Source organism: Pan paniscus, chromosome 16, assembly GCF_029289425.2.
Source record: "Pan paniscus chromosome 16, NHGRI_mPanPan1-v2.0_pri, whole genome shotgun sequence".
NCBI classification, from domain to species: Eukaryota; Metazoa; Chordata; class Mammalia; order Primates; family Hominidae; genus Pan; species Pan paniscus.
Window position 1 is genome coordinate 23,682,996 of NC_073265.2, and position 288,358 is coordinate 23,971,353.

The window sequence follows — 288,358 nt, forward strand, 5'->3', positions numbered from 1 at the left end:
CTAAAGCTATTTCCATTGTCTAAAGGAGCAAGGGTAGGGAACAGACACTTGAACCTATTAGATGTGGCTTTAAGTAACAGAAATGAGGCACTGCCAAGCTACACCTCAGCAGGGAAGGATCCTGAGAAATCACACTCAGATTGATCTCTCCTCCAACCTCTGATCTGCTCTTTGTGTTTTGTTGGTCAAAGCAATAACAAGTCAGAGTATAGAAAGCGAAGCAGTACTGAAGAGTCAGTGGCCAGAGCTCAAAGCTCACTGAAGTATGAGAAGTGGAGCCAGAGGAGCAGGTGGAGAATATTCAGCATGACTAGGGCAATGTAAGTTGTAAGAGAGCCTGATTTTTGTCCCCCTGTTTCCTGCACTATCCCCTACAAATAGAACAGTGCCTCATACATAGTCAGTACTAAATAGATATTTGTTGAATGTTTCAGTCCATTCACAATACTTTTGCTATTCATTGTAAATTATTCCAAGATTGCACTTCGTTTAACTTTTGCCTTCCAAAAAGTGCAAATTCATATCTCGATATTGTGAATGAATACTCTTAAAATGTTTAAGTGCTTCATCATAGGGGAGTGTCACAGCTTCTAATAATCATGATGTAAAGACCGGTTTTTTAAAAAAGTCATCTTCTCTTGTAACTCAGTATTTCCATTTCCTCTTCTCGATGAAGCAATAAAAATGGTTTTCCTGAGTTGCCAGATAAAGTCCTTATTCAAAAACTGTTTGACTTCCATGAACCCCAAATAATTCCACTTGATAAAGTATATTTTATTAGTATTTACCATCACCTTAAGGAAAGGCATATGTAGGAGATTGCCTAGTGCTGATATTGGATGACCATATATCAGAAAAATATATATTAAATTACACTTGATCATTTCTATATTTCTAACTTGAGAGAATATTTCTGTCAGTCAGTGATTCAGGATCCTGTATTTAATTAGCTGTTAAACATTTATTACAATTTTTGATTTTGTCATTTTTTATTAAAATAGTTTTAACAAACATGATTCATTGAAAATAATATTCTCATCCCATGTTAAAGATAGTTTTCTACTTTTATTTTTTCTACTCAACTCTTTTTACCTTATATTCATCAAAGAAAAGTAGAAGTAAATGTATCCCCCCGAAATTCATTTCTACCTGGGCTCTGTGAATTTGACTTTATTTGAAAATAAGATATTTTCAAAGATAATGAAGTTAAGATGAATTTACACTGGATTGCTAAAGATCTGAAATCCAGTATGACTGATGTTCTTATAAGAAGAGGGGAATTTAGAGACAGACACAGGCACATAGAAGAGATGCGTGTGTAGATGGAGACAGAGGTTGGAGTTAGGTTGCCACTGGCAAGAGTACCAAAGATTGATGGCAACCACCAAAAACTAGGGAAGAAGCATGAGCTCGATTTTCCCTCAGAGCCCACAGAAGGAGCCAATCCTATTCACACCTTCATTTCAAATGTTCAGACTCCAGAACCACAAGAGAATGAATATCTGTTGTTTGAAGTCACCAGGTTTGTGGTGATTTGTTACAGCAGTCCAAGGAAATATATACAGAATAAAATACAGTACCAGATCTGTTCTCATCCACTGGCAAACATTTTTTGGAATATTAAATCTGGAAATGAAGAGTTGATTGCCACTTTCTTTTTTTTTTTTTGAGATGAAGTCTCGCTCTTGTTGCCTAGGCTGGAGTGCAATGGCACAATCTTGGCTCACCGCAACCTCTGCCTCCTGGGTTCAAGTGATTCTCCTGCCTCAGCCTCCCAAGTAGCTGGGATTACAGGCATGCTCCACCATGCCTGGCTAATTTTTGTATTTTTAGTATAGACAGGGTTTCACCATGTTGGCCAGGCTGGTCTCGAACACCTGACCTCCAGTGATCCACCCTGCTTCGGCCTCCTAAAGTGCTGGGATTACAGGCGTGAGCCACCGTGCCCAGCCAATTGCCACTTTTGGAGTATCAAGAGTCGGCCCTTATTAGCAAGTATTTCTATCTGCCCGTTTGGGTTGAGCAAAATTAGAACTGACAACGGACTAGATGCTTCTATTACCAGTATTTCAACCTCCAGAGGATCCGGATAACAGTTTTCAAGTAACTCTCATAGTAGCCTAAGCTTACTTAAACTCTGAAATGAAAGAATAGAAATAGACTCAGGATGCCAAAAAGTCATATATTTATCTGATTTAAACTCATCAAACTGAAATTTAAAATAAAAATTATCTTGAAAACCTGCTACATAGCAAACACTGTGTTAGGTTCTGGGAATACAACATTGAATAAGACAATTTCCCTGACTTCAAGGAATTTGAAGTATGACTGTAAGATACAATGAAATGTACAATGAAAAGGGAAACAGGAGGCTACAGAAATAAAATGAGGCATATCATGTTTAGCTATATGCTGAAGGCATTTGCAAGTCGTTGAGGAGTTTGAAGTTGGGAAGCAACAGGATAAAATTTGTTGTTTAGAAAACAGCACGGGGTAGAGTGGAGGGTAGTTTGGGCAGATGCAAGCCTGGAATGACTGGGAGATCAGCTAGGCCAGTATAGCTGACATTCTGATAAAAAGGTGAGGTGGCTTCACATAGAGAGTTAGCAATGAAAAAATGAAAGTGAAAAAATGGACGGATTAAAAGGATGTTTAAATGGTTAATCAGCAAAGTTTAGGGATTTAATTGGGGGTAGAGATGGGAAGGAAAGACAGTGGGGAGGGAAAGGCAGATTCCAGTTAGTGGAAGTTAGTGGCATCATGGTGCAGTTTTCTCTAGGCAGGAGGCCCAGGATGAAGGGCAGGGTCCAGGTACACAATGGAGAGGCAGGTACAATGCGCTACATTCAAGGAAACAGATTTTCTGTTATTTACATTCAAGTTATTTACATACCCACCCACTCACAGACACTCTTCTTTTATTCTTTCAAATGAATTAGCCTACTCCTCTCTATTTATGAACAGCATTTGGTTGATTTGGCTCATTACTTAACTAAACTAAGTTCAGTCAACTTTCAAAAATAGCAAAAACAGGCCAAAGTGGGAGGATCACTTGAGACCAGGAGTTTGAGACCAGCCTAGGCAATATAGTGAGACCCCTGTTTCTACAAAAACAAAACAACAACAACAAAAAGTATCCATGCCTGGTGTTACGCATTTGTAATCCCAAATTACAAAGGCTGAGGACAGATGATGGCTTGAGCTCAAGTGTTCAAGGCTGCAGTGAGCTATGCTCTCACCACTGCAATCTAGCCTGGGTGACAGAGAGAGACCATGTCTCGAAATAAAAAAAAAGTGTTTTTTGATATTACACAGCTAGATATTTTCAAAACATAATTAACACATAAAAGAAATAATTTGAGGTAATTGTAAAGGACATAATTTGAAGTAAAATTTAAAAATCTTCATGAATATTCCTTGCTCTCATTAGATGGTGAATATTTAACTGAACTTTGCAGGTGATGGCAGAGACACAGGCTAATAATAAACATGATGACTTGAAGTAGTAACTCAATTTATTATTTTAATATATATTAAAGTTAAGTATGATAAATTTATTTAAATTAAAAGAAAAAGTCATATTTAATTTTGTGGAAATGCTAAGTAAATAAAAAGTGTAAACATTGTTCCAGAAATAAAACTGCAACCCTTTAGTGATCTGATCCGAGGCCTCAACCTGGCTCTCAGTTCTAAAGTCTTTTCGTTCTAAGTGTTCACTCTAACACTGGATCCCTGTGTGTTTTACTCCAAATGCAGATCCCAGGGTACAAGGATGAGACAAATTGCATATAATCAAAAGGGAAAAACCAGTAACTATGACTGAATTAGAGAAACAACTGGCACGGAAGAGCGTGAGTCAGAACTACTAGTTTTCTAGTTTTTTCTTTTAATTCAAAAATTGAAGTATGGACAGGTGTATTCTGTGTCCTGTGAAGCTGTGGGGCAATTTTAAAGGCCATCCTTTCAGTAGTGTCAACACTGGTAACCTCAGTGTTAACCACACGCTCTGCACAATGAATACTTCAAATTTTCCAAGACAAGTCTGCAGAAAACAGGAAATGGATTCTTCATTCTGCAATTTTTTATTTCTAAGGTTACATTCTTTTAACTTTTCAGACTGTTACTACAGTTTATATCACATACTGAATGTTTCCTAGAAAACTAACAAAGTTGAGATCACCTGAATTGCTTTTCTATTTTCCTGCACACTGGTATGAATCATACTTCTCTAAGCAAATATGTTCCTTAATGTATTACTTTTCTTACTTTGAAAACTCTAAAACTACCTACTCTAATTTATAATATCACAGAACTTTACCCTGTGTTTATTATACATTTACCTCAATTTTATCATTTTTATTCTACATACAACCCTCATCAGATTGTCACTGTCTTTCTTATCATCTGTGTGAGCATTAGTCATGAGACTGGAAACTTCTTGGGGTAAAAAATATTCCAATATTCATAATTATATCGGCTAGCTTCCAGCATCATACATGACATAGGGATTTTATCTGTTGTTTGAAATTGACAGAGCCTTCTAAAACCATATAATCACTCATTGGCTTGGCACTCTACGTGGCAATATTTATCAATGACTATGAAGTGCAAGACACAATACAAAGTGTATATCCAATCTTATAGAGAGCATTTGGGGACATTTATGTTGCAAAATTTAGAGTTCTATTTATTTGGATTTGAGAATGATAATGTGACATGTATGCTGTTTTAAAGTCACACCTGTTCCAGCACTGGACAGCACCACGTTTTGCCTCCCATGTTCCCAGATCATGTTTTGCCACCAAATGAATTCAAATTGTGTCAAGTTTTGTTGAATAATACAATATTTAAAAATCTTCTAGTTTTAAGAGCTGGTATTTTGGTTTTATTGTTGTTGTTGCTGTTGTTTCAGGATTTTAAACTGTGGAACACATTGTCAGACAGTGATCCAAAGAAGGAAGAGATAGGCATTTCAGGAAAATGACATAAAGTGTAAGAAAATAGAGATGAGGGAAAAAAAAATACTTTAGAAAATATATGTAACCCAGAGAGCTGGGAGCGTAGATCTTGGGAAGGGGTCAAGTGCATTACAGCTGGAGCAAGGCATCAGGGTTGAATTATAGGAGATGTATGTTTTGCTCCTATTTTTTTTCCTGCTTTATTGAGATATAATTGACAAATAAAGTTGTATATGTTTAAGGTATACAACATAGTGAGTTAATATGTTTATGTGTTGTGAAGTGATTACCACAATCAAGCTAATTAAAACACCCATCACCTCACAGGGTTACTTATTTTCTGTATGTGCTGAGAACACTTGAGATCTACTCTTGGCAAATTTCAACTCTACAACACAGTGTCATTAACTATAGTCACCATGCGTACATTACATCACTCGAACCTATTAATCTTATAACTGGAAGTTTATATCCTTTGGTCAATTTCTCCTCATTTTCCCAACTTCCTAGCCCCTGGCAAACACCATTCTACCCTCTGCATCTGTGAATTCGACTTCTTTAGGTTCCACATATAAGTGAGACCATATAGTATTTGTCTTTCTTTGTCTACCTTATTTCACCTAGCATAATATTCTCCAGGTTCATCCGTGTTGTCACAAGTGGCAAGATTTCCTCTGTTTCATAGCTAATATTGTACTGTGTATATACCACATTTTCTTCATCCATTCATCTGTTGGCAGATGCTTTAATCTGTTTCCATAACTTGGCTATTATGAATAATACTGCGGTGAACATGGGAGTGCAGATATCTCTTCAAGATACTGATCTATTTTCCTTTGCATATATACCAAGAAGTGAGATAGCTGGATCATTTGGTAGTTCACTTTTTATTTACTTATTTATTTTTAAGGAACCTCCGTATGGTTTTCCATAATGACCATACCCAATTAAATTCTCAACAATAGTGTACAAAGATTCCTCTTTCTCCACACCCTTGCCAATGCTTGTTATTTCTTGTCTCTTTTTAAATAATAGGCATCCTAACATGTGTGAAATGACATCTCATTATGATTTTGATTTGAATTTCCATGATGGTTTGTGATGTTAACCATTTTTTCACGTACCTATTGGCCATTTTCATGTTTTTTTTAGAAAAATGTCATTCTTGTGTACATGTACCCTAGAACTTAAAGTATAATGATAATCAAAATAAATAAAATAAAAAAAGGAAAAATGTCATTCCAGTCCTTTGCCCATTTTTAACCAGGTTTTTCTTTTGCTATTGAGTTGTAGTTTCATATATAATTGGGATATTAACCTCTTAACAGACATCTGGTTTGCAAATATTTTCTTTCACTCCCTGGGTTGCCTTTTCATTTGCTTGACTTTTTTTTTTTTTTTTTGCCTCTTCCAGAGCAATTAAATATACTATTAGCTATGCTAGTCCTTATTTATTCATGACTCCCTATCTCTAGACAGAAAACTCTGGGGAACAACTGGCCCCTATATCCTCCCGCTTACTAGATGTGCATGTTCTACAGACACTTTAAATTCAATTTGTCTAACCATATTCATCCATTAATTTAATAAGCCATTATTAGCCAATGTATAAGACATTGGAGGTTCAATGGTGAAAGTCATACCAATTGCATTTTTGGTGCAATTACTTCAATAATGTAATTATTACATCACAAAATTACAAACCGAAGCATACTCTGATGGAAGGAATGAATGTCCTTCTCAGAGAGTATCTAAGAAGGTAGCTTTTCCACATCTGGTGGGGCTGATGTTCTCTGAGGAAGTGAAAGCTGATCTGGGATATGAGAGTGAAAAGGAAAGGAAGGAAGGCTACCAGAATGGGAACAAGCATGTGCAAAACCCCTGTGGCAAGGCAGAGTGGAAGGAATCAGAGAAAGTGAAAGAAACCCATGTGGAAAGAAAGCCAAGGAACCACAGCTTGTATATGAAACCATCACTGTTAGCCCTCTAGAAGCCTTCTGTCTGCTCAGCCCCCTTTCTTCCACTGAAGGAATAGTAACTACACTGTTCAAATATTTATGGCAATAATTCCTTATTATATTTAGTTACCACTCTTAAGAATTTCCTTTTAAGTTTATATAAATGGAACCATAAAGCATATAGTCTTTGTGTATGATTTTACCTACGGTACATTTTGTTTTCCAATTTGTTTGTGTTCTTGAGTCGCATATTTCATTCATTTTGGATGCTCGAGAGGATTCTTTGTTTGAATATACAATAATCCATGAACCTAATGCTTTGATGATGAACATTTTTGATGTTTCTGTGTTTCTAGTGATCACAAATCATATATGATTAAACATCTAGGCACACATATGCACGTCATTTCTCTAGAATAAACAGCAAGATGTATATATATATGTATATATATATGAACATGAACATATGCAAACACAAGTTCATGCATAATACTAATATAAAATTATGTACTATTCTATCTCCTTTCACATATTTTCTGTTTTTGTCTCTCTTTTCATCATTATTGATGTTTTCTTCTTCCCTTTCTTCCATTTAATGATCTCTCTGCAGCTTATCCATTGAATTCTTAGTTTAGGCTATTTCACATATTACATTGTTTTAGTTCTAGAATTTCTATTACTTTCTTTTCTGAAAAATCTGCCTGACAGATCTCTTAGTCTACACAATCTAACACAATTTTCTATTATGATGGAAATATTCTATAAATCAGTATTGCACAATGCAGTATTAACCAACCACACATAGCTATTCAGCTCTTGACTAAATAATTGAATTTTTACTTTTATTTATTTATTTATAATTATTTCAAAGTTAACATTGGTAGCAACTTTTATATTAGATAGAAGGTCTTCTATGATTCTATTTTCACCATCCACTTAAACTTAAAAGAAAAAAAAAAAACCTAACTCACTCAGGGGAGGCATGGTGGCTCATGCCTATAGTCACAGCACTTTGGGAGGCCAAGGCAGGACGGTTGTTTGACTCAGGAGTTTGAGACCAGCCTGGGCAACAAAGTAAAATCCTATCTCTAATAATAATAATATAAATAATTAGCTGGGAGTATTGGCATGCGCCTATGCTCCCAGCTATTAGGGAGGGTGAGATGGGAGGATCACTTGAGCCTGAGAGATGAAGGCTGCAGTGAGACATATCATGCCTCTGCACTCTGACCTGGGCAACAGAACGAGACCCTCTCGCAGAAAACACAAAAAACACAAAAAACATAAAAACTAAAATGCTCAATCGGAAAAATTTGAAAAAAGAATAGACAATCATAATCAATTAAGACTCAATTGTCAACACTCATATTTAGTGTATAAATTATATACAGTAAATGAGATTGTGTGCATACTATCCATATCTACACACATACACATAATGTAAACAAAATAAATTTTAGTAATGTTAGTTTATGTATTTTATAGCCCATTTTTTCAAACAATATTTATAAAATAATTTTATGGCATTAAATAATGTCTAAAATCATAGACTGTAATGATTGTGTAAGATTTTACTCTTGATTCTATAATAATATTGTCTTATTACTCGACATTTAGACGACTATTTTGATACTGTTGCTAACATGATTATCTCTAGCTGATTTCTTAGGATTATTGAGATAAAAGTAGGATTGCTGGAATAAAATATCCAAATATTAAAACATTTTTGGTATTTATTGTCAAATTGTTTTTCGGAAAAGTTATACCAGCTTGAATTGCCATTAGAGTAAGATAAGAATGCAGTGTGAATTTAAGTCCTGTTTCTCCTCTACCTTTTCCTATCTCCTCTCTTTCTGTATCACCATATGACATTTGTCATAGTCCTGTTCTTCTTCAATATCTTTGTTCCATAACCTCTGTTTTAAAGGTTCCCTCTCCCCATTCCATGTTCAGCTCTCCTGTCTTTTTTTTTTTTTTTTTTTTTTTTTTTGAGACGGAGTCTCGCTCTGTCACCCAGGCTGGAGTGCAGTGGCGCGATCTCGGCTCACTGCAAGCTCCGCCTCCCAGGTTCACGCCATTCTCCTGCCTCAGCCTCCCGAGTAGCTGGGACTACAGACGCCTGCCACCACGCCCGGCTAATTTTTTTTTTTTTTTTTTTTTTTTTCCAGTAGAGACGGGGTTTCACCGTGTTAGCCAGGATGGTCTCGATCTCCTGACCTCGTGATCCGGCACCTTGGCCTCCCAGCTCTCCTGTCTTAAATGCTAAATCTCACATCCATATTTCCAATCTGTCATGTCTTCCAAGATCAAGTTCCACTTTTCCAACATGTCTGCTATATATATATATGCGTGCTTGTCCCTACTGACTCTCATCACATCTAGAGCTCAATTTTTAACATTATCTCTTCCCCCAGACTATCCTAATAACTCAACTCCCCATGTGTTCAGATTTCCCTTTTCTGTAAGCAATCCTATTGTCACTTGAGCACAAAACTCCCACTCTTTGTCGCTTTTCCTTTATCTCACAAATGCTGACAGTCATCAAGAATGATTAAATTTGCATTTGCAATATGAATCCAAGACATGTCTTACCTTGCATACTGCTGCTTCCATGCTAGAACAGGCCTTTATCACCATGGAAATTTTCTTTTAAATACTGTTCCTGCATTTAGACTTTCCTTCCATTAATCTATTCTACTCAATGCTTCTAAACTAATCTACTCAATTTATCATTTTGAGGGTACCACTGTCTTCATCAAAAGTCTTCAATGTCCCCCTGTTGTGTTTTAAGCAACCCCAAGTTGCATAATTTGTCATTTATCCATTTGTCTTGCCAGCCAGCCATTCAAAATTTATGGAGTGCCTACATGATTTTTTTTCCTTTGGAGAACTGCTGGCTACTGGAACTACTGGCCCTTGCTTAAAAAGGGTGTGAAGTGCCTGGGAGGTTACATCCCCTTGAGATTTCCACTAACCAGTGACTGAAAGATACTGACAAAAGCCTCACATCCATAGTCTGAATTATAATAGCTCTGAAGCTTAGTTTACACTCCAGTTTCCCTATGGAATCAGGCAAAAGGCTGTTCTTGGGCTTTGCACGGCGATCACACTCTTGCCTGACTTCCTTGTCTTCCTTGCCCTACTTCACTAGTTGCCTTATTTATCTACCCTGGAGCCCTTCCTTAATAAATTATTTTTATGTGAATTCTTCTCTTAGGTTCTGCTTCTGGAAAATCCAAAGAAAACCACTTTTGTTAAGAACCAAAGACATGATCACTACTGCGAATGAACTCACGCTGAGTAGAAAAATAGACATGCAAGCCAGCAATTTAAATTTTAATATGCTATCTACCATAATAGTGGGATGTGCAAAGTCCTGTGAGATGAGGAAAGAATAAATACCTATCTCAGGTAAGGGAAGTCGGACTGGAAAGTCTTCCCCTAAAGTAATATCTGATCTGAAATTCAGATAAGATTTTTTTTTTTAGGCAGAAATAATAGGTAAACTAGTTATAACAAATAGTGTGGGAAAAATTTAATGTTATAAGAACATGAAATTCTTCAGGAACTACAAATAACTCAACGTACTATTATCAGAGGCAATATGTGATACAAGAGGGGGGAGGGAACTGATTCGAACAGGTGAGTAAGATGGCAGAAATGTGAATTCAAAACATTCTCTGAGTGTTGTAAAAAGAGCTCATCTAGTTTATCTGTCAAAGATGGCAAACAATATGGAGAACCCAGGAGGGCAATGCCTTTGATTATAGAGTTGTAGCTGTTGCTCTGGCAGTATTGTGGAGGACTGCATGTGGAAGTTGCAAGTAGGGCTAGTCTGGAGAAAGAATAATCAGAGATCAAATACCATGGTGAGCACAAAGGGCTCAGAAGAGAGATAATGTGAGATAGTAGAAGAAGAAATTGCAGTAGTTGGTGATTGATTGGGTCTGTGGTAAGATTCTAGGCTTTGGATCACCCTGCCAGTCACCAAATCTGATAGAATTTTTTTGACTTACTTTATCAAGATAGCAGCATTTTCCTTCCTTCTTCAGCTTCCTGTTCGATTGTTTTGCTAACTTTTGTACGTTTTCCAAATTATCCATATTGACACCACATTATTCTTTTACTTGCAAAGTGGAGTACGTGATAAAAATGAAATCATAGCATATAGACAACTTACTAAAAATTATTGAGTTAATCAGGAAAAGCATGCTGATAATTAAAATACATGTGAAAAAACGTCCAACCTCAATCATAACTGTTTAAAAAATGTCAATTGAAACAATATCAGATTAACAAAAATTTTAGTTGCAAAACATTCAATTTTAGCAAAGATAAAGGAAAGAAACATGCTAATGCACCACCTGTGAGACTATAATAGGTCCAAATTTTTGAAGAGCCATTGCAAATATCTGGCAAATTAAAACACTCGCTTCCTTTCATCCAGCAATGGCACCACTAATAATTTACACTAAGAATCAATCTAGATGAATATATATGAAGATGCTTATTACTGTATTATTTATAATAGCAAAAAAGTCCATTAATATAAACTCATTAGCTATACTATAAAATGACCGTTCCGTGGAATATTATGCAGATGTTATAAAGAATATGTTAATATAAATGTGGTCAATAAATATTGCATTACAAAAAGAAGAGTAGAAATTGAGCTTGTAGAGAATAATTTCATCACCACTTAATGAGAATATATATACACTGAAAATTTCTGAAAGGATCCTTCCAAAACTGCTAACATTATTTACCACTGGGGCTTGAAAATGATGGAGATTTGCTCTTGTCATTTATTTTTTTCCCCAAGAACAACAGTAATTTGGCGATAAAATTAATGGAAAGGGGCATTAACAAGATAACTGAGGGACAGTGTTTAGTTTTTACATGTTTGTGGAAGGAGATGAGAAATTAAAACTTTATATAATTCTGTTGAAATAAAATAAAAATAAAATCCTTAGAGTCACAACTCTAAGAAAGGACAAGCACTTACAGATAGGAACATAGACGCTAACCCCACATCCTGTAAGTGTCAAACCAACGACTAGGATTCAGCTCCCCTGACCCTTGCCCCAGTGCTCTTTCTATGATCCTAAGCGATAGTATATCTATGCCTAGAAAATCAAGCCAACTGAGGTGGAAAGGATCTCAGCCATTATTTCTGTCTTCTCCGAATATACAGGACTGATTTTGAGTTCATAAATAAATAAGAAATGTTGAAGGGTTGTCCATGGGACACTAAAGTTCCACTATATTCTCAACCAGAATTTCTTAATTCAGTACCATTGCTCTAAAAGGATGCTTTCTCAAGCACTGAAAAATATGGTTCCATTTATGTCCCTAACTTAAGGGAAGAGACATTTTGAATTGGAGGCAAATAATCTATGTTGTAACACTTCAAAGCTAGGTCAGGAAGCTTATGCTAAATGCCTTATGTGTACTTGTGATTTTTGTATTCTGACCCTGAATGTATTACACAGATAAGCTGACATGTCTCCAATAATTTTCCTCCTAAGTACGGTATAAATGAAATATTAGCACATATTATCTCGGCACCCCACCAACTGATCAGTTTGTTGCTATAAAGTGCAAATGCCCAATCATATAAAATTCCAAGTATTGCTCTGTTGAAAATGAGAAGGCATCACTAGAATGTGAGTGAAAAGCATATTATATGCTTCCCTTTTCTATATGTTAGATTGCTTCACATTGAAAAAATAAGTTCACTCTGGGAGGCTGAGGCAGGCGGATCACAAGGTCAAGAGATCGAGACTATCCTGGCTGACATAGTGAAACCCTGTCTCTACTAAAAATACAAAAATTAGCTGGGCGTGGTGACGTACGCCTGTAGTCCCAGCTACTTGGGAGGCTGAGGCAAGAGAATCGCTTGAACCCGGGAGGCAGAGGTTGCAGTGAGCCAAGATCATAAATAGTCTTCACTCCAGCCTGGCAACAGAGAGAGCCTCCGTCTCAAAAAAATTTAAAAAATAGAATAAATAAAAAAAAAATAAGTTAAATAACATAATAACCCAAAACTTGTAAATTACTTTATCCATCTACTTCTAGGAAATTACAAAGAACAAATTTCATTATATTAGCATAACAGGGATGGATTTTCTTTTGTAATTTTCAATATATTAATGATAGATTTTTTTTCCTAGTGTTCTTTAGGATACTTCCTGCAATACTTCATTCAAGTTATCAGTGATTTTTACTATGTATTGTAAATGATACATAGCCACCATATATAAATATTTGCTGAATTCAAGATTACTACGTTAAGAAACTGGGGTAAATAAAATGGAAACAAGACATCCGTGAATATTTAAGGATATAATATCGCAACTGCATGTTTCTGCTGGCTTTTCGTGATATAATAAACCTTGTTTTTTCTTCTAATTTAAAAAATGCTATCAATAATAAAAATGCTAATTATACATAATCAATATTTTTATACTTATATCAATTCTTACAAATGTTCTAATTTCAGTTTAGTAAACTGATGTGTAAATATACTTTGTAAGACAGATAATTTTTTCTCTATTTGTAGGTATTTTATTTTTATGATATTGTAAATAATATATTTTTAATTTTTTTATTATACTTTAAGTTCTAGGGTACATGTGCACAACGTGCAGGTTTGTGACATACATATACATGTGCCATGTTGGTGTGCTGCACTCATTAACTCGTCATCTACATTAGGTATATCTCCTAATGCTATCCCTCTCCCCTCCCCCAACCCCATGACAGGCCCTGGTGTGTGATATTCCCCATCCAAGACAGACAATTGTATAAGAAGATTAACTTGAAGTTATAAGTAGACTAGTGAATTAAAATTTCCATTTCCTATGCTGCAGAGCACTTTTAATGCAATTTGGAGGGAGAACATTAGTGTTCAGCATTTATAATTTATCATTTGACATTTGGACTAAAAACTCTATTTCCAATACTGCACATGCTACCATAATGCCGGGTTTTACAAAGAGATTAGTGTAATTCAATGGTTAATCATATTTCAAAAAGGAGCTATATTGTGGACTTTATATTACCCTCATAGTTGCTTCAGGAAGGGATCTCATTTGTTACTCCTTCTCAGCATTGGGTTCTATTCAGTTCTTAAGTGAAAACAGGAAAAAATGCTACCCTATACTGAAGCATTTCAACACAATTGGAAACATTATGCATGATTTTCAATAGATGAGGATATACATTTATAAAGTATTCACAAAAAGATATTTTTGGCCAAATTTGAATTTGTTGAAAGGAAGTACATCTCTGATCTACTTTTTTAGAATTTTCTGGGTTTCAAGGTCTTTAACAGAGGTGTGTATGTATGTGTGTGTGTGTGTGTGCATGTATGTGTGTGTGTATGAAAATGTACTGTGTTCATAAAAATGCCACTGTTGGTGTTTCCAAAATGAAGCTACTAAAAAATAGAGAATTGGTGTAATCTAGAGAGGGAGAGGAATTGATAATGCAGAGAGCACTTTCAAAATAAAACTGTGGAAAAGAGGCCACAGTATGGACCAGAGGTAATTACCTGATCACTAAAAAAGAGAGAAGAGAAAGAAAAATACACAGGAAAACAGGGTCAGAGAGGCAGAAAGTGAAAAATCAAACAGTATATTTGGCACTGTAGAGAGTAAAAGAATGAGAGATTTTCCCCTTTCTGTTCATGGGTTATGAAATTGAGGTTTTCCATATAATTAAGAAAGGATGGATCTTGGCGAAGAGCATATTGTCATCTATGAGAGAGCTGCGAGAAATGTAGGGAAGATTGGAGAAGATGGCTGACATTGCTGCTTTGGGGCAGTTGCTCTAAAACTTCTGCCATTCAGCCATGCGGATGAGGTGAACAGGTATTTGGGGACATGTGTGACACTTGATCACATGTAACAATAATATATATTACATTTAGAACAATTTATATCATAATTTATGTGTGGAACAGGAGGTAGCTCAACAATGAATATTCAGAAACTTTACCTAAAAGCCAATTCATAAGTTATTCTAAAATTGTTGTTAACCTGGTGGGTGTATTTTCTAGGGATTTCAAGTGAGCAAAAATTGCCAAGAAATAAAATCCGTCAGGAATAATGTCTGCTTTGCCCATGAATCATAGACACACTTAAGAGGCATTTAACATTTTAGTTAGAGCAATAAATGATCTTTGCTTTAAAATTTAAAAATGTGTTTTCTTTAAACTTTGGTTTCATTTTCTTAGGCATTTATTCAAATAATACATATGTGTGAATGTACGTGATTTTTAGACTATAAAATACTTTGAAACTGTTAGATAAATCTTTGCTAATAAGACATTTCGTTATGGAAGAATTTTGGGATTCCTTTTGCTCTCAGTATTGACTACTGTCATTGTAGAAGTTCTGACAATATGATGATTGTATGAAGACTCTGTGTTCAAATGCATCATCCCAAGGCACTGAAAACATATTTTCATGTTCTTGTTTTATCATATTTACGTATAACGGAAATGGGAAGACTGAAAGATTTCATTATCACCATTTTGGAGGGCAGAGAAAATACCGACAATCTGCATTTCCAGGCTAAGTTTAAGCTATTCAGAAGCCAAACCTTCTCACTATTCAGCTGGCATATCACATTCAGCGAGAAAATGTTTCAGTTTTTTCATAGCTATGTTTAACTTTAAATAAGAGATTGCATAATTAATGCTAAAACTGCCTGTCACTGTTATATTCCTTAAGGTTTTCCATTCTTTCTTAGCTTAAGTCCTGATTTTTATTTTCATTGTTATCATTGTTATTTTTCTTTTCATAGAAAGGTGCTACTTAGCTCTATAATCTTTTGTTTGAGATTAAGGGATAAATATTTTTGGCAAAGGAAAAATATGCTTGAATAAGTTTGTGGTCTTCCGTAAAGGTTTAACCTTATATAGTTGGATTTTTTACATTTTTGATAATAACAATGATTACATAAACTTTATCCAAAAATTGTTATAATTATTGAGATTAATTTTGAATCAATTAAAAAGTTTAAAAATAAATACTATTTGAAGTGTTTATAAGATCAGAAAACAACTGAAAAGATTCATGGTTATACATCAATAATTGCTTATAGTGTAAATGAAAACATTTGTTAATTTCTAGAAATGTATTGCATATTTGATTCTACTTTCCAGGCAATATTCCCACATTTTAAGTTTGTTTTCATTTCAATAAAACTGTATCCAGAAAATTGATAAAACTATAATTTGAATGTACAAAAATTTCAAATAATGACTCCATATATGCTCAGGAAGTTTAATGTCTTGACTTCAATCATACCAAAGACTTCTTATATTAATACAATTTTGTATATATGCAAGGGTTTCACTTCTGTATGTAATCAAGAACTCAGCTAAGCTGTTTATCCTCTCCATGTTCTTCCAGAACATTCTGCCTTAAGGATCTAATTCATGGTTACTTCTTACTCTATTTTTAAATTTCACCATGATTATGCATCTCATTTACATTTTATTTCCTGGGTCTTTCCTCCCCTCTCAAAAACTACCCAGAGAGCATGATAGCAGCCTTTTCTTGACTTCCACACCTTACACACACACACACACACACACACACACACACTCTTACTTTCACAAATATGTGATAAGGGGAACAGTGTTGCTACATTTATATTATTCTTGACAGATGAAACTGGGCACCTGTTTGCTGCATATCATAGGCTTGGCCAACATCAGGCAGATGCTGCCCAGATGGCCTTTCTTCATCTAGAAACATGGAGCCATGCTGGCCATCTCACTTTCCTCGCACCCTCAACCTAATTGTCCCCAGGTCCCAATCAGCAGTTGAATGCATTTCCTTTCCTTCATTTTCCTTTCTGCTATCCAGGCATTTGTCGCCTTGGAAAGCAAGACGAAGCCTTCCTACCTCATGCTTAATCTGCTCCAGTGGCATTAGCCTACGCTCATTCCTCAGAGACAACAGATCCTTCCTAACTCAGAATTTCACACAAGGCACGTACCCAGGAGTCCTTGCCACTCTATTCCACCCCATGTCCCCTCATATTCAATAGCCATAGGCTTTAGTCTAGAGGTGACACCTCTGGGACAATGTACCTGAAGCCCTAGACAAGGAGCTTTCTTATTTGCCATCACATATTCTACGTTTTTCTACATGACATTTATATCAATAATTTTTGTTTAAATAATTTTTAATATTTTAGTCCCTCTCCTCAACATACACGCTTCTAAAAATCAGTGTGTTGCTCACTACCAATTTCCAGCACCTAGCACAGTCCTTAGCATATGGTTGGAACTCACTGAATTTCAGCATTATAACGAAATGAATTAAATGGATGTTGTACACATGTGTGAGGAGCCATGTGGAATGTAAATGGCAGCATACCTATGTGTAAAGTTGTCAGAATCAAGGAAATGGAGCTAAACTGGGAGCCAGAAAGCTAATCCATATGGATGTCAAAGAGATGAGGCTTGAGACACAGAGCAGTGAGCAATGTGAGGGATCCAAAGGGTAGGGAAGTCCCACAGGAACACAGGAGATGATTCAAAGAACCCTTGGTTGTCCTGAAACATTGCTTTTCTTCATGGGCTAGAGGACTTCCGTGGCAGAGGGCTGAAGACAAATGCGTGCAAAAGTGCTTTCTCTAAATGTCTCACCAGCTTATGTTTTGAATGTATAATTCCGGAACTATATATCACCCATCTCTCCGTGCTGTTCAGTTCTTTTCATCCTGCTAAATCTTTTCTGCATCTCTATTTAGATGCTTTCTCATTCTTTCCATCTGAGACTGATGGTTATTTCCATGTGGGGATGTTACTAAGAAGAGTATTTAGGGTCTAGTTAGCAAAAACAGACCATAGAATTTTTTTTTAAGGTCTGCCCAGCATTTAAGAAGATATCAGCCTGTTCTCCAAGTGTCCAGTCCTATCTCGTGTCTACCAGCTTTTAGCCTTTTTCTAAGGATAAGCTCTCGCTTTTCAAATTCTGTGTGACATTTTTAAGGCCACATACATGAACACATTTTCATTTATTCCAACTTGCAGTCCTGAAGCAGTAACGTGACTACCTGTTGCAGCAAAAAGGCTCCTCCTTGGTCTGATCTGCATCTTCTGGGGAACTTGCCTGGCGATCTACGATCCATCAGATTTTCCCCTTAGTAAATCTCAGAAAAAGATCACCCATAAGCATAGCACAGGGGTATTCTGAGGTTTGACTAGTATTTCAGAGTGCTGTAGATCCTAAGATGAAAGCAGTAAGAAAGTTGAACAAATAGTATTATTTATTCAACAGACATGCTAGAAATCTCAGAGCTTCCCTAGTCCCTATTTTCTGTCCTAAGCATGTAACATAAAACTCTGCAAAATCAGAACTGAGTTCTCTGTAAAGACATTCAGAAATAAACAAGACCAACCTTGAAGGGAAGGCCTTGTAATCCACGGTTTATTCTTCTTGTTATGGCTGATGGCAGCACCTAGATTAGAGTAGGTGCTCAGCCATGGATTCACTGAAATAATGCTTTAAAAGTATACTAATAGAGAAGAAAAGAGAGAAGAATCAAATAGACACAATAAAAAATGATAAAGGGGATATCACCACCAATCCCACAGAAATACAAACTACCATCAGAGAATATTATAAACACCTCTACGCAAATAAAGTAGAAAATCTAGAAGAAATGGATAAATTCCTGGACACATACACCCTCCCAAGACTAAACCAAGAAGAAGTTGAATCCCTCAATAGATCAATGACAGGCTCTAAAATTGAGGCAACAGTTAACAGCTTACCAACCAAAAAAAGTCCAGGACCAGAAGGATTCACAGTCGAATTCTACCAGAGGTACAAGGAGGAGCTGGTACTATTCCTTCTGAAACTATTTCAATCAATAGAAAAAGAGGGAATCCTCCCTAAATCATTTTATAAGGCCAGCATCATCCTGATACCAAAGCCTGGCAGAGACACACACAAAAAAGAGAATTTTAGACCAATATCCTTGATGAACATTGATGCAAAAATCCTCAATAAAATACTGGCAAACCAAATCCAGCAGGACATCAAAAAGCTTATCCACCATGATCGAGTGGGCTTCATCCCTGGGATGCAAGGCTGGTTCAACACACGCAAATCAATAAATGTAATCCAACATAGAAACAGAACCAAAGACAAAAACCACATGATTATCTCAATAGATGCAGAAAAGGCCTTTGACAAAATTCAACAGCCCTTCATGCTAAAAACCCTCCATACATTAGGTATTGATGGGACGTATCTCAAAATAATAAGAGCTATTTATGACAAACCCACAGCCAATATTATGCTGAATGAGCAAAAACTGGAAGCATTCCCTTTGAAAACTGGCACAAGATAGGGATGCCCTCTCTCACCACTCCTATTCAACATAGTGTTGGAAGTTCTGGCCAGGGCAATCAGGCAGGAGAAGGAAATAAAGGGTATTCAACTAGGAAAAGAGGAAGTCAAATTGTCCCTGTTTGCAGATGACATGATTGTATATCTAGAAAACCCCATCATCTCAGTCCAAAATCTCCTTAAGTTGATAAGCAACTTCAGCAAAGTCTCAGGATACAAAATCAATGTGCAGAAATCACAAGCATTCTTATCCACCAATAACAGACAAACAGAGAGCCAAATCATGAGTGGACTCCCATTCACAATTGCTTCAAAGAGAATAAAATACCTAGGAATCCAACTTACAAGGGATGTGAAGGACCTCTTCAAGGAGAACTACAAACCACTGCTCAAGGAAATAAAAGAGGACACAAACAAATGGAAGAGCACTCCATGCTCATGGATAGGAAGAATCAATATTGTGAAAATGGCCATATTGCCCAAGGTAATTTATAGATTCAATGCCATCCCCATCAAGCTACCAATGACTTTCTTCACAGAATTGGAAAAAACTACTTTAAAGTTCATACGGAACCAAAAATAGCCCACATTGCCAAGACAATCCTAAGCAAAAAGAACAAAGCTGGAGGCATCACACTACCTGACTTCAAACTATACTACAAGGCTACAGTAACCAAAACAGCATGCTACTGGTACCAAAACAGAGATATAGACCAATGGAACAGAACAGAGCCCTCAGAAATAATACCACACATCTACAACCATCTGATCTTTGACAAACCTGACAAAAACAAGAAATGGAGAAAGGATTCCCTATTTAATAAATGGTGCTGGGAAAACTGGCTAGCCATATGTACGAAGCTGAAACTGGATCTCTTCCTTACACCTTATACAAACATTAATTCAAGATCGATCAAAGACTTAAATGTTAGACCTAAAACCATAAAAACCCTAGAAGAAAACCTAGGCAATACCATTCAGGACATAGGCATGGGCAAGGACTTCACGTCTAAAACACCAAAAGCAATGGCAACAAAAGCCAAAATAGAAAAATGAGGTCTAATTAAACTAAAGAGCTTCTGCACAGCAAAAGAAACTACCATCAGAGTGAACAGGCAACCTACAGAGTGAACAGGCAACCTACAGAATGGAAGAAAATTTTTGCAATCTACTCATCTGACAAAGGGCTAATATCCAGAATTTACAAAGAACTCAAACAAACTTACAAGAAAAAAACAAACAACCCCATCAAAAAGTGGGTGGAGGATATGAACAGACACTTCTCAAAAGAAAACATTTATGCAGCCAACAGACACATGAAAAAATGCTCATCATCACTGGCCATCAGAGAAATGCAAATCAGAACCACAATGAGATACCATCTCACACCAGTTAGAATGGTGATCATTAAAAAGTCAGGAAACAACAGGCACTGGAGAGGATGTGGAGAAATAGGGACACTTTTACACTGTTGGTGGGAGTGTAAACTAGTTCAACCATTGTGGAAGACAGTGTGGCTATTCCTCAAGGATCTAGAACTAGAAATACCATTTGACCCAGCCATCCAATTACTGGGTATATATGCAAAGGATTATAAATCATGCTGCTATAAAGACACATGCACACGTATGTTTATTGCGGCACTATTCACAATAGTAAAGACTTGAAACCAACGCAAATGTCCATCAATGATAGACTGGATTAAGAAAATGTGGCACATATACATCATGGAATACTATGCAGCCATAAAAAATGATGAGTTCATGTCCTTTGTAGGGACATGGATGAAGCTGGAAACCATCATTCTGAGCAAACTTTCGCAAGGACAAAAACCAAACACCACATGTTCTCACTCATAGGTGGGAATTGAACAATGAGAACACTTGGACACAGGAAGGGGAACATCACACACCGGCACCTGTTGTGGGGTGGGGGGAGGGGGGAGGGATAGCATTACGAGATATACCTAATGTAAATGACGAGTTAATGGGTGCAGCACACCAACATGGCACATGTATACATATGTAACAAACCTGCATGTTGTGCACAGGTACCCTGGAACTTAAAGTATAATAAAAAAATATATATATATAAAAAAAGATATAGATAAACGCAGGTATAGAACATATTGCTGGATTGTAAGGTATCATTTCTCCTGAAATTGATATATACACAATACAAATCAAAATCCCATCAGGCTTTTATGGTAGTTTTATAATAAATTGTGAAATTAGGTAAAAAAAAAAAAAAGAAAATGTGGCACATATACACCATGGAATACTATGCAGCCATAAAAAGGATGAGTTCATGTCCTTTGTAGGGACATGGATGAAGCTGGAAACCATCATTCTCAGCAAGCTATTGCAAGGACAAAAAACCAAACACTGCATGTTCTCACTCATAGGTGGGAATTGAACAATGAGAACACATGGACACAGGAAGGGGAACATCACACACAGGGGCCTGTTGTGGGGTGGGGGGAGGGGGGAGGGATAGCATTAGGAGACATATCTAATGTAAATGACAAGTTAATGGGTGCAGCACACCAACATGGCACATGTATACATATGTAACAAACCTGCACGTTGTGCACATGTACCCTAGAACTTAAAGTATAAAAAAAAGTATACCAATTCACAGAAATCCTCCACACTTCCAATTACAATAAAACTATCCATCTATTACTCTAAAATTTGTGAATATTAATCATTCTATCTTTCCAGCTTTTCTTCTGCATTTGTGACCCCTTTGTACTATTTTTTTCTGTTAGGATACAGTCAAGAAAACTGAAATCATGGTAGTAGGTACTTTAAAGACGGAATTGGTTACCAGATGTTAGAAGGCTCTAGAAGTTCTTGAGCAGGAGTAATTATAGACATCAGTTTACCTTAAATGGGCAGAATTCAGATAGATAACAACAACAACAAAAAGAGACTGTGGAGGTTATTCATAGTGGACTAATTTGTTTGGAAAAAATAAGTAGCTATAAATCAGTATATTCTAGTATCTTTGAGACAACAAATATTGGAAATTGTTTTTCTTTTCTTTTTTTTTTTTTCCCAGCAAGTGCTGTGTTTATTTTCCAAACAATTTTATTGAAATGTGCCAGGAGTAGATGGGCAGCACAAATGTATGAACAGGAAAAAAAACAAATCACATGTACAATAATTTTTTTAAAGTGAAGGTTAATCTTGGGAGATATCAGTTCCCCTCTCCCTCCCCCTGCAGACTTCCAGCGTTTCCATTAAGGTTAAGCCTCTACGAACCTAGCATTAAAAAAAAAAAAAAAAAAGGAATACAAGATCTTTTGCAAATAACAAAAACAAAAACCAAAAAATGGCATAAAGGAAAGAGAAATACCTTCCTGCTCAGATGGGACTCTTCCTAGGCACCTAATTAGAAGGCGTGCTGAGCGGTGGAGAAACACAACTTCAGAGTGCAAGGGTATGGACCATTGGGTTTTTCATCTGGTAATGGTTCAGGAAGCCCGGAGTCTCCAGGGCATCGCTCTTGGATTCCCATTCCAGCAGTCCAGAGGAGCTGCGCTCACTTTTGCCTGAGAATACTTTCACAGAAGATGGCCGCTTCACTCCCAGCTCATCATAGATCTCAAAGAAGTTCTCCTCGGTCGCCTCCAGCGGGGCGTTGAAGAAGTGCAGCATGTTGCTGGGGTGCTGGATGCGGTTCTTGGCTGCCTGCTCTGTGGTGGAGAACCGATTGTTCCGGGATTCACTGAAGTCTTTGCAACTGCAAGACCCATCTTCCAACCCGTGTGACTGACCGGGCATGATGGCTGGCTGCTTGGAGACACAGACATTCAGCTTCTGCCCAAACATGAAGTTGTTGTTGAGGTGGGTAATGACCCGGTCCACAGTGTAGCCATCAGCCATCTCCACCATGGCGCCCCCGGCTTGCTTTTCATGAATTTCACCTTCTCCACATTGCCATACAAGCAGAAGACATTGAAGACTAGGTCACAGTTCATCTTAGATTGATGCAAGCCATAGACCATGAGCACAGGGCTGTCGGCGTGAGGGCCATACTCGGGTGGTGGGGGAGGGGGTGGGGGGGTCCCATACTGGGGGCCGTAGCGACTTGGGCCCCGACAGTGACCCCCGACTGGTGGACCCATCCTTCTCCCTTCGTAGTGAGGTCGGGGGGGCCCGTAGCCCTCATCATGGTAATGGCTGTGGTACCCACCGTGGGGCCCTCCATATTCTGTGGGGTGATCTCCCAGGAGAGGGGGCTGCCTCTGGCGTTTGTTGGGGTTGCTGCCAGGGTCACCTTGTCCACTGAGATTGGGGTTTGTGTAGTCCCAAGTATCCTGATCATTCTTGAACACATTCAAGCGTGTAGGCTTTGCGTATTCCATCTTCAGAGTGCAACAGCCAGAATAGATACCAGCCCCATTGAGAGAGGCCTTGGCCCGCTGGGCACTTTGAACAGAGTCAGATTCCACCATCGCCTTAACTCCATTCTTCTTGAAAATGATAATTCTCTGGACAGGGCCACAAGGATTACAGATAGTGTAAAGAACATCCGCGGTGATCGAATAAATGGGGTTCAGGATGGTAAAGAGAAGCACACTGTTCACGCTCAGGGAGTCATCGGAGTCCCCGGGGAGGGAGATCTTCTGGCTGGTAGAGTAGTTGACAAAAGCTGGGTGACCGGCAATGTATATTTGGTTGTCGGCTGCGTAGCTCACGGCGTTGCAAGCCCCCAACACATCTTCAAACTCCACCAATGCTTGTCTCTTTTTAGGCATTACCACCCCATAGCTGATGGGTGCAAACTCCTGCAAGGCCTCCACAAGGTCAGCTTCCACCACATCGTCAATCGGGCCCCTGATGTGGACAACTGGGGAGGCAGGGGTTTTGTGCAGGTCATGGTAGTTCTCCCCGCCGCCGCCCCCGCCGCCCCGCCGCCCCGCCGCCCCGCCGCCCCGCCGCCCCGCCGCCCCGCCGCCCCGCCGCCCCGCCGCCCCGCCGCCCCGCCGCCCCGCCGCCCCGCCTCCTCCACCGCCACCGCCGCCGCCTCCGTGCTGGTCGCCGGCGTTGCCAGTCTTGAGCCGCTTAGGGGCACCGCCGCCCTCACTGCCGCCGCCTTAGTAGCCGCCACCGCCGCCTCTGCCGCCCCCCGCCGCCATCTTCATCGCTCCCGACAGCCTCTGCTGCTCGTCCGGCTGCTGCCTCTGCTCCAGCCGCCGACGCCGCTTCTCCCAGGAAATTATTTTTCCAAGTTAGTTTGGTAAAGTTTAAAAGGTTGGTGCTTTATCCTGTAGACAATTGAGAGTAGTTTCTGTATTTAAGAAGGATAAATAAAATGTTCTGTGTGCAGGGCGGATTAGAAATGGAAGACATTGGAAGCAGAGAGAAGTTAAGGAAAAATGTTGACGTTATCTTAAAGTGTTAAGAACCTGAACGAAACTCATTGCAAAATCATTGCCAGGGAATACAGTGTAGGGCCATTGACTGACTCTAGTAGTGGATGAGGACAACTCACAGAGAGAAATCCGACAATCCATGTTTAGCAGAGGGAAGGAAGCCAGAAATAGTTATTAATAAGTGCAAGACTTCAGTTTTGTTGGTTTTTTTGTTTTTTACTCCCAGCAAGCTAAATTTGACAATAATGTAGCTCAATTTCTCCCAATCTCATTTTGTTAATCTCTATAATCTTGCCCCAGAAAAGCCATTTGTACCCCAGCTCAGAAAATTCTGTATTCATTTGTCTTCATAAGATTGTAAAAATTTCAAAACTGTCTGTTCATGATAATTAGAGAAATACAAATCAAGACTACAATGAGATACCATCTTACACCAACCAGAATGGCTATTACTAAAAAGTCAAAAAATAACAGATGCTGGTGAAGTTGTGAAGAAAAAGGAATGCTTATACACTGTTAGTGGGAGTGTAAGTTAGTTCATCCATTGTGGAAGACAGTGTGGCAATTCCTCAAAAGCCTAAAGACAGAAATAGCATTTGACCCTGCAATCCCATTACTGGGTATATACTTAAAGGAATATAAATCATTCTATTATAAAGACACATGCATGCATATGTACACTGCAGCACTATTCACAATAGCAAAGACATGGAACCAACCAAAATGGCAATCAGTAACACACTGGATCAAGAAAATGTGGTACATATATGCCATGGAATACTATGCAGCCATAAAAAAGAACAGAGACCATATCTTTTGCAGGGACATGGATGGAGCTGGAGGCTATTATCCTTAGCAAACTAACATAGGAAGAGAAAAACACCGCATGTTCTCACTTGTAAGTGGGAGCTAAATGATGAGAACTCACATGGACACACAGAGGGGAACAACACACACTGGGGACTTTCAGAGAGAGGAGGCAGAGAGAAGGGAGATCATCAGGGAAAATAACTAATGGGTGCTAGGCTCAATACGTGGATGATGAAATAATCTGTACCACAAACCCCCATGACAAAAGTTTACCTATGTAACAAACCTGCACTTGTACCCCCAAACCTAAAAGTTTAAAAAGGAAGCGAAAAAAACTTTAAAGTAGCTCAATAAGTTTTATATTAATGTCAACTTTAAATAATTTTTATGCATAATACGTTATTAAAATTCATTTACCTTTTTAAAAAAAGAATGTGAAATTTTAGCAGAGTTTTCAACAACAATGTTATAGTTAACAAGAGAAAAGCATCCCTGATGCTTTACAAACTGGTGTTTCAATGAATTAGTCTTTTTTTTCTGAGAGGGAATCTCGCTCTGTTGCCCAGGCTGGAGTGCAGTGGCATGATCTCGGCTCACTGCAACCTCCACCTCCCAGGTTCAAGTGATTCTCCTGCCTCAGCCTTCCAGTACCAGAAGGCGTGCACCATGACGCCTGGCTACATTTTGTATTTTTAGTAGAGACGGGGTTTCACCAGGTTGGCCAGGCTGGTCTGCAACTCCGGAGCTCCCAAACTGCTGGTAGTACAGGCATGAGCCACCGTACCTGGCCAAAATGAATTACTCTTAATTGTGTTCTATTCATTTGTTTTTCCTGCATTTTCATTTCATTTCACTTTGATGAACCAACGGAAATACCCGATGGAATACAGTGACAGCTTGAAAAGCTTCATGTTAACAAAGTTATCATTCCACAGTAGATAAAATAATATGTGAAAGTAATGAGAACTTAGGAATTCCTCTAAAATCAGAATTTAAAGACATACCACTTACCCTTTAAGATAGCTTACAGCACAGAAGTCTTAGAAAATGGGCATTAGAGTGTCAGAAAGCTAGTCATGTTAAAAAAAACCTTTCAAATCAAGGCTAGCCACCTCATTAAATAATAAAATGAAGAAACTAGTTATAAAACCGGTGTTCCATTTTCAATTTTAAAAAAATGCTGATGGTAAAATAACCATTAATTTAAAATATTTTTCTGCTCACTTCTAGAAGGTGGAGCATAAACCACTTAAGTGACCTATTTAAGCCCCACTAAAGCAAATGGCAAATATTGGGATTGGATTACCAAATGTATGCCTTCCATTTGATTGGCCATATTATTGTTTCATGCATGGATAATGGCTTTTCTCCTTCTTCAGTAACCCAAAGGAAAAGCTGACATTCTAACCTGGAGCTGCACATTCAAGCTTTGACACATGCCTCTAACTGGTTTCGTCTAATGCTTATAATAAACCTGTAGAGTCAGCAACTTTAGAAAGATGGGTTGAAGAAGTGTCTTTATCATAGTTTGAATTTTTCTCTGGGGCACTTGGCAGAGTCACCTCTGGTGTTTCAAATGTGCTTGAAAGTTATCTGGCTGCCCTCTGAGAAGTTTGCATAAAAACTGCTTTACTTAAAAGCAGGCAAAATTAAGGTTTCTGTAACAAAACCATAGGCATTGCATTGAGCTAGGACAAAGACCAAATATCCTGCTTCCATGTGGCAGAGAAATAATGAATAACTTGGTTCAAGAGCTCATGGAGTGGCATATCATCACACCATTATTAATAGAGAACATTGCTAATTTCTAAAAGGGCTTCATGTCATGATTATTTTATCCTCTTCTTTCTGTTAAATTTTTAACATGTATGTCCACTGCAAAGTACGCAAAGGAAATAAATTAGCACTAAAAAAAGGGCTTCTTCACAACTGCAAATTATATATATATTTCTTTCAGAACATCACTTTAGAGAGAAAATAGCAAAAATTCAGCATCATCACTTTTTGACAGTTCACTAGCCAATCAAAATATAGAAAAAGAAGGAGAAATTAAGTACATTTTTATTCACTGTACATTTTTAGCTATTTGTGTAGAAGAAAAACAATTAGCTGATTTAAAAACCCTAAGGTGAGTATGCAGTTTTTAATTATTATCTTTGCTGTTGTGATTTATATTTGTATTTTATTTATGTAAAAACCAGTAAATAAACCTATGTCAAATACTTCTTTATTTTTGATACTAGTTCAAAATATTGGTGACTTTTTAAGGTATGAATATCTCATATGTATCTTTTAGAAATTATCAGAGAGTTATAAAATAATATTGGGGAGGTAAGGAAGGCACTAGACATAAGAAACTTTTATAGACAAATACTTTGTCACCAAAGTTGTATATTTAAAAGTCCCTATTCTTTGTCTCTTATCGATTCAAAATTAATTCATTAGAAAACAATTTTCCTCAACATTTAATCCCTAGTTGTTCATCTTTTTCACTAGTTTGTATTCCATTACTCATTGCTTCATAGCTAAACTCTGTTTAAATCTGTTAACTGAAATGATTTTAAAACGTTTTGGTGGAGCGCTGCGGGAGGTGCGTGCGCGCCCCGGCCGCCGAACAAAGGAGCAGGGGCGCCGCCGCGAGGACCCGCCACCCACCTCCCGGGGCCGCGCCGCGGCCTCCCGTCCACCGCCACCATGACCGCCAACGGCACAGCCGAGGCGGTGCAGATCCGGTTCGGCCTCATCAACTGCGGCAACAAGTACCTGAGGGCGGAGGCGTTCGGGTTCAAGGTTAACGCGTCGGCCAGCAGCCTGAAGAAGAAGCAGATCTGGACGCTGGAGCAGCCCCCTGACTAGGCGGGCAGCGCGGCCGTGTGCCTGCGCAGCCACCTGGGCCGCTACCTGGCGGCGGACAAGGACGGCAATGTGACCTGCGAGCGCGAGGTGCCCGGTCCCGACTGCCGCTTCCTCACCGTGGCGCACGACGACGGCCGCTGGTCGCTGCAGTCCGAGGGGCACCGGCGCTACTTCGGCGGCACGGAGGACCGCCTGTCGTGCTTCGCGCAGACGGTGTCCCCCGCCGAGAAGTGGAGCGTGCACATCGCCATGCACCCTCAGGTCAACATCTACAGCGTCACCCCTAAGCGCTAGGCGCACCTGAGCGCGCCGCCGGCCGACGAGATCGCAGTGGACCGCGACGTGCCCTGGGGCGTCGACTCGCTCGTCACCCTCGCCTTCCAGGACCAGCGCTGCAGCGTGCAGACCGCGGACCACCGCTTCCTGCGCCATGACAGGCGCCTGGTGGCGCGCCCCGAGCCGGCCACTGGCTACACGCTGCAGTTCCGCTCCGGCAAGGTGGCCTTCCGCGACTGCGAGGGCCGTTACCTGGCGCCGTCGGGGCCCAGCGGCACGCTCAAGGCGGGCAAGGCCACCAAGGTGGGCAAGGACGAGCTCTTTGCCCTGGAGCAGAGCTGCGCCCAGGTCGTGCTGCAGGCGGCCAACGGGAGGAATGTGTCCACGCGCCAGGGTATGGACCTGTCTGCCAATCAGGACGAGGAGACCGACCAGGAGACCTTCCAGCTGGAGATCGACCGCGACAACAACAAGTGTGCCTTCTGTACCCACAGGGGCAAGTACTGGACGCTGACGGCCACTGGGGGCGTGCAGTCCACCGCCTCCACCAAGAATGCCAGCTGCTACTTCCACATTGAGCGGCGTGACCGGCGCATCACACTGCGGGCGTCCAATGGCAAGTTTGTGACATCTAAGAAGAATGGGCAGCTGGCCGCCTCGGTGGAGACAGCAGGGGACTCAGAGCTCTTCCTCATGAAGTTCATCAACCGCGCCATCATCGTGTTGCGCGGGGAGCACGGCTTCATCGGCTGCCGCAAGGTCAGGGGCACCCTGGACGCCAACCGCTGCAGCTATGACGTCTTCCAGCTGGAGTTCAACAATGGTACCTACAACATCAAAGACTCCACAGGCAAATACTGGACGGTGGGCAGTGACTCCGCGGTCACCAGCAGCGGCGACACTCCTGTGGACTTCTTCGAGTTCTGCGACTACAACAAGGAGGCCATCAAGATGGACGGGCGCTACCTGAAGGGCGACCACGCAGGGGTCCTAAAGGCCTCGGCGGAGACCGTGCACCCCGCCTCGCTCTGGGAGTACTAGGGCCCGCCCGTCCTTCCCGGTTCCTGCCCACGTGGCGGCTCCTTCCAACCCTCCCTGCTAACCCCTTCTCCTCCAGGTGGGCTCCCCGGGGCGGGAGGCAAGCCCCCTTGCCTTTCAAACTGGAAACCCCAGAGAAAACGGTGCCCCCACCTGTCGCCCCTATGGACTCCCCAGTCTCCCCTCCGCCCTGGTTCCCTACTCCCCTCGGGTCAGCGGCTGCGGCCTGGCCCTGGGAGGGATTTCAGATGCCCCTGCCCTCTTGTCTGCCACGGGGCGAGTCTGGCACCTCTTTCTTCTGACCTCAGACGGCTCTGAGCCTTATTTCTCTGGAAGCGGCTAAGGGACGGTTGAGGGCTGGGAGCCCTGGGCGTGTAGAGTAACTGGAATCTCTTGCCCCTCCCAGCCACCACCTCCCAGCCCCCCAGGAGCTGGGCACGTGTCCCAAGCCTGTCAGTGGCCCTCCCTGGTGCACTGTCCCGAAACCCCTGCTTGGGAAGGGTAGCCGTCAGGTGGGCGAGGACTGAGCCTCGGTGTTTTTTTGGGTGGTGGCTGGAAACAGCCCCTCTCCCACGTGGCAGAGGCTCAGCCTGGCTCCCTTCCCTGGAGCGGCAGGGTGTGACGGCCACAGGGTCTGCCCGCTGCATGTTCTGCCAGGGTGGTGGTGGGGGGGGGGTAGGGGTGTGGGGGCCGTCTTCCTCCTGTCTCTTTCCTTTCACCCTAGCCTGACTGGAAGCAGAAAATGACCAAATCAGTATTTTTTTTTTTAATGAAATATTATTACTGGAGGCGTCCCAGGCAAGCCTGGCTGTAGTAGTGAGTGATCTGGGTGGGGCGTCTCAGCACCCTCCCCAGGGGGTGCATCTCAGCCCCCTCTTTCCGTCCTTCCCGTCCAGCCCCAGCCCTGGGCCTGGGCTGCGGATGCCTGGGCCAGAGCCCCCGCTGTGATTGGTGCTTCCTGGGCCTCCTGGGTGGATGAAGCCAGGCGTCGCCCCCTCGGGGAGCCCTGGGGTGAGCCGCCAGGGTCCCCCTGCTGCCAGCCTCCCCCGTCCCCGACATGCATCTCACTCTGGGTGTCTTGGTCTTTTATTTTTTGTAAGTGTCATTTGTATAACTCCAAACGCCCATGATAGTAGCTTCAAACTGGAAATAGTGAAATAAAATAACTCAGTCTGCAGCTCCCCCCCAAAAAAAAACTTTTTGTCCATTTTTTACCTATTCCATTTGACATTGGTCTCATATGATATCATGATATAAAGGAAAATGACCCTGCAATGATATGATTCATAATTCCACTATAAATTTCCTTGATGCTTTGAGAGTGTGATTTATTTATTTTGCCCCCTTCCTTTTTTTTTTTTTAACTATGAAGCAGGTACATGTACAATAATGCCATTTTTTTCAACTCCAAATAAATAGAAACAGCTATAGGACTAAAGTTTCTAATATGAATCTTATAGTTTACTTAGCACATGCTTTAATAAAGTTACCTCTTCAGGAAACTAGAATATTGTGTCTGGTGTAAGACTAGATGTTTTGTCAAAAGCATATGTAATATTCATATAGTGGAGCTTTGGCTTTATGCCATGAACAAGCAGGAGGTGTTTTTGGAACTGACCTATTGATTTTCACAGGTTATTTATTAGAAATGACTGCTGCCATTCCCACATAGTCCTAAGTGTAAACATTTACCATATGTATGTGGCTTCAAGATTATTTTGTTGTTCACAAAATCACCTATGTCCTCCCATCAAAATACTGTCCTCATCTTAAAAGTAAATGGCACTATTTTATTCAATGATTTACATTTTGGAATCCTAACCAGATATTTTTTTCCTTAAATTTCAAGCACTGCATTACTTCCAAAGACATGCTATGGGTATGTGGAAATTATATCAAACATGAGTAAATTTTGTTGACCAAGACTGCAGAAATAACAATACCATCACATAAATATATGAATACAGACGTTGATGGTTGCTGAAAATTACCCCCAAATAGCCAATGCCACGAGTATATTTTGAATAGCTAGTTTGATTTTTATTAACATTATATTAAGGTTATTTCTAAGCCTGCAGACAAAATTTATAGAATATACTATTCAGATATTTGAGAATGTACTACTTAAATATTTGGATATATTTATTCCAAATCTATCTCCACTGTGATTTTTTAGGAGATACAATTGCCATCACAGTAAGATATTGCTGATTCCAATGAAATTTTTAATTAACTAGAAAAATCAAAGAATGCAATTCTTTTTCAAGATTTCTTCAAATAAAGAAACAAGCAAAATTAGGCTGTGGTGCTGTGAATAACACCAAAAAGTATGGAGTCAGGCAAGCCTCAGGTTCAGTCACAGTTCTACTGTTAAGTAGATAATTCTAAGGGTGCGTCTCTGCGTCTTAGGTTTGTGGAGACCTACAGCAGCGTTCCACAGACCAACACTGAGCCTACCCCACGACTATTCAACCTGACCATTATTGGGTAGCTTTCATCTAACCAGTTAGAAAGAAAACATCTAAGAAAACTATTTACTAAAGAATTATATATTTTAATTAAGGGTACTGAACATGGTCAAGTTAGAGAACAATAGAGTAGAAAACTTCTATTCAAATATAATTGAGACCAGTTTTTTGATAGTTAATCTGAAAAGTGAGTTAAGGAGGAGGATCATGGGGTTAAAAAAAACCAGAAATGTAAATTATTTGGCCAATATTTTGATACAAGTCCAGGACCCTTTGATTATTATTCTACTAACTGGAGTTTCTATACATTGTCTTCTTTGTATAAATTATGATCATAAGAAGTCAATTATAATTCTAAATTTTTACTTGTTTAAAGTAGAACAAAAAAAGTAATTGAAGTGCAAACACCTTTTAGCTTATTAAATTTCTGCTATTCTTATTCTAATTTTGTAATTTTTTCTTAAAAATTTACATTGCTTAGCCCTCCTAGTAATCAGCTTAGCTTTTTCTAATCTTTTCAAGACCCAGATATTTTTACATAAATAGCACCACTCTATTATAATCACATCACTGATTTTAGTTATGTCACAAAAGACCAACTTGAATACAACCTAAATAAACTGTCTGGTAGATAAGTTAACAACATAACGTCAATTTGAGGCAACAGACTTACATAGGCATAATAGAAAACACACTGTTATTTTACAGGGAGAATGTACAGTGTCCGTTCATTCAACAAGTTAGTTAAACACAACTCAACTAAAACAATGTCATTGAAAAGTAGCAAATTCTCTTTTTGCTCCATGGACTTACAGCCAATGAGTCCTGAGAAAGAAGAGATAATTTAAAGAGCTTCGTTGGCAGGTGAATCTGTACTTGGCCTTTTAGCTTAGAGACTGAAGCTCCATATTAAAAGCAGAAGAATAGTGAGACATCCCATATGAAGAAAGAAATCAGAACAGACATGCAGGGGCAAAAGTAGCCATGGTCTGCGTCCTGGCTCAGGAGGACAGTATGTGTTGAAGAGCAAAGCCTAGAATGGGCTGATGCCTGTAACCTCACCCCATCTCATTGCTTTATCACACTGCTTGCCCAGAAAATCTGGTGCCCCACAGTGAGAACAGGAACTGGGCATCCCAGCTAATCTTCAGCTGGGTGGGTCTCATAGGGTTGTCAGATTTGAAAAAAATAACAATAGGCTTTGAAGAAAAAGACTTGGAGATGAAGCAGAATGCTCTTGCCAAAGCTTCCCTCAATTGACATAAGAGGAACAAATTTATTTCCCAAATTAGTTATAGTATAATTTACCAGGTATCCAAATAAATTTGTTTGGACACTAAGAGTTTTCCCCTTGAATAATGCCTGAACATAATTTTACATATAATTCTTTTATTCAACAAATGCTCAACGTATGTTTGTTTTATACCAAACACTTTTAAGGAATTAGGAATACCATTGTGAATAAAATAGACAATCTCTACTAAATGCTTAGTTATGATGGAAGGCAAACAAATACATAAAATAATTAAGAAATACAGTTTTATGCCTCATTATGTCAGATGATAGTAAGTGCTGTGTCCCCAAAACACTTACTCATTTTCTCAAACTATTATAAAACAGGGAAGGTGCATAAAGAGTGCTGGACATGGGACTGAAGATTCTGTTTTAAATATGGTTGCCAGGGAAGTCCTCACTGTGTAAGAACATTCCATCAAGGACTTGAAGGAGATGAGGGAAGTCATCAAGAGGATGGGAAAAAGAACACTCCCAGTAATAGGACCAGCAAATGCAAAGAGCAGAGGAGAAAGACATCTGCTTTGTTTAAGGGACAGCAAATAGGTCTCCCTGCTACAGCAGAGTAAATAGAGTGGAAATGGTAGAAGAGTTTTTAGTTGTAAGGCAAGAAGGGGACCAACCATGGAGAGTCTTAGATGTCATTGTGGAGATTTCTATTTTACTGGAGGTGAAATGGAAGCCACTGAAGACACTTGAAATGGAGGCCGATATGGTTCACAGCTTTAATAGTCTGCTGTCTGCTGAGATAAGAATTGACTATAGGACAAAGGGTAGATCTAGGTAGTGAGATGTTATTGCAGTCACCTAGGAAAGAGATAGGATGATCTGAACTAGAGTGGTACTGGTAAGAGGTGGTCATATTTTGAAAATATCTTTGAAGTAGAGTTGACAGGATTTGGTGATGAATTTGACATGGAATGTGAGTCAAATTTCATAGCCTGAGCCAAACATCCCTATTTAATTACGTTGAATATGATGGAAAAGGTGGGGGGAAATGGATTAAGAAAAGAAAGAAGTTTGCTGTGGGAAACAGTAAGGTGAAGAAACCAGTAGAGATGTTAGATATCTAAATCTGAGTTCAGGAGTTTTGAATGCATAGAAAATTTGATCATTAGCATGGGGCTGGTATTTGAAGCCATGAGACCGGACAAGGTCATTTTAGTTTAGTGTATTTCCACAGATTATATTTCAAGCATCGTGCTAGATACTTTAACGTTTGGCCATTTTAAAGGCCCCTTGGTAAATTTCACAGGAATCAGGATTTGACTGACCTGTTTTTCTCAGATGTCTGACCTCAGTCGGATGCATGATTTTATTATATTTAATTCCCTATAAAATTCCAAAATATCAAAATAAGACCTATATTTATTAGCAGGATTTTTCAGGTACAATATTCCTACTCAGATAGAACTATATCACTTAATTTCACAGAAATATCCTTCCCTGGGGTGATGATACTATTATATCACCAATCATGAAGTCATGCTGACTTGCAGGCAACAATGGAGCTCACATTTAGATCTAAGCTAATTTGCATGACTTACTTAAATTATGAAAAGACACACTTTTAGAGAGCAGGCAGATTTTGTTAATTCTGAATTATGTCAAAGTATCACTTAATAATTCTCAAGGGCCCAACTCTGGCGAAACCGGATGCTGCAGTGTATGTGTTTCCTATTCCCTTCCAACTTTTTTCATCATGATTCATCAGCGAATGCTATGAAGTCTAGAAATTTCATTAATGGATATCAGGGCCATTGGACCATGCATTTACACAAATTGCTCTGTGAAGAAGGAGCATTCACTCTCTCTCTCTCTCTCTCTCTCTCCAATGCTTTCTCCCCCTCTTTCTCTTTCAAGAGCAGAACATTTTAGTGACCTCCAGTTAACTGGCTGAACTAAGCAGCCATCTCTTAGGTTATAATGCATTGCTAACAAACCTCAGCATAGACTGTAACGCTACCACTAAAGCTTCTGTTCATGTTGTTCTAGGGCTAATAAAATGGTATATTGTATTCTAGCTCTGAGGAAATTTGAGATTGTCTCATATTTTCTCAGTTAAACCAGATAATAATTAGTTATGGGGAAGGGAGAGGAATTGCTGTGGCAGAGCCAGCCTGAGACATAATTTCTATTCATTCTCAATGTATTATCTGTTTTCTCCCTAGAGGCTTCCTTTTGTTACTCTTATATCAAAATCCCACTTCATTTTCCTGCCATCTCAACTCAAAAATCATACCTACAAAAGAGCTAAAGTGTTCATCTTTTTGCTTTTGCACAAACTCTGTGCCAGCTATGAGAGTGTAAGCTTTATAGTTATATATAGATGTTTTTATTTATAATCTTTCTCCTGCAAGAAAGGATTAAAGTGAAGCAAAAAGAACATGTAATAAGATGAATAATGAATAGAAAAATAATTTGCTCTTAAGACAAAGTAAAGGAAACTATAAAAGGGAGATGACTAGAACTATTTAGCAAGAAGAGACCTCGTTCTTTCCATCAAATAGTGTGGTGTAATTTGCACAATGCACCCAATGGTTAATGAATACATATTTGTTGAGGATAGCATTAATAAATAACGTGACCAAAGAAAAACTAATACAAAAGATTTTTACCCTTCAGGAAGTAACTATTAGGTAGGTATTGTAAATTCTAACTTTAAAAGATAGAGGAAAAGATATATTGAGCTGACCCATAAATACAACAGGAAGACACAGAGTAACAATTACTGCAGGTGAATTTCAGCTCTCGGTCTATCTACCAACCAGTGTCACCAGGAACCTTCTTCAGACTCATGTATCCAACTTCTTATTTATCTTTTGCACCTGGATATCCCTCAGCTACCTCCGTTTAATTCATCTTCTTCCTCCAAACTGGTCAGCATCCAAGCAGATCCAGAGAACTGTGAGGAGCTATTCTAGTCTCTGCCCTCTCCCCCGTTGCTGATCCAGTTAAGAGGGCCAAAGAATATAGTTGAGAGGACACCGGCTCTGTATCTAGTAGCATTTAGTTTTAATCTCATCCCTTAACTTGAAATTGGCAAGGCCTTCAGTAAGTGATTTAACTCCTCTGAATATCAATTGATAAAATTTGAAAAAATTTCCAAAATTAATTGTAGTATTAAAATATCATGTTTTGTACATCATGATCTCTCAATAAACAATTGTAGTATTATTCAAATTGGTACACAGGCCTATCACTGCTCCTCCCTTTTAGATTTTTTTTCCTTCTGTTTTTGCCTCTGAATGCCCCAAGCCAATCTCCCTTCCTCTATCACCTTTTGAGGAAATCCATCCCCACCCCACTCACCCCACCACTCCTCACACTCCTTTCTCTCCTACCCTGGCCTCCACCAGAGCTCCTCCATTCCCACCTGTAATCCAGCCTCTGCACCACTATCAGCGCTGCGGTTCTGAAATGCAAATCTCATCATGTTGCACCTTATAATATCTTTGAATGACTCCTACTTGTCTCATGATGAATTCTAAGCTCCTTAGTTTTAGGTTGACCATGACCATTTTTGATCTGACCCTGTCCATCTCGCCCTCCTAATTCTCATTTCTCTCCACCAAATACTCCACCCTTCGTACTGAACAATGTGGCTCTACTGTCATCTCTTCATACTTATATTTTTTCCTTGATCCTTAACTTTGCTCACAATGTTCCTGCCATTTGGAATAGCATTTTCCCTGTTGGCCTGGAAAATTTGACTATTCCTTTGTGATGGAATTCAGTCTTTACTTCCCCATGAGTGACCTTCTTAGGACAAATTGACAGTATCTTATATTGTAGTCCCACAGTCCATTAGGCAGTCTTCAAGTGTCCAATATGAGAGTGCATGATATTAGTTGTTTATATGCCTATTTCTCCCACTGGCTTTGAGAAACTTCAGGGATTGTTGTAACCATTTGTATCCCCAGTGTCTAGCATAGCGTGCATCTATTTGTGTTTTGAATGAGTGAATTAACGAGTGATGAGAAAGCCATGACCTATGTTTGTCTCTATCAATCTTAAATGAGATTATAAACAGACTGATTCAACTGAAGATTGCAGGTCCTATTCCTTTTGCAGTTGTTATTGTACATGTTAGCAAAAAGCTTCAGCCTTTCCAAAAATTTCTTCAGTGGTAGCAATAAATTCATTGTCTTCTGGGAGCAACACTGTGCTCCCTCTCTCTTTGTCTCTCTCTCTCCCTGATTTGCCTATTGCTACTTTGAAGAGTATGTGTTTATGACTTTATAATTTGTTACAGCGCATGTAATAGGAGCCCTTCTATTTCTTCAGAAGTGGTTATAAGAAATATTCACACTTGCTTATGTTTTGTGAACATCTATATCTGGTGGAGCACATGTTAATATAATCTTATTTTAAGCGGAAATATAGATTAAAGGATTTTCTCTTACTGTTCTTAATGTAATGCTTCTAAATTAGATACACAAAAGTGCTCATCTAGGAGATAATGGAAGCATAAGCAAAACACAGAAAAAGGCTTACCAAGAATGAATTATAACCAACAAACAAATGTTAGTTTTATTGCAATAGAATTACTGAATTAGTACATGATGGAACAAAAAGTCTATAACAAGTTTAGATGTCAGTAATTTATTGGACATGGATTGTATACACTGTACCCACAAAATTCTATCAAATTGTTTCTATTTCAAGAAATTTTCAGTTTATTCATGTTCAACACAAAAGTTAATTATACATGAAATATAAACTCAATGCAGAACATTGGCATTGTATTTCCTGGCTTTCTGGGAAGAATGTGGGAGCAGGTTTAATACTGAAATGGAAGAGAAAGCTCTTCACTCCTCTCCTTGTTCCCAGGATAGGACAAAATACACATGGCCAAGAATGAGGAAAGTAGGACAAAACCCAGTGTAGTCAAGAGAGTTATGAACCTGAGGTATGAGGTAAGATCTGGCCCTGGGAATGTTGACTGACACTGCAATATTTAGTATCTAGACTGGAATGATTAGATATGAAGTGGGTTAACCTGGAGTCCTTAGAGATGGCGCTATTCCCAGAAAGATAAATGAGATCCAGTCCTAGGACAAAAGGACAAACATCATTGGTCGGAAAAAGAAAAAATGATTTAGAAAAAAAGAGAAAGAGAAACAAAATGTAGAGGAGAAGAAGAAATCCCAAGGATGGAGACCAAAGGGTTTGCCAACAGTCTGTTCCTTGGGAATGTGAGTTACACCGCAACCTGGAAGATGATGCTACTTCCAAGCCCATGATTCTGTCTCCATGACTTAGGACACTAGTCACAAAGAAATAGAACACATCTTTCTCTTTCTAGATCTCATTGTCCATTGAAGAACTGCTACTCATGGCCTGCAAGAGTGAAACTCATTGGTTCTAGGAATGAATGAAATTGGACCTGCTGGAGGTCTTTAATTATTATGTGGGCCTCAGAACTGATGAGGATTGATGTGGGTGTTATTTCACTAAAGAGTTATAAACAATTCATATATGAAAAATTTATTTTCTTAATTTATAGTTAAATACACTAATATTGTATTTCAATGTTGTTATTCAAATTAAAGACCATGTCAGTTCTTAGACACAATCTCTCACTGTGTATTAATTTCAAAAAGACATTGTAGTAACCACATATATATTTTATATATATATATAAATTAATAGACATTACTTTTTGAGCTGTTTTATGTTTAGAGGCAAAAATTAGTGAAAGTTAAAGTGCCTGTCTGTAGACTCTCTCACTCCACCCCCATTTCTCCTATTTTTAACATCTTGTGGTATTTTTAACATTAGTGTGTTACATTTGTTACAAGTGATGAGAAAACGTTGATAAATTATTTTTATCTAAAGTTCATAATTATATTAGGGTTCACTCTTTGTGGTGTCCATTTTATGGATTTTAACAGAGATGTACCCACCATGACAATGTTACACAGGATTATAGTTTCACTGCCCTAAAAATCCCCTGTGCTCTACCTAGTTATTCCTCCTTTCTTTCCTCCCCAGGAACCCCTGGAAATGACTGATCTTTTTACTGTCTCCACAGTTTTGCCTTTTTCAAAATGTCATATACTTGCAACCACATAGTGTGTAGGCTTTCATATTGGCTTCTTTCACTCAGTAATATGCATTTAAAGTTCTTCCATGACTTTTTGTGGCTTGATAGCTCTTTTTTTTATATAGAACTGATTAATATTCCATTGTATGGCTACACCGTACAGTGTTAGTCCATTTGCCTATTGAAAGGTCCTTTGGTTGTTTCTGTTTTGGTAATTATGAATAACACTGGTATAAACATTTGTGTGCATGTTTTGTGTGGGCATAAGTTTTCAACTCATTTGGCAAATACCAATGAGCACAATTATGGAATCATAGGCTAAGAGTGTGCTTAGTGTCATAAGAAACTGCTAAGCTGTCTTCCAAAGTGGATGTACCATTTTGCATCCCAACTAGCAATGAATAAGTTATTTCTGCTCATTGTTCTTACCAGCACTCAGTTGTGTTGCTATTTTGGATTTTGGCCATTATAAGAGCTATGTAGTAGCATCTCATTGTTTTGGTTTGCAATTTTCTAATGACATATGATATTGAGTATCTTTTCATGTGCTTATTTATCATTAGTAATATGTTGCCATCAGTAACTTTCCTTTCCCTTTCCATTGCCAGTGAGATCCAGCATTTTTTTTTTTTTTGAGACATAGTCTTGCTCTGTCGCCCATGCTGGAGGGCAGTGGTGCAATCTCACTGCAACCTCCACCTCCCAGGTTCAAGGGATTCTCTCTGTCTCAGCCTCCTGAGTAGCTAGGATTACAGGCACCTGCCACCACACCTGGCTAATTTTTTTTTTTAGTAGAGAGGGGGTTTCACCATGTTGGTAGGGCTGGTCTTGAACTCCTGACCCCAGATGATCTGCCCTCCTCAGCCTACCAAAGTGCTGGATTTCAGGCATGAGCCACCGCACAAGGCCAGATCCAGTATTTCTTAATGGAAACGAAAAATTCACCAGTTACTGCATTTTTCCCCATATATTTGTAATAAGTTCCAACGTCTGATAAGGCAAGTCCAACCCTCCGCATTTTAAAAAATTAATCAAGTTATTTATTAAAAATTAATATTCTACGCACATTTTAAAATCAATGACCATATTAGATTTATTGGAAAAATAATGTAATTTAATATTATCACATCCATTAACATGATAATTCTCCACTTATTTGGATTTCCTTTAAGATCAATTCCTAAAATTTTCTATATAGATGGTTTTAGGATTTTTTTTTTGTAGCTTAACTACAAGATACTTTGTAGTGTCTCAATTTTTATTACAGTTTTACACCTTCAATTCAATTATTGCTGATATGGAAAAACTTTTTTTTCAACATCTATTTTAGATTTAGTGGGTACATATGCAGATTTGTTATATGGGATACTACTTGATGTTCAGGTTTGGAGTACAAATGTATCCATTAATCAGATGGTGAGTATAGAATGCAATAGTTACTTTTTCAACCCTTGTCCTTCTTCCATCCCCCATCTAATAGTCTGTTACTTTGTACTGTTTTCTGTTATGAATTGGGGAAAAGCCATTATTATATTAGCTTCAGAACAACTAGGTTCAAGTCATGGAAAACAATTTCGCACAAACAACTTTAGGAAACACTGCTTTGAAAACTATAATCTGAATTATAGCTGAGGCCACAGAAACCAAATATTTACTGAAGGTTCTTTTAAGAAAAACAAATTAGCCAGGAATGGTGGCTCACGCCTGTAATCTCAGCACTTTGGGAGGCTGAGGTGGGTGGATCATGAGGTCAGGAGATTGAGACCATCCTGGCCAACACGGTGAAACCCTGTCTCTACTAAAATACGAAAAAATTAGCCGGGCATGGTGGCACAGGCCTGTAGTCTCAGCTACTCAGGAGGCTGATGCAGGGGAATTGCTTGAACCAGGGAGGTGGAGGTTGCAGTGAGCTGAGATTGTGCCACTGCACTCCAGCCTGGTGACAGAGCAAGACTCTGTGTCCAAAAAAAAAAAAAAAAAAAAAAAAAAAACAAGAAGAAGAAGAAAAGAAAAAAGAAACAAACAAATTGTATTGAAAGAGGACATCATTAACAGTATATCTCTTCAATAATGGTTTATTTTACTATATTCTCATTCCTCTCTTACTGTGTCCCAAATCTCTTTACAGGCTAAAAGAAACTGTTCAGAATTAATCCTATTCATAAAGAACAGCACTTACTGAGTATTGCATTTTCCTCTTCAAATTCTTCAGCATACATTGGGACTACACCATATGGACCATTTTTACATTTTTACTTTTGGGTTTTTGTTTTTTTTTTCCTAGAGAAACTGCAACTAGATTTAGGTCCTCATTCTATTAGGTCAGTATTTGTCTAGTAAACTTCAGCTTAAGCAAAATAAAATATGTGTTGCTTTGAACTGAAACTCCTCAAAACCATCTTTAAAAAATTACAGAAAAAATTAAATGAAATTATTATTTAAAAAATCTTGTAGATGAAAAGATATGATATATAGTAAGTTTAAGTACCTATTTCAATGGTTCCCACAGTGGGGCCCTCAGACACCCAGGTCCAAACTATTTTAACAGGAATACTAACATGGTGACATTTGGTGTAAGGGTGCAAATACAATAGTGGGTAAAAATGCTGGCAGTTTAGCACAAATAAAGGCAGTAACACCAAACTACTAGTAATCATGGTATTCTTCACTATGCACAGGAAAGGTTTGAAAAAGAAGGGCAGGTTGGGCAGTGTCTCACGCCTGTAATCCCAGCACTTTGGGAGGCTGAGGTGGGAGGATCACCAGAGGTCAGGAATTTGAGACCAGCCTGGCCAACATGGTTAAACCCCATCTCTACAAAAAATACAAAATTTAGCTGGACATGGTGGTTGCATGCCTGTAGTCCCTGCTACTTGGAAGGCTGAGACAGGAGGATTGAGCCCAGAAGGTTGAGGCTACAGTGACCTGTGATCATGCTACTGCACTCTGGCCTGGGTGACAGAACAAGGTCCCGTCTCAAAAATAAAAAGAATGTCTATGATGAAGCAGTGAAAATTTTACTACATCTTAATCCTTGAATATGTCTTCTTAATATTTCAAGTGATGAAATTGGAAGCACACATGAGCATTCCTACAGACTGCCTGAGAAAAAACCCTCATGTGACTAAGTCTTGAAGTGAATTAACCACTTTAATGGAATATCATTTTTACTTGAAAGGAGTACTGACAAACAATGTTATTTCAACTGGGGTTTTTGGGAGACATTTTCTCAAAAAATGAGGTTCTGTCATTTCAAGAAAAACAACAGACAGGCCATAATAAAATTCAATAATAAAACTGCTAATAATAAAAGTAAAGCTTCTGAATAAAAAATTAGAATTTTAGAAAATATATCCACCATTGCTTTCCAAAAGTATTCTGCTGAGATTGATAGTGATATTGATGAATGTATTTTGATACTGTATAATCAAATGTATCAACATGTAGAAGATCTCGGTGAACCATTATTTTCTAAATGATCAATGCATGATGTTATAATATCATGCAAGGGTAAAAGATCCAAAGTTCAAGAAAAACCAAGTTTTGATGGAGTATCAAAAAAGAAGCCTAGGCAACATGGCAAAATCCTGTCCCTACAAAAAAAAAAAAAAAACAAAAAATTAGCCAGGTGTGGTGATACACACCTGTAGTCCCAACTACTCTGGAGGCTGAGGTGGGAGGATCACCTAAGTCCCCAGAGACTGAGGCTGCAGTGAGCTGTGATCACACCACTGCATTCCAGTCTGGGCGACAGAGCAAGACCCCATCTCAAAAAAGAAAATTTATATATATATATATAAATATATAAATATCCACAATGATCTAAAATGGCTATCTGTATGAGATTGGACATTGTTCACATTTCTTCAAGGAAATATCACACAATAAATTGAATGCAGATGAAAATGACATACCAGACATCAAGGAAATTTGCAAAAAATATAAGATTGTGCTACTTTGGGTTTAGAAAATTTTTCATAAAAACATTTATAACAATACGTGGTGAGCTTTTAAAGAATAGTTTAAATATTTCTGATTTAATTTCTAATGATAAATACCAGTAGATATAACCTACATAAACCAAAGCTCCTTGGGCCCTCAATATATTTTTAAGAATGTAAAGGAGTCCTGATTCCAAAACTTTGAGAACTGCTGCCTTCCCCTCCACTTTCCTGCCTTCCCTAGAATTTCTTCCTTGGAAGGAACATCCCTTTGCCATTTTAACTTACAGAGTTCCATTCAGGCCAGTTTTGCTACCTCCCTCCCATCTTTCCACCTCCCTGTCTTGACACAAAATCTGACCAAAGGACTCTACCAGCCCACCCCATTTCCAGTGATTAGCTGTCAAGGTGGGCTAAGCCAAGAAAATCTGGGTTTTCTCTGAGACTAGACCTCTTTTTCTGGGAGATCTGGAATCACAGGGACAAGGTTGGCCACCTTGGGATAGTCAGAATTCATCTTGCCTCAAAGGGGAGAGGTTAGGCAAGTTTCTACAAAGCCAAACTGCTTCCTAGAATGTCAAAGATAATTCTACTTTGTGCCACAACTGTGAGAATGCCCATTTTATTGCACACTTTCTAACATTTTTACCAAACTGATAAATAAAAGCTGGTACCTAGAAGAAAAAATGGCCAGGCATGGTGGCTCATGCCTGTAATCCCAGCACTTTGGGAGGCCGAGGCGGGTGGATCACCTGACGTCAGGAGTTTGAGACCAGCCTGGCCAACATGGTGAAACCCCGTCTCTACTAAAAATACAAAAATTAGCCAGGCATGGTGGCAGGCACGTGTAATCCCAGCTACTTGGGAGGCTGAGGCAGGAGAATTGCTTGAACCCAGGAGGCAGAGGTTGCAGTGAGCCAAGATCATGCCATTGCACTCCAGCCTGAGTGACAAGAGCAAGACTTCATCTCAAAAAAAAAAAAAAGTTTCCATACAATATAATTTGTTCCATCTCTAGAAACCAATTCAGCAATGAGAACTGAAAGCCACCACTTGGAAGGTTTCAAGGATTTAGCTCTACCTAATGATGTCTAAAGCATTAGTTAAGGTAGAAAAAAATACACACACACACACACCCCTATGTATTTAGTACCAGGAAACATGATGGACTAGATGGTATAGTCATCCAACAGAAAACACACAATAACTGAAGCCACTGTAGAGGAGTAAGTTATGATGTGGATCTACAATATTGTTGAGTGAAAAAGCAGATTACAAAAAAATCTGATTTTTCAAGGGAGAGGGAACATATACAAGCACAGGAGAAAAGAGATGAGCAGATGACTGGAAAAATACAAAATTCTGATAGTGGTACCTTCTGAGTGGGAGAATTATCGGTAACATTTTCTAGTTTTGCCTAAAAATTTTCTAAATTTCTTAAAATAAGGCTTTGTTATCCATATTATAAAATATCCACCACCTCAGGAAACTTAACCTTCAGCACAAATGCTACAACATGTTCAAAGTTTGTTCAGTTTAAGAGACAATCTATTTTGAAAGACATCTAAAATGACGACCAATATTTAAACCTATGCATTAATATTTTTCAATCATATGCTTTAAATTTTGTAATTTTGTTAAGGTTAAGCTTTATATCCATCTGGAAAAAAGTTTTCTATTTGTCTTTAAAATATGACCTACAATATACCAGTTTTTAAACAATGAATGGTGCTCAAAAATTGCAATATAAATTCAGGCAGTGTTCCTTACATAGAATGTTTAAAGGCTTCTAACACTGCTCTTTTTCACCGGTTATGAAAACACATTACCATTATCTAAGCATCTAATTATTCAGGTCCTTTGTTTCTCCTCTATTCTATTAATTTTATAGTAATTTTAAGGCCTGTGAGGATGAAGTTGTCTGTGACAGCTACCACAAAGGTTACTATAAGTGGACAAATTTCAAACGAGTTTATCACCACTACCATCCCCACCATAAAACTGTCTTAATCAAGGGCAACACATTTCAAGGTTAACCAAGACAACCTCTTTACCTGTCACTGCTTAAGAAAAGGATTTTTTTTGTCTTATTTAGAGATAACTTTCTCTATCTATTTTTCTCCATAAATCCACTGAGATCAATGTATGGCTCTATCTCAAGCACCAGCAAGCAAAACTACCTGCCAGAATGTTCAGTTTTTGCATCTTTCCAAATGTAGGACACAGCTATCTTTTGACATCACAATTTTTAAAAAATTGATGCACAAACTTTTTCTTGAACGTTCAGCCAGGCATGGTGGCTCATGCCTGTAATCCCAGCACTTTAGGAGGCTGAGGCAGGTGGATCACGAGGTCAGGAGTTCGAGATCAGCCTGGCCAAGATGGTGAAACCTGTTTCTACTAAAACTGCAAAAATTAGCCGGGTGGTGTGGCAGGTGTCTATAATCCCAGCTACTCAGGAGGCTGAGGCAGGAGAATCACTTGAACCGGAGTGGCGGAGGTTGCAGTGTGACGAGATCACACCACTGCACTCCAGCCTGGGTGACAGAGTGAGACTCCAACTCAAAAAAAAAAAAAAAAAAAAAAAAAAAGGAAAAGAAAATAAAGTTCAGACATACAGCAGTTGTAATTCGAAGTTCAGACATACAGCAGTTGTAATTCGAAGTTCAGACATACAGCAGTTGTAATTCCTCTGAAGGCTGGTTATGGGACACATTACTTTCATACTTTGCTGTTCAATAAATGTGGGCTGGAGAATAAAGTAAACTGACAGAATTACCATATAAAATAAAATTCTAAGTGCTCTGACAACAAGAGAACCTTAAAATACACACACACACACACACACACACACACACAGACACACACACAGTTTTCACTGCTAATCATTTTACAACTAAACAACCAAGTAGCTAACGCAGAGCCCACAAAAGCAGAGTAAAAATTCTAACACTTCGTGAAATAAAAATGCACATATACCCCTGTGATCTAAAAAAAAATGCTATTCAAAGTATTCAAAGACAGCAATTACAGCTACTGAGAACATCGTTGTAAGCAAACAGAGGCAGAGAAAACAAAGGTGCTGATGAGGATTTGAAGCACCTAACATGCAGAAACCCACTGGGTGATTTCTTAGGTTCCAAGTTGGCATTATCTTTCAGAATGATCTTCAAGAAGAGGTCACATAACACTGTTACAAAGGATCTGGAGAAAGAGACCCTTGCTTTATCTCTCCAGCTCTCCAGTCATGCTTCACATTTTCGCTTCTTACACTCTTTCACATGAAGTCAATTTACAGACCTCCATCAAGCCCTTAGAGACCTTTTGCACTATCCATGACAAGTTCTGGATGTCATCTCTGCACTTTTGACAAATTCTTAGCAGTTAACTTACAGGGCAGTTAAGATTTTTGTTCAAGCACAATATAGCTAGAATAGGGTCATATACTCAATAAAACAAATATTTACCAAGCACTTATTGAGTGGAAGAGAAAAAGCACAAAGCATAATTACAAAATATTCTCCCCTGCCACCATAAAAGAATTTCTTAAAGGCCTACAGAATATAGCATAACATGACCAAAACAAAAATAGTAAGGACTGAAGAGGGGAGGAAGGGAAAATATCAGCATGAACTCAATATGACCCAGAAGAGCCTTGATGGTCAGACATGTAAAGATGTATTGGGTAGGGTTAAGGGGTGGAGGTCAGGGGCACAGGTCAGGGACACATTCTACAAGGGAAAAACAGCTGATACAGAAGCCTGAAAGGAAAAGCGGGCAGAGCACCTGTACAGGACTCTTACCTGCGGCATCTACCATACAATGCGCCTTTCCAGAACACAGCAGTGCGCAGCCAGCCCCTGGGGAGAGGGATCACTCAAACAGCACCAGAGGCTGCATTCCAACTTTTCTTCCATCAACGACTCCGTTTTCATTGTTAGTTTCTCCTTCAACACAAACTTGAAACCAATTGGCTGAACACGCGGGAGCAAGGAAAACCTGACTGAAGAATGAGGCGTTAAAACTTAAGGGCCTTGGGTCCTGGCGCGGTGGTTCACACCTGGAATCCCAGCACTTTGGGAGGCAGAGGTGGGTCATTTGAGGTCAGGAGTTTGAGACCAGCCTGGCCAACACGGTGAAACCCCGTCTCTACTAAAAACACAAGTTAGCCAGGCGTGGTGGCGGGCGCCTGTAATCACAGCTACTCGGGAGGCTGAGGCAGCAGAATCGCTTTAACCAGTGGACTGTCAAGAGAGATAGGCTGCAATGAGCCGAGATCGCGCCACTGCACTCCAGCCTGGGTGACAGAGTGAGACTCCCTCAAAAGAAAGAAGAATTTTTTTTTTTTTTTTTTTTTTTTTTGAGAGAAGTCTCCCTCTTATCCCCCAGGTTTGAGTGCAACGGCTGGATCTCAGCTCACTGCAACCTCCGCCTCCCGGGTTCAAACGATTCTCCTGCCTCTGCCTCCCAAGTAGCGGCGATTAAATCTCCTGCCAACACGCCTGGATAAGTTTTGTATATTTTAGTAGAGACGGAGTTTCACCATGTTGGCCAGGCTGGTCTCTAACTCCTGACCTCAGGTGATCCGCCCGCCTCTGCCTCCCAAAGGGATTACAGGCGTGAGCCACTGCGCCCAGCCAAAATACCGAAAATCTTAAAGGTCTTTCCCCTTCCCCGCCTGGGCTCAAAAAACGCCGGAGCCGCCCTGCACCGCCCTGTCGCGGTCTCCGGAGCAGGCTGGCCGACTGAGGGCGACCATGGGTCCCAAGAAGGCTCCGGCAGTCGCGGGCTCCCACCTCGGGGCGCGGCGACGGGGGCCTAGAGGGGCCAACAGCCCCCAAGCCTACGCCACGCGAGGAGTCGGAGAGACGCGCCCTCCCTCTCCTCCCACCCAAGCCTCCGGCAGTCCCGGGCCGGGGCCGGGCCAGTTGTGGGAGAAAGGGGCGGGGAACTGGGGCCTCTCTGGGGAAGGCTCCCCTTTGTCCTGGGACTCCGGGCGCCCCCTCTCTGCCCTCGCCCTGCCCCGCGAGGCCGCCGCCGGGCGCCTCACAGTCATGTTGCAGTGGAGCGTGAGCGAGGGCTGCGGCTCCTGGTTCTTGTGGAAGATAGACCCAGAAACTTCACTTTGGCCTTGAACCCTGACACGGACATCTTCCACTCATCTACGGCGGGAGGGGCGCGGAAGGGGAGCCTGTCCGGAGCCGCTGTCACGGCCGCGACTACCCAGCGGGGCCGCCCAGCCGAGCTTTCGCGACTCTGCCTCTGCCTGCCGCCTGGACCCTTGTGGGAGCGCGGCTGGAAAATGGCAAGGGGCACGGAGGCCTTGGCGGGAGCTGTGTGGCGGCCTGGGGGGCTGCTCCCTTTGTAACCGACTCCACCCACAGGAGGCGCGGCTCCTGTCAAGCCGCAGCTTCAAAGGGCAACATAACCACCGCCCCCACTACCGCCTGGGAAAGGGCTGCCCCTACCCTGCCCCCGTCACCCTCACCCCTCACCCCTCAACCAGGCGGGCCCTGCGCGCACCAGTTTCGGCGGGTGCACGAGTCCAGAGCGTGCGCGCGCTCCCGGCTGCCCCCTCCTCCCTTGACCCAGCACCTTTCTGCCCGACCCATCTGGTTCCTTCCTCACACTCGCCGACTGGAAGCTCAGGGCGGCACAGCCACTAACACACACTCTCTCTCTCTCTCTCTCTCTCTCTCTCTCTCTCTCTCGTGTGTGTGTGTGTGTGTGTGTGTGTGTGTGTGTGTGTGTGTGTCCCAAGGGAACAGAGCACTGCTGAGTTCAGGCAGATGATTAACTCGTTCGTGGACGGTCAGCAAAATACAGTCCCAAGAAGGCTCTGTGCTGATTTGTCTTTTGCGGTGACATCATGTTGCCCATGTTTTGTTTTTCGGAGTTCATTAGTTTCTTTTTGTTCTCAGTTAATATCCAGCTCAATAGATTGTGTAAGTAGAATACCCCCAAACTGAAAGTCACCTACATAAAATATAGTGAAAAATATGTCACCCACTTAAACTGTAGTTGAAAACGTGTACACTTTAGTTTTGCGTAGTCAACACTGGATCCCAGGGCTAGACTGCCTGGGTTCAAGTTCCAACGTAGCCACTTGCTGGCTGTGAAATACTTGACAGCTTTAAGCCCCAGTTTCTTTTTTTGTTTTAACTTCATCCCGAATGTGATAGTAAGTCTCAGTTTCTTGATCTGAAAAAGAGAAATGATTCAATGAGAGTCTAGTGAAAACTTTCAAGTTTTTAAAGCGACTACCTGGCTAAGGAAAGTCCTCAGCCTTAGCCGTTATTAGCTATGATTATTATTGTGTTGGCTACACGTGCACTAATGAGGCAGGAAAATGCTCAAGGATAACAACCAAGTATCCAAATTATCTCATCAGACCGAGAGGGAGGCATATGTGTGCATGCTCCCGTTTCAGCTTAGAGCCCTTTGTCTAGAGGGCTCTTGAACTCAGAGGCCCAGGCACTATCAACTTTGCAGTGGAGCCATCACTTTTGTTGATCAATGAAATTGACATAATGCTTTTTTTTTTTTTTTTAAGCACCAACCGTGTGCCTCAAGCTAACTGTCAAGAAAAGCATGCTTCAGTTGGCTGGAGTGAGCAATTCAACTCGTGGAGGAATGAGAAATGTTAGCGTTGAGACGAGGAACATAAAACCCCAGGTTAAGGTAGGAATCACTGAAAGTCAGGCAAAGGAACTGACATCCCGTAATGAGTTAGGCTTTGCCGGGCTCTGGCCCTACAGATGGCTCTTTGGAGAGGAAAACATTAAGCCAGGCCTGAGGGCACAGATCCTAAGGGAATGCTGGCAGCTCTGGGCTGTCTATGGAAGAGAAGCAGAGGGTAGCGCCTGGTTGAAAGAGGGTGCTGGGGGACATAGCTTGAGCCTGTGTTTACAGATGGAGTCCCCTGATTCCTGAGACTGGGAAAAGAGATCGTGCCCGGATCAGGGGACCTCAAATCACAACTCTTCCCACCCACACCCCTTCTTTTCAGGGCGTCTGTCACTGCAAACTACAGGTAAACTAGTTGGAAAGCTCAGCAGATTCTCACGGTGGTGCCCAGCAGGCCAGCCCTAGCTGCCCTTTAACCTGTGACTGAGGATGATGCCACTGGCCTGTAAGCACACACTGGAAAATCTTTACACCCATGGACACACCATGCCCCACAGAGACAGCTGTGCAGGGTTCTTTAGGTTTGGGGTGCTGTGCTGGCAGTTGCCTTATAAATATGTAGGATTAAAATGGGATGCCCTGGAGCTTAGCTAACCTTTATCCTCCCCCAACACCCACCCCCAAAATGAAGGGGCTGCTAGTTTTGTTTGCTTTATGAAAGATGGATCTGTCATTGTTTTTAGAACCTTTGGAGAAAGATTTCTTGGGAGGAAGCTATCCTGAACCCCCAGAGATTTTTCTCATTTACTGGTGCACCAGCTTTAGAGTCCTAGGTCTTCATCTTGGCCCAGCCACCCTCCAACTGTGTGACCTTTGAGAAGCTGTTTGACTAAACTGAATCTCGCTGTCACCTATGAGTGGAGGTTGCTACGTTGTTACTGTGTGGAGCACCTACCCCCAGGCACTCTTATAGGGTGATGGTGAAGATTAAATGCAACAATAAGGCGGAAGGAGGAGGCTGGCTTGAAGCCGGGAGTTCAAGACTAGCCTGGGCAACAAAGCCAAACCTCATTTATTTAAAATGTTTATTTAAAGATGTTTATTTAAAAATTAGCTGGACTTGGTGGCTTATGCCTGTAGTCCCAGCTACTCGGGAGGCTGAGGTGAGACCAACTGAGCCCAGGAGTTTGAGGCTGCAGTGAGCCGTGATCGCACCACTGCACTCCAGCCCAGGCAACAGAAAGAGACCCTATCTCAAAGAAATGAATAAGTAAATAAATAAATAAATAAATAAAATAATGCATGCAATTGGTACACTAGTACATGCTCAGGCACGTGATAAATGCTCGATAAATGGTAGCCCCAGTAAACTTTGTAATGTTTTGGGAGAGGATGTCCTTTGGACTCAGCCTGGTGACAAAAGCATTTGAAAAGACTGATGTGTATGATGCCTATTTCCTACAGGTACAAGTCTGTACCTCCAGGGACCCAAGGCATTGGCTCGACTGGGTAACTTGTTCTGTTTACTCTTGTTTTGGGCAGCACCGATTGCCCTAGGGCTAAGCAGGACTGCCACCCCAGACTCGATTGCCAACAGTATCCCCCTCCCCAAGCTAGCCATGGGAAAGCCACTTGCATCGTAAGACTACAGAAAATCAAAGGGAAGAAAAAGCACAATTTGGTCAGCTACTCTCCAGTTGATGGGCAATAAGTTTTTGCTATTTTGAACAGAGCTGCATGCCTCGTCCACATCCCCTGTTTTATATAGGCAAGAATTTGTCTTGGATGTAGAGTAGAGTTGCTGGGCGGGGAGGAGTGTGAATATTCAACCTTATGAGATGGAGCCAAACTGTTTTCCAAGGTGGTCATACCAGTGTATGCTCCCAGCAGCAGGCAGCAGTTCCTTTTTTTTTTTTGAGACAGGGTCCGCCCAGGCTAGAGTGCAGTGGCACGATCTTGGCTCATTGCAAGCTCTGCCACCTGGGTTCACCCCATTCTCTTGCCTCAACCTCCCGAGTAGCTGGGACTACAGGTGCCCGCCGCCATGCGTGGCTAATTTTTTCTTATTTTTTTATTAGAGACGGGGTTTCACTGTGTTAGCCAGGATGGTCTCGACCTCCTGACCTCGTGATCCACCCGCCTCGGCCTCCCAAAGTGCTGGGATTACAGGCGTGAGTCACTGCGCCCGGCCCAACAGCAGTTCTTAAGAGATCTCCAGGATCTCTATCTTCTGGTGATGTCACAAGCAGTCAAAAGAATAAAAGCCAGCTATAAGCAACAATAAGAATCTGAACAATATACTATTAAGGGAAAAAAACAAATTCCAGAAGGATGCATACAGCATACTTTATATAACTTGGAAAAAGAAATGTATATATAGGCCGGGCATGGTGGCTCATGCCTGTAATCTGAGCACTTTGGGAGGCTGAGGCAGGAGGATTGCTTGAGGCCAGGAATGCAAGACCAGCCTGGACAACACAGCAAAACCCTGTCTCTACAGAAACTAGAAAAATTAGCCGGGTGTGGTGGTGCAGGCTCCTAGCTACTCATGAGGCTGAGGTGGGAGGATCTCTTGAGTTTAGGTGTTCAAGGTAACAGTGAGCCATGGTTGCACCACTGCACTCCAGCCTGGGCAACAGAATGAGACCGTCTCTAAAGAAAAAAAAAAAAAAGGAAATAAGTAAAATTTAACAACAAACTGTGGGCCGGGTGCGATGTCTCGCACCCATAATCCCAGCACTTTGCGGGGCCGAGATGGGCAGTTCAGGAGGTCAGGAGTTGAAGACCAGCCTGATTAACATGGTGAAAGGATGTCTCTACTAAAAATACAAAACTTAGCCGGGCATGGTGTAGCATGCCTGTAATTCCAGCTACTCAGGAGGCTGAGGTAGGAGAATCCTTTGAACCTGGGAGGCAGAGGTTGCAGTGAGCTGAGATTGCACGACTGCACTCCAGCCTGGGTGACAGAGCAAGACTCTGTCTGCAAACAAAATAAAATAAAATAAAGTAATATAAAATAATTTTTTTAAAAGTTGGGTTTTTGAAAAGACACACAACCTTGACAAACAAAAGGAAACATGACAACTGATACTACAGAAACTCAGGCCAGGCGCGGTGGCTCACGCCTGTAATCGCAGCACTTTGGGAGGCTGAGACAGGTGGATTATGAGGGCAGGAGATCGAGACCATCCTGGCTAACACAGTGAAATCCCGTCTCTACTAAAAACAACAAAAATTAACCGGGCGTGGTGGCAGATGCTTATAGTCCCAGCTACTCAGGAGGCTGAGGCAGGAGAATGGCGTGAACCCCGGAGGCAGAGCTTGCAGTGAGCCAAGATCACGCCACTGCACTCCAGCCTGGGAGACAGAGCGAGACTCCACCTCAAAAAACACACAAACAAACCAAACCTCAAAGGATCACTAGTGGCTATTATCAGCAACTATAGGCAAAGAAATAGGAAAACCTATTAAAAATGGATAAATTTCCAGACACAACCAAACTACCCAGATTGAACCTTGATGAAAGCCAAAACTTGAACAGACCAATAACAAATAATGGGATGAAAGTGGTAGTAAAAATCTCCCAGCAAAGAAAAGCCTGGGACCTGATGATTCACTGCTGAATTCTAGCAAACATGTAAAGAAGAACTAATACCCACCTTACCCAAACGATTCCAAAAACAGAGAAGGAGGGAATACTTCCAAACTCTTTCTACAAGGCTAGTATCACCCTGATACCAAAACCAAAGATACATCCAAAAAAGAAAACTACAGGCCAATATCACTGATGAATATTGATGCAAAAATCCTCAACAAAATATGAGCTAACTGAATTCCACAACACATTAAAGTTGGGGTGCAGTGTCCCAGGTTCACTCAACGCTTCCCGTTTTCCTCTCTGTGTGTGTCTCCTTTGCCATGTTCCCTGGTGGCGGCGGCGGTGGCAGTGTTGGTGCATGGGCCTCCCAGGACAAGGGGAAAGTGAGTATGCCCTTTTCTTGCCTCCTGCCAGGCGTCTGCAGCCTGGCACAAGCTCTGGCCAGGTCTCCAAGCAAGGGAGCTGGAGATGTTCTTTTCCAATTTCTGGATTGGTAACTTGAGGCAAATTCTGGGCACTAGAGTCAGAACTTAGACGAGACTGAATCAGGGGAGTCTGGGGTCCTGAGAGGCAGAGGCCTGAAACCGTCTAGAGCCATGTGGGGAGCTGGGTGCGTATTCAGGCCAGTTGCTTTTCTCTGTGCCTCAATGTTCCAGGTACACCTTGGAGGGGCTGAGATCCTAGGGATTCCTGGAGCCTGGCTGCATGGACTGGCCACCCTGATGCCCTTGTGTTCTCCATGACAGGACAGCAAGGCCGAGGAGAATGGCTCTGACAGCTTCATGCACTCCAGGGACCCACAGCTGGAGCAGCAAATGGAAACCACGCAGAACCTGGTGGACTCCTACGCGGCCATCGTCAACAAGACCGTGTGGGACCTCATGGTTGGTGTCACGCCCAAGACCATCATGCACGTCGTGATCAACAACAGGCATGCACCGCCTCATGGGAGCAGGGGGCTCCTGTGGCATTGGGGATGCAGGTTGGCCATGTTGGCCAGGGGGAGATGCTGGCCAGCCCTATGGGACCAGGTCCAGGGAGGGAGGCACGGTCCAGACCAGATCTGTCTCATAGAAATATAACGTGGTACTGAGGACAGTGGCCCATGCCTGTAATCCCAGCACTTTGGGTGGCCAAGGCAGGAGGATAGCTTGAGCCCAGGAGTTCGAGACCAGCCTTGGCAACATAGTGAGACCTGATCTCTACACAAATATTTTAAAAATAGCTGGGCTTGGTGATGGCACGTGCCTATAGTCCTAGCTACTCGACAGGCTGACATTTGAGGGTCACTTTGAGCCCAAGAGGTTGAGGCTGCAGTGAGCGGTGATCTCACACACTGTACTCCAGCCTAGCAACACAGCGAGATCCTCTCTCCAAAAATTTTATTTAAAAAAACTGAGTAGACAGGTGTCCTGGTGGCGTGATAGGTCCTGGGTCCCCTCCCAGATCTGTGACCTTGGACAGGTGACTTTTCCTCTGGACCTCAGTGTCCCTATCTGAGTGAGAAAAGGGCAGTGGGGCGGCAGATCTTTGAGTCTAAGCGGTGTAGAAGCCGCGCGTGCAAAGCCATACTCAGGGCTCCAAGTCCAGCACACTGTCCCAGCACAGGCATCAGGCCAGCACATGCATCAGGTCCCAACCTCCTTCCCTCTTTGCCCCCTCTCAGACCAAGGAGTTCATATGATCAGAGTTGCCGTCCAACCTGTACTTGCATGGGAACCAGAACACGCTGATGGAGGAGTCGGCAGAGCAGGCACAGTGGCGAGATGAGATGCTGCGCATGTACCACGTGCTGAAGGACGTGCTCAGCATCATCAGTGACATCAACACAACCACCATCAGCACGCACGTGGGGGCCCGTGGACAACTCCTGGCTGCAGGTGCAGAGCGTCCTTGCCAGACGCAGGTACCAGGGCTGGCCCCCATGGCCCCAAATCTCCCCAGCCCCCATGGCTGAGCCTGGGGGCTCTTGGAACAGGCTCCGTGCCCAAACTGGCAGATGTGGGTGGTCTCTGGAACCGTCAGGGAGCTCGTGGTTTATGGTGTAAGGGCTGAGAGCTTGGAGGGGGTTGTGTGTGGGGCTGTACTCTGAGGTGGCCAGAGGCCCAGGAATGTCATCCTGGGAATGCCATGCCTTTTGTGCTGTCTGAGCCATGCTGCCAGGGTGGGGCATCCAGCTCCCAGCCTGGATGCCTTGGAGTGCTGAGAGCCAAATCCACTGCAGAGCAGGGGTGATAGGGTCCCACCTCCTCTATCTGTCGGCAAAACAGTGGTGATCTAGGATAAAACCTCGAGAGTCCCATACACACGGTCAACCCAAAACACACCTCACAGGTCAGGTAGGGGCACACAGCCCCCTTCCCTCCCTCCCAGGTACCATCATAGCTGCTAGCATGTGACTGAAGGCAGGGTCCCTGGGCCCCGCTGAAGCACTACCACCAGCCAGCAGGCTCACGCACCTTGGCTTGTTGCTCCTAGAGGTTGGCCCTGCTATTCAGCCGAGGGGAGCACAGTGCCTGCTGGCCCAGCTGAGCTCTGCTCAGCAAGCCCACCCACCTCCCTTGCCATGGTCTCCCTCTTCTTTCCCTGGGAGGAAGGACCCAGCCTCACCTATGGGACCTGCAATCTCCAACAAGCTGAGGCTCCCCTCTTAGACTTGTAAGTTTATAGCCAGTGGCATCCGGCTGCCTGCCCACCCTGCCTCCCCCAGGGTCCCTTCAGAGGGTCCTGAGCTTCCTGACCACCCAGAGGGGGCTCTGGCGATCACTCCAACCATCCATCCCATTTAGCTTCATCATCCTTGTTCGAGCAATGTTCCTTCTGTCAGGCCTGGTGGCTGTTACATTGGGCTCCCCAAGGTGAGAGGTGGCCCTGGACCAGTTGGTTGGAAGACAGGTTGGAAGACGACTTGGAAGACAAGTTGGTTGGTGACCAGAGAAGAGGGAAGCCCAAAGGGGCCGAGCGTTGGTCTGACCTGTGGGTACACTGCCTGGGTGCAATGGAAGAGGCCAGCACGTGTGGGGTGGGGAGGGCCGCCACAGTCCCCAGGCACTACCTGTGAAGCTCCGGCTCCTCCCTCCATCTTCCTCCCCTTTCCCTTCCAGCCCCTCTTTTCCAGGAACCTTGCCACAGCCGCACCTGCGCCCTCCCCTCCCTGGCCCTCCCACAGCTGCTGTGGCACACCTGTGCTCTGCACTTGCCTCACCAGCTCTCTGCTCCCTTTTGTCTCTCCTCTTTTCTCTCTGCTTTCTCTCCAACTGCCAGCCGATCGGGTCACGCAAGTCCATCCCATCCTGAGAGCCCCACGCCCCCCTTCAACCTCTAAACAGATCCCTTCTCTTCTCGGAGGCCTCCCTTTCCAAGCCTGCCTGGGCGGCTGTTCTGTGACTTGGCAGTGGCTCCCCCAGCCCCAAAGCCAGCCCCCTTCATCTGTGATTTAGTCTGTTGTAGTGGTGAGCTGACACATCCAGGTGTGACCGTTGTGAAAACTTGTGCCCCCCTCTGTGGCATGCCCTCGCATTGTTCTATAAATATCTATAAATACCCATACACACACACACACACACACACACACACACACACACATCCCTACACCTACATGTGACCAACGGCCTCGCCTCTAGTGCTGGGAATCAGTCACCGTGCTGTCCTCTTGGAGTCTTGTGGCCCAACAAGAGAAAGCTGTCCCCTGACATTGCCCCTCCAAAGTGCAAGACCTCCGGTGAGTCTCCCTGTCACGCCTGGCCTATGGAGAGTCAGCCCCCGCCATCCCTCCCGCCCCCCCACCAAGCATGGGAGTGCTGTGCAGGCAGCTGTGTGGCCTGACAGTCTCTACCAGTCCTGCTGTCCCTTGGCTGAGAATCAAACCCATTTCTGGATGACGGGGAAGTGTGTCCTCTGCTGGCTGTGTTCTCTGTGGAGCTCAGGGGAGGGGAAAGGCCAAGCCATTTTTAGGGTGCTGTTTGGAGGGGTGAAAAGGCCATACCCTTTCCAAGGGACACTTTTCCTGGAAAGCCCCTGGAACTTAGCTGGCTCTTGTCCTGTGAAGCCGGCTCTGGCCACCAGGGGGCAGGGCCACGAACTCAGCCTGAAGGGAGCCTGCCGGGCAGCCGGCACTCTGGAGGCACAGACAGAACAGGCCACCAGGTGCAGACAGGGAAGGGAGGCAAGGGGACGGAAGGGAAGACACCTGGGGTGGGTGGAAGTCAGTGCCCTTAGGTGCTGGTACCTGTCTTCCCGGCCACCGCTACAACAGGCTTCTGAGCCTGTTGGCTGTCAGGGCTGGACTGCGCCCCATAGGCGCCATGGCAGTCCCCGTGGAATCCCCCAGGCGCCACTAGGCAGCATACAGGTAACACGCCTGGAAGGTCCCTAACAGCCTAGTTGGACATACTCAAGACACTCTGGGGCTCCTCGTTTGGTGGCACAAACTCCAGGACCCAGTGAGTGAAATGGGAACACACCAGGCCGGGCAGTATGGCTAAATCCATATATTCCAAAATAAAAAGCAAAATAAACAGGAGTCGCATCACCAGGGAGCCACGACCCCATCCCCGCCTCCTTCCTCTGTCTTATGCTAGCAATAAATAAGTTTCCCAGCCACAAATAATTATTACAACCTCCTCCCCATGTGCCAGCTCCAACCTCCGCTAGGTATGATACAGGGGTGGCCCTACCCTCTGGAATATACAAAACCTCACAGACACAATATGTACACCGGGGAAGGAGGGCCACCCCAGCAGCCGGTGCCCTCGCCTGGTCCACAGTTAGCCCCACTGTCCTGCCTCTCTGAATAAGAAGGGAGCCCCCTGAGGGAAAAGTTGCTATGGTGAGAGTATGGGGGGCATCAGGCCTCCTCCAAACAAACCAACTCCGCCAGCCTCTGGCTCTTAAATAACAATCATCACCATCCAGAAATTTAGGGACTCAGCCCTGGTCAAGGTGGCAAAGGGTCTGTTTGTCTTTCCCCATTAGACAGAGGTCTTGTCCTGCTACCCTAATTGTAAAGGGGTGCCTGGGAAGGGGTGGTAGGGACATGGTGGTGGTGGAGACTCCAGCCCCACTTCTCCAGGCTTTGCTGACAGGGGCCTGCTTTTAATTTTTATTTTTATCCCATGACTTTTTTAAATGCCATAACTTCTTTTTCATAACTTTTTTTTGGTAACTTTTCAGAAAACGTTTTTCTACTTTTTTGCCACAACATTTTTACATTTTTATCCAATAACTTTTTCACCCCATAACTTTTTTAATCCCATACCTTTTTTATTTTGTGTTCTTTTAATAAACACTTGCATAGTTATACTACAATTTTGTGAAAATGAAACAGATTATCTCATGCCAAGCATGCCCAGTATTTGCACAGTATCAATACCTTTAATACTATAGTTTTCAAGATGCGCAAAATAAAATTTTAAGGCAAAAACAGCACTTTGCAACAATTTAATAATTTATCGCATTACAGTAGCATCACATCAGCAGTCAATAATGCCACTTTAGGCAAAAGTCTTTCAGTATTTCTGTTACACATTCTGTTAACAAGAACCCATACAATGGTAAAATTCATTATAAGAAAACTTGGCAAATAAAGCTTTGAACTGGAATTGGCATTTCTTTCTCTACTTTTCCTTCCCACCATTTCTTTCTTTTAAACTACAGTATTCATATTTTAAAATGTTTTAACTTATTTCAGAACATAAAGATAGCAGTTACATTTTTTAATATTTATATTATTTTAAAATGACTCTTTAGGATACAGTTTTAAACCCACGGGCTAGAAATCATACCACTGTTAATTAGCCACATTATTTGGTCTAATATTTTTTCTTTATTATTCTGAAACTGGGTTTATCTAATACATTGATAAGTTCATACAATTCAGAAGAGTCAGTTGAAGTCACAAGGACCCAATATCTGCCCTCTTTCAGTGAATGCCGGCAAATCTGTTATTCCATTGGCAAAATCGTATTGCTGCTCTCCTGTTAATCTCATATTTATAAAAGGATCATGAGGATGCCAAGTGCTAAAAATGGAGATGGTCTAGTAACTAGAAAACTCCCCACCCCAGGGAGCACACATACATATGTCCCTACAACCTAATAATGTGATGTGTTTTGGAACACAGACATTAGAACTTCATGAAGTTTTAACTGCTGATTCTTTCCCAAGCATCATCAAGTTATGATTTAGGCAATGTATGACTGAAATGCATTCATTCATCACGCATAGGCACAATCACAGAAATATTGCACAAAATATGTCCCTGACTGAAACTGAGAGGTACAAAAACATATTTCACTCTTCGTAAAGAAGTTTGTGAGGAAATAAAACTCTGCGATCGTATAGACACGTTTCCTGATAATACATTGACATTCTCAAACAGTACATTGCACCACAGTGTGTAAACATTTTAAGTTGCATAAACTTCTCCTTGATTTTCAAAGATAATATAATACTGTCCACTAAAATTCCTTTTTGTTTCAACTAAGTACTCTCACATATATTAGTTTGTAATAATGTTTGTTATTATTTTCTAAAGTGTTTTCCACTCAAGGAAAAGAAGTAAATTCCTATGTCAGAGTAACCGAGGTGGCTGAAGAATAGGTATTAGCCAGAGAGGTCTAGATAGTAAAATCGATCTTAAGCCTCAAAGAAGCTCCATGAACAGAGAGGAATGCCAGGTGTCACACAGCTTTCCTTCACTCTAATTCATTCTTGACTAGAGCCTGTATGCCTGTTCCAGGGACATTTAAACTCTTAAAGGATTTCTTATGATCTTTACTAAATACATTAAGAAGAATGCCAACCAGCGCCCTTTTGTGTACTGGGACAGGTAGTCGTGATTAAAACAGGTAACACGAACTCTGACTTTAAAATGTATTATAGATACAAATGCTCTAAGCTAGGAAAGGTTTTCCACATCCACAGCCAATGATGGCAGCTTTTCATTCCTCGGAAATAAGCCCTTTTTAGGTCACTGAAAAAGAGTGCAACTGCTGCAGCTCACGATGCAATATCTTCATGAGCCCAGAGCACATACAAATCCAAAGGGAACTGCCACAGTACAGTGCTCATTCTTGGCACCGGAACAGATGAAACACACTCTATCCTGGACACACCTGCCAGAGCAGGCCACTTTCCTCTTCTGTGAGATTTAGAAAGCTCCCCCAAGAGGTTATCACTCCCATCACCAATACACAGAAAATGGAGGAAAGGCTGTTTCCAGTTCTCGGCCTTTAAACAGCTCTAAATGTCAGTACTCATAGTGGCATATTACAAAGTAGTAAACAGTGCACACTTGGGGGCAAACTACATATTGAGCTAACGAAGAGCTCACTGTGATTAAGATTAGATCAAACAACAGCAGAACATAGGCAAATTTTGTCTGAATTCTGTAGTGAATATACATGCTGCAATAACATTAAAAAAGCACGGGAGCCTATTCCAAACCAGCGAGAACAGTTTTGGGCAAAGAGTGGGTCTTCGTGTGTTTGAACTCCCACCACATAAGGGCGAACTCGATATGCATGCTAATGACCTATAATTATGAAATTAAAAAAGAAAAATGCTAAAGGATGCCAGAGTGAACATCAGTGAGAGCCACAGAGACCCACTCTCTTTTAACTTTTTACAAATAAACTTAAACTATAAATTAGAAACGCAAATAATCATGAGTGGCTGTAACATTCAAATGAAGTAAATGAATTGTGTAGGAGATTAACCCCGCAACTTTGTTTCGTTTTTAAAAATTTCTTGAGCAGCTCTTTGATGATGGTGGTGTTTATCTCCTTCTTCTCGGCAGCCAAGCCCAGCAAAAGCATGGCACACAGCAGTTGCTGCCCAAGCCTGGGTGCTCCTGGTGGTCCTGCATCTCACCAAGGAGCTGCACGATTGGCTGTGCAGTAGGGTTGTCCTGGGAAGAACCCTCCCTGGCTTCTCCTTGTGCAGGCTCCACGCTGTTGGTGAGGCTCACCTCACAAAGATCTTTGGAGAGAGGGAGGCGGGGATCTGAGTGGAGTGCTAGCCCCCCCCCGCTCCTGCCTGCTCACCCCGCCTGGGGGCTCTACTCACCACCATGCTTGTCGGCAGCCCCGAGCTCCTGGGGGGCTGGGGCTCCTGGACTGGGTTCAGCAGCAGGGTTCCGGGCAGCGGCCAGGAATTTGCCGTGCCCCTCGCTGTAGTTGCCACAAGCCGCAACACCGTCTCCTGCAGCTCCAGCAGCGTCACCTGAAGGGACGGGTGCTCAGCTGTCAGGCCGCTGCTGGCGCCCACCCTCATGCCCACCCCACCCACACCCCCACCCCCACCCCCACAGGGATGTTGCACACCCTACCTTCCTCTCCTCCTCGTCCTGGGCCAGCCTGATGATGGCCTCCTCGCGGTGCCGCATCTTTGGCACTGTCCCCTGGCTCTGTTAGAAGGCGATGTACTTTCCTGCGGGAGGACAGGGCTCAGACGCTGGGGCCCCTCCCACAGCCCTGCAGCTCCCCCTGCCGTGCCCTGGCCTCCCACTCACTGATGGCATCTCTCTCTCCGGTACTGGATGAATCCAAGTTCCAGTTTGTCCACATGCTCCCTCAGGTCCGCCTTCTCCACCAGGAGGTCCATAAGGCCGCTCTGGAGCCAAAATAATGGGGTCACATCTCAGCGGCGACCTGCCCCAGCCCTGCCCTTCTTGGCCCATGCTAGGACTCACTCCCCTCCAGCTTCTCCATGACTTCCTGCAGGGCCCGGAGGGTCTCCCCACTCACAGACTCGCCCCCAGTCCCTGAGGCTGGGACTGCTGCCTCTGGCTCCTTCTCGGCCGAGGTGAGCGTCTCCGTCACCTGGCCCGGCTTCTCCTGCAGCTCCTTTACTTGCTGCTCCAACTGCAGTGCGCTCTTGTTCTCGCTCTTCTGGACAGAGAGAAGCAATCAGCAGCCACCCACTGCAGCTGGAGACCCCAGAACTTGGTGTCTGCCTCCCATGGCACTGGGAAGGGTGGAGCCGAGTTAGAAAAATACTCTCCTCTCTCCCACAGCCACCAGAGCAAAGCTCTGGCTCACAGGTGCCTTTGGAAGTAATATTTCATGTGAGGGCTACACTGTCCCATTTTACAGGTGGGGAAACAAAGGCCTGGAGAGCTAGGGAGGAGGGCAGACTCCCCAGGTGGGGCAACCCACCAGCTCCTCCAAGTCGCTCTGTGGCTCAGCCAGCTGCTGAAGCCTCTTCTCCTGTTCCCGAAGCCTCTCCTGCTGCTCCTGAAGCCTCTCCTCCTGCTCGCGAAGCCTCTCCTTTTGCCCATGGTTCAGGAGACTGATGCGCTGATTGTTTTCCACCTGAGCCTGGAGCTCTCCTGCCACTCTCTCCAGCTCCTTCCTCAGGTCTTGCAGCTCCACCTCAGAGGACACTGCTGGGGCATCCGGGGGCAGTGGCTCAGCTGAGAAAGGAAGCAGATCATAAGGGCCTCTGGATTCTCAAAACAAAAATCAAAACAGAAAAAACAACAAAACACCCTCCTCTTGGTGCACAGCTCCTCTCAGGCTTCCCAAACTTGGCCTCACTGCTAATGATTCCTCGCACCCGGATGGTAGCCAATCTTCCAAACCACTTTCAGATAGAGAGCACTGTGGGTGGCTGACGACGGGCCCTCTTTGCTCATGGGGACACTGAGGCTCAGGGAGATGACAAGACTTGTCTCCTGGCACAGACCTCTTTCCCTCTGCCTCAAAGCCCTGCCATCCACCCACCTTCCTGGGGCATTCTAAGCCACCCCCACAGCCCTCTGATGCCAGTCCTGCTCCCAGGTCATGCCAGTCCCATCTTACCCATCTGGTTTTTGAGTCTGGACAAGCTCCTCTCCAGCTCCTCTACCCGATGCGTATCATGCTTCTTCTCCTCCTTCAATGTGCAAACCTGCCCAAAGCACAGGGGGAAAGGGCCCTGGAGAGAGGGGCTGGTGGCTGGACAGGCTCCCATCTCCCTCTCTGCCCCCACCTCCACAAAGCCCAGACCCAGGACCACCTCTGGCTGCACTATTCCCATTTTAAAGAGGCCCAGAAAGATCCAGTGACCTATCTAAGTTGTTGGGGGGTGGGGGCGGGAGGCTCAAGGGTCAGATCTCACCTCCTGCGACATTTTCCTCATCCTCTGCTGCCACTGGGCCCTCTCTCCTTTTATTTGTTCAGCATATTGATCTCTCTCCAGCTGGACTTCTTTAAGCGACTCCTTCAACTGCAAGAATGGGCACAGAAGTTAGGAAGGGCTGTCACTGGTCCTCACCTGCTCCTGGCCACCTGGGGTCATCTTCCTTCCACATCCCTCCCTCTGCAAAAACTCACCTGTGTCACGTGTCCTTTCAGCAGTATCTGCTCCCTTATCGACTGCTCTAACTGCCGCTTGAGAAGTGCTTTACTGCGGCTCGAGAACTGGATGGTGAAGAGTGAGAAGTTTCAATCTGGGGAGCCTGGGCCATTCCACACAGTGCCCCTTAAAAGGGCTAGGGCTAGGCTCAATATACAACTTGGCCAGTAAAGATCAAGGCATTTCCAAGCCCGTGGTCTGGTTTTGAAAAAAACTCAGTGAAGTTGGAAGGGACAAGGAGAGAGATCAGATAATACTGCTATTGTTATTACTACCACTGTTTGAACCTTTATGGAGTGCTTCAGCAGGTACCATGCTAGCAATCCCATTTAATCCTCGCAACCACCAGAGGAGACAGTTACTATGATTACCTCTCTTGGGTAGATGAAAAAACATGGAGTATTTGAGGTTAAGTGCTTGCCTAAGATCACTTAGGCAGAGCTAGGATTTGAACACCCAGGTCTATCAGATTCTCTAAGCCCATTTTTCTGCTGGGGGTGGGGGCACAGTTAGGAAGGGGAAAATTAATCTTTTGTTCACTTTTTGAAAAGATGATACATTCACATAGTCCAAAACTCGGAAGGTATCAAAGGAAGTATCTCCCAGCCACCCTATTGCTCTCTCCTGAGTTGTTTATGAACACTTGCAGACATGTTTTATGTATATTATCATAGTATGTACACACACACACACACACACACACACGTTTCCTCTCTCTACAGAAATGGTAACATACTACAGGTACCCTTCTGTACCTTCACAGTACAAGTACCCAATACCCCACACCCCACCTAGGACTTGGCCAAGACCACAGCCAGGTAAGGGCAGGGCAGGCACTTGGCCTCCAAGCTCTGCATCCAGTGCTCGCTCCCCACCGCGCCCAACTCACCCACAGCAGCTGACTCAGCCTCAGGCTGCCTCTAACAACCATACACAAAAGCAGTGAGAAATGGCCATGCTGCCTTCTGGGCAGGACACTCCATGCTGCAGAAGGGACCTTTAGGCTCACTCCCCCATCTGCGAAGCCGGGCTCCCAGGGGACAGGGCAGGTGGTTGGACTCACCCCATCCGGCTTCTTCTTCTGTGTGGCGGCGACAGCACAGAGAGACCACTCTAACTCTCCTATACGCTGCGATGAACGTTGCAGGCGGCCGGCCAGATCCTTGGACTCTTCTGTAATGACAGAGTTGAGATGGGGCTCAAAGGACTCCCCCTACAGACCTGTCAAAGTGCCAGGTTGAAGGATGACAGGGTGCCCAGATTCCCACCTTCAAAGTATCTGAGAGAATGTTTCATGTGATACAGGTCCGTATTTAGTTTCTTTTTCTCTCTGTTCAATCTCTGGATTTGACCCTTTGGGAGAAAAGCCAAGCAAGTGCTGAAATAGAAGGAAACAAACATTCTCCGGAGGACAGGAGGAAACTGCACACCCTCCACTCACCTCTAGCTCCCTTTCAGCTTTCTGTTTCTCATTGTTTGCTTTCTTTTCCTATAGGAAGAGAAAGACAGAGCTCTTACCAGGGGGAGGCAGAGAAGGCACAGCAAGAGATATGCCCCCAGAATGCCACCAATGCCCCAGGACAGGCCCACCCATGGGACCAAGTTATCAGGGACCCTGTGGGGATGGGGTGGAATCTGAGGGGTGAGCCTCCTTCCCCAGGCTGGGAGTGGGTGAGACGAGACTGGGGCCTCTACATCTGAGTGTCCCCCAAACCCAGCAGTCATGTCGCCAGCAAACAAAGAAATCACGTTACTTCTTCCAGCTGATGTTCCACTTGTTTCTTCTGTTGTTTCTGTGGGGAGAGTCAAATTAAGGTGATGGAGGGTGGCCCCCTCAACTCCATTCCCCAGACAGGAAGCGGCAGGCAGGGGCCAGGAATGGATTTTAAAGGCAAAGTTCTCAGACCCAATGGGAACAGGAACTGTTCCCAAGCTCCCAAGGACAGAGGATTTGGGTCTTTGTTGGTTTTCAGCCACAGCCTCACAACTCAAAGTCTGAATCAGGAATCTCTTGAGAGGACGGTAACATAAACCTCTGGAGATGGGAGTTTGAGAAAGGCTCCCCCTTCTGGCAGCTTGTGATTTAGAAAAGTGCGTTCATTCAATAAACGTTTACTGAGCATGTATGGGCCAGGGACGGTTCTTCACAGCCGATATACGATGGAAAAGGACAGACAGGAGCCCTTGGCCCTGAGCTTTCCATTCTAGGGGGCCTTTAAATCTCAGACTCTCAGAGCTAACAGAGATCTTTGATACTCACTACCTCCTCTGGAAACACGAGCCCAAAAAGGAGAGGTGGCTTGTCCAGAATCAAAGATCAAATTAGGGACTGAGTCATGGCAGAAATACAGGGCCCCTGACAACCAGTCAGGCCAGCACTTCCCCAAGAGGCAACAACCCCAGGGCGTGTGTAGCAAGGACTCGAGTAGGGGTGTGTGGAGAGGAGAGAGTCGGCAAAGAGGGCAGCAAAAGAAGAGCCATGCTGCATGCTCTGGGGTCCCTCCAGGTGAGGCCTGGGCACCCCAGCTCCCTATTTGTCCCGGGCACCAGGGACCCCCCAGCACCTTTCTTCAGGGCCCCAAGGGGAAACCGGAGCCCAGGATTGGCAGCGTGGAATCAGGGGACCCCACTGGACTCTTACCAAAGATTTGATGGTGTCATTCAGTCGACTGATTTTTATGGACCTCGAGTCCAGGACTGCTGCTTGTTCTTGGCACGGGCTCTGAGGCGCATGCAGAGAGGAGGAGGCGGAGGAGGACTTGGGGGAGAGGTAGAGAGAATGATCGTTAGGGCTGGGGTGTGTGGGCTGTCTCAGCTGGCAGAGGGGCACCCAGTCTCCGCTGCGGGAGGAGGTTGGAGGGCTGGCCTGCGGGGTCACTGCACCTCCGCCCAGAGCCTCCTACCTCCAGATCCTTCAGGGTAGCAGATGATGTAGGGCCTTCCCTGTGGAAACCTGTTGCTGACTACAAGACATGAGAGTGCACATGGAGACGTTCTGTCCCCCTCAGTGTCTGAGCCCTCCGACTTCCTTTCTTCCCCATCAACTGGCACCATTTTCTTTTCTGCCTATCTTGGACCCTTTGTTCCATAACTCCTTTGTGCCAACTTCTCTCGTGGTTCTCATCTCCCCACCATCCCACCCTGGGGCCCTTCAGTGACTCCTGATGGCAAGTGGCTGTTCTCATTGTCCTGGCTTCCCCTTGAGACTGGGGATGAGGAAAATCAAACAGCAAAGACCATATCCTGGGTGTCCTGGGTGTTGACAGCAGGCCATGTACTAGGGATTAACATAAAATTGACAATTATAAATCTCATTTAAACTTCACAAATACAAGTCAAACAATACCACCTCTATCATACAGACGTGAAAACAGAGGCCCAAAGAGCTCAAGCAACTTGCCCTAAATCATATCCCTAGCAGACAGAGAGGCAGGATTCAAACCCAGAATTCTTTTCTTTTTTGAAACGGAGTCTCTCTCTGCCTTCCAGGCTGGAGTGCAGTGGCGTGATCTTGGCTCACTGCAAGCTCCGCCTCCTAGGTTCACACCATTCTCCTCCCTCAGACTCCGGAGTAGCTGGGACTACAGGCGCCCGCCACCACGCCCGGCTTTTTTTTTGGTATTTTTTAGTATTTCACCGTGTTTGCCTGCATGGTCTCGATCTCCTGACCTTGTGATCCACCTGCCTCGGTCTCCCGAAGTGTTGCGATTACAGGCGTGAGCCACCGTGCCCGGCCAAATCCAGAATCCTTCACCAGTACCCAACAGTCCATCCACAATCTTAACGATTGCCCTCTACTGCCCCTTGGGCCCCCTGTCCCCAGAAGCCTGTCCAGGCAAGACTCACAGCCTCAGATGAATGGCAACCACCAGAAGCGGCCCTCTCAGGGCTACTGCCATTTGCTTTCCTGTTCCTCTTCGCTGCTGCTGGAACACCAGGGTGGTTTCTCTGCCAATATTCTTTGAACTGTGGGAAAGAAGAGCAGTAATACTCATGAGAACTATCAACCCCTACAGCCACATCCTCCTTTATAGTTTTTATAAAATACTCTTATATACCATCTGATTTAATGACACCAACAACTCTATAAGGTGTCACAATCATTTAGGGACTGAGAGGGATCGACATCATGGCTAGAAAAAAAGAAAAAAGAAAAAGAAAAAGGCGATACTGGAACTTGGAAACTCAGTCTTCCCACTCTAAGCTCTGGGGTTTTGCCAGGCACCAAATCCAGAGGCAGAGGTAGAAAAGTAAACATGAAGTAGGCAGGAGCTGTATGTCATGTGGTTTAGAGTCGTACATCTTCACACGTCTGTTATTGGGAAGAAGTGCACCAGTACCTCTCAAACTTTTCTATCAATGTGTCCTCATGGCAGAAGGCAGCCTTTCTGTGAAATCTGGGAATTTATCAGAAAGAGGACAACCCAAGCCTCATTTCAGAGAGAAGTCTGGTATACTCTTAGAAACCTATGGGACTGCCATCCCTAAGTACATTCATGTTTTTTCTCTTGATCTCAAGAGAATCAAAGGAAACTGATGCTTCAGAAAGATGTCCCACATTTATCCTGTGGTACTCAAAGCACCGCAGCTTGAGATAATATGAGGAAGATTCAAACTGTCAAGTTCAGTCTCCCAAGATCTATTGCACAGAAGATGAGGAAATCTCACTTCAGAGACCACTGACTGAAGGGCAGTCTGGTCCAGAACCATGGAGAATTAGAATATGAGGTGGAGAACTCGGAAAAAAATGTTAAAATCTCTTTGGAAAGTAGAAGCTTGGGAGAAAACCAAACCCAACCCATTCTCCCATCGCCACCCAGAGACACTGTCAACGTTTTGAGCTCACGGGGAAAGTGTAGGCTTTTCCCACTGTCAATGGCTATGGTAAGGGAGTGAGGCAGCCTGAAACCTCTTGCTCCTAGGTCCCATAGTCTCCATTCCCCTTCCAGTTGGAAATTTCTGCTGTGACCAGAACCAGAAACGGGGTGACAACGTTTAGGGGACTGGGTCATAAGACCAGGGCCAGTCTTCCAGTAATGACAGTTGGTAGGCAGACTGTGACATCACTACATTCCACTCCTCCTAGTGCGGGGGAGGGACTACATCAGCGCGATGTCTGAGTCTCCACTCCACCACGCGGGAGGGAAACACAGGGTTGTGACCCAGGTCCCTGGAGACGCCAGCGCAGAGAGCCCAGGGAGGTCGACCTTGAGGCAGCAGGAGGGGAGGGCAGAGTCTGCAGCAGGGAGCCCCAGGAGTCACCAGCCCAAAGTCACCCAGGGACAACTGGCGAGGGCGGGGCCTGGGGCTGGGGGGCCCAGGTCCTTGGAGATGCGAGCCCAAAGAGCCCAGGGAGGTCCAACTTGGGGCGGCAAGAGGTGAGGGCCCAGTAATGGAGTGGGGCGCCCCAGGAGTCACCTGCCCAAAGTCACCCTGGGGTGATTGGCGAGGGTAGGGACTGAGCTGTTTGCTGAAGGGGCACGGCTGACTGACAAGACTTTTGTAGGGGGAGCCCAGAAGCGCTGGGGTTGGGGGCAAAGTCTGGTGTGCCTCAGGAGTAGTATGGACTGTGGCAGCGGTCTTGTCGTCGGAGGGGATCTGTGGTTGGGTTGGGGGGCCATGACCCGGTACGTCTTTACCTTTTTCTTGGCTGCAGCTAATTTACACTGTCGAGTTTCTTCTGCCATTGTGGGGTGGGGAGGGAGGCGGGGTTGGGGCCACGTCAGCCAAATCCCAGCGAGCGCTGATCAACACGTCCAGTCACCTAGAAGACAGCTGCGTAACTGACCCAGAGGAGGCGTAACCAGGGCCACAGTAGAATGCAGAATAGGGGCGTGGCCTTAATGCTCCAAGCCCATTGGTTAACGAGAAAGATGAAACGGAAAGGGGGATAGGGGCGTGGCCTTAATGCTCCAAGCCCATTGGTTAATGAGAAAGATGAAACGGAAAGGGGGCGTGGCCAGGCAGCAGTGTGTCCAGAGGGACCTGTGGCTCATCAGGAAAGCTGCCCATGCAACCGCTGTCCCCACCCACTCTGAGAGAGGGGAGGGGCCGCCCGCTCTGGGGGAGGGGAGGGGCTGGCTTTGGCTTTAAAACCTTTAAAGCTTTAAAAAACATATGTGTGTATACTTTATATATATGTGTGTGTCTCTGTGTGTGTATCTATGTGTTCCTCCAGAGCTGTCTTCATTAACTAGCTTCTATGTAAGGTCTATGATTTTGGCCTATATTTTTCATCTTCAAATACTGTACAAAAATTACCAGTATTACCTGAACTGAGATACAGATCCTATAAAAGTGGGAAATCCATAGCATGCTTGATGATTAATGAAGCAGACTATATTATCCAACATTCCAATGAGATAAAATAATCAAAATGATTTCTTTTTTGGAAAAATGTTTCTCTTATTCTCCTACATTGTTGCTGTTTTTTCTTTTTAAACAGGAAACATGGTTAATATCTGTAAAAACACAAAGCTTTTGGGCTGGGTGTGGTGGCTCACACCTGTAATCCCAGCACTTTGGGAGCCCGAGTCTGGTGGATCACCTGAGGTCAGTTAGTGGAAGTGTGAGCCATCACGCCTGGCCGGCTTCATTTCAGAACTCTTTCCCCAGCACTCCATATACTATGAATAATTTCTTTCTTCTTCTTTGGATAGCATTTTAGTCATATCTCTATTACCCCACTTGTCACATGATCATCAGTGGCTCACCCATCCATCTCCCTTGATTGCTCATGAGCTCCTTGAGAAGAGTCTGATTTTCAGCACCTTGAACAGTGTGCGACACATACATGCTTCATACGCAGAGAAGGAAATGATTTCACTACAGTGTAATTATTCCCAGAATTCAATATCTGTATTTCTAAATTGTTCTAGATACTCTGCCAACAACCTGAGAATGTTATGTTTTCTCCCCAAAACTTCCATCCATTATTGTGTGTCTATGGTCATAGTTAACTCAATTGTGACGTCACCTTTGGACAAGCCCATTAACAGTTTCTTTTTTTTTAGGTGATTTTTAATTTTAATTTTTGATTTTCATTGTTTCTTTTCTGTTTTTTAAATCTAGCAGTGTTTGGTAAACTTCAACATCTCTATATCCCCGTATCTTTGCCCCTGCTGGTCTCTGCTTGGAATAATGTCTCAAGGTTTTAGTCACCTGGAAAAAATTTCTACTCACCCTTAAAGAATCAGCATCAATAGGCTGGGCATGGTGGCTCATGACTGTAATCCCAGCACTTTCGGGAGGCCAAAGTGGGCGGATCACCTGAGGTCAGCAGTTCCAAGACTAGCCTGCCCAACATGGTGAAACCCCGTCTCTACTAAAAATACAAAAAATAGCTGAGCATGGTGGCAGAGGCCTGTAATCTCAGCTACTCGGGTGGCTGAGGCAGGATAATTGCTTGAACCTGGGAGGCAGAGGTTGCAGTGAGCTGAGATCGTGCCATTGCACTCCATCTTGGGTGACAGAGTGAGACATCATCTGAAAAAGAAAAAGAAAAAGAAAAAGAAAAGCTTAAATAATACCTTCTCTGAGAAGCCTTTATATCTTCCTATTCTTTCAGGAAGTGCTGAAAATTCCTCAACTTTTGAAACATTTGTGCCTCTATTACTGTGTATCAGGCAGTGAACTGAGTGCCCAGGATAGAAAGATGAAACTGCAGATCCTGCCCTTACGGAGCTCATGGTCTAGTATGGAAAACAGCCATATGAACAAATAACCACACTATAGGTCTTCAGAGCTCAAGTCCTATCCTAAATACTGCGAAATTAATGTTCTGTGAGGTTTTGAAAGTACTAGGGCCAGAGACAATATGGCTGCTTGGATGACTTTCCATCCAAGTTAACATTCCGCCCTCATCACAAAGGGAATACATGCGTGCATCTTCCTTGCAACCCACCAGTGCCTAACACATCATATCACCACTTTTGAAATCAGGAAACAGGCTCAGAAGTCCAAGAGCTTGACCAAAGTAACTCAGCTGATAGGTAGCAGAGCCAGGTCAGTATGATTCTTCTTCAATATCCTGCCAGCCACATGGGCAAGTGGCCTCAAAATCAACAAAAGACAAGTAGAGGTTGACATGCATCAATGGAGAGAGGCTCAAAAGGAGGATTTTATACACAAGAATAGAACAGAAATGTTCTGGAAGTATATCTGTGGATGTGAAGCAGGAGGGGGCACACCAGGTTTCACCTTGGTCAAGTGAATCTATAATTCCAACCTGGGCCTCGCCCCCACCGAACTCCAGACTTAGCTATCTGTCTTTCTTACTCTAATATAAAATCCACAGGGCAGGACCTTAATCTCTAGCTTGTTCACACAGATTAAAGCAGAGTCTGGCTTATAATAAGGACTTAATAAATACATGAATGAATAAATCAACTATCAAAGAAGCTAAAGAAACATTCCACATTCTTGGGGGAAGGGATTACCATGAAACAGACCCTGGCAGTCACTTACAAATACAGTTGACCCTCATCATTGGAGTATCCCAGATTTTCAAATTAGCTTACTTGCTAAAATGTCTTTCTAATCCCCAAATTAATACTTGTGGCACTTTCAAGGTGGCTCCTGGATAGACACGCAGTAGTGAAAACTCTGTCACTCTTTGCACACGTCCCAAGCTAAGGTCAAACAGTGACCTTGGTCTGCTTGTTTCAACTCTCATACAAAGATGACCTGAGGACAGAGACAGTAGAGGACACTGCAGGGTAGCGCAAGAAGCTGTGGCTCTGGGACCAGTTGGACGGGGTCTGAATCATAACACTGGCACCTGTTAGTGGAGTGACCTCAGACAAATCACTTACAATTCTGTACTTCCTTTATTCTTTTGGAAATAAAGAAAATTCAATCTACCAGGATGAGTTGTTTTTAGGAATTAAGATGATAACCTATATGACATATGTATTTATGTACATATTTACCCTGGAAACAAGGGTTTGCTATTTGACTAATTCAGTGTTCCAGGCAACTTTGTAGAATATTACTCCTGCAAATAATAAGAATTGGCTGTAATTAAAGAAATAACAGAGATGTAGACAAAACAATTATTTGGATGAACTACAGGCAGTCTTCAAGAAGCTTCTGAAGAAACAGAACTTCAGCAGGCACTTAAGCTGTAGAAAAGGCTTGCAAGGAGATAGAACAGCACCTACAGAGAGAGGTCCAGGTAGGGTCAGGAAATGGCATTTCAGGAAGTCTAGAGCAGCAGAAGATGAGGCCAGAACACGGCGCCACAGTGCTTCTCTGCACCCTGTATACACCCTGTACTGCAGAACCTCACTCTCTGCATTTAATTCTTGGTTTCTAATTCTCTCTTCCATTAAACTGTGAGCCCCTCAAGGTCAAGGTCTCTAAGAAGAAACCATAGCTACAGTCCTCTAAATTTGAAAACAAGTTATTAAACACAGATACACCCAAGAAGACCGTACAAAAATAATGTTGGATTTCAACTGCAGTCATAGAAATTCACAACTGGTATACATTTGCAATCTGTCCAGGATTTTTCTCTGATGACTGCCGTAACTCTGTCATAAACCCTTTTCATTATTTGAGACACCGAGACATTTGTTAGAATGTTTAGGAAAGACATTCTAAAAGAGCAAGAAAGACCTTGATCTTTTTTGTGTAACTGATTGATTGGTTGACTGACTGAGATGGGATCTCATTATGTAGCCCAGGCTGGTCTGAAACTCCTAGGTTCAAGTGATACTCCTGCCTCAGCCTCTCTAGTGGCTGAGATTACAGGCACACGCCACCATGCTGGGCTCTAGTGTGATGTATTTACGAGGCTTAAACATATGGTTCATTACACAAGGCTGTCACCTCAGAGTAAAGATTTTTTAAAGTTCACTCTAATAGACTTATTTCTCTATATGCAAGATACAATTTTACCACAGTAAAACACAAGGAAGCATACTGATATACATATATGTTACAACAGGATAAAAAAAAGCAATATAATTTTCTCCACAAAAGCTTGCAAAATCCTGGCCAAAACACAGTAAAGAGGATGTTAATCTCACAGCTCACGTTTCTCCACTGAGACCCAGGAAAAACAATGCCAGTTTTTGTACAGTCACAAAACTAAGCACTGTGAGAATTGACAAGATTTGGTTAACTTGTATATTCTCCCCACCCTGACAGACAAGTCCCAAAGGAGCCTAGCAGTTTTACCCCAACATTTCAATCTCCTCCGACCTCCAAAATAAAACCCTCACTGTCCAATATCTCAATTTATATTTTCAAACGTCTAAAATCTTAATCGAAACAAAGAGCAGTGCATTAGCTTTGCCGCCATAGAATGCTTGGTATAATTTTACTTAGGCACATCACAGATTGTGCTATTGCCTAAAAACATATGCGTAGAACCAACATTCCTAGAAACCAAACGAATATATTACGAAGGTGAAAGGGAATAGGGAGTGTCGTTTTTAAACAGAGAGAACGCTGTGATTGTCCACTCATAGGTTAGGTGTGATCAAATCACATCGTGCTGTACAGCTAAGTATGTCCTATATTGTATGACAAAGTAGGGTAACACATTATTTATTGAGGACCTGTTGGGTACACAGAGGCACACCAGAAGCTGTAAAAGACTTCATTCTTGCCCTCAAGAAACTTCCAAGTTTGTAGACAGCCTGATAGAAGGTAGTCGAAAGCAAATACTTCAAGCACTAGCCATCACAATTACCTTAGGTATTTACGCTACCCTTCTACGAATCTCTGAATATTTCGAGGCCCCCTTTCCTATTTCCCATGGGCTCTATGGCTCAACATTCTTTACAGCCACAGGCTTTCCTGGACTTCATGTTATTACTGAATCAACATTTCTCACTATCCGCCTCCTTCGCCAATTAAAATTCCACTTTACATCCAACCACCACTTTGGCTTTGAAGCCACTGCCTGATACTGACGCTTTGTCGATGTAGAATGACTATTCTTAAACGTCTCTGTCTACTGATGAGGATCCTACTCTTTTAATAGAAACAGTGCCACTGACTTCCAATCAACTAGTTTCCATAATATCCAAAATATTAGATAATATTCCATTATACTCCCAAAACAAATAATGAGTGATGTTCTCTCAAATACACGTATAATCAAATGTGAAATTGAGAAGATGGGGTGACCTGTGACTCAGAGATTGTATTCAGGCCTTTGTAGATGCATTTATTTGACATAATTATGCATTTAAAACATAAGTTAAATTGTCATCAGCCTGAAATTATAGAGGTTTTTCTTGGTGAGAAACCTATTTTATATATAATCGTTTACCCATAGAAATGTTTTTGATTAATGTTATCTGTTAAAGACTTCAGTTCACAATATTTCCCCTGTTAATAGTACATATGTTTTTGGAGTTGATCTGGAGAATTTGAGGACCACGTTCTAATTGCTATCTGATGCTATTCTGGGAGGACAATTCATTGGCTTTGGGTTGCTGGGGGTTGGATCTTGAAGGCGGGTCTGAGTCTGGAGACCTTGCCACTGACTTTTGGAAAGTCTGTTGGTTCTACCTTTGGAAGTGCCTTTACATGCCTTATGGAAGGCCAGGCATGGTGGCTCACGCCTGTAATCCCAGCATCTCGGGATTATTGATGAATAAATCAATTTGGGAAATGCTTGGTAAATTCAACGGGACCTCTCAGAACAATGAATTTATATGGCCACGATGTTGTTGTTTTTTTTTTTTTTGTTTTGTTTTTGTTTTTGTTTTTTTTGCAAAGAGCATTCGGAAGACTTTCTAGTACACCAGGTTGGGAACTGTTGGTGGAGGAGTCAGGGTAATTAGGCTTTGGACTATTCCAGGTACAGGTTGTCACTGTATTCAAGGAATTGTTCTTAGTCTTTGTATATATCCGAATTAACTATAGCAAATTAACAAGCAGAAATATAAGAATTGGGCCTTGGAGGGAGGGAGAGGGCGAGAGAGAGGGGTAGATAGAAGTTTCCTATTTTAACTATGGTTCAATTCTAAGCATTCTAAAATTTCATTGGATTCTTTTAACTATGAATTACAAGGGTGTTTAATTTCCAAATTCATGTAGCTTTTGGTTAATCTCTTCATTATTAACTTCTAACCTTAACTGCTTCATATTTAAATTATAAATTTTATGGTGTGGATTGTACCAATTGTTTTTCAATCTTCTGACTTGCTTAATGGATTAATACATAATTAATGTTTCTCCCACAGTCCACATATGCTTGAGAAGAATACAGAATATCTGATTATTGGGTACAGAGGTCTATATTTGTCCATTACATCATGTCCATTCACGGGTTATTCAAATCTATATATGGGCATTCTGTGTAACTTACTTATGGTAAGCAGGGTATGTTAAAATCTCCAAATACAATGGCAGATTCGTCAGTTTCTCCCTGTGGTTTTATCAGTTTTTCCTCTGTATTTTGAGTCTATTTTGATAGGTACATAAAATATGAAAATTGCTACATCCTCCTAATTAACAGTCATTTGGCATCAAGCTGTTACTAATGCTTTGTGTTCCAACATCCTATCTTGTTTGAAACTGAAGCTCCATCAGTTGTTTTGGTTAATGTATACTGGCATATCTTTATCTCTCTCTCTCCTTTATAAAAACTTTCAATCTTTTCACATCCTCATAGTTTCAATAAGATGGATTAGAACAGCTGGATATCGTTTTATTAGTTCCATCTGTCTAACTGGTAACTTTAGTCCATTTACATTTGTTGTGACTCATTTATGTGGACTTCCTTCTGTCACCTTTAGAACTTCCATTTCTCTCACTTTCCAATATAATTTTAATATCTCCTCCTGGGATTCCACTAAGACGTATTTTAGACCTCATTCTGATCTCCCTCTCCCCGCCAACCCCACCAACTTCTGCCCTATCATTTATCCTCATGTCTCTCTGTGTAACATACGGACTTACTTTTTGGAGATAATGGTCTAACCAATTAATCCTTTCTTCTGGTGTCTAATCCATCCACTCGGTTTCTTATTTCAACAATTCCATTTTATATTTCCTTATTTCATTTTATTCTGAGACAGAGTTTCACTCTGTCACCCAGGCTGGACTGTAGTGACACGAACCTGCAGCCTTGGCCTCCTGGGCTCAAGTGATCCTCCCACCTCAGCCTCCTGATTAGCTGGGAGTATAGGCAGGTAGGTGCCCCATACACAGCTTTTTTCTTCTTTTTTTTTTTTTTTTGGTGGTGGTGGGGTATTTTTTGGAGAAACGAGTTCTCACCATGCTGCCCAGGCTTGTCTCCAACTCCTGGGCTTATGCCATCCTCCAGCCTCAGCCTCCCAAAAAGTGCTGAGATTACAGGTGTGAGACACCATACCCAGCTATATATTTTATTTCTGTAAGTTCTATTTCATCCATTTTCCTTTCAGGTCTTCCTCATCATTCCTGGTGGTCTTACTGCTCCTGCTCGCTCAATTTTATGAGTCCATCTTTTTCTTATATAATACATTTATTTCACATGTAACTATTTTCTCACAATTCTAATATTTGAAGTCTGTATTTTGTATCTGATATTTCCAAAACCTACAGTCTTTGGGAAACATTCATTGTTTCTGATAATTCTCAAATATATTGGGTTCACTACTTGAATGCTATGATTTCACTGAATTCATAGTTACCTGCTTTTAATCTTTGGGAATCCTACAGGCTTAAGTTAGAGATGGTTTCCTAGAAAAAGTATCTGTGTGTGCTTCTGATGAGAGCTGTGGAGACAACTAACAGGAGACCACTTTACCACCGTCTGTAATCCTGACATTCTCTTGGATTCTCTTGGAGAATGTCAGGATTACATAAAGTTCTCAAATTTGGCTCCCCAACCTTGCTCATTTATACACAGAAGACAAGACTGCTTAGTATAGGTGATGACTCACTTCCTCCTACCCTGGAAAAAACAAAACAGATCTCTCATCTGAATGTGATCACAGACTAGGAAATTCTGAAGGTGAATAAGTGGAGGCTGTAGGCAGCAGGGAAAGACAGGTGTCTTTCCTGACCATAGAAATAGGTCACAAGCTGCCCTAAAGGCTGTGTGCTCCATCAGGATTTCACTATTTAGCTCAACCAGCAGTCCCTCTGTAAGAGTGAACGGAAGCTTCTTAGAGCACCACGTTGCCTTTAAACCACAAATTCTTGCTAAAAGTCATGGTCATGGTAAAAAACCTATGGCTTTGGAAGGCTTTCTTGGTAATGTCCTAGAATTAAGGTTAAGCCTGCGTTTCATGGTAACTGAACAGGAAACCAGCCTGACCAACATCCTTCTCCCCCATGGCTTGCTCTCAGCTCCTCTTGCTTGGGCCTTGGGCAGCCAGACGGTCTGGTTTTAATCCTTGCTCTGCCACCTGTGACCTTGGACAAGTTACCGACCTTCAGTTACCTCATCCACAAGATGCAGATATTAGTAATACCCTATTTTTAAGTTATTAAGAGGATTGAAAGAGTTAATAAAAAGTGAAAAAAGACTTGGTAAGCATAGGCACAGAGGCGGGAAAAAAGCAATAATAAAGAAATGATACTTCTATATTTTCTATAGATCATCTTTGTAACAAGAAGAAAACAAACCAAATGAAAATGAAACAAATTCTCTCAAAAAGAATTAAGACAGGCAGAAGGCTCACAAAGTAATATAAAATATATCTTATGGTTTATGGAAAATTCTTAATAAAATACCTTCTTTGCTCCAAGCTGTACTCTGGCTTTGCCTTTGAGTCAGGTGGCATTTCTTTGTACGATGACCGGTTCTGTCGAGTAGGCACTGCTTCAGCCCTACAGGGAGGTAAAAACATCTCTAGAAAACAGCAGCATTCCTGATTCCCACTTGAGGAGGCCTAACAAAACGGCATATGCCTCAACAGCAGCACATCAGTGTTAAAAAGTCTGGAGTCAAGGGGAAAAAGTAAAATTGGACCATTTCCAGAATCTCACCAAAAACAACAAACTGATGTTGCAAGTGGCCAACATGAGCAAATTAGAACCTTAAATAAAGGTCACTCTTAATGCCTATCCCAGCATAGATTCAGCAACAAGTACAATCTCATTTTACTGGTTTACCTTTTTCATTCTTGAAAGTAGGAGCTATGAAAAAAAACACTAAAATTTCTTGAAGAGAACCTTCTACTTACAACCTAACTTATGTAATCGAAACACTCTATTGAGGGTGAAAATTGAGTATTATAAGAAAATAATCACCTGTTTTGTGAGAAGTTCAATACGTAATGCTCCTCCACACAATACATACCTTAAAAAGAAAAAAGGAAACATACAAAACTATCTCGAGAATTATTCCTGCTTAAACAATTTCTACATGCCATTACTAAGAAAGTATGCACACAGTAAACATGAGAAGAGAACATGCAAGCATGAACATACTTGTTAGGGATATAGGACTATGGGTAACTTAAAAACTCTGTTGGTATTACTCTCATGTAATTGCTCTGAAATTCTAGTCAACTATTTGCAATGGCTCTTAGAACAGAATACTTTGAGTTTTTATGATATCAAAAACTAAGAACTTAGCCAAGTATTCCAAAGAATAGGAATAGTAAGCATACTTAGTAAGTATCCCAAAGAATAGGGGCAGAAGAACGCATTTCTTTAAAGCACTACCTCAGAATTCAATTCAGTAATTCCGATGTTGCCTGTAACATCAGAAAACAACTTCCTTAAAAGCATAGCAAGTTGGATTTACCAAGTTGCTGACCAGGTCGCATTCCCTCCTGCCCTCAATCCCATCTTTGTGTTATACTTTATCTCCAGTTCCATTTTGCTTAGTATTCATGGTGCTCAAGTTGTCACTGTGGACATCAGAGCCTATAAATATATATTGTTCTGGCTCCTTCCTGTACATCTTTCCAAGTCATACCTGCTATTCTCCAAAGTCTGTGAATCCCGACACTAATAACTTGGAAATTCAGTTTAAGGTCCTCTTCAGAAGGTCAGTTAGCTCAAGGCAATCACATTTTTCTCAGGACTCTTAAGAAATACTCCAACCACAGAAAAAGGCCCTTCTTTCTGGTGTCAGGAGCCATTGGCTACAAACACAAATCCAATAGAGTTTCAGCCATTTACCTCCCACGTCGTCCCTTCCCTGAAGTTCTAGCTAAAGCAGGAAAAAATAATGAAAACACCACCTGCAGTCACGAATCCTCCAGTTTCCTGGCCAAGATTTCATATTTCCTTCAAGATACCTCCCAAAGAGGACATGACGAGGGAGGGGCACACAGGGTGCTACAGGTACTGATAAGGTTTTATTTCTTTTATATATATATATTTTTTGAGACGGAGTTTCTCTCGTCACCAAGGCTGGAGTGCAATGGCACAATCTCGGCCCACTGCAACTCCTGCCTCCTGGGTTCAAGTGATTCTCCCAGCTCAGCCTCCCACGAAGCGGGGGTTACATTACAGGTGCCCGCCACCATGCCTGGCTAATATTTTTGTATTTTTAGTAGAGAAGGGGTTTCACCATGTTGGCCAGCCTGCTCTTGAACTCCTGACCTCAGGTGATCTGCCTGCCTTGGCCTCCCAAAGTGCTAGGATTATAGGCGTGAGCCACCACGCCCAGCCAAAGGTTCTATTTCTTGTTTGGTGTTGGGCATATGGATGTATGATTTAATGTTTTAAAAAAGAAAGATACCTGCCTAGTTTTTTGTGTTTTGTTTTAGGCCTGCGTGCTTTATTCGTTACCCCGTATGAATCCATAAAGAAGTAGCCATTAGCAAATTCAGGCAATACATACCGGATTCATACTTCAGGAAGACAACCCAGTTGACAACGACAACAGTTTCTATGATAACAAAAGTGAGAGAAAATACTGACATTAGGGTCATATCAAGAAAGTTCAATCATAAGATATATCCACAAGCAAAAATATACACACAAAAAGCTAAGTACGAAGCTTTTAGAAAACTACTACCATCCTTAGAGTAAGTACAAGAAAGTATTCTTTTATGTCTGTTTTTTTCATCAAAATACCGCATATAGCCATAGATTTTAAACCATTACATCTTATCTAGATTCCATTAACATTTCTTCTAGATCACTAACATTTCTTCTAGATTCCATCGTTATTCCTTTGTAAACTTTATTTTTAGTATCTTAAAAATACTTTATTAAATATAACACATACATTCAGAAAGTTACATAAAATATACCTTAAGGTATACCTTAACAAGTTATTGTAAATTATTTGCCCATGTAACCACCAACCTGGTCCTGAAATATATTCCAGCCAGTATCCAAGAAGCCCACAGATGTCCCTTTCAGGTCACACATCCCTACCTCCCACCTGGATGGACTCCTTCCCCTAACCTCTATGTGATCACCTCTTTGTTCTTAATAGTTTTACTGCCCAAGTATGAATCCAGAAATAAGTGTTTCTCTGTTTTCTTTTCATTTTTGTCCCCCTAAGAAGCCTTTTTAGAAGTTTTCTTCCTAATTCTACCCCCATTCCCCATGGAATTTTAACACCACAGATATACTGTATGTCGGTTCATGTTATACGGCCCTTTGGAGGGCAGCAGACCATTATAATAGGTAAGATTTTCTTTCCCTCTAAGGACCAATTTTCACTCCACGGCAGGCGATATTGCCTCCACTAAGAGTGTGTGCCCTAACCAACATTAGTTTTCCCTATTGTTGAACTCTATATAGAGGAAATTGTACAAAATAGGTTTTGGGGGTCTGGTCTCTTTCGCTTAACGTAGTGTTCAAGGTTCGCCCATCTTTCCCACACAGCTGTGAGCCATTTTATGAATACCACAATTCTTCATTTTCTTGGAATGAACACTTGGGTTATTTTCTGTTTGGGGTTATGATAAATGATGCTGCTCTGAACATTCCGGTGTCTCCTGGTGCCTATGTACTCATTTCTGGTGGAGTATATATCCACAAGATTCCTGAACCATAGTGTATGAGTATCTTCCACTTTACCAAATTGTTTTCCAAAACACTTGTACAAATATACACTCCCATTAGAAAAACAGAGAGTCCCGTAACAATTTTCTTACCTTAAAAGATAAGTTAAGCAAAGTATCTCCTATGCCTTCTTTTTCTTTTAAGATCTGAAGATCACTGTGCAAAGGACTAGCAGGGTCAACCCTAAGAATCACAAAACAAAAAACAGTTCAAACAAAAAGATATATTTTTTTTCAACTAACTCAAAAATGAACCAATCTGAAAGCTAAAATAGAGCACCTAGGGTAAGTTCAAGAAAGAGAAGATCTTAAGCTGCTCTATATCCTCAGGAAAAACAGAGGTCACTATAGCTTCCAGCTCCTTTAGAATGAACGTCCAAAAGAGATCATAATAGCCTAAATCTAATCTAATAAGGGGGTTCAGAGTTTGCAGTCATTCTAAAGGAAAACAGTCACATGTATATAATTTTCTCAAGAATTCAAAAGAAGTTTAATATGCTTTCCTAAACTTGTATTATTAGTCAAGCAGTTCAAGGAGAACAATTTGCCATGGACGGAACTATGAAAAGTTAAATCACTAAAAAATCGTTATTTTTCCACAACTGTCCTATATATAGATTTCTAATATGACTCCCATCCCCCACTCCCCTTTTTTGTTTTTTTGTTTGTTTTAAGAGACAAGGTGTCTCGCTCTCTCACCCAGGGTGGAATATAATGGTGCAATCACAGCTCATGTGCAGCCTTAATGTCTCCAAGCTCAAAAGATCTTCCTGCCTCAGCCTCCCACCATCCATAGTAGCTTGTACTACACCGACATATTTTAAAAGTAATAACATAACTACATCTACAATACGAGTTAATTATATTGCTTTCAAAACTGGGGGAAAAGTCATAAAAATCAACTTGGCAATCATTCTCTGTATAATGAAATATATTACTCTTATTTACTTTCCAACCAATATTATTCAAGCTTGAGCTTTTTCCTAGAAGATAAAAATCAAGCAAGAGTTCACTCTATCAAGAAAATGACAAAAAAATTTCGATGGACCTATAAAAACATTTCCAACACTCAACATTTCAAGAAGTAAAAAAAAAAAAAAAAAAAGTCCAATTAAATGAAGCATTATGAAGTTTCAAGAGAATATAAAACTAGACACAAGTCTGGTTCGTTTCCTATTTCTTATCATCTGAAAAACTCTAGCCAACATGTTCAGACCACCATGGACTCCATGATAGCACAGAATTTAGTATGAGTCTATTCCAAACCCCAGCAATTTTTGAAAATGCTAGAAGACACTCAAGGTGACACATTACTAACTAAGAGAGACTTCCATTCATAAGACTACAAGCAAGAATATTACACAGATGGTCTAGTTCACACATTGACACACTGAGAAACACGTGTACCTACATGCAACTGGTTTCAGTTTTTCAGTGTGGGGACTTCTCTAAAGATGAAAACACATCGATATCTTATCCTAAGACTAAGTAGAAATGGAACTACTTTTTAGTCATGTGAAACTAAAGGTTTTAAAGACTGCACTATACTTTGAAAAAGAAAAAAAATCAAGTTTACGAAGATCTTACTTCCTAGATATGTAACCATGACCTCATTTCCTATCTATAAAATATGAGAAGTTTCTCCTATCTCTAAAATATGAAGAGCATCTGTTTCACACAGCGGCTATGAAGACTAAATGAGAGCATATAGAAAGTATAAAGTACTTAACATAGTATCGGTCATGCAAAAGTGTTCAATAATTTATACTTGTTTTGAAGATAAACTGGAATCGATCACAAGACACGGAAAGTATACTAACATTATTTCAAATGCTACAAACTCAGTTTTTTAAATAAGATATGAGAAATTGACTAAATTTCTTTCCTCTGGGAAAAATTACTAATTAAATTAATATATAACTAAGACTGAAGGAGGGAGAGTAATCTATCTGGTTTCAACACTTGGCATCTACTTGCCTAACAATTCATTCCCTGTTTTGGAGAACCTGTGCCCAAGACAAAGTAACTGCTCCTCGGCTTTCATGGAGTTGGTAAATAGCTCTAATACAAGGCAGGAAGTAGTAAGTGTTCAGACAATCATCTGACGTTTCCCTACTCTGTCTGAGCATTTCATGTATATACACACATCATTCTCATTGATTTTTCATAGCAGTCATCCAAAAGGTATGTACTATCTATCCATACTTTAGACTTGAGCAAAGTGAAACCAAAAAAGGTGTGCTTGTCACCAAACTCAGTGTTCCTTTCACATCCTGCCGCTTCACATAAAAGAGATGTTAAGTCAAAAGAGAAGAATTAGTTTTGATTTGGTCAGAGCAGGATGGACCAAAGTCAGCTTCATGAAGGAGAAATAATTTGAGTTGTGTTTTGTAGGAGAGAATGAATGTAAATATACAGATGCCACAGAAGGAAAGTAAGCAGAGAAAACAGCATAAACAGGCTGGAAAGGGATCAGCAGGTGGTTCCAGGATGTGAAGAGCAGATGAACAGGGTAAAAAGTGGCTGTTCATAGATGAGAAAGATAACCTTGGGCAAGAGAACATATGACCGTGGCTAGGGACGGTGGCTCATGCCTGTAATCCCAGCACTTTGGCAGGCTGAGGTAGGAGGATAGTGTGAACTCAGGTGTTCAAGACCAGCATGGTCAACATAGTGAGACCCCATCTCTACTAAAAATCTAAAAAATTAGCCTGGTGTGGTGGCTCATGCCCATAGTCCAAGACACTTGGGAGGGTGAGGTAGGAGGATCACTGGAGCCCGGGAGATTAAGGCTTCAGTGAACTATGATTGTGCCACCGCACTCTAGCCCAGGCGACAGAGCAAGACCCTGTCTCAAAACCAATAAACATGTGACTGAATCTACCACTAAGGCAGGAATGGAGGAGAGCAGCTGAGATTGGCATGTTCATGAATTGCCTGGTATTAACTATAATTACTTAAACAAAAATCCAGGCTCTAGCTATTTATACACACTTACGCAGTTAAATGCTCTTGCCTTTCAGTCTTCCTAATTTCTCTAATATTGCCAAATTTTCTTTTGCAATTCCTTCATCCTCCAACTTTTTCCCACTAATGGGCTCTGCTTTCATCTCGTAGTGATCTAAGTCTTCTATATCCTGCAAAAAGAAGAAAAATGTTAGCTTATTCAACCTATTTTTCTTCAGCAGTTTCTTATGCCAAAAGTTAAATTATTCTTGACTCAATGGGGGACAAGAAACAGAATATATCTATCCTATGGGGAGAGAGAAAAAGCCCCTACATTCCATTCAAGAGGCTCCCACCTTCTATATCCTACATTGTATTTAAAAGCTAGACTCTGGGTAAAGCAGATTTCAAAGCTTTACAAAGTCATAACTATTATGAAATAAGCCATCATTTATTTATTTACTTCTTTAATTTTTCTTTCCTTTTTTAAAACAGAGTCTCACTCTGTCACCCAGGTGGGCGTATACAGGGGTGATCTCTGCTCACTACAAACTCTGCCTCCCAGGTTCAAGTGATTCTCGTGCCTCAGTCTCCTGAGTAGCTGGGATTTCAGACATCCATCACCACGCCCAGCTAATTTGTTTATATTTTTAGTAGAGACAGGGTTGCATCATGTTAGTACCAGCCTATCTGGGGCTTTATAAAGCTAAGAAAAGAGCCTGTATGCATGCTGAAGGCTGTGTGACCACAGGGCTTTTAAAGGATGCTTCTGTGTTCCCAGAGTTAGGTGGGAGCTCTTGGAAGGATCTCTTTTATCCCAGTGCTCTTGCTAAGAATGGAAAGCCCCTCTGCATAACTGCAGTAGCTGGTGCGATCCTCTGCTCACTTCCATCAGAGCCTGGGAGGTTGTGGTCTGCAAAGCTCACCTCTCATAATGGGATGCCACTAAATAGTATCCGAAGTTGATATACCCAGAAAGAGAGTTCAAAAATTATTTATAGAGGTGGAAAATAATCACCAGTAGAATTAAAATCAGAAACGACAAAGTTGGTCAGTGGAGTGGGGAAGTCCAGATTGGGGAATGTGATGTTTCATTATAAGGTCTTTCAGCATTTGCTTACTTTGGTCTGAGTGAAAGAATTGCCTCATTTTTTTGAGGGCCATGTACAGCAAAGGACTCACCATCTGTCAGACACAGTGGTCAGTTCTGGCAAGGCAGAGTTGGAGGTTCCTGTCCTCAGGTGGGTGGGCAGGGACGGCAGCTTGCCGTAAGGTATCCAACAGCACCAGCGGCAGGAAATGAAAAGTGCTCAGTGATTGGTGGGATAGTGGTGTCTAGCACAATGATTCCTGCCAAAATCTTAATGGTGGTTGGGCATAGTGGCTCAAGCTTGTAATCCCAGCACTTTGGGAGGCCGAGGTGGGTGGGTCACTTGAGGTCAGGAGTTCAAGACTAGCCTGGCCAACATGGTGAAACTCTGTCTCTACTAAAAAAATACAAAAATTAGCCAGGCATGGTGGCACGCGCCTGTAATCCCAGCTACTCGGGAGGCTGAGGCAGGAGAATTGCTTGAACCTGGGAGGCAGAGGTTGCAGTGAGCAAAGATTGTGCCACTGCACTCCAGGCTGGCCAACAGAGCAAAACTCCATCTCAAAAAAAATAAACAAATAAAACCACAAAAACAAACAAAAAAACCCAATGGTGTGCAATAAATGAAAATGCTGCCCCAGTCAGATGGGACTAGCATTTTCCAGCAACTTTCAAGGTCTTGTGTCACAGGAATGAAGATCCGAGTATTTCCCACCTGTGGAGGGGGCTGGTGAAGGGGTTTTCAGTCCCGGGCACCCTGGGCTGTGCTGAAAGCCTCTGCGTCACACTGCATGAGTTAGTTGGGAAAGAGAGCTCCCACTGTTCTCTTTCAACCCTTGTCCTTTTGTACCACAGCAATTGCTTTCCTGGAGATCAGAACTGTGGCTGGGTTTAACATCATCTTTGGAAATCCTAAAAGGTAATGAAGCAATTTTTCTCTTTTATTTTTTTTTGATACAGCTGTGTCAGTTTGAAATTTTATTTTCGTATCAGTTCTAATAGTGTTTCTGCTTGACATAGTTTCTATTAAATGGGCTTGATATGAAGTTACTTAAAAATTCAAGTATTTAGAGTTTCAGGGCCCATCGTCTTGATTTTTGGGGCAATACCTCAATTTCATACTGTGTTATTCTTTTCCAGAGAGATGGGTCACTGAATAACTTACATTTTATGATTGTTTTATGAGAAACTATTTCTGGTTACAAATGGTAAACAACTAGGTTTTGCAGTAAGAAATAATTGATTATGTTAGAAAAAAAGAACCATAAGAAGATGTGTTTTTAATTTTGACTTCCTGTAAGTACCTTCTGGAGCAGAAGGTTTTCTCTTTGTGGATTCTGCCTCTTGGATTTGGGGACTCTGTTGCACTGAGCTGTGCTCTGTGGGGAGGAGCCTGTGGCAGAACAGTTTGGGTTCTGCTGGCCGCCTTTCACTCTATTCAGGGAGGCTGGGTCCCAGAGAAAGATGACAGCAGTTAGGTCTTGTTGGGAAAAAAACGCGGCTACCAACCCTGGACCATTTTGCTTCCCCTGAACAAATAAGATAGTCATTTGCCTACTTTTGGGGACGGTGCCTGTGCTTTGCACAGGGTGAACGAGGTGGCAGCTGGCTTGCCTGCTGGCCTGCTTCCTGGAGATAGGATGCTCAGACCCACTGCTGCTCTTCAGGGGTCGTGGAGGGAATTAATGCACTTCCTTCTGTCCCCCAATCTCTGTCCCTTTACGTGTCTCTGGAGCTGGGCATGTATTGTTTTTCTTTCTTCATTTCAGTAGAGCTTTTAAATTAAATAGATGTTGCTTAATCCATTCAGAAATGTTTCACATTTTAAAAAACAAAAGGTAGCTGCTGCCATGATTCCTTTGCCCACCCCTACACCGTGTCGTTGTAGGACAGTCCCCACTTGGCTGTGCTGAGCCCGTCTGGAAGTGTTTCTGATTCTAATCAGAAGTGGAACAGTTTCAGTGAAGACTATAGGTTCATGTTAGTGATGAACTTGGGTGGAGATGGGGACACAGCTTGTTCTTTCCTCCTGGACTCTCATCCAGGGTCCTGAGCTGCCAGGGGCCTGGCCACTCTCACCCTGAGCCCTGCCCTGGCTGAGCTGATCACCGCTGCATGTCCCAGGCTGCCGGTCTGCCTGTCACCTGCAGTGCACATGTGTGCATACGTACATGCACCACACACATACCATGCCCACCTCATACACACCACACACATACCCCATACACACCACACACCAACCACACACATTACACACACTGCATACATATCACACACCACAAACACTACACCACGCACACAAAACATACATACACGCTCAAGCCTTCCATACTACACTCCACACACACCACACATCACACTCCACACACACCACACGCACATATCACATTCACATCACACCACACCACATACCACACACAGTACACTCCACACACCACACCCTCCAGGACGCCCCGCCACCATACACACACAAACACCACACACCCACACCATACTACACATTTACCACATACACACCACACACACTGTATCTCATGAACACACCACACACCCCCGCCACACACATTTGCATGCAAACTACTCATTGAATGAAACTGAATGATTTGGTTTTCCCCAAATTAATACTGCCTGCCTGTGCACCCCTGGCTGTCCTGGCCGGCACATCCCCTGGTCCTGCCCTCCCTTGGGTCAGAACCGCCTCCTGTGTCACAGGTGTCTCTGGCTGTGCCCTGTGGCGTGCTCATGTCCTGATCTTGTGGGAGGCTGGCTCCTCTGCTCCAGTGACTGCCTTCCTGGAGGAGACCAGCTTGTTTGTCACCTCTCCTGATGCCCAGAGCAGCAGCCCACGCGGGAAGTCCTGCTTCCTCCCTTCGCTGTCTGCCCTTCCCCACAGGTTGTTTTGTCTCAGTGCTGACATCTCCCCAGCTAGAAGAGGAGACCCTCAAAGGTGCACAGGTGGATTTGATTATAATGCTGGTGAATATTAAATGCGTTTTGGTGAAACACTCAACCAGTACATACATCTTTAATAAAGTAAAATGTCCAGGCCCCCTCTGCTCCCACCTCTCTCTCCCCTCCCACGTCTCTCCCCCCTCCGCTCCCCAGAGGACGTGGCTGACAAGCCTTTGAGGGGTTTCCCCTTTCTGTGTGTCTTTGCGTGTATGTATGGGCTGGGCGGTGTGTGTATTCTCTAGACATCTTGACGGACCTGTAACTGGGATCTACACACGTGTGCTTGCTGTAGCTCACTTGCCATTTTCCCTCAAAAACAGGCCTGTAAAATCCCTCACTGTAGTGCGTGTTGCCCTGCCTCTTTAAAAACGCCACCAACTCTTTCAGCACGTGAACTCTGCCGTCATTTTTTAAAACATTCTCTTATTTATGGATACTTAGGTTGTTTCCAGTTTTTTAAAAGATCGCAGCAATGAAAATCTTCAGCTATCATTTTTCACAGTGCTGTGGGAGAACGTGGTTAGAGGTGCTGTGGCGGTGGAGTGGCCCCACATGTGGCCAGGCTTTGTGGGGTTCTGACTCTGTCCTTGCCAATGTTCCTCCCCACAGTGGCTGCCTCTGGGGAATGATGGCTGTGTGAGCGCCCGCCATGCCCCACCAGAAGAGTCTACCGTGGCCCACCGGAAGCGTCTACCATGGCCCACCAGAAGCGTGAGAGCGCGGGGAGCAGCATGTTGGACCACAGGGCAAGGCCGGGTCCTGTCCCCCACCACCAGGAGCCCGAGAGCGAGGACGTGGAGCTGCCCTTGGAGGGCTATGTGCCCGAGGGCCTGGAGCTGGTCGCCCTGCGGCCAGAGAGCCCCACGCCCAAGGAGCAGGAGTGCCACAACCACAGCCCCGATGGGGACTCCAGTTCCGACTACGTGAACAACACCTCTGAGGAGGACGACTATGACGAGGGCCTCCCTGAGGAGGAGGAGGGCATCCCCTGCCACATCCGCTACTGCCCCGAGGACGAAAGCTACCTGGAGGGCATGGACTGCAACGGGGAGGAGTACCTGGCCCACGGCGCGCATCCTATGGACACTGACGGGTGCCAGGATGCAGTGGACTGGACGGCCTGGGCGGGCCTGCACCCCCATGGTCACGGGGCTAAAGGCAGCCAGGACTACCCTGATGGCCAACTGCCCAACACGGAGGATGTGTCCTCCGTCCTGGAGGCCCACGACCAGGAAGAAGACGGTCACTACTGTCCCAGCAAAGAGGGCTACCAGGACTACTACCCTGTGGAGGCTAACGGGAACACCGGCGCTTCTGCCTACCACCTGAGGTGCGGGGATGGGGACCTGGAGGACCAGGAGGAGGACATCGACCAGATTGTGGCAGAGATCAAGATAAGCCTGAGCATGACCAGCATCACCAGCACCAGTGAGGCCAGCCCCAAGCATGGGCCTGAGCCAGGGCCTGCAGACTCTGCAGAGGCCTGCCCACCCATCAAGGCCAGCTGCAGCCCCAGCAGGCAAGAGGCGAGGCCCAAGTCGCTGAACCTCCTTCCCGAGGCCAAGCACCCCGGAGACCCCCAGAGAGGCTTCAAGCCCAAGACCAGGACCCCAGAAGAGAGGCTGAAGTGGCCTCACGAGCAGGTAGGACTCTGGCTGTCCCGGGGAAGGGAGCAGAGGGGCCCTAGAGCAAGGGACCTCAGGGTACAGGCCTCGCAGATGCTGAAGCGAGGCGGTGGGGGGTGCTGGGTGCCTTATAGTTCTAATGGTGGCTGAGCTCTTCATTGGTCCAGTTGGGAGACATGTTGCGTGGATGCTCCGGCCACTCTTAAGCTCACCGCTCAGACTCAGGACTAAAGCCGGTTGAGGACTGAGGGGCAACTCGTGTCTCGCAGAAGACACCCCTCCTCCCACCCTAGAAGACAGGTTCGATTTCTTGCCCACCGCCCTGGGTCTGCTCATGGTGGGGCAGTATGTGTGGGAGAGCCCCTCAATCCTCAGGGGTGTACTCAGACCAGCAGGGCAGTGGCAAAGACGTGGGGGTGCTGGTGCTCACCCACTGCTGCGGCCAGTGTTGGGTGGCCTGGTGGCTGGGGTCGGGGCCAGAGTGCATTTCACAATGGACGGATGTCTGAAAGCTGGGGGGCCTTGGCCTGACGGGCAATCAGCTGTGAATACCTATTTGGAAAAGGATTTTTTGAAGGTTTGACAAAACCTCGGGGAAGAAACGCATGCTAATGAGGGCAGTGGATGTCAGCATAACTGTATTTTAATTATAGCAAAGTCAGCGTGCATTCTAATAAACACATTTGAAAAGCCGCCTTCCAAAAAAAAAGCCTCACTGTGAGTATATAAAGAAGATGTGATTATTGGACTCGGGTGAAGGAACTTCTATTTGGCCAATTATGTGGACTGCTTTCATATTTTTTAAAGCTTTAACTACTATTTTTTTCTGAGAATTCATGAATGTGTGTGTGTGTGTGTGTGTGTGTGTCTCTGTGTACTGAGAGCTTGGGTTTGCAATGGAAGTCATATCGACTCCTGGATTTTCAGCACTTGTATTTTAATGTCTTGTCTTCTCTCTAAAGAACATTAAGTGTCAGTTGACTTCACTTTGGGGGTGTTCCTGTCATGCACAGCAATTCCGTGTTTACAGGGGCCTGTGGGATGCATAGGAAGTCCTATGGTGATGGCAGGCATGGGAATTTTACCCCAAGGGACTATGGTAATAGGGGGCTGACCAAGAATAACTCCTAATCCTATGTCAGATAATACCATGAGCAGCTCAGGAAAACTACGCACAACTCAGACATGTGCAGAAAGGAGATGTGGAATGAAATGGAGCCCCCTGGGCTGACAGAGGCCTCCAGGACCTGCCACACCCACGTCTGCCCCCAACTCCCCAGTCAACCTTCACAGAAGAGAAGCTCATCTCTTTCCAGCTGAGACCAAGCCAAGGCCCAAACTGTTGTAGCTGACGGATGTTTGGGCTAGGCTCATAGAAGCTGTTCCGCTCCTGCAGTGTCAACAGCTGCCTGTGGTCCAGGCTTCTGTCTGGTCCTGGTCCTTTTTTTTTTTTTTTTTTTTTTTTTTGAGATGGAGTCTTGCTCTGTTGCCCAGGCTGGAGTGCAATGGCATGGTCTCAGCTCACTGCAATCTCTGCCTCCCGGGCTCAAGCAGTTCTCCTGTCTCAACCTCCCGAGTAGCTGGGATTACAGGTACCCGCAATCATGCCCGGCTAATTTTCGTATTTTTGTAGAGATAGGGTCTCACCATGTTGGCCAGGCTGGTCTAGAACTCCTGACCTCAGGTGATCCACCCACCTCAGCCTCCCAAAGTGCTGGGGTTACAGGTGTTAGCCACCGCACTCAGCCTTGAAGAGACACTGGGCCTTTTAAGAGACACTGGGTGCTGACTCACTTCTGGGTCTGCCCCATGGCTGGCCCGCCGGGTGTGCTCTGGGTGCAGCCAGGCTGTGCAGGTCAGGGAGCCTGAGCTGGACTTAAGGTGGGGAGACATCGCTCCCCAAGAGCTGCTCGGGTGCGACATCAGGGTGGAGGCTGTTGCTGTGTGTGGCGGCATCACTCATTTACCCTCGTCTCATCAGCCTCTGTCCTTCGGCTCACCTGCTTGCAGGTGGCCTCTGATTCTGCCTCTGGAGCCTGTCTGCCCCCTCTTGATTCATTCATTGGGTTCCAAGTATGTGAACAATAGCATGCTAGCCACTTTTAGAAATATTTGTGTTCATCTTCAAGAGAGGGGGGTCATCCAGCCATTCCCCAGCCCTCAAAACCCACTCCACAGACAAAGCAGTGGCGGGTCAGGGCTCCTCTTGCTCTTCTGAGCCGCTGGCATAGCGAACACGGTACAAAAGAAAAGGATTTCACATGCAATAGAATTTCATTCACCCTGAAAAGGGAAGGAAATTCTGACACAGGCTACAATATGGATAAATCTTGAGGACATCCTGCTAGAGCCAGTCACAAAAGGACAAGTACTGTGTGATTCCACTTCTCTGAGGCACCCACAGTAGAGTCACAGAGACAGGAAGTAGAATGGGGGTGGCCAGGGGCTGGAGAGAGCAGGGAGTGGGGAGCTGGTGTTTAATGGGTGCAGAGGTTCAGTTGTGAAGATGGAAAAGTTCTGGAGATGCATGGTGGTGAAGATGGCACAACAGTGTGAATGTACTTAATGCCACTGAACTCTACACCTAAAAATGGTTAAGATGGTAAATTTTACATTATGTATACTTACCACAATAAAAGAAATAAGAAATAAAAGGTTTTTGGATGATGAACGGGCTCGAGCCAATTTGGACCCTCTAAAGCTAAGTTGAGCCAGTCTGAACCCATGTAGCCAGAATCACACTGGATTAGGCTGTTCTAGCACTTCATGTGGTGAGAATGGGGAAGAGAGAGAGAGAGAGATTGATTGATCAGGGGGCTGTGCAGGGGGCATGCTACACACTTGTAAACAGCCAGATCTCTTGTGAACTCAGAGCAAGAGTTCACCTATCACCAAGAGGATGGCCCAAGTCATTCATGAGAGATTTGCCCCATGATCCAGACACTTACCTCCCACCAGGCCCCACCACCAGCATTGGGGATTGCATTTCAATATGAGATTGAGGTGGGGACAAATATCCAAACTGTATCACCCACAAAGAAGCAAAAACATTTTGGGCCAAATCAAAACTATTTTGATGTAGCCACAGTAGGGATGAGCTGTGATTACACCCATTCAGGCCTGTGGACCTGCGGACCTAGCGTATGTGGTCGTGGGGCGGTGGGTGGGCACATCCCTGGGCCGTTTCAGGAGGACATTCAAGACCAAAATGAGCCATGAGTAAATAATACAACCACATCCTGAGTGGGAGTGGGGGAGCCTCCCCTTCTCTCCTAGGTCTTGTATGGGTCATGATCCCACCTTGGCAGGAGTGGAAGGAACACAGATCCTACAGGCTGTGGCTTATAGTAAAGTGACTGTGGGCATGCCTTGTGAGTGTCATTAAAATAAACAGATATCGTTAAATCCACCATCAAATAACAGCGATTTCTGCTATCCTTTCACCTTTTCCACAACTTTAAATATCCCAGATATTCTACTGTGTATATTCCTAAAAGTAGACAGGTAGATTTAGTGAAGTTAACTGGATCATTGGTACCTTCTTTATAGATCATCTGGTGAAACTTGTTTTTCAAATTATGAGTTGTAGGACTTTGTTTTAATGTCTGTAGCCTCAGGCAGTTCCATCGAGACTAAACTCAGTTTTTTTCTTATTAGGACTAATCTTATTGACCGGAACTGTGGACTCCCCATATTAGGAGAACAGAGATCTGGCCTGTGTGAATGAGTGGAAGTTAAATACTGTAGAAAATGCCCTCTAGAAACTGAAATCTAATGCTGACTTACTATTGGTCATTTAATTTCCTTCTGGCTTGGGCACCATCGTTACATTCATTTTTCAGATGTCAAGCTAGTTTTCTCAGAATGTGTGCAGGGCTCGAGGCCGAGTGTGGAGGCCACTGGGTGAATACAGGAGAGGTCACAGGTCAAGCCTCCTGAGAGAACTGCAGACTTGAGCCTTCCATAGAGCCATGTGAATGATTTTTAGCCCCAGTAGGTTGCTGTCATTAAACTATGCACACAGGGCTTCTTGCTTTTAAGTTAGCAGGATGGAAAAATTGCAGGTGTTTGCAGCAAACATGAAGAACCCGCCATGCTGGCCCCTAAGCAATGGTATTAGAAAGGGTTGGTGAAGATTTTCTCATTTGAGAACTGAACAAAACCAAATGGAATTCTCCCTAGTTCTGCAGCTCTGGGGGCTGTAAGCGGCGGAGCTTCCACCTTCCCCACAAACGGACCCAGAGTGGCACCTGGTATGTGAGGCAGGTGACCAGGAGAAGGGGGTGTCAGTGGTTGATGGGCAGCTGCCTCCGCTGCCTGGTTGACCCAGCCCCTTCCTGGGTCATCTCCCACTTTGCCTGGGTGTCAGTCACTGGAGGGTTAGCTCAGTACAAACTGGCGGGTGACCTCCGTAGAGCTTAGGTGAAGGGGCTCTCACAGGGCAGTATGTTTGAGACCCTTAGAGGGCTCTCCTTACTCTTGCTTCTCCCATTATTTTTAAATTGTAGTAATACACTTGTAACATAAAGTTTACCATTTTAAAGTGTACAATTCAGTGGCATTTAGTACAATGTTGTGCAACCACCTGATATTTAGTTCCAGAACGTTTTCACTGCCCCCAGAGGAGACCCTGTACTTATTAAGCAGTCACTCCCCATTCTTCCCTCTCCCCCCAGCCCCCACAATGAAAACTCTTTTTTTTTCACACTTTGGATTTGCCTATTCCGGATATTCCATAAAGACGGGATCAGACAATATGTGCCCTTTAGTGTCTGGCTTATTTCACCAACATAATGTTTTCAGGGTTCATCCCTGTTGTAGCACGTGTCAGTACTTCGTTCATTTTTGTGGCTGAATGATATTCCACTGAATGGCTATATTTTTATTTTCATTTTTACTTTTTGAGATGGAGTTTCACTTGTCGCCCAGGCTGGAGTGCAGTGGTGTGATCTCGGCTCACTGCAGCTGAAGGGCTATATTAAGTTTTATTTATCCATTCATCCACTGAGGGACATTTGAGTTGTTTCTACCTTTTGATTAATGTGAATTCTGCTGCTGTGACCATGTGTATACAAGCTTTTGGGAAATTTTATTTGGCTAGTCGTAACTTTAAGTTTTGTTTTGGCTATTTATTGTTGCTTAACCAATTATCCCAAAACTTAACGGCATAAAACAGCAAATTTGTCTCTCTCTCACTATTGTATGGGTTAATGGGCTAGCTGGACAGTTTTTCTGCTGGTCTCATTTGGCAGCTCTCACTGTGCAGTTAGACAGTATCAGGGACTGGTCGTCTGGATGCTCAGCTGCAGTGGAACGTCTGAGACGGCTTCTTCACCCACAGGTCTGCTGCCTTGGTGTTTCTTCATGCGGCCTTTCTACATAGCATCTCATACTCTTGGCCCTCTTCATGTAGCTTCTCTTTCTCCAAGAGGATAGTCAGTTCTTCTTTTTGGCTTCCAGAAGACAAAGTGCAAGCTGTCAGATGTTCTTAAGGCTTAGACCTAGAACAGGCCCAGTTTCATTTCTACCACATTCTATAGGTTAAAGTAAGTCTCGGAGCCAACCTTGATTCACTGTGGAATGGGCCCTTCCGAGGACCTGAATGACAGCAGTTGTGGCTCATTGGGGACCAACTCCAAAGATGAAGCCTGAGTTCTGAGAACTTTTTCTTCTCTGATTACTCCTTATTCATATTTTATGTTTTGTTTTATAGATGTAATATATTCACAAGTGTCTTTAAGGAGCTATTTTGATACTCTTTTGTCCTCTCCCTAGCATGTCTTTTTTCTGTAATAATTTTTTTCTTAGTTTATTTTGGTCTTATTTTTCTTTCAAAAGCCTTTCCCAAAATATCTATTCTATGTTGCTCATCATTTGTCATCTTTTTTAAAATGCCCCCTTTTGTTCATTCATATTTGAGAGAAGGACTAGAAGACTGATTGGGAGGCTGGGTGTGGTAGCTCACATCTATAATCTCAGTGCTTTGGGAGGCTGAGGTGGGAGGATCACTTGAGCCCAGGAGCTCAAGACTAGCCTGGGCAACACAGTGAGAACCCCATCTCTAGAAAAAATAAAAATTAGCCGGATGTGGTGGTGCCCGCCTGTAGTCCCAGCTACTCAGGAGGCTGAGCCACTGGGAGGATTGCTTGAGCCCAGGAGGTTGAGGCTGCAGTGAGCTATGATCATGCCACTGCATTCCAGTCTGGGCGAAAGAGTGAGACATTGTCTCAAAAAAATAAATAAATAAATAAATAAAAAAGAAGTTTGGGAGTTCTTTCAGGCCAAGACTTGTCAACTGATAGCTTTTAGGGGAAAGGGTTTTTAGGGGGAATTTATGCTGATTCCCAATTGTTATCCCCACCCCTCTATCTTATCTCTTTGTGCAATCATAAATGATGGCAGGAACTACTCCATTCCTCTGGAGGTGAAATCTACGTTCTCTTGCCTGAGGTAGATACATGTTTGCTGGGGTTCTGCTTAAGGAAATGTGGGAGAACAATGTGTTTCAGGGCCTGGAAAATGTGTTCTGTATGTAGGCTTTTGGTTCATCTGTTTTCAGTCTTGCCTATCAGTCCCACTCTCCGGGGTACCTGGTGTCTGAGTCTAGTGCCTCTGCAGGGTACTGTGGGACAAATTAGCCTCCTTGTTATCGGTATCCCCCTAACCTCCACCTTTGTTTGCTTTGCTTCATTAATTAACCATTTCCCATTTACTGTCATTGTCTATTGGAGGTGAATTCTCTTCTCTTGGTAACCCCATTCCTTTTTTTTTGTAATTGTGTGTGTTTATACAATGTTTATTCTTCAATGTAATTCCCATGGAGCCTCAGGAAAAAGAGCAGATGGGAGAAATACGTGTTCAGTGTTCAGTTTTCCTTCTGTAAGACACCCGCAACCTGTGTTTTTCACAGAATAGATCATGGACTTAATGCATATAGAGCTACTTTGTTTTTCATGATTGTGCCTTCAATTCTATGTAGAAATACAATCTGTGAATTACCTGATGAAATTTTCCTAATTTTGAATCATCCTTGTATTCCTATAATAAACACTGTTAGAATGCATATGGTAGTGTTTTATTTTTGCATTTTTACTTTTATATTAAATAAGATTATAGTTTTGTTTGTTTCCTTCTAGGCTCTTATTTCATTTCCGTACCAATGGTATGCAGGGCTGACTTGGGAAGCTTACATCTTTTTCTAAGATCTAGGATGTAGCTCTAGTTTACACAGTAATTTTCAACTGAAGGAGATTTTTGCCCCCCATGGGATGTTTGGAAATAATCTGGAGACATTTTTGGTTGTCACGACTGGTCACGATGGGAGGTGCCATTGGCATTTCTTGGGTAGAGGGGATGTTACTAAACGTCCTACAACACACAGGAGAACCCTCCACAAACTGTCTGGCCCAGTATATACACATCGCTGAGGCTGAGAAACCCTGGTTTAAATAAATGTCCAATTTGGAGAGTGAGTCTTTGACTGCCATTTTTCTTCTTCTATGTGTTGGTCTCCAGATTTCCCACTTTTTCAGTTAGTTGTAGTAACTGTAGATTCTTAAAAAAAAAAAAAAAAAAAAAAAAGGATTGCTTCATCTGTACTTCTAGGCTGCTGTAAAGATGTATAAAGTTTTCACTTTTTGCATCATATTCACATTAGAAACACCTGAATTTTGGAGGGAACACATTCAAACGGTAGCAAATTTAGTAGAGCAAATTCCAAAGACATTGAGCCTAGGCCAGTTGTCAGTCCTGGGTATAATTTTAGATGTTTTCAGGCTCTGAAGCTTTGCATTTAAATGCAAATTTCGGAACAAAGATCTGTGTCTCTGCACTGACCAAATAGAAGGTATGTGAATCTTGATTGTTTTACAAGATTTTTTCTGCGGGGACTTTTGCAAGCGTGTAGGGAGAGATGAGAAGTTCCAAGGAAAAGGGTGTGAGGTCTTTGGGGCCAGCTTTGAGCTGGCAAGGCTAAATTATGGGAAGAAGGCAGAGAGATGGGCAGAGACCAGATGTGGGAGGACTTCCTGTGTCATGCCACGGAGTCTGGACTCCACCCTGTAGGTGACGGGAGCCAAGACAGGGCTTGGCGCAAACACACGGCACATTTGTGGTTAAGAAACGTCTTCCTTGCTTCCTTGTGGCCTTGAGGGATGAATTAAGGGGCTGGAAAACTGGGAGCAGGATGGCCTGTGCCCATGGTTCAGGTGAGAGCCGGGTGGGTGGCAGGGGCTATGGAGAAGGTGGCTGAGTTTAGCTCCAGTCCCCAAAAGGTGCTGTGGGGAGGAAGAATTTCCAGCTGCCAGGTCAGCCTCTTAGATCAATTTCTTTTTTTTCTTTCTTTCTTTCTTTTTTTTTGAGACAGAGTCTCACTCTTGTCGCCCAGGCTGGAGTGCAATGGTGTGATCTTGGCTCACTGCAACCTCCGCCTCCCAGGTTCAAGCAATTCTGTGGCCTCAGCCTCCCTAGTAGCGGGGATTACAGGCGTCCACCACCACGCCTGGCTAATTTTTGTATTTTTGTAGAGACAGGGTTTCCCCATGTTGGCCAGGCTGGTCTCGAACTCCTGACCTCAGGTGATCCACCCGCCTCGGCCTCCCAAAGTGCTGAGAATACAGGCGTGAGCCACCGCGCCCGGCCCTTGGATTAATTTCTTCATGCTTAAAATGAAGGAAACGTGAATCATTGATAAGGTGTCCCCTCTTTAACAAAGCAAGAGTTGGTTTATCAGGGCCTCTCTTCGCAGGCAGTGGGGTCTCATCCACAACCCTGGAAAAGAACTGGAAAGCGTTGCTCAGCCAGGTACGGAGGGCAGGGCCACGTGGGACTCCCGTCTCCAGGCCCCCTCTCCCCAGCTCCCGTTTCTTTCTTTCTTTCTTTTTTTTTTTTTCTGAGATGGAGTTTCTCTCTTGTTGCCCAGGCTGGAGTGCATGTTGCTGTGCACTTTGAGGGCAGGAACTGGCTCCTGCTCCAGTTTGCATCCTCTGCGCCCAGCACCAGGCCCATCTGCTCAATGCAGGATAAGCAGGTAGCTTCGGGCTGTCCACCCAACCCTTGCAGAGGGTGGAGCTACAGAGAGCATGAGTGGCCAAGATGAAGCCCTCATTGGATTCTTTGACTCTTTCTACTATGTGAGATATTCTCGATGTCTGAGGGATGAATGGCAAACAAAGTGTGGCCTACCCATACAATGGGGACAGTAGTTAGCCCTAAGAAGGAAGGAAGTTCTGACGCACGCTACAACACAGGTGGGCCTTGAGAACGTCACGCTAAGTGAAAGAAGGCAGTTGGAAAAAGACAAATGATTGTATGATTTCACTCACATGTGGCACCTGGAGTCGTCAAATTCAGAGACAGAAAGTAGAATGGTGGCTGCCAGGGGCTGGGGGAGGCGGAAAGGGGAGTTAGTGGACACAGAGTTTCAGATTGCAAGATGAAGAAAGTTCTGGAGATGGATGGTGGTGATGGTGGCACAACACTGTGAGTGTATTTAATGCCACAGAATCATACACTTAGAAGTATTTCAGATGGTAAATTTCATCTTTTGTGTATTTACCACAATTTTTAAAAACTAAGAAAATTAAGATATCCTTGATGTCAGATGCCAGGAGAGCGGTGTCAGGCATCTCACCAGCCGATTCTCCCAGAATTTTTCCTCCATCGGGTAACCACGAGCCTGGGGTATCCCAAAGAGAAGCCTCAGTGTAAAATCAACAATCTCAGTGGAGTGGCTTCATCAGGGAGTGACAGGGGCTTGACTTACTACTGGAGGACAAGGCAGCAGGCAGGGAAGATGGCCCAAGCCTGCTTTGAACTGTAAGGAGCACGCAGAACCTCTTATCCAGACCCAGAGGGCTGCCCTGTTGATCGCACAAACAGCTCAGGGCCAGCGGCGCAGGAAAACCCCAGGGTCCAGCCAGGTCACGGGCACAGGCCTGCACTCACGGGTCATTGCAGTGAGGATGGAGGTATCACTGCAAATGCGTAAGAGGATATTTTCAGCAATAGTAAAAATTTTAACAGATTTTAGAAATGAAAGGGTTCCCCCTGCATATGTCAAGAACCTGAGTTTCTTTGTGAAACTTGGGTGGGACCCTTTAGAGTTGCTTCAAATAGAAAACACACCATTGGCGGCCACTCCCCTGAGGAAAGGCAGACTTCATGGCTGAAGGCGTCACCCGAGTGCTCCCGGTTTTCAGCATCACACGGAGTGGCTCAGGTGCCCATTCATTTTATGAGTCAGCCTGGGGAGAGTACCCACAGATTCGGAGTCACATCTCTGATGGGACACAAGCTCTACCCTTTCCAAGCATTGATGATCCTGAGGTTGATCAATACTGAGCACTGATGTCTGTGAAAACAAATCACTTAGGTGCAGAGACACCGCAATGACCATCCCGCCGGGGGCAACTGCCTGATTCCTTCCACATCCTGGTCAACATCCCTGGCCAACAGGGCAGCCCACGGACAGCTGCTCTGCCTGGCTCCTGCTGAAAAGCCAACAGCACAACAACTCTGCCCTCCATACAAAACCACATGGGCCCTCGAGATCACACTGGGGCGCCCCCTTTGCCCCCACTTCCTTGGGCTGTGGCTGGTCTGTCTGACATTTGCTCTGGGAGATGAGCCAGTGTCTGCCCAGGCCACCACGGGGGCAGAGACGTGAAACAGGCTTCAGCTACTAATTTTCCATTAAACGAGAAGAAAATCAGCTATTGTGAGAAGAGTCACATGAAGGTACCTAAAAGTTGTCACAGTCCACTCACTCGAAATAAAACCCATCCCATTAGGAACATTGTCATTGCAGCCCATCTCCAGCACTCTGCTCTATATAAAAGACTGACTGTGGCAAGATAAGGGTTTAAAATTGAAATCAAAGAGCCATTCCTCAGTGATACCCAGGAAATGAGGCACACGGGCAGATATTCAACCCGCCCACACCAAGAATCCTAAAAGTTACCGTACAGATTGCTCGTTTTCAAGCAACACACAATGATACAAGTAAGTCCTCAAGAAGACTGCATGGGTGGAGGCACTGGACTTCTAATCATGCCATCTCTCAGCTCAGGGGTCCACGACAAAGCTAACCCCACTGAGATGAAAAGCCACTTACCCCTTTTTCATCACTTGCAATACAAATTTCAGAACCCATCCCAAACTGGAAGGAAGGATACGATTGAAACTGAACTCATGCCCAGCTAACCTGGGAAGTACACCCTCCTCAGATAATGGAGACCCACCAATTCCCGGGTGTCAGACGTCACACAACCTCTTCTCCCACCAGGGCTGGGGACCCTCAGGAAAGTCAGGTGTCCCTGAGAAACACCCGGCAACATGCAGAACCACAGGGACAGGAGGCAAGGTTCCAGACAAATACACCCAGTAGACAGTTAAAGATTTCAGAGCTGGAGAGAGCTTAGGACACCCCGATTCTCAGACTGCAGACAGCAGGTGGACACCACTGAGCTGGCGACAGCCCCAAAAGAGGTCAGCTTGACTGCGACGAGGGGACGTCCTGATTATCTGTCCAGTGCTCTGTGACATCACCCCACCCCGCCTCCTATAGCAGTGTTCTATCTACATGAAATTAACCTCACGTATAAAACATATTCCTGGTTCATTTGCAAACAGGCAGCTCTGAGCAGCACATTCAGAAGTTGCCAACTTTGGGAGGCAGAGGAGTTCGAGATCAGCCTGGGCAACATGGTGAAACCCCATCTCTAGGAAAAATTTATAAATCAGCTGGATATGGAGGCACGTGCCTGTGATCCCAGCTACTCTGGAGGCTGAGGTGAGAGGATCACTTGAGCTCAAGTGGTCAAGGCTGCAGTGAGCCAAGATCACACCACTGCACTCCAGTCTGAGCAACATAGTGAGATCCTGTCTCAAAAAGAAAAGAGGTTGCCAGATTAATCCAGTACACACTTCTTTAATCCTGTACTAAATTTTCTCTTTATAGCCAATTCCCAAAGTCAAGTATATTGACTCATAAAAATACCTTCTGGGAAGCATGTGACTGATTTCCAGCTGAGAGGCCCTGCCACTGGATGGTTAAGTTCATAGGCCCCAGAGTCAGGAGGGGGTTGGAATCTCCCCTCTGCCATGCCTGCTACTTGGCCTTGTGTACGCTCGCGCTCGTGCGCTTGTGCGCGCTCTCTCTCACTCTCGCTCTCTCTCTCTCTCTCTCATGCTGATTCTGCAGGCATTCAACAGGCCTCCCATGTCCCAGGAGCCAGCTCTGTCCACAGTGCTCTTCCTGCTCCTGCTCCTGGCCAACCCTCCAACCAAGGTGTCTAGGAGCCACAGGGAAGAGCGGGTTCTCTTGCTAGTTGCTCTTCCACTAGGCAGTGACACGCTGGCCGAGCTCCGCCTCCACCGGCTCTGAAGACAGCACAGACAACAGTTCCACCTCTTCCACTTCCACTGAGCAGAGGAACTGCGTCTGAATGAAGCCAGAAATGGGGCATTTGGGGACCACAACAGAGAATGGATGCCTAGCAGATGGGATGACGACAAACTAACAAACACCCAGGCCTTGGACCCACGCCTCCCGGTAGGCTCCCTCTCCTCTCCCTCTCCCCTCCATCACACTTCAGACCTTCCTGGGCCTGGATCACCTTCCTGGAAAGCTGACCACCCCCATGCCTGTGGGCGCCACTCCCCTGCCCTACCACCACAGGGCAACATGGGGCCACATCACGCCACCCTGCAGCTTCTGTTGGAAGAGGCTGAAATCCTGGCAACACCCACCACCCATCAGTCCCAAGTCCCCGAGCATCATTACCTTCATGCAAAAGGCACTAGGTTGGCTGGTTTATCTCATAAGATGAGAAAATGATGTCCATCACCACAAATACATTGTTAGCTGGTATTGATAGCTGTTAACACCCTGAACAAAGACTACATGAAAATGATGGAAACTAGTGTAAAAAGTCGATGATGTGCAAAATAACAAAATCTAACCTAGCAGTAGCCACTCCCTACCACTTGTCACAAGGAAGCACGAGGAACTCACAGCAACTGGCAGCTCCTGCAGGGCGGACACTCCAAGGTCAAGGCTAGAACATAAATGACAGGGAACAACTGAGGATGACCCTGAGCTTCACAGATTCCAGGGACTCTACTGGGGCCATGGGTCCCAGTGGAAATTTGGTGGCACGGGCAGCATCTCCTGGCATGGTCAGGGTGGGGGCTCCCCTCAACCAGTTTGGTCCACCTCCATGGACCCTTTGGCCACTGAGTCACACATGCTGGCCCCACCACCTGCTTTGAGAACCAGGGCTGTACCCTACCCTCTTCTCCCTACCCCCTCATCTGCCTGTGCACCCAGGGGGCCACCACCATTGCCTGGGGGTCCTCACGTTTGGAGGAAGCAGCAGAGGCTACCAGTGGCGCCAGCTTGCTGGCATGGGTCCCAGACATTGCCACCACCACAGCCACTGATAGCACCTGAGGAGACCCTCTGAGCCCCCTGCCTGAGGCCAAGCAGCAGAGAAAGCCACATCCTCTAAGGCCCCCATGGGTGAGCACCCATGTGACAGCCCCCTCCAGACCACTGCCCTTGCCTGGAGAAACCACTCCCTAAGACCCCTCTCCTCCAGCTTGCCCAGCCACACAGGGAAAAAAACTCACTTAAACTGTCCACCGGCCTGCTTCCACTCTGTGACACAGCGGCTGTCCTGGGGACTGCTGAGCTACAGGGACCCCCAGTCAAAGAGCCAACCCACTGACCATGAAGCAGAAAGGCCCTCCTGAGGAGGGCCCCAGGGATCACAGAGTGAACTAGTATCAAATACCCCTCCACAATGGACCCCATAACAAAAGGCATAAATAACAAAAAAGAAAGGTCGACAATGGCAAATGATTCTCCAATAAAAAAATACAAGAGGAAGAATGACAAACCATTTACATCAACAGAGAGACTGAAGCAAGGTGGGCAGGCAGTCCACAAATTTAAAAGGCAACAACTTTTCTACAGACCAGCCATGATCAGCTAGAAAACAAGGCAAGAGGAGGGGATGATCCCAGTGACAACAGCAGCACAAGTGAGAGATGCACAAACATGCATGAATAAAGCAATGAAGCTCCAGTGATGGAGGCAAAGGACTTTTTACATAAATCAAAATCTGGATGAGAAGAAAATACAAAAGCTCTCTCCTCTCCCCACCCCCAACCCCCACCATAAAACTCACAGAGCAACCTTAATCAAAATCCCAATCAGAATATGGGATGAATTTAGTTTATTCTAAAGTTTATCTAGCGGCCGGGTAGGGTGGCTCATGCCTGTAATCCCAGAACTTTGGGAGGCCAAGGCAAGAGGATCACTTAAGCTCAGCAGTTCAAGACCAGCCTGGGAAACTTGGAAAACCCCACCTCTACAAAAAACACAAAAATTAGCCAGGCGTGGTGGACCCTGCTAATTGGGAGGCTGAGGTGGGAGGATCACTTGAGACCAGGAAGTCAACGCTGCAATGAGCCGTGTTTGCACCGCTGCAATCCAGCCTGGGTGACAAAGTAAGACAGTCTCAAAAAATAAATTAAATAAAATAAAGCTTATCTATTCAAAGGAATATAGGAGGAAAGGTTGGCGGAAAATGAAAAAAGAAGAGGAATGAAGAGGTAATGGCCCTTTAAGATAACTAAGTCTTACCAAAAGCCACCGTAACTTACACGGTAGATAGTGGCACAAGAATAAAGCAGTAAATTAGAATGGAGAATCCAGAAACACAGGAGAAACACTCAGAACACAGCAGCTACTTAACCCATGACAAACCTGCCAAAACAGAGAGGTCAAAGTGGCTGACTAGGAAATTAGGTTGGAATCCTATAAAAAAAAAAGCTACATCCCCAAATCACACTGTATCTAAAATACATTTTAGATCAAAGAAGAGATGTAAATGTAAAAAAATCGAGACTATCAAGTATTAGCAGAATATGCAGGAGGGTGGTTATACACATTAGGGTACATAAACCCATTCTCTAAGTAAGATACAAAATTAAGGAGTAATTAAAGCAAGCTTGATAGTTTTAACAATGTAAAAATTCCAAATTTTTACATTGCCAGAGATGTCTTTAAACAAATTCAAAGGACAAGTGGCATCTGAGAGAAAATATCCGCAATATATATAGAAAATGAGGAATAACCCTGTGTACCAAGAACACCTATAAATCAACAAGGAAAAGCTACACAAATCAAGAGAAAAACAGGCAAGGATGAAAAAGAGAATTAGAGAAATTCAAATTAGTAGTAAGCACAGGAGGAGCAGTTTGTTGTCATTCACAATTTTTACAAATACAAAATGAAATAAGCTATCACTTTACACCCACATGACTGAATGAAACACAAAGACTGATCATGTCCAGAGAGTGTCGATGTCCAGAGAGTGTCAGTGGGGACACCGCTGCCCCACACACTAGCATCATTTAGAATGGTCACCACCTGTCAAGAGAGCAATTTGGCAATATCTGTTGACACTCTGAATGCCCAAACCATTCAGCCCAGCAAGTCCACTTCTAGGAATCTATGCTACGAAAACAACCTCATGCAGATGCAAGGGTTTAATGTACGAGACTCCACCTGTCAGCATTCTCCGTGAGTGTGAAAAACGGAACAACCCAAAAGTTCAATAAGTAAACAGTCACATATTATGCAAGCGTCAGAATAACGCTGCTTGCGCAAAGGACAAGGGACCATCTCTAAGACACACAGCTGGTGAGCGGATCGAACTGCAAATCTTATTTACAATAGGATCCCACTTTGTTGAAAAATACTTTTAAAATATGTATGTATTTAAAAGACAAGTAAAATATGTCCACAGACAGAAAAGAAAATGGGAGGAATCGCCACCAAACTGTGAACAATGATTATCTTTGTGGGCACTGAATGGGGCAGTGGTGAAGTTAGGGGGAAGCTTTCATTTTCTATTCTACATGATGCATTTCTGTAAAGTTCTAATCTTTATAATTAGTACATTTGAATTTCATAATCAGAAACAGATATTTAAAGGATCTCAAGATCTATGTTATATATCTATCATATGTTAGGTGCCAGCCCCGCTGATGGAGCCAGGGTCCTTCTCAACTCCAAATTCCACTGCCAGAAAAATGGCACCTTTCTTCTCCAGAGATACAAGATAATTGCGAGAAGGCAAAAATTTTTAAAACAGAGACATCAAGCCAGGTACAGTGGCATGTACCTGTAGTCCCAGCTACTCAGGAGACCGAGGCAGGAGGATTGCCTGAGCCCAGGAGTTCAAGTCCAGCCTAGAGACAACATAGCAACACCTCCATCTCAAAATGCAAAACAAAAACTACAGATGGTAGATCTATTTAATGATTAGCTCTGGTGGGGAGCGCTGCCCCTCAAACCTTGACCTACCCAAGCAGCCTCTAGTTGTTAAAGACTTCTCAGTATTGGAGAATAAAACAAAATAGACAAGCACTTTAAAATTCACCAGAAGTTAGGCCGGGCACGGTGGCTCACGCCTGTAATCACAGCACTTTGGGAGGCTGAAGCAGGCAGATCATGAGATCAGGAGATCAAGACCATCCTGGCTAACACGGTGAAACCCCGTCTGTACTAAAAATACAAAAGTTAGCTGGGAGTGGTGGCGGGCGCCTGTAGTCCCAGCTACTCGGGAGGCTGAGGAAGGAGAATGGCGTGAACCCAGGAGGTGGAGCTTACAGTAAGCCGAGATTGTGCCACTGCACTCCAGCCTGGGTGACAGAGTGAGACTCCGTATCCAAAAAAAAAAAATTCACCAGAAGTTCCCAAGGAATGTGCTTCCACACATAGAAAATAATCAAGTCTGTTTTTCTGAAAACTTGCTTTAAAGTCCAATTGTGGGGAATTGATGTAGATGGTTCCATTTTAACTTTTTCAGCCAGAGGAATTCTAAAAATTCTTCCTTCCAGCTCAACAGAACAAATCCACCTACTGCTCTGCAAAAGGAGGACAAAAATCCTCCTGGGGCCACAGAATTCAGCAGCTTTTCCTTGGATTCCCAGGACAACCAGCAGCTGCGGGACACTAGGCCAAGCTTCAAAAGGCAGCCTGCCAGCCATCGGACTCCCAGGCACCTGTGGAGTCCTAGGTGGTGGAGGAACTGGGGGAGGGCTTGGTTTCAACCTATTTGCCAAATCACCAGCAAAACAAGACATGTTCAAAAGGAACAACTGCACATAAATAAGCCAGGGCTCTACTCCCCAGCCCCTCAGGTCACCGGCCCAGCCCCTCAGTGTGCTGGTGAGCAGGACAATCAGAAAAGGCCTCTCTTCCTGGAATAACTAACAGTCTCTCACCATCCCCACTCCCACTGCCCGGTGTGTCATGGGAAGTCTCTGAAATTCAGGTTTGGGAAATCAGTTGACATGAACTACAGCATAATATTAGATGTCTGATTAAAATCATCAAGATGATACAAAGGTCTAATCGCAGAGGTGCTCTCCACCCCCAACCCCCACATCAAATAGAGCTTTCTCTCCTTCAAATCAGACTTCTTTTTTTTTTTTTTGAGAGAGAGAAGTTCTCGCTCTGTCACCCAGGGGAGGGCAGTGGCACCCTCACAACTCACTGCAGCCTCAACCTCCTGGGCTTAAGCGATCCTCCCACCTCAGCCTCCCAAGTAGCTAGGACCACACCCGTGAGCCACCACATCTGGCTAATTTTTCTATTTTTTTGTAGAGGTGAGATCTCAAACTCCTGGACTTAAGCGATCCTCCCTCCTCAGCCTCACAAAGTGCTGGGATTACAGCATGAACCACCGTGCCCAGCCTTCAAATCAGATTTCTAAGGAGCCTAACAAGCAGCAGGCCTTTCCAGTTACAGTGCATGGAAGTAACAAAGGCAGCCTCAGTCAGCATCCAGCGCAGTCCTAGCAGACAGGGATAATGAAGTGGACGTGGGCCTCACGGGAGGGAATACTGTCCCCCACCTCCACACCATGCTAGTGAGAAAAACAGACTGCCTGCAGCTCCAAAACATACAGCAACTTACCCATAAAACAGGGACCTCTGACGCTTCACATTATCAGGTAAGAAATGTTTCTTGCCCAGCAGCCCCCAGAGGATGAACAGCTCCCTCAACCTGAAAGGGGAAGAGGGCCCAAGCTGCAGGCGCCCTGGCCTATCGAGGCCGTGGACAGGAGGCACCCGAATGTCTCCCCAGACCCCACCCTGCTGCAGAGGCCTCTGCAGCCCATCACCCTGCAGCGCTGCTGTTCCCACTGCTTCTTGGAGAACAGGGGCAATTTAATCTACAAATCCTGTAAATCCTTGTAAAAAAAAAAAAAAAAAAAAAAGAAGGGTAAAATAAAACGTCTGCACTAGCAAGGCTGGGACTTGGCATCAGCTGCCACCTCCTACAGAACCCAGTGGGGAGTGGGCTCCAGAGCCTCCTCGTGATGCTGGCAGTGCCTCGGCCAGACACCTGCCCCCGCCACCCTCCTGCGTCCTCACTGCATCCCTTCCCACCCCATGTCACATCTTCTGCTCATACCTCCCCACACCCTCCCCTCGCCTCTGGATGCACCCCTCAACACGCCCCTGACCGCGTCTTCCTCCCATGCTCTGAACTGTCCACTAGGGAAGCCAGCTGCAGAAATCACTCTCCTAGAATTCGCTTGGTAAAATATGTGTTGTTATTGGCCCATCTACTTTGCTCCCAACCCACAGCAAGGGCTCTCCAGGGCTACCAAGCCCCTAATGGTCAGGAATTCCCCCCAACCCCCATCTCCAGCTCTGACCTACACAAATTACATAATCCTGCTGCCAAAAACTGGGCCCTCCCTATGCCCAGGGTGCCACACTCCAGGCTGGCCCTTCTGCCTAGAGGGCTCTTCTGGCCTGGGCTCTGAAGGGGCAAACCCACCCACTCTTCTAGGATGGGGTCCATGATCCACCCCAACCTACCGTGGGGCTCTCACATCTTCCAGACTGTGCCTCTCTAGGAGGGCCTTGGACCCAGAGCCAGAATGGGGCTCTGATGCCATTGCACATTCTCCAGCAACCCCTTCCATGCCCTCCCTCCTGATCCCACCCAGCTCTAAACTGGGAACAAGAAAGCTGGAATATAGTAGCTGCTTGGAAAATACCTACTGAGTGCATGGGTGGATAAATGGACAGTGCTCCAGGCAAAGGGACTCGGGGGTAAGAAAAGTGAAGGGTACCTGCTCCCGGTTGTACCACTGCAGAGTCCCTGAGTGTCAAAGGACTGAGAGGTGAATGACGGGCAAGGTGAGACCTACCAGGTTAGTGTCCCGCACCCCTTTGTTTCCACTATTAGATTAAGCCACCCTATGTGACGGATAAAAGGAGCAACACATACAAGGAGTTAGGCCGGGGTTGCCAAAGTGAGGAGTGGGAATGCTGCCAGTCCGGGGTCCCCCACGGCAGCTCCCCAAATGAAGTCAAGACAAGTTGGAGATGAGGCTGCCTCTAGGTGTATCAAATCAACTGAAGTAGCACCAGTCCTCAGTGCTGATTAAGCACAGGCACGCCTGTGATCAAGAAGAAAACCATTACTTAATAAAATGCAATTAATTTAGAAGCTGAAAACTGGGAAAGCCCAAGGGAAAGACACAATCAGGAGTTCTTGGTCTGGAGGGGCTTCTGCTCTCAAAGCTTCCAACCCAACACAGCACAAAGACGTCTTCCCCAACAACCGCACATCCAACCTGCAAAACGATGACACGCTCCTCTCCAGGTACCTGAACCTTAGGACTCAAAGGGTAGAGAAAGTTCACAGGCAGAATCTTCACAATACATGCACAAAAGAAAGGCACTTCTAGTAGGAGCTGTGGGTCAGGAAAACCTCGATTTCACCCAATGCCATTCCTGAGACAATCAGCCATCAATGTGACCCACTCAGTCCTGCCTCAGGGGCTCAGAATCTAGCAGTCAGGCCAGGTGGGAAGTGCAGGGACCTGTGGCCAAAATCGGCCCATTCATCACTCAGCTGACAGCTTTCACGCGTACTAGCCAGAATCAGTTAGAGGCTGGAGGTAGTGCCAGGTGTCTGAAACCCAGCAGGCAGGTTGGTAAAACACTCACACATCCTAACCCTGGTGACTGCACTGACCGAGTGCTTTACTGTAGCAGAACAGTTGCACACATCTCATCTCCTCCATCCATAGTAACTCAGTGGCTGGTGAGGAATGGGACACAGACCTCCACGTGCCCTTCTCGGGATGAGTCAAGGCAAACTCTGAGCAGTGACGCTCTACAGCTGGCTCACACGTGGAGGCAGAGCCCGGATTCCCAGAGCTTCCAGTTCCTAACACACGCCTGGCCCCACTGCACCACACCCGTGACAGCTGCCACCAGCTCCAGATAATCCAGACAGATGCTAGAGCACATGGCTCACTTATTACACCAAGACTGAGAAACAGAAACTGTGTTTTAATTGCACAATGCACACACTTGCTTCCAGAGAGACCTGAGAAATCCATCATCCCTAAATGCATGCGGTTACTCAACTAGTGGCTTTACTATTTTTGAAACAATGGATTTTTCCAAGACAGTTGATAATCAAACCAACTGCGGGAAACCATAAACGATACTTGTTTATTAAATTAACAACACATACAACAGTTCAGAGGAATTCATATTTAGAGCTGCCTTGCTGGAGAATCAATTCCAGGAATGCCAAACCAACCAAATGAAAAAAATTATATATCATACACACACACACACACACACACACACACACACTGATGCGTCACTTAACGACAGGGATGTATTCTGAGAAATTTATCATTAGGCAATTTCATCATTGTGAGAACATCATAGAGCATACATTATACAACCCTACTACAACACACTAGGTTATAGGGTACAGCCTACTGCTCCTAGGCTGCAAACCTAGGCAGCATGTTACTGTGCTGAATGTGTGTATCTAAACATAGAAAAGGCACAAACTAAAAATATGCTATAAAAGATAAAACATGGTGCCCCTATCTAGGGCACTTTCCATGAATGGAAGTTGCTCCGGTGAGTCAGTCTGTACACTAGTGCAGACTTTATAAACATTGTACAGTTAGGATACATTTTTTTTAAAAATAAAGTAACTGCACTACAACTTTATGACAGTGTCACTAGGCAATAGGAATTTTTGAGCCTCATGATATTCTTGTGGGACCTCTGTCATATATGCTATCATTAACCAAAACAATGTCATGTGACGCATGACAGTACATATGTATCTCAACTGAAAATCCTAAATGTCAATAGTATTCTCCGACTCACTATTTACTAACAAGAGTTTCCTCAGAACTGTCTTTGCCTGAGAGTTTCAGAACCAAGCGTCTCTCTGCACAGTTGATTCTAGGGACAAGAAGTGCTAAGAATCCATGTTGGCTTCAAGTGCAAAATGGAAAACACCTTAGTGTCCCAGCAACCATGTCAGCCACCTTCCTGGAGGGCAAGCTCCCACGCCCTTTCCCCATCGCTGTGAAGGGCCCACGTCATCTGTGGCATTTCCACGACTCTCCGATGCCAGCCATCAGTCTCTCAGCACGTGTTGAAAATTAGCCCCTGTACTTGCCCACCAGTGGTCATAAGTCCTAGTCATGCCCACCCCGTTAAAAACAAATCTGATACAAAATGGGCCCCAGCAGGAGACAGAGAGAAAACATGGGCCTCACACTCTCTCCAGCTCAGGCTCAAAGGCCAGCACTGCCCCGTCACAGCAGGGTGCTCTTAGGCAACCCATAGCTCAGCTACCTGTCCCCAGCCTCCTCGTTGCAAAGTTAAGACAAGACCTGCCTTCTGGATTTGCCGGGAAATTATTTAAAATGACAAACAAAGAGGGATGGAACTCAACACACAGAATTGCCCGATGATGTGTGTTTCATTCCAGTGGTTTCGTCATCAAAACCATCTTTAAATGTTGGAGTGTTCCCGTTTCCAGAAAACTAGAGATGAAAATATTTCCACAGTCACTCAACGCAGGTATCTCAACCACATATTTTTTCTCTTAATTTTGATCCTTGAAACACAAACCAACAGATGCACCACCTTACATTAAAACAGCCTTTTAGAGTTTAGAGTTTATGACAGGCCGCCTCTGCATTCTCTCACTAGGCCGTAGCTGTAACTCACAAACCTGACCCTTAAAACTCCCAGGACAATAAGAGAAGCCACACCATGGAGCTCTTGCTGTCATAAAATATCTCGCATTGGTTCAATATCGCATCTCGTCTGTGCCTCAAAACAACCACAGGCAAGAGGCCTCACGCGGGTATTGCAGATGCTGAGAAAGACTCTCAAGCCAGAAGACTGGCCCTGGGCCCCAGGGATTAGTGGGAGGGCCAGGCTGGAACTGAGCTCTTGTTATTCCAAATCCCATCCTCTTTTCCGACCTCCCAGTCCCTTTCTCATAAAACCAAAGCATCTTCTCCAACCAGGCCAGGACACAGGCAGGAGACAGTCAAGCAGGAGGAGGCTTCTGGAAGGGAAAGCAGAGTGGCTGAGAGCCCTGGGACAGAGTCTGACATTAGGTACAGGACAAGTTTGGAAAGATCCAGATGGAGTGGGAAGGGAATCTGGGCATGGGGGTGCCTCCTTCCAAAGTGCATCCACATCCGAGGTGACTGCAGGGAGACGCAGCGCTGACTTTGGCAGCAGGGACCACCTGGGTGCAGAGAACCCAAACAACTGAAAATCCAAAAAGGAATCTCAGTGCACAGTAAGAAAGCTCATTCTTTGGGCTGGTTACCTTCCCAAACACGTTCTCCTCTGGCCTATGTGAAACCGACGTTGCACAGTACAACTCTGCAGCTCTTTCCTGACTGCCCACTGAGTAAGGGTCTGTGCTACATTCTAGGAGGATCCAAAGGTGAACACAGCTGGGTTCCAGCTCTGGGACTCGGGAAAAGGAGGCACAGGGAGCAGGACATGTGCTGCAAGGAGACTACTGCTCCCGTGTTTCATTCACTCACTCATCCAACAACAGCACTAAGGCTCTGCTGTGTGCCAGGCACTTTTCTAGCTACTGGGGATCCAGAGGTGAACAAAGTCTTTTACATTTGAGTGATAAGAGACTGACAATAAACAAACAAGTACATAAATAACACACTGAATGTTGAGTAATAAGGAGAAACACAAAGCAAGGTTAACAAGAGAAGGGGAAGTAACGCTAATTTATGTAGGGCTGTCAGGGAGCCGGCAATAGGTGAGGGGCCGGCCAGGTGGGCATCTGGGGGTGGCTGATGGCAAGGGGGTGGGAATAGCATGTGCAAAGGCCTGGAGGCAAGAGTGGCCTGGCAAATCCGAGGACCAAGGGATAAGATGAAAGAGCCTACATTCAGTTAGGATCTCCGGGATGGACGTGGGCCAAGATGACAGGTGGGGATGGGGTGGGGACAACCCAGGGCAGATCTGGGCAATGAGCCTGTCTGCCTGGAGCCAGGAGAGCCTGGAGGGACCATTCTTGGGAGCGAGCGGGGGAACTTGAGAAAAATCAGGCCGAGAAACATGGATGTGGAGGGAGCACTGGAAAGCCACTGAAGGCCTGGGCAATGGTGACACACCTGGCCTGGGCCAACTTGCAGACTCAGGGGTACCCCACAGCCCAACCTGGGAAACCTCACAGCCGGCACAGAAATCATAATGCACACAGCAATGGCACCCCACCAGTACGCAGGGTTCCACATAGAGAGCCTGGCTGCATGATCTTGAGGTCACCTAACTCCCGGGCCTCTCTTGTGTGTCTGGACAGGGAGAGAGGGGAGGATTGGCTTCAGGAGAGATGAGAAAAGACAGTGCCCATGACAGCTGACTCAGCCTGTGCCAGCAGGCTGCTCTGAGACACGAGCTGGACCCAACCCAGGCGGTGGGCGGCAGGGGGGTGGGGAGGAACTCTGGGAAAGGAAGGAGGCAGAGAAGCCTCTCTGTAGGCGCTCAGGCCAACCACCACCCAAGGGAACAATGAGCACCCCCAGCCCCCGATGGGCACACAAGCTGCCTCCTGGTGAGCAACCATCTCAAACTTGACCTACATCCGGGAGGCCTGCTTGGTCATCAGTGGCTACCTTACACCCTACCTGTGCCTCCACGTTCCCAGTCCTCACGGCCACCTGGCAAGGGTGAGGAACTGAGACTGCGTTGAGGATACACAGCCTGTGAGTGGTACAGCCAGGGCCGCCGCCCAGGCCCAGAGCTCTCTCCGTTTCTCTAAGGACCAGGCTGCAAGGCAGGGCATGTGATCTCTGCCGAAGACATTCAAGCCACCCAGTGATGTGTGCAGGGTCTCGATCCCCACCGACCGCCAGTCCTCTCCTCCCCTGGACAGTAAAGGTTTCTCCAAGACTTCAGACCATGGTGTCACCTGAGGCCCACACCTGTTAAGTCACCGGGGCAGGTATGCGTGGCAGAGGACAGCGAGGAGTGCCGGAGAGGAGCTGAGGCCTGGAGGGGGCCTCTGCAGCCAGGCTCAACCCCCACTCTCCCCACTCCAACAGCCCTCACTGCAGCCACCGCGGCCCAATCCAAACAAAGCCCAGGCTGATGCCAATCTCACCATCAACTGTTTTTCCTCTGACTTCCTCAGTTTTGTCTGGGAAAAATCAAGGTGTCTTATCCCATCTCTAAGCTTCCAGGGGTGTGATCAGTGTCTTTTACAATTACCTTTTACTTTTATCCAGCATTTCTTAGCTCAGTTGGCAAACTGGATATTTATGCAGCTCCATTTCACAATCCATCCCCACCAATTATTCCTGTGAAACTAACATTTTGATTTTCTTTTTTTTTTTTAAGGTTAGAGCTACTTAAGAAGGTTATGTAAACAAGTTAACCAGCAGGCCACAACTTGGGTCTGGGGTGTCAGAGAAAACATGCAAGGTGGAAGAGAATGAGGAGCTGATGGTCACCAGCTTTACCTCCTTCCAGCACCCACTCCTGCTCACACACTCACACCCCGTGGGACTCAGCCTGCAGCTTCTCCCAGCCCAAGAGCCAGACAGTGGGGACGGGCACAGACCGCACTTCCTAACAAATGAGAGGGAAGACTTGATGCCCCATTGCTACTGCCATCACCCAGTCCCAGCCCAGCCAGGGAGCCCACTCCAAGGGCCCCCCGACAGTACTGCTAGAGCCCACCGAGGGCTGCCGGCACACAGCTGCAAGGTCCAGCTTTATCTACTCACGCCCTGGACACTGCCCGGAGCCCCAGCAAGTTCCACGTGTCCTTATCACCCCAGCCCTCCTGCCCCGCAGTTCCTAAGCTCAGGAGACCCTCTCCAGCCCAGGCTGCAGGGGAAGGCAGCCTCCACGGTCACCAAGGAATCAGCGCAGAGTGCAGGGCATCCTGGACTCCCCGGACTGGGAAACCCAGTTCCTGTCCCCCTGCGTAGTGGCCACACCTCTGGGAGGGGAGAAACCCCCGCCTCACCTCACTGGAGGGACCCTAACCCAGAGGCCTGAGAAAAAGCCACCGGCAGGTTCCTGGCACTTGCCAACCTGCACCTTAGGAAAACTTGTCCCACTTCAACCTGCAAAGCTCTCAGGTCATTATTTCTAAAACCACTGTCCTTTCTCAACGAGGAAGAAAACAGAAACAAACAAAAACAGAAAGAGGCACAGGAGGTTGAAGAGGCCAGAGGCAGTTTAGCCCAAAAACAAAGTGTCAGACGCAAGATGCCAAGTTTGGGGCGCTTCATCCACCGCATGCCCGTTTAAGAGCTGACTGCACTCAACCACAGATTTACGTCTGGTGCCTGCCAGGTCGTATCTCAAGAGATCTGAAAAAATAAGCCTTCCTTCTGCCAGTAAATACTAAGACTAGCAGGCCCCTCTAAGGCTCTGCTCTCCACTGGGGTACCGCAGGACAGGCCCCTCAGCGGGCGTTCCCCGCACCCTCCCTCCGCGTCAGCCCCCGGGAAAGGAAGTTCACCCCTCGCCTGGGCTTACCAAGGCCCGCCGCCCGACCCATGGAGCCCTGCTTGGGGACTGGGGGCCTCGATGTTCTCCTTCACCATCTGCGGCCAGATCTCCCTCCAGCAGCCTTGCCAGGCAGTGCCTGGCGTGGAGAAGGGGCCCTGCCGAGGGGCAGGTCCGCGGCGTGCCTCCAACCCGGCGCCTGCAGCCCTGGGGCAACAAGGTGTGGGGTTTTTAATTGAGAAGTTTTTCCCTCTGGGCCTTATTATACAGACAGGGAAAGGGAAGGGGCGAAGATCCGGGCTCTGGTTCTCCCGGGGAAGCGAACCCAGAGGCGACCCCAAACTCAGTAGTTGCCGCCCAGCACGGGGACTCGATGCCGGCGTCAAGCGGGGCAGCGGAACGCACCAGCGGCCCGACCAGCCCAGCGAGATCCGAGCGGGCGGCCCCGCCAGACAGCGCCACTTGCCCGCGCCGAGAGTGGCCCCTTGCCGCGGTGAGCCCCTCCCGGGATGCGAGAGCATTGCCTGGTCCCCGCCGCACCCGCCCGCCCGTCGTGGGAGGAGAATGGGCCGGTCCGAGAGGCGTAGGGCCGCCGGGCTGCACCCCTGGATCCCAGCAGCGGCCTCCCCGCAGCCCCGCCGAGTCCGGGGGGCAGCGCTCGGGAGCTCTTGGCCTGCAGCTTCCGCGCCGCCCCCGACGCGTCCGGGTCCCCGCGGCGCCGCGGGCGGCCCCAGGTTGCCGCCGCCAGTGAGTCAGGCAGCCAAGGTTCCCCAGCCTACCTGGCCAGAGCGCGGGGCTGCCCCGGTCCGCCGCCGTCCTCGCCGCGCCGCCGTCCTCGCCCCGCAGCCGCCGGCTCCGTCCGGGAGGCTGAGCTCCTTGAAAGCCCGCAGGTAGCGGCACACCGCGACTGCTAATTAGCCCGGAAGCTGAATAGCGGCGGGTACATACCGCAAGCCGAGTACGGAAAGCACGCAGGGCTGCCGCTACCTGGCGCACGCGCACTGAGCTGCGGCTGCCGAGCCCGCGCCCCGGTCCCTGCCGCTTTACCTCACCTGCTCTTGGATCACTGGGGCCGGGAAACGCTTCCCGGCGACACCGCGCGCGGGGAAGAGAGGGAAGAAAAAGATGCGTCCGTGCCGGGCGTTCGCGAGGCCCTGCGGCCCCTGGCCCCGGCACTGGGACATCGGCAGGGCGGGCGGGTGCACCCAGGACCCGGGTCCAGCCGGGAGGATCTACGGGATCAGGGCTGGAACCCAGACGTTGGACGGCTCAGCGCCCCGAACGTCCCGGGCCCTGGGGAGCACACAGATGCCCGAAGCACGTCCCGGCCTTGCTGGCTGGGGAGTTGCAGGGGTCTGGTCTCGCGGGTAAAGCCGGTGAACGCGAGGCTCCGCATCCTGCCCCGGCCGCGGCGCTGCGCCCTGCTCGCTCTGCCCCGCGCAGCTGTAAGCGGGGACCTTAGAGCTAGGAACCCTCGGGGATCGCGGCCTCCGAAAGCCCCATCGGGCAGGGGAGGTCCCCTGCTGCCTCCCCACCGCAGCACCCCTAGGCGCATGCTGGACTCCAAGGCTTCCCTGCCGCTCCCAGTAACCACCCTAGCACTCCATTTCTGATACTCTGCTGCTTTAGCCCCCAGCCCCAGGGCCTCACTCCAGGCCTTTCTCTCCTTGCTGTCCTGAATGGAGAGGACCCTGACCTCCGCGGGGCCCTGGGGAGCACACACTCCCAGACACTCACACACATCCCCAGGAGAGCCAGTCTTCCGCCCCCACAGCGCGAGAAATCGAAATCCCCTGGAGGCCCTCGGCGAAGGTCGTGCTGGAGACCCCGGTGTCACCTTCGGCCCTCTGGCCCTTTCATTGAGTCCCAGGCAGATGTGGTAAGCCGTGGGAGAGGCACAAGGTGCCTAGTCTGTGCAGAGCGGGACCTCAGCTGCCTCGCTCCCCCAAATCCTGGTGATTTGCCCTCGTTTTCTTTTCTCCTTGTGGCTGGACTAGGCGAAGCCGTGGCATGGGAAGTTCTGAAGACGGCGGGGGGGTGGAGCACAGAAGGACAGGGGGCCTGGGGGGTGAGGAGAGCCCATCTTCCTGCTGCCCTGAGGGCCTGACCTGAGACCCTGAGGAGAACGGGCTGGGGAAAACCAAATCCTGAGCTGCACTAGGGTTAGATACAGTGTGGACTTGGCCTCTGCACACCCTGAGCCTGAGTTAGGACAGCAGCTGTGAAATGAATGGGATTCAAGATGGGGTCTGATAAATCACATTTATATCCTCTTCTTCCATTCAACTAATGGATCAGTGTTTTTAAAAGTCTAAGCCACATAACAAAGAGGGCAGAAAGAAGTCGTTAGCAGATGAATGATTTCATCTGGAAGATGAAGAGGATTTAGAGATCTATGGGATAGATTTGAGGGCACAAGCCCAGAACATATGAAGAGGGTCTGGAGCGGGGGGCGGGGGGTGGCTGACCCGTCCGGCTGTGAGAACCTCAGGGAGCCTCCAGGCTCCAGTGCAGTGCAGGTATCACAGAGGGCAAAGTGGAAATGGGACTGGAACAGGTAGAATAAATGAAGATCCAGCATGGACAATTAATGCCCCTCCCCCCAAATCATGGATGCAGCCAGTCACTTACCCCAAAGAAAAAAATCAGAGATTCTCTCCAAAGAGAGTTGTGTACACTGCCTGGTGAGAGTGGGTGCTGCCAGTGTAGTTGTCGGTCCTCTGGAGGAAGCCTCCCTACCGTGGCATTTAAAGGTCCACCAGTGTAATGACTGGCTCGCACTCTAAGCTCTCCCCACATGCACATAACCACCATCAGCCTGTCCATAAAACTCCTTTAGATACGAAAGGAGAGAACGCCTATTTAATAAATGGTTCTGGGAAAACTGGCTAGCCATATGTACAAAGCTGAAACTGGATCCCTTCCTTACACCTTGTACAAAAATTAATTCAAGATGGATTAAAGACTTAAATGTTAGACCTAAAACCATAAAAAGCCTAGAAGAAAACCTAGGCAATACCATTCAGGACATAGGCATGGGCAAGGACTTCATGACTAAAACACCAAAAGCAATGGCAACAAAAGCCAAAATAGGCAAATGGGATCTAATTAAACTAAAGAGCTTCTGCACAGCAAAAGAAACTACCGTCAGAGTGAACAGGTAACCTACAGAATGGGAGAAAATTTTTGCAATCTACCCATCTGACAAAGGGCTAATATTCCAGAATCTACAAATAAATAAATTTACAAGAAAAAAAATCAAACAACCCCATCAAAAAGCGGGTGAAGGATATGAACAGACACTTCTCAAAAGAAGACATTTATGCAGCCAACAGACACATGAAAAAATGCTCATCATCACTGGCCATCAGAGAAATGCAAATCAAAACCACAATGACATACCATCTCACACCAGTTAGAATAGCGATCATTAAAAAGTCAGGAAACAACAGGTGCTGGAGAGGATGTGGAGAAATAGGTGGGACTGTAAACTAGTTCAACCATTGTGGAAGACAGTGTGGTGATTCCTCAAGGATCTAGAACTAGAAATACCATTTGACCCAGCGATCTCATTACTGAGTATATACCCAAAGCATTATAAATCATGCTGCTATAAAGACACATGCACACGTATGTTTATTGCGACACTATTCACAATAGCAAAGACTTGGAACCAACCCAAATGTCCATCAATGATAGACTGGATTAAGAAAATGTGGCACATATATACCATGGAATACTATAAAAAAGGCAGCAATAAAAAAGGATAAGTTCATCTCCTTTGTAGGGACATGGATGAAGCTGGAAACCATCATTCTGAGCAAACTATCTCAAGGACAGAAAACCAAACACCACATGTGCTCACTCATAGATGGGAATTGAACAATGAGAACACTTGGACACAGGGTGGGGAACATCACACACCCGGGCTGTCATGGGGTGGGGGGAGGGGGAGGGATAACATTAGGAGATATACCTAATGTAAATGACGAGTTAATAGGTGCAGCACACCAACATGGCACATGTATACATATGTAACGACCCTGCAAGGTAATGGGTACAGCATACCAACGTGGCACATGTGTACATATGTAACAAACCTGCATGTTGTGCACATGTACCCTAGAACTTAAAGCATAAAAAAAAAAAATGTATCCTTATCCTGTTGCCATTTTGAAGCTGCATTTGCTTGTCCAACACTGGCTTTCAATTTAAAAGAAGTGTACCTAAATGTTAACAAAACAAATGCTATACTTATGACAGTGCCTATGCTGTACTGAGAATGGTTAGGTGCTGTCGCATTTTACAGAAAAGATGTACTGATTTAGTTCAATACTGACTAACAAATCTAACCTTTTATTTATAAGATATTCTTCAGGACAGCATCAACACATGTAATAAGTAAAAGATCATATATGGATCATTTCACTTTTGATCCAGTCAAATATAAACAAAACTTAACCATTTTTATCACAGAATAAGTAATAGCTACCATTTGCTTTGTGTCTTCTATATGCCAAGCCTAACAATGGGCACCTTTGCCTAAATTAGTTTATTTTCTCCCTTTTACCAACCGCGTGAAATAGACATATCTTCCTCATTTTACGTATGAGAAAACTGCAGCACTGACAAGTAGAATCTACCTGAGTGCATTCTTTTTTTTTTTTAATTTTAATTTTTTTTTTGAGATGGAGTCTCGCTCTGTCACCCAGGCTGGAGTGCAGTGGTGTGATCTCGGCTCACTGCAAGCTCCGCCTTCTGGGTTCACGCCATTCTCCTGCCTCTTGAGTAGCTGGGACTACAGGCGCCCGCCACCACGCCTGGCTAATTTTTTGTATTTTTAATAGAGACAGGGTTTCACTGTGTTAGCCAGGATGGTCTCGATCTCCTGACCGTGTGATCCACCTGCCTCGGCCTCCCAAAGTGCTGGGATTACAGGCGTGAGCCACCGCATCCGGCGTGAGTGCATTCTTAAGTTTAAAATCTGTAGGTTAAAATTAATTCTACCTGTTTCCAAAACTTGTGACTTTTAATCTCGGCAACCTCACCTCAATAATCTACTATAAAGAATAAGCTTCCACTGTTCTTCACCTCTTCTTTAAGTGAAGGTTCCATCAAAGAAATACCTTGGAAGCTGAACATTTAAAACTTTATTATACTCTGAGCTAGTCCTGATGAAAAAGAACGAGACCATCACTACTTTAGATATTTTTTCTCAAAACATATTAAAATATGACTTGTTGAAGGATAATATATTTTAGTTAAACAATTGCCACTTAATTCACAGACTACATATTTTTTTACCTACTGAATGCATTTTGTTTTTCGTCTGATGTGTTAGAATTTCTTTTGAAATGCTGAAGCTCTGTAGGCTGTTGCTCAGGCATTCCTGGTCTTTCTGTGTCTTTGGTTGCCATCCAGTGGCAGCAGCCATATACTGCAGTTGAGTAACAGAAAAGAGAAACCCTCTACTTTCCAAGATGACTGTGTTTTTTCATTCAAAAGTGAACAATACGTGTATTAGTCCATTTTCACACTGCTATAAAGAAATACCCGAGACTGGGCCATTTATAAAGGAAAGAGGTTTAATTGACTCACAGTTCTGCATGGCTGGGGAGGCTTTAAGAAACTTACAATCATGGCAGAAGGCAAAAGGGAAGCAAGGACCTTCTTCGCATGGCGTCAGTAATGAGAGGGAAGAGCGGGGGAGACCGCCACTTATAAAACCATCAGATCCCATGAGAACTCACCCACTATCGCGAGAACAGCCTGAGGGAACACTATCAGGAGAACTCCCATGATCCAATCACCTCCCATCAGGTCCCTCCTCTGACACGTGGGGATTACAATTGGAGATGAGATTTGGACAGGGACACAGAGCCAAACCAAATCAGTAGGTATTAATTTTGTGTACCTAATTTATGAAACGTTTAGCCTAAAATTAGTTCAGTATTTTCCCTTTTGCCAACCCTATGAAATAAGTGTGTTTTCCTCATTTTATGTGAGAAAACTGCAGCACAGATAAGTAAAAGAATCTACTCTAGTTTCTATAATTATTAAGTTTCAGGGTTATGGGTTAAAATTAATTCTGTTTATTTCCAAAACAGATGCCTTTCTTAAGGAAAGCATCACACAGATAAAATAAATAAAAGGTAATATGTCTTATGTTTCTTTCATCAAGAGAAATGAAAGTTTTTTTCTAACATTTATTGTTTGTGACATTGATTTTGAAAAAAAAACTTGAATTATAAACATAATACAATTTGAAGACAAAATTTAAAGATAATATGAAATTATATGCACTTGAAGTAAAACTTTTGTCCCCACTGAGTCCAATGAAGATACACACATATCTATATACTGACAAAAGACAGTTCTGCCTAAATTTAAAAAAACAGTTTTTATTTTTATTTTATTTCTTTATTTATTCATTTTGAGATGGAGTCTCACTCTGTGGCTCAGGCCGAAGTGCAGTGGTGCGATCTTGGCTCACTGCACCTTCCTTCTCCTGGGTTCAAGTGATTCTCATGCCTCAGCCTCCTGAGTCATAGGCACATGCCACCACACCCGGCTAATTTTTGTATTTTTTTTCCTTTAGTAGAGATGGGGTTTCACCATATTGGCGAGATTAGTCTCGAACTCCTGACCTCAAGTGATCCACCCGCCACGGCCTCACAAAGTGCTGGGATTATAGGTGTGAGCTACCGTGCTTGACTATTTTTTGTCAGAAAGTATATAACCAACATTTTCCCCTTCAAAAACTCATTAAAGTAGTTGTGTTAAAAGTTCTGCTGAAGTCAATAATTAGCACATCTGTATATCAGTGATTAATGCCATCAAATCAAATGCTAGCTTTCCCACATTTTTCTCAAATATGATTTCTTACCAATGGCGGGGTGTGGGGTTAGTATAAAGGTCCTAAAAGAGAATTTATAATCATAAATGTATTTAGATAATGTCTTCCCAGATGGACAAGTTGTAGTCTGGGTGTGGATAAAATTTTTAGGAAGTAATTTAAAGCAGAGGCATATTAGAAACTATGAGACATAGTAAATCAGAGACAGATTAGAAACTCTGTGAACAGAGGTGAGAAACATGTACTGCCATAAAAGAAAATGAGGTTTATTTAAGCCACTAAAAGTAAGCATATAAAATGGACAATCCTGATAGTTAAAAAGTTTAGTGTTCATCCACCGGGGCCTGTCGTGGGGTGAGGGGATGGGGGAGGGATAGCATTAGGAGAAATACCTAATGTAAATGAGGAGTTAATAGGTGCAGCTAACCAACATGGCACATGTATACATATGTAACAAATCTGCACGTTGTGCACATGTACCCTAGAACTTAAAGTATATATAAAAAATAGTTTAGTGTTCATCTATTCAAAATATAGTATAATTTTATTTGAGATTATCTTTTTTTAAGTTTGAAGATTAAAAAAATTGGTATCAAAAGAATTATTTGAAAAATATTCTTCATCTGAGTAAAAAGTCCTGTGTCTCTGGGTAGATATTAATTTTATTCCAGTCGATTTAACAAGTTGTAAACTGGGGAGTGGGAGGAATAAAGCAGGAAAAAGTCATCCCACTTAAAATTACCTATTTGATTAGGATGTCAGAGAGTAGCTGATTCACTATGCTACGGTTATAGCCATATATGATTTTTAGTTTAATTTTGAATTCAAAGGTTGGCAATAACCAGATCAGAAAATGTATCGTATGTTGCCGAACATTCGGAAGTTGCTTTCACCTCACACTGCTCTACCAAAACTTCTTTGTTTAATGTCACCAGTGACCTCTGCATTGCTAAGCCCAGTGGTGGTTACTTGAGTATCTTTTTATTTGGCCTAGCAGCAGCATTTGACACTTTTTATTTCTCCCTGTTGTTTGGTACATTTCTTCTCGTGGCTGCACGGATTCCACATTCTCTTGGTTGTGATTCTTTCTCACTGGTCATCTTTCCTAACCTCCATTGTTAATTTCTCCCCTTCTCTCCGCCATCTTTAATATTGGTACACCTGAGGGCCCAGGCTCTGGTTCTGTTCTCTTCTCTTAGAAACCCTTTGAAGCAGGCTTTCTAAACCATGGCTCTGCTGACATTTTGGGTCAGACAATTCTTTATATGTGGGGCTATCCTGTGCATTGTAGGATGTTCAGCAGTATCCCTGGTCCTAATAGCCTCTACCTATTAGATGCCACTAGTAATTCATTCCCCAACTGTGACAACCAAAAATGTCTTCAGACATTGCCAGCTGTCCCCTGGGGAGAAATAATTGCCTTCAGCTGAAAACCACTGATGTACTCTTTGCAATCTTGAGGATATCATTCAGACTTATGCCTTTAAATACATCAATATGATATTGATTAACATATTTATTTTATGAACCCAGTCTTTCACAAATTTCAGGCTTGTATATCCAACTGCTTACTTGGCATATTCAGCTCAATGTCTATAAATATCTGAAACTTCAGATGTTCAAAACAAAACTGATCTTCTCTCCTAAACCCTTGATCCCAGTCATTAACACATTTTTATGCTAATTCCAGCTTTCTGTTCCCCAGACTCAAAATCTTGTCTTCAATCTTGACTTTTCACCTTATCCACATTCCACATTAATCTGCATTCAGCCCATCTGCACAGATCTTCTAAATACATTCAAAATGCAGCCATCTTTCACCCGGGTGTGGTACACTATCATCTCCCTCTGGGATTTCTGAATCTTTTGCTGAGATTCCATCATTAATTCCAACCGCTCTCCCTACTTCCACCCTTGCTTCTCTGCTCCTCCCCCTGCCCTGCATAATCTGTTCCTAACAAAGCCGAAATCTGTTTCAGGTCCATCACCCTCTGCTACAATGATTCAAAGTCATTTTCTGCCTGCCTGCCTGCCTGCCTTCCTTTCTTCCTTTCCTAACCGGAAATCTGTGTCAGGTCCATCACCCTCTACTACAATAATTCAAAATCAGTTCCTTCCTTCCTTCCTTCTTTTCTTTCTTTTCTTCTTTCTTTTCTTTTTTTCTTTTTTTTTTTTTTGACAGAGTCTCGCTTTGTCATCCAGGCTGGAGTGCAGTGGTATGATCTCGGCCCACCACAACCTCTGCCTCCTGGGTTCAAGCGATTCTTCTGCCTCAGCCTCCTGAGTAGCTGGGATTACAGGCGCCCGCCACCATGCCTGGCTAGTTTTTGTATTTTTAGTAGAGACAGGGTTTCACCATGTTGGTCAGGCTGGTCTCGAACTCCTGACCTTGTGATGCACCTGCCTTGGCCTCCCAAAGTGCTGGGATTACAGGCATGAACCACCCCAACCCTGGCCCCAAAGTTTTTGTATTTCTCAGAATAAACTTGAAAGCCTTAGGATGGCCTAATAAGTCCTGAAGTACTTGGTTCCCAGTGACCTCTCTGATCAGCTTCCCTCCTGCTCTCCCTTCCTTACTCGCTTTGCTTTTTTGCTACCTGTACATCTTTTTGAGAGTGCCTATTTGATTTTTTAATGAGGTTTTTATTGATTATTGAAAGGTTTTTATATACATTAAATATATGTTTAAAAAACCATTTCTCTAGGTTTGTGGCTTGCCTTTTCACTTTGTGTATGTGTTGTGTTTTTCATATCGTGATTAAGAATTTTTACCATACCAATGATCATAAATATTTCTCCTATATCTTTTTTTTTTTAATCTTTTTTTTGAGACCGAGTTTCGCTCTTGTTGCCCTGGCTGAAGTGCAGTGGCGCGATCTCGGCTCACCGCAATCTCTGCCTCCCGGGTTCAAGCGATTCTTCTGCCTCAGCCTTCCTGAGTAGCTGGGATTACAGGCATGTGCCACCACGCCCAGCTAATTTTATATTTTTAGTAGAGACAGAGTTTCTCCATGTTGGTTATTTCTCCTATATCTTATTCTGGAAATTTTTCTTCTTTAAACTATAATATTTATGTCAAAAATCCCTTTCAAATTATGTGTTATATACAATGCGAATTAAGGATTGAAGTTCATTTGCTTTTACATTTGATTATTTCATTGCTTGGGGGAGAATTGATCTCTTAATAATATCGGGTCTTTTGTTTTATTTTTTCTTTTTTTTGAGACGGAGTCTCGCTCTGTCACCCAGGCTGGAGTGCAGTGGCGCAATCTCGGCTCACTGCAAGCTCCGCCTCCCGGATTCGCGCCGTTCTCCTGCCTCAGCCTCCCGAGTAGCTGGGACTACAGGCACCTGCCGCCACGCCCGGCTAATTTTTCGTATTTTTAGTAGAGACAGGGTTTCACCGTGTTAGGCAGGATGGTCTCGATCTCCTGACCTCGTGATCCGCCCACCTCGGCCTCCCAAAGTGCTGGGATTACAGGCGTGAGCCACCATGCCCGGCCAATATTGGGTCTTTCAATCTATAAATGCTTCTCCATTTACTAGGGTTTTCATCATTCTTTCTTAGCAATGTTTTGAAGTTTTCAGTCCGCAGGTCTGGCACATCTTTTGTTACATTTATCCATAAGTGTTTCTCTTTTATTTTTTTTTGAGGCTATTGCAAATGGTACAATTACTTTTATTTCAATTTCCAATGTTCATTAGTAGTGTATAGAAATATGACTAATGTGTTTATGTTGATCCTACAAAATTGCTAAAGTTTCTAATTAGTTTTAATGTCTCCTTTTTAGATTCTATAGGATTTTCTATGTAGACAATAATATTGTCTATAAATACAGTTTTGCATTTGCTGTCTACTCTGAATAGCATTTATTAATTTTTCTTGTTATTTTGAACTATTTAGAACATCAACTAAATGTTGAATAGAAGTGTTTAGAGTTGACATTTTTGTCTGACTTTTGATTTTAAGGGGAAATCATTTAGTTTTTAATCTCTAGCTGCAATGTCATATATGTGGTCTCATATGAGCCTTTTATGAGATTCTTAGTTTGCTTAGAGTTTTTATTATGAATAGATTTGGGATTTTTTCAAATGCTTTCTCTGTATCTGAGGTGATCATATGTTTTTAAAATTTGTTAATATGATGAATTACATTGATTGGTTTATGAATGAACCAACTTTGCATTCCTAGGATAAATGCCACTTGATTTTGATGTCAACATTTAAATAATATACTCAGCGCTAAAGAAAGTAGGGGGAGAAATAAGTTCTCCAACACTGCTGATTGGGATGTAAAGAGGCAAGACATTTTTGTAATACAGTTTTGCCTATGTATCAAATGGCTTACACATATTGGCATCATCTCATCCAGCAATTCTGTTTCAAGAAATTGTAAGGGGAAAAATCAACTGTGAATAAATATTTATAAACATGTATATTTATGTAGAATTATGGAAAACAGAGATGTAATTTTTCAATAACAGAAGAGGGCTTAAATAAGTGACAGAGAAATGTTATTAACATTCTATCATTTTGTAATGATAAATTAAATGTAAATTAAATGACAGTACTTACATTTAAAATCACATGTATAATATGATCCTCTTTATATAATAAGCATGCATATATTTATGCATAAAAGGAACACTGAAAAATTTATCAGCTAATTTTAACCATTTTTATCTCCTGAGGGTGAGAGATTTTTTTTAAAGCTATAATTTCTAATCTGTATTTGTACATTTCAATTCTTTCCAATAAAAATGCATGCCTTAGACTACTTGGCCTGCTATAACAAAGTATCATTGACTGGGTGACTTAAAACAACAAATGTTTATTTCTCACAGTTTTGGAAGCAGGGCAGTCCAAGAACAGGGTGCTGACATGTTTAGTCTGTAGTGAGGGCCTTCTTCCTGGTTTGCAGAAGGCTGCCTTCTTGCTGTATCCTAACATGGGCACAATAGATTGATGTCTAATTTCTTCCTCTTTTTATAAGGACATTAATCCCATCATGAGGGACACACTCTCATGACCTAATCTAACCCTAATTACTTCCCTAAGTCCTCCTTTAAGTCCATCAGTTTGGGGATTAGGGCTTCAACAAATGAATATTGGGGAGACATAAACATTCAATCTGTAGCAATGCATTTTTTTTTGCATTGGGAAGAAAATAAGAAACAGAAAAAAATAGTTTTTCAATGTAGCTAATTTGGATCAATTCATCTCCCATTTTGGTAACTGTTTTGCTGCATAATCCTTGATGGGGAATCCAGAATTATCCTATAACTTTACTTTACATTATTTTGCTACTTGCCAAACAGTGATATACATACACTATTATTCAAAAGATATCATTTTTGAGGTCTTTCTGGATTTTTAAAATTTGTCATAACTGGGAGAGGAAAATTTCTGAGAAAATGTTATTGAAGATCAAGAAATTGTGAAGTGTGTAGGTAGAAGTGGCTGGGCCTTGTTTATTAGGTTTCAGAATATTGCACCAGTGGTAACACTTAAATATTCAAAACAATGCATTTGGGGGGAATAAAAGGAAACTTTGTGTTACACAGTGTGTTGTTAACTTTTAAATATTAATAGCTTTTATTCTATGATACAGCACATATTGAAATCTTACTTTTAGGCCAGGCATGGTGGCTCAGGTCTGTAATTCCAGCATTTTGGGAGGCCGAGGCAGCTGGCTCACCTGAGGTCAGGAGTTGGTGACCAGCCCGGCCAACATGGCAAAACCCTGTCTCTACTAAAAGTACAAAAATTAGCCGGGCTTGGTGGTAGGGCCTGTAGTCCCAGCTACTCCAGAGGCTGAGGCAGGAGAATTGCTTAAACCTGGGAGGTGGAGGTTGCAGTGAGCCGAGATCACGCCACTGCACTCCAACCTGGGTGACAGAGCTAGAGTCTGTCTCAAAAAGAAAAAAGAAATAAAAAAAAAAGAGAAAACTTACTTTTAAGGAAATTTATGGATAATTAATTTATAAAGGTTAATAAGAAAAGTTAATATGTTTAAGAGTAATTTAATGCTTTCTAATTTATCAAATTAGAACTGTACATTTACTCAAAAAGCCCTTTGATAACATCATAAAAAATAATATTGGTCTGGCTGCTCAATAGGTCTGATCTTAAATAGTATTTATAATGTATCAAGGTGAGGCAGAAAATGAAAACAATTTTTCCAGATAATTGGAACTAAAAACACATAGTTATTTAGCATTAATTTTTTCCATTGTGAGAATTTTGGAAAGGAATAAAATCTTTTTTTCCCCCCTGCTAAACTTAGCTTTATTCCCTAAGAAATACAGAAAACACTAGCAAAACATTGAGGTAAAAATACATGCTGACTTTCCACTATACAAACAATGTAAAGGGCTTTAAATTTTTAATAAAAATTATGTGTACCTGTTTTAGTTCATTTGTGTTGCTATAACAAAATACTTGAGACTGGGGTAATTTATAAACAAAAGAGGTGTATTTGGCTCACTATCCTATAGTGAGATAGGATAGTGAGTTCCTACTATAGGCTGGGAAGTTTAAGCTTGGGCAGCTGCATCTGGTAGCTTCTAGTAAGGGCCTCATGCTGAGTCAAACGAAACACAGCAGAGTAATAGAAGGGGAGCTAGGCGCTTTCACAAAAGGGCAAAACACACAAGACGCAACCTCACTTTATAACAACCTATTTTTGGGGAACTAATCTATTCCTGCTAAATTAAACCAGTCTCCAGAAAAAGGTATTAATTCCTCTTAAAGACTTAATCACTTCTCAAAGGCACCACCTCCCAACATTTGCCACATTGGGGGCCAAGCCTCAATGTGAGTTGTGGTGAGGACAAACCATATTCAAACCATAGCAGTAACATTAGACAAGGTTATTCAGTCAGTATATATAGATATATAGATATCTATATATAGATATATAGATATCTATAGATATCTATATATAGATATATAGATATCTATAGATATCTATATATACGCACACGTATATATGTATATATGTGTATATATACACATATATATACACATATATATACACATATATATGTATATATTGTTGTTGTTGTTGTTTGTTTGTTTGTTTTGAGACAGAGTCTTACCTTGTTGCCCAGGCTGGAATACAGTGGTGCAATCTCGGGTCACTGCAATCCCCACCTCCCAGGTTCAAGCGATTCTCGTGCCTCAGCCAGGCACCACCACGCCCGGCTAATTTTTATTTTAATTTTTTTAGCAGAGATGGGGTTTCGCAATGTTGGCCAGGCTGATCTCCAACTCAGGTGATCCGCCCACCTCAGCCTCCCAAAGTGTTGGGATTACAGGCGTCAGCCACTGTGCCCAGCCCAAAGTCAGTATACTTTTATCGAAAGAACTTTACATATTATGATTCTTTCCACTGACTGTGAAGGTCACCTTAGTTCCTCAAAAGCTTGAGTCATGATTTATCTTCAAGGTAGCCCACAATTCTTTTATTTGGTCTTCATTGATCTCCATTTGAATATGGACATATTGATGACAACCTCAAAAGTTCCCCAACTAGAAATCTTTGGTATCTAATTTTTTTTCGTGAAATTTATTTTAGGATCTGTTTTTTAGTTTCAGAGTAGATAGATCCGCCTGGTTCTTGATTTCAGGACCCTAAGACTCTTAACAGTCACCTCAAAATGAATGACTTCCAGTCACATTTATTCCTAAGGTGTCATACTCAACAATAGGACAGATGTGTCAGATATGCCAGTACTTACAGTAAAAATAAAAATTATTATTAGGCCACTTGTGCTTCTAGCACTCTATGTTGTAATTCCTTTCCACAGTTCTAACAAAAAGCTCTGTGAATAAAGCAAAACCACAGAGTTACTCTAAAGGTGTTTCCTGTGATGGACATTTAAAATGATTTATTTACTCATCTTTTTTAACTGAGAAGTAAATATTGTATAAATTTATGATGCACATCATGATGTTTTGATATTTAAAGATATTTAAAATATACATTACCTAAAATACTTATTTTTTTCATCGTAAGAACACTTAAAGTTTACTCTGTTAGCAATTGTCAAGCATACAAGATATTGTGATTTTATTTTATTTTATTTTTTATGACGGAGTTTCACTCAGTCCCCAATGATGGAGTGTGGTGGTGCGATCTGGGCTCATTGCAACCTCCACTTTCCAGGTTAAGCGATTCTCCTGCCTCAGCTTCCCGAGTAGCTGGTACTACAGGTGCATGCCACCACACCTGGCTAATTTTTGTATTTTTAGTAGAGACGGGGTTTCACCATGTTGGCCAGGCTGGTCTTGAACTCCTGACATCAAGTAATCCATCCGTCTTGGCTTCCCAAAGTGATGGGATTATAGCCATGAGCCACCTCTGTGCCTGGCCAGATATTGTTATTAACTATAGTCATCATGATTACAATAGATATCTTGAACTTATTCTTCTTATCTAACTGAAATTTTGTGTCCTCTGACCAAATATTTCTTCAATCCTCAACCTCTAGCTTCTGGTAACTACCAATTTACTCCTTGTTTCTATGAGACTGTCTTTTTCACACTCCACATGGATTATGCAGTGTTTGTGTTATTGTGCCTGGCTTATTTCACTTAACATAATGTCCTCTGGGTTCATTCATGTTGTTGCAAATGACAGGATTTCCTTCTTTTTAAAGGCTAAGTAGTATTCCATTGTGTATATATACAATATTTGCCTTTATTCATGTATCCATTACTGGATATTTGTGTTGATTCCATATCTTGGCTATTATAAACAGTGCTGCAAAGAACATAAGAGTGTAGATATCTCCTTGACATACCAATTTCATATTTTTGGGATATATACCAGGAGTGAGATTGCTGGGTCATATGGTAGTTCTATATTTGATTTTTTGAGGAACTTCCATACAGTTTTACATAATGACCATACTAATTTACATTCCCACTAGCAATCCACAATGCTTTCCTTTCTCCACATCCTTTATGACAGCCAACATTCATCTTTTATATTTTTTTATAGCAGCCATTTTAACAGGTGTGGGGTGATATTTCATTGTGGTTTAACTTTGATTTCTCAGATTATTAGTTATGTTGAAGATTTCTTTATATGCCTATTGGCTATTTGAATGTCTTCTCTTGAGAAATGGCTATTCAGGTCATTTGCCCAAAGCATAAACTCTTAAAACTTTGTCTCAGAATAGTGTTTTAGATGTAAGTTAGTGATGCTTTTCTTGCATATTCAAATTTTTCATTCATTTACTTATCATTAGCTCTTGCATTCAGACATTTATTCATGCAGGCATGTTTATGTTTCTACTACATGCTACACCTTCTTCTAGTTGCTGAAGATACGGCTTTGAACAAAACAAACAATGCTCCTACCCTCATGAGCTATATTCTAGCTTATGTTAGTGGTATAATGTTAGTAATGATTTCTATGGTGTAAATCAGGACTTTAAATTTTCTAAGATATGTTCAGAACATTTATTATTTCTTTCATAATCAAATGAAAAGCATCTAATACAGTCTGATAAACTGAGAACTTGTAATTACTTCTCCTCAACCTAAATATTTAATGTATATTGTAAATGCAGTAGAATAGCCTCTTTGTGGTAGCAAGCTAGTTTTTGGATTCTTGAAATACAAATGTATGTTAATGTATTCTAAGTAGCTATTCATTTCTTTTTTACACATTTCCTGTGATGAATGGCTGTGCTAACAACATAATCTGAGCTAACTTTGTCTGAAATGCTGATATCCTCCATACCCGTATTTCTCCTGATTTTTTGGTGCTTACATGACCTCAGAAAACTTTCTGTAAATGAAAGTGTCTTTGATAAATTTTAGAAAGGAGTGACATTCCTTTAGCCAGACTTTACAGAGACTGGATTATTGTTTTCTATCCTCACAGTGTCAAACACAAGGTACTCACTGTTGGCTGATTTTAAAATTAAAAGCCGTGAGACCCAGAACAAAAGTGGTTCGCAGAGACGAGGATCTCTATATTCCTAATACTTTCATTTCTCTCTAACACTAGAACTGGCAGAGCAAAGAGAAGAGATAGCAATAGCAGAGCCAAGGGCCCTTCTGAGGAACCTGGGCTCATATTGCGTGCTGCCAGGTGGAAATCAGGAAGGAATGCCAAGATAGAGCCAATGCTATAGGAACTGGAACCATGGAGAAAGCAGCCACTACCTAGATGCCCCCTAGAAAATGAGAAAAATAGAACTATATACCTTTATATACATGCTAGCTTCTCACATGGTGTAGCACTCCAAAATCCTCTCAGAGTCTCTCACTGGCTACACCTACCTAGAAGCCAGCTTGTAAGGAAGCCTAGGAAATGTTGCTTGCAGGGTGGAAATGCAAGTATTAGATCTGAGATCAGGGTAGTAAAGGACTAGTGTGACCCAACCATATTGTAACTAAGCTTCCATTCTCATATTTCTGTTCATATTTAATTGCTTTACATCAACAATTGCATGTTGATGTTTAATTACATCAACAATTGCATGTTGATGTTTAATTACATCAACAATTGCATGTTGATGTTTAATTACATCAACAATTGCATGTTGATGTTTAATTACATCAACAATTGCATGTTGATGTTTAATTACATCAACAATTGCATGTTGATGTTTAATTACATCAACAATTGCATGTTGATGTTTAATTACATCAACAATTGCATGTTGATGTTTAATTACATCAACAATTGCATGTTGATGTTTAATTACATCAACAATTGTATGAGGCAACTGTCAGTTGTACAATTGAAAATACTCTCCTTCTTCCACTACAAAGCAGGAGAGGTCCAGCACCCTATCAGTCACCACATGCATCTCAAAGTTCAGTGTCTCTCTCTCTAGATGGTTTAGCAGATCTGAATGTGGTTACTCAGGACTAGTGACTTATAAACTAAATCTTAAAATAGAGTGATATAAAATAGAAGAATGTCAAAGGGAAAAACAAATAATTGGTTAAAATATGTCTGTATATTCATAACTCTAATACGAGGCTTGTTTTTAATAGTGCCTTGGTTTTTATAATTGGTTAAAGGTCATGTTGATAACTATCACTCTCTTCTTTCATAACCAATTTCACGCTTTCAGTGTCTCAGAGAGTAAGAATTTTTGCTTGGTTGGATAACTCAACTTTTATGCTTGAAGATTTCTCAGTGTTCCTGGCTGTATTGAATTGTTTTAGTCTTTCGTTACCTTTTACTTTTGAACATGGATGTAATCAGAGGTATTCCTGTGAAACTCCTGGTTACAGAAGTAGTCTTTCCTGACTTCACTGTGTAGCAGCAACTCAGTTATTTCTTGATAACCAGGATCAACCAACCCATCTAGTATAGTAACACATGTTAACTATGACTATTGGTTTAGTAACATAGGAGGAAGACAAAATAGCAAAATGATAGTCTCAACTTGCAATTAATTAAAAGCTCTGTGTCTTCTGGTGGTAGCATTTCTCCCATAGGGATTAGGAACTCCTAAACCAGCAGAGCCCCTGATTATGGGATTACAATGCACAATTCTGCTGATGGGGCATTAATTATAATAGAGTGACCACTCTGACTCTCACCCTTTTATTCCTAGACCCATGTATTTTGGCTATGAGTGAAATAGTATCATTTATTGATGGCTTATTCAAAGTATATTTCTCTTCTCTATGATCACATCTCAGCCTAGCAGGGAAGGAAAGAAGGAGAGTTAATTTTATTTACTGAAGAAACTTGACAAGATCAAAAGTCACTGTCTTTATGGATGAACCACAGATGTCTGCTAAGATTAAATTAAAATAAGAATAAATTTATAATAGTTCTGCCACTGTATGGATGCTTATTCTATATATAGTGTTTTTATTATCACAAAACAATGAATACTTATTGAATGGAAGTTTGGCTCAGGCATTAACTGTTGTTACATCTTGAAATTTAGGGAACAAATTTTATTTCTTTAAAAAAGTGTATATGGGTCCATAATTTTTATTTTGTATTTTTATTAATTTCATATAAGCCATGCACTTCAAAAAATGAAATAGCATGAAAGGGCTTGTCATGGAAAGCAACAATTCCCTTGACTTACCTTATCCTAACCCAATAGGCAACAAACTGTAGCTTTCTGTTTCGGGATCATTTTGTTATATCTTCATATTATTAAATAGATGTTTTTATTGCTATTTCTTGGTATACCTATTTTAGCCATGATTTGTTGATTGCTTTTGGATGGATGCAAAGAAAAACACTTGCCTTCTTAGATCCCCTTCTTACCTTTGCATGTTTGATTATAATATGTTGACTTCTTCTAGGGTATCTGATTTGCTTCAGTTGCTTTCAATAAAATGCTTACTTACACCTTTATTTTCTGGCTTGCCTACTATGGGTCATAGCTTGCGAGTATACTTGGTGAATAAGGTGCTAACCCTGCCCTTCCCTCCCCTGCCCCTGCATCCTGCGTGTTGAACACTCACCCCTCCTTGGCTGCAACCCATTCCATGAGCATTCTGGGCTTTCTCTACCTGCTTGACTGGGCACCACTGTTCCGCATGCTGTCTTTATGAAACCTGTTACAATTTTCTCTTTGCTGTTAGTGCATTCCTTATTTCTGTGTTTGTGAGTTTAAAACATAATTATTTCTTTACTTCCATAATAATAAAGTATGAGAGGAAGAGGAAGTAAATGTCTTCCTTTGACTAAATTAAACCAGAGCTTCTTTTGTTTCTTTTGGCTTTTATTCAATATTTATTGGTTTGCTTTAGGTTTTATCCTTTTTTCTGCTTTATTTGAATGGTAGAGTTTGACTTGATATTTTGTCTTCTTCCAAGGATAAGAAGGCTTAATTTCTTTGGCAAGGGCGTATCTAGTTTTAAAATTAGTATTTTTCCTTTGTATTTGTTACCTGCGCTTGGTAAGTTTCAATTTCATCTCATATATTATAGTATTACTCAACTTTATCTAATATGTTGAGCTGTACTATTTAACAATAACCATAATTTCTTACCTTTATAAAATATTTTATGCCACAGAGTCACATAAATTATCTCACTTTTAAAAAAGTCATTTTGATATTTGCCTAAAGAAAAACTTCATACTAATCTTTCCCTCCCCAAAGTCAGCTTAGGTATAGAAATATTACTGACCTCCAGAATCCTCATTTTTAGATTACCTCCCCTTCCTGTGTACTTCCATTTTAATATTATATCATTTAGAGAGTACTAGTTTAATTATAGTGTTGTGGCAAATACTGTGTTAAAGTTTACAGACATTGTTGTTACAAAATGTATTGGCATTTTTGTTGATGTTGAAAAACTTATTTTTAGCAGTTCAAAGAAAAAAATAAAAAAATTAATGTAGAGAACATACCTCCCTCCCTCATAGTCTATATTAATAAACAAATGAAATTAAAATTCTAAATTTTTATTTTCCAAATGAATCATCTAAGGTTATTTTGACAAATCGCTGATCTTTAGGAATTTCTTGACTAAGGCAGATAACATTGATTTGGCCAGCATATTTAGTAAAAATATACTTAAAATATTTAACATCTAATTTAGATATTAGCAAGCAGATTCTTGAAAGATGAAATTAAGAGCTCTACATCTGCCTCTATGATCAGAGTCAGCAGTTTGAATGAGTTTCAGCCACAGTTGACATATACGGAGTGCTTTTTCTGCTAGGTGAGCATCCCGAAACACAAGGAAAACTGTGATGGTGAGGCAGAGCAGGCATCATGCTGACAGCTGAGATGCTTGTGATACCTTCGCTGGCCCTGTGGTCTTGTTATTTGGTTATGTTGACATCAAAAGAGCACCCGTGAGATTCATCAGATTGACAGCGTGGTTGACACACAGCTACAGCTTTTGTAAATATTTATATTAGGGCTCAAGGAAAAGGATAAATAAGTGCACATTGTTGGTTGCCAAGTAAATAGGAAGGTGCAGGTTAGGGAGATTATCTTGCTTTTCTAAGTAACCGATGTAGGATTTGTGTGAAAGGAGTGGTTCCAAAAGTGTAGGATAATCTGAAGAGTATGATGAACAAATTTGCTCAGGACGGGAAAGAAGATGTTGTTTTAGCATCTTAACATTTTACTTTACACATGCATTTCATTTAAAAATTTCCACATTATTTTTCTTCAACTTTTAATTTAAGTTCTGGGGTACACGTGCAGGAAGTGCAGGTTTGTTACATAGGTGTGCCGTGGTGGTTTGCAGCACAGACCAACCCATCATCTAGGTATTAAGCCCAACATCCATTAGCTCTTCTTCTTGATGCTCTCCCTTCCACTGCCTCTCTCCAACAGGCCCCAATGTATGTTGTTCCCCACTATGTGTCTATGTGTTCTCATCATTCAGCTCCTTCTTGTAAGTGAGAACATTTGGTGCTTGGTTTTGTGTTCCCCATTTAGTTTGCTGAGGATAACAGCTTCTGGCTCCATCCATGTCCCTGCAAAGGACATGATCTAGTTTCTTTTTGTGGCTGCATAGTATTCCATGGTGTATATGTACCACATTGTCTTTATCTAGTCTATCATTGATGGCCATTTATGTTGATTCCATGTCTTTGCAATTATGAATAGTGCTACAGTGAACATACATGTGCATGTATTTTTATAATAGAATGATTTATATTCCTTTAGGTATATACCCAGCAATGATTATATACCCAAAGAGGTACCATTTGACCCAAATTGCTGGGTCAAATGGTATTTCTGCCTCTAGATCTTTTAGAAACTGCCACACTGTCTCCCATAATGGTTGAACTAATTTACACTCCCACCAACAGTGTGAAAATGTTCCTTTTTCTCTGCAACCTCTCCAGCATCTGTTGTTTCTGGATTTTTTAGCAATCGCCATTCTGACTGGCATTAGATGGTATCTCATTGTGGTTTTGTTTTGCATTTCTCTAACTATCAGTGATGAACTTTTTTTCATATGTTTATTGGCCAAACGAATGTCTTCTTTTAAGAAGTGTCACATACACTCATATGTTCATCACCATACTATTCACAATAGCAAAGACATGGAAACAACCTGGGTGTTCATCAACAGTGGACTGGATAAAGAAAATATGGCATATATGCACCATGGAATACTATGCAGCCATAAGGAAGAATGACATCATGTCCTTTGCAGCAACATGGTTGCAGCTGGAAGACATTATCCTAAACAAATTAAGGCAAGAACAGAAAACCAAATATTGCATATTCTCACTTATAAGTGGGAGCTAAACATTGGATATGCATGGACATAAAGATGGAAACAATAGATACTAGGTATTACTAGAAGGAGAAGGGAGGAAGGGGGGCAAGGGTTGAAAACTAACTGTTGGGTACTATGCTCACTACTTGGGCAATGGGATCCAATCATACCTCAAACCTCAGCATTACACAATATACCCATGTAACAAAATGTACATGTATTCCCTGATTCTAAAATAAAATTTGAGATTTTTTAAAATAGAAAAATTTCAAAATTTATTTACCTCTCAATGCATGTGATTTTTTTGTTCATGTCTCCTTACCCCTAGACTATAAAATGTTTTATAGCAGGATCTGTAATAATTAAGACCTGGACATTTCATAGACTCTATACTAATTGTGATACCTTCTATATTCAACCTATGTACAGCATAAGATGTAGTTAAGTGTTTTGAACATTACAGCTCCTCCAACAGTATTTGTTGAATACATTTATTAAAGGTAATAGGTTGTTTGCAATAGATTCTAGATAACATGATTGCAGTTTGAGAACAAACTCAATTCTTTTCTATTTCAGACAGTGTTCTGCTGAATACCAAACACAAAAATGAACACTATTGCTACCATAAAGGTTGACAACTTTTATTAATATTTAATAATTTGTTTTTAATGGTTCAAGGAACGATGGGAATGTTAATATTGAAAACACAACTTCCTCACTCATGTTTTTCATTAGTATTAAAATGAAAGCATCAACCCTAGTTTTTTATTTCTTTTACATCTAAATAATTAAGAGCCTTTCACAATTTTCTAAACATAATTTATTAAATAACAAAGTCATAGCTTTGAAATTCAAGGAAATTGACATTTTAAGCTCTGATTTATGATTTTCTTGCAGACAGCATTAGTAATCTGATTATTTTTACACTGATGAAAAATAGTTCAATGAGAAATTTACTCAGACACTTGTACCTTGACATTATATGTAGAAAAATAAAGATACAATATTTGTAAATTTATGTACCTGAAAGTGAAACATATTTGCTTTGGATTAATGAGATATGAGATTAGTTCATTTAAATAGCTGTTTAAATGTCTCTCTCATCTAGTTTTCCTATTGTGTATTTCCACATAAAGAAACATGCACCACTATTGCTACCATAAAGGTTGACAACTTCTGAAAGGTCAGAAGTCTAAAATAGTAAACACATGCCACTCAAATTCATGATACACTCTACTAAGACCCAGAGAAAGGAATCTGTAGGAATCCTATAAATCATCTCCTATTACCCTTCTTTATTAACTCACAGCAATCCAATTTCCTCTTATAATATCTTCACTGTTTATGTTTTCGATCCTTTAATCATTAGAGTGGCTATTTTTGTGCAGAGTACATAATATGCTTAATCTCTTTTGTTAACAGATATTTTTTAAAAGACCTTTTAGATGTGGGATTCATTTTAAAAGCAGATTGTGCAATTTTTCTCCTTCATGTATTTAAAAAGATTTTAATAATGTTTATTTCTAAAGGTTTGGATACACTTGGCAAATATTTAGACATGTAAGTCCAGAGCCAACTTTTTCAACTTTATATGTAGTAAATATACTTTACACATTTCAAAGTTGTTCTCTCATCTGTCTCCAGTGTCTTTATAAGATAAATGGCTGGTGTGTCTTGAGCTCCTAACTATAATGCTAAATTTTGTTTCTTTTAATATTTTAAAATCACATTAACTTTTTATATTTTTATATATTTATTTTTCAAGGCTTAGACAATCTACATACTTGTTAAGTTTCAGTCTAGATGTCAATTTTTCTGCCCTTTTCTATTAGCTTTGAAATTCTCTTAAATAGAGATAATGTGGGAAGATTTTCATAGTCTAGTCATTACATAACAAATATCAAGGCCATTAACAGTAAGAAAGCATTTGTTTAATCTCATCACCACTGTCTTTATGGTTTGTTTTATCTAAATCCAAACCAGATGTTGAGCAGGAGTAGCTCCCTGTGACATCCATACTTTGTGTGTGTGTGTCTATTTTCTTCAGAAATTAGAATGTTTGGTCTGCTTAATTTTGTTTTTTGAAACCTCAGCCATCTGATGTGGTGAACATATTTCAGAATTTACAATTGTTTTTTGGCCTGAATAAGATCAAATTTTCTACAGCATTCATAATTTTTCTTGGCACAATTCTTCCTTGTGTTTCTTATACATGTTGTTCCCTTCTGAAAAAATTTTCTGGCTGTGTCAAAGAAATATATCTTTGAAATTATGGATTGGACCATGTAGCTGATGACAAAATCAAATTGATGGTTCACCAACAATAGAAACATAGGTGGTTAATTGCTATATATCTTCATGTCACAATTTTTAAAAGCTACATAGCTACATCTTGATGGTGGAAATATTTCTAATAACCAACATTTATTGAATGCTTCCTATATACTCGGCATTGTGGTAACATTTTGTGGCAGGGACTATTATTGTTATCACTGTTCGCTATTGCTAAGTGGATGTGGGCAAAGTCACATACCAAATAGTTAGTTGCACCAGGATTTGAATTCAAGTAGTTTCACCCCAATGTCCACATTCCAAGTCCCAGCATACCACAGTGCCACAGGGAGGTGACAGCTCTCTGTGGCTGGGCCCCTCATCATACCACATTTCTAAACAAGATTATCTTCTTTGTTGCATTTTACATAGGCATGGTTAAAGTAGACGTCCCTATGTACTAAACATGTAAGCATTCAATCATGGAAATATTTATTTGTGTATTTACATGTCAGATCTTATAGAGCAATATTTAAGTTATCAAAAGACATAGCATGTAGTACTGAGTATTAGCATAATATTAAAGAAAGAACCTTGGAGTTGCAATCAAAAGGCATGGACTCATTCTGTCTCTTCTACTTGAGAAATGAATGTTTTAAATAAGTTACCTGAGCATCACTGGTTCTCAGCATCCTCATTCATAAAAAGAAGATATAATATTTATACTAATACTTTTCTCTGACTGGATTTTTACAAAGATTAAAGGGACTAATTAACACAAAAGTAAGAGTAAAGAATATAGTAGAAAAGCAATAGATGATGGTGCTTTTGCTTCCTTCTTACCAAGCAGATGTTTTAAAAATAGTCAAAATAATCTCTTGCAAGTACCCAGAACTCAAACTATTTGATGATGGGTTGCTTAACTTTTAGTAATTATGATGGAAACCAAAACTTGTCATTAACTAAATGATTACATTTTATATTATTGGTGAGAAATCATTTTAGTACTATAAGCATTGAGATGTTAATTAAATGATTCACACTGTTCATAAAATTTCTAAAATGAAGATAGTTTAAAAAGTGATTTTCAGACTGTGAAGTTGTAGCCCATTAGAGGGTGATGAAATCAATTTACATCTCATTTTAGAGAGAATGTTTATATTTTAATACAAAAAGAGGAATATATCACTCATAGTTAAGTATTATTTTTATGAAATTTTCCATTTGATTTTATACACATACAGACATACACATGTCTGTACCTGGTCATATGTATGTATGTGTGTATGTATTGGTTTGTGATATAAATGTTATTTCTTACCAAAAATTTCACTATTTAGAAAAAGTTACTCTCCACAATGCTGGCTGTCAGTGTTCCATACACAGGATGGTGTGTTTAAAAGGTGTGCATGTTACCCAGGCTTGGCCAATCAGAATCTTTCCTAAGATTGTTAAATTAAGTTTAACAATTGTTAGATTGTTAAATTAATTTTTAAATTAATTGTTAAATTAAATTTCCTAAAATTGTTAAATTGTCTCTGGTAGACATTCTAGAAACATATGTAACAGAGACAGACACACACACATGCAAACACATACACACACACACACAGAGGGAGAGAGATGAGAAAAGATATGAGGTGATAAGGAAGAGAAATGCAGAAAAATAGAGATATGCATAAAGAAACACAGAGATAGAAAAATGCAGATAAATAGTGACAATAAATTAGAAAAATAGAGAGAAAGGCACTGCAGTGAAAGAGACACAACAGGGGGACAGAGACAGAAAATGCAGAGGGATATGCAGAAAGAACTATACAGGGGCAAAGAAACACGGAGAAAAGGAGACAGATGCCCAGATAGAAATACAACAGAAACAGAAGAGAGATGAAGATCTTATTGAATATCTGGAACTAGTCGCTTCTGTAATCAACTTGACCTTAGGCTTCCTTGTACCATGAACAAAATATATTTGGTTTTCTATCATTTAGAACCAAAAATAGTACTTTTATTGCTGGTTATGCTTTCTTAACAATAAAAATTATTCTCAATTTTAAAAAAGGTCACTCTTGTGAGGGCCTGTTAGTCTCTGATCAGGATGTTTGCTGCATGTTTTCCTCAGAAAGATGCAGTAGTACTGCTATAGGTATCATCTGTACTCACTCATGGATTTTGCTCCCCCAACGTCTTAGCACATCCTCTACAATTATGACATGGGTTTTTATCCCAGTGCTCACCAGCTTGCTATCATAACACATAATTTGGAAGAATTTCTTGACATCTTTTGCTTAAAGCTAATTTTTTTTTTAACTGTTGCATGCTTTCTGCTACCAGTTGCTTTTAGCCATCAAAAGGAGGCTTGGCGAATTTAAAACACAGAGAGAGAGAGATGAATTATTCTTTTTTATTTGCTCATTTCCCGACAATTCTTGCTAATTTTAATGGGTTTTGATGTGCAAAAGTGATCTCCTGAGAACAGTTCAATCATTGCAGAGCACATTAAAATAACAAGGCATTATGCCGTCTTGAGTCCCTAAGAGAGGCAGGTTTGGCAGGGCAAAAGTGCAAGAAAGACCTGCACATTACAGTGAGATTTTACTGGAGATGTGTGCATGTGAACTTCACTCAGGCTCAGGCAGCTGAAGGGAAGGAGATGAAATCTCAGTACCAGACCTGGCAGGCCAGATTGACATGAGGGCCATCTGGTTCCTCTCACGAATGTCAGGTAGCAGAATGAGCAGACAGCGAAAGCTCATTGCTGAGATCTAGTTCATTGTGAACTGATTTAGAGCTGCGGGAAAATTTTGCTTCTCTGAACCACACGGCAGAACATAACCTTCACACATCTCCCTCTGCCTTTAGCAAACTGGGCAGGGGAGTGGGTGCCTTGAAAACAATGACAGGACGGAAAGAGGAAGCGGTGTGGTTGACGTTTTACTTTTAAACACATTTTTAAAGAGTATAGCTTTACAAACCCCTCCACTGCCAACCCTCAAGTTCCACCTTCCACTCCTCTGTAAAACTGAGCTGGAAATAATTAAATCTAAAGCTAAAAATGAGAGGTGGGGAGACATGTTGTGTGTAAAAATATGGCTAAAGAAGCTTCGCTATTTCTTTGAATCCCTTGATACTTCTTTTATGCATATACTTACGAGTTGTTGGAGAGGAAAATATAATATAATATTTTATCTTCTAAATTAAAGAGTGTATTTTGCTGCCATTAAGATACCATGGGCTTTGCTTTATTGGATCATTAATTTGACTTTGAATGGTCAAAGGCTTATTCAGTAAGCATGTATCTTGCAACACACAAGAGGTATATATTAATGAAAGACTAAAACATACCCAGGAGTCTCTTATTGCCTTATTAAAACATTTATAAATGGGACTTTAAAGTGCTGCTAAAATGAAAATGAAATGTTGTATTGATTCTCATGCCAGATGCTCTTTAGGAAATGCAGTGTGTGTGTGTTATTCCCACCTCAAATTATAACTTCAAATCTGACCTAGATATACTTAAAGATAATTCTCTGAAGACAAGATGTAGCAGATAAGGCAATTAAACCAAGTCATTCAGATTTCTAGGATGGCCTTTGTACACTAGGTGGCAGAGGCTTCTAAGACTATCTCTCTTATATAAAGTACCACAGGTTTGTTTAGCTTTGCAAGCTCAAGCAAAACATTCATGAAAATGTTCTTCAGCAGTGGACCAAGATTCTCCTTTTTACAAATAAGTGGAAAAATTTTTTTACTGAAATTTAAACAACATGTTTTGTTCTGTGTGAACCTTCAACAATGCAATACTTTTTTAAAAAAATTTTTTGGAGACCAAGTCTTGTCTCTGTCACCCAGACTGGAGTGCAGTGGTGTGATCTCAGCTCACTGCAACCTCCACCTCCTGGATTCAAGCAATTCTTGTGCCTCAGCCTCCCGAGTGGCTGGGACTACAGGCGCCCGCCACCATGCCCGGCTAATTTTTTGTGTTTTAGTAGAGACTGGGTTTCACCATGTTGCCCAGGCTGGTCTCGAACTCCTGAGCTCAGACAATCCACCCGCTTCGGCCTCCCAAAGTGGTAGGATTACAGTCATGAGCCACCACACCTGGCCAAATGCAGTATATTTTTTGTTTAGTTAATTTATTTTTTCATAGAATAGCAGAATAGGGTTTTGATAGTGTTAATTTTTAATTTAATTCAACTTTACTTTGGTTTAATTCATTTTTAAAAGTTTTTTTACTTTAACACAATAAAAAAATTCTTAAATGGCATGATTCAAATGAATGCATGGCGGGGTGGGGGGGGTGATGCCTTACATTCTTACAACACCTCTTTATTTTCGAAAGACCTTTCACATGCATTTTTAAATTTGATCCTTAAAATAACACTGTACTGTATTAGCACAATTTTACAGGACAGGAAATAAATTTCAGACAAGGTGAGTAACTTCTCCAACATTAAGTAATAAAGTGCTACTGTGTTTTTCCTTTCTGTTGGAGCACAAGAACATTCAATAGAATTTTCACTAAAGACGAGCTGTAAGTATATTAGTGGGAGTGGGAAGTGGAAGTGTCATCTATTTTTTAAAAGGTGGCAGATCTACAATATTTAGCAAGAAACAGGGAGAAGGAAAAGCCAAAACAAATGAACTGATTTATTTAAAAACATTATCAGCATTACCCTGAAAATTATCAAAATCTTATATGCTATATCAATATATTTTTGGAACCATTTTATGGAAGTATCCTTAATAGAGTTTTAATGCATTTAATGCATGCTGTTTTTTTCAGGTGTCCAAAGAGAAGTGCGCTTTTTGCAATAGATCGATATTTCTCTAAGCCTGTTTCCCACACCAACTAATATCAGATTCACTACAGTTTCTTAAGAATAGACTTCTAGCTCCTACTCCCAACCAAATTAATCACAGTTTTTGGGAACTAACCCAGGTATCTTCATTTTCAACCAGCATCTAAGACTTGGCTAGTAAGTTGTGAGAATCAACAGATTTTACTTTTTTTGATATGATATAGATGCAGGCAGAAATATCTAAATAGGTTTATAATCACGCCAAATCTTTTTTTTTTCAATTATCATAAATTACCACAAAAATTTTGTTCCATGTGAAAAGATTACCTAATGAATGAATAAGTAACTTGGAACTTTAAATAAAGAAAATGGACAGACACTCATTCACACACGTACATAGAGGAGGAGCATTGCAGTAAAAGAATTTCTTTTCTAGATTAATGGTTGTAAATGACCCCAATCAAATATTAGTTAATAAGGCAACAACGTCCTTTGAAAAATAATTTGAGAAATGACAACAATTTTGTTTCTGCTACTAATTTTTACCTCTGGTTGCTAAATGATCTAACAACTACCCATTGTTCTCTCTGTGTTTTTTTTTCTAGTGTAAATTTGGTAGACTTAATTACAGGTGATAATAGTAGCATTTTTAAGGAATGACAATCTGTTGTGCATTTTCATACATAATTATAAAAGCACTCTTGACAAATGAATTGATCACCTACACAAAATAGGCATGGGTGTAAATGCAGGTCAGTCAAATGGAAGATCAATCATGTTAAGCAATATTTTCCAACAGTTCTTTTGAGAGCTATTCGGAGAAACAACAAGGAAAATAAGTTTTAAATAATCTTGGAGATGCTATATTTTAAAACATACTAAGAACATTTTTTTGTTTGTTTTTAACTGCAAGATTTCTTAAAGCAATGAACAGACCAATGTGCAGTGAATTTCTTGGAGGCAACTGTATAGTTCACTGTTGAATGTATTTGGCAACAAGACATTTTTGCAGTTATCTTGTGGGACTAGGTTAATGTCGGATGGATTCAGAAAATCTGAATTTAAGAGTATACAGCGCTGATGAACCACATTATCTATTACTTCTAGCCTGTTTAAGATCTGTCTTTCTAGGAAAAAAAAAGAATTTTAGATGATTTGTATACTACAGGTAGTATGGCCCATCGTAAAAGTTTAAAAACCTTCCCTTATCCCCCGTCTTCCCAAAAGCATATGTAACTCTTTTGCCTTGAGAATGAATAATGGTTTTTCCGCACTTCAAACATGATTGAATAACCTACAAAGACCCAAATACAATGGGAAAGACAGAAGAGAGTACTAATTCATTGGTTATTGATTATAGCTCTGCTGATTTTGTACCATCCCATCTTGGTCATTTTTATGGGTTCTAACACATTCCATCTGCTGAGCACCTATTTCTCTGCGTCTTTGAACTGACACTGAACACGTGGACTCTAATTAGTTCTTTTACAATTTCCTGGAGTATGTTCTTACTTGTTTATTTGAAATCTCATGGCCTCTTGATGGCTCTTTACTATCTAGGTTGTTACACATAATTCAAAGATACAGAAAACACAGTGAACATTTAGATCAACTAACTCATACTACAAAAGAGGAAATACAACATATTACTTCTTATCTACTCCTGCCCGTGAGAATTTGCAATGTAATAATGATTCTTTGAAACCTTGCTGATTTCTACAGTCTCCAGACCTAAATTCTCCAAAGTGATATCTTCAAACTACTGCTTAGAACATGGTCTGTCCCTGGAGGAGAGTGAGGTACTCCCCAGTCCCTACCACTCACATAGAAACATTTATGGGAATAGGGCTAAGCTAAAAATTTCATGAAGCAATAAACTGTTTCTGAGCCAGTGCTAGCATTGTTTCACATCTCTGTATTTCAGGACTTAGCTTTGCAGCTCTTGCCTAACACAGAGAAAGCCCTCAGTATCTTTGTGTTAGAGGAATAATCAGAAAATATAGATAAATAAATTGAAAGCGATGGCTAGAGCTAATTGTCAACAATACAAACTGTATACCTTGAAGGACATGGTCTAAAATTTATTTTTTTAAGGTAGAAAAAGGATTATCTTCTTTACTATATTTCCAAAGAGCATGATTAAGCCCTCATCAATTTCTGCACCTGTGAATGTGCTTTGGCATTATACTTACACAGCATCAGATATTTTATAATCCGGATAATTAGTGGACAGTTTTGCACCTTTGATTTGATATTATACCATCAGTATTCAACAGTTATTTTAACCACTACTGAAATATTTTAAATTCACTGCCATTTAATCATAGTAATTATCCTGTCTGCGGAAGTTTCCAGTGACAGAGAACTACTCTGTGACTGACAACCAATGATGAATAGTTTTTTTCTGACACTAAGTTTGGCTAACAAGTAAGTGAGGATCCTTCACATTTTCTTTGCTTTGCCTTGCCAAGTGTCAAAACTGTAAGTCCTCTGGCTGACATTTGACTTGGTGAAACTATAATTGTCTCGTTAGTTGTGGCTCTGTTAGAGAAAAATTATATATATAATCAACTGTCAGCTCAGATGAATTTCTCAGCTATATGGCTTACTTTTGTGTGTTACAGAATTAACTGGAAAATTTATTTTCCTCTCTAATCTCTCTTAGAATATACTAATTGAATTTTCATTTCCCACCCATAAAACTCCCACATCCTGCTTTGTTTTTTTTTTATAAAGAGAAACTTTAGCACAGAATGCATATGGCCCAAAGACATGTTGAAACATATACTGAATATACGCTACAAAATTTTAAATATACATGTGAAAAATTCTCATGAATATGTGACATAAAAGGTAAAATGAAAATTGACTTTTTGTAATATACTGTTAAGAAGTGGATATTAGGAAATAGTTCATTCTTTTTTTGATACATATGGTAATGAGCCTTTAGGGAAGGTTATGGTGTGAAATCTAAGATTCAGGTATTCAGATTTTTCTCAGGGAATTATGTGCAATTAAAAAACAAGATTTGATAGGTGTGGTATAAAATTGTCTTAAGTGATTCTATTCCAAGGGGAGGAAATCATATTTTTCTAACATTGAAACTAAGAGAAATTTGGAGAGAATTCAGAAAACAGGAAAACAATTTGGTTTCAGAGAATTAATTGCTGTAATACCAGAACACTAAACCTGGAGTTTCAAGTGTGTTGTATATGATGACCAGGCCTTACGATGTCATTTTTCTTACCTTTGGTAGGATAGAAAATGACTATGATGGCTTGTTTATTACGTTCTAGAATTCTTATTAGATAATTATGTAAGTTGTATTATTTAATGCTTCTTACAAGTCAAAGATATATTATTATATCTCTTATTTTGCAGATTAGGGCACAATATTTGAATATTAAGTCATGATACCTAATGTTATAGTGTCAGGGAATGGTTAAACTTAAAGTCCAATCTGAATGCAAAGACAGTGTTCTTTCTACAAACTCTTCAATTATATAGTCTGTATAAGAGAACTCTTTTTGCTGAATTAATCAATTTAGTTACTAGAGTAAAGCTGGTATAATTTAATTTCTCAAAGACCTTGGCTTAATACAGGAACATCATAAATTAAAATAGAGTAAAAATCTCTTGAAATAACTATGATGTGTCTCTCAGGATAATAAAAAAAGGAGGATAACTTCAAGGTCCAATAGTAGTTGGATGATTAAACAAATTATGCTATGTCCATATAAAAGGTTATACATATTTTAAATCATTACTTTAGTTGTACAACATAAACTTTTCCATATGTCACCAGATGTTACAGTAAAACATTAAGGGAAAATAATTAATACCAATGAAGGGAAATCTTAACCTAATATCTAATACTTTATCACTTAATAGGGTTTTGAGGAACACCTTTCTTATTTCTTTGTTCCTTTTAATTTAGAATCCCAGAGATTTTGTATAACTGAAAAAAAAATGAACCCAGTAAATATTTTACATGTTCTAAAAGTTCTCACATTCTCAACATTATTTAGAAAATGAATGGAAAACATTGACATAACACTAACTTGTGTCTGCCTTATTAAATTTCAAAATCTTTAAAACTATCACAACTTCCTTAAAGGTAAAATGACCTATTTTACAATTAAAAAATAGTCTGGGTACTAATTGAATCTAGAATTAAAACTTGAATCTTTGAGTGTCTTGGCCCTTAAAATAATTTTGTTTCTGAATACCAATTAGAATTTGACCTAAAGACATCTGATATATGAAGGCTTTTTAATTTTTATAATTTCCATGAAAGTAATAGTAAGCACACTAATTCTAGTTTTCTAACAGAGAAGACAGATTAAGTGTTGCTTATCTGTGAGGTGTTTCTCTAATTTTGATAATTTCATATCATATATTCTTAAACGGATGTTTTAGGTTTGTATTCATTTGAATTTTTTCTCAATTATGTTATGTAATGATAAACAATCTATTAACAGCACCTTAACAGAAATAATTCTTTAGAGACAATGGAAGAAGCTAGAAGCTCTATTGGTGGTGTAATTTTTTAACAGGTGTAAAGTGTTATTACAACATTCAGTTGTTATCCACTTTATTTAATTTTATAACCACTACTATCCTAATAGCATGAACATAAAGCAACTTTAGAGTATTTTTGAGAGATCACTTCTTGTGGAAATTACATCAATAGGTCATTGATTTCTCTGGTACAAATGACCTTGAACAAAATGCTGCCATGGGCAAAACAAAGTCATTATAACTATCCACTACACTGTGGACTGTGTTAAATAATCATAATCCAAAGAAGAAGCTCCAAAATGTTGGTCTGTGGTATGAATCTGTAACTTAAAAGCAGTCACACATTGGTAACATCTTCTTTCCTGAATTATGTTACTACATCACAGCAAAGGTCTAAATACACATAGCGACACTTCAACACTCAGAACATTTTCTCAGCATGCCCACAATGTGGAGCTGCAGTGTGAATGAGTCAGACCCATGCGCTGAAACAAGTTGCTGAGTCTAGTGAAACAAAATATACCAGACGGACTGTGAATAAAGTGGTGGGTAGTACCTGAAAGCCTTGCCTTAGGCTGAATTGGAAAGATCTAAACTTTCATTGAAGAAAATATTTATGAATGCGTTACCTAAGATGAAATTAACTAGCACAGATTCAGACTAACACTTGCAGAAGCCCAGATTGTAAATATAAAAATGTCTCTGTTTTTAAGTTGATTAAATCTTCTTGTTCTATTTCTTAGAACTATTAAGTTGTGCCTCTCTATATTTACCTGCCTGTTTTTTAAAACACATACTTTTTTTTTTTTTGCTTTGAAAGTGTGGAATAAAGGAACACTGCTAGGAAAATGAAAAAGCAGGAAAACTTAAAATATGGTTTTTTAGAAAAATATTTATGAAGCAGTTTAGCATACTAGCTGCTTTAGTAAAGTGATTAGAACATACATGATTGCTCATGGTTTCCAAATGGGGAAACAAGGACTCAGAAAGCTTAAATAACTTCCCAAATGTAAATCTTGTAGTGGAATCTACAATAATGTCCAATTTGTCCTCTTCTAATTCCAGTCCAGCATTTTTCTAGTACATATTCATTTTTGTTTGGTATATTCTTCAGTATTCCACAGTTTCCTGCATTGAGTTTTTATTCTGTAGTTACTTCCCTCTCTCAGCATTTTCATCCTATTCACCAGCAGAGAAAGAGGGTAGCTTTCTCGATTTCTGTTAATCTTTATCACCAATCACTTAACTGTAATAGTAACATAAACCTCAATAGCAGAAATGAAGACAACATTTGAAAAATCAGAAAGCTCTCGCTTTTTCTACCTTCTGACCCAGTTTGCAAGAGTATATTGGTAAAAATATCTTGACATCTTTGGAATGCTGTCAAGAAACACAGAGCCCAAATGAAGTCTATATTCATTGTCTCTCACATACATTTTGCCTGTTAAAAATACATTTTGTGCAGTTTAAGCCCAAAGTGTCACAGAAGTACTACATTTCTGTGACTTGAAATTCCAAAGTGAGACATTTCAATCTTCTTTAAGCTGGAAACAATTCTTATACTTGTCACCTCTTGTAGTTTATACAGGTCTCTTTTGATCCTCTTGCAGTTACTTGCTGAATATTGAAAGGGGCCTTTTTGACAAATATAAAACAGGGTTTATGTGTGCATGTTTATTTTTATAATTTTTATTTGTTGCTAGGTCCAAGAAGTCTTTTTCTCCCCTTGGCATTACTTTGATGCACCTGTTATGATCCTGCTGAAAGCTCTCTTGCTTCTTTGGAGCCCTGAGAGGAGCTTTGTAACTTTGACATTTTCACTAGCTTTTGACTAGCTGCTAAGATTTCGGCTGCTGTGGTGCAGTACAGAGGCAGCCATGTATTGGGCTGCCAAGTCTCAAACTCTTGTTTGAGAACCTCCAGACCTCACTAAAGAGGATCTGCAGAACAGAACTGTATTCTTTCACAAGGTGGTTGGTGCCAAGGCCGGGTTGGTCTTTGACAGAGCAGAAGCCAGGATGATCAATATCAGAAGCATCCTCACACATGGTTTTCAGGTCAGGAGCTGGGGTTAGGGATGAATTTTGCCAAGTATTGGATATAATGGGGGATATTTAGAAAAGGTGCCAGGCGTTGAACTGATTCAAATTTCTCCCAGTATCTACTCTTTTTGTGAAAGCAAGAAATCTTGCATTGGAAATAACCTAATTAGTTTAGAAAACCAAATAAATAAGAAAATAAGCATAGCATTTTTAAAGGCTTAGCTATTTAAGCATTTAAAATACTTTCACAAAAGTTAAGCCCTGTTCATGTGTTCACTGGTTTTGATAAGATAATATTTAGACCGATGTTGGATTATCTTAACTGAAAGTTTTAATATAGCTTTCAGGGATACTTCATGTACTCTTGAAACTATATCATGTATATTTGTATTTATATGTATGTCTGTTGATGTTTCTCTCTGTATACGTAGATACATATCCATATCTAGCTAGCTAGCTCCCATTTGCAGGTTTTGTATATTTAGTTCCAACAGCATAGAAGGGGAAAAGGAACCTAAGACCATAATATTCAGTAGTTTTACAAGCAGGATATTAAAATTCATTTGCAAGTTCTTAGTGGAATTCAGTAGCTTTTGATTATATGTATTCTACTGCAACTTTTTTTTTTTTTTTTTGAAACGGAGTTTCACTCTTGTCACCCAGGCTGGAGTGCAATGGCGCAATCTCAGCTCACTGAAACCTCCGCCTCCCGGGTTCAAGTGATTCTCCTGTTTCAGCCTCCTGAGTAGCTGGGATTACAGGCACCCGCCACCACGCCCGGCTAATTTTCATATTTTTTGTAGAGATGGGGTTTCACCATGTTAGCCAGGCTGGTCTTGAACTCCTGACCTCAGGTGATCCGCCCACCTCAGCCTCCCGAAGTGCTGGGATTACCAGCATGAGCCACCGCACCCAGCCACAACTTAATTTTTTAACTGAATGCTGTTATATATGAGGGTAGCAAACACCTGTGGTCAAGTTTCTCTGGGCCATTTGGAATATTTCAAGAACATTATAGACATAACTTGCATTCCAATTGTTTAAAGAACTGTATGAGTCTGAATGTGGAAATTAACCATTGTTTTCAATGCTAATTTTACAAGACCAATAAGCCTGCAATAGAATGACTAGGAAGGCTACTACCTTCATTAAAGACAGAAGCTGAATGTGGTGGCTCACACCTCTAATCCCAGCATTTTGGGAGGCCAAAGCGGGAGGATCACTTGAAGTCAGGAATTTGAAACTAGCCTGGGCAATGCAGTGAAACTCCACCTCTACAACAAAAATTTGAAAAATTAGCCAGTCCTGGTGGTGCACACCTGTAGTCCCAGCTACTCAGGAGTCCTGAGCCCAGGAGGTCGAGACTGTAGTGAGCCATGATTGCACCACTGCACTCCAGCCTGGAAGACAAAGTAAAGTCAGAGACCACAGCCAACCAGAGCATGCATTGCTCTTGGTGGATAAGTGAGGCAAAGCAGTTTATACTGTTCACTCCTCTATTTTCCTCTCTTTCCTTGAATTCTTCTAATATTTGTATTTTTATAGCATTGTATCCACAAAATACTGATGTCGATGGTGTGATAGTGTGCTGCTCCACAGACACATAAATCATCTGACTCAAAGAAATGAAAATCTGGACATTATGATTCCTTAGTGAGCACGATGTGATGTATCCTCCCTCCAGCTGCTGTCAATGACACCGCCAGGCTCAGCTCCGGCTCCTCCGGTGCCTCCACACCCTAAATGAGACTCAGCTTCTCACTTAAGACTAAAACAGTGCTTCTGTCTAGATCTGTGTTTTTCTGCCATTTCAGTTTAGTTTCCATGTACATAAAATTCATTTTTTCATGAGTTAGACATATTTTATTTTTCCTAAAAGCAAGTAATTCAAATGAAATCACCTCTTTCTCCACTTCCTTCTTTGTTTGTCTACTTCTTCTTCCTTCCCTCATGCCACTCCTCCCTCCCACTTCCTCTACTTCCCCTGGAACATCATGAAACACTGTACTTGCTGATATATTGTATTTGGTTATGTTAGGGGAGCAAAGGAGCATAACATATTGTTCCGTTCCCTGGGAAGCTTACCTAGCTAGATAATATTACAAAATTTTAAGTGTTCTGATCCTCAGAAAGATGAGAGGGAGAGATCAGTAAGGCCTAGGTTAGCAAGGACAGGCTTCATTTAATAAATATTTAATGATGATTTACTGTGTGTAATTTATTTGCATGTTGACTGCCCTGCCTCCCAACCCCTCACCGTTCTGCTACTATAAGCTCTTCATGTGCAAGTATTGTGTTTGTTTTTTCCAAAATTGTATACTGTCTACCTGTGATACTCAAGGTGGGCACTGGAAAGTATTGTTGAGTGAATGCATAAAAGAATGGCAATTGGAGAATTCTAGGTTTTGCTTCTTTCTTTCAAGGAGATGGTACTTCCGTAGGGAAGCATCACATGAAGAATGTGATGGATTTGCTTTCAGGGAGGGAAAGGATGCACTCAGTTGGGGTCACTCATTGCTGTTTCCTATTTTGTCTAGTTTAAGAAAGGATGAATTCACCCAGCATTGAAATCAAGTGAAAGGTAATTTACTACTTAGTCATTTATGTGTTTTTATCCCAGCATCCAGCTGTTTCCTGGATCATATTTTATTACAGTTTTTATTTATAGTATGTCTTTGCAAGAAAAACATCCGGTGCAGCAGGGCTTAGCAGTTGGTGTGTAATAATGTGTATTTTAAAGCTACATAGAAGACACTTTTTGCAAATTTCCCTAGAACAGTGAGAGTATCAAATCCCCTTCCCCATTTTTAAAGCTGTGAAGGATTTCCCTTGAGATTTATGGCTTTAGTACAATGGAAAGTGGATTAGACTTGAGGTTAGTGATCACATGTCTGAATCTTCACCCTATCACTTCTTAGCAGTGTGGACTTGGTAAATTAATTAACCTCCATATGGCTCAGTTAAAACTTGCCTCACAAGTGAGAAGGCGTGAGAGTTAAAGGAAAAAAGATGTCAAGTGTCTGTACTAAGAACATGTATTTTTCTTTTTCCATCTCTCCAGTATAAACAATTTTTGTTCTGGAAGTCTATTATTACAACTTAGGAAGTAATTTAAATTATTTCATCTGTGTTAATTCTGAATTTTAGCTTCATTTTAAACACTTTGTAGGAATGCCCATATCATATACCTAGTCCGTTTTATTTTGTGATTTCTCCAAAACACCAAAATGCAATGCCAGCTCTCAACATATTGTTCTGTCTTTCGACAGGGATTAGAACTCTCTTGGATTATAAATGCATGGATTGCACAGAACATTTTCATGGTACATAATGGGAATGAATTGTTCTTCAAACTTATTTTAGTCCAAAAAAGAACATATGTTACAAAAGAATCAGGATAATAGCTACATTTTTTGGAATCCTTCCTTATAGCATTTATTTTCAGTTCTTTCAGAGAAGCTCATGGAAATGCGCAGTCATGTCTGTAGATGGCATTCTTGTACCGGATGAAATAAAATGGTAATTAAGTATGCGAGATCTTTCCCAGAACAGTCAACCTGTTTAGTGTTAAGTGCATGCTTAACAATCCATGATACCCATTTTTGGAATTAGGAAATAATGCGTGGGAAGTCGAGATGTATTTTTGGGAAAAAAATAGAGATCAAATACAAACTGATGGGTTCTATAATAATTGTGGTTTTTTTTTTAAAGTGTCTTAGAGGAGAAAAGTTGAAAAAGGGTCAAGATGAAAGGCTTCACTTTTATTTTCTGGAAGCGTTTAATTAAACCATAGAGGACCACAACTAATAGGACTGTGGACTGGTCAATGTCAGCCCTAAGCCACCCCAAAATAAAATTCTGCAATATCCCCCATTCCTTTAACATACCTTATGTGATAAAGAACTTTTTATACATTTTTTTATTTCTTTATGATTAGCTTTTTCCTGGTTTATGTAAACTGTTCACATATTTTTTCTTTCCTTTTTTTTCTTAAAAAAAAAAAAAACAACTGTAATTGGATTTTTGTGTTTCTAATCCTGGCCAGGGTACTAATATTTTGTTGTCGTATATATTTTTGTAGTTTATGAAACATTAAGAAAAATTTCACCTAAAAGGGTGTTTTAATAGTCTGATTATTGGAATAAATTATTGGGATAAAAGTGCACTCTTGTCCTGGAAACTGGCATCTGGGGAACAGCATTACCTACCACATATGATCTAACACATGTATATGTTGTTTATTCTAAGTTGCCGTTGGTACAAACAGATTTGAAAACAAGCACCATATTTTTTCCTCCTAAGAACTGTAATTCCTTTGTTTATTTTTGTTTACCAGAATGTCCAGGGGCCTGTATATCACAACTGCTGGGCTATATCCACTTCCACCAAATCAGGCTGGGACAAATATTTCATCAGCCTTCACTGTTAGCAAATAACACCCAACTTTTTATCTCTATTTATTATGAACAATGATAATAATTGTTATACATAGCTGACATTATTAAAAAGACCCAAAATTACATAAACGTGATCATAGCTACAATTATGTAAATGTTCTAGTTCTAAGATTATTTAAATTTAGCTTTGTGTAGAGAAGCCATGCTGCATAGTTTTCTTTTGGTGTTCAACGGAGAAAAACATGATATAGACAAAAAATGAAATGCTGGGTCTCATTGGACTGGTGGAGATAGCCATGGTGAGATCGAGCATTGATTAAAAGATATTTTAGCACCAGCAAGTACTAAGTTCTGTGTTAGGCCCTGCAGAAACAAAACTGGGAAAGATGTAGTCCCAGCCCTTGAGGGTCAATAACTCAGTGCAGGGGGCAGTAACATGTAAAACCGTAATAAGACAAAGCCAGCATTATAAGATATATAAATACAGGATGTTTTAGAGTCAAAGAGGACACAACTAAGTTTACTTGAATGAGTTGAGTCAGTCTTCATGTGTTGGAACTAAGTCTTGAAGATAGTCATCAGAAGATTTTTTCAATTTACATTTTTTTCCAATGGTTAAATATGACACATAGTGTAAAATATGTATGTGCCATTTAATGGATGCATATAAAGTGAACATTATGTAAACATCATCAAGTTAGAAGACAGTGCAATGAAACATCGCCATCTAGAAACATGGGCGTATTACCAGATTGCAAACTCTTGTTTCCTCCCAGATGTAACCAATATCCTGACTTAACTGAGAATCATTTCTTTTCATTAAAAAAAAGTAATATGCTTTTTTTTTTTTTTTTTTTTTTGACGGGGTCTCGCACTGTAGGCTAGGCTGGGCTGGAGTGCAGTGGAACAATCTTGGCTCACTGCCACCTCCGCCTCCCAGGTTCAAGTGATTCTCCTGCCTCAGCCTTCCGAGTAGCTGGGATTACAGGCACCCACCACCACACCCAGCTAATTTTTTGTATTTTTAGTAGAGACAGGGTTTCACCATGTTGGCCAGGCTGGTCTTGAACTCCTGACCTTGTGACTCGCTTGCCTCAGCCTCCCAAAGTGCTGGGATTACAGGTGTGAGCCACCATGCCCGGCCGTATGCTTTCTTAAATAGCAGAGTTTTGCCTAGTTTTGAACAGCTACCATACTATATGGATTATTTTGTGTCTGGCATCAACTGCTCAATATTTTGTTTGTAAAATCCATCTATATTATTGTATACAGCTGTGATTTATTCATTTTAATTGCTGAATATTTTATGAATATAACAATTTATTGAGCTATTCTATTGCTGATGGATATTTGAGTGTTTTCACATTGGGGCTATTCAGAATAATATTATGGAGAGCTGCCTGTATATAATTGTTGCACGTGCTTATGTTTTCCTACAGTGCACACTGAGGAGAGAAACTGCTGGATTATAAGTTTTGCATACTCTCAGATTTACTAGATAATATCACACTGCCATTTGATATGGTTGTAACAATTTATATGCTCATGATATGAGATGACATCTCCACATCCTCAGCAACACATAGTATTGTCAGACTGTAAATTTTTTAACCTCGCAGTGAGTTTGTCATTATATTTTACTTATTTTAATTTATATTTCCCTTATTACTAAAATTTATTGATATTTGCCTTCTCTCTTTATAAAGCATTTGCTTGAATATTTTGCCCATTTTTCATTTAGGTAGTCCTGTCTTTATCTTATTATTGGTAAGAGTTTTTCATTTTCGTTGTTGTTGGTGGTGGTATTTTTGTTTTTAGAGTCCCTATTTAGTTATATTTTTAAAAAATATATTCTCTTACATTATGGTTGCATTTGCACCATTTTCATGGTGTCTGTGATGCACTAATGTTGTCAGTATTTATATAGTGGAATTTATCAATCATTTACTTTATTATTTGTGCTTTGGGGGGGGCTTTAAAATTTAGTCTTTGCCCCAGGAAATAAAAATATGCTGTTAATTATTTTCGCATAGCCTTATGGGCATGCTTTTCACAAAGAGACCTAGAATTGAATTTTAAACACAGGGCCATGCAAGTCCCATTTAGTTTATTTTCTATTTAAATTGATTTCCACTTGGCCCCACATCATTTTCTGCAAAGCTTTTCTCCCCCCACTACTCTGCAGTGCTAATATCTCATTTGTCAAGTGTCCATAAATAAATTGGTCTATCTTTGAGCATATTATTCTTTTCCTTTTGTGTATGGGCCTGTCGTCGTCATTGTGCTACTACCATAGTTTGTTATTACTAGAGGTTTATTATAAGTCTGCAAGTCTAGCTGAGCTTTATTCTTCAAGAATGTACTTTCAGATAAATTTTTAAATTGTGTTGTCAAATTATATGAAATTTGTTATGGTTTTGGGTGGGATAACATTCCATTCATATTTTTGTAATGTTTCAACTTTTAAACAATGAACATAGTATGTAGCTTTGTTAGTTAACTGCCTTTAATGCTTCTCAGTAATATTTTGTAATTTTCTTGGTGATATCTCACACATCTATTTACAGTTATTCCCAGAATATCTAAATTGATATTCACTGATGCTATTGCAATTTATTGAAACTTTGTTTTCATACTGTTGTTTATAAATAGGAAAGCAATTTAATAATGTATGTCAAATTTATATCCAGCAAACTTGTTAAATAACTTAATTAGTCCTAGATGTTTATTTTACATTCCTTTGTATATTATTCTATTGTCTGGGAAAAAGACTTTTCCCCATTTTTTTCAATCCTTATACATTGATTTATTTTCTTGTTCTGTTGCTTTGATTAAAACTTCTACAATGTTGAATAAAAGTGGAGATATTTCTTCTGATGTTGATTCTAAATTAAAGTGATAGTTTAGTTATTCATCAATAAGTGTGAGGTTTTCTGTAGGTTTGGTATATATTATGTCAGATAAAGGGAGTTTCCCTCTATTTTTAGTTTGCTAAGAATTTTTTAATGAATGGATATTGAATTTTATCATATGGATTCTCAAACTGTTAGAAGACATAATGTGATTTCTTCTAATCTATTCATATGATTATTAAACTGATGATGCTAATCATCAAAACTCCAAATCCAACTTAGACATTACATATGATCCTTTTTATATATTGATAAAATCAATTTATTGTTTTTTTATAGGATTTCTGTACCTGTAACTATGAGTAGAATCTGGCTTGAGGTTTTTAAATGTGCAAAAAATTTGAACTAAAGTAAGAATCAAGGTATAATGTGTCATACACATGCAAAATAGAACATATTTTTAATTGTAAAATTGTCTATTTTTCCTAGTAAAATAAAAAGCTTTCACAAAGAATGTTAATATTATCTTGGAATTCTAAATGTTTATTTAACTTGCTTACTGAGGACATTCACAAAGTATGTTCAGGTGTGAAATTTATGCTTTATTTCTTATCTCATCCTGATTTTGTCTCTTTTCTATATGTATAGCTTCAGACAAAAGTGAAGCAAATTAAAATCCATCCCGCCATCCTTCCAAAGAGCAAAGAAAGTCCATGGAAATTCATCAACATCCAGGTTTCATTGTCTATCTGTCTGTCTTTTTCTGACAAATGAATCAGGGACTCAAGTGCTCTAAAACAGCTCAAGTTGATGATTGATGGCTTATAGTTGACTGTAACATGAATAACTTCTAATTTGGGGGTGTCTATATATTTTATGCTTGCTCTTCACTTGTAGTTTGAGAAGGACATGTGGGAAATCCCACTCTGTGTTCTCCCAATTCAGTTACACTTGGACTTTACAATGTAGTCATAGCTCTGACAATGAATTAATTTTTTCCAAATAATCCAAAAGCACAAAAGCGGTATAAGATAAAGGCTTTCCTTTAAGGATATGAAAAATATACTGGATAAATAAATGATACCTATATAAAACATTTTTAACAAAGTATAAAATAGTATGCAATCTTCTTCCAAAATGGATAACATGGCAAACAAATATGTTAAAAGTTTAGAAAAGTGAAATATTTGTTTTAATTGATAGAACTTGAACTAGGGCTTATTGGATTTTCATGAAAAGATACATACAGGAGGAGAGTAAAGGTGGGGGATATAGTATAAACAATATTCCCTTTTTTCTTATCATTGTAATTGTGTTGGATCTTCAAGGGAGGAATATACTTTGTAGCAGTGATGCTGTGAATGTTTGTGTCCCCCTAAAACTCTGCATGTATAAACTGTTCTCAAATCTTTGGTTCACTCCTCAACAGTACTTACATGAGGGAGGCTCCAAACATTCCGAAGCAACATAACTGGCAGGCTAAAAGAACCAAGTAGTAAGTCTAGATGCTGGCTACCACAAGTGAGACTGATTGTGAAGTTAGTCCAGACAAGTTAACTAAAAATAACATTCTTTGGAGGAAGATAACAGAATCCAGAGTTTAATACATGTCCACAAACTTCAGCTGAAAATAATAAAAAATATACATGCAAGGAAATATGAGAAACAGGACCAAAAGTAAAATTAAAAGGCAGTTAATATTAAATAAATCATAAACTTGAGATGTCTACATGTTGCATTTAGCAGATAAAGACTTTCAAGCAGTCATATTAAATATGTTCAAGCACTTAAAGGTAAATATGTTTACATTGGAAGAACAGAGGTGGAATATCAGTATCTGTCTCTATCTATCTAAATATCATCTATCAAGAGTGCAAAGTGGAAATTTGAAATACAGTTTCTATTGAATGCATATTGCTTTTATACCATCATAAAATCATAAGTTGAGATATCATAAGTTGGGGAACATTATGTATTGTTAAGAGGTGAATTCTCCCCTAAATTAATGTATGTTTTCAGTGAAATACCAAAGTCTCAAGAGGCTGTTTTATATTAAATGACAAAGTATTTAAAATATCTATATGGACATATAGAAGACAGAATAAGCAAAACAATCTTGAAAATGATGCCTATAATTGGAGCATTTACACTATTTGACATCAAAGTTTAAATTAAAGCCAGAGTATTCAGTAGTGTATGGAACTGACACGAGAATAGACAGATAGATCACTAAAGCAAAAAAGTAAGTTCAATGAACTTTTAGCAAAGTTGCCAAAGCAATTCAGTTGGTAAAGGAAAGCATTGTTAATAAATGATTTAAAAACACTGTTCAATTGAATGTGTCTTTGTGTGTGTATGTGTGTGCATGTCACACCATACATACAAATCAATTCATGATGAATCATAGACTTAAACATAAATACAAAATCTAAGAGTGGAAAGATGGTTACCAGAGGCAGGAAAGGGGAGTGGGGAGGGGGAAATAAAGAGCAGTTGTTGAATGGATAGAAACATGTAGTTAGATAGACAAAGTAAGATCTAGTGTTTGGTGGCATAATAGGGTGACTATAAGTAACAATAATTCTATATTTCAAAATAACTAAAATAGTGGAATTGGAATGTTTCTAACCAAATAAATGATAAATGCTTGTGGTGGTAGATATCCCAATTACCCTGATGTGATCATTACACATTGTGTGTTTATATCAACATATCAGGTGTATCCCATAAATATATACAACTATTATGTATTGATAGAAATTATTTTAAAAAGTATAAAACCTGTAAAGCTTTTAAAAGAATACAAAAATATATCTTCTCGACTTACAGCACAGTAAAGAATAACCAAAACATTAAAAATGCTATGTAAACTGCATCCAAATGAAAAGTATTCTCATGAAAAGACACTTATAATATGCGCACAGGCACAAATTAGAATAAATATGCATAAAATCTATATTGGGCAAAGGCTGGTCTAGAATATATAAAGAACTCCTACAGTTTAATTATTAAAAGACAAACAAATAGAAGAACAAAGGACATGAATAGACACTTAGATCATAAAGGAAGATATATGAAATATGAAATGGCAGTTAGCATATACAGACTGCTCAGTTATTAGTCATCATGGAAATGTAAATCAAGACCATAGCTCAGTTATTAGTTATCATAGAAATGTAAATCAAGACTGCAATGAGATATCATACCACATAAATTAAATCAGCTGAAATTAAAGACTTAAACTGATTCTTACTAAGCATATAGAATAACTCCTATATTGATTGAAGTTTAGAATGATATAATCACTTTGGAATGTGTTTTTGACTCTTTATTATAGTTATACACAACTCTTACTCATTAACTTGGCAATATATCACTAGATATTTACCCGAGATAAATTAAAATATATCCATATAAAGACTTGTTTATACGTACTCACAGCATCATTATTCAAAATAGCCCAACATGGTAAAATGGAAATATCCATCAACAGCAGAAAAGGTAACCAAACTGGTGTATTTACACAATGAGTTCTGAATATAATAGAAAGAAACAAACTAGTGATACATGCAACAACATGGCTGAATAGCAAAAGCATTATGCTGAGTGAAATAAGCCAACATACGATTCCATTTACATGAAGTACTTAATATTGAAATCGAATGGTGCACAAATCAGAACATTGGTGCTTTGTGTAGAGTGGAAAGATAACTTTCTCAGATTACCTTAATGTTTCTTATCTTTATAGATTATTGGAGTGTGCATTTTCAAAAACTCATTGAATGGTGCATTTAAGGTTTGTGCATTTCACTGTATATCACTACTCACACTCACCCCTCATACATACACAATAACTGTGTATGAGGGGTGACTGTTAGTGACATATAATATACAAATAATGACATATTAACAAGTAATGAACAGTTAATAGATTTTTTTTAATTTTGTAGTGGTGTGGGATAGCAATCCTGAAACTATTTTCTGGCACTTTAGTTGCAATCAAATGAATGAATATATTGAGGATGATAGGAGAGGCTATTCCTAACTGTTAGAGAATGTGTACTAATATGGAAAAGAGAAAGACAAATTTTAACTTTGTTTTATTGGACTGGAATTGGAGCTATAATATTAATGTTCTTCCAATATAGATAGGTAGGTAGGTAGGTGGGAAGATAGATAGAGACACACAGATACACACACACAAATACTTCCGTGTTCTACTTTTTAACAGTACCTAGCAGCAATGTCATATTGATTGCAATGATCATAACTATCTCGCAGATCCTGGTTTTCAAATATCATTCTCCAATAAAAATAACGAGGACTCCTTGGATAAATGGATGGTTCCAGGACCTGGGTAGGTAAACTACAACATCTACCTAGAATATTTTTTTCCAGAAAGTAAATGGTTTCTCAAAGAATGTCAGATACAGGTGGAAAGCACCCAAGGGCCAAACTGAAGAGGCTCCAAATGTACACACCCGGCACAATTTGAGTATCAGAAATGAGTAACTACAGTAAAAGATCATAATGTGTTTAATAAAGTAGGAATCTATGAACCCAAACTGATATAAGGAAATGAATAAATGAGAGAGAAAGGAAGTTCTTCCTTGCAATAGAATATCAACAAAATATGTAGAAAAAAAGAAGAGGTTAGAAAGTCACTAACTTGTAGGTATAATAATAATAATTGCCTCAGCCAAGAATGATCAATATGTGCTACCACTAATGGGTAATATTTTGGTAAGGGGCATCATTATCATCATCGTTTCCAATGGGAAACTCAATATGAAGGAGATTCCAAAAAGAAGTAGGCTTTTCTCTTTGAAAATTTTAAGGGGAAGAATGACAAATAAGAGCAGAAAAAAGACTTACTTCATATTAGAGACTAAAGCAATGTGATAGCAAGGCAACTAAATGCAGGATCATGGACCGGATCCAAGATTGGATCCTATACTGGGAAAAACTATTGAGGACATAATGAGAATGATTTATGTTAATATTAAATTTATTGATTTTGATAATTATTGTGTGATTGAATATGAAAATTTCCTTGTTCTTAGGGAACAATATATACACTGGAGTGTATGTGGGAGAGTGAGAAAGAATGAGTAAATAGAGCAAAATGTAAATAATTAGTTTATCTTGGTGTATTAGTCAGGGTTCTCTTAGAGGGACATAAGTAATAGGAGATATATATATATATAAAATAAACTCCCATATATATATATATATAATTTACACAATCACAAGGCCCCATAATAGGCTGTCTGCAAGCTGAGGAGCAAGGAGAGCCAGTCTGAGTGAATCCCAAAACTTGGAGTCTGCTGTTCCAGGGCAGGAAGCATCCAGAATGGGAGAAAGATGCAGGCTGGGAGGCTAGGACCATCTCTCATTTTCACGTTTTTCTGTCTGCTTTATATTCCCTGGAAGCTGATTAGATTGTGCCCACTAGATTAAGGGTGGATCTGCCTTCCCCAGCCCACTGACTCAAATGTTAATCTCTTTTGGCAACACTCACACAGACACACCCAGAATTAATATTTTGTATCCCTCAATCCAATCAAGTTGACACTCAGTATTAATCATCACACTTGGCAAAAGTTATATTAGTGTCTAGAGTCTGTACAATTTTTGAAAATTTTCTATAAATTTGAAATTATATTGAAATACATAGGTAAAAATGCACACCTAACTTTTTCCATTGCTAATTATATAGTGTTGGTTCTGGAGAATGATGACTAATATATTACTAATCCTAAAAGTTTGAAAAAAAATCCAGCTTGCCTTCTTAGAAAACTAAAAATATATTAAGTAAAGAAAATTAGCAGGTTGTTCAGCTTCCATGTAGTTGTGCAGTTTTGAGTGAGTTTCTTAATCCTGAATTCTAATTTGATTGCACTGTGGTCTGAGAGACTGTTGTTATGATTTCCGTTCTTTTGCATTTGCTGAGGAGTGTTTTACTTCCAATGATGTGGCCAATTTTATAGTAAGTACGATGAGGTGCTGAGAAGAATTTATATTCTGTTGATTTGGAGTGGAGAGTTCTGTAGATGTCTATTAGGTCCGCTTGGTCCAATATCCCTGATGAACATCAGTGCAAAAATCTTCAATAAAATACTGGCAAACCGAATCCAGCAGCATATCAAAAAGCTTATCTACCACGATCAAGTCGGCTTCATCCCTGGGATGCAGGGCTGGTTCAACACACGCAAATCAATATATGGAATCCATCACTTAAACAGAACCAATAACAAAAACCACATGATTATCTCAATAGATGCAGAAAAGGCCTTCTACAAAATTCAACACCCCTTGATGCTAAAAACTCTTAATAAACTAGGTATCAATGGAATGTATCTCAAAATAAGAGCTATTTATGACAAACCCACAGCCAATATCACACTGAATGGGCAAAAACTGGAAGCATTCCCTTTGAAAACTGGCACAAGCCCTTCTCACCACTCCTATTCAACATAGTGTTGGAAGTTCTGGCCAGGGCAATCAGGCAAGAGAAAGAAATAAGGGGTACTCAATTAGGAAAAGAGGAAGTCAAATTGTCCCTGTTTGCAGATGACATGAGTATATATTTAGAAAATCCCATCATCTCAGCCCAAAATCTCCTTAAGCTGATAAGCAACTTCAGCAGTCTCATGATTCAAAATCAATGTGCAAAATTCACAAGCATTCCTATACACCAATAACAAACAGAGAGCCAAATCATCAGTGAACTCCCATTCACAATTGCTAAAAAGAGAATAAAATACCTAGGAATACAACTTATAAGGGATGTGAAGGGCCTCTTCAAGGAGAACTACAAACCACTGCTCAAGGAAATAAGAGAGGACATACATAAGGAAATACATTCCATGCTCATGGATAGGAAGAATCAATATTGTGAAAATGGCCATATTGCCCAAAGTAATTTATAGATTCAATGCTATCCCCATCGAGCTACCATTGACTTTCTTCGCAGAATTGGAAAAAACTACTTTAAATTTAATATGGAACCAAAAAAGAGCCTGCATAGCCAAGACAATCCTAATCAAAAAGAACAAAGCTGGAGGCATCACACTACCTGACTTCAAACTATACTACAAGGCTACAGTAACCAAAACAGCATGGTGCTGGTACCAAAACAGACATATAGACCAATGGAACAGAACAGAGGCCTCAGACATAACACCACACATCTACAACCATCTGATCTTTGACAAAACTGACAAAAACAAGAAATGGGGAAAGGATTCTCTATTTAATAAATGGTGTTAGGAAAACTGGCTAGCCATATGCAAAAAACTGAAGCTGGACCCCCTCCTTACACCTTATACAAAAATAAACTCAAGATGAATTAAAGACTTAAACCTAAGACCTAAAACCATAAAAATCTTAGAAGAAAACCTAGGCAATACCATTGAGGACATAGGCACGGGCAAAGACTTCATGACTAAACCACCAAAAGTAATGGCAACAAAAGCCAAAATTGACAAATGGGATCTAACTAAACTAAAGAGCTTCTGCACAGCAAAGGAAACTATCATCAGAGTGAACAGGCAACCTCCAGAATGGGAGAAAATTTTTGCAATCTACTCATCTGACAAAGGGCTGATATCCAGAACCTACAAAGAACTTAAACAAATTTACAAGAAAACAACCCCATCAAAAAGTGGGTGAAGGATATGAACAGGCATTTCTCAAAAGAAAACCTTTATGCGGCCAACGAACATATGAAAAAAAGCTCATCATCACTGGTCATTAGAGAAATGCAAACCAAAACCACAATCAGATACCATCTTATGCCAGTTAGAATGGCAATCATTAAAAAGTCAGGAAACAACAGATGCTGGAGAGGATGTGGAGAAATAGGAATGCTTTTACACTGTTGGTGGGAGTGTTAATTAGTTCAACCGTTGTGGAAGACAGTGTGGCAATTCCTCAAGGATCTAGAACCGGAAATACCATTTGACCCAGCGATCTCATTACTGGGTATATACCTAAAGGGTTATAAATCATGCTACTATAAAGATACATGCACACATATGTTTATTGCAGCACTATTCACAATAGCAAAAACTGGAACCAATCCAAATGCCCATCAATGATAGACTGGATAAAGACAATGTGGCACATATATGCCATGGAATACTGTGCAGCCATAAAAAGGATGAGTTCATGTCCTTTGCAGGGACATGGATGAAGTGGGAAACCATCATTCTCAGCAAACTAACACAAGAACAGAAAAACAAACACCACATGTTCTCACACATAAGTGGGAGTTGAACAATGAGAACACATGGACACAGGGAGGGGAACATCACACACCCGGGCCTGTTGGTGGGTGGGGAATGGGGGTGGGGGGAGGGACAGCATTAGGAGAAATACCTAATGTAGTTGACAGGTTGATGGGTACAGCAAACCACCATGGTACGTGTATACCTATGTAACAAAACTGCACATTCTGCACATGTACCCTAGAAGTTAAAGTATAATAATAAAAAAAAAAAGAAAATTAGCTAAATCCATTATGACGAGGAAAACTGAGTCATTATAAATCTTTTAGAACTAGAACTTTACAGTTCTTTAAGCACACCATTTACTAATGTCTTGACCTGCCATGGTTACTCTGCTTTGTAGTTTATTTAAAGATAAAAATAAATGCATTTAAAGTGATAGTGTGGGGGAATGATCACAGAAGAAAACACTGAGCACTAAGAATAAATTTAAATATTGTATGTCACTATGTACTCAGAAAAATTTTGACAATAAATACTCTAAATGTTGTAATTAGAAACTATTGAATAGTGATATTATAAAGGAGGTTGATATCATAAATATCGACATTAAAATAATTATTTTTCAGAAAGTCACTACTTTTTAATAGTTTTGACCTCCATTCCTTTTCATTTAAACTTTTCAGTTTTCATTTGCTGATGTTTTATATTAAATTTATGAACCCTTTCTTCATCTGCAGTACAGCAAATTTTCTTGCTGTATTTCAGAGACAGGAGCATACATTTAGATTTGGTGGCAGTGTTGGTTTACCTCTGGCCATATATGTAAAAAATATCTGTTCTGCTTAAAATATAGCACTTCATATTACTATTAATATTTCAATTATGAATATATACTGAGTGATCTATAGATTAGCTCTTTTTGACGTAAGTATATTCATAAAATCATGGGTGCTCATTAATCATAAATTTATTTCATAATATAAATGTGAATTCAATCTTAAGGCAAATTTTAATGCACTTTTAAATATCATATGACATATATTTTGAAGTTCACTTTATGTTTAAGAAAATACCTTTTCTGTTCACATTTACCATCATATTTACACTCACTTCCTTCAGAATTCTTAGTTTTAATTAATCCCAGTCCCTGACTAGGACAAATTATTCAGACTCAAAATATTTTATTTACTACTTTAAATATATTTAAATGTTTTTTAAAATATATTTTTTAAAACTTTAAAAGCATTATTATGCTCAAATAAGAAATCTGTTCCCATTCTATATAGCAGTTAAATTTTTGGTTTCTTATAATAAAGTGGCCAAATTATTTGCTAAATTGTTTTTGCCAAATTGAATAATTTGGAGGTTTTGAATCATCAGGGGTTTTTGAAAGTACTTATATCAGAAATTAAAAGTAAGATATATGATAATTTAACATTTCAATATATATATTTATATTTATATATTGAGTCAAATTTATATTTAAATATATAAGAGAAATATACATATATCTCTTTTACTCCCAAGACAAATTAAAATTTTCTAAATTGTGTTCACCAGTAACTTTCTGATAAATCAAATGAATATCTAAATTACTATTAGAAACACCTATTTTTAATTTTCTTTTATTAAAAAATTTTAGAGATCTCTGTTTTCAAAGGACCTTGTCAAGATCTCATTGTACGGGAAATCAAAATTAACCAAAAACTTTTTGATCTGATTGCCTTTCATCTGTGAAACTCAATTATGGTTTTATTATTGGGAATGAGGAAAGTTACTCCCTGAATGACAATATGGGTCAAAATCACCTTTATGCTTGTTAGAGATGATGCTCATCCAGAGACCTTTAGCTTAATGACCCAGCTTCTTGTGCCTAAGTTACAGTCTGGGACTGCTGCAGGAACTTAAGAAGCTTCATTAGTCTTTTAGGCCACAGGGGAAACATTAAATTAACAAAAAAGGAAGGAAAAAACAAAAATATCATGTCAATAACCACAAAGAGGCCCTAGTCTGTTGCATTTCTAGTACCTTAGCTATGAAACACGGAGTTGTGTTTTTGTAAATTTTGTGTAACTTCTGCTGTCATTTAACTTTTCAACATGTCTAACTCTGTTACATAGTATTTCATGGTAATAACTTTTTTGAAGTTAGAAAATTATTATGTCATACTCATATTCTGAGCTCCAGTTGCCTTCACTGCAAAGTGGAAGCTGGCTCTAATATGGCTGAGGAGGAATCCCAGGATTGAAAGTCTGAATCTCAAGAGAGAAATGAGAGATAAAGCCATGAATTTGGATGTCATGGTGATTGGTAAAAAATGACCTGGGTGGGGGTCATCCAGGGGGTGTTTTCAGAATCAGAAATCCAGAAAACTGAAGATGAGACCTTCGAATCACTGAAGCAGAGCAGCAGATGTCGTAGATGAAAATGGAGAGAACAACATTCCAAAGGGATAGAATGCATTCGACAGTAAAGTGACAAATGGAGCAGAGAGCCCAATCATCAGGCATATTTAAGAGTTGACTGTCATTTTTGCAATTAGAAGATCAGTGGATACTTCAAAGGAAAAACATTTCAGTGATAAACTGTGGATGAAACTGAAAGTTTGGATATTAATGACAATAGAAAACATGGTAGACAGCCACTGTCCCAAGTTTTCCCAATGCCCCCTGCCATCCCAGCTGCCCTGGATGCTCCACAGAACTCAGTGACATCCCCAGGATCCAGTAACTAACAGGACACTCATAGCTCAATAGGTGCTTCAGGCCCTTACTCAGGCTCTTGTACACATGCCATACTGATTATTCAATAATTTTCATAACACCCCAACAGGGGAACACAAGGTTAAAGGAAGTAATGTGTTTTGTTTTGTTTCTTAGTCTTGTTTTTAAGAGGAGAAGGATTATGCATGTTTACAATGTGAAGGGAAGAGTTGGGTAGAGATGTAAATGTTAAAATCAAGGAGAAAGGGGATGGGAGAAGAACCCAGGGTGCGCAGAAGTAGACAATAGCTTTGAGTGGGGAGAAGACAGCCTGAAATAGATGAAAAGATTGGAAATGAATATGGACAACTTTGTACATTGGTGGGTAGAAAGGTGATGAATTCCCTAAGCTGGGGCTTTTATATTTTCTCTGAATTAGGAGGCACTGTCATCGCTATGCAAGAGACAGGAGTGGATCAGAAGCTCAGGGAGAATGGTAAACATCTTCCGTGAGGAATGTGAGACAATTGTTCTTTCTATTTCTATTACAGAGGAGAGTTTAAGCTAGGAATAAAATACTAGTGTATGTTTCATTTTCCTGGTTTTTAAAAATGTATCTCAAGGGCACTCATAATAACATCGTGAAATAGAGCCCTGAACCATGTTTCCCATGCTCCCATATACATATATACTCATAGTAAAATTTTAGTTAAAGATAGTATTTATAAAAATAAAATTACTCTGTATACTACACACATTAAACTCTATTTTCTTCCTCATCAACATGTAGTAGTCATTCCAGTGAGCTAGTGTGTAAATATCTAACTCATATTTTTTGGGAATTTCATAATATTCAATAATATGCTTTTGCCAAATTGATTGTCATTTCCATCTTAAGGAACATTTATTTATTTAGTCCCACATTCAATGAGTAATAAATAGCAGCATCTACCTTTATAAACATATTGGGATTTCATATAAGGATTGCTCAAATTTTTAAATTTATATTCATATTTCTTGGCATTTCAATATGATAATAGACATTTTTCCAAAGGGCTCTAGTAATTTACACCCTCACTGGCAATCCATGAAAACCATTTCTCTGCATCCATATCAGCACTGAACAATATTACTTTCCAGCTGCTTTGGAGTAGGGGGTAGAAGCATAGGGCTAGTACTTTCTTTTTATGTACATAACATCGAAAATCACCTGTAATTAACAGATGATTAATGTTGTATTTTTTTAAAATGTAATATTTTACATGTAATATTAAAAAATGTATTATCAAGCAAATTGTTTAGAGTTTCCTGACTATAGAGAAAATAAGCCAGTTCAAATAATCCTTCATCCTGCAATGCTTTGGGAGGACAACCCAGTTTTTCTGTTTTTTAACCCTTGCATACCCATTATCCTACTGAGTTGGCCTGGGGCTGAAATAAGAGCTTTAGAAATGTGTGAAGACATAATTATTTCAATTAATATGAATTATAAATCATCAGAAGAAGTGATAATAATTTTTTTTTCCAAATTGTATCTTTCAGTATCATCAGGAAAGTCTCAGAATTTACTAATACAAAGCTCATACACAATTCCATGACAATGCTGTTAGACATCATGGCAATGAACGCCTCTATCATGGTCTGGAACTTGCTTTTTATAATTACTCTTCTAGATTCTTTTTTCCTTATGCACTAGCAATGATGAATTAGTCACGATTCCTAAGATTTACATGTACATTCCTTTTTGTAATAATTCAAACTATTTGATTGAATTAGATTTCCTTTCCCCCATCCCTGCCTGTGAAAGTTGTATTTAACTGACAGGGTCCAGCTTAATGGCTACTCTTTGCTGAAGTGCTTCAACATTAAAAAAAAAAAAATTCTATTTGTTTCAATGAGATATTATATTTTTTATTATTACCATACTTACACATTTTTGTCTTTCCTACTAGATTTTAGAAGTTTTGAGATGTGGGACTTTGATTTATTCATCTTTCCCTTTAGCAACCATCTGTATTACCTGACACCTAGCTCAATGCCTGGTACATAGGAGATACTCAATAACAGTTGAATTAATGAAAGTATATGTAGACGATGGAGTAGGCTAGCTAAATCAGGTTAGGGGAGGTGCAGCTGTCAATGTCCATCTCTGGTTATAAATCCTGGGAAAACTGTATTAAGGGTTTGAGGATATAATGAAGCTTGTAGTCAGTCAGAACGTCCTTTCTTAAAACCTTCCCAGGATAAAACAGGCCAATTGATTACACAAACAAAGTATGAGACTACAAGGGAAACTGGCCCTGTTTGTTCCCCTCCCCTGCAAGTTAATCACATTTGACCACATAATTTCATATTTACAATGCATTTTCTATTTATGCCACACCAGAGATGCTACTGGAGGCACTTTACTTAATTTTTAAAATTTCTAATGCTAGCACACAATGACTTATAAGTTCCTATTTTTGTGTTTTTTTAAAAAAAACATGTTTAGATCCTTTAAATATTTACTAACATTCAAGTTTCCATTTTAAACACTTCGGACATATTCCTGAATTAAGATTAACTATTATATTGATTAGAAAAATGCTACTGGTAACAGTACAATGCGAGTCTAGAATAATGTGTCTCATTTTTAATGCTTTGTTAGTACACTGTCATTTAGAAATTCTTTCCTCTCATAACTGTGGATAGATCCCTGAGAACCAGAAAAAAATTGGATAATAATACTTTGAATTGATTATTATCTTATGCTTCTGGAATTGTAAAATATATATATTTTTTATTTTTTAAAAAGTGTGAAAGCTAGTTTCACTGCAGATGCTAATACATAGAGAGCAATTTATATATGAATTCTGAAGGGGCCTGGAGGGAAGAGCTTTTTCACACAGACAGATGAATTAGGAGACTTAGCTGACAGGGTCATCACCACATTTCTTATTGGAAAAATGAATTTCTATTGCAGGGCTAGAAAATATTTTTTTAAAATCCTCAAGTAGGCTGTAGCATTCAATGAATTATGTCATAAATTGAATGGAAAGAGAATCTGAGCATGTCTTGCAGAATAAAGAGTGAGAAAGAGACCTGCAACATCAGGCATGCTAGATAAAGAAAAATATCTTAGGCCAGCAAAGAGAGCTTTTGGGCTCGAGGTAGGAAATTGAATGGTTATGTTTAAGTGAGTGCTTCAGTAGCATTTTACATAAAAAATTCATCTGTTTTTCAAAGTAATATACTGTGCTAAATGCCGTTTATATCTTTTTAGTTCTGTTGCCCCACTTAATGATTATAGATAGAAATGCAATCATTGTAGAAGTAGTCAGCTTTCACAAGGTGGCCACTGAATAACACGAATGGTATTTGCTCTTTGCAAATAAATAAGAAGGCACTGGATTTATATTGGTAATTTAGAGTAGCTTAGAAAGCCAACTGAAAAAAAGGAAGGGAGGAAAAATGAAGGAAATAAGAACAGAAGAAAGGATGGGAGGAAGGAAGGAAAGAAAGCGAGTGGGCTGCCTCAAGTAGAGCAAACACGAGAACAACTGACAAACTTTCAGTGAGTCTTGGAACATACGGGCAGTTTGAGGTTCTATTTAATGTGTCAAGATGTACTGTGTTTTCGAGATATTTTAGTCAACTGGACTTAGTAGTAACTCATACTCTCCACAGCATCATAAAAGTTTCAGTTTGTGCTAGGGAAGATAAAATATTTTGAAGTAACTTTGAATTTCATTTCTACCTTTTCACCATGTCTGCGTAGACATGGCCTTATTATAGCACATAGCTCACTGTAGCCTCAACCTGCTGGACTCAAGTGATCCTCCTACCTCAGCCTCCTGAGTAACTAGGACTACAAGCATGTGCAAACATGCCCTACTAATTTTTTATTTTTTTGTAGAGATGGGGTCTTACTACATTGCCCAGGCTGGTCTTGAACTCCTGGCCTCAAGCAGTCCTCCTGCCTTGGCCTCCCAAAGTGCTGAGATTACATACATTGGTCAAAGGATCTTTCTTAAAAGGTAAATCATGGTTGTCCTATAAAAAGAGCACATGTCAAAGATTTTACTTATTAATTAATGAGGAAATGAAGATTTTACAGCTGGCTCAAAGGAGAATCCAAAGGGCAGTCAAATATGTAAGTCCATCAGAAATGCTGAAATGAATTTGCTTAGCAGGTATAAAACAGGTTATTATCTACAAGGCAATAGTCCCTTGCATTTTGCCAGATGCAAACTACCTTTGTGGTTTGGTTTTGTTTTTTTGAGGCAGGGTCTTACTCCAGTCGCTCAGGCTGGAGTGCAGTGGCATGATCACAGCTCATTGTGGCCTTAACCTTCTGGGCTCAAGCGATTCTCCTTCCTCAGCTTCCCAAGTAGCTAGAACTACAGGCACACACCACCACACCCGGCTAATTTTTGCATTTTTTTGTAGACATGGGATTTCACCATGTTTCCCGGGCTGGTCTTGAACTCCTGGGTTCAAGAGGTTCACCCACCTTGGCTTCCTGAAGTGCTGGCATTATAGGCCTGAGCCACCATGCCTAGCCCAAATTACCTTTTCATGACAGGAATCATTTACATTACTATCAGTTTTCTATGACTTTGACCTTACTAGTAACTTTCTAGTAAATGTGAATAGATAAAAATATACATTATGGTAATGAAAATAGAATAAAGTGGTAATGATTCTTTGATTCTTTTTTTTTTTTTTTTGGAGACAGAGTTTTTCTCTGTCGCCCAGGCTGGAGTGCAATGGTGTGATCACAGCTCACTGCAACCTGGAATTCCTGGGCTCAAGCATTCCTCCTGCTTCAGCCTCCTGAGCAGCTGGGACTACACACACACACACACACACACACTACCACACCTGGCTAATTTTTTTATTTTTTGTAGAGACAATGTCTCGCTATTGTTGCTCAGGCTGGTCTTGAACTCTTGGTCTCAAGCAGTCCTCCTAAATCAGCCTCCCAAAGTTCTGGGATTACAGGCATGAGTCACCGTGCCCAGCCAGTAAAATCATTTTTTAAAAGTTAAGTATCAGCAAGTCTTTAAGAAACTGCTTCACTCAAGTTTTCATACAGTGTTATAAGATATAAGTTGTTTCCATCTTTTGGAAGTGAAATTCTCATATAGCCTTGAAACTACAGAGATTTTTCTACCTTTGACCTAGTAATTTTACTTCTTAATCCTAGGGATAGAGAATTATAGGTTAAAAACTAAGTTTATTTTTTCTTTTCCTTTATAAATAAATTCTGTAAGACACTAAAGCACAAGGCCACTGTATTTTGGTATCCTGCTAACAGAATGTTACATAAAAACAGGGGGAGGGCATTCTCTTCTACTTCACTGCTCTGAACTCAACAGCCCAGAGCGCTGGGAGCAGTGTCCCGCACGGTGGCAGCCATGACAGGAGGACTGGTTACTACAGAGCTACTGCAGGGAGGGGAGTGGGGGCACAAACAACATGTGATACCAGAGCAAGCATCTTTGCGAGCATCTGTGAGACTGAGAATGCCCCACAGTATTTGGTTAGGAGGACTTTGCAGGGAGCTGAGATCATGAAGTCAAACAGGTTACAGGAGATGTTTAGATAAAAGAATTATGGGCATTAGTTTTGAAATTAGACTTGAAAATCTTCTGAAACAGGTTACAGGAGATTTTAGATAAAATAATTATGGGCATTAGTTTAAAATAAAGATTAAAATCTATATTCTTTCTGTTTGCAATGTTATTTTCAGATTTTAAATGTATTTACTTTCTTTCTTCTCTTTATTCATGAGCAAGTATTCAGCAGGCCCATTTAGGGTTTAATGGGAAGGAAATACAGCTTTCTGGTCAAGGCAGGGAAAGTTGGGTAAAATCTGTCTTCGGATTCTCTCAGCAGAGTGGAAATTGTAAGTCTAAGTTGACTTACCCAGACTCCCAGCACAGATGGAGTCTAAATATGTGAATTCAACCTGCTTGGTTTCAAAGAAAATCTTCTAGTCCTGTGTTTCTCAAAATCAACCAATGTGTAAATCTTTTATAAAGGAAATAAGAATGCTCACAGAATTGCAGCAATTACTAACATTTTATAATAGTATCTAAGTATGAAAATGAATACGCTTATGGCTCTTATGTAAAACCAAAAGAAATTTGTACAATAAGTACAAGCAAAACATAAAACTAATTAAAATTAAATTTATAAATACCTATTAAATATGATAAATTATTATTTGCCTCGGCAAAACAGCTGATTTGGGGTTTAATGCTAGAAAGATGTAGGCTCTGGTATAATTCTTTTCTTTTTTTGAGACAGAGTCTCACTCTGTTGTCCATGCTGGAGCACAGTGGCACAATCTCGGCTCACTGCAACCTCTACCTCCTGAGTTGAAGTGATTCTCCTGCCTCAGCCTCCCAAATAGCTAGGATTACAGACATCCACCACCATGGCCGGCTAATTTTTGTATTTTTAGTAGAGATGGAGTTTCACCATGTTGGCCAGGCTGGTCTCGAACTCCTGACCTCAAGTGATCTGCCTGCCTCAGCCTCCCAAAATGTTGGGATTACAGGCGTGAGCCATCACGCCTGGCCAGCCTCTGGTATAATACTAAATTTAGTTTATTTTTATATTTTAAAATAAAAATGCTAAAGCAGAGAATGTATGTTTTCATAAGTAGAAATTACCAAATGATAATAACCTAATAATCAAATATTTTAATTAAATTTGGAATAAAAGAATGCTTTACTGTCTATTTGTGGCTCTGGTCACTGTTAATAACCTGTTGTCTCAAGGTGGAGTGTACACAACTGGTATCTGTGCGGTGTACCCATTTATAAAGTGAATGTTGTAGGATTGCTGTGCTTTGTGCCATGTGATGACTCCATTCTCCCATCTTTTTCCAAAGCCTTAGGGCAACAGTCTGCAACATCACTTGTCTTTTGCAGGTTTTGCATATAGACACACAGACAACCTCATGTACTGATAATAAGTGGCAACTTAATTATAAGGTAGTTACTCAGATGATCAGAATAGTGTTAGATCTACTGCTTAGAATGAAAAGATTGCATATTATTGAAGACATTTATTAAAATAAAATTCCTGGATTCTTGAGACCTATTTTCCTAAACATTTATGGCTCTGTTACAGGACCAAGAGGTTCCTATTTATATTAGCCTGCTGTGCAATAACAGACTAATATTCTGAGACAGCAGGGTTTGTAGCAGAGAAAGAGTTTAATGATTGCAGGGCAGTTGAATGAGGAGATGGGAGGAGACCTCAAATCTATTTCCCTGAGGAGTTCTGGGCTAGAGTTTTTAAAGGGATCATCGAAGGCAAGGGACTGGAAAATTGAGGTTGTTGATTGGTCAGGGTCAGAAGGATGAAAACATCAGGATGTGGAAACCTCATTGTTGGGTGAGTCAGCTCCTTGTGAGGTCCTCCAGATCAGCTGACATCAGTGGGGTTCTTTAGACCAGCTGATGTTAGTAGTTTCACTGGTATGCAGGACCTAAAAGAATATTTTAAGTAGGAAACAACATTTTATAATGTTTTAGTTATTTATAGAGCAGTTAAGGGGAATTATAATCAAGGGTCTACCTGACTCTAGAACAGTAGGCACCAAACAACTATGAGGAAGCAGTCAGAGAGCAAGCTGACCTAGTGATGAATGCTGAATGTGCTGCAAGTTTGGCTTATTTTTGTTTCTCTTCCTTACTTTTTTCTGATTAATTTTATGAGGTTTATAGGGATACTTTGACTTCAAGAAGGGCATTGGACATCAAGTGGCAATAAATTATTCCTACTCTTTGGGGTTGAGTGCTGAGCTTTTCATTTTCTTGGAGCCCCAGTTTTATCATGTTAATACCCAACTCTTTGGATATAAGAAGTAGTTGGCTTACTAAAAATAGTTCATTTCCTGTGATGTCCAGGTATTTCTTATTAACTTTTTCTCACCTTACTCTGAGAAGTCTTTTGACCCTGGTGTGGAGTTTTTAAAAGTCACCCATATTAAAGCACCATTTGTTTTTGTGGGGGACAGACCATGTGCTTGGTTTGAATGCAGCAATGGAAAATGTTTGTCCTCTTATGCCATTAGAATTCACATCTGTTAACCTCCAGGGCATCACACCAAAACCATCTGCTTGACTAGTATTTGCTACGGGCACAGGGAGTGGGGGTGGAAGGGACAAAGAGAGAGTAAATTGAAAAACCTTCCTTTGCCTTTCAGGATGCTCAGGAGCTTCCAGGTTCAATAGATGCGTGAGATCCATAGCAGAAACATTGCTGTCCTCTTCAGATTCAAGTACGGGTGAAAGTCAAGCTCTGGGATACTGGAGCAGGGCTATATAATTCTCTTTCCCTTGTAATTTCATTAAAAAAGATTAAGGAAACCCTTGAAAAGTTGTAGATACCTAAAATTTTGGCCGTGCATTGATCATCCCCAAAAAGTGAAATATCACATGTGATCAAGCCACATGTGTGAAAAATCTCAAATACACTTTGGGAGGCCGAGGCGGGCAGATCATAAGGTCAGGAGATCGACACCATCCTGGCTAACAGGGTGAAACCCCGTCTCTACTAAAAATACAAAAAATTAGCTGGGCATGGTGGTGGTCGCCTGTAGTCCCAGCTACTGGGAAGGCTGAGGCAGAAGAATGGCGTGAACCCGGGAGGCGAAGCTTGCAGTGAGCCGAGATCGCACCACTGCACTCCAGCCTGGGCAACAGAGCGAGACTCCATCTCAAAAAAAAAAAAAGAAAGAAAACTCTCAAATAACTCTTGATTCAAATAGTCAATATAACTCCTGGAGAAAAAAAAAGCATTTCTACATTGAGAGAGACATTGCTATATTCCCCTCCACTGACTTCTCTCTTTGTGGGTGCATGGAAGGTATAGAAAATAACCTTTCTAGTATTTGGATTCATGGTCCTCAACCCTGGCTGCACATTAGAACCATTTGGGAAACTTTGAAACATACTGTCATCAAGTCTCAGTCCTTGAGATTTGAATTTAATTGGTCTCAGGGTACAGTCCGGACATGGACATAGTTTGAATGTTCTCCCATATGATTCTAATGTGCGGAAATGTTGAGAACCACTGATTTGGAGAAAACCTGATATTTTTCTGCAGCTACTGATTACTTCTAATCTCAGAAGCTAACATTCAAAAGAACCCCTTAGGTAAGAAGAGGAGATACAAGAAAGAATTTTTTTAAGTGTGACTTAATGAAGAAAAGAAATAACATCTAGACTAGTCTGGTTTTCTCAACCTCATTATCCTTGACATTTTGGGCCAGATAATTCTTTGTTGTGCGTGAGGGTAAGGAGGGTAAGGAGGGTAAGGAGTTCCCTGTGCATGGTAAGATGGCTTACCGTGGCTTCTACTCCCCAGATGCCAGTAGCAGCTCCTCACCCTTATGTTGTGTCCCCATGTTGCAAAGACCAAAAATATCTCTCAGGATTACCAAATGTCCCCTGCTGTGCAGAATCCTTTTCCCTTCCCATGTGAGAGCAACTAATCTAGACAAAGGGAGTGTTGGCTTTCTCTCCTCCTTTATTTAACTCTGTTCTGTCTTTCCTAAAATTAACAAGCCTAGTAACTTCTTAGTACTCATCTGGAAATGGCAGAAGAGTTACCAGCTTTGCTGAAAGGCCAGGAAGGCTCTGTCTAATGATGAAAACAAAAACAACCATCTTCATGAATGGTTTGGAATTAGAGTAGTAGCCAAAATAAAAGTTTTTTGTTTTTTAAGTGAGGAGTCATGAATCCTACTATAAACTGATCTTTCAGAGGGAAGATGATCTTCGATCCAAAATTAGCTTTAAAAAAACTCAAGTCACAATAAAATCATACTATAGTCAAGTCACGAGAGCTTTTGGAAACATAGAAATATGTTTCTATAAATATTAAACATAGAAATATTCTCAGACTCCAGAAAATAATTTTGATGCAATTTGTCCTAAATTTACTTCCTCCTAAAGTGTCACTAAATTTACCACCGCCTTCCCCCTGACTTTTTTTTAACCAAACAGAATAAGCAATCTCTGAACTAATATAAGGTGGAAAACCCTAACAAAAGACTGACAGTGAAGTCATTCGAATAGTACCTCAACAAGCTTCAGGGGGATTGTTAATTTCCTGATTTCAGAATAATTTGGTTGGTCCCAAATATTACAGCAGGCACCATGGCAACAGCATTTGATATGACAAGCTGTAGGCTTAAAAATGAATGTGAAGCTGAGGTTGTTAGGGTAATTAGGGTTAAATACTAATTCTCTTATGATAGCCAGGGTTCTGTGGATTTGTACTAGCCAGTGTTTAATGATTTCTTACCATGTGCCAAGCTCTGTGCTAATTCTTCACTTACACTATCTCATTTAACCTTCACAATAATTCCTAAGTCTTGCTATCCCTGTTTTACAGTTGTGGAACCAGAGGTTGAGCTTGAAGAGTTAACTTTTCCAAGGTCACAAAGTTGGTAAGTAGTGTTAAGTGTTCATCGCAGAAGTGCCCAAGTGTTTTCAGTTCACAGTGTCCTTCGTGTTTTAGTCATTTTTTCACAGTACACACAGGCAAAAAGAAATACTTACCACTTCCATTTCTTAGTTACTTAGGTCCAAACAATTTCATAACTATCTCTGTCCTAATAAGTTAGTAGTTGTTTGAAAAGAATAATATGCACACATTAAAGGAAAAATAATATGTTTTATTTCATTCTTAAATAACCACAATTACCGACTAATGGGATGGGTGCACCCATTGGGCATGCAAGGGCTTCTTGAACTTGGAATGAAATTGGACAGCACCACCTTCATTTCCTGTTCCATGTTAAGTTTTGCACAGTACCTGCTTTTTAGCAAAGCAACTGCTGAAAACTTAGCTTTGCAAACATATGGCATTATCAAAAGGGATGTAGTGTGATCTAATGTTGAAGCTGTGAACTGCTTTGAGTTAGTTGTTCACACTTCGTCTGACAGATGTCAAGTATTCCTGTGTTTTTCTCCAAAAATTAAAAGATACAGTTTGGGAACTGCAGGTCTGTTTCCCTTTACAAGGCTGTGAGGCAGGCAGTCTTGCAAAGGGAAACAGATAGACCTGCAGTTCCTCTGGCAGGCAGCCAAGTTCTTTCATTCATCCATATGTACTCACCCTAACACAGTGCCTGGCACATCGCAGGGAGTCAATAGGTGAAAGTAGAGGTCTGAATTGTTCCTGATTCCAGCTCCAGGAAGATGTGAATCCTTCTGAGTCTCCTACAGGTGACTGTCTGTAGCATCACTGATCCAGAATTTCCCCCTCCTAAGGATGAGCTCAAACTGGCTTGCAATAGCTAGAGAACCAAAAGCCCCATCACTAGGACCTGTTCAGGCTAATGTCAGAGTTGAGCAAACTTGTCCACCCAAAGTCAAACTCCGTGCCCTCGGTGGTCTACTACACAGTTGCCTCTCAAAGCAGCAGCTCCAATAGCAACACATGTTTACTTCCAAGGCTCTGACACAGCTCTTTTTAGGAAATGCAAACAGGGAGGGAGGTGAGGAGGAGTTTGCAATTAGGACAAAGAATGACCTTAACAGGAGTGAATGCTCTTGTATTGGTTTCCCAACCCTGATACATCCGTAGATTCATTTGAACGGAGTTACCCTATGCATTTTCCATCTATCTGCTTCCAATTCTGGGGGCATGGCTGAAAGGAACTACCATTCATTCGTGTTTGAAATAGTGTTCTTCATTTCCTCTCCTAACAGCACAGCCCTTCATTGCTTCTTACAGCTGGTTTGTCTTCTGGCTTCCTTAACATCACTGATATCAGGAAGACCAAATTAACAAATATATCCATGAAAAAAAACCCATGATATTTTTGCTCAGCAATTCCATTCCCAGGGACTTATACAGATATAAGCACATGTATGAGAATGACACATATATTATTACATCAATTACAGCAGTATTTGTAATAACATAAGATTAGAAATAACCTACATATCCTTTATTAAGGAACTATTAAAATAAACTATGACATATTCATATGTAGAATTTAGGCAGTCTTTTTTGTTTTTTGGAGAGAGATAGTCTCCCTATGTTGTACAGGCTGGCCTTGAACTCCTGGCCTCAGGAGACCCTACCACCTCAGCCTCCTTAATAGCTGGGACTATACTTGTGCACCACCATGCCCAGCTAGGCAGTCATTTAAAGCAAGGGTCAGCAGAATTTTTCTGTAAAGGGCAAGATAATAAATATTTTAGTCTTTGCAGACCCTGCAATCTTTGCCACGGTTACTCAACTCTGCCCTTGTAGCACAAAACAGCCACAGACAATGCATAAAAGAACAGATGTGGCTGTGTTATAATAAGACTTTTATTTACTAAAACAGGTAGAGACTGAATTTGACCTGTGGGCTATAGTTTACCTACCTGATTTAAAAGAATAAGGCAAGTCTATATATACAGCTATGGAAATATTTCGAAGATATATTTTTAAGTTAAGCAAACCAAGGAGGAAGAAAATACAAGCATGTATGTAGATGTATAGAAAACATTGTAAGACTACACAAGAAACTATAAATGTGGTTACATCTGGAGATGTGAAGTGGAAGGCCGAGGGAAAAGGGAGATAGAGAGGCTTTTCATTGAATAGCATTTTGTTCCTACTGGAATTTGTATCATGTGGATGCAATACTTTTTTTTTAAAAAAGCAAACTTTAAAAGAGTGGTTTGCATCATCAGAATCCTATTTTGTAATATCGAGGCTGACCATTTGTATATCCAGCACTCCTCTGTCTGATTTCTCCTTATTATTGACACACATTTTGATTCCCCATGAGAGCTGCAAACTGTTTTGAAGGACTGTCTTGATACCCACAGTCTTTCCTTCTTCCTGCCAGTGTTTTGCACAAAGTAGACCTCTTTATATATTTATGTCATAAAAACTATACAATAAAAGTTAATTTATAGTAGTATTGGTAGGAGGGAACCCTTCCTTTATACCCACCCAAGGAAACTCAGTTACTTTTGTATAAGCAGAATCAAATTAAAACAAACTCCAAAGACAAAAGGAAGCCATACATCAAAATACTTGGCCCATGGTAGGTGCTCTTTACATGTTGAATCTTTGCCTAAATTAAAGGACAGTCACTGCTGTATGTTCACCCACGCTGCCTCTTCCCGGGTTCACATAAAGACATTTCCCAGCCTCCCTCTTCTATAAGGTCAAGTGGTCCCTAGAACCACAAGTGATGTGTCTGCAAACCCAGGGGCTACCAGCTTTCTGGACACCTACCCACTAGATGAGTCAGGGCAAGAATAGAAAAACCCTCCCTCCTCCCTCAAAGAAGGGTTATGTCCAGTCATGGATGGCTCAGCCACAAGGTATTTTCAACACATGGGGAGGTGGTGTGGGTGGACAGTGACAAGAAGGAGACATTTGCTATGACTGTATTGACTTCTGCCTCCTCATTCTTCTGAAGCAGTCAGCTAGTCAGCTGCTGGAGAACCAGAAGACATAATAATGCAATTCTCAGATGTTTGCTTTCCACTGATATTATGACCCTGGTGTGAGTTGCCATGGCAATTTCAACATATAAGAGCCACATTCTTTTGTTTAAATAATTTTTTTATGTCTTCAGCAGTTTTATGTCTGGAGACATTAGGTGTTGAAATTCTATCCATCCTTACAGACTCTTCAGGATGGAGGTTTCAATCTCCAATGGCCCTGACATTGTCCTCGCAATAGTAGTAGCAGGAGACCTCTTTTGTTAATGACCTATAGTTTCTATATAAGCAAGGTTCTGGGAGCTGAACTGAAGCCCTTAATTCTGGGTATGAATTCAGGCATTTGGGTACACTCTGAGCGGGAGGAAAGAGGTAAAGAGATTACACTTTGTCATAAGAACAATGAAATAACTTATTAGGAGTCAACCACAAAAGCTTGGATTTAGAAGGGCCCATAAATCCTGTCTAGTACAGGCCCCACATTTTGCTGGTGGAAAATGGACACAGAAACGGCAAATGAGTTGCCCAAAGTCATAGAGCTACTTAGTAGCAAATCTGGGATTAGAATCTGAGTTTCCATACTCAATTTCCAGTTCAATGCCTTTTTTACAATACTATGCTACCTCTAAATGATAGATAACATGAAATTGGATAGCGGGATAACATAGTATAATTTCCCAAAAAGCTGAAAAGAGGGTATGCCTTCCTTTAATTAATTATTGAAGAGTTGCCAGTAATTGTTTTGAGCTGGAGTCTTAGGATTGTGATTGGGGATATTCCTAGAAATACTGATGAATTCTTTCTTCTTCTATAGACCATGCTGCAGAAACATGTAGGGGTAATTCAAGGGAATTGATTTTGAATGATCACTTTACCCAAAGTCTCTGAAATGTCAGTTTTACAAAAGCAAGCTAAATAACATTTTTTAACCTTAAAAGAAGGTAGTCATAGTATACTTGGTTCCAAATTGGCCAACTCTGAGAATTTGCCGACTCTTTTTTTTTTGTTTTGTTTTGTTTTTTTGAGACAGAGTCTCGCTCTGTCACCCAGGCTGGAGTGCAGTGGCGCAATCTCCGCTCACTGCAAGCTCCGCCTCCCGGGTTCACGCCATTCTCCTGCCTCAACCTCCCGAGTAGCTGGTACTACAGGCCCCCGCCAACAGGCCTGGCTAATTTTTTTTTTTTTTGTATTTTTAGTAGAGACAGGGTTTCACCGTGTTAGCCTGGATGGTCTCGATCTCCTGACCTCGTGATCCGCCCGCCTTGGCCTTCCAAAGTGCTGGGATTACAGGCGTGAGCCACCGCGCCCAGCTGGGAATTTGCCAACTCTTTATTGCATCTGCAGGGAATTAAAATTGGAGCACCTTCGCAAGTAGCACCTACACACAGGGTGATGATGATGATGATGATAGTGATAAAGGAAAATTTCTTGAACACTTACTATGTACTAGTCACATAGCCAAAGCTAAATGATATGCTAAAGGCTTTAACATTTATTCTCTTATTTAATATTCTCAATAACCCTAAGGGGTAGATATTATTATTATTCTCATTTTATAGATGAGTAAATTGAGTTTTAGCTAGGCCTCATGGCTTCAAAAAGGTAGATGTGGTATTTACATTCAGATGGCCCTAAAGGCTGTCTACATGCTATTTTGCATGTAAATTAGAGGAACAGCATTTTAGAGCTGGAAGTGAACATGCCATCCAATGCCTTCCTTTCATAGATGAGGAAGTGGAAGTGGAATGGTTTGTTCAAAGTTTCATAACTTATGACAGACCCCAGGGTTCCATGCCTAAAAAGAATGTCCTGTACTGGATCACTGAAAAGGAGTTTCCTTTTTGACCTCATCTTTGACAGTGCTTCTTGTCAGCAGCTTTCCAGATCTTTAAGGAGACCCATTTAGCTGTGGATTAATACATCAGCTACAATCTTGGGCTGTTTATTTAACCTCTCTCTGTCTCACTTTCCTTGTCTGTAAAGTGGAGAGAGCAGCTTCACAGTTGATGTGAGTATATATATACAGTACTTGGCACTGTACAATACAAGCTCTGCCCAGGTGTAATCTATTATTATAAATGTGTGGACAAGTGGCAATAGAGGTGAGGGAAAAGGATCAGTTCTCTTAAATTATGCAAGTGGCACCCTGGCAGAATATTGAAGCTGGGTGGCCACCAGCCAAGAACTTTTCCTCATGAAGTTTACTCAGCCTCCAGCCTTTGATGTCATTCCTTACCTGTTCCTCCTCTTCAAAGTACATTATTATCATTTTCATGATTATTATTATTTTCCTATCTGTCTTTTATAATTGTGCTAGTTATGATGTTATGGTAGGAAGAAGATGTAATTATTTACACAGCCCTGCATTTCCCATTCTTGACCTTCTAAGAAGGCTGAATTCTAAGAAATAGACTTTGTTTTGCACAGGGGGATAAAATGTGTTATTTGGGCCCCTGCCCTGAGACAATGAGTTTGAGGAGGAAGGAAGGGGTGGGGCTGAATTCTGCCTCCACTCCTGGGGCCAGGTCTCTAGCTCTGGCAGCTCATAGGAAGGAGCACTCTTTTCTAATTCATCTGAGAGTTGCCTATGTCCATTGTCATGTCCAGTAGGGTCACCTTTTGTCAATTTGCCTGAAGAGGGTGCTTTTCTTAAATTCACAAAGTTGAATTACTGCTAGGTGCTAGCAGTAGATTTTTACTCACTTTCTTCATGACTTCATTCACTTAAACCCAAAAGCATTTATTTTATTTTATTTTTATTATTATACTTTAAGTTCTAGGGTACATGTGCACAATGTACAGGTTTGTTACATATGTATACATGTGTCATGTTGGTGTGCTGCACCCCTTAACTCGTCATTTATATTAGGTCTATCTCCTAATGCTATCCCTCCCCCCTCCCCCCACCCCACGACAGGCCCTGGTGTGTGATGTTCCCCTTCCTGTGTCCAAGTGTTCTCATTGTTCAGTTCCCACCTATGAGTGAGAACATGCAGTGTTTCGTCTTCTGTCCTTGCAATAGTTTGCTGAGAATGATGGTTTCCAGCTTCATCCGTGTCCCTACAAAGGACATGAACTCATCATTTTTTATGGCTGCATAGTATTCCATGGTGTATATGTGCCACATTTTCTTAATCCAGTCTATCATTGTTGGACATTCGGGTTGGTTCCAAGTCTTTGCTATTGTGAATAGTGCCGCAATAAACATACGTGTGCATGTGTCTTTATAGCAGCATGATTTATATTCCTTTGGGTATATACCCAGTAATGGGATGGCTGGGTCAAATGGTATTTCTAGTTCTAGATCCTTGGGGAATCGCCACACTGTCTTCCACAATTAAACCCAAAAGCATTTAAATAAGACAGGTTGAGTTTTTGTTTTTTACCACAACTTAAATTATGATTCTCATTTCTAAAGGTAAAAGTCTCTTTTCTATCAGAAAAAAATGAATTCCTTTTATACTTATCATGTGTAATGTATGAGGACTAAAATAGAATCGGTAATCCCACAAGACCAAGAACTGCAAACTATTGGCATTTTCCCACTTAGAGGGAATGAAAGTACTGAATGTTTAGGGAGGGTTAAGCCAGTCCCTTCCATGCTTAGTTTGATAAGATGCTTACTAAAGTTCTCTCTACTTTAGCAGGAGAGACACCTTGTAGAATACTTTTGTGAACCACAGGTACGTCCCCACCATGTGATCTGAGGGCCGAGTGCTACACTACAGGTGCTGGCTCAGCTTGTTGCTGAGCCAGTAAGATCCATGGGGAGGCAATTAGATAAGAATCATAAGCTGCCCCAGAGAGCACCATGAATTAAACACTAGAGACCCTAAATACAGAAGCTACTTCCACTTACCATCTACTTCACTTTTTTCATCTTTAATTTGGGTTGAAAACTTCTGAAATGTTGTTGGCATTCCTATGGGGCCTTTCAGTTTTCAGATACTCCCTTTTATCAGAAGTTACTGGCTGTCTACTGTGATAAATAAATAAATAAATAAACTTTTTTTAGTGCTTTCTATGGCAATTAGATATCCCACTTCCAGTGCTTGCCTTCACTTTTCACTTTCAAAACCCAACAACAGAGAACACTAACAGCCACGCTGGACTTTATATTTTCAAAGTGTTTCACATCTATTTTACCTATTGATTTTCAAACAATTTTTGACTTAGGTAGATCGGATATGTTCTCTCTATTTCGAAGGCGAAGTAACATCTCAGTAGTTAACTGACTTGCCCAAGTTCACATAGCTAGATAATGACAGAGTAGAACTATCTCTCCTGTTGGCTGATTCAGTTCTTTTTACCACCGTATCTATTAGGCAAAGTGGCAAGTGCAAAGAGTTCTGGGGTTGGAGATTTGTGACCTTGAAAACCACAACTTTACTGTTGTTCCAAATATAAAAACTACAGTTGGAGGTAGGGATGCTGGGTTACTACAGTCCAGTGAGATAATTTGATTTTCAGTCCTAACTCAGCACTGTGCCCTTGTTCATGGTACTTAGTATCAATGAGCCTCCATTGTTGTGTCTGTAATACCTTCCTTACTAGCTAAGGAAAATGAAATAGTGTATGTAAAGGGCCTAGTATATTTTCTGGCATATACTAAATGCTCAGTAAGTGCTCATTAGGATTAATATTATTCCAGCAGTCTCTAGTCTTTCTTTTGGAGCACATCTTTCCACAAGCTTACATTCTTGTACTAAGAAAACTTAGGAGACTTTGAATTGGGCAACAACAGAGATTAGTGCGTGTCCTGTCTAGCTCAACTATCTGGATTACTCTAGCTTTTGGTTGTCTTTGTCAAAGCTTATTTTCCACTCTATAGAGATAGAAGTTAAGTTGTAGAAAACCAGTAGTAATGTAAATGTTTCTCATCTATATGATTCCTGTATATGGCAATGCAAATGGATTTTGTCCGGTAGAAAATATAAATCTCTATCTTCATTTAAGCAAGTTGTAACATCTTACTAGTTACCTCATTAACTAGCGAGTTAAATAAAATCTTTGACACATGTTCATTCTGTAACTGTGTGAGTCACGGTTACATCCTCTTTTAAAAATTATCCTTTAATGCTTCCCAGTGCCTATCTTCTACTTACCCTACTTCCTTTACTTACTTTGTACAGTGCTTATCTTCTACTTACCTCAGTTCCCAGTGCCTATCTTCTGCTTACCTTACTGCCATGGCTGCTCCCAGCTGTGCACCCACACACTCAGCCATTCCAGCCCAGTCTCCATATACATCCACTGGCACTACCCTAGTAGCTGCTATTCAGGCTGTGGGGTTTAATAAAGTAGATCCAATGCAGATAAAAATCACTGGTAACCAAGTTCTGAAACAGAATGGGGACTAAAATTTGAAAATCAAATGGACTTGTTTGAATATTTGAAGAGCTTAATTGTTCTGATGCTTGAGGAAGTAAGTCTTAGCGCTTGTGTCAGACACTTGCCTTGACACTTGAAACAGAATATGTGAAGACCTGTACCTACAGGGAGTATGCATACAGATTCTGAGGGCCTGGCAGAAAGAGGTACTCACTACTCCACGTTCTATAGTATAGCTGCCTAAGTAGATTTTAGACTCCTTTCTCCCTTCTCAAAGATACTGCCTCAAGCAAGAAAACAGATTTAATAGACCAATGGAATAATTCTAAGCCAGAAAATCTCATGGGTATGGATAGTCTGTGAAACAGAAAAAAAAAATGTATTCAAACTTTTTTTCTCCTTGTGTTCTAAGTCATAGTGTCAGAGGCATTTGAACCACAGCAACTCCATCTTGAACAGGGGCCGGGTAAAATAAGGCTGAGACCTACTGAGCTGCATTCCCAGGAGGTTAGATATTCTTAGTCAGAGGATGAGATAGGAGGTCGGCACAGGTACAGGTCACAAAGAGCTTGCTGATAAAACTGGATGTGGTGAAGAAGCTGGCCAAAACCCACCAAAACCAAGATGGCAATGAAAGAGACCTCTGGTCATCCTCACTGTTCGTTATACACTAATTATAATACATTAGCGTGTTAAAATACACTCCTACCAGATCCATGGCAGTTTACAAATGCCTTGGCAATGTCCAAAATTTACTCCATATAGTCTAAAAAGGGAAGGAACCCTCAGGTCTGGGAAATCCCCTGCCCTTTCCCTGAAAATTCATGAATAATCCACCCCTTGTTTAGCATATAATCAAGAAATAACTGTAAGTATACTCAGTTGAGTAGCTCAGTTGAGCATACCAGTGCCCTGCCTAAGGAGTAACCATTCTTTTATTCCTTTACTTTCTCGCTTTCACTTTACTTTCTTCCTTACTTGCTTTCACTTTACTCTGTGAACTTGCCCCGAATTCTTTAATGCGCGAGGTCCAAGAACCCTCTCTCGGGATCTGGATTGGGATCCCTTTCTGGTAAAAATAGTATTGTGCCTGTTTTGTGAAGAGAGAAGGGATCCAGAAGTGACTGCATAGAAACAGCAGAGAGGACATCCCCACGGTTGAACTTTAAATAAGAGTAAAATGCAAAAGTTAAGTCTCGAAAAATAAAGTGTTTTGCACATGGACTTGATCATAGTTTTTGTTACTATGCCTTGGGTAAAGAGTTTTAAAAGAATTTCCTTTTTCTCAGTCTTCCATAAGATATGGAAATAGAAGTCTTTAGAGCAGATGCTGTTTTTTTACTACTATCATAAAGTATCAACTAGTTTCAAATATGGTTTTTCCACTTTTGCTGTCTTTACATTGTCATTCACTTGTTTACTCAACTTTTAACAAACCTTTAAAAAATGCCTATTCTGTACCAGGTACTATGCTTGACACTAGGAATAAAGATATAAAAATCACTTTTTCTGCTCTCAAGGAACACGGTCTATCAGGATGGACAAACTAGTAAACACAAATTATAATATGGTAAAATAGGTGCTATGCTACTTCAAAAACAAAGTGCTGTGAAAGTATGCAGAACAAAGACGAAGAAGTCAGGGAATGCTTCCCAGAGCAGGTGATGTATGATGTCCACACACTGAAAAACACTGGGTGGTGCTGGATACCCAAATGGGGGGCTTAAACTAAGAGACTTGTGGAGATTTTATTAAAAAGTGGACAGATTTAAGATATACTACAGAGGTAGACTGGATCAGAAGCATCCTCACACTGGATGTGTGGTTGAGGAAGAGGATGGTGTTCAGGATGACTGTTGGAATTCTGCCTGGAGCAGCTGCATATCCGGATTGTCAGTTACCAAGATAAAGAAAGCTGAGGGAGGATGAGTTTGTACAGGGTGCAGGGTGGAAATCAGTTTAGTTCGAATGTGCTGAGTCTGAGGTGCTAATGAGACAGACAGGTGGAGGAGGTGAGTAGCCTGTTTGAATATGCACATATTAATTTAAAGTAGAGGTCTTAGGTTGCAATGAAGAATTGGGTGTCATCAGCCTCAGAGTGATTGGATGAAATCACCTAGGGAAAGATTAAATGGAGAGAAGAGCAAAGCACCTAGGACTGATCATATCATAAGGAACTTTGGGATGATATGTTGAGTCTACAGTGTAAGCCAAGAAGGAGTGGCCAGTGAGGTAAGTGGAAATCCAGGAAAGTATACTGTCATGAAACCTAAGACAAAGACATTTTCAAGAAGGAAGATGCTAAGAGTTTAGGTAAGATGGGAGGTAGAGAATTAATCATTGGCTTTGGCAACATTAAGTTTACTGGTATATTAACCAGGGGTCTCCAGGAAAATGGAACCCACTGTATGTATAAATATATACATAGAATCCAAAGGTGTAGGAGAAATTGCCTAAATAAAAGAAATATACATAAGAATCTCCATAGAGAGATTAATTTTAAGAAGTTGACTCATGCAATTGTGGAGGCTGGCAAGCTCAAAATCTGCAGGGCAGGCCAGCAGGCTGGAGACCCAGGGAAGAGTTGTAGTTTGAGTCTAAAGGCAGTCTGCTGGCAGAATTTCTTCTTCTTACAGGGAGGTGAGTCTCTTTCTATTAAGGCCTTCAACTGACTGGATGAGGCCACCCACACTATAGAGAGCAGTCTGCTTAACTCGAAGCTTACTTACTGATTCAAATGTTAATTTTATCTAAAAAATACCTTCACATTCTGCAAGAGCTGGACTTAAAAAAAAAAAAGGTAAAACAACAAAAATAAATAAATAAATACCTTCACAGAAGCATTTAAAATAACATTTGACCAAAATCAGGGTACTATGGCCTTGCCAAATTGACACATAAAATTAACCATCACAGTTGGTAAGCTCATCAAGAGGCCTTTCTGTTGATGGTGGAGGCAAGAACCAGACTGTAATGGATTGAAGTGCTAAGGGGAAGTAAGGAAGTATTGTGGACTCATCATTCTCAAACTTGGCTGAATTTAAGAATACCTGGGAAGTCTGTAAAAATCTCAATGATCAGGCATTACCCCATATCAATTACATAGGAATCTCCATAGATGGGTCTCAGGCATCAGTGTGCCAAACCTGAGAAGCACTAATATAAATCAAGGCTTCTCAAACTTTAAAGTGCATATACATTTTCTAGTAGGTCTGAAGTGGGGCCTGAGATCCTGCATTTCTAACTAGAGCTCCCAGTAATGCCAGTGCTGCTGATCCATAGGCTGCACTTTGAGTAGTGAGGATACAGATGACTCTTTTCAGTAAATTTGAATGAAAGGCATAGTGAAATAGAGGAGCAGCTTGAGGGAAATATTAAGTCAAGGAAGGATTATTACTGTTGTTGTTGTTGCTATTTGAAAAGTATATTTGTACAGTAGTGGGAGTGTTGGAGGGAAGATAAAGAGAGGTTAACAATGTGAGAGAGATGGGAACACTAAAAAAGACAAGTTCTTGAGGGGGCAAGAAGAGCAGCATCCTGAGTACAGGTAGAGTCCCAACAGACAAGGAACCAGCTTGCTGGGAAGGAAGGAGGAGGAAGCATGTGCACAGGTCCAAAGGAAGAGGTATAGGAGAAATTGCCTGCCAGTGAACTGCAAGTGTTCTACATGGTAAAAGCATAGAAACCATTTGGAGGACTGGAGTGAGAAGAAAGTGGAGAAGACAGAGGCCAAATCATAGAAGGCCCCGTGAGCCATACCAGGAGCTAGGCTTTTTCCCCAAAGGTACTGGGGAGCAGTTGAAGAGTTTTCACATGGACTTTAGGATCAGATTTGCATTTCATTCTGAGATGTGCATTTTATTCAAAGAATGGAGGATGCACTAGGGAAAGAAGTATGATCATGCAAGCAACAGAATCATTTAAGATATTGTTACAATAATCCATTTGAGAAATGTCACCTCCAAAAATGCACAGAAGTATGATGGCTAAGATGAAGAATTTAAAAAAAAAGATTTAGAGTGATGTTTTTGAGAGGCATTAATATGAGTGGGTTGGAGAAACAGCTGAGCAGAGAGGCCACTGGAGAACCAATGGTGATGGAGAACAAAGACATTCAGAAGCTAAATGACTCAGAGAGAGAGAGAGAGAGAGAGAGAGAGAGAGAAGTAATAGAGGAGAAACCTTGAGATGTATAAATAAAGAGCATGGGACATAGAGAAGGTGAGGCACAAACATGAAGGACTGAAGAGGCATTGGGAGCCTCCCTCCAGTGGGCCTCCTCCACTTTGGTGACTCTGGAGAGGGTTGGTAATGTGAGCATTTCCAGTGAAATATAGACCTGGTAGACATGAGCCTGGGACCCAGGAATCCCCTGAAGAGGGCCATGGACCGGCAGCAAGGAGACAAGAGGTCATTGAAACAGAACTGAATGAATTCTTGCTCACTCCTAAGATGCAGCACCTGCAGGTTGGCTTTAGGAAAGCTGGCAGGCTGAGCACAGTAGCAAAACCAACTTCACCTCTCCTGTATCATGACTGATTAAGTGTCAGGTTTTGCAGCCAGAGAGATCCGGGTTCAGATTCCAGCTTTGCCAGTCTCAGCTTTTTTAGCTGTAAAACAGGAATAATGATACGCCCTTCATTGTGAGGATTATATGAGATAAAGCATGTTAAGTTTGTAGTACAGTGCCTATATAGTAGTAAACATTCAATCTGTAGTACCTGCTAACAAAAGCATGGCAGTGTAGTTGTCTTCCAACTCAAGAGGCAAAAATCAGTAACTATGGGTTAGGTAAATCGCTTTTTTGGATTAGAATTGTCTGCCTAACGCTAGATAGTCGCATCAAAGAATAACTCAGAAACATTTAGTTAGTTCTCCACATGTGAAGGAGATAGCCATTAGGCTGTTTTCAAGGAATAAAGACAAAACAGAGAGGATAGGAAGAGTAAACAGACAAAGAAAAAACCTGCAGAGAACCTAGGAACAGTGGATGTTGATGTGGCAACAAAGGAAGAGTTGCCATTCTGATCTTTTCTCAAGAAAGTACTTACTATGGAACTGCATCAAGTTCAGTTAGGTGACAGCCTCCTAATTGTGTCCCTAGAATCTACATTAGCTTTTAAGCTGAAGTCTTACTTTTCCTGGGCAGCCCCTGATCAAAGACTGAGCACAGAGGGGGTTATTAGGACCTAGTCATTTCTGCTCAACATGAGACTCCACTAACTAACATCAATTTTACACAATTTCTCCCAGGAAATAGAATAAGAGGGAAAATTCCCAATTCATTTATAATAAGGCCAGCATTACCCTTATATCAAAACCAGAAAAAGACAGTAAAAAAAAATTACAGACCAATGTCTTTCATAAACTTAGACACAAAATCTTCAACAAAATAATTGTAAACCAAATCAAGCAGTGTATAAAAAGAATTATACACTATGACTAAGCGGGATTTATTTTAGGTGTGCAAGGCTGGTTCAATATCCAAAATCAATGTGAATTGTACACTTAAAAATGACTAAAATGATAAATTTTATTTTGTGCATATTTTATTACAATATAAAAAAGATGATTTAATTGTCTAAATACAAAATCACAAAGAATCTATAAGAAAACTCCTATAACTAATAAGTGAGCTCATCAAGTTCTCAGGGTCAGGATAAAAAATCAATTGCATTTTTATATTTTAACAAAGGACATAATGGAACCAAAATTTAAAACACAATACCAATTCCAGTCCCTGTAAACAAAGTTAAATATTTAGATATATACTTAAAACAAATGCAGGATTTGAAAATTACAAAATGCTGATCAAAGAAATCAGAGAAGATTAAAATAAGTAGAAATACATGCCATGTTCATGGTTTGGAAGACTCAGTATAGCAAAGATGTCAATTCTCCCCAAATTGATCTATAAGTGTAATGCAGTTCCTGTCTAAATCTCAGCAAGATTTTACATAGATATAGACAAGCTTATTTTAAAATTTATATGGAAAGGCACAGGCCTAAGAATAGTTAAAATAGTCTTGATAAAAAGAATCACTTGGGAGGAGTCATTTTAACAATATTAGGACTTACTTACAGCTGTAGTAATCAAGAAAGTGTGGTACTGGTGATGGGATAGATACCTAGGTCAATGGTAAGGAATAGAAAACCCTTACATAGGCCCACACAAATATGCTCAATTGATTTTTGACAAAGGTGCTAAAGTAATTCAATGGAGAAAGGGTGGCCTTTTCAATAAATAGTGCTGAAGTAATTGAATATCTATATGTAAAAAAAAAAAAAACCTCTACCTAAATCTCACACTTACATAGAAAATTAACTCCAAATGAATCACAGAATTAAATGTAAAATGTAAAAATATAAATTTTTAGAATAAAACAGGAGAAAATTTTCAGCGTCTAGGGCTAGGCACCAAAAGCACAATCTGTAAAGGGAAAAATTGAAAAATTGAACCTCATCACATTTAAAAACTTTTGCTCTCCAAAAACTCAAATGAAGAGGATGAAATGACAAGCTACAGACTAGGAGAAAATGTTTGTAGCCAATATGTCCAACAAAGGGCTAGTATCTGAAACATACTGAGAACTCTTAAAACTCAAGGGGGGAAATACAAATAATCATATTACAAAATGGGCAAAAGACATAAATCTAATGAATAGATATCAATGCGTTAAAATTGATATACAGATGGAAAATAAACACATGAAAAAATGTTCAACATTATTAGCTACTATGGAAATGCAAATTAAACCACAACAATATATAACTACATATCTATTAGAATGGCTAAAATTTTTTTTAAAAAGCGATAACTCCAAATACTGGCGAGGATGCAGAATAACTGCATTACTCATACATTGCTGGTGAGAATGTAAAATTGTACAACCATTCTGAAAAGCAATTTGAAATTTTCTTAAAAAGACTGAACATATGATTGCCATATGACCTAACAGTTACACTCTTGAGCATTTAGTGCAAAGAAATAAAAATTTATGTCTACACCAAAACCCGTACAGAATGTTCACAGCAGTTTTATTTTATTTCATTTTATTATTATACTTTAAGTTCTAGGGTATATGTGCACAACATGCAGGTTTGTTACGTAGGATACATGTGCCATGTTGGTGTGCTGCACCCATCAACTCAACATTTACATTGGGTATATCTCCTAATGCTTTCCCTCCCCCCTCCCCCCAAGCAGTTTTATTTGTAATAGCTAAAAAGTAGAGTCAGCCCTGAATTCTTTCAACCAGTGAATGCTTAAGCAAATTGTGATACACACATACCATGGAATATTACAAAACAATAAAAAGGAGCAAACTATTGATACACACAGCAACTGGATGAATCTCCAGGGAATTATACTGAGTAGAAAAAAAAATCAAATCCTAAAAGGTTAAATACTGGATGATTCCATTTGCAGAACATTTTTGAAATAAAAGAATTTGAGAAATGAACAGATTAATGATTGCCAGGGATTAGGGATGGGGTATGGCTTTAAGAGGGAGGTGGGTGGGGTTATAAAAAGCAACAGAAGAATCACAGCTGGATTTAAACTGCTCAGTGTCTTGACTGGTGGTGGATGCATGAATCTACACAGATGATAAAATTGAGTAGAATTTAATACACATATACACATGCCAATGAGGACAAGTAAAACTGGGGAAATCTGAATAAAATGACTGGATTGCACCAAGGTTTCTATCCTGAATGTGATATTATATCACAGTTTTGTAAAATGTTATCATTGGGATAAGTGGGTAATGTACACAAGGGATATTTCTGCATTATTTCTTACAACTGCATGTGCACCTACAGTTATCCTCACAAAAATTTCAACTACAATAAAAAGAACAAGCTATAGACTGAGAGAAAATATCTGCAAATCATATATCTGAAGAAGGACTTGTATCCAAAATATACCAAGAGCTCTCAAAGCTCAATACTGCTGGTGCAGGGGCACACACCTGTAGTCCCAGCTATTCAGGAGGCTGAGGTGGGAGAATGGCTTGAGGCCAGGAGTTAAGATCACAGTGAGCTATAATGGTGCCTGTGAATAGCCACTGCACTCCAGTCTGGGCAACATAGCAAGACCTCCATCTCTAAAACAAAACCAAACCAAAAACAAACCCAAGAAAACCCTCAATATTAAGAATATAAACAACCCGACCAAAACGGGCAAAAGATTTTAACAGACACTTTTCCAAAAACATATACAGATGGCAAATACCAGCATGAAATACCAGCTCAATGTCGTTAGTCATTAGGGAAATGCAAATTAAAACCCAGTGAGATACTACACACATATTAGAATGACCCAAATTAAAAAAGACTAACTGTACCAGTGGTTAACAAGGAAGTGGATGAACTAGAACTCTCATTCACTGTTGTTGGAAATACAAAATGGTAATGCACTTTGGAAAATAGTTTGGCAAATGTTTTGAAAGTTAAGTATACTTTTACCATAGGATCCAGCCATTTCATTCTAGGTATTTACACCCAAGAGAAATGAAAGCAGATCTTTTACAAATACTTGAACATGAATGTTCATGGCAGCTTTATTTGTGATAGCCAAAAAAGGAGAAACAGCTCAAATGTTCATCAGAATAAATAAACAACTTGCTCTATACAAACACAATGGAAGGCTACTTAGTAATAAAAAGAGAAGGAATATTGACATATTGTAAATCTCAAAATAATTATGCCAAGTAGAAGAAGCCAGTCCAAAAAAAGTACATACTGTATGATTTGATTTATATAAAACTCTAGGAAATGCAAACTAATCTATAGTGACAGAAAACATATTAGTGGTTTCCTGGGAAGGGAAGGGAGTCATGGTCTGGGAGAAACAGGACGGACAAATTACAAAGAGACACGAGGAAACTTCTAGGATGATGCATAGGTTCATTATCCTGATTATGGTGATGGTTTCACAGATATATACATATATCAAAATTAATAAATTGTACAAGTTAAATACATGCAGTTTATGTTTCAATGTTTTAAAAAGGAATTTTAACAGAAAGGGGATTGTTCTATAAAAATATAGTTGAAATGCTTTGGAATAACCCAACAAAAATATATCTGAATTTTTAAAATTGTTATCAATTTAGATGTAGGAGAAACCAACATTAAAGACTGGGCAGTATGTATGTGGTGATGGTGGGAGGTGGGTGGAATTTGCAAAAATCCGGAAGGAAGATGTACTTAAAGTGCTTTGCAAGTGTTTTTTGTTTGGTTTGGTTTGGAATTTTTGAGACAAGAGTCTCACTGTGTCACTCAGGCTGGAGTGCAGTGGCATGACTATGGCTCACTGCAGCCTCGACCTCCTGGGCTCAAGTGATCCTCCCACCTCAGCCTCCTGCGTAGCTGGGAACACAGATGTATGCCACCTGCCTAATTTTTTTTAGTTTTTGTAGAGATGGGGTCTCCCTATATTGCCCAGGCTGGTCTTGAACTCCTCAGCTCAAGCGATCCTCAGCCTTCCAAAGTGCTGGAATTACAGGCGTGAGCCACCGCACCTGGCTTGCAAGTGTTATTTTTCCACTTGAGAAATGATGACTACAAATTAAAGAAAATGCATTATGGATGTAGTTTATTTTAAAAAGGTAATATAGAACTATAAGCGGAAGACTCATCTCAAAGTAAAAGGCTGTGGCTCTCTATCAAATGATTGGTAAATGAATATATATATACACATATATATATACTAAAATAAATGCTTAAGGTAGGCATTGTTTTGATTCCTCAATTTAATAAAGTTTTTCAATCTTATTAGGAATTTTGATGGTTTCAAATAGGAGGCCTTCTACTATAAGGGTGTAAAGATTTTTATAGATACAAACCTCACATTTCCGGCTAAGCCATTAGGTATCTTGCCTCAGTGAAAGAGATGAGGAAGTTTCATCAGATTCCTCATGTTCTCTTTTCCCCTCTGAACACGGCTCCTATCTTCAGAACCTTCAAGCTTCTTAAATTCTACCCTTCAGGATTTTAAGTTGAAGCTGAAGAAAGACTCAGCTTCAGAAGCCCAGAACTCTGCAGATACATGAAAACAGTTCTCCACTGCTATAAATAAAAACCTGAAACCTGTCACACTTGGTTAATATCACCCACGTTAGGAGCCATGGACAGAAAGGAAAGAGGCAAAAGCAAAACATCTGTTGCTTTATTTAGAAACCAAGCTCATGCCAGAAAAACAAGTCACCAGTTTTCAGGCACACAGAGATTTCAAACGCCTTTTCCTGTAAGATTCGAGTTAGGGAATACCATGTTCAGTCCTGGTTAGTGGCTGCAACACTCAGTACCAACTAGAGCAGAAAGAAACACAGAAGAGCTTCCTTTGCCTCTGTTGACAACTACCCAGAACCTGAAAAGTCTGCATCTCAGATTCAGGCCCTTTTTCCAAAGACTTACGGACGGGAAGCAACGCCCATCCAATGCCTATTGATTATTAACATCAGCCCATTTCTCAACTTAGCAATTTCTAGAAACTCAGGAGCAGTCAGAAGGGTGTGGTTTTCATAGATCTGATGATCAAGGCTGGTGCCAAGGCAGCTGCCCTGCAATAGGGTGGTTTGAGGATGCCCCAAACTCTCCCACCCAAAGATCTCTCTGCTCTGGATTCCATACCCACCTGCCATGGAGCTGGATATGTTCCTGCACAAGACTGGCAACTCTCCTGCTGAGGAATTGCTCCATCAGTTATAAAGCAAGTGTGTACCTGGTCACAGCAGTCTATGGCCCAGTGCAGCACATCAATGCATTGGGAAACGATATCCAAAACAAAACCCTAGGGCATGCATGAATCAGGGGACAAAGAGAAGGAGAAGTATAGTATACTGAGCACTCAACTGACAGGGGAGGGAAGCGTTATATCTCCTCTGAGCAGCCACAAAGCAGTATGAGAACATGAGCAACAGAGCTGGAAAGATGCTGAAGACTTCCCACCTTCACCACTTTACCTAAGGCCAACCTTGCTGAAGACTCAGGGACTTAGAATTGCTACCAAATCTACAAGCATAGGTGTTCTTGGAATTGCTTCTCAGAGAGGAATGGATATTTTATTCATTCATTTAACCAACATTTATTCATCTTTGTGGAGCATACAGACTAGTGGGAGAGAGACAGATAATAAGCGGAATGAATAAAGAAATGTAACAGGATATGAAAACGTAATAAGTGCTGGGGAGAGAAATTAAGTTAGGACCGGCATAGAGAAAGGCATGGGCTACTTTTTTTTTTTTGAGACAGGGTCTCAGTCCCATGCCCAGGCTAGATTGCAGTGGTGTGATCATGGCTCACTGCAGCCTCAACCTCCTGGGCTCAAGCAATCCTCCATCTCAGCTGAGACTACAGGAGCATGCCACCACACCTGGCTAAATTTTTGTGTTTTTTGTGAGATGAGGTTTCGCTGTGTTGCCCAGGCTGCTCTCTAACTCCTGGGCTCGAGTGATCCACCCACCTCGGCGTCCCAAAGTGCTGGGATTATGGGCATGAGCCACCAAAGGGCTACTATTTTAAACAGGAGAATCAGGGAAGCTTTGCTTAGGGTTTGTTTGCCTCTTAATTGTCTTATCTCCTCATTCCATTTCTTTTTCAGAGTGCAAAGGACCTAGGAAGTCCTGGACACATGTTTGAGACTGGAGCTATAAAAAGTAGTATGATACAAATGAGTACTCTTTAAACAATTTTGATCATGAACCCTGTCAGTAAAAATTGTGAGTGCCTGCTCTCAGAGTATTCTTATGTTTTCTTCATAAATCATATACATATTTTCCTGTATTACTATATTCCACTCAGTTTTAATCAAACACAAAACAGGATGATTTAAGGGTGAAAGAAATATATTTTATGCCTAGTTAGCATGATGACTTCATATTATCATTAGCATATAATTAAAGGCACATTATGCACTTAAGATGAGGTTCATTGTTAAAAATAATGAATGTAAGTATCACAAATTCATAAAAATTTAGGATTTTGGGGCTAACTGCTTTCTTCTCTGAGTAGGTCTCCATTGTATTTTACTTTTAAGTGATGCCAATGAAAATATTCTACTAGGAGTAGACCTATTGATTTCTCATTGTTCATTTGTGCTTCCACTACTGGCAATTTCTTCACAGGAACTTCTCAAAAGTCATTCTTTCCCTCTGTATTTCTCACATGCAGAAGGATGTTCTGGAGCCTCTTGCACATCAACCTATTTTTTTCTCTCTCTTTTGGCTTTTTCTTTAGGTGTTTTCTCCTCTTCACCCAGCTCTTTACTCTGTCGATCACCTTAACCTCTCTGCTAAGTCCAGCTTTTTTTCACCAGCCTTTATCAGAGGCTCCCATCTCTAAATATTCTCCATTTTAGAAAGAGAAAGCTTGTGCATTCTTATTTACCTAGTCCTAATAGGAGAGGGAGAGGAAAAGGGGAAAATTGGGAGCATATATCTATTCATAAATCTATCCATTTCCCTATATCTATGAATACTGGATTGCATTGTAAATTACCAAGAAACATCTCTACCAACAACCAACAAAGAAAGAGAAAGGGATTTCAAGTACTTAAGGTTTGCAAGTCGTTTCTACTTAGATTAACAAGTTGACTTTAGAACAGAATTTTAATCACAACCTTGGAGAAAAGTGAAAGAATGGGCTTGAAGTAATAAAGTGATCCATGAAACCAAACATATAGAATCAGAATGCAACATAACAGAATAAAACGTTGCTTACTTATTGTACCTTGGTCATTTGTACTTTAAAAAGGGAGTGAGCTAGGGGAATTGATATGCAAGATCTGATTTGTATGCAAGAAAAAGTACAGATGGTCAAATGTAAAGTAAAAGATATAGCCCAAGAATTGCTGAAGTTAATCCTGTCAGAAGGCAGCAGAGGATAAGCACATTTCTTTTAGGACAGGAAGAAAAACTGAAGGTATCTAACAGGTGAGACACATGAACATGCAGTGATATACAGAAATCTCTCAAGAAATTAGGTAGGGCCGAAGGATTTACAAACCAAAATAGACATTCCTGGCTGTGAGAGAATTTACTGGAGTATACTAATGGGGAAAAAAAAAAGCAAAACAAAAGGAAAACAGGAGCAAAGTTATGAGTCAAGATTATGAGAAAGGCAAGAAAGAATGAAATGAAACGTCTGTAAAAATAGAAGGACAGAAGAAAGGTAGCAGGCTTACAGAGAGAAAAAGGAGGAAGGCTAAATGCTGCTAAAAGATACACTTCTGGTGTTGAAGTGGTTTTTGTAGTGTTTTTGGAGTATCAGGCGTCAGGATAAAATGTTACCCCAGCCTTGAATTTCTTTCTAGATGTCTTTATGGCCAAAAGTGAGTCACATGTTCACTCTTAAAGCAATCATCAGCAAAGGGAATGGCACTACCATGTTTGTCTAAGATGATCAGGGTTTATAAGGGCTGCCTCATCCAAAGTATATGGCCATTTAAGAGCTAAAAAATAGCAGGAGCCATGTGCAGTGGCTCAAACCTGCAATCCTGGCACTTTGGGAAGCCAAAGCAGGAGGATCACTTGAGCCCAGGATTGGAGACCAGCCTGGGCAACATGGTGAAACCCCATCTCTACCAAGAAAAAAAAAAAATCAGCTGGACGTGGTGGGTCTTGCCTGTAGTCCCAGCTATGAGAGGTGGTGGGGGAAAGTGAGGGCTGAGGCTGGAGGATCATTTGAACCCAGGAGAGCGAGGCTGCAGTGAGCAGTGTTTACACCACTGCACTCCAGCCTGGGTGACAAAGCGGGGCCCTGTCTGAAGAAGGAGAAGGAGAGGAAGAGGAAGTAGTAGTGGGACTCTATGGAAAAAAAGAAGGAAGTTAGGTGATTGTTGGATAGAGAACCAATAGAATCTGCCACAAAAGCAGCTATGGATTTGGTGAAATATGAGCTAGTCCTTAAGTTAGATACAGACATGAAAAAATGTGAAAAGGCGCTTTCCATTGGGAGGGAATACCCTGAGTAAAGGCACAGGGACAGGAAAGAAGTGCTGAGCGCATTTCTGTTTGATGCTACTGGAGGGTATCGAGTACCCAGGGAGGTGGAGTTGGATGACATGCAAGGATATATTGGTTTCAGATCATAAATGGGGTTGAATGCCAGAAAATAGAATCTAACTTAATTTGGTTAAGTAAATGTGGGCTAACTACACCTGATTATGTTTTTAAAAGTTTTAATTCTGTTTGTTCTTCCTCACTCCCCAATTAAAATATTTCAGGGAGTCAGGAATAGTATCCATCACACCCTTTTTAAGTTTAGAAACAATTGAAATGTAGATGTGGGAGTCAGATAGATGGACATAAAAATATTACCTGTGTTTCTGCTACAGGGTCAGCTGGATTTGAAGGCCATGGTTTACATGTGCAGCAACAATGGATTCCCAAATATGCCCGCTGCAAGAGATTTAGCTCCCCAATCAGTCAGGGCAGCGTCAGGTATGCAGGTGTCTCCTCTGGGTGCTGCGGAAGAGCAGAGTGAGATGTGCTTTTTGTAGGTGGCAAATCCCCAAAGAGGAAGGAGGAAAGGACTGGGACAAGCACCTTCAGCTTCTTCCAAGCTTACCATCCTATAAGCTACTCCTCTTTCCTGGAAGAGGAGAGTTTCCTGGTGGAGCCGGAAGCTGTAGACCCTTCCACTTGTAACATCAAAGTAGAGAAAAGAAATCCCCCTGACGCCACACATGCTTTTAAATAAGATGCAATAAACTCTTTGCTTATGATCACAACATATGCCCTAGTATTTTCCCGATAACCTCGGCCAATAATTGGTTCTTATGGCCCATTCCAAGACACATTGTTGCTATGGCCCTTCTTCCCACATCTATTTCTCAGGCAATGTCGCTTCCTTCTAACCCTGATATTGCTTTTAGCCTGAAATATAAATTCTGTTTTGTAACTCTAAACGCTATGTGATATAGCTTTGGGATTATACCTTCCCAATTAAATGATTTGAGCTGTGAAAGCACTTAGCAGAGGAGCTGCATGCCCCATAAATATTTGTGAGCTCTCCAGCCCCATTTCCCCATGCCTGCTTTTCCTTTTTAGGTCCTTGGCCTTCGCCTGCTCCTCTGCAACTTCTTTCCAACATCATTTTGTAGGTTGAGCTATTCTGTTTTTGGAAACCTTGCTCTTCAGCATAGCAGTCCTTTCTCATCAACCTTTCAACATTGGCAGATGAAATCTGAACTGAGTACACTTCACTGTCATCTTCTGCCTTAAAAGTTGAAACTCCAAACTATTTGACTATAGAGCTCTTCCAGAGGCTGCTGGTGAGATGCCTTCTGACTGTTTTTACCCTGTTACTCCATTACATTGTCATCATCGCATCATAAGAGGAGGATCTATCAGCTTTGCCACACCTCTTATACTTTTGAAAAACAGAAATTATCTATGAGAAAGTTGACATTGGAGGTGTTCTCTTGGTCAGATTTCCTTGTTTTCTATTGTATAAATTATCTCACATTTACTTTATTTTACCTTTCCCTTATTTTCAATCCCTAACTTTATATATATATATATGTGTGTGTGTGTGTGTGTGTGTGTGTGTGTGTATGTGTATACATACACATACATACATATATATATGTATGTGTATATATATGTTTTGAGATGGGGGTCTCACTCTGTCACCAGGGCTGGAGTGCAGTGGCATGATGTTGGCTCACTGCAACCTCTGCTTCCGGGGCTCAAGCAATCCTCCCGCCTCAGCCTCCTGAGTAGCTGGGACTGCATGCGCACACCACCATGCCCGACTAATTTTTGTATTTTTTATAGAGACAGGGTTTTGCCATGTTGCCCAGGCTGCTCTTGAACTCCTGAGCTCAGGTGATCTGCCAGCCTCGGCTTCCCAAAGTGCTGGGATTACAGGCGTCAGCCATTGCGCCCAGCCTATTCTTTTAGATTTCTTTTCCTCCAAGATGCATGCCAAGAACTCATGAAATATATTTCCTGATACTCGGGAACACTATTTGCATGAGGGCTTACCATTTACCAAATGCTTTTGCAATTCAGAAATGAACCTCTATAAGACAGAGTTCTTAAATTCTGCTCACTTTGATTCTTAGAATCAATCTGAGCTACAAACAGGTCTCACCTAGTCTAGATACTTCTAAATGCAAAACCCTGAAGTGTTTTTATCACTCAGATATGAGGATAACAATAGGATTTTTGAGAATTGGTTGACCATACACTCAACATACCTCTTTTCTAAGGCCCCATGTGACAGTCAATCACATAATCCACTAGGGAACTGATGATAAACTTTTACCATCTCTGTGTCTTCTCTGGGTCCACAGTGCTCTCGGCCCCAGCCATGTGTATCAGGACACTTCTTGCAATGGGATTAGCTTGAAGAGCAGTCCTCCCAGAGGTGTGGCTTCCCTCCGGCATCCTCAGTTTAACACCAGCTGTGTACTTGCTCACGGCAGCTTTGTCTTCCTCAATCTAAGTGCCTCGTGTCTGTGTTGGCTTTGCCTAGTTCACTCCTTAGATGGCAGTGGACTCAAGAAATGTTTCAAATGTTTTCTAGCAGGGAGCTTCAGTTTCTTCTTGGAGTCTAAGGAGATGTCTTCCTAGTAACATGATTGGCTTCTTCAACCACTCATTGCTGAGAGCCCTGATGAGAACCCAGTGTTCAGTCTCAGCACTCTCATATCAGACCTCACCTCCTGTGCTGCAGTCTCCATCCTGGAACTGTGCTGGCCATCTCGGGGTATAGGAGGGTAATTTAGCACATTGAGGATTGCAAAGCAGGAAAAAAACCTTGCATCCTTAATGATGTTGAGTCACTGAATTAACCAACAATGGAATTTTTCTACCTCTGGACTTCTGTTATGTGTTTTAATACATTTCTTTGTTTTGCTACTTTTAGTTGGGTCTTCTGTTACTTGCAGCTGACAACTTCTTAACTGATCATCTTCCCTGAATGAACATCAATACAGGAAATAATCTCTGCCTACTTTGAATTTCTGTAACATGTTAGCTATATTTCTATTATGGAAAGTTTTAACCTTATGCTACCATGATTTGCATAAATACAATTTTCCCTTTATAAATTTGTACTTCAGATCTTAGTGAATAGTACTAGTCTCTATAAAATGTGCTCCAAGTACCACTTATCCCATGAGATACTCCATAAACACAAGGTTCTGTGGTCACTTAAGTTGGGAGACACTGAGTGCTGTATCCTTCCCGAGCAGATTCACAGTATATCTTGGCACATGGAAATTGTTAAGGATGATATTCTACCCCTCGTTAGATGTGGGGTGAGCTTTGGTTAGTTGTTTAGTGAGTTAGCTTATGAGACCCAGTTTCCCTACTTGTAAAACAGGTACAAAATATGTACCACACAGCATTGCTATGGGAACCTGAAATAATGAATATAAAATATTTAGCCCTCTACTTGGCCATTTCCCAGAATGCCTTTGGCTTGAACCATGTGTACTTGAAGCTTCTTGCTTCATTAACCCATATTACTACATTATTAATTTGTGTCTATATACTTGCTCACATATCACTTTCAGTTCCAGACGTTTTCTCAAGGACTTTGCTTCCTTCCAATTTGCTAAGAGCTCTGAATGCATAGTAAGTGAGGCTCATATAAGTGCTTAATAATATCAGTTATTATGATTTTGATACTACTATTTGCATATTAAAGGCTCTGAGAAGTCCTGCGGAAGAGAGATCTATTACTACTTTAGTTCTGTTTAAGCTGGAACTTCTCAAAATTATCTGAGGATACAGCCACTTTTCACACAGTACCTCCTCACATTCAGCAGGAGCATTTTATAAGATACATAATTTGAGAAATGTAGCCTTGTCCACATCACCCAGGCAATAATCCTGGCAGTCATTTTATACAAATACCTCTGCTTCACCATCTCACCTGCCATATCCAGTCCATAATCAAGTTCTTCTAGTTCTTCTGATCTTACTTCTTAAATACCTCTAAGATTCACCCACTCCTTTCTACTCCTACTATCACTGCTCTGGAACTCTCGTATCTTTGCACAAACCTAATGGATCTTCCTGCCTTTAGTCTTGTTCTCCTTAAACCCCACTGCTTCCTGCACCAGAGGGATCTATCTGTGCAAATAGGTCATTCACTTCCTTACTCAAAATCCTTCAACAGCTCCCAAATCCCTACAGAGTAAAGCCGAGTTTTGTCCCAAGGCACTGGGGTCCTTTTCTGACCTGACTGCTGCCTCGCTCTCCAGCTCTGTATCTCCCAAGCCCTGTCTTCTGCTTTACACTCTTTCTACACCAATCCCATCATGCCCTGCTGTTTATGGTTTGTGAAGTTCTTTTGTCACAGAACTCTCTTCTAACTTGCTTCATCTGGCTCTTCCTTATCCTTCACAACAGCTCGAGTAACAGCTCCTTGTGGTCTAAGATCACACCTCTAGACTCCCACAGCCACCTGTGCATATTTTTATATTGTTATTTGTCCTGTTTCACTGAAAGTATTTTGCAGGTAAAATCTCACACATTTGACTGTGAACTCTTCAAATGCAGAAACTGTGTCTTTATTCCCCTTAGCCCACCTCACCTGCCTTTACACCCTTAGTGCAGAAACTCATTAAATATACAGTGAACTGAGCCATCCTGAGCACCAGATTTTTACTGTCTTCATCCTTCAACCAAAAAAAATTAAAAGATTCAGGCCGAAACAAATGTCTAGTTGTCCTCTGGGGTAGCCCTGACCCCCATTTTCTGCCATGGCTGCAGTCAACTGGGCTGGGGAAACTACAGACTCAAAGACTTGAGCCTTGCCTCTGTCTGAACCACATGTCAACATGGCTTCCTGCAGAAGTGCAGAGCGACAGCTGGGCTGTGCTGACTGGAGAAAAGATGTCAGGCTAACTCCCTGCTACACTGCAGCTTCAGGCTGGCTTGGGATGAGTGGACTTAAGGAGCCAACCTAGCATCAGCTCTTTCTGCCTTGAGGGATGTGGGGGAAGCATGGAGGGAGAGGGAAAAGGTGGCCTTGAGAGCCCAGAACCAGCCCTACTGAGGGATTCTATAGGCAACTTGGAGCAGGTCCCTTCAGTAGACATCGGCGTTTTGCCAAACAGCATCATCAGAAGCATTGTGTTCTATTTAACTGTAATGTGAAAAAAATCAAGGTAATTGAAATGCATGCAGCTGGACTGCTATTCAGATTAGGCAAAGGAGTCAGCCTGTATCCTAAGTCAGGATGGATGGTAGACCAGCTCTGACAAGGCTTCTAGGCACAGGGGATATACGGCAGCATCAGCTTTATCAAGTCTGATTTGATTAGTTTCTCCAGTCAATTTTATGCAGTCTGGCCACAGGATATATCATCTTTCCAACTTTCTGCTCTGCTCTTTTTCTGTTGATTTTAAAATGGTGACATTATTTCCCTGTCAAGTGGTCACAGAATTTACCTAGTGGTGTTCATGAGGAAAACCCCTTGTATCTGCCATCCTCAGATGCTGAATGTCTTCTTCAGCTAAAACAAAACTTACTTGACTCTGTAGCAAGAGGATCATTTTACTTCTTTCTTTTATCCCCACAGAGAGTCCCTGAGAGTCTTTTGATCAAAGGAAGAGACATTTCAGAACGGTGTGTCCTGGCCTTCTTCTTAGACACACTTAGAAATATCGTTCACATGTCTAACCATTAAGAACCATGCAATTTTTCTGAGCTCTAAAGCACCTTAGAGATGATCAAGTTGGACCACTTTATTTCACAAATACAGAGACAGAGGGTCAGAGATAAGGGAAGTCTTTGACTTACCAGGGCATCCAACAGGTAGCGATGTGTCTGAGATAATGTAGTAGAGATGTACATGGCTTCCATGAAGTTATTCAAGAAAACTTAAATCTGAAAAACAAAGGAAGATTACCTTTTAAACACCATCTTTTTCAAATAGGATTCACCTTAAGAATTCTAAGATTTCCAGTTTCTTCATTTAAAAAATATGATTCAATTTACCAAAATTACATTGAAGAAGAGCAAGTCAAGAGCAACTCTTTACAACTAAGACACTTTCCCCTCCTTCTTCCCACTTCCATTGTAACTACAGTTACTCTAACTCCTGAGTGGCCCCAGGTCCTTGCTGCTCCTCCATCAAGATTGCCCTCTGTGGTCCTTCCTAGCTGCAGAATAGATCTTCTCCATACACCAGTCTCAGAGTTGGTTTCACTCTCTGAATGTCCACTGGTACCTAATCCAGCCTATAACGATCTTGTCCTTTTCTGATCATGGATGCATTCACACTGCACAGCTATACCCTAATGCTCCCTGATTCCTGATGTATATCATGTTTCCTAAACTAGATTGGAAACTTCCCCTGGACGGGGAATATGACTTATTTTTTACAGTGGCTCCATTATACTTAACATGGCATTGGTATATAGTAGACACAAATAGTGTGCCGGTAAACAAACTCTCCAAAGGAAAAGAAAAGCCCTGATTTGTAATATTTGCTACCAACATGATATCTTTGAACATTAAATTGTAAGAGATGCCCAGAATTGACTCTATCAAGCTTATACAAGCCCACTCTGGCACACAACTGGTAGACATTAATAAACAGGTGTTTAGCCCATTGTGCACACATAATTGTGTGAAGTGTATTTGTCAGCAAGCTTCATGTTGAAAAAGAGACCATTTTTCAATATTTAGCATATAATTTAAACAATTAGTGAACATATTTCTCATTCACTCATTTAAAAGTTGCGGAGCATTTACTAATGCTGCCAATTCTGGTCCAGGCACTAGCCTTATGGAACTTGAAGTTAAATGGGAAAAACAGATATTAAGCAAGCAAGCAAACAAACAAAAACCACAGAGGAAATTATGTAATTATAAATTGTAGTATTCATTATGAAGAAATTTCAGCATGCTAACAGAGTTCTTCTCCATCCATCGAAGGTGATTGAGTTAGATTGATGAAGTGGGAGTGGAATATTTGGTGTAGCCTTCCCTAAAGAATTAACATTTCAACTGCCACTGGAAGGACAGATGAGCAGGAGTTATGCAGGTGAAGTGGAAGGGAGGCAATCCCAGAAGTGTGGACAGGGTGTACAAAGAATCTGAGGCAGGAAGGATCTTAACCTAAAACAAATTAAAAGCAGGGCAGTGTGGTGGGAGAGCAGTGGGTGAAAGACAGAATGGAAGGAGAGAAGGCTGGAGAGGTGGGCAGGGGCTGATCACACAGGGCCTAGGAGACCATGTTCATGAGCTTGCATTCTGTTATAAGTTCTATGGGAAATGATTTGTTATTTTTGAAGAAGGAAGTGATAAAATGTGAATAATGTTTTAGAAATATGACTATGGTTGCTATATGAATTAATGGGTGGGGTGGAAGTAGGCGGCAAAAGTGGAAACAGGGAGAGCTACAAGAAAACTTTCAGAGTAGAGGAGAACGATGATAGTGGCTTGGCCTTAAGTGATAGCAATGCAGACAGAGTAAAGTGAACTTGCTTAGGGAGCTACCATGTGGATAGAGTTGCCATTTACTTGGGTGGGGAATACTAGGGGGTATCTTTTTCTTGATGGGAGGGAGATGATCTCCAAACAGGTAAAGATCAGTTAGAGGATGGTAAGCCAGTCAAGAAGCTAAAGGAGCAATGGTGGAAAGATTGGAGGAACAGTCAAAGTGTAGGTGTATTATCCAGGGAAGCCAAGATCAAAGAGTGTTTCAAGGATAAGGGGGTGAGCAACTGTGTCTAAAGCAGCTAAAAATTGAGGAACATGAGAATCGAAAAACCTCCATTGGAGTTGGCAGTGTGGAAGTCATTGGTGACTTTTGTAACAAGTGTGTTTTGGGCACAGTGGTGGGTGCTGAAGGCAGGCTAATACAATGAAGATGGCAACTCTTTAGAGAAACTAATCTGTGAAGAATAGAGGGTGCAGTAACAGGAGGGGATGTGGAATAAACAAAGGCATTTTTTAAAAAGATGGACATACCTCAGCGTATTAGAATGCTTGGGAAAGGCTCTGGTAGAGAGGGAATGATTGATGATGTGGGAGAGAAAGACCTGAAGGGTTAAGTGCCTGAAACATCAAGCGGAATAGGATCTGATCACAAATGAGAGGATTAGCATTTGATAGTTTTCTACCAACCAATATGATATAGAGACAACTTTTGAAGAGTGGCTAAAATATTTATGTACTTAAAGAGAGATAGGGCCTTGCGATTTCGTGTTCTGAATTTCTTCTCACATGCAGAGATTTAGAGTGCAATAAGAATAAGGCTGTTTAGCAGCCAAAATAGACCTATTTTTTAAGTGTTGCTTGCTTGTCTTTTCCCTTGCCATTGAACACAGCAATATAATCCAGAGTTTGCATACAAAATATAAGGGAGTGTATGCCCCCATTGTTGGGGTAATGGAGGTTTTCATCATTCCCCTTGTCAACACACAGTATATGTGTTGGGAAGGGAGGTGGAGAGTAGCGCTGATAGACTGGTAGGTTTGGTAAAGAAAAGATGAAGGAACTCCCTTCTGATGGCTTCTGTTTTCTCTGTGAAGTGCAAGTCGAGGTCATTAAGTTGGAGTGAGAAGACCAGATGAAGGAACTGGCGATTTGAGGAGAAAGGAGAGGGTTTGACATAGACATTACAGAGAGTGAGAGACAGAGTTTACTTTTTTCGGGGTAAGAGTAACCAATTTAATTCTTCGCCATCAAATCTTCATATTTTCACTGATCCTTTCCTCTGTGTGCAGGAATTAAATTTCTGTTGTTGTGCAGGTTGTCTGAGAGGAACTTCCTTCTCAAGTAATGTAGGACCCCTGGAAATGTGTCTATAGCTTCTCCAAAGCAGGCCCCTGGGTCTCAGCAATGAGTCTTCTTGGGCATTACAAGCGTCACTCATCATTTGCTCTTTTGTGCTGCTTGGACCCTCACTCTACGGGTTTGTCTCATCTCTTCTGTGACGTGCTGCAGTGCACACTGCTTCTCAAAGGGCCATCTGAGGACTGGTGCCCACCTGCAAACTGTTTGTTACCCATCCTGACAGGATAAAGAACTGACACCAGAACGTAAATCAGCTATGTCACTAAGCATGCTGTTTAGCTGAGATTGTTTTCAGAGCAAGATTTTCCTCGATGAAGGAAGCAGCTCATGAATTTTCATCATGATGCAAGCTCCTTTTCTATTGGAGACCACCTTAGCCAGTTCCCTGACAAGTTACTTCAAGTAGTGCTCCTCTAGTGCAGTGTTTTTTAAGCCAATAATCATGTGCTACTTGGATGTGAAATCAATTGAGTGCAATCAATTCTTTTGTTTTTAATGAAATAGAATAGAAAAAGCAGTGGGCACTACATATAGTAATTGTATGTGAAGTAATGGTAAATGTTTAATGAAACTTTTCTTTCAATCACATGTATACAGATGTGTGTATTGGGTCACTGTGGAAAATTATTTCTTGCTGTAGGTTGGGGCCCAAAACATTTGAGAAACACTAAGTATGTAGTATCTCCTATCTCAACCAATATCCCCTTGGGCCACCATGCTCTCCTTCGTCACTACATGTTACTTGTCTGAAGCCATTTACTGTGCCTCCTTTCCAAAAACACATGTCCCATGCCGGACCCCAACACGAAGCACAACAGTGACATTTCACAGTTCACTTATCTCTCACTAGAGAACAAGCAGTGTTTCTCGTTTTCCTACAAAGCTGGGAAATTATTTTGATCTGTGTTTCTGCAGCAAAAATATGCCAAAAATAAGGTTGCGTAAGATCAGTCAGCAGGGATGTTTCCAAGTCTCAAATTACAGTCTTAGAAGAGTTTGTAATATGAAATTCAAGAACATCTTTATCTGGCTCAGGATCAGCAAGGCTTACCTTGCTATTCAGTGTCTAAACAGGGAGAATCCTGGTTTGGATGGGTTAGAGGGCTGCTGATAGACAAACTCCAGGATTCTCAGTTACATTTAAATTTCAGATTAACAGCAAATAAATTTTTGTGTGTAAGTATGTCCCATGCAATATTTGCAGTAATGAAGAATTCTTTGTTGTCTAATTAATATTTTTTAAAAGTAAAGTATGTCCCAAGTAATATTTGGAATAATAAAAAATTATTGTTTATCTGAAATTTAAATTTAACAAGGCATCTTGAATATTTATTTGCTAAATCTGGAAACCCTAAAGGGATGGGAAGCTTACACAATTTGGGAGAGGAGTCCTCTTTAAGTAAGAGAATACCAAAATACCTTTCACTGAAAAATTTTCAAAAATATATAGCATTGTAAACACATCTTCTGGAAGAAGTGTTTAGACCTTGGAAGAGGCTATGAAAGTGAGGGGCTCTGACACTTCTGCTTCATGAGCTTGACGGTAAATTCACCTGCATCATGCCTCAATGCAAGGGGGAAATCTGTATGTCAGCCTAAGTATGGCAGATAGGGAATGACTTCTTCCCTTTTTGTTGGGGGAGGGTTTTTAATGCCTGTAGGAGCATCAAGTAGTGAAGGAGAGGAAGAGGTAATCCTCTTTCTCCTATCAGCTGAGGAAGGGAAGAAGGAAAAAGGAAAGAAGGGAGGAAGAACTGAGGAAAAATGCTCTGCCCAAGAACCCCTCTGCTGTCGCAGGATCTCCTTTTGCATCTCCACTTCCACCACAGACCTTCTCCCACTGTAAAAAGAAAGGCACACAGCTAACCATTGTCAACCCTAGCAAGGCCCATTGCTCTAGGGAGCAAAAACAGATTCAAACAAGAAACACATCATTCCTGAGATAGAGCCTGAAAGAAAGCCAAGAAAGGCTGGCTGAGGAATATTGAAGAAGGTGGCAGCTTCACGCCATCCTGGTGGCACACCGTTTTCTCTCGAATTCTTTCTCTTTCTCACAATTGGGAAACAGACGGAGAAGATTGTCAAGAGGAAATGTATATTCAATAATTTATTTGAATTTTTTAAACTACTTTTACTCTGACATAAAATAGTCCTGATTTCCATATTAGTTTGACAGTGAAGATTTGGTTTGTCAATTAGATTATATGATGGATATTTTCAGTACATTGAATGTACTTAATCTTTAGCTTCTAGGTTTTGATGAAAAGATCTTGAAAGCACATGCACCATATGCAGTATGACGGAAACCACATGCTTTGCAACTGGAAAGGTGCGTTCAAACTTGTAAATTTAAAAGTTATAGGAGGCCAGGCTTGGTGGCTCAGGACTGTAATCCCAGCATTTTGGGAGGCCAGGCAGGCGGATCGCTTGAGCCCAGGAGTTGACACTAGCCTGGGCAGCATAGGAAGATCCTCAATCTCAAAAAAAAAAAAAAAAAAAAAAAAAAAATTAGCCAGGCATGGTGGTGCATGCCTGTAGACCTAGCTGCTCAGGAGGCTGAGGTAGGAGGACTGCTGAAAAAAAAAGAAAAAAAAAGAAAAGAAAAGAAAAATAAGTTACAGGGATCAGGGGCATATAGTTTTTCATCATTCTTTTGGTAGGTACATGAGGAAAACATCTTGACACCCTGCCTTAGGCTTTGTTGCCTGTTAGGATATTTCTGTTATTTTAAGGTTACCCTTATTGATCATTTCAATAGCCTGATAAAGGGACTGGAGAGATGCCTCTTGGATGAGACATCTCTGAGGAGCATCTCAATTGTGATAAAAAGCATTTCTTCATAAGTTTTTGATTCTGATATTTAGAAGCAAGTTATGGAAGTAAAAGGATGCCAGAAATAGCTTCCCTCTCTCTAGGGGTAATGCCACTCAGTTGTGTATGTCAGGAGTTGCAGTAGTCCTGTGCCTAGGCGTTGGTCCTTTCCATTTCTTCTGACTGCATGATGAAGAGATTTAGAACAAAGATGTTATGTAACAGTAAAGGATTGTTTTGTTGAAGGGCTACTTGCTCCTTACCTGGTTGGTCTTACACCGAATGCACCCCTTTTCTGGCCCTAAGGCTAGGATTCCACCAGGAAAACAACATATATCCACATCACATAGGGCACATTTCATTTCTAGTACTGCTGGATATCTACAGGATGCCACCTACACACGAAAACCTATGGGATATTTTATAAGTTTGAAGCCAGCATACTTTCTGAACCTCAAATACCAGCAGTCAATGAAACAGAAGGTTCTGTGTCCTTGTGTGCTCAGATAGTCACTGGGTTTTCATGAAGTTTCTCTGAACACTTATTGCCCTGGCTCTGCCTGATCTTGGTGAGGATAACAAAAGCACATTGATTATCAATGCCATTAAGGAATTCATTAGCAAAGGGTCAAGCTTAAAGTAAGAAGGTCCCAATATGGATTCTTGGCTAATATGACTCAAACGCAACTTTTGCAATTTCTCATCATTCAACATGTTCCTCCAACAGGATTCAGTCCTAATGAGTTATTGATGGAAGAGAAAAATCCTACTACAGTGGAAAAAATGGGAGTTTTGGAGTCAGACAGGCTTTGGTTAAAACCTTGGTTATTAAATATCTTTGGATTTTAATTTTCTTCTTTTTAAAGAGAAAATGATTATCAGCATAGTTGTTCTGGGGGTTAGAGAAGTTATAAGTATTTGGTCTAGTGCTTGATGCATAGCAGAGGATCAATAAATAACTGTTACTACCCTTGTGTTAATAATTATCATCAATATAACAATAACTATCATAAAAATAACCATAGATGAAATGTCAAGATTTGTTTAACCATGTTGAGAACTAGAAGAGAAGCATTATTGTGATAAGCAATAAAGAGAAATCAGATTATGGAGAAAGTCATACTGACTGATTTTCATTCCCCATTTTATTCTTTTTATTCCCCATTTCAACACATATCACATTTACTGAGAAAAGAAACCATCATTCAAAAATAAAGCCCAGAGGGCCAATTACCCAAGGAGAGCTCATGCCCAAATCATATCTGGCCGGGGAAGAGAATAAAATTTTAACATGCATTCCCAGGGGCCAAAAGCTGATCTCTCCTCCTACCACTGGGTAAGATGATAAAGGTATGGAACAGCAGGTGAATGTGTATCTGTTCTCCAGGGGAAAGCGAGTCAAAAAGGAAGCAGAAACAGTCTACGAATGAAATTTCTCATTTCCCTTAGGGTGAGCTCAGAACTGGGCACATTCCTCATTGAACACTCACCTCTCAGCCGGGATCAACATGTTCAGATGTGCCATACCCAGGAAGATTCATCGTGATCAAAGAAAACAATGTGATTGTGGTAAATCCCTTTATCAGTGTAGCTTATTATTACTACCAAGAACTTGAATTGATTCAAGCTACAGACTTGAATAAACCTCATGATTTAATAAAATAAACCTCACTGATTTTCCGAAGTCTCCAGTGAATTAAACCAAAGCAAAGTTGTCCATTCAGATCCCTTCCCCCACATAAATAAACTTGGTACACCATTTTGAATCTACCTTTTAACTTATTAAGGAAATCTAAAATCAGATCACTATATTTTCTAAAGGACATCCAAACAAAATTAACTTAAATTACTACAAAGATGTAGTAAATATATTGGTAGTCTCAGTGTGGTGCTGGTAAATGTTTAATACCTGGCTCACTGGGGAAAAAAGTATATATTACACATATATACATATATATGTATATATAATTTTATATGCCATATATGGTATATATACTAATATATATTAGCATTTATATATAAGATATGAATTTAACTGATACAAAGGACATGCAACATATAATTTATGAATAATAAAGTGTACAATACTTTTTATTATAAATTCCATAAAGCCAATTGACTCTACAGAATGCTTTTGTTGATTTTTTTCTGAACGCTTGTATCCATAACCATTCTGTGGTTGCAGTAAACAAATGAGTGTGGTTCTGATCTGAATGTTGGTCAATATTTTTATATATGTTATTAAATACTATGAAAGTTAAATAAGGAAGACTTATGTCAAACCTTCACTCATTTGTCAATAATGTGAGCCATTGCTGGTTCAGATAATGACTTTTGAAAACTGGAAGAATAATTTTTGTGCCATTCACAATTTAATGGCTACAGGCACAATATACTTACATATTTTAATCTGCATTAGTAACATTTTCTCTATCAATACCTTAAATCTAGACAATCAGCAAAACAATAAAGCAGGCCATGATTTGTATTATCTGACCATTTCCATGGTGTCAATATTTGCACTATAATCTTTTTCAAAAGGCCAATGTAGACAGGAGAATTGCTTGAATCTGGGAGGCGAAGGTTGCGGTGAGCCGAGATCGCACCACTGCACTTCAGCCTTCCAATAGAGCGAGACTCCATCTCAAAAAAAAAAAAAAAAAAAAAAGGCCAATGTGATGTCACTGAACACAGAGTTGGAAGAGATGTGCAATAGCTCACTATTCTATAGTATTTTCCCAACACATATACACAACCATAAATAGCATCAAGAGCATAGATAATAGTATGTGTAAAAATCATTAGGAAGTGATGACTTTTGAGTGTTATCTTTAGCATACTTTATTGTAAGTATTTAATATAATTTAAATTTTCTTTTTTTTTTTTTGTATTTTTGAGACAGGGTCTCAGCTCTGTCACCCTGGCTGGAGTGCAGTGGCGCATACTTGGCCAATTTGCAAATTTTCGTGGAGATGAAATCTCACTATATTGCCCAGGCTGGTTTCAAACTCCTTAGGCTCAAGCAATCTGTCCACCTCGGCCTTCCAAAGTGCTGGGATTACAGGTGTGGGCCACCGCACCTGGCCTAATTTAAGTTTTGATGATGACTATGTTTATCTACCAGCATTAAAAATTTCTGAATTTAACAACAGGCACTTACAAGCCTGCACAAGAACTTCCAGAACAACACTGGCTGTTTATACAACATTTGTTCTCCCTTCTTCCTTTTTTTTTTTTTTTTTAATGCTTGAAGATCTCACCTGCTTCATCATCACCACTGATGACTTGGAAGATGACCTCATCCCCAGTTCTGCAGCCCACCATGGTAATTCCAGTTCCCTTGTATGATTTGAGAAAGGCCATTTAACTCAATTCTGGCTAATAAGGTGTGAGGTAAAGTCCATTGGAGGAGTTACAAAAGAAGTTTCCTCATTTCTAGAAAAGAGGCACAGAAAGAGGTGGCCCCTTTCCTTTCTCCAGATATTGTCATGACTCGGTGGGATCAAGGAATGGCTATAGCCTACCAGTTTGTGGGTAGCTCAAGTCCTGTTTGGGAGATGAGGCTAACTCACAGGAAACGAAGACAAATACAATATAGGTTATACATGTCTGTTTTTCTACTGAGTAGTAACATAGTCTCTGAATTTAACAGGATTTCAGACGAAAGTTTGATCAGCAAGGCCAGAGTCACCAGAGAAGGCTCATGGAAGGAGTGTGATTTGGTTCAGGTCATAAAGAATGAGTGAGGTTTGAGAAAAAAGGGAATAACAATTCATATGCAGAAAAAATATGGGGGCCAGTCACGGTGGCTAACATTTATAATCCCAGCACTTTGGGAGGCCAAGGTGGGTGGATCACCTGAGGTCAGGAGTTCGAGACCAGCCTGGCCATCATGGCGAAACCCAGTCTGTACTAAAAGTACAAAAATTGGCTGGATGTGGTGGTGTGCACCTGTAATCCCAGCTACTCGGGAGGCTGAGGCAGGAGAATCACTTGAACCCTGGAGGTCGAGATTGCAGTGAGCCAAGATCGTGCCACTGCACTCCAGCCTGGGCAACAGAGACTCTGTCTCAAAAAAAAAAAAAAAAAAAAAAAAAAAAAAAACAATGGGGAAAGGCGTGGTAAGAATCACTACAATATGGTGAAAAGCTTGGTCTTTGGAGACAGATCTGAGTTAGAATTCCTGGACTACCACCAATTTTGTTACCCAGAGCAGTTTATTCAACTTAGCAAAGCTCAGTTTCCTCACCTGGAAATGAGAAATAATATTAGTACTTACACCATAGCATCGTTTTAAAGAATGAACAAGGTAATGCAGGTAAAGTGCTAAGAACAGTGGCTGGCATACAATAAATATTCATTAAGTGATCATCTTTATCATTTGTTTTGAAACTCATGTTATTATAAGTTTTACTCCTCATAAGCTATTACTAGGAGTTCAATGTATTGATGGGACAGTAAAGAGGACAACTGAATTAGATGGGGGGAGTATGCTGTGGAATAGTAGGAAATAATATTGAGAAGTAGGATGGGGCCAGATTATAGCTAGCTTTAGCATCTCTAGTGTTGTTGTTGTTGTTGTTGTTGTTTTCCAAGATTTGGGTCCCTAAGTGAAAAGCCAGTTAGTGAAAGTGAAATATGACACGATCACCCTGCCCAACAGCAGTGCTAAAAGGATTCTATTGCACTGCCATGACTGTCCATATGGAACTGCCTGCAGATGCCCTTTTGGAGGTTGTATAATGGATTTTTAAAAGAATGCTGCCAAGGAAACTTATTGAAATTTTCTTTTTGTATATACAGATCAATTCTATAGGTAGAACCTTGACATTGAGAGCTGAGATTTCACATATGTTAAGTCTGTGTCCCAGCCTCTGTGGTCAGATGAATATAAGACATATAGAGCAGAGCAATGAAATGTTTCTGATTAACAAGAATACATCATGGAGATATGTAAGTACCTCCAGTACACATCGTGAATCTGTCTACTTCTCTCCCCTCCATCTGGTGCTACCACCTTACTCCAAGCCACATCATCTCTTACCTGGACTGGTTTTCCAGCTTCTATTCTTCCCCCACTAAAACTCATTTTCCATTTTCCAGTGTGTTTTCAGAATTTTAACAAGGTCACGCTTTTCCCCTCATCTAAAACTTTCTAATGACTTCTTATCATGCTTGAAATGAAACTCAAACTTCTTACCCTGGCTTATAAAACCCTTCCTGCTCTTGCCCTTGCCTTTCTTTCCATCCAATTTTGGGAATGATTACAACATAGTTGCAGTCATACTTCCAGTCACTTTATTTACTATACTTCAGTGATGCTGGCCATTTTTCTTGTCAAGCTTATTTTCACCTTAGGGCCTTTGTACTGATTATTCCCTTGCCTGACATGCTTTTCCCCAAATCTTTACATGATTGACTCTTTGTTGTTCAAGTCCCCACTTAAATGTTGGCTGTTTTATTTGATTATATTTTTCTCTAATTTTTCCAACCACTATCCCTACCCTCTATTAAAACATAAGCTCTGTGAGAGAAATGATCTCATATATCTTGTTCCGTGACTGTCTCTGCATCTGGAACAGAGATCGGTACATGATATATTCTTAGAATAAAATTGTTGATCAATTGGATGAACGAGTGGATGGATAAATGGTTCAGTCCAGGTAGATACAACTTGTCTTCCAAGGATTCTCACACACATACATACACACACTCGTACACACACACACACACACACACACACACACACAATGTCTCGTATTTTTAAAAATTTTTAATTTTTCTCCCTCCCTGCCACCACCCTCTTTCTTCCTTCCTGCCTCCTTTATTTCCCTAATAAGTCTGAGTAGAGGTTTATCTATTCTGATATCTCAAAGAATCACTTTTGGTTTTATTAAATTTTGCTATTAATTTTTTGGTTATTTTATATTCCATTAATTTCTACTTTAATTTTTTACTATATCTGTACTTCAATCTACTTCGGGTGTAATTTGCCCTCTATTTTCTATTTTCTTAAGGTGGAAACTGGGGGCATTGATTTAACACATTTCTTCTTTTCAGAGTTGTGTTTTCCCCTGAGTTTTATTTTTAGGGACATCCTACAAATTTTTTTATGCTGTGTTTTCATTTTCACCCAATTAAAAATACTTTTGAATTTCCCTTTTGATGTCTTCTTTAACCTGTGAGTTACTCAGAACTACATATTTATTTCTCGAATATTTGGGGATTTTCCAGAGATCTTTCTGATACTAATTTCTTTGTGTTCACAACATACTTCGTATGGTTTGAGCCATTTTAAATTTATTAAGACTTGCTTTATATCTCAGAATATGCACTATTATTAGGTGGTTGGCATATTCTATTAATATCAATTAGGTAAAGATGTTGATAGTGTTGTTTAAAATTTCTATATCTTTACTGATTTTCTGTCTACTTATTCTATCAGTAATTGAGAGAGGGCTATACTTTCACAGAAGGCAGGTTTGCACAGATCTAGGAAGCAAAAAGGCTGAAGAAAGAGGCTAAGGAATGCAGTTTCTTAGAAACACATATTTAAGGCCGGGCGCGGTGGCTCACGCCTTTAATCCCAGCACTTTGGGAGGCCGAGACAGGCGGATCACGAGGTCAGGAGATAGAGACCATCCTGGCTAACACGGTGAAACCCCGTCTCTACTAAAAAAAAAAAAAATACACAAAAAATTAGCCGGGCGTGGTGGCGAGTGCCTGTAGTCCCAGCTACTCGGGAGGCTGAGGCAGGAGAATGGCGTGAACCCGGAAGGCAGAGCTTGCAGTGAGCCGAGATCACACCATTGCACTCCAGCCTGGGAGACAGAGTGAGACTCTGTCTCAAAAAAAAAGAAAAGAAAAGAAAAGAAAAAAAGAAAAGAAAGTCATATTTAATAAGGAATTAAGAACAGAAGCCATGTCTGTGTCTAGGGTGGCAACAAAACAAGATGGTGGATCCCTGAACCAAGACCTCCCAGACCCAGGACTTATATACCAGGATTGGTTCAGAAGGGATGTGTAGGACAATTGAAGTATGAGAGCATCAAGGTTACTTGACATAAAGGCAGGATTTATGGTAAGTACCTGCTGTTACACAGGAACAATAGATTAACCGGAAGTCTTAGAGTCCTTCCTGGAACGGGTTAATCAGAACCCAACATGGTGGTTTACTTTTCAAGATGGAGTTTCTTTAGCATCCACAAACATAATTGTGAATTTATCTATTCTTCCTTGAAATTTTATCAAATTTTTTGTTTCCTGTCTTTTGAAGCATTATTATTAACGTACATAAACATTTAGGACTGTGATGTCCTCTTGATTAAGTGATTCTTTTAAAATTATAAAATAATCTTGTCTCTGAAATCTGAATCTGAAATCTACTCTGTTTGATATTAATATGACCCTTCCAGATTTTTTTTTAACAGGGAGAAGCATAGTATATTTTTCCCTGTCTTTTACTTTTAGCTTATTTGTGTGTTTTTATTTAATCTAAGTTTCTTATAGGGAGCAAGTTAGATCTTGCTTCTTTTATTCAATTTGACAGTCTCTGCCTCTTAATTTGGGTGCTTAGATCATTTATATTTAATGTGATTATTCATATGATTAGATTTAAATCTCCTACCTTGCTATTTTTTATTTGTCCTGTCTGTAATTTATTTCCTGTTTTCCTTTTTATTTGCTTTAGTTTGGAGTAGTTGAGTAGTTTTATGGCACCATTTATATCTTTGGTTGCTACAATGTTTTGTTTGTTTTAGGGGTTGCTTTAGATTTTATAGTATGCATCTTATCATAGCCTACCTTCTTGTGGTATTATATGAAGTATAAGACCCTTTCAAGTGTATACTTTTTTTCTTCCAGGCCCTGGTGCAATTTTATCATAGATTTTTCTTCTTTATATTTTTTAAACTCCATACTACATAGTTATTATTGTGTTTAAACATTTAATTATTGTTATAAACTGAATTGTGTACCTCCTTCCCCATAAAAAAATGTATTTGCTGAAGCCCTAATCCCGAGTACCTCAGAATGTATCTGGAGAAAGAGTCTTTAAAGAAGTGATTAAAGTAAAACAAGACCATTAAAGTGGGTCCTAATCCAGTTGGACTGATGTCCTTATATGAAGAAAAAATTTGGACACAGAGACACTAGGGATGAGTACATACACAGGAAACAGCAAGAAGGTGGCTGTCTGTAAGCAGAGAGGCCTCCAAAGAAACTAAACCTGCTGACACCTTCATCTTGGACTTCTATCCTCTAGAATTGTGAGAAAATAGATTGCTGTTGTTTAAGCCACCCAGACTGTGGTATTTTGTTGGCAGCCCTAACAAACCAGTATGATTATCTTTTTAAAAGGTTTAAATGATAAGAAACAAATCTTACGTATTTACATATGTAGTTATCTTTTCCAGTGCTATTCATTTCTTTGTGTATTTTCATATTTCCATTAGGTAGCATTTTTCTTCTACTTGATGGATGATATGGTTTGGCTGTGTCTCCACCCAAATCTCATCTTGGATTGTAGCTCCCATAAACCCCACATGTCATGGGAGGGACCTGGTAGGATGTAATTGAATCATGGGAATGGGTTTTACCTCTGTTGGTCTCATGATAGTGAATAAGTCTCACAAGGTCTGATGGTTTTATAAAGGTCAGTTCCCCTGCACAGGCTCTCTTGCCTGCTGCCATGTAAGACACGCCTCTGCTCCTCCCTTGCCTTCTGCCATGATTGTGAGGCCTCCCCAGCCATGTGGAACTGTGAGTCTATTAAACTTCTTTCCTTTATGAATTACCCAGTCTCGGGTATGTCTTTATTAGCAGCGTGAGAACAGACTAATACAGTGGACTTTCATTACATTTCTTATAGACAGGTCTGCTGGTAATAATTATCTTCAGCTTTCATGTGTCTTAAAAGACGTTTATTTTACTTTCATTTTCAAAGAATATTTTCACTGGGTGTAGAAGTCTAGGTTGAGAGCTTGCTAATTTCATTTCTTAAATGATGTTGCTCCACTATTTTCTCGCTTGTGTTGTTATTGAAAAGAAATCAGTTGTCATTCCTACCTTTGTTACTCTGCATGAAATTTGCCTTTCTTTCTTTCTTTCTTTCTTTCTTTCTTTCTTTCTTTCTTTCTTTCTTTCTTTCTTTCTTTTCTTTCTCTCTCTGTCTCTCTTTCTTTCTTTCATTACAGGATAGGGAACGCCCAAGCATGAAGGCAGAGAGAAGTGGTGGGGAGGGGGAATTTGCAAGAGAAGATAATGGGGAAAGATCTCTCTGGGGGTCAGGGGAAAAGAATGGTTAAGAGCATGGACAGCCTGGATTTGAATACCAGTTCTGCACTTACCAACTGAGTTATCTAAGGCAAACTAAGTATCCTCTCTGGACCTTGGTTTCCGTTTGTATAAAATGGGGATAATGTTTTCTACTCCAGAGACTTGGCATCTGAGCTGAATGAAATGATTAATATTTGTAAAGTGCTGTGACATAGAAAAAGGTATGTGTAAAATTAAGTAAACCATTAGAACACTAAGTGACTCATAATAGATACAAACCCTTTTCAATTTAAGCAGAATTGGATTTTGTTAAGAGGATATTGGCTAGCTCATAAAATGTCTAGGAGGAAGAGATGGGCAGACCACAGAGCTGGTCCCATGAAGACACCACAGGCACAAATGGCACAGATACCATAGATGCTGCATTTTGCTGATGCCATGATGTGGGACTCAGAATGTTGCCAATAGAAACTGAAGGTAGCTGCCTCCATTCTCCCCATCAAGGATCCAGTAGCCTCCCTGCTTTCTTGGGTCACCAGCCTCTAATTTCGTGGCTGGGGTGGGTGGAGACTCATCTGAGGTGGAGGCTCATGTCTGGGGTGGAGTAGGTTAGGGCTTACTCATAGCTACAAGGGAGCTTCTATAGTGGGAAGTAAGCTCCACCTCACAAGTTTAGGGATTTCCCACTTTGAGCAATGAGACTTAAACACTGGGAAGTTTAAAAGAATGCTAAATGGGCAGAAGCCACCAAGGAAGAAGAATTAAAGAATATTAAATGAAAGAACCAGCAAACCCATATACAAAGTATAGGCTATTTATAAATACTTATGGATCAGATCTGGGTGAGAAGTTGTTATAAGGGATTACAAAATGGATTGAAAAGGAAATAATCTAGAATTCCTTAAGGAGGTCAGAAATAGTGCAGTAGAAATATTGTGTTTTCAAATGTAGGAACAGGAAATTATGATACTATTCCTAACCCATCATAAGGGTCATGGCCAATATTCTTATAAAAAAATACAGGTTAACTAGAGAAAATCATAATACATTTATTTAAGCAAAGTTTTACACGACATAGGAGCCTTGAGAAATGAAGACCCAAAAGCCAGGAAGAGCTTTCTGTTTTTATGCTTGGGTTTGATGAAGAATGGACAGCTGTATAAAAATGTGATTGGACAAAAAGGGTATAATCCGAGAGCAACAGACTGAGGGGGAAAGCAAGCAAGACCTGTCTGTTCAGCTTCTTCTTGACCTCTCTGTGTAGCGTTTCTTCCTCCTAGGAAGGGGTCCCTCTGGAATGAGGGTCTTCAAGGGAGAAGGGAGAGAATGACCTTTCTAGGTTTTATGGGTGGCTTTGAGAAAGAGGAGTTCTAGTTTCTATGACCCACCTTGGGGAAGGGGAAGTGTGGCTTCTATGACTCACTTTGGGGAAGAAAGAGAAGCAGGAGACAGGAGGATGGGAGAAGATGGGAAAGACCTTGGTTCTGAGGCCTTTCCAGTTTTCTTCAGTTCAAAGTACTCAGCACACCAAAGCGCCATGCTTTGGAGTATCATATTCTGAGCCCAACACAAACATAAGTTTTCCATTGTTAATTTTTCTCTACTTTCTCAGGGTCTTCATTCCTACATTTTTACAGCCCAGGCGCTTCATCCACTGGAACTCTCCTCCATTACTCCCACCCTAAGCATTATTCTACACTCCATTTTTGCTCTCAATCAACTATTGATTCATTTTCCTGCAAAGGTGTTCACCAATAATTGAGGTGGCCGCTGATAAACCATCAATGTGTGGAATCTCCGAGGGAACATTTACATTTCAGGAGAAAAACAAAGCCTTTAAGCTCTGAAGGAATACAAAATGTAGGAATAGCATTTTGTGGCACAGAGTTCTCCCTGGCTCTCTGAAAAATGGCTCTAGCTAAGACATCTGCCTATATTGCCAATTCAGCTCTCTAAGTCTCCTTCCTTGTGGCTGGCTGGTTGCAAATGAGGCGTACCCATCTATACACAGAAGACTTCTGAGGGTCATGCACTGAGCACATGCCCCTCTCAGGGTGCATGTGCCGACCCCTCCCTTTCTTTTCAGCCCCTGTTTACACCATTGCCTTTTGCCCTATGAAGACACAGTCCTCCCTAAAGCCCAGTTCACCCCGTTCTTTCCTTTCTCAAAGGTTAAAAATAGCACTCTCTTCAATGACCTCAATAATTTAGAACCCATGAATAAGTCATTTGCCCAGGAGACTACATTGGGGCTTCTATTTTTGCCTATAATCTCTCACCAAGCAAAATGACCTCTCTCATGGAGCCAACAATGACACCCGTTGCTCTTCTGGCTTCCCACAGAAAGGCACAGGCAGAGCTTGCAAAGTAGTCTTTCCTCAAGGACAAGATGGACTGATAGGTGTCAGTGACTTCAGAATGTGAGTAACTAAACATGAACTTAGCCACGTATGCCTTGCTCAGAACTCCTGGAACTGCCCAGAGCATATTCCAAGAGGAACACATTCTATAAAATGGGGGAGGCAATTTCTGCCTATACTGGCCCTCCTCTCCAGCCCTCCATCTTTGAACCTCAATAGAAGAGCAATATGAAAGCTGCTCAGGCCCTTAAGCCCATGCGATTGCTCCTGCATTCCAACAACACCTCTCTTCAACTTACATTCCCTTGCCCCATCAACTATTTACTCTGAGCCAATCCTGTGGTCACTGAGAAACACTCCACCTCAGGTATTTGGGCCACTAGTCTACAAAAATAAGTTTGACTTTCTTCCCTCCATATTTCCATACCTAGGGGCTGTCCTAGTTCCACTTTTCTCAACTATCCATAGGATTCCCAGCCCAAGTGTTCTGCCGGCATCTCTAGCCTCAGCCTCCAAGGGATCCATTCTCACTTTTCATTGGCCCCATGCCCAAAGCCTTCCACGCTGTTTGTGCAGCCCTGAACTATCTCAGTGGGAAGCTACATGAAACCGTGTCATATGACCTCATGCCCCATGAGTCACAAAATCATTAATTCATTCTCACTATCTCCCTCTGGAAAAATACCCATTTCTCTTCCTAAACCTTACTCCCTGCCCCTGCCAAAAGGAAGATATATGTATTTCAGAAAATGAGAAACTGCTTCTTTTACAGCCTGTTGTTTTCCTTTATAAAATAAATAATTTTTTGTCTCACATTTCATGAAAAGTTACCATGTGGCAGGTACAGTGCTTAATGCTTTATTGAAACATCTCACTTATTTTTCTCTAAAAGTCCTCTAAGGTGATGTTATTTCCCTCATTCTATACAGGAGAAAACTGGGGCACAGCAGCTTGTTCACAGGGGCAGAGGCAGGATTTGAACCTAGGAAGTCTTTCTCCAGAAACTACTGATTAGTAAGCTCTACAGGACATAAGATCGTACCCTCTTGTTGCCTCTAGTCCGCAAAGAACCCTGTAAGTAAGTTCCCACTTTTTCCTTTGAGAAGACACAATGACTTCCATTTAGTCACATCTTTGGTGGGCATTCCTTACTTCCTATCTGTGCTCTCTTTCTGCCAGTTTAGGCAATACCATCATGGACAAAGAAACGGGCAAAGATTTCATGACAAAGACACCAAAAGCAATTGCAACAAAAGCAAAAATTGACATGTGGGATCTAATTAAACTAAAGAGCTTCTGCACAGCAAAAGAAACTATCAGCAGAGTAAACAGACAACCTACAAAATGGGAGAAAAGATTTGCAAACTATGCATTTGACAAAGGTCTAATATCCAGCATCTGTAAGGAACTTAAACAAATTTACAAGAGAAAAACAAACAACCCCATTAAGATGTGGGCAAAGGACACAAAAAGACACTTTTCAAAAGAAGACATACCTGTGGCCAATAAGCATATAAAAAAGCCAAATATCATTGATCGTTAGAGAAATGCAAATCAAAACCACAATGAGATACCATCTCACACCAGTCAGAATGGCAATTACATAAAAAGTCAAAAAATAGCAGATGCCGGCAAGGTTGTGGAGAAAAGGGAACACTTACACACTGTTGGTGGGAGTGTAATTAGTTCAACCATTGTGGAAAGCAGTGTGGTGATTCCTCAAAGAGCTAAAAACAGAAATACCATTAGATCCAGCAACCGCATTACTGGGTATATACCCAGACGAATGTAAATCATTCTACCATAAATACTCATGCACGCGAATGTTCATTGCAGCACTATTCACAATAATAAAGTTGTGGAATCAACCTAAATGCCCATCAATGACGGATTGGATAAAGAAAATGTGGTACACATACACCATGGAATACTTTGCAGCTGTAAAAAAAGAACAAGAGCATGTCTTTTGTGGGAACATAGATGGAGCTGGAGGCTATTATCCTTAGCAAACTAATGCAAGAAGAGGAAACCAAATACCACATGTTCTCACTTATAAGTGGGAGCTAAATGATAACTTATGGATACGAAGAAGGAAACAACATCACCAAGGTATTAGGCCCAGTAGTTATCTACCCATAGGAGGAGGGAGAAGAGCAGAAAAAACTGTTGGGTACTGGACTTAATACTGGGTGGTGAAATAATAGGTACAACAAACCCCTATAACACGTTAACCTATGTAACAAATCTTCACATGTACCCCTAAACCTAAAATCAAAGTTAAAAAAGAAAAAAAAGCACAAGAAAAAAAAAAAAAAGAATTAGCAGGAGTGAATGCTCTTAACTGAGAGCTCCCTGGTCTAAAATTCTTAATTAATTGCTGTGGGCCTCACTGAGCCAGGGTACCTTCCATTGCCAATTCTTTTTTTTTTTTTCTTTTTTTTTGAGACGGAGTCTTGCTGTGTCGCCGAGGCTGGAGTGCAGTTGTGCGATCTCTGCTCACTGCAAGCTCTGCCTCCTGGGTTCATGCCATTCTCCTGCCTCAGCCTCCCGAGTAGAGTAGCTGGGACTACAGGCGCCCGCCACCACACCCGGCTAATTTTTTGTATTTTTAGTAGAGATGGGGTTTCACCGTGTTAGCCAGGATGGTCTTGATCTCCTGACCTCGTGATACACCGGCCTCGGCCTCCCAAAGTGCTGGGATTACAGGCGTGAGCCACCATGCCCGCCTCCATTGCCAATTCTAACCATTTGAAACAATTGTTATACGTGTTCATACTTGGTGAATTATAATAATCAACACCACCCTTCAAATTGCTTTTCTTATTTCTTTGAAAAGTGGAACTGAAGTTTTTCCACAGTGAGTAGTTCAGGAGAGTCTATTTAGCCTCTACTTTTGACACATGGATATATTTTCAGTAGATATGATCAAAAAGAGAATACCAGCTTGAGTTTCTCAGAGAAGTGTGGCTCATTAATTCATTCACAAATATTTATAAAGTGCCTGCTATAAGCTAGGTGCTGGATTGAATAACCTTAACAATCCCTTCTGATCTTGAGAATCTATAATTCCAGGAGAAAGGTGAAGTGAGCCTAGAAGAATTCACTGGATTTTGTAGAGTGGAGACAAGAAGGGATACCTTTCTATATCGTGTTAGTGAAGGATAACAGTAGGACAGCACTGGCCTATCCTGGTGGGGGTGAGTATATCTCTCTAGTACAACAAAAGAAACTCTCCAGAAAATTCTGGGGAAATGTGGTTGGATGGGTCGTCTGGGCCGGGTTATTGGATGCCCTTGAAAATCAGGCAGGAACCACACCTTGGTGCTAGAGACAAGAGAAAGTCATTGTCGTAATCCTGAGCTGGGGAATGCTGCGAAGAACGTAGTTCTTAGGGTGAGAAATCAGTGGCCACTTGTGGTGAAAGCGAATCTTTCTTTTCATTACACAGCCAATTGAATGAAAATGAACATTCCCAATTAGAGAAGAAAAGTAACCTCCCGGTGGCCTAGATGCACGGCACAGAAACAGAAACAGGAGGCGTTTTTCTCCCCTTTCACAGTTCTTATTTTCTGTGTTACCCTCCTGTCTCAGATCTGTGATGATGTGGTTTGCTAGATGTTCCCAGAGCTGCTAATAAGATGCGGCTATAATCTATTCACTTGACAGCCTTCACTGGAAACCAGACTTCTCTCCTAAACCCCTGCATTTCCTGGGTGACCGCGGGGGTTGTGCAGTGTGGTCTGAGAGTGCCACAGGGACAGGGCAGTCCCCACCCAGTCAAGTCATCACTCCCCATTAGGCCTTCAGGGAATGGAGAGGACCTAGGCCTCTCACTGACACATAGTCAGAATAAGCAAGAAAAAGCCAAGCAGAAAAGAGACAAGAATGCCTGAAGACAGAACTAGTTTGAAAACAAAGAAGAGAAAACCAAGGAGAGATTTAATTACATAAAGAGCACCTGACCAAAAGCATAAGCAAGCATTTCTGTTCAACATCAACAAAGGACATAACAAGAACTAAGCAGACTTAGAGGAGAGCAGGACCAGAATATTATCTTCACAGGTGAGCCTGCTTCTTAGTGATGGAGTTTAGAATCTGTCAGCCCAAAATATAACTGTAGCAGACAAGAATATGCCACCCCAAAACATTCCTCTTTGGCCTAAGGATTATTTTGAGAAACTGCAGACACAGGGGAAGCTCTGAAAACAGAGTAGAAGTTACCCTTTTGTATGATAAATTTACATCTATAAAGGAAATCTCCACTTCTCAGAATGTCTTCTCTCACCAGGAAGACAGGGACAACTAAATCACTAGACTCTTATCAGTGGAGAAGGTACCACTTACATCTGCATGACAAACCCTACCCATTTACTGTCCTTTTCCTGGCCTTCTCCCTATAACCTGCCTTTCCTCACATCCTTCTTTCTTTATTTCAGCAAAGGATAGTACTTCTTTATTAAATAGTCTGAAGTCAAAGCCGCTTCTTTGAGATTTATTCTTGGAGATTTCCCTATCTCCTATGATACAGGAGGTATACATGTTATTGAACTTCTGATCATCTGTTTTGTTACTGTGAGTCCATGAAGAACTGTGAAAAGTAGAGAGAATATTATACTTCCTCTCTTCTATTAGCAAGGCCTGTTAACAGGTAGATGATCTAAAGAGGCTGTGAGTGTGAAATCAACCTCTTCAGGTCATTAAAAGTAGCTCCAATTTATATTTGCCTAGAAGTGGACTAAGAAATGACTTATTGGAAGACAACAGGGTACACTAGTCAGCCTTTCCAGGTCTTTCCTAATAAAGTGTTAAACAAACAAACAAACAAACAACCTTCAGCTGAATTAAATGTAAAGGAGTTTAATTGAGCAATGAGCAATTCGTGAACTGGGCAGGCTCCTGAGCCAGAGTAAGCTGAGAGATTCCAGCACAGCCACATGGTGGAAAAGATTTATGGACGGAAAAAGGAAAGTGACGTACAGAAACAGAAGTGAGGTACAGAAACAGCTGGATTGGTTACAGGTTGACGTTTGCCTTGTCTGAACATGGTTCAAACAGTTGGCTACATTTGATTGGCCAAAACTTGATAATTGACATAAGTGTAGGCTACAGTCTGTTTACACCTTCACTTCTTATAGTTCACAATATACAGAGAAACCTTTAAGCCAAACCTAAAATATGTAAGGAGGCAGCTTTAGGCTAAACTTAATTTAACACAAGTAATTATGTCTTTTTCTTATTTGAATTGAATTCATTTAGCCTAAATTTATTGAGAATGGTTAAGGTGTGGGATGGTTTTTGTGTGAGCTCTTGTCCTTGTACCTCCACTTTCTCACTCCTTATGCTTGAGATTTCCCCAGTTGCCCACATGTCTGCCTCCAACCCACATTTGACCACTCCAGGTCTCAAGAAATCTGCCTTTCTTTCATATTCTGCACACAGTCTTTGCTATACATTTATGCAATTAAATAGAAACTGTTTTTTTTTAAATTGTTGGCCAAGTATGGGTTTTTAATCCCAATTTGTGGCCAATTCAGTAAAACAGAGGCAATATTTTCTACTTTGTCATTTTCCCCTAGGGTTCTATGCATGATGCTGCTGCATTCTAGTAAATTTTTACTGGTTGACAGCAAAAGAAATATCAAATACATTGTATATATGTAATTTAATATGTATTGAGCATCTACCATGTGTGAAGTACTTTAAAGTCTTCGTTTAGCAATGCTCTTGAACACTAGCACTTTTAGAAAACAGTTTAAGTGTAAATTAGGATTTTGTCAACCAAGTGTTTTGTCACTGGCAAGTTGATTTTTGGAGCATGATCACATACAAGTAACTGATAAACACAATTTAGAAAATAGACTCGGGCCAGGCGCGGTGGCTCACGCCTGAACCCCAGGCGTGGTGGCTCCAGCACTTTGGGAGGCCGAGGTGGGCGGATCATGAGGTCAGGAGATTGAGACCCTCCTGGCTAACACAGTGAAACCCCGTCTCTACTAAAAATACAAAAAATTAGCTGGGCGTGGTGGCGGGCGCCTGTCGTCCCAGCTACTCGGGAGGCTGAGGCAGGAGAATGGTGTGAACCCGGGAGGCAGAGCTTGCAGTAAGCCGAGATAGCGCCACTGCACTCCAGCCTGGGCAACAGAGTGAGACTCCATCTCAAAAAAAAAAGAAAAGAAAAGAAAAGAAAAGAAAATAGACTCCTGAATATTGAAAGACTGAGTTGTAGGAGAAATTTTATTTGAAAATTGAGCAGAAGAAACCTTGATTTTAAAAGATAACACCAAAGAGTATTGTGGATGCAGTGCAAACATGACATATCTGTCCTGACACTTGCATTATGTAAATAAAGAAAAACTGGTGAACCCAAGAGAATGACAGTGTTGTTGGTTTAGGATCAACAGTCAAATGAGCACAGAGGCTGGGAGCAGTGTCTCATTCCTGTAATCCCAGCACTTTGGGAGGCCAAAGCAGAAAGATCGCTTGAGCCCAGGAGTTCAAGACCAGCCTGGGCAACATACAGAGACCCTGTCTCTACAAAAAATTTTAAAAAATTAGCCAGGCATGGTGGCAAACACCTGTAGTCTCAGCTACTTGGGAGGCTCAGGTGTGAGAATCACTTGAACCCAGAAAGTCAAGGCTGCAGTGAGCTGTGGTCATACCACTGCCCTCCAGCCTGTGTGACAGAGTAAGACCCTATCTCAAAATAAAAAAAGGATGCAGTGGTAGTTTGCCTTGTTGTCTAAGACTTTTGGTGCCAAATTGTTATGCAGAACTAGGAACCTACAAGTAAATTCTCAGAAGCTGTCTTGTTTTTAGAACGAAGAATAAAAACACTTGACTGTGGTCTTGATTTTTAAAAATCTGTCTCTTTAGGTGTCATTCTTTGGAAATATGCCATAAAATTTGCCATGCTTATTTAAAGAAAAAAAATAATGACTATTGAGAAGAGCATGGCAGTCTCTCCATTAACCTTTTTACGAAGAAGCAAAGTTAGGAGGAGACTGGGGTGATAAGGTTAAGACTTCATAACCAAGGCATAATCATTGTTTTATTAGTAAGGATTTTGTAGCTTACCTTAATTGCAGTCAAATTGCCTCAGAAGGGCTAAGCTTACTGTGAAAAAACTGTAGAATATTCTAGTGTCACATTATAAATGGATTACAATTACATGATGAATTAAACTACAAATATCCGACAATGACAGGAAACACTTTCATCATCAATGATTCAGAGGCCTTTAAGAATTTCACAGTACTCTAGAGTTATGCTACTTCTGTTTGAATCTTGAAAACCTGGACATTTAAAACATTTTTTTTCATTGAGGTAAAATATACGTATATAATTTACCATCTTTACCATTTTAACTGTACATTCAGTGGTAATAAATACATTTACATTCTTTTATCTCCCCTCTTCATCCATTCCTCCCTCCTCCTCTCCCTTCTCCCCTTCCTGGCCTCTGGTAACCACCAGTGTACTCTCTGTCTTCTTGAGATCCACGTTTTTAGTTCCCGCATTTGAGTGAGAACAATGCAATATTTGTCATTCTGTGCTTGGCTTATTTCACTTAACATAATGGCTTCCAGTTCCATCTATGCTGCTGTAAATGATAGAATCTCATTCTTTTTTGATGGTTGCATGGTACTCCATTGTATATATATACCCTGTTTTCTTTATCCATTCATCCATTGATGAGCACTTAGGTTGATTTTATTTTAGCTATTGTGAATAGTGAATAGTGAACAGTGAATAGTGCTGCAATAATTATGAGAGTGCAGGTATCTCTTTGATATATCTATTTCCTTTATTTTGGATATATACACAGTGAAATTGCTGGATCACATAAATTTCTGTTTTTAGTTTTCTGAGGAACTTCCATACTGCTGTCCATAGTGGCTATATTAATTTACATTTCCAATAACATTGTATGAGGGTTCCCCTTTCTCCACATCCTCACCGGTATCTGTTATTGCCTGTCTTTTTGATACAAGCCATTTTAACTGGGGGTGAGATGATCTCTCATTGTGGTTTTGAGTTGCATTTCTCTGATGACTAGTGATAAAACCTGGACATTTGAACTTTCTGGTTATTTGGACATAATTACAGTCTTATCATAGATCACAAAATGGATGATTAAAAGAAGTAGAATTTAGATATCTGATATGCTTTTCCTATTTTCCAGGAAACAAGGATTTAGCTTCCTTGAGGGTCTTTATGTGTTTACACTGTTGTTTTGTAATGATGTGTTGCTATGCATGTTGTTATGTATGCTGTGTAATGATATGTTGTTATGTAACGATAACGGTAATAATATTTGAGTCTTTCCAAACTACTTTATCAGTACTTCCCAAATTCTTTCACATCCCAGCACACATGAAAAGCGGTAACATGTAAATAGCACCCTAGAAAAATAGAGGAGGTCGCTAGGGCTCTGACCTCCCAGTTCCCCTTCTCGCTGTCTCAGAGGTGAAAGAGACCTGTCTATATCTCTGCTCACCTAGAACCCATCGGAGTACCTTGGTAAAAAATGTCTGGAAATGCCAGTTTGGGACCACCTCATTCGTGGTCCTCTAACTATCATGAAAATTCATTCTTCTGGTGTCCTCGCACTCACAGAACCCTGCCCCTTGGGTGAGGGAGGGACTCCAGGAGCAGAGAGAAGATGAGCAGCCTCACAGAAAGGAGGAGCTGGCATACATTCCCACGTGGAGTGAGCAGAAGTGCCAGCTGTTGTCTTCAGGGAATTTTGCTGACAGTATGAGAATGGGGCATGATGTCACAGGAACCTGGCTTGGCCAGCACAGCATGGTGTCCAAGGCAGCTGATCTGTTCATCCAGATTGAAATGATCTCTTCCCCTGCTGCTCCCACCCTCCCTTCTCCCTGCCAGTCTGAGTGATAATTGTAAAGCCATGCAGTTCCTTTCAGAAGTAGGCCATGGGAGCCAGGGCTGGGTGTTTCGTGGCTGGCATGTTGCAATTATCACCAAGAATGGCTCTGATGACAGCATAATACATGTGGTGTTTTGTGCTAAAAAAGTCAATACCAGTGGCTGAAAGAGCAAATCTCTCCAGAGATGTGAGCACAGCTTCAACATGACATAGTATCTGTGTGGGCCTTGACTTATGGTCATTTCTCTTCACCCTCAAGATTATTCCTACAAAATAGACCACTGACCCAGTCCTTGGGAAGCCATAAATAGAGAACATTCCTCTCTTCAGGAACTCTTCTTAACAGAGGGATGCTTTATAAGACTCTGCCTGTGTCAGAGTCCAGAATTTAAATTTATCTGAACTTGAGAGGAAAGTGTTATCCTCAGAACAGAACTTTAAGGAAGTTCAAATCCTAAGTTTACCACTTAGTAGCTGTGTGACTTTGGGAATTTCAATGAACTTCTCTGACCCTTGGTATTTAAAAAAAAAAAGTACTATACTCACTTCAGGACTTGCTAGAATTACATAACTAAACAACCATAAGTAAAATAATTAGCACAAAGTCCGTCCCAAGGTAAATGACACAAAAACAGCAGAAGTTGTTGCCATTGTTATATTTATAGTTATTGTTGTATATACCACTCGTGTTTTTAGGAAGGGAACTCTATAAAAATTTTTACACATGCTTGCTAAATTCTTTTTAGGACTGACCAATCTCATGATTATCATACAGATAACTAGAATTATGACAGCAGTTGTAACCTCTTCAAAAATCTTACTATGTCATGTTGGTGAGAAGATTGAACAAGAAATCCCAAGCAAGAAGAGGACAATTCAGAACACACAGCCCTCCACCACAGAAACCTATAGACTCAAACATTTCCTCAAGACACCAAGAAGTTTAAGTTAAGTATTCTTCTGATGGAAAAGTTTTTAAAAACTGAATATAATATATATGTAATGTTGACATTTTTATACCAAAGGCTATAGCTTAACCTTTTATATTATTGAACCACCTAAAATAAGTTAACTTTTCACATGGCATGACTATTTTTATTTCTCTAACCATGAATTAGCAACCTCAAAAGGCTTTGCCTTATTCATTATTCAACATTAAGTAGCCACTTCTCACTTTGATGTAGGTTATTAATTTATAGACTGCCTTTAGCTTAAGTCAACTGATGACAAAGCACAGTTCCAGAAGTAGATTTTGAAAATAAGCAGCTTACAGCAGGAGAATATTTGTCAGCTTTAATGTTTACTCAATAATTCAGTAAAAGGAAACAACAAAAAGGAAGTTACTGTTATGTAGAAAAATATCTTCTTTACAGTTCTATTCAATGATTAAGCTTTCATTAAGAAGTATAATTTCTGCAACTTAGCTGACAATGATGAAGACTTTGGTGTGCTGGCTATTACAGAAGGCAGATCCAAAATTTGTTTAGAAATCACAGAGCAACAGTTTTCCTGTTACAAACTCAGAGAACATCCACTCAAGGTACGAATGCATAAAACCAAGAGACCAGATCTGTGTTATCCCTCCAAATTAGCATTTATAAAATGGGTTTCAAGGATTTCCACTCTGTTATTAATTATTCTTCTTCCTCCTCCTTCCCCTCCTCCTTCTCTTCTTCTTCTTCTCTTTCTTTTTTATACTGAACACTAAGACCAAAAAATTTACAATGTATGTTAGCAATCATCTTGTCCAGTCATAATTTTACAGATAAATGGTAGTAAAGCCTATTGGTTATGAGTGAAGGCTCAGGAGTCAGTCTTAGTCTGCCTGAGTTCAAATCCTGGCTCAACCGCTTTCCACCTGTGCAACCTTTGGACAGGTGATTTACTTGTCTGTACTTTATTTATTTGAGCTGTAAAATCAATGTTACGGGCTCTTGAAAGTATTTACAGAATTGAGTTATTATGATAAATAAACAAGGCTGTACATAAGTATTAGATGTGTTATTACAAATGGGAGAGTTGAGGTTGTGAGCAGTTAAGGAATTTGTGTAGGTTCCTCAGCTAGTCAGCAGTGGAGTCCAAGTCTTCTTATTCCCATCCGAGACTCCATATTCTACAAGTGAACTGTATGGGAGTTGACATAGATCCTTTCTGCCTAAACAGCATCCATTCCTCCTTCTTCTGGTAATAGCAACCTAGCACTTACTTTGGAGAGCCACCTGACCCCAATTTTTAGTGTATGTATATCAACTTAATGTGGGAGGAGTACGAGGGTGTCACTCAACCCAAGCCTGGCCAGTCAGAGGATTCCATCACCCTGGCCATAAAGTTTGGTTCAGGAGGGGAATATAACTTCAGATCACTGAGATGCCATCCAGGCTGTCTCCTGGAACAATTGGGGAAAAGATAACCTTTTTCCTTTGGGCATGTGACTATTAAGATGTAAGTTCAGAGACTCTGCTAGCCATCTTGCTGCTAAGAAGGGAAAGCCTAGGTAAAAAAGAAGCCAACAGAGAGGGAAAGATAGCTCATAATTGGAGAGAGAAATATTCCTGATGGCATCTCTGGTGTGCTTGGATTGAGCCATACCTGTAGGAAGGGGAGATCTATCTTTGGACTTGTCAGTTAGTTCAGCCAATAAAGTGGCTGCTGTCACTTACATTGAAAAATACTGACTTATCACAGGCATTTAAAAAATATGCCACATAGTTCTCACTTCAGGAACCAGCTTGAGTATTTCCTTTTATGAAAATACTCTGAAACCCAAATCTTCCTGTTACAACATGAGAGTAATTTTGGCAGTCCTCCTTACTTCATGATATTTTGATATTGTCTTGGTTAGGTGAGCAATATTGGGAAGAAGTATAGGGTGGGCCTGGAGTCAGATCTGAGTTGGAATCCCAGACCTTCTCCTAGTCAGCTCCCTTCTCCTTGGCTAACCACTTAATCTCTGTAAGCCTTAGTTACCTTGTCTGAATAGACTTATTGCAAGGGCTCAATAAGATAATGTATGCAAAATACTAACATTAAGAAGACAGTAATGATAATGCTAAAATGACTAACATTTATTGATGTTAACTGAGTGCTAGACTCTGCTGAGCACTTTAAATGAGTACCTCATTTACTACTCATAATGACCTTGTGTGGTAAGAGTGACATTCCTCATTTTGCTGTTGAGAAAACTGAGAGACAGAGAGGTTAAGCATTTTGCACAAATCTGGACAGCTAGTGAGTGATGGTGCCACAACTCTTATTTCAGAAGCCAAGCTCATGACTACATTGTGAAATTGCATCTCATCTTATCCAATAACAATTAGATGTTTAGGTTGTTGCTACTGATAACTGACTCCTGACAAAAGTTCAAAAGCTGACTTTGATTCTGAAGTAGTGATTTTTTTAAGAGACAGAGTCTTGCTGTGTTGCCCAGTCTGGAGTGCAGTGGCTATTCACAGGTCCAATCACAGCGCACCATAGCCTTAAAATCCTGGGCTCAAGTGATCCTCCTGCCTTGGCCTCATGAGTAGCTTGGTGAAGTAATGATTTTGAAGCAATTAAGCTGAAAGGCTCAAGGATGAATAGTGTGGCCATAGGGTCTTCTTTAGAGGAGTTCAGAAAGTCAGGAGTGGAGTTGAGTGAGAAGAAACAAGAGTTATTTTGGGAAAGTTATGGTAACCTCTCTGAGTCTTGGCCTCCTCATCTATAAAATGGTTTTACCTATGCCCCAGGTTTTTGTAAGGGTTAAAAGAGATCATTATGAAAAGCACTTAGCAGGTTGCCTGGGGATCATCATTACCATCATCATCATCATCACCAACAATGCCTATACAAACGGGCAGATCTTGGTCTGAAGTTTACATATACTCACTGAATTTGGTTTTCCTTAGTGATCTTTCTTGGTGAACAGATCTTGTCTTCACAGTTTAAATGAAAAGCAAAGCAAAACAAAAACAAAAACAGAAATGAAAAACCTGCAACCTAAGAGATTCTGTTTATTAGCTGCCTCCTAACAGCAAGCAAAATAGCCCAGGAAGAGCTTCTGAAAAAAAGAAGACTGAGGCGGGTTCTGCGTAAGTGTCTTTCCCTATGCACTGCTCTACATCTCTGCGGTGGACACATCACATAGAGCCCTGAGAAATCACATGGGGAGGAAGACAGCAAAATGTCAGCACAAGAAAGCTGCTCAGTAACTAAAGACCAACTGTGTCCCTCATACAGTTCTTTCTAGACAAAGAGCTCACTGGGCCTTGACCCTCCCCAAATGTGCCTAAATGGTCATTTTTAGGCTCTTGCTTATATTTCAGTGAAATGGTCTATACTGGGGGCCAAATACAGCTCCATCTCCCCATTTTGCTCATCCGTCCTCTTCCAGGTGGCATGTTCACAAACAGATTCCTCCTCCCAGAGGAATTGCTGTCCTTGTCCCCTCTTTTCCTTACCACCTGCACTCAACAGCAGAACAGTAAGGGACAGTACCTTGGCACCCTGCTTGTGATAGGTGAACATCTCCTGGTGAGTGCTACTCAGGGACCAAAGCTCTGCCTGCCAGGAAAAGTGTGAAGATGAGCACCCTTGGTCTTGTTGGGTGGAGCAGAAAGGAGGACTATAGGAACCACTTTACGTGTAGTGTGCAGCATCTAACTGGGAGATTGAGAGAAAAGGGGGAATTGATTCTAGTTGTTTTCAGATGACTTTTTTCTATTCCCTCTTTCTTTCTCCAGAGATTCACAGTTTATTTCTGGTCATCTGCTCCACCTGGGACAGGTTTATAACTCCCCTTGAAGATAACACCAAGAACAGAGGGTGGACAGTCTTGAAATTGGTGTTGTGCCTGCTTCTCTTGTTCATCTATCACAGGAAGACAAATCTTGTGGTCTGTCCTGCTTGCCTTGGTGACATACTTTCAAAATTTACAAGTACTTTATTAGTAAGAATAAACAACATAAACAAAAGTCCCTTACTGGGGGTCATGTGCCTTAGAATAAAACTTAACAGTTTTCATCTGTTGTCTTTTCATCTTCTTAGTGATATAAGAATAGGAATGAAAATTTTAAGAAGCTTTACTGGTGATCCTTTTTATTGTAAAGTTATATGTGCTTATTGTCAAAAATAATTCAGACAATATATAAAGGCATAAAGAGTAAGAGATCACACAAACAATCCCACCATTCGGTGTTGAGATTTTCAAACATATCAATATACATATAAATGCATATTGCCCCCAAAATTTTATCCTTATCCTACTTTTTATTCAAAGTATTCTCAACATGTTAAAATATGTTAGAACATATAGGCATACTTTAACATTTTAAAAAAACTGTCTTCCATAGTATTCCATTGTATAGAGGTACTTTATTTAACCAATTCCCTATTGATGGACATTTAGATTGTCTTCAAATGTTTTTAAAATGAACAATTTATCTATAAATCTTGGACCTGATGTTTAATTATTGTCTTAGGAGGTATTCCTAGACTCTGGATCAAAGAGTTTTTCCACTTGCAAACTGCTTTGTTAACTATAACTAAATTAACTTCCAGAAATTTTTTTTCTTTTTGAGTTAGAATCTCACTCTGTCACCCAGGCTGGAGTGCAGTGGTGCAGTCATGGCTCACTGCGGCCTCAACCTCCTGGGTTCAAGCAATCCTCCTGCCTAAGCCTCCTGAGTAGCTAGGACTACAGGTGTGCCCCACCATGCTCAGCGAATTTTTTGTAGAGACAGGTTGTACAGGCTGGTCTTGAACTCTGGGCTTCAGGCAATCCCCCTGCCTCAGCCTCCCAAAGTGTTGGGATTACAGATGTGAGGCACCGCACCCAGCCTCAGAAAGGTTTTAAGAGAATCAAATTAGTTTTCACTTTTGCATGGACCAAGACATGGAGAGATTCAATATCTTGCTGAAGGTAGTTCAGTTACTCACCAAGGTGCTTACAGATCCATCTGTTAAAAATCTTAATATTTTGGAACTAGAGAGACCCACTGAAATCACTTAATCCAAACCTACCATTTGTGTAGACAATTGAGGAAGGAAGGTGTATAATTCTTTTTTAAAATGTTTTTAGATGGAGTCTCACTCTGTCACCCAGGCTGGGGTGCAGTGGCATGATCTCGGCTCACTGCAACCTCCGCCCTGTGGGTTCAAGCGATTCTCCTGCCTCAGCCTCCTCAATAGCTGGGATTATAGGTGTGTGCCACCATGCCTTGCTAATTTTTGTATTTTTAGTAGACATGTGGTCTCACGTTAGCCAGGCTGGTCTATAACTCCTGACCTCAGGTGATCCTCCCACCTCGGCCTCCCAAAGTGCTGGGATTACAGGCATGAGCCGCTGCATCCGGCCATGGAAGGAAGGTGTGTAATTCTTGAACCCAGGGCTATCTCTCTCCAGTCATCCTTTGAATTGGAGGATGGTGTCTGCAACTTGAAATGAGGTCATCCTACCAATATAATGCTATAAGCTCTAGATTTTTCTTTAATGGGTTTATATTTTTCTGGCACCACAAATTCAACCAACCCCACCCTGTAGACCACAGACAGGGTGCAGACAGAATCTCAGATCCGGTGCCTTAAAACAATTTTTTTTTAACCTGGAAATGTTTCTCTTCAAGCCCCTTCTAGATGTAAGATTCAGGAATGCTCTTTAGATAGTTTCCTTAGAATACTATGTGGTTAGTAGCTGGCCCTTCCTAATGACCACTAGGCGTCAGACTTTCCCATCTCTCCTCCAACTGTGCTGCTTACTCAGTAATTAACTCATTTGCTTGGAGTCATTAGCTCTTATCTAAGGGGACTTCTTTGTCATCATGTGAACATGGTCATTATGATGCAGAATCCTAGCAGATTTCAACAGGACTGATTAAGTTTGCCTGTCTCCTAGTTATGGCTTTTCAACAGGGCTCTTTATTGCAAATACCAAGCCTTAAACCAAGGGGAAAGTAGAAGAACGACCAATAACCAATGCCTTTCACCATTCCCAAGCGAAGCCACAGAATGCTACTTCCTGTCACTGCACTGCACAGATATAAGTACCCCCATTGCTAATGGGGTGCTGGCGTGCGCAGCTCTGAGCACTCTCCCTCATTCATCTTAAGGACAATGCAATGCCAATGCAGTTAACAACAGGCTCTGAATTCTGTATGTCAGGTAGGTTGAAATAGAACAGCATGTCATCAACCATGTATTCAGTGTCTGTCACATACAGGGCACTACACCTGAAATCCAAAAAGGGATATTTTCATTCATTTGGTCAGTCAACTATTCAAAAAGTATTTTTTAAACATCTGCCAGGCGCTAGGGATCCTGTGATGAAGAAAATGACATGTGGCAAATACACCAGCAGCACAGCTTGAGTAATGCAAGACCACTTTCACACCACATCCAAGTCCAGGCTGCTTGGCCCCTCCTGCCTTAGAAGAGGCTGTAGAGATGGGATTGAAGCCATGGCCCATGTCTCCCACTCAAACTGACTTTTTGCCTGCAAGCTATGTCATCTTCTTGGAGAAACTGAAAGTTATAGACTCATCATTTCCCCACTTCCTTCTCTCCCTACCTGACAACATCTTTGAGAGAAAGAGACAAACAGCAAACTCATCTCAGATAGGGGAGAACTGAGAGACAGAGAAAGTAGAAGAGGTTTTTTTCAAGTCACATAGAAGAACAGAGGCCAAACTAGAATTCCGGACTCCATGAGCTACTTTATATGGAACCCATGGACATGGTTTTCAACCAAGGCACAGATACACAGATAATAACAGCAGGTAGAGTTTCTTTTCCCTCCCTCCCTCCCTCCCTCCCTTCCTTCCTTCCTTTCTTTCTCTCTCTCTCTTCCTTTTTTTTTTTTTTTGACAGGGTCTCGCCCTGTTACCCAGGCTGCAGTAGCAGGATCATGATTCATTGCAGCCATGATCTCCTGGGCTCAAGCGATTGTCCCACCTCAGCCTCCCAAATAGCTGGGACTACAGGCATGTGCCACCACGCCCAGATAATTTTTTTTAAATTTTTAAATGTTTAGTTTTTTGCTTTTAGTAGAGACGAGATCTCACTGTGTCTCTCCTGAGCTAAAACAATCTTCCCGCCTCGGCCTCTCAAACTGTTAGGATTACAAGCATAAGCCACTGTGCCTGGCCCTAAATAGAGTTTCTTACCAAAAACAGCCACTTAGCAAATATTAGGAGACTGATGAATGAGAATGGAATGCTTCATTTTGTGAACTAGTTTCCATGAAACATAGTATCCTGCCTATAATGGCTCTGAGAAGAAAATCTCTCATCCTGGAGACATCTTCTCACCTTCCTTTCCTAAAGAAAGACATAACATTTCTTGACAGGCACTGACTCACCCGGGCAAATGCATCAGTTGTGATTTCCCACAGCATATGTCAAGCCTTTGTAGAAGCGCTTCAACCAGAACAACAGCCTAGTCCCTGTACCTGAAATTCATTTAGATCTACTTTAATTTGTCCAAAAAATCACCATTACCAGAGTGTGTCTCCCTAAAGAAGAAAAAGGATGTTTTCCATCTGGTTATTTGGAAATTTTCTTAACACTTCCAGGGATTTTTTGTTGTTGTTAAATAATAACGTCTCTACAAGATATGGCTAAAACAGTGAGACAAATTTCCCAAGACCCACAAAAAATTCATTTATCTTAGATAAATCAATCTTTATATTCCCATTTTACAGATGAAGATGTATAACACAATATGGTCCCCACTAGATAGTAACAAAGGTCCTATCTGTACATAGAGATAGTCCAAATTGTAAATGAATTCAGTAGAATCAGAATTGGATTTCTTTATTTATTCACATAGTCACAAAATATTTGTCTCTTCAGTCCTTCCTCAAAAGAAGGAGGATGCTCACGACTTGACATGGAGTGCGTCCACCTTGACATCAGCTTATATAGCATCTTGAAGGAGCCTCTTGTACCTGGATAATACCCAAATAACCCAGATAATGATAATCTGGGTTATTTTGGCATCTGTGCCTTTGGGAATCCAATGGAGAAGGAGAAAGATTAAGCCAAGAAGAGAAAGAAAATATCCTAATTCCCTATTCAATTAATCTTCTCAGTAGCTTTAGATGTTACAAATTTACCTAAATGAAGAGCTATTCCATGGTAACTATGAGAACCAGTGACACCTACAATAATGATATGAAGCTGTGATCTACAATAAAGAAGAGCTACAACGAACTAGACCTTAAACTTTAAGCGTTTCTTGCTACATGTCTAGACCTCTGCATAATTTCCCCGCTATGTCTGATATGCTTATCAAACATAAGCAGTCTCTTTTTCTGATTTTTGTCGTAAGTTCACTTCTGAGTAAGTTCAGGTGGTAGTGTAGTGTGTGATGATAGCAGCTGGATATAGCCACTGCACTCCAGCCTGTGCAACACAAGAGACCTCGGCACTGAAACAAAAAAGGCAGTAAAGTAAAAATTTATTAAAAGAAACATAAGACATCTCAGGCCAACAGGCAACAATAACCTTTCATTTGTGATAAATGCATTCTCCCTTTTCCTCTCTGTAAGCACACACTATAAATCAGAATTGCTCTTTTTTCTACACTTTACTTTGAAGCAGTTAGCGAAAAAAGTTCTATTTCCAAAACAAACAAGCGAGCGTAATATCAACAACAAGAACAAAAACACCAACTATCAGCATCTTTCTAGTTCGTGAGTCTCAGGCCTTCCTTTTCAATGTGCACTGCCAGACTTCACCCAGCTCCACTCTAGAGTCTTCTTCCTCTTCCTAAGAAATGCTTAGAGTGGCTCTGGGAGCCACATTATTTTTCTTTTTCTGTGACTCCTAACACAGGAAATGACAGCAATAACTCACTTATCCAACCCAATGCCAGGGCAGCACCTCACCTAACAGCCTTGCACCCAGGCTGCTGGTTCCCTCCGGTCAGTCCAGCTCTCATCACCTGAGTCACCTGAAAAACTGAACTGGGCAGCTCAGCTCTTGAGTAGCCATTCCACTCCTGTGAAGATGTTTTCTGAATAACTACCCAGAAATCACATTAGCTTCAGTTTAAAAACAAGATATTTGCATTATATTTGGAGGTAGAGACCAGCTTCTGAGGGTACAAGAAGAGAGCACCTGCAGCCAGGCAGGTAGTTTAAACATGTGGGCATTGAGATATCCAAACTCTTAATTTCTCAACTAAAACCATATTTTGCCCTGGGAGCTGTGGAGGGTTTGGAGACGGGAGCTTGCATTCTTATTTGGGACACTAAGCTAAACTAGCAATAGGGGTTTCTAAAATATACTCCTACCCAGGACTCTACATCACCTACACCATCCCCACTTCTGTTAGGAAATTAAGTGGAAATCTGTGTATCTAATAAGTACGTAGAAATAGACTCAGATTATTGTTTGGCTTAGCTTATTGGCTCCTCCTGACCTTATAGGGCCAAAACCTCAACAGCTCATCACAATTAACTAATAAAAGTAGTTCACCAAATACAATTTCTTTTTTTGTGACAGACACTTAATTGTCATTGGATTAGTTTATTGACAGTTTGTTCCCTGGTGTTCAGAGAAGTGTATTCACTCATTCTGTTTTGCAACAAACTATACTCAGTATCACTCTGTACTCAGTGCTATGGGAGATAAAAAGAATTGTCGTCCATGGGGAGACTACAGTCCAGTACAGGCTGCATTCACTTATATAATATCCGCTATTCAAAATGATACCAACCATGGACAATTAGGTGACCTGGAATGTGTGAAATGTTTCTGTAGATGTACGTGAAAAAAGTCTGGAAGTAGGCATAACAAGATGTTCTACTGAGATGAGGTTATCTTTGGGGAATGGGAGTATGAATAATTTTTATTTTTCAGGATAAATATATAATATTTTGAAAGTTATGTTTTAAAGCTCAAATATTAGCTAGGCATAGCAACTCACAACTGTAATTCCAACACTTTGAGAAGCCAAAGTGGGTGGGATCACTTGAGCCCAGGAGTCTGAGGCCAGCCTGGGCAACATGGCAAAACCCCATCTCTACAAAAATACAAAAATTAGCTGGTCATGGTGGTGAGCGCCTGGAGTCCTAGCTACATGGGATGCTGAGGCAGGAGAATTGCTTGAGCCCAAGAGATTGAGGCTGCAGTGAGCCGTGAGCACAGCACTGTACTCCAGGCTGGGTGACAGAGTGAAACAAACAAACAAACAAACAAACAAATCTCAAATAAAAAATAAAGATTTTGGTTGATGGAGCACTTTCTTATTGCTGGGACAACCAGGAAGGTTTTGTGGAGAAGGGGCACATGAACTCAACTGTGACTTCAGAGGACGTTAGAAGGTGGAAAAGGAGATGGGGAATTAGGTGTGTGGCAGGGACAGTATACTTTTTATTTGAAAATTGTGAATACCTCTGATGACAGTGTGGAGTAAAATGGGTGTAAGCTGACATAAGCCTAGAAAAGGAAGTTGGAAATTTATTGGAAAGACTCTTAAGTGCCAGGCTCTGGAAACTGGATGTGAGTTAGTAGTCAATGGGATCACTGAAGGTTCTCTAATAGGGGAGAATGTGATCAAAACAGTGCACTGGGGAGGTTAACACAGGAGGTGGCCAGGCTGCCTTTTGAGAAGACAGAGACTAGAGGCAGGGAGGCAGCTGTGGAAGCTCCTCTTAGCATCTAGGACTAAGTTGACAGAAGCTAGAGCTCAGTGATGCTTGAAGGAATGGAAAAAGGAAGGGAGGCTATTATACACCAGGAAAAGGGCTTCAATCCAAGGCACTTACTTATGAGCCCAAAGGAGAGAAAAGACAAATGTAATTTCAATATACAATGTTTCATAACAGTCATGAGATTAATTTTCAGATGTAGTTTATAGAATTACCCTCTTCATTATACAGGCACATATAAAAAAAGGCTATAATTCCATTGTTGATGGGCCATTATCTGTGAAGGCACGCACAGGAGTGGAAGAGCCAAACTGGTTCACAAATGTCATGAGCACATCAGAGCCCAGAGGAGAAAGTGTTCCTAACTCTCAGGTCTCAATGGAATGTCCTCATTAGGTCACAGCACAAGGTTTTCCAAGCTGGGGGAAGGTCACTTTCCCCTCAAATGATTGAAGTGTTCTAAATGCTGAACCATGCAATGCCCTGAGCACATGTAGCAGATGGAGCAGAGGGGGCAAGAGGGGCTTTTGGAAAATCCACTTTTATTTCAGTAGCTTGATAATAATTGTTCCCTTGAAGCATTTACAAGCTAGACTTTTCACCTATCCCAACACAGATGCAGGCAACCAGTGCTCACCTTGCTGGAAAAAGGCACAGACTTTCTGTAGCCTCCTTAAGAGGCTTATAAAATATTTATTCCAATAAGCTGGTGGTTAAAACTAAAATTCTTAAGCTTTTCAGAAATCATCACATTCAGATGCACATCACTTTAGGTGAATCTAGTCTGAATTTCTCCTTGCCTTTTGTCACGATTTTCATGTTACTTTCCCCCTTTCATTTTCTGATAATGTCCTTAAACTTGGAGTCTTTTCTGTTTACCCCAATCTCTACTTCTATGATCAGTTATCATTTACCTTCACAGAGGCTGGTGAATTTGGTAGCAACCAGAATAATTACTCCTTTAATACGAATTTCCATACAATGCATTTTTGTCAAATGAAAAGAGGAGACAGCATGGCCATACTTGCAACCAGATGCAGACATGAGGCAGTTTATGTATAAGGACTTTCTTGATAAGTGTTGGTCAAATATACATAAAAACTTGCAGATGAGAGATGACCAAAGGCACGGGACATCTCAGATAAAGCACATGTGTGGTATATGGACCTGCAGCCTCTGCCCCCTGCAGTTGCTGTGGAATCCTGGAGCTATACAGTAAATACGGTATGCTCCCTCACTGTGCAACCTGGAGAAAAACTTAGAAGCAAGTGTAAACATGGTTCTGAGTTTCCTGAATAAACACTGACGATTAGGACCTCAGTGAGAGTCTTGACTTGGTATAACTAGATATGGCTGTGTTAGGCTTATTTGCCCAATGATGCACTGAAAGAATAGATCCATCCATTCTTTAGAGTCAACAAGGACTGTCTAGCAACTTCCGGAATCTCTTGGGCTCCCCAAGTAAAGCCACAGAATGCCACTCCCTATCACTGCACTTTGTAGATATCTACACCCTCTTTGCTAATAAGGTGCTGTTGTGGGTAGCCTTGAGCACCATCCCTTATTTATCTTAAGGACAGTGCAATGCTAAATCAGTTGACAGCAGGCTCCAAATACTATGCAATGATGGTTAAATACAATAGCACATCATCAAGCAAACATTTATTAAGTGTCTACTGCATATAGGGTGCTGCACTTGAAGTCCAGAAAAGGGTATTGTCAATCTGTCAGTTGGCCAGTTATTCCACAAGTGTTTATTGAACACCTCCTCTCTGCCAGGCATTAGGGATCTTGTGATGAAAAAAAAAAAAAATCAGGAATCTACTGGCAGTATAGCTTGTGCAATACAAGAATACTTACATGTCACATCCATGTCCAGGCTGCTTGATCCCTCTAGCTTTAGGAAAGTCTATATAGATGGGATTAAATCCAGGACCCATGTCTCCTAATCAAAGTGACTTTCTCTGGCAACCAATGTTACCTTCTTGGAGGACCTTATTGTCATAGCCTCAGCACTTCTCTTCCTTTTCTCCTTACCTTATAGCATCCCTGAGAGAGGAAGATAAATTACACTCTCATCTCAGACACAGAGGAACTGGGACAGAAAAATGTGAAAGAGATTTACTCAAATCACATAGAAGGACAGAGGCCAAACCAGAATTTAGGTTCCATGAGCTGCATTATATGGGACCTCTTGAAAAATGGTTTTCAACCAAAACACAGTAATAGCAAACAATGCTCTCCAAGTTCTGCCATCTAAGTGATGTTAGATAAATCACAATTACGTGGGAAGGAAAGTGAAGGACAGACAGGTTAACTAGACAGAGTTAACTTGATAGATTAATCCATACAGAATACTTCATAGAAATGGCTTGAGTTCATTCAAAGAACCCAGGGGTAAAAAGAGTTTGAGTTAAACTGCAGGGAAGGTGGCAAAGCCTGCATCCAATGAAATACCTCCAGTGAGAGCCTGAGACCTGTCCATCATTTTTTCAGATCAATAGTGCTGGTCAACGTTTTCCAGCTCAAAACATGATCAGCAACATGAATTAATTTATACCTTAAAACCTGTTGTTCAGCACCTTGCTACTCTCTCCCTGGATTGACTGAGTATGAAAACCAGCTCTAGCTTGAAAAGTTAAATGTGCATAACAATCATTTCTGAGAACTGCTTTTTGTAAATGGGTGATGGAAGTCACGTGTGTACAAACTGACACGTTTCCTCGCAACTGAACTGTTTCTATGGCTCAAGAGGTTCAGAGCTGATGCACGGACGTGCCCTCACTGCCTCCAGCCATCTCTGCCCTGTCCAGCTGCCAGGACTGCTTGGACAGACAGTGGAAAGTACATGGTGTTTTCTGCCCTTCAGCCCTCCCTGATGACCATGCTGCCCCTCATCTTTCAAAACAGGACCCTGCTGTTCCTCAGGCAGAAACCTCACGGTCCCCAGCACGTTGGAAGTTCTCATGTGCAGTTCATTGTGCTGAGTGTACTTGCGTGCATTTTCCCTTTAACGTGGAGTGTTTAACTATTTGATCCAGATTGCCCAGGAGATGCAGTAATGTGATTGGCAGGACCAGGTAGGTTTCCTGGAGGACAATTGTTTTAAGAAAGAGTTAAAAAAAGAAAAAAAAAAAAAAAAACAGAGCAGAAATGGGCTGCCCTGAGCAGATCTGCCAGAAACCCTGGAAAGGTTTACCAGACTGCTAGTTGCTAAAAGTATGTCTAATGTTTACCGATAAACATGTTTTCAAGCCTAGGAACAACTTCTGAGAAAGAATCAAGCAATATAAAATGAAACCTAGTTTTTTAAAACACTCAAAGTGCCTTTCATTTGAATGACCAAGCAGTGGCTTTCTAAGGAGAAGAATAGAAGATGACACACAGAGTGTGGTTTTGAGGGCGCTGGAAAGAAGATACCTCTCCTTCCAAAACAATCATATCCCTCTTCCTCCATCCCCATCATGCCAAGACACCTGCAATTCCAGCCTTAAAAATACAGTTCCTCTAAGTTCTACCTTTTTAGGCTTCTCTTTTAACATATATAACCTTTCAAAGGGCACCCCCCCCACCCCGACAACTGACCCCTAAGATCTTACTGGTCATGACTTCTCCAGCTTGCTTTCAGCCCCAGTTCCATAAGGGAGCTCTGGGTATTTGAAATGGGGCTGTGGATAGCATGACCTGGGAGGAAAAGTGAGTAATGAGAGACAAGGAGGCCCAGAAAGGAGATGAGGAAGGCTGAAAGAAACACCCTTCCTGGCTCCATCTAGGGAAGCCCCATCCTAAGCTAGGCACGAATGGGCAAAAGTGGCTTTAAAAAATCCCTTTTTTAGAATAAGGCACACAGCCTTATTTCTACATGAAGTCTTTGGATGTTTGATTCTGACAACTCTTCTGAATTTCTCTAAGTTATTATTATAAGGCAGCATAAACTTGAAGAAGGTGTTTGGATGATGTCTATGTCCCGTGTGTGCACACACATGCATAAACACTTGCATGCTTGTGCAACTGCTCCCTCTGAAGTGAGGTTGACTTCCCTATAGCCTCTGAAATAAATTGAGTCCAAGTTTTGCAATAGTTAATTTACTATAAATAAATACTCTAAGCAATGTGAGTAACTTACCAGACTCTTCACCATAAATGTCCTGCATGAAAATTGAGCCCTGTTTGACACCTCAGCTATTTTAAAGATACACATACAAATTCCTCAGCTCTGCTAATCTGTAAAGGCTCAAATGTCCTTGCTTTTAGGCTCTGTGGGCTCTCCTGACAAGGAAAGTTGGTGTCAGGGAATCAAGACGGGGAGGTAAATGTCAAGAGCTTATTATTTCTGGTCACCTTGTTAGACATTTATATTAAAATCCTGAAGAAAATAACACATACGTGCAGAATATTTACAACAACGGGAATAACTACAATGGCTATAGGGAAATTAACCCATTTATTTGCAAAGCATCTAGCTGTGACATTTTAGAGCATGGACCCAAAGTAAACCAAAAACATACTAGATTAATCTCTCTGTAGAGCACTGAACAAAAAGGCTAGGTTTCATTCTATAAACAAATTGGCTAGCAGACATAGATGAAAATTTTATATAAGTGACAACCCTGACCCAACTCCTTGATAGAATTTATAGATCTTATACAAATCTTTCATCCTCTCTCTCACACCCCATCCCCACAAAGATCCAAATACGTAAGCCATTAGGAAGAGATCCATAGATATGTTTTGGAATGAATTAAAGCTGGTTTGTAATGTACAATCCCCTTGAGTAGAATATGGGGCTCAGGAGAAACCATTATTTCTGCCTCTGTCAAGCGCAGAATAATTGAATATTCTCAGATCCAAATTCCAAAATGGTTAGTCCTTAGGTAAATTAAGTGTCAATTAATAAAATGGTGAAATTTTTATTTTTATGCAGATACTGTAGTTGCGGGAGTATGAGGAGAGAAAAATCTCTAAGAAATCTGAGCAAAATAAGAAGCCTGAATCACAGATGTTTATGAATGATAATCCTGGACTCTTACCCCACAGGGTGTCCATCCTAAAGGCTTGCCTGATTAGCTGGAGCTGGGGTATGTGAGGTTGTGTGCTCTATTTCATTACACCATTTTCACTGTGACAAGCAGCATTGTGGGGTGTTCAGTGTTGAGGGTGGGTGTATCTCAGCTTGAATTAGTGAGAGCTCTTAGCCTGAAGGTATGGGTTGGAGACAGGAAGTTACAATGTACATATCCAAATGTCACTGAGGAGGCTTTATTGCATTCCTTACTTAACATTTTGTACTTTGTATATAGGCAAACAGTTTTATTAACTTTCTCTTTCTCTCTCTCTCTCTCTTTTCCCCCAATTAAACTCTGTGTGGCTGGTTAGCTGGTCAGAATTATAGTTCTTGATTTAACCTTAGAGAAATGGAGAAACAGAGAGGTGAGATGATTTGTTCAAGGTCACCAACAGCAGAGCTGGATTTAGAAATGACTGCTTCTTGATTATCTGGGCACTGAGCCTGTCTGCCTCTCCTTGCTTTAGCTTAATTGTCAAATACCTTTATTTGAATTAGTTTTTCTTTCAGGTTTCTGTCTGCACACAAAGTGCACATGGATTTTGTACCTCAGCCCCATTGCTGAAAGCAGCAGCTTGCTATTTCTGGCAGGCAATTCCATCCTCCTCTGGAACAAAGCCCCATCAGATCCCAGACCTGGCTTTGTCAGCTGGTCCCAGGTGCTGTTTGGGGGATATGTGAGTGTGTGTGTGTGTTATTTGTGCATATAAAGATAATCTTGAGAGCCCAAATGGCTTCAGGACCCCTGTAAGGGAAGCATCTTTGCATCTAATCCTATCCACAGGAGCTAAAGTCACAGCAGCTCAGATAAGGGTCACGTTCCAAGCTCTTACATACTGCCCTGCCCTTGTCCCTGCAGAGGCCCCATGGGGTGTCTTCAAAGGGGAGCCTTTGGCTGACAAGGTGACTTGTCACCTGCTGCATTTGGGCCTACTCAGCAGAAAGTGCCTTCCCAAGGTGGCACAAAAGGTATAACCCTTTGGACACAGTGACTCATCTGTAATCTCTAGCTGGCTGGGCATTTAAACCAAACCCACTTTATAAGAACAAAGTGTGTATAGTGGGAGGTCAGTCTGGGGCATAGACTATTCAGGTCAATGGGAGCACTGGGATCGGAGCCTAAACACACATTCTGTCCCCCTGACCTTCTCCAGCAGCACTAGGTGCTCTCTCATAATCTTCAAGCCTTTGGCTCATCTTTTCTCATTGCCCTTTTCAGCCACCATTTTAATCATCTGCCTTGTGGCTTTTCATTCCTGCTGCCCAGTGTCACTCAATTCCTTCTCTTTCCCCAGCCTCCTGAGCCAGGGCCAAAGGTTGTTTAAGGTCCCCGAAAATTAACTTCAGCGTCCTACAAGGTGAACTGTTGCTTTCTGATGAAGCCTCACAGCCCCGATGAGCCTGTGAAAATATTCCACACAAAAATAGCCCAATGCTTACCGTGAGAGACACAAGAGTTTTGGTGCACTCAGTCCCAGACGGATCCCTCTAGTTTTCTCCTTGCTTACAAGATGCATTCACTCATTTCCAGAGCTGTCCAGTCCTTTCAGGTGATTCCTAGGTCATTTTGATAATGTCTCTTAACTTAGCACAGTTAGGTTTGTAACATTTACTGAAGGCTACAGACTGGCTCTCTCCTGCTTGCTCACACCCGATGGGGTGAGACAGGAGAGTGAGGAGAGGAGAAAGGGCTCCCTGCTGAAAGGATGTATGTTGTCATGAGTGGTAGGATGCACAACTCCCTGCTTCTTCCTCCAAAGCTCTGTCACTTAAGGGCCAGCCTTAGGAGCCTCGTATCAGTGAATATTGAATGGAACCTCAAGGCTACCCTGAGGTGAGCTCAAACTCTTGGGGGTACCTGCTGTTCGGACTCAGTCTCCAAACAGTCCTCCAAACACAAAATGACCCAAAGGTGGGTCCCTGAGCAGCTCTCCTAGGTTGACCTTGATCGTTCCTAAGCTTCAGAACCAACCCACCAAGAAGAAAATCATAGAGCCAGCAATCAGCATCACTCTGTTGGAGCTTTTCCAAGTGTCTTGTCTGGGCTATTTTCAGGACTATCCACTGATGGAGGGCACTGTCTCCTCGATCAGTCAGAAGGTTAAGGGCTACATAAGTTACTTTGGGATATTCTATTTCCTGGTCCAACACATCCACTCATTCATTCATTCATTTATTCATTCCTTGTGGATGGATTGGAGCTGCCCATGATCAAGATTGCTATGTTAAGTGAGGTACAGAAACTTTAATGCATGAACAAGAGGCTTTTTTGGGAGAAAAGATATAGACATACAAACTTATCAAATGAAGTGGGAAATAAGTATCTAAAGTGAATAATAATAATGAACAATAGCCAACCTTTATATAGCGCCTATTATATACCTGGCACATTGTGTGTGTATGTGTGTGTATTTGTTTTATTGTGAAAAAATACACATAACCTTTTAGCACTTTAACCATTTTTAAGTGTGCAGTTCAGTGACATTAAGTACATTCACCTTGTGGTGCAACCATCACCATTATCCATTTCCAAAACTTTTTATCTTCCCAAACTGAAACTGCGCCCATTTAACAGTAATCCCTATTTCCTTCTTCCCCCGGGACGCTTGCAAACACCTTTCTATTTCTCTATGAATTTGACGACACCAGAAACTTATAGAAGTGGACTGGTACAATATATGTCCTTTTGTGAAGTCGAAAGCACTTTGTATGTATTAACTCATTTAATCATAGTAATGGTCCTATGAGGTAAGTAAAATCATTACCCCCCTTTTACAGATGAGGGAATTAAAATAAATACAGAGAGGTTAAACAAGAAGTAGAAATTAAATATTCAGAGGGATCAGAAAAAGGAAAAGATCTCTCTTAATTTGGTTCTCCGCCCCCAGGAGTCCATGAACCAATTAAAAGGAAGCAAACAGTCCCCCTGTTGGAGGCGCCGTCACCTTGCAAGACCATCTCTGCTTCTATACAAGGGCCGCGCAACTGGAGAGGGCCCTTCTGCAGGAGAGAAGAGGGAATGTGCTGAATGAGTTAAAGTGCCCTTTGTCCACCCCCCCAGCACTCGGCGGGCGCAGGCTGAGCTGGTGACCCGGGCAGGACCGGAGCCAAAGGATTAATCCATCACAATGAGACGTTCTATTCTGGGCAGGCGGCGCGAGCAGATGCTGGGCGCCGGCGGAGGCAGCGTGCAGGGCTGGCGCTCACGCAGGCCGCCCGCACCCTGCGCTCCACCCCACCCTGCTCCCTAATGAGAAGAGAGGAGCTGAACCCAGACAGCCGCTCCCTGTTGACGCCTTAGGCGTTTCAAAACTAGACTGGCCGGAGCCGATGGAATGTCTTGGGTGGGCCATTCTGAGAAACCCAATTTTCTTGCTTAGGCTATGTTTAGAATCCAGAAAGTCACTTCAATTACCCCACTTTCCTTACAAATCCAATCCGCTTCTTACCTCTCACTCCACCCTCCAGCCTCCCCGCCACTCCACTTGCCCCAGAATCTTTCTGCTAAATCCACTCCCCAGTCCACTCCACGGTGGAACTGGGGACTGGAATAAATTACCACCCCGGCCTCTCAATTAGGAAAAGGAAATCCACTCAGTCTCAGGGAATTTTAGGGGCCGGAAGTCTAATTTTTTGATGTGAAAGCAGCACTTCTGTGACCTTATGGAGATTATGGCCTGGCCGGCCAGCCCCACTCCCATAATCTTTTGACCGTTTGATCTCCTGCTTACACTGGACTGGGACAGAGCAGCCCAGTGATTCATTCCCAGATTGCACCCTCTAGCTATGCCAGGGAGGAGAGGAAAAAGAAGGAAAAACAGTAGTTAGATACTGTGGGTTAGAAAGCCCAATTTTGCAATTGCTCTTTAAAAATCAGACTCAGTGACATTACAACACTCCTTTGGAGGTATCAGTCCCTTCCAGGGACAGAAGCATATTTTGGGTCACGGAGAAGAGCATTTTGCAGGTTATATTAGAGATTCTGCCAGAAAATTTAACAAATCTAAAGTCTGCTTGCTTGATTAATTTTTAGGGTATGTTTTCCCCCTAGCTTTATTAGGGTACAATTAACAAATACAAATTGTATCTATTTGCAGTATACAGTGTTTTGATATGTTTATACCAAAGCTTTAAATATCCGAGAGGGATGTTAGGATGACATTTAGAAGGGTAAACGATTGTCTCTATTCTTGTGGGTATTCTTGGCTTCGTTTTAAAAGTGGTTGGGATTATTTCCCCCAAATTTTTTAATTTTGTAATCCTTCTAACACTGCCTAACCCAATTTCTTTTTTTTTCTTTTCTTTTCTTTTTTTTTTGAGACAGAGTTTTTCTCTTGTCTCCCAGGCTGGGGTGCAGTGGTGCAATCTCGGCTCACTGCAACCTCCACCTCCTGGGTTCAAGCAATTCTCCAGCCTCAGCTACCCGAGAAGCTGGGATTACAGTCACCTGCCACCATGCCCGGCTAATTTTTGTATTTTTAGTAGAGACAGTGTTTTGCCAAGTTGCCCAGGCTGGTCTCGAACACCTGACCTCAGGTGATCTCCCACCTCAGTCTCCCAAAGTGCTGGGATTACAGACGTGAGCCACCGTACCCAGCCCCAATTTCTACTTATTGTTTTTCTCTGCTTCTATGTAGACCATCCATTTCTCTAAGACTCAATGATATGTCCTAGAAGATCTTTGGCCAAATGTCAGACTTATATCTTACAGATCCCAGAGTAGGGAGTAAGTACTAAAGCTTCTAAGATGCTCTCACTCACACACTTCATCAATGCAAGTGACAGTTCGAAAGACCAAGAGCTTTTGGATTCTACTTGGACTTCTTTTGAAAGGAGACTTGGGCTCATCCTGCTGGCCTCTGCCCTCTGCTAACCTCCCAGGACTCCTGACTGGGCCTATGCTGGGTACCAACCATACAAGATGAATGTCTTGCCAAGCTGGATGTGGAAGCATATTTGGTCCTTTGAAGGTTAATGATCAATCCAGACCACAAATGGATGACAGTCAAACACTGCCTCGGGTGGGCTAATGGCTTGTGCTTCAGGACTGAGAACTCATTAACAGTCCCCCGCCGCCTTGTCTGCTCCTAACGATTGGCCTCCACCTCCACTAACACTCAGCCCTTCCCTTGGCCCTTGGCTTTTTCTCTGCTTCAACCACAGGCTTTCTCTCTCTCTCTCTCTCTGAGCCTCGGCTTCCCTTACAGACTCTCCCATTCTCATTCCAAGACACAGAACCCCTTCTTATCTACCTGAAGCTATAGTTGGTCATTGGTATCATGGAAAACAGGAGCTGACTATGCCTTAAAAATCATTTATTGCAGTGATTTTTAAACAATGTTTAAAGGAGCCTTGAGATTCCTTGGTGGCAAGCAACAGAGGCCACCGAATATGTGTATGTATGTGTGATGAGCACTCATAGCAGTGAATATTTGGAAAGCAGAGCCTCCAAAAGCCCCTTATGCACACATGCATACTTACCAATCAGAACAAAGGACTGGTATTTGTTTTATATATTGGGGGTAATTCATTGCTTGATTTTTTTTTTTAAAAAGATTCTGTTATTTAAAGAAAATAGTTTAAATATCACAGTGATCCCATCCTGCCCCTTCATTATCTGCAGGGGTGCCCCTGAGTGTCCCCAGGTGAGATCTCCATGCCTACATTACTCTACACAGAATAACTCTCTCCTGGTTCCAGTCCCAAATAAAGAGGACAGAGCCTCATGAGTCTATCTGGGCCAAGGTGGGTTATTGCCAAGAATAACCTGGCATCAGGGGATTCAAACTCTTTGCCTTCAAGCTCTGGCATTCCAGTAAGGGCTGACTTGGAACTGTCACAGAGAAACTGGGGGACAGTAAATGCAGTCTAGCACTTGTTTGGAACTAGAGCATGGCTCAAAAATGATCACAATGAGTAAACCTTGCTATCAGCTTTCTGTAAATAAATATACACACAATGCTAAATCCTTTTGCATTAGGACTTGAATTTGATTGTACATTCTTGGATACCTAAGAATCTCCCAATACTGCTCTAGCTTGTAACTTTTTTTTTCAGAAAGAGTGTTTCCTCAGATGTCTAGATGTCTGTATATAAGTGAACATAATTACTATTTTTAAGAGGAGGGTGCCTATGTTCATCATGCTTATAATACCTCCAAGAAACTTACAGAGAACACTATGCATGAGATTAAATTGCAATCCCTAAGGGAATCCCAGACTCACTCTGGATCAACAGTAGTTGCTAATGTGTTTAATGCAGACTACGAGAATAACAATGATCATATTAATACTATTTATGGAGCACTTCTATGTACCAGATGCAATGCTATGTACTGTATATGTAATCTTCACAATATTTACATGGGGCAGGTTCTCTATTCTTATTCTGCAGAAAAGAACACTGATGCTAATGTTCAAGAATAAGCATATCTAAAGTTAAAGCTTCAATGTGGCAGGAGTAGGAGTCAAGCAAAATTCATCTGACTCCAAAATGAATATTCTCAATTGCAATGCTAAGTACTGTTATGCTGCTCCTATTGGAACATGGGACACAGACCTCACTAAATGGTGGTGACCAAGGTGAGAGAATATGAGAGGACAGACAATAACCTTATCTTGAGTTAAGCTTCCCTAGGCTTCTACTCTCAATGCCAAGAGATTCCTTTCTCAACTAATAATGATGCGATGAAGTGCAGCATGAGCTCAAGAGATTTATTTTGCATCAATGAGTCCCTTGACATGTCCTACTGAAACAGTCAAATATCTAAGGCATTGCTCAGACCCAGCTGCCAGTAACCTGCCTTTGAGCCACTAAGCCATAAAAGAAAAAGATCCCAACCAACACGTGCTAGGAGACACCCAAGCCAAATGAAGCAGAAACAAGAGACTCAAGAAATGTGGATGGCATGTGAATAGCTCATATATTCAGCTGTTGTGCATTGAGTACATAATTTAGTGCTGAGCTTTGGCATTCCGATGCACCTCCTTCCCCTCCCCACACCCATCCGTCCCCATCAACCAGTTGTCTGACCAACTGCAGAGACAACTGGCTGGTCTCTCCTTCTCTCTCGCTCTCTCCCCATTTTTATATATGTATATATTTGACTCTGAATACACACTATATGTAATTTTTACTTAACTAACATGGAAGAGTAGCCTTTATGGTAGGTAACTAATGACCTCATTTCTTAGGAGATAAAAGAAGGAACAGATACACCTACCCCTCTGCACACTAACTGTCCCGGGGTCAGGGCATTATCCTAGTGGGGTCCATTTAGATGTGGTATAGATCAGTGAATCACAAATTTTAAAGTACAAAAAAAAGTCCCATTGGGATTTTATTGCAATGCAGAGTCTTATTTGGTGGGACCTGGGATTCTGCATTTCAATCAGGCATCCAGGTAATGCCACTGGGGTTGTCTGAGGATCATACTTTGAATAGAAAAGGACGAACATAAGAAAAAGAAGATGACAGTGACCAGAGGAACATGGACGAAAAGGAGGAAAGAAAGTTCCTTAAAAAACACTCCTGACTCGCTACAAAAAAAGAGAGATTAAGAGATGGGAGAATGGGGGCTCTGCCTTATTTTGACAAAACTATGTCTAAGAGAATTGCAGGAATCTAAGCCTCAGAATTTGTAGGCTAATTCAGGAATGTCTTGATCCTATGTGGGTCATTGTCATGGAATGGCCAGAGGAATGTTTCTCAATCCTGGCTGTGTTTTAGAATCACTAGAGTGTTAAAACCATATTCATGCTCTGTTTCTATCAAAAGAAAATATCTGGAAGTGGAGTCCTGGCTTCAAGTTTGTTTGTTTGTTTGGATCTCTCCAGGTGGAGAACCCCTCGTCTAACTGTTCCATGTGGCAAAGGGTATTCTGCATTTTAAAAGCCTGAATTAAAGAAGTTCATAGCTGAATCATTCTCTGGCTGGGACAGGGCTAATCCAGAAGTTTGATTCAGTGGAACAAATTGCCCTACTTAGGTGAAAAACTGAAGCTTGGATATTTTTCAATTTGGGGATTGCTGTATTCTACTTGCAGATGGTTTTCAGAGTGATACCAGGTGGACTCATGAATAGAACATTCTCAGCCCAAGTCTGGTCACAAACCAGATATAGATGTTACATGATTTATTATAAGGAATTGGCTTATCCCATTATAGAGGCTGAGAAGTCCCAAGATCTGCAGAGGGCAAGCTGGTGACCCAGGACAAATATTGGTTTTTCCAGTCCCAGCCTGAAGGCCTGAGAACCAGGAGAGCCAATGGTGTAAGTTCCAGTCCAAATCTGAGTCTAAAGGCAGGAGAAAACCAGTGTCTCAGTGCAAAGAAAGGCAGAGAGAGCTTGAATCTCCCTTTCTCATCTTTTTGTTCCATTCAGGCCTCCAATGGATTGGATAAGGTCCGCTCATATTGGGGAGGGCAATCTGCTTTACTCAATCCACTGATTCAAATGTTAATCTCATCCAAAAACACCCTCGCAGACACACCCAGAATAACGTTTGACCAAATACCTGGACACCTTGTGACCCAGTGAAGATGACACATCAAATTAACTATCACATCATAGGATCTCATGGAAAGATGATTTAGAGCCAGCTCTACTACTTACTATTCATTAAGAGAGGCTGTCAGGGAAGACAGAGCAATTTGCAACTAGACTGAAATTTAAGCATTATCTCGGGCTGGGCATGGTGGCTCACGCCTGTAATCCTAGCACTTTGGGAGGGTGAGGCAGGTAGATCATCTGAGGTCAGGAGTTCAAGACCAGCCTGGCTAACATGGTGAAACCCTGTCTCTACTAAAAATACAAAAATTAGCCAGGTGTGGTGGCAGGCGCCTGTAATCCCAGCTACTTGGGAGGCTGAGGCAGAAGAATCACTGGAACCTGGGAGGTGGAGAGTGCAGTGAGCCGAGATCAAGCCATTGCACTCCAGCCTGAGCGACAGAGCGAGACTCCATCTCAACATAATAATAATAATTATTATTACCTTAAGCACTATCTTTAAATATCTTCCAACAGCAATGTTATCAAATAACGTGTGTATGTATATATTCCACCAGCCCCTTAATTTGGTCCAGCTTCTAGAATATCATTATAAAACCATGAGCCCTCTGCTGTAGTGAGAATCCCTGGATGTTGTTCCTGCCCTGTTTATTCTTTCATATTCCCCTCCCCATTCTCCATCTAAATCCTACCAGTCCTCTAAGGCCAGCTTATATTTCACCTTCTTCATAACACATGTGCTACTAGTCACTCCAGCTCATGATAATCTCTGTTTCTTTGGGCTTCATGGCTCTTACTACTGTTATAAGGCTTTCTTGCCACTTTATTACATACTATCTGATATTTCTTGTATTGAGGCTGGAAGTTAGAACAATTAAAAACTGGAACATTGGTGTCACATATACCTAGGTTCAAATCTGACTTTGCTATTTATTAGTTATATAGCCCTGGGAGGGTATTTACCTTCTCTGACTTTCAAGTGCATTAGTAGAATAAGAATGACAATGCACAAGTCAAACTCATAGAAGCAGAGAGTAGAATGGTGGTTGCCAAGGGCCAATGAGTGGGGAAAATGGGGAGATGTTGGTCCAAGGGTTAAAAAAAAAGAATGCGGCTGGGTGCGCTGGCTCACACCTGTAATCCCAGCACTTTGGGAGGCCAAGGTAGGCAGATCATGAGGTCAGGAGTTGGAGACCAGCCTGGCCAACACAGTGAAATCCTCTCTACTAAAAATACAAAAATTAGCCGGGTATGGTGGTGCACACCTGTAGTCCCAGCTACACAGGAGGCTGAGGCAGGAGAATCGCTTGAACCTAGGAGGCGCAGGTTGCAGTGAGCCAAGATCGTGCCACTGCACTCCAGCCTGGGGAACAGAGAGAGACATTTTCTCAAAAAAAAAAAAAAAAAAAAAAAAAAAAGAATGCCCTGGCTTGCAGAGAAATAGTAAAGGTTAAATGAATGAGAATAATGAGAGAATAACTGTATTTCATCTGTGACTCACATGGTCCTATTTCAGAGTTGTGTGATGAACAATGAACACAGTCCAGTAAGAAAATATTAACTTCAAAATAACTCAAGTTTTTAACTTACCTTTCTTTATACCTGGAAGGAATATATAGTTCACAACAAACCTTTTATAATCCTCTTTCTTTTTCCATACACTTCCCTTATGCCCCACAACTGCTCAGAACTTTCTTTTCTTGCCTTCCAAGTAACTTCTCTCCCAGCCCCAGAAGGCAAGAATCTTGCGTTCTTATCCCTACCCCTTTCTTTTTCCCTCTCGAGGTCTCTATGTCTGGCCATTCCTGCAAATTTGCAGAACAATACAGTCAGATCTGGCAAAGGCTAATACTCTCCCACACACACTCAGAGGATGAGAAAGAGGGAAAGACCAACAAACAGAGGGAAAAGACCACACATGTATTATTTTTGTTCTGCCATATGCGTAAAGAATTTAGAGGCACCTGGCACATAGTACAAGCCCCTCAAAGGGCAGCTACTACTATTTTATTACTATATTGTATTACAGAATGAAATCAGAATTACATTTCTTTTCTTTACAAATATGTAGTCTGCTCACAGACTTACTGGACTGTGCCGATTGTTCATCATACAACTCTGAAATAGGACCATGTGAATCGCAGATAAAATGCAGTTTTGCTCTCACTGCAAGCTTTTTTAAGGAAAGAACTTTAGAACTTTTTCTTATACTTTTATACAACTCTCTACCAGTGCTGCCCAATATAACTTACTGCAATGATGGAAATGGTCTACCATCTTTGCTGTCCAATATGGTAGCCACCAGCTACATGTGACTATTGAGTACTTGAAACATAGGTAGTGCAAGTCAGAAACTGAATTTTCTATTTTATATAATGTATTTAATTTACATGACAAGTTCCATGTGGCCAGTGACTACCATATTGGACACAGCAGACAACATGTACCACGGTACCTTGCACAAAGTAGATGCTCAGTAACATTTATTGACTGGATGGATGAATTAGTGATTAAATGAACCAAATTATAAATAATACAGTGCTGATATTTTTACAAGTAGATAATTTTGCAAGCTACTTCTCTGTTGCTATACACTCTAGAGTAGTTTTCTTGCCACAGGAAAGACTAGCAAATGCTGAAACACATAAGCAACATTCTATTTTTAGGTCTCATTTTTTCTTTGCTCAGTATAAATTCATTCTGACTCTGAGGTCAGCCCCTTTTGTTTTTCAAAAATAAAAAAAAAATGTAATGTACATGTTGTATTTAATGGTGAGTTCTCGTTATGACATTTCCCTTCAGGAATGAAAGAGGAGGAGATCAGTTATTGTCAATGCAGCCACAAGCAAATTCAGCCATCTTCCTCAAATGTCAAAAAAGATTAATCATGCATTAAAGACGCATGGACATGTTATATCTCTCATATATTGAAGGACTGTGACATATTTAAACATTTGTAGACCATTATTAGATAATAAGAGCTTGGCAGCCTCTAAATAACGTTTACAGTAGTAGCTCTATGATCTCACCCATCTTAAAACAAAGACGGAAATATTTCATTGATAATTCATCTGAATGGTAGTTTGGTTCTTTGGGAGTTTTTTATTTTGTGTGTTTTTGTTTTGTTTTCATCTTGTTTTTGACACAGGGTCTCACTCTGTCACACAGGCTGGAGTGCAGTGACACAATCATGGCTCACTGCAGCCTCAACCTCTCAACCTACTGGGGCTCAAGAGATCCTCCCACGTCAGTCTCTAGAGTTGCTGGGACTACAGGTGCACATTACCATGCCTGGTTAATTTTTGTGGGGTTTTGGGTTTTTTTTTTTTATAGAGATGTGGTGTCACTATGTTGCCCAGGCTGGTCTTGAACTCCTGGGCTCAAGCGATCCTCTCCCCTCAGCTTCCTAAAGTGCTGGGATTGCAAGTGTGAGCTGCCACAACTGACTGGTAGTTGTTTTTAAGAATATTGACCCTTTAAAAAAAATCTTTGTATTGTTGAATTTGCTTCTTCATCATTTAGTGTTTTTAAAACATCACATTTGAACAAGGCCTTATTGTTTTAGATCCATGTCTTCTTCCTAGAGTGACAGTTAAAAAACCAAGATAGAGGAAGTCATAAAGAGATGATGAAGGACAGGGAGAGAGGAGGAACGTGATCTTCAACCTGAATAGAGGAGTTTGGGATCTTAAACACAGTGTAACCCCACAACATTTTACTAAGTGAAATGGACACATATTATGTGATTTCACTTAAATGAAATATCTAGAATGGGCAAATTCATAGGCAGAAAGCAGATTGGAGGTTACCAGGGACCTAGAGTAAATGACAAATGAGGAGTTACTACTCCATGAGTACAGTTTCTGTTTAGAGTGATTACAAAGTTTTGCAAATAGATAATGGTGATGGCTGCACAGTATTGTGAATGTAGTTAATGCCACTGAATCGTACACTTAAAAATGGCTTAGATGGCAAATTTTGTGTTATATATATTTATCATAATTTTCAAACACAGAATTGTAGTTCAGTAGATCTCACATAAAAGAAAAATAACACTTGGAGAGGCCAACAGCCAAGTTTAACCCCAAGTATTTAGCCCAGCAAAGTAATAATAAAAACCTCTAACATCAGGACTTTGATTTTGACAACTAATGTCCTGTAAGGAAATACAGCTGTCCTCCAAACAACTGCAATGAAATAATAACCAATGGCATAAATTGGAGGCAGAGGAAGGGATGGTAATAGGGTTTGAGGAAGGCTGCTGGAGGGCACACTTCACCTTTGGGTGATACACTGGAGTACAACTATATCCTCCCACGAACATCTCATGGGGCCACCGGCAGAAAAAGAATGATGGGCTGGAATCAGTGAACTGACTTAATGTGGCATTTCTTGAGTGGTGTGTGGCTGTACTATGATATTAGTACTAGAAAGGACTCTCAGCGCCATTTTTTCATCTCTTTAACTTGAAGCAGGACCAAAATCAAGCCATCTCAAGCTGAGAACTTACACTTTTTCCAAAGACTTCCAAAGTGATCCCGGGGGTATCTATTTTTGATTTTATTTTTTTGAGACAGGGTTCTTGCTATGTTGTCCGGGCTTGAGTGCTGTGGTGTGATCATGGCTCACTGCAGCCTCAGCCTCTTGGGTTCAATTGATCCTCCCACCTCAGCCTCCTGAGAAGCTAGAATTACCAGCATGCGTCACCACCCTTAGCTAATTTTTGTATTTTTTGTAGAGATGGGGTTTCACCATGTTGCCCAGGCTGGTCTTGAACTCCTGGGTTCAAGCAATCTGCCCACCTCGACCTCCCAAAGTCCTGGGAATCCAGGCATGAGCACTGCTCCCAGCCCCATGGATGTCTAATCCACATCTCCTAGATGGGAATTTACTCTCCTCCTTTTGTTCTGACTAATTAGAAGTAGACAGGAAGCCACAATCAATTTGTTGCTAACCTCTTAAGTTTCCCATCTGTCTTTCACAACCCAGATCCTGGAAATGGCTAAGGTGCTTCAGGACGGGGGTAACCCATAGTGCATTGCATTTCCTGTAAGTAGCAACCAGGGTTCAGGCAGGAAAGCAGAGCCAAAATGATTATTACAGGAGTAACGAATTGAATATAGGAATGAGATGATACACAAATTTGGGAGGATCTGAGTAAAGTCTGGAAGCAAGAGTCAGAGGAGCAGAGCAAGTGTCACCAACCGTGCATGGATGGACATGTCAGGACTTGCAGGGAAATCTGAGAAGCCAGGCACGTCTAGCTGGCAGAGTAAGGCCATAAAGGAGGAGCTGATGGAGAGGTCTAAGGGAGGCCGTGCTGCCTCCCTGCCACTATGTGGGCCACGGCCAAAAGCTGTGGAGGGCCTGGCGCCATTGTTGGTCAGCAAGGCCACAGGCAGAGAAAATGACCCGGAAGCAGAGCAGAAGAATGCAAAGACCAGCTGGAACCCGCCAGACATCTCTGATTCTGCCCATTACCATAATGACCGCACAGCCTTCTATGAGTAAGAGCTGCTGCTTTCCTTCTGTCTTCCAAATCTCACACCAATTTCTCCTTTGACCGAATCTAACTCTGAACCATGTTGGTACCAGCGTAACCAAGTTGAAATGGCATAACATAGCACAGTGTATCACCTTTCTATGTCTTTCAATTAATGTCTAGATTTAAGCTTAAAGGCATTGAAAATGTTCCTTAAATCTAAATGAAAATAGTTCTTATTCATCCTATTCTTACCCTATTCAGGTGAATAAAATATTGAAAATTGACTCTTAAAAATCATGGATATTTCGCTTTTTCCCTGCTGACACTGTTCATTTACTTCATGGCAATTGATGGTAGAAAAAGATAGCACTTTGTTACTCCCCATCACATCAGGCTGAGTTACAAGACTATCATTCCACATTTTCAGTTCAATTGTAAAGCATTATCTATCAACAAATTGAGCAGTTTCTAAATTGGCTGTCTTTACATAATGCCTAACATCCAGAAGTATTGTTTGCAGTGATAAAAGCTTGGAAACAACCAAAATATCCATCATTAGGAGAGTGGTTAAATAAATTACGGAACAAACATGCAGTGGAGTACTATACAGCCTTTGGGAAAAAATAAGGCACAACCCTGATTATGGAAACTTCACTGTGTTTTTTGTTAAGTGAAAAAGGCAATGTGAAAACAGTGTATGTGGTACCATTAAACAAAGGGGCGCATAAAATACATAGATGCATATATGCACATATTGTGTGTATTCCCTCCAGGGAAAGTGAGTGGGAATGGAGGGGGAGAAAGAATGTATAATCTTTGAATTTTGTGCCATATGTTTGTGTTGCTTACTAGATAAATGGGTGGATAGATAGATAGATAGATGATAGATAGATAGATAGATGATAGATAGACGATAGATAATTGATAGTTGGATAGATAGATGATAGATAGATAGATAGATAGATAGATAGATAGATAGATAGATGATAGATAGACCCACATATTAACAATGGTCTACTCTCTGATATAGTATAACCTGGCTTATTTTACCTTTAAATCCTCTGCTTTCGGCATCAAGAATGCCCAGGAGAAAAAAGAATGTTATCATAATCTGTATCATAATTAGAAAACCAAATTTACATATTGGGTCAATGTACCAAAGTGCACACATAGAAATACATGGAAAAAATGTATTACTTCCTCTGTTCTGCTTCATTTCATTCCTCAATATAACCAATATTTTTGTATATGTTTGTACATTTTGTCACATGAATTTAGAGATGATGCAAATTACCTGTCATAAGTGATTCTTCTTTGAGACACCACCTATTCTGAACTACGGAAAAAACTTCCTTGCTCTCATCACCAGAACCAGTTATTATGGGGGGAGAATATTGTACTAATCTAGATCCGTTAAGAGGCTTATTCTGCCCCCTCTACTTTTCCTGGACCACCTGCTACAGGAGGATTGGATTTGCTGTTTCTCCTTTGTAATTCATTTCCTCTGTCTAAATTACATTTCCCTGTTTCATTCCACCCAGATGTATTACAGGTGATCAACTTCGGAACTCCCTTGTCCAATAGCCACACGTTCTTCCTTGAATGTAGCTGTCCAAGGTTAGAAGCAAACTGTATTTTGCACGAGATCCTACTCTTGTGCGATATAAATCAGAGCTTTAAGAGAGGAGCGGGTCAGTATGGGCTTTAGGTTAGTACTGATTTCCTGGAAACTGAGAAGAGCTTCTCTCTTACATAGGCTCTGTCTCTCCCTTTCTATTTCCTTCTGGCCCTTTATTAGCTAATATCCATGTTCAATATATTTGACAGTGGTCATTACAAAAAGGGGTTTGGCACATAATCAGGGAACAAGGGCTTTCTGCTTTGGTACTACATCAACCATCTCTTGATTAATATGCAGAATTAAAGGCACTGAAAAATTGTCAGATTGGCATTTAAAAAAATAGTTATTAGATTTCTTTCTTACAAGAAATTCTGGCCTTTCCTTTGTTTCTTGCCATGGCCTGTCTGTATGCAAAAGGACACCCACTCTTCATGAATCCCATTCGTGGCTCTTCCACTAGCACTGTACGACCCTCTCAGTTGCTTGATGAAGAATAGCAACTTGGAGGTGAGGATTGTATTGGCATATCCATGCAGCTGCATCTTCGATTCTCAATCCAATCTATAGTTTCTGATTATTCGCAGTGTGAGAAGCTGACTTACTACAGCTGTCTCCATTAGGGATGGCTTATTTAGAGATCATTAAAAAATAGATGAGACTGATGCTCTGACCACCAGCATTAGTATTTTACCACACCTCTCTTCTTCCTCAGAAAGCTTTTGGAGACTAGGGTGAATGTCACTGGTTTTACACGTCTGTTATTATGAATTCTTTTTCTCAGCCTATTCCAGCTGCACTAGGTTTCTGGCTCTCCTTCTAACTCAGGGCCTTGGCACCTACTATTCCCTCTGCCTGGAATGCTCCTCCCCAAAAGAGCCACGTAACTCACTCCTTCACTTTCTTCATGCTGTTGTTCAAATCACTTTCCTATTGGTCACCCTGTTTAATATGACCCCCTGCACTTCCTATCCCATGTAATGCTTTTTTTTTCCTCCAAGTTCCCTCACTTTGTATGTTTTAATTTTTGTTATTGTGTCACTCCAAGTTCCAAGAGGGCAGGGATTTTTGTCTCCTTTGTTCACTGCTATATCCCATTTGCCTGGCACACAGTAGGTACACTGGAAGGAAGGAACAACTTAATTGTTGTAAGTCCAGTTCTCCTCCCCTTTTTGATGAATGGGCTAACCTGATACAATGCCCTCAAGACCCAAAGATGGGTCAGCACCAATACTTCATGGCATTAAGATATGCAGATGGGTCAGGAGCCAATACTTATCTATCAACTGCTAGTCTGTTCTAAGCATTTTGTATTTTGACTCTTATCATTTTGTCTATCCAGTACCATCACCATTCCATCCCAACCATTTCTTGGAGACTTCCATCCCTTCTTCTGAGAACTTCTCCTTGCCAACTCCATCCACACAGCCACCATAAGAGCTCTGTGTTAACACAGAGTGGCTCCAGCTCTTGGGCCGCATTGTTGGGTACAGGAATAGACCTCTCACTCAAGCGAAACCAAAGACCTGGCTCAGAAAACTTGGAATCCCTACCAGGAGATCCAAACTCAGCCTGGTTGTTCTACTGATTTGAGAAAATATAAGTCTGGGAGCTGCTGTTGGCAAGCCACGTTTTCCTTCATGGAGACTGGCAAACAAGGAAAGCTGGTCTGTGGCAGAGAGAGGAACAAGCCTGCAGAGAGGCACAGAGATGTGATACCAAGTGTAGTCCTGAGGCCCTGGGAGTCCCTGATTTCAGTCCTCGGGAGAGTCAGCTGTACTTCTCTCCTTGAATTATTAAATACCTGTGTAATCCTTATACTGCATTCTCCCTTTTTTCTTAAACAAATTAAAGCTAATTTTCTATCACTTGTTAAGAAAACTTTACTAATTCATTTAATGCTGACAGAAGCCTGATGAGGCAGCTCATCTCTCTCTGACTTCAGAAATGAGGAACACTTGGGAAGGTTATGTTTTCCTCCAGTTGCTGGAGGAAAGTGGCAGAGCTGGGATTTGATCTCAGGCCAGCCTGATTCCAGAGCATGTATTAAGACTTCCATTCTGTCATTCAGTCAAGTCCAACCATCCTGATGGTTTGTCTGTTAAAAATGATTTATTGGCCGGGTGCGGTGGCTCACGCTTGTAATCCCAGCAGTTTGGGAGGCTGAGGTGGGCGGATCACGAGGTCAGGAGATCAAGACCACAGTGAAACCCCGTCTCTACTAAAAATACAAAAAAATTATCCGAGTGTGGTGGCGGGCGCCTGTAGTTCCAGCTACTTGGAGAGGCTGAGGCAGGAGAATGGCGTGAACCTGGGAGGCAGAGGTTGCAGTGAGCTGAGATCACACCACTGCACTCCAGCCTGGGCGACAGAGTGAGACTCCGTCTCAAAAAAAAAAAAAAAAAAAGATTTATTATGGAGCTTTTACACATACAAAATAGAGAGAATTGTACAATAATTCCCCATGTGCTTATCAATCAGCTTCAATCATTATCCACATTCGGCAGTCTTGTTCTTGAAGGCCTTTTAAGTGAACCCTCAGAAATAAAAAATGAACTTTGTAGGATTTCAGGCATTGGAGTGGGGTCTATATTATGGTTGTGCAAGGGTTCTCTTGTTCAGTCCATGGAGAATGAGTGAAAAAAAAAAGAAGCACTGTGTTCAACAGGCCCAGCCATGGAGAGCTGTGCTGTCTACAGTTCTATCAAAGGCAGGAAGGTGGATTGGAGGCTGGTGGAAGGGGGAAGCGGGTTTCCAGCCCCAGTGGAAAGTACAAAATGTTGGAAGACTCTTTAGAGTTAAAAGAAATGCAAATTAGCACAGCCCACTTCTCCCACCAAAACAAATTGCATGTTTGTGATAGCCAAGTAAGATTAATGCTCAGATGTCACCATCTGAGAAACAGTCTTGAATCAGGATTCATTTGTTTTGACCTCGCTCTGGTCCTCTCTGCTCCTAGTTAATGATTTACAAGTGACACCTTGGAAACAGCTAAGGGGTCCTCTCTCCCTATCCTTTTTAAGGGCAGGAAGTAATCCTGTGCCTGGGGACAATCCCATCACCCCTTATTAGAGCTGCACCCAGGACACTGTTGGAGCTGACCAGAGCTTTGTTCAATGAGATGGCAGGTCCCCAGCCTGACACTCTGCTGACAGCTGCTGTTTCCTTTCTCTCTCTCCCTCATGCCAGAAGGACATTTATGTAAGCACCACTGGCTCAGGACTGAGTAGAACAAGTTAAGAAATGACAAGGCTAGACTCAGCAGGATGGTGGCGTGCATTCTCCCGTACTGAGGAAGCACAGCCCAGAACTGCCAAGATGAGCTTGAGTCACTCTCAGGAGATTCCCGTCCTGGGGGTTTCTTCTCCTGTCATGCTCTTCAGTGCCCACAACTTTATTCCTGGGATGGAGGCAGCTGCCAGCCCTAATACCTAGCTCACAGGGGAGTTTTGAGCATCAAATGAGATTGTGAATGAGGAGGCATTTTGTTAACTGCAAAACGCCATGCAATTTTAAAGGACTGTCATTTCCACTACTCTTCTCCTTATACCTGGACACCTGCCTCCCATACCAAGTTGTACCTCCTTTCAGCCTGAAGTTCAAGTCTTTTTACTGAAGAGGAAAGCTTCATTCAGGATCTATTTCTGAATGACAGCCACTCCTGCAAAGAATCTACCAATATTTATCATTCACATGCAAAAATGTGTCATACATATTTAGCAAGCGCCCCATGAATTTCTTGTGCCTAGCAACCAAAACAGAAAAAGGAACATATGGAATCTGTGGTTGTTTGATACCAATTTGATCTGAATGAACAAACAAATTAGCCCATTTTTCCAAATATGAACCTGGTACCACTAGTATTGCCTGTGAGTGGAGATAAATACGCTCTTGCTACTTGTATTTTATTAGCTATTTCTATTCTTTCAAAATGCAATATTTATTCTTGGGAAAGAGAAAGAACCACTGGATCTAATACATGTGTCTTTGGACACTCCAGAGCACTTCCCTATTCCCTGCTTTTTCCAAGTCAAAACATTTGAACTTCAAGATTCTTTCCTCCCTACTGAGCACATTGTATCAGGCATCACAGCAGTCACAATTTTCTCCAGAGGAAAGCATATGGCCCTTAACTCCACTTCAGGCAGTGAGCCCTGTGGGAGGGTGTGAATAGAAAGAAGCCAGAACAAAAAACATCTTTTCTGTTGGGCTCTTGTCTGAAAGGTGCCTCTGCTCTGAGGAGGCAGATTCCAGCTCTACATAAGGAAGAACTTTCAAGCAATCAGAGTGGCCAGAAGTTAGAGTGGACTCTCTCAAAGAGAATCAGCTCCTCACCAGCGAGTGTGGGCAGCCACTTGGAATTGATTCTGTACAGGGAGTTTGAAAGTACAAGATGCTGGACTAGTTGCACAAAATGGCCCTGCCAACCCTAGGAGCCTATGGGTCTACAAGAGAGCTGAACAGTTTCATAACAAAACACAGGAGGTCTCCTCTGTGATATTGTTTGAATGAAATGGAAAGATCCTGCTTTAAAATATCTTCTTCATTGACACCTGAAATTCTGTCATCAGTAATTTCTTCCTTTGAGTCAAGCATTTCTCTTTTCCTGAGGTCTTTTCCTTTCTTTGGGAAGGTGTAATAATTTTACAACTTCATCCTTGGAAGAAAAGAACTTACAAAGATCTTTTTCCCCCTCTTCTGAGAGAAAAATGATGGAAACCCATAAAAATCACTGAGTGGGAAGCAAAAGAAGAAAGAGGAAAAGGAAAAGGAAGGGAGGGAGGGAGCGAGTATCCTCTTGCAGAAAGAACTTTGATAAACTCAGTGTGCCAATGGCCACATCCGATCACCTAGGTTATTATTGGTACTGATAATCATTATTAAAATAAATAATGGTTTGAGCATTTAGTAGGTATCAGGCACTGCGAAGAGCTCTTAACAAACAGAATCAAACAAAACTTCCAAGAACCCAATGAGGTTTTATTATTCCCATTTTACAGATCTGTAAACTAAGGTTTAGCAAGGTAAGGTACCTACCTAGATCACATAGCTAGAAAATGGAAGACTCAAGAAGCTAATTCAGTGTCTGATCCACAGTTGGGATTCAGTAAATACTTACAGAATGAATACATCAAATTTTAATCAGAGAGAGATGATCATGGGACACTCCTGTATCATAAATCACTACCATTTTTATAGGGCAGTTTGACTCTAAAACCTGGGCTTATGACCACTCTCCAGCTGCCTGTCATCCTCCTATTTTTCTCATTTAATGACTTCAACCTTAGAGATCCCCCAAACACATGCTACCTGTGAAATCTACCCTGAAAAAAGTATGCGAACAAATGAAATTCGAGTTTGCCTTCCACTTTTCTTAAGACATTACTTTTTCTACCCACTATTGACCTCCCCTTTCCTCATTCCTTAAAAAAGAAATTGTTACATCATTGTATTTTCTCACCTAGGAAAGTCTCTGTAAGTAGCAGCCACCCTCATTTCAACACCCTGGGACCCCAGGACCGCCAGAGAGAGGTGTGGTAAGGAGAGCAAATATATCAGAGTGAGGAATAAATGCCTGCCGAGCTCATTAGCACCCAGGCACAGAGAAGGAGCCTGCTATTTTTATCAAATGTACCTTCGCTTAAATAAATTGCAGAGAAACTTGACAGAAAAAGGGTTCCTTTGGAAATTTTTGTTCCTTCTAATAAAGACAGACTATCTTGTATGCCCTTTCTAGCCTGGTAGCTATCCTCAGACCTGTAACATGTAGGGTTGGAAAGCCACCTGTGTACATTTTTACATTTGCTCCCTTATGAAATCTCTATCTCAGCCACTTGCTTTTTGGTTCTAGCCCAGGCACAAACCTGACGGGAAACATATAAAAGCTTTGTAGCTCGGGTGGAGTGCCACCTCTACGACCGGGAATTAGGGCTTTGCCTCTTTCCTGTGATTCACCAGCAGAGTTTTGATCACTCAGTGTAGTTCCAATGATATGATTCCTTTAGCCAAGACTAGTTCATGACCCAACGCATGAGCTGAATTCAATTTTATTAGATGAGAATTTAATTATACCCACTTGCTTTCTCATGCACAACTTTGCCAGCGTTTTAGGGATGCTCCAGGATTATTTCCTAGCCTGGTTGTGCATCATGCCCATCCTCAACCCTTGGGCCAAGATATTTGTCTTAAGCTCAGGAGTCATAGCCACCTGGAACCTCTGTGCTGACAGCTTACACTTACAGAATTAGCTCCCATTACTTAAACACACACACACACACGCATGTGTGTGTGATACTTACTGACTGTTTTCGATAAAAGACAAAAATGAGCCAGACATGATGGCTCATGCCTATAATCCCAGCAACGTGCAAAGCAGAGGTGAGAGGATCACTTGAGCCCAGGTGTTCTATGTTCTCCCTGGGCAGCATAGGGAGACTCTGCCTCTATTTGTAAAACAAAACAAAACAAAACAAAACAAAACAAAACAAAACCTAAAAATACTTTTCCCTCCACTCTTCCTCCCAAAAGCAAATTTCAGGAGATGTTCTGTGACTTTCTGTCTCATAAACTAGTTTTTCCAGAATCTCCAAAATTAGTTGCTTCTTGAATATTCTCATTAATTACTAACATTCTCATATTGACTTTTTGAAGATTTGGCAAAATATATCAACGAATTTTAAGACATGCCTACTCTGTAATCCAGCTATTCTAAAGACGCAATCTGGTAAGTCCGCAAAGATTTTCACTCCTCTGTTGGTATCATAGCAACAACTGATAACAACCAAAGTATCCAAAATTAGGGATCTGCTCTAGTAAGTTGTGGTACCACCATATCATAGGACATTTGTCTACTAGTTAAAACCACGTTGTTAAGGTATTTGTTGGTATAGAAAATATTAACCATCTCTTTTTTTTTTTTTTTTTGAGACAGGGTTTCACTCGCCCAGGATGGGGCGACTGGCGCGATCTCGGCTCATTGCAACCTCCACCTCCCACACTCAAGTGATTCTAGTGCCTCAGCCTCCCAAGAGGCTGGGATTACAGATGTGTGTCATCACACTCCACTAATTTTTATATTTTTAGTAGAGACAGGGTTTCACCATGTTAGCCCGACTGGTCTTGGGCTCCTGGCCTCAAGTGATCTGCCCACTTCCGCCTCCCAAAGTGCTTGGATTACAGGCGTGAGCCACCACACCCAGCCTTAACCATCTATTACTAAGCGGAAAAAAGGTACAAAACAGTATGTACAGAGAGGCAACCTCTGGAAAAGCAACCTCTATGGTCCTAAGTGTATCTATCTATCTAGTAGAAATTCTTACATTGGTATACACCAAAGGACAGACACAAATTAACAATAGTTCTTTTTGGGTGATAGAATTTTGTTCATTGTACTTTTTCTCTGCTCTGAATAGTCATTATTTTTTAATTAGTGGGAAACAAATGATCTTTTTAAAAGAAAAAGTGCTGCTTTTTATTTCCTCTCTTGTCTCTGAAATCCTGGAAATTAGCTAAGAAGAGGATAACAGGTCAGACCCGGCTGCTGCTCCAAGATATTCACTTCAGCTTCCACGTGGTTTTCACTCTGTTCTAACTGCACTGAACAAATCACAGTTCTCAGGAGACTAAGACCAAACTCCTTCTCTAAAGATTGGCCTGCAGTCTCTTTTTAGAATTTTGTTTCCTTGCAATCTCTTTAGAAGTATAGAAAACCACTATTTGAGAATATATGCATTTCCTTCCTAACATTTCTAGATTTCTCTCTTGACAATCTAAAGTTTAGCATTTGATGAGTCAAGAAACCATGTAGAATGGAAAGTATACCATACTATAAGTCAGAGAATAAATACCATAAGTCAGAGTCAAAGTATACCATACTATAACTCTGTCTTATCTGTGTTAAAACTAATTGTGGTTTTGGACAAGTTGCCCAAACTGAGACCCAGAGTTTTTGCCCCTCTAAAGAAAAATGAGTACCACTCATTCTGTCTACTCTGCCTACTCTATAGACAGAGGTTGCAAAAACCAAATAAGCTAATACATGAGGAGGAGGTACTAGATCTATTCAAATATCTGCTATCACTATCATGATTGCTATTATTGTCATTCTTGTTACTATTACTGCTGTCTCAACTAAAGAAACAAACAGATGATATTGCAATTTGACTTTACTTTCTGGAAAAGGAGAAAGAATATTCTGGAAGTCCTGGCCACCAAGTTATCCTTGGACTATGGCATCAATCGAGATCCTTTTTTTTTTTTTTGAGATGGAGTCTCGCTCTGTTGCCCAGGCTGGAGAGTGCAGTGGCGTGATCTTGGCTCACTGCAAGCTCCACCTCCCGGGTTCATGCCATTCTCCTGCCTCAGCCTCCCGAGTAGCTGGGACTACAGGAGCCCACCACCACGCCCGCTAATTTTTTGTATTTTTAGTAGAGACGGGGTTTCACCGTCTTAGGCAGGATGGTCTCGATCTCCTGACCTCGTGATCTGCCCACCTCAGCCTCCCAAAGTGCTGGGATTACAGGCGTGAGCCACCACACCTGGCCTGAGATCATATTTTTATACATTGTTATAAAAGACAAGACTTGCCTTTATGATGTCAGATGCATATAGTCTGCTTGCTTCTTAGGAAGAAGACCCTTGAACTCTATTGCTCATGCTCTTTTTCATCTACTCTTAGCTGCCCCTCACCTCTGCCTCTTTTCCTTGTAAAGAAGGGCCATGCTCAAGCTATTTCCCTTGGTTTTCTCTTACATATCGTCTGTGTCGTTAGTGCTAGCTCAGAGCTAAACACGTAAAAGTACTATATTCAGTAGATATGTGCTAAAAGAATAAATACATTCGCTGAACACCTTTTAGGCAAAGCATAGTGATGGAAAAAAAGCAGGGGAAGAGAGAAATTTCTAAACAGCACTGGGAAACATTGACCAATGAGCATGCAGCACAGGACACCCGCAGGCTCCTGGAAGAGAGAGAAGACCCCACAGAGAAGCTGCAGTCAGGATGGGTGGGATTCACAGGTCCTCTTCAAGGTCTTGGGGATCCTGAGCTCTATCTAGGACCACCATGCTGGCCAGGGTTCTGGAAGAAGCAGCAAAGAATTTGGTTTCTCGGGGTGGTGACAAAGGGAGAGCCGCCCAAGGTGCTTCTAGAGATAAACACACACCCAGAGGTAATCCTCTGACCTAGACTAAGCCCAGGAACATAAGACCTCAGGGCTAATGAGCCACATACCTACCCAAGGTGAAAGCTCCTTCTCTCGCAATGTGTAACTCATGATTCTCATGACCCCTGGTTGGAGAGATCCGGACTAGGAGCCAGGGGGCCTCTGATTTTGCCAGCCACTGCTAATAACCTCTCTCCACCCCAGGTCAACCTTCCTGACAATTTGAGAAGCTCTTTATCTTAATCCTACCCTACCTCACCTTCCATCTAACCTGGAATTCCTTATTCCAGCTTACTTTCCAGATCTAAGTTCTAGCTACAAATTGAAGGTGTAAATGGGATGACCTTTCCTATCCACGTCAAGATTCCATGAGTGTATATTTTTAGTTACTTATTCAGTCAATAAACTTGTGTGAAGCTGTGCTATATGCCAGCAACTCTAGGTACAAAGATGACAATTATGTGGCACTGCCACAGAAAACCTCACTGTCTCATGCCCTGCAAAGACACACAAGAAGAGAACCCTTGGTGGGGCAAAGGGGGTGGGGAAAATTTCCTATGAAGGCTGTCCTGAGAGAGAGGTAGAAGACCAGTATTCCAGGTCTTCTGAGACCTCATCTAGCAGCTTCCTGAAGGCAGTATCATGAAGTGTTAAACTTGGCTTCAACATCACACTGCATGGGCTGGAATCTGTCAAGTGTCTGGTGGCTGTGGCCAATGAGGTTGTGAGAAATGGTCCAGTTCACAACACATACCTGTCAAGTTGATATCACATCTAGATATTTTGTTCTCCTCTTCTGAAAAAAAAATTCATATAATAGCAATTAGCACTCTCTTTCCAGGGCTATGTGTGGGGGTTAAGTGAGGTAATTCATGTAAAGCATGAGATCTGGAACATGGTAAATATTTAGAACATACTCGGCGTTTTTGAGATTATGAATAGAATCTTTAGACTAGATTTCATATAAAAAGACTTCAGATATTTCTTTTTAAAATTGTGTTTCAGAAAATAAACATATGGAGGAAAGATAACATAAAATTGTACAAAAAGGAAGGAGTTCATCGAAGAAAACAATCATTTGCAAAAAGCTTGGCCCCCACCTGGAGACAGGTACAACAGATAAAGCTCCCCAGATCAACTGTCTCAGAGGTATCAAAACTCACCAATTCTATATTTAGGCATCCATATGTTCCTGCTGCCAGAGTTGCCCATAGATACAAACATTTCAGGGCACACAACAGCAGTTTTCAGAAAGATTCCCCTTTTAGGAGAGAGAGAAGCTACAAAGCTTAATCGGTTCTAAGTGATTCTCAAATATCGTATCAATTTACAGCAGAAAGGTCACCGTGAATAAACATGAGGATTCTGTTCAGTGTCTGGGATTTAGCAGACTAACTCCCACTAATGTTCATGGGGCCATGCTGCCAAATCCCCAACCATCACCCTGCATATTTGCTCCAATCCCTAACTTTTGAGATTGAAATGTCTTTTCCAAATCAAAGCTGATCCTGAAACAGGCCCAATGAGCCTCTGTATGGTTAGACAGGGACAGTGTGGCTGAAGCCTGGGGACATGGCAGTGCTCAAAGAAATGGTATTAAGAGGGTTTGTTGGAGCCAGGCATGGTAGTGCATGCCGGTAGTCCCAGCTACCCTAGAAGCTGAAGTGGGAGATCGCTTGAGCGATCCTGAGGTTTTGAGGTTGCAGTGAGCCACAGTCATGCTACTGCACTCCAGCCTGGGCAACACAGCAAGATACTGTCGAAAAAAAAAAAAAAGTCTTTGTTGAAAGACATGTCTTCACATTGTCTACCCAATTCAGCTCAGCTTCCTTTGCCTGATGTGCAACACAGTCCATTCCCCAAACTCACCTCCCATGACTTCTCCCTGTGAGCTCCAGACAAAACAAGATTCCCCAGTTCTCAGCCAGAGATGAATGTTTATGTTTTTTCCTACCCACTTCTCTCTTCTTTGGGGGAACCCACCTCAATACTACCTTGTTGGTGAAGTTTTTTGATACCAACCTGGGATCATCATTGTTTCCAAACACTGCAGATTCTGAGCTCCATGAGATAAGCTCACATCTCTCCAGCCTCCCTCATGGGCCCAGGAGTATTGGCTCGGCTCCTTCTAGCACAGCTCACATTTTTTGGACAGCTTCTCCAACCTACTCCACCCACATCTATCTGCTCTGAATCTAACCTAGGACTCCATGTCTCAGTCAGGTTCAAGATGAAGTGGCTCCTGCTGCAGACCCTGATCAACACCCAGACTTTTCATATTCAGAAAATCAAAACCAGGTCACAGCTTCCAGGAGTCTACCCAGCTTCTGCTGATCTGCTCAGAGGACTGACTGGCCCACAACATCTGCTCCCAGGTCAGACCAGGGTGTCCACAAGGCAAGGTCCAGGATACCCAGCCGCTGTCCACCCCAGTGTGATGGGATGACACAGGTACTGGCCACACAAATCGCAGATAGCACTGGCCATCCATGGAGAGGCGCCTGGGCTAAGTGATGAGTCTCAGAATTATTTCACCCCCTTGGCAAAAAAAAAAAAAAATATATATATATAATATATATATATATAAAAATATATATATATTATATATATAAAAAATATATATATATTATATATATAATATATATATATATACAGAGAGAGAGAGAGAGAGAGAGTAAAGAAAAACTTTGTTGGTGGTAAAGTCTTTCCATGCTTTATTGATAAAAAGCTTTTCTATCCTTCCACCTCCCCAACTCACACGTACACACAGCAGATGTGTTGTTTCCTTCCTTGGAGCTCAGAATACTTTGAGCACTGACTAAGGCAGAATGGGATCTATGCCTTAGTCTATGCCTAGAAGGCATAGATCCCATTCTGCCTTCTAGGGTTGTCTTATTTTTCTCAGGTTGGCTGCAGGCCTGGTGAGAGTAGGGAGGGCATCATACCAGTCTGTATATTTCCTGTAATACCTCATACACAGCCTTGCACACCATCGGTGTTCAGGAAACCACTGGATTGAAGAACTTTCTATTCCTTGGTATTTTTGGAGATTTAGGCCTTTTAAGAAAAGGAGTTGAAAGTTGGGGAAATGGAGATATATTTACAGATGATAGATCCTTTATGTATTAAGTTAGATAAACATGTTTTAGAAAACATCCCTCCTCTTTGGAGTCAGGAAGAACTGGTCCATTTCTCACAACCTCATCGGCCACAGCCAACAGACACTCAGAACACTGTCCGGGGTGAACAGTGGATCTGAGTCACATCAGTAACTCATGTGTTGACAATCAGCTCCACTGTCCTCTCAGAGGCCTCTGCATTTATTCACTGTCCTTACCTACAGCCATTGTTACCCAAAGCTGACAAGAGCCACTGTGTACATTTTAGCCTTAACTACTCATTTAGGTTCAGTTCAGCCAGGTCTGTCTTAGTTAACACACACTCCATCTGGAGGGTAACCACTAAATGAACTTAAACTTTGGGCAGTCACAAAGCTGACTCCCCGCGCCTGGTGGGCTGTCAGAGCATTGGCTGCAATGGGATTGATAATTTACCCTTTGCCTGCCCTTATTTTTTCCACCCAACCTGCAGGAGGTCTGGAAGTATCTAAGGCGAAGGATAGCCTGTGCTCACTCTCCACTTTCTCACAGCCCACTCACAAATCTAGTGGATGTGTTTGAGTCCTTTACCTAGCCTCTATTTTGCTCTTTTATCTGGTTAAAGACGTGGTAAAGTTGAATACTAATACCACATCTTCTTCCTGGAGATTCCACCTCCCTTACCTTTATGACACCACCCTGTAACTCCGGTTTGCTAACTGGCCCTTTTCAACCTCTGTCTTAGGTGCCTCCTCCTCTATCCACTCCAGGTTCTACCTGTGGTCAGCCCGTCTTGCCACCAAGAAAGTCTCATCCATGGCCACTGCTCTCACTGCTCAAGCCCTGAAAATTGTGGGCAGTCTTCCATCCACAGCTTCTCATTACTAATATTCTCATCACTAATGATTTAAACAAGGGCAGCTCTGCCATGACAGCCTCCCACTTCCCTTTTCCTTCTTTCATAATTTATCCTCCAAATATCAGATTCTTATAATCTTATGCTAATGCTCTGACTCAGTTGATCTCAACCTTATGAGTGTGAAAATTTAAAATACTGACGCCCAGCCTACAGCATCAGAGATTCTAAGGTAGGCGGTCGGGAGTGGAGCAAGGGCATCAGTGTTTTTACTGTACTATTTTTCCACTATTATTGACATAAATGTTGCTCTTTCGTCTGAGAAGTTGCTTTTTCATAGACCTTCTCAAAAGCTGAGACTTGGGTGTTATTATCCCTGTGTTTCCAGGGTTCCAGGCCCTGCAGCAGGAGCTCAATATTTGTTCATTGTCTTAAGTAAGGTATCCATACAACTGGGTTTGTCCAGGACAGAGCCAATTTCTACCCATTGGTCTGGTGTTCCATCCAGTTAGCTACCCTGACCCTTTCATTCTCAAAGATGTCCCATTTTGTACAAGAAATCACGTAATCCCCTTAACCATAATGGTACCTAAAGATGTGAAAATTGGTGTTATGGGTTGAATGGTGCCCCCCCACCACCAACACACACACCAAAAATTCATATATTGATAGCCCTAACGCCCAGTACCTGCCTTTATTTGGAGACAGGGCCTCTAAAGAGGTGATTAAGTTAAAATGAAGCTCTAATTCAACCTGACTGGTGTCCTCATAGGAAGAGGAAATTTGGACACACAAAGTGACACCACGGCTACAGATGCATAAAGGAACAACCATGTGAAGACGTCTTGAGAAGACGATCACCTGCAAGCCAATGAGAGAGGCCTCAGAAGAAACGAAACTTGTCAGCACCTTGATTTTGGACTTCCAACCTCCAGAGCAGTGAGAAAATAAATTTCTGTTGTTTAAGCCAGCCAATCTGTGGTATTCTGTTATGGCACCAGCTTTAGCGAACTAATACACTTAATAAAATGTAAAGAAAACAAAACCAATGTAAATAACATTTTCTAAGTTCCATCTAAATAAAGTTTTCCAGCCTTCCAAGATGAATGCTTACACCACTTTTTTAGAAACCCGCTGTCTTGAGTTTAGATCTTTTGATTTCTTCAACTGTACTGTAAAAGGTTTTCCTTAATGTCTTCACAGGATGTGTTTAGCTTTCATACATTCTGAGTCTATAAGACCATTCCCAGATGAAACACTGAGACGGTGACAATAAATGTTGTATGTGGTTACAATGGGTAAAGCATAGTTTCTGTCCTTAAGGAACCATGCCGTGATCTAGAATTGTCTCATCTCCACACAGCAAGTTACCAGCAAAGTGACTTTTATGAGGACTCAGAGCAGGAGCACTAAGCCAGACTGGAGGAGGGTTTAGAATAGGTTCCTGGTGAGGGGACAGCCAAACTGATTTTTAATGGGTGCAGAAGAATACATCCGGTGAAAGGAGGTAGACGGACAGGTATTCCCTGCAGAGAAAAAGAGTTAAAAAAAAAAAGAGAGAGAGAGAGAGGTGAAAAGGTAACAACGTTCTTTCTAGTGCTTTTAAAACCACTCCCACCTGGATTTTAAGTTCAATCGTTTTTCTCTGTCCACAGAGGTCACAGATAGTACAACTACTATCCTGCATATTTTTTACCCTTTAAATATTTAAGCACTTACAGTTACAAATTCTGCCCTTTCAGCTTTTCTTTCTTCAGGTTAAGCAACTTCAGTTTCTCCCGGCTATTCTCCAAACTTTTAAACCAATTTGATGCACTGCCACCCACTACTTAACCAGTGTACACACATACATGCTCACATGCACACACATGCGCTCACATATAGCTGTGCACAGGCCAAGAGGGCCTGCAATTCACCAAATGTCTCTTAAATTTAAGAGGCTATATCAGTGATGTTCTCTCACAAAATACAAATTAAGGTGACATCTATCACATAGCTATGTGAACCGTAAAATCATCAGTGTATTTCCTTTACTACATAGAAAGCAAAAGGCCGACACCAATGGTCATTCTGAGGGAAGACTCTATACTCTGAAAGAAAGTGTTTTCTTCTCCATTGCTGACAATTGAGTTAATAATTTTGCCATGTGTAGGTGTTGGGAAACATCACAGAACTGAAATAGATCAACCCCACTCATATGGGATGCATTTCTACCAGGAAACACTACGGTTCTTTTAATCCTACATCAAGTCATAAATACAACAGACCTTGTTTTCCACACAGATTCCTATTTCTTTCACACCCAAGCATATGCTAAGAGCTCTCAAGCAACACTCTTCCTCCATCTCTGGGAGACGTCTTAAAACATTTTTAGCTTACCAAACACAAAACGGAGGAGGATCTGTTTCTTTACTCAAGGATAATCATCTTCAACTGCTTATTTATACCGCAGATAGAAACCTATAGATTGAAATGAACATATTTTCATTCTAAAGTTGGCATCTGTGCTGCCATAGTTGAGATGCAACAATCGTGTTTGAAAAGCAATCGTCCAGGAAACCCCACGTTGCTTCGCAATGTTCAAGCCAAGTGCTCATTGGAATTAGAAGGTGAGTAGCACTAAAGAAATGAGAAAGAACGCTAGCCTGCTGAAATAATGGGACCATATGTAGGCAGAAAATACCAAAAATGAGAGTAAAATGTTGTGGCTAAAAAGCAATGTCTTATGACATGTAAGTAAAGGATCAATCTCCTTTGAAGAACCCACTAAGAAATGATTGATTACAAGTCTAGAATTGTGCTGTGTAATAGAGTAGCAACTAACCATACATGGCTATTTAAATTAATTAAATAAAATTAGAAATTCTGTTCTTGATTTGCACTAGCCATGTTTTAAGAGCTCAGTAGTCACATGTGGCTAGTTGTTGCCACATTGGGCAGCATGAATAGAAGAAATCCTCATCATTACAGAAAGTTCTACTGGCAGCGCTGGTCTAGAGAGATCTGCTTGACTACCGGGTTAGCATTGTGTTAAGCATCAGACCCTGAAGAGATCATGGAAAGAACAGCATGCCCACCAAGTGTAATGATTAATCCATGGCAGGAAAAAAAAATGTGGTGGAAAGAAAAAAAAATTCCACTCCTGGAATGGGCTAATATGATGTAGTATTGACATTTGTGTTATAAGAAATAGACAAGTAAGGAAAGTTTTGAGCTGAAATGGAAAGGAGTTAATAAATCATACGATTTGAATATCTCACCACTCCCTTATGAACATTCATAAAGCATTGATTTGGAAGAAAATATCCATGAAAAGTCTCTCTTCATCCGTTAGTGGCTGATTGTATTTTATTGGTCATTCCTCAAATACTATTCAACCATCACTTACTTCCTACCCCCAATGTTTTTCTGTTATAACATTTTTGATCATGCATTTAAATAAATATACCCCCAATCAAAAAGTGCAGACTCTTCCCATTATACAAAAAAAGGCAAGAACTTTATTTTAAACAAATCCTTAGTTGTGTGTTACACCATGTCCATATCTAAATCAAAAATGATAACGATAATTCAAAGGGAATAAAGGGCTTCATAAAAGCACATTACCCAGATATTTCTCTTGGCCAATATTTTAACTAAATACACAGTGGATATGAAAGGTACAGTATGGCACTTAAATAAATAAGAGCAAAAAGAAGGAAACATATTGACAGTCCAATGCAATAGGTTTTTGAACCTTTGGTATATGTCTCAAATAAGTCACCGTAAACACATGTTAGCCAATAGTGTTTAGTTCCAGGTCTTTTAAGCCAGTAATTTTGTATGTGTGTGTGTATGTGTGTGTATGTGTGTGTGTGTTTCAAAAAGTAACTGAAAATAAATCAGGATTGACATGGGATGATTAAGGTCTCTGGTGTAAGCACACAGGTAAATTCAAATCATGGCAAAATGACCGTGCAGCTGTGCTGCACAACAAAACTATGTAAGAAAATGAGTGAGATACACCAGTTACAAATGCTGTGACTCAGGTAGACACTCTTGATATTAGCCAAAAAAAATCTTTTTAATGTTAATCAAAGTCCACAAGCTGGAAGGCAGAAATATCCTGAAGCTCGTAACCGTGTGCCTAACTGTGCAACAACAATCTCACAAAAGTGTTGTAGTTGCAAATTGCAATTCCCTCCCTCCCACCCATCCCCCATCCCTAGTAAACAGCACCAGTGCAGTTTGAGTTAGAAAACTGGAAATATTGAGACATTCCTAAGGTTTTCATCATGACTAAGGGCCAGTCAGATGGGGCTCTAATGAAAACCTCTGCCATGGCCGTTCTCCAATAAGCACCCCATGTAATTCCCTCTAAGTTTGCAGATAAAACATATTAGGTCTAATGTAAGGCCAGATTCTGAAAAAAAAAAAAAAGCTGGCATGCTATTTTGGATTGAGGGAAAGGGGCATGCTTGTGGGGGAGATACATGAAGAGTGCCTCAAGGATGTTTGTCCCATGGCTCAGGGTAAAGGGATGGGTTGAGATAGGTCACAAATTTTATATCAATGAAGTACTCAACTCACACCATTCACCAGAATAAAGAGCTCAGCAGGGCTAAGTCCTACTTGGTAGCTGTGCAAGTTCAGTGTTATCAGGATCAGGCTGGGCCATAAACAGAAAGGGCCCAAAGAAGTCTAATTGATCCATTTCATCACTCTACCCAATTGTCTCTGTAGAACCAATTAGGTGATATGTGAAAACGGGTCCACTTTTCCTCCTTTCCCATTGGTGCAAAATCTTCTTTTATCCAGTCTTATCCTACATCTTAATGGTGAGAGTCACATAAATGAGAGTGGATACAGCCACGTCTGAGCAGTCATCTGCCTTGGGGCTCCTTGCCATCCCCCAGACCTTCATGAAACCTGCCCTCTCACACATAGGCAGAGTCACTGGACTGAGTCCTGCCAAAATTGGGAACACTGACCCTTGGCAGGTCCTTGTTACGAATCTCATAGATTGACTTTCTCTTGGCCTGAGCCCCTCGCACAGCCAGCTTGATCTTGCGCCATCCCAGGTGGTTGAGTTCAGCCAGGTTGAGCACAACACAGATGCCACTTACAGCAAACATGAACACTAGAAAGACAGTCTTCTCAGTTGGCCGGGACACATAACATTCCACCTCCTTGATGCAGGGGTAGCGGTTACACTCATACAACCCTGGGACACTAAAGCCATAGAGAAAATATTGGCCCACCAGGAACCCAATTTCCAGGGCATTTCGGAACACCACTTGGATAATGTAGAAGCGGGAGATGCCTTCCTGCCTTCTGAGCTTGGATTTTGATGCAGTGCGTAGACCTGATGGGTGTGGAGTCAGCTCCTTAACCTCTAAACAATCTGGCTCTGTCTCCTTACTGGTGTTCTCTGTGTTCTGCAGCACCCCATTCACAATAGCATTTTGCAACTTCTTATCTTCTCGTTTGCCCCCACCACTGCCCCCACCCCCAGTTCCTCCAGGACCTCCTATGGACTCAGGGGGGTCTCTGTCCAGGGCTAGGAAGACAGTGGAGTAGCGGCGTTCTCGCTGCTTGGCGGACTGGTGCACAGAGTAGGTGATGAAGCAAAGACTGGGGGTACACACCATTATGATCTGGAAGACCCAGTAACGTATGTGGGAGATGGGGAAGGCGCGGTCATAGCAGGCCTGGTTACAGCCGGGCTGCAGGGTGTTGCACACAAACATGGTCTGCTCATCATCGTACACCGTCTCCCCCACAATGGCCACAATGAGGATCCGGAAGATCACCACCACAGTCAACAGGATCCTGAACGGAGGAAGAGGGAGGGAGAGAGGTTCTCACGGGCTGCGTCACTGACAGGAAACCCCTGCTACTCCCTTCCCTTTGCTGGTGTTTAGCAGACGTTTGACTGGGGAGCTGTCCATCCCAGGCTGGTACTGAACTGGGAATCTGGGGAAGCTTTTTGTCTCTCCCTTTTCTGCTGAGTGCTGGTAGGCTGGGAATATTTCATATTATAGAGATCCCAGGTACACACATCTCCATACACTGGACATAGTCTACTTGCAACAGATAGATTTCATCTCTCTCTATAGAATGTATAGAAACACAAAACACACCTTCACTCTGGATATGGCAAATGCACACAGAATACCTTTACAGACGGTGCATGCTTCGAGGTCTACACACAGGGTGTGTAAATAACTACTCCATGTGTATATTTAGTTTATTCTCAACATGAATATTAAATTTAATGCTTTATATAAGCAGATGGCTATGAATATATATTCATATATATTGAACTCATATATATATAAAGCTAGGTAGATAGAGACATAGATATAGATACAGACACAAAAATGGCAATTGGGTGTGTAGGCTCGGTAAGTTTACACCGCCAAATAAGTTTGGTTTAGTAATTATTTGTTGAGAAAAGAGGCATCTGCTCTGAAGAGCAAATCCATCTCCCCATTTGCCCTTTTCTGTCCAAATGCAATCCTGCCTTCTTTGTAGATTCTATTTAGGGAACCGAATGGAGATTGGCTCTGACTCTGGAGAGTGGAGGGACCAAGACTGAGCCAGCGGCTCCTTTTCTGATGTGGGAAGAGTGAAGCCCCAGTGGTGCTTGATGGGGAAGGGATGGGCAGCTTGTTAGGAGTAGCTAGAGGAGGGGGGCACGCGGGGCGTCGGGTAATCCCTCATCGCCGGGAACACCGGAGCCTTGACCTAGGACGATGGGGAGGAGGCAGAGGACGGACTGGGGATTGGAGCGGGAGACTCAGTCCAGGTGTGAGAAGGGACTCCCGGGGGCCGCCCGACGGGGCCCGCTGACCGCCGGCTTGGCGCCCTTACCTCCCGATCATAGTGGAGTGCTGCTGCACCGCGGCTTCTAGCAGCCTCTCCAAGATGGTCCATTCCCCCATCGCTGTGCATCCGGAGGCAGCAGACAAAGACTGGGCAGCACCGGGCACGTTCCCGCTCCTGGCCCCTCCCCGGGCCGCACTTCCAGAATGGGAGTGAATTGCCTCCCAATTAAAGAAGCAATTTTTAAAAAAATCCTCGAATCCCCCTTTCCTTTTATTGTACTTAAAAGAGAAGAAATGGGGAAAGAAATCCAAGCGCGTCCCGACCGATGGGGCAGTTGGAGCGGTCTAGAGAGAGGGCACGAACCTCGGGCGCCGTCCGGGGTTCGGGTCTGGATCCCGCGGACGCCGGGACGAGGGGCGGGGCGGGGTGGCAGCCTGCAGGTCCTCCAGCGCTCGCCCGCCCAGGAGAAGTCTCAGCGCCGCTCTCCGCCTCAGGTTGGGGGCCAGGGGAGGGTCCGAACACCGGCTCTGTTCCTGCTACTTCAGCGGGCACCTGGCGCTCCGGCGCGGCAGCCTGCGAGGCCAGGGCCGAGCGCGCGGAGCCGAATGCTGGGCTCGGGGATCCGCGGCCGCCGCCTCTAATCCGCCCTTAAGTAGTCTCCGCCTGCGTCACGCCAGGTCGGCGGAGGGGACCAGAGCGCGCCGTGCGGCTGTCGCTGCGCGTCGGAGCCCGAGGGGCCGGGGACGCGCGCGGGGGGAGAGGGGCAAGAGTCCTGGGGGCCCGGCGGGGAGCGGGGCGATTTCGAAAAGAAGGACTGCAGCGCCCCTCGGGGCTTCTCGGGGAGCCCAGGTAACCTCACCTGACCGCCAGACCCAAGCAGGCGGAGGGGGAGCCGGGAGCGGACGCGTGGGTGAGTGGGGAGGGGAGTGAGTAGGTATCTTCTCTTCTCTCGGTGCATCC

The 288,358-nt window shown here is 41.3% G+C and overlaps 3 protein-coding genes, 2 long non-coding RNA genes and 2 pseudogenes across 20 annotated transcripts; 4 read left to right on the top strand and 3 right to left on the bottom strand.

Moving 5' to 3' along the window:
* Nucleotides 1-22,677: 22,677 nt before the first annotated feature.
* Nucleotides 22,678-24,199, bottom strand: LOC134729172 (heterogeneous nuclear ribonucleoprotein L-like; annotated as a pseudogene).
* A 3,920-nt stretch (nt 24,200-28,119) lies between these two features.
* On the top strand, nt 28,120-29,863 carry LOC134729164 (fascin-like; annotated as a pseudogene).
* Nucleotides 29,864-59,059: 29,196 nt separating this feature from the next.
* LOC117975990 (golgin subfamily A member 8B) lies at nt 59,060-117,314 on the bottom strand. Of its 13 annotated transcripts, XM_063597089.1 has the most exons (26): nt 115,138-115,231; nt 87,495-87,710; nt 86,652-86,848; nt 84,899-85,037; nt 81,994-82,084; nt 80,724-80,771; nt 79,851-80,019; nt 79,178-79,226; nt 78,659-78,754; nt 71,156-71,458; nt 69,613-69,737; nt 67,820-67,939; nt 66,615-66,731; nt 65,728-65,766; nt 65,415-65,462; nt 65,242-65,326; nt 65,037-65,146; nt 63,952-64,038; nt 63,737-63,844; nt 63,439-63,526; nt 62,794-63,050; nt 62,383-62,526; nt 62,148-62,248; nt 61,965-62,065; nt 61,703-61,858; nt 59,060-61,615 (listed from the first exon to the last, which is right to left on the bottom strand). In XM_063597089.1, the coding sequence occupies exons 11-26, from the start codon at nt 69,658-69,660 to the stop codon at nt 61,413-61,415; spliced, it is 1,812 nt and encodes a 603-aa protein (XP_063453159.1). In that variant the 5' UTR covers nt 69,661-69,737; nt 71,156-71,458; nt 78,659-78,754; nt 79,178-79,226; nt 79,851-80,019; nt 80,724-80,771; nt 81,994-82,084; nt 84,899-85,037; nt 86,652-86,848; nt 87,495-87,710; nt 115,138-115,231; the 3' UTR covers nt 59,060-61,412. The 13 variants fall into 13 exon arrangements, with proteins under 13 accessions (XP_063453159.1, XP_063453161.1, XP_063453160.1 ...); XM_063597091.1 differs by lacking the exon at nt 86,652-86,848; XM_063597090.1 differs by lacking the exon at nt 87,495-87,710 and having other exon boundaries at nt 115,138-115,227.
* On the top strand, nt 89,370-91,383 carry LOC134729169 (amyloid-beta A4 precursor protein-binding family A member 2-like). Its single transcript, XM_063597098.1, has one exon. It carries the CDS (start codon nt 89,584-89,586, stop codon nt 90,661-90,663), a length of 1,080 nt encoding a protein of 359 aa, XP_063453168.1. The 5' UTR covers nt 89,370-89,583; the 3' UTR covers nt 90,664-91,383.
* Nucleotides 117,315-122,024: 4,710 nt separating the features above from the next.
* Nucleotides 122,025-219,164, top strand: LOC129394008 (uncharacterized). Of its 3 annotated transcripts, XR_008621187.2 has the most exons (4): nt 122,025-122,281; nt 180,662-180,716; nt 216,093-216,212; nt 217,897-219,164. It is a non-coding gene; the product is annotated as an uncharacterized LOC129394008 (long non-coding RNA). The 3 variants fall into 3 exon arrangements; XR_008621186.2 differs by lacking the exon at nt 217,897-219,164 and having other exon boundaries at nt 216,093-216,300; XR_008621188.2 differs by lacking the exons at nt 122,025-122,281; nt 217,897-219,164 and adding an exon at nt 177,862-178,541 and having other exon boundaries at nt 216,093-216,300.
* An 8,055-nt stretch (nt 219,165-227,219) lies between these two features.
* Nucleotides 227,220-240,166, top strand: LOC134729176 (uncharacterized). The gene is made up of 5 exons (XR_010110058.1): nt 227,220-227,357; nt 227,459-228,388; nt 229,352-229,476; nt 235,945-239,236; nt 239,888-240,166. It is a non-coding gene; the product is annotated as an uncharacterized LOC134729176 (long non-coding RNA).
* A 43,899-nt stretch (nt 240,167-284,065) lies between these two features.
* On the bottom strand, nt 284,066-287,891 carry GJD2 (gap junction protein delta 2). Of its 2 annotated transcripts, none has more exons than XM_034938496.3 (2): nt 287,762-287,891; nt 284,066-286,399 (listed from the first exon to the last, which is right to left on the bottom strand). In XM_034938496.3, the coding sequence occupies exon 2, from the start codon at nt 286,315-286,317 to the stop codon at nt 285,505-285,507; it is 813 nt and encodes a 270-aa protein (XP_034794387.1). In that variant the 5' UTR covers nt 286,318-286,399; nt 287,762-287,891; the 3' UTR covers nt 284,066-285,504. The 2 variants fall into 2 exon arrangements, with proteins under 2 accessions (XP_034794387.1, XP_003812181.1); XM_003812133.5 differs by lacking the exon at nt 287,762-287,891 and adding an exon at nt 287,444-287,575.
* Between the last annotated feature and the right edge of the window lie 467 nt (nt 287,892-288,358).

What these genes read in the sequence shown, in the direction of transcription:
- LOC117975990 (XM_063597094.1), bottom strand. Translation starts at nt 69,660, where the DNA reads ATGGCAGAAGAAACTCGACAGTGTAAATTAGCTGCAGCCAAGAAAAAG. An exon ending in GTTGCCATTCATCTGAGGCT is followed by an intron (nt 66,732 to 67,819) that starts GTGAGTCTTGCC and finishes CTCTCCCCCAAG; the next exon opens with TCCTCCTCCGCCTCCTCCTC. An exon ending in TTCTCTCAGATACTTTGAAG is followed by an intron (nt 65,147 to 65,241) that starts GTGGGAATCTGG and finishes CTGTCATTACAG; the next exon opens with AAGAGTCCAAGGATCTGGCC.
- GJD2 (XM_003812133.5), bottom strand. Translation starts at nt 287,514, where the DNA reads ATGGGGGAATGGACCATCTTGGAGAGGCTGCTAGAAGCCGCGGTGCAG. An exon ending in CACTCCACTATGATCGGGAG is followed by an intron (nt 286,400 to 287,443) that starts GTAAGGGCGCCA and finishes TCCTCCGTTCAG; the next exon opens with GATCCTGTTGACTGTGGTGG.
- LOC134729169 (XM_063597098.1), top strand. Translation starts at nt 89,584, where the DNA reads ATGGCCCACCAGAAGCGTGAGAGCGCGGGGAGCAGCATGTTGGACCAC.